Source organism: Sphaeramia orbicularis, chromosome 14, assembly GCF_902148855.1.
Source record: "Sphaeramia orbicularis chromosome 14, fSphaOr1.1, whole genome shotgun sequence".
NCBI classification, from domain to species: Eukaryota; Metazoa; Chordata; class Actinopteri; order Kurtiformes; family Apogonidae; genus Sphaeramia; species Sphaeramia orbicularis.
In genome coordinates, this window is record NC_043970.1 from 43,959,338 (window position 1) to 44,247,695 (window position 288,358).

Here is a 288,358-nt window from a genome sequence, read left to right on the forward strand (position 1 = left end):
ACATACAGTACAAATTCATATAAGAGGTCCAAATTCTATGGGGTGGTGGATCAGTTTTCCAGACTAGAAAAGTGACCCGAGTTCAGACTTGTGACAGAAAAGTGACCCTCTCTATAATATGAGGCTGTACGTGGCCCCCTGACCCAACAGGAGTTTGACGCTCTACATTAGACGGGTTCATTCCACTGACTTGAGCCTAAATCTTTCTAGAATGACATGCGACGGTACTAAACCCTAAATATGTGTTTCAGTACAAACAATCTCACAAGCCGATTTAACATCAGAAAGGAACGGGAACGCTGAAGGCACCAGAAAACGTCTACAACTATAAATCACAGCTGAGTGGAAATGGGTTGAAGTTTCTTGGTCAAACTTGTGCAGATGGGATTATTTCAGTCAGTGGTGTAAACAGATCCAGGATAGAACCGACGCTAGGAAGAAAAGAAGAAGAAAGAAAAAATACCAGAGATAGAACTGACGCTAGGAAGAAAAGAAGAAGAAAAGAAAATACCAGAGATAGAACCAACGCTAGGAAGAAGAAGGAAAAAAAAATACAAGAGACAGAACTGACGCTAGGAAGAAAAGAAGAAGAAAAGAAAATACCAGAGATAGAACCGACGCTAGGAGGAAAAGAAGAAAGAAAATACCAGAGATTTACAGAGAGTTCAGTTTTAGGTCTGTGGGAAACAGTGACGAAGGTGTGAGAGTGTAAATTGTGTCAAGGTGTTCAATGTCCTGTTTCCAGCTGTTTCCTGGATCCATCCATCCATCCGTTGTCCGTCCATCATCCATCCATCCATCCATCCATCCATCCATCCATCCATCCATCCATCCATTCATCCATCCATTTGTCCATCCATCATCCATCCATCCATCCATCTGTCCAACAGCCATCCATCCATCCATTCGTCATCCGCCCATCTATCATCCCATCCTCCGAAACCACCTCATCTGCTAAAAAAAGTAAAAAACAAAAGTCAAATATACTTTATTGTCCCCTGAGGGAAATTCATCTTGGGCACAGTGGTACATATCATTGCTTCCCAGACAAATCAAAAACATAAAAAACATCATCACATGGACACATTATAACAATGACAGTTAGTCTGTCAATAAAACAGACATGGGACTACATTTGACAATCACAACACAGAACATATAGAACCGCCTAAAGTGCAGGGGAAAAAAAAAAAAGTAAAACTGCAAAGTGCTAAAGGGTTGTGTGTTTGTTGCATGTTGCTCTATTACACTAGTTTTTAACATTGTTCAGCAGCTTAGGGACACTGGGACAAATGACAATTTAAGGTGGTTAGTTTGCACTTTGGCATGTATTCGGAGGACAATGGATGAGTCGAGTCTGAAGAGATTTTTGTTGCTAGTTTCCTGACCGACTGGTTCTACAGATTATCAATGGACTGATGTTCTCCTCGTACGTATAACTCATTGCTGTTTTGTGCATATTGGCCAGGATGTTTTTCCGTGGTACTGATAAGTTGCCGTACCAGGCTATGATGCCATATCTGATGCAGGCTCTCTAAGATAGTTCCATAAAAAATCAGCATAATCAGCTTCTTCTGGATGTGGAGGACCAGTTGTACTTTAGCCTCGCCTCCTGACCTCCTTTGTTCAATTTTCTGATAAAGTCCTGTCCTCCAGCATGACCCACTTTTATACATTAAGATCTTTTTCTTCTTCCTTTGACTTTAACCTCCCTTCTCTTCAGGTTTCATCTAAAAGTACAAACGTAAATATATTTAAAAAGAGGTATAAAGAATTGTTTCTAAATAGGTATATGGAACATGAAGGATAAAATAGCATTTGTCTCAAATACCAGTCGTGGTTCTTGGAATTTAAGAGAGAGTAATTCGAATTTCATAGATTTTCCATATGTGTGAGGGGATTAAAGTGAGGACAATGTGAAGTCTAGATGAACTGGGATGTGGGGTGTGAGGTTATGCGAATAGAGTTTATGATGCATTTAAGTTATCCACTCCTTTGGCGAAGCTAAAAAAAAAAGTACCTTAAGTTTAAAATTATTCAGAAATATTGAATTGAGATGGTAGATATGTTTTGTTGTTGTTTTTTTTTCTTATTTTTTTTATTATTACGGTGTGAATGCTTGATGCTGTACACATTATAGTTGATGAAGCAGTGTATTACTTGAAAAGGATAGGCAAAAAAAATAAGCTTTTGCTTCCAACCCACAGGTGCAGCCCTGCTGCCCGGGGAACAAACTGGCCCGCCAACGGTTTCAATCTGGCCCGCGAGATGAATTTACAAGTACAAAATGCAAAATTACCACAAAGATACTAACAGTCAAGGGCATCAAACTCAAAAATAACAGCATAATACCCTAGAAATAATTACTCCAAATTTCTTGTTGGTTTTAATGTGAGAAAAATAATAGGACATCTGCCTATAAATAATGGCAACACTAATTCTTTTCTCTTTGATTTTATTGCAAAGAACATTACATTCTGATATCTTTTAATAATAAAACATCAATAACCTGAACAAATATGAACAACCTGAAATATCTAAAGAAAAATAAGTGTACTTTTAACAAATTCTGCCCTGTTTTGTGTCTTGGTAGATCTGATCTGTAATGTACATGTAGAAATCATAAGTTGAGGCTCTAATATGATCAATGTACTTATTTTTCTTCAGAATTTCAGTTTTTCCAGTATTCACATCTTTTTTGTTTGGATTGAAATAGTTTCATGTTTAATGTTATTTTTTGCACTGAAAAATTTGGAGCTGTCATTATTTATAGGTTATTATGCTATTATTTTACTGGTCCAGCCCCACTGGAGATCAAATTGAGCTGAATGGGCCCCTGAAAGAAAATGAGTTTGACAACCCTGTTCTAGCCTATTCCTTTTTTGGTTTTTATGTTTATACGATTAATGTACTGAGTACAATGATTGAGTAAAACCAAAAATGATGAATAAATAAAATAATTCATTCATAAAATACCTATTTCGTCCTTCATGGTATCATCTACAGACCCTTTTAGGTTCTGATTGTCATGTGGAGCTTTGTCCAAACCCGTGTAAAAGCCCTTCAATCCCATCCAATCCACTCAATCCCACCAAAACCTGCACCATTCTGTGGTGTTTGTCCACCATATATTAATCAGATTTACATGTGGATGAATGGATAAACGTCCCCTTCCTCACAATCCTCAGGTTAAAAATAGTCGATGCCAGTGAGTGAAATATTCTTCTGATCTAAATAACGTCCTCTAACAAACTCAGACTCACTTTATTTCTGAGGCGCAGATTAGAATGCAAACGAGGAAGTAAGTTGTTGACTGGAGGGAGGAAACGCAGACTGTGCCTCCACAAAACTGATGATAAACATAAGACGGCTTAGTGTCGACACGAGAGGAGCCAAAGCACCCTGAACCCAGGCGTTTTGGGTTGTGTATTTGTGTCGTGTTTGTGGGTCGTCTATCTTTGTCAACCACACAGGAAGAAGAGTGTCAGTAAACGATAAGAGAAAAGAGAGAGGAGGAGGTACGACGCTGGGGGGGGCACATGTTAACCCTTTAACCCCTGACGTGTCTGTGGTGAACAGCCTGAACGTTTGGTTAATTTAAATATTCCATATAAATTCAACAGTTTGTTCACTAGTTACATTTCCAGTCGTGTTGATACCTTGTTCTTTCCATAGACATTTGAGCATGCTCAGTTCCCCCTCCACACTGCCTGTGGAATGGGTGTGTGTGTGTGTGTGTGTAAAACACAGACCGACTTCACCATAAAAATAGACGCTTTTGGGCTTTTTTGTTTTCTTTTACACCGTTTTCCTTGTGGTTTTTGTTTTTTCCAGTTGTTTCCAGTGTTGTGGTTATGTTCTTTTTTTCTTTTACTGTGTTTTTACTCAGTTTTGGCCATAGGAACTAATGTATGGAGTTAAACAGGTGGCAAAAAGCAGATGGACTGATTTAGAAAAAACGAGACAAAACTAAAACTACTGGGACCAAATTACAATACTTGTGGCTGATTTTATTCTTTTTTTTGACTTCCTTTTAGTCAATTTTTTTTCATGTTTTTTTCAAGTTATTTTTATTTGCTTAATTTGTTTTTTATTTATTTTTTCTTCAATTTGTTCAGTTTGGTGTCTTATTTTGTTCATGTTACTTATTATTTTATTGGTTTATTATTCATTTTTGTTCCTTATTGATCACTTTGGCTGTTTGGCTGAGAGCCAAAACTAAAACTCCTGGGCTCAAATTCAAATCCTTGTTGTTGTTCAGTGTGTTCCATTTCACAGTTGATGTTCATATCCTAAATCTCTTATTGATGTCCATTCTAGTGCTTGATTTAGTCCAAACCTGTCAATCTTCAATTCCTCTCTTTGTCTTTTCCTGTTATTCCACCTGTTTTGACCCTAAAACACAGTAAACAAAACCAAAAAAAAAGAAAAGGAACACAAAGCACATACTCAAGCAGCTTCAGTGAATGTGAAACAGATGCAGATTCACAGCAGAACCTTTACCTGGAATCAGGTTAAACCCTTTAAACCCCCCTAATTAAAGGTAAAGGTTCACATATTAAATAGTAGAAGAGTGGGTAAATGATGTATACTGAAAGCGCTCCAGAGGGTAAAGGGTTAACTTATGTGAACTTCAGTAAACAAATCCACAGCTGAATGTTAAAGCTGTGTTTATTCAGTGTTAAATAACTCTAGAGATTGCACCTGACAGAGGAGGTGAACGGGCATGCTCAGATGTGACAAAGAGGAATGAGGAGGTCAGCATTTACTGAGAGAAGTAGAGAGAGGAGAGAGAGAGAGAGCGAGAGAGAGAGATGAGAGGAGAGAGAAAGAGAGAGAGAGAGAGCGAGCCAGAGAGGGTGAGATAAATAGCATGAGAGCGAACAGTGGCGTGGGAGGAGGAAGTCCTACTCCTGAAGCGTACGAGCTGTTACTTATGAGAGGAAGCTCAGGACACTCTGGCACAGTGAAGAACGAGGCTGAGCGGACCAGCAGGAGCAGAGGACTCTGGGAGTTTTCATGTATAACTGGGGTGGAGAGACCCTCGTTGGCCCCGGTAAGACCACAGAGATGAGGAACAAAATCACCAACGCCCTCTCAGACTCTTCTTTGAGTATGAGACCCCTCGCCAGGTGCTGGTGAGGAACCGGAGGGTAGGTTTGGGTCTGCCGTCTGATCCAGCTTGGCGTCCTGCGTACATCATCGGGTAAGAGGCGCTTCTTCTTCCTCTCTTCTACTGTTTCTCTCATGGAAGCTGCAGGAGGTGTGGACATTGTACTGCATGTTCTGCATGTTTGGATGATTCTGTCTTGTGAGTCTGCACATTCCACAACTCTGACGTTAAAAAACATTCATCAGACCTTTACAGTTTAACACATACAGCCCAAAGATCACTGGAAACCAAAACCATCTACTGTTGATCCATTAATCACATCAATATATGGAAATAACTGGTGTGAAATGCAGTTTTACCTCAGTTATTCATAAGATAAAATGTAGAAACAGTAGCTAAATGACTGACAAAAATGAGCAAAATATGTGAAAAATAAGGAAGATATTAAAAAAAAAATGAAATGTGGCATTAAAGTGAAAAGAAATCCTTCTAAACTGAGAAGAAAATGAACAAAATACTTAAAAAATGAGGAAAATTTATCATTTCATACCATCCAGAACCCTGTATTTATTCTGTTAAACATCCAAAACCAAAACCATCTACTGATCTAAACTGTTTAATACCTGTTGATCCACTAATCCTATCAATACATGTAAATAATTGGTGTAAAATACAGTTCTTCATCTTTTCATGGTCATCAGATACAGTATGACCCATTTGGACAATCAGAGGCTCCGTAGTTACCGTGGAAACACAGTCATCTTCAACAACATTGATTCACCAGTAAAACCCATGGAGTTGGACCAATGACAGTGGATGGACACACTGGGGTTATGCACATTAATACATAAAATGAACAAAAATTAATTTAAAAAATGAACAAAAATTAAGTGAAGAAAATAAACAAGCAACAAGACGAACAAAACAGTTAAAGTGATCAATAAAATGAACAAAAATGAAAAATACACCAACAAATGAACAAAATAACAAGTTAAATAAACAAACAAACTAATAAATAAATAAGAATAAAAAATGTCATGAACAAAATAAGGTTGTAGACACCTATTTTATGTTCAGTTTATGATAGATTTGGCTGAAAAAGTCATTTTTTCTTCAGTTTTCTCTGTTTTGCTAAAATAACCTTTGAATTTACTCTGAGCTTTAATGAACATCTACATTATTAGAGAATTAAATACAATAAAACACAAGGTTTTTACAGAAAAAATACAAAATACAGAGGGTAATATTATAATAAATGGTGATGAAATTATTATTACTATTATTATATTATTATTATTATTATTATTATTATTATTATTATTAATTTATTTAATTTTATTTATGTATTTAGGCCTGTTACTTTTGAGTGTGTTTAGTTGGTTTATTCCTTTAGGGGTGGGGGGTGGGAAGAGTGCACAAAGGAGAATTGCAAAAAGTCAGACCCAGTATCACTATGTTCATACTGTATCTGGATGAATTTCTTTTGTGAAATAAAAATATATATATAAAAAAAAATGGTGATGAAACACATTTTGGAAGTGCCACTAAAGTCGCTCTGGGTCTTTATGGGTTAAGAAAAAAAAAAAAGGCTTGTAGATACACAGGAAATGTGCAGCTGCAGATGAAGTACGGACTAAAACAATGTACAAATGGAAACATTTTCCTTTCACACTTGTTCTGACGTGTTGGGATTGTTCCTCATAAATTCATGCAGAGTGTGTTTGCGTGTTTGGATGTGGTGTGGTTCTGGTCATGTTGCACTGCTTGTGTTTGTGGAAGTGCACACCTCTGAGCAGCACAACCTCTAAGGCGGCGTCAGACCAACCAGCTCAGACATATGTTCACACGCATCACGATCAACCGCTGCCCAATTCACTGCCAGACGGCGCACAGACCTGCTACCTTCAGCTGGTGACGCCCACCACGATGGCAAACATCAAAACCAAAACATGAACTGGGGAAGAAAAAGCTGTTTTCACTGGCGGCAAGAACAAATCGACTGACCAACGAAAGAAAGATGGCGTTTCCGGCCCATCGCACACCCACAGAGTCAAAGGTCACGATGACACAGAGCGCCAAGTCTGACCCCGCCTCTGTCCTCCTGTCACCTCCTTCCATAAGACCATGGGCGTCTGAGGACACGCCGGTGTAAAGCCGTCCAGCTGCATCACAGATCAGGTCAACCAGTATTTGTCAGGGTCGACCACATGTCCACCTGTCCACATGTCCACCTGTCCATATGTCCACCTGCCCACACGTCCAGATGTCCACCTGCAGTAAACATCAGGTCACTCAGGGCCTGATTCACTAAGATCGCAAATACAGCATGTAAATTTGCTTGCCTGCCCTAAATAATACATGTGCTACTAATTTGCACGTCATGGGTGATCAACTCAAGACTGCTTTCGTAAATGACTAGAGGTGTTCGAAAACATCAGTTCTGCAATATATTCACAATACTCTATGGATATTAAAAAGTACTGTATGGATATTTTTAGGTATTTATTCAAATGCAGATACTGTGGAGGTTTATTTTTGTTTTCTGGCATTTATTGTTTATATCTTATTTATTATTTAACATCGTTTTATTAAATTATGGTTATTTAAAGCATCCTAAAAGCACTTTTACTTTCTCAGAGGCAGATGTTAGCCTTTGTTGGGACTTAACAAAAATAATGTTCTGATGTTGGTTCTGAACTAACAGAATACGAACATTTGAACAGGATCTTAAACTGTAATGTCTGTAAAACATCATTTAAGTTTGAACACAAAATAGAAAATAAAAACACCTGTCACTATGTGAATCAAGTAGTAAAATATCAAGATGAAACCTGTAATTTTACAAGAATAAAGTTGTAATTTATGAGAGTAATGTCGTCATATTTGAAAATAAAGCTGTAATTTTGCAAGAATAACGTCGTAATCTTAAAACTGGCGGGAAAAATATAATTTATGAGAATACAGTCGTACGCACTGGTCTCACAATATAGAACTTGGAATATTCTGTGAGGTTCTTTCATTTGGGGTTTATGCACAAAGGCCAAATATTGAGCCTATTAGCCCCGCCCACCAAATACTGAGCCTGTTTAGCCCCGCCCACCAAATACTGAGCCTGTTAGCCCTGCCCACCGCCATAAGAACCGATCAGATTTGGATCAAACGGCCTCTTTTGTGGAGGAGGAACTGACAATTTCGAAATTATGACTTCTTATCACACTATTGTAAATTTATTTTCAAAACATTATGACTTTAATTTAAAAGTATGACATTATTTTTGTTAAATTTTGAGGGTTTTTTTTAAACTATGAGATTTTTCTCATAATACACTGTAAAAAAGGCCTGCACAAAAATAAGAAAATTACGCTCATTATTGGGTTCAAACATCTTATTTCAGTCCAATTATCTGCCAGTGAAATACGAAAATTACACTTATCAAGTTTGCATGAAAAAGAAGATATGATCTAAGGATTATAGAATAATACAATTCCTATTTTAAGCAGAACATACTTGTTTCAAGTCTACATAGTAAAAAAATTACATATATATATTATATATTTTTATGAAGATGTAATGACTCAATAGATGTGTTTATCGGAAAAAACTGCATAAAACAAGTAAAACTTCTTAAGGGTAATCAGTTCCTGTGTCCTCCATACTCATCCTCTGACTATGGAGCTGGTTTCATTCAAAATATTGTTTAAATCAGTTGTAATATCTACGTGGGGTTCAGCTCAAAATGAACATTCCTGGAACAAGTCAAATGATCTATACAAGATTAAAGCAGAGATATTTGTCTTTTTTTATATATTATTTTTCCTTTTCCCACATTTCCCTGTGGTCTCCATAAACTGTAAATGCTCTGCTTGGGTCTGAATTCTTGATTAATTCAACTCCACAGGTCCATCTTCAACCCTATTTATGACTAATGACACCAGAAAGGTGGTTTGGAGCACTGGCCCTTTAAATGCACAGGAGCCACTTCAGGCCCCACCCCCTCCAGGTTGTTGGCTGTGCTGCTCTGTCCAATTCAACCAACAACTGAACATTTGAGGTAATGGGCTCCAAGTTTGGACATATTTTCAGTATGGACTACATCCGCTGCTGCTGACAAACAATTATGGAGAAATACTGGAGAAATGTTCGTCTGAAGTCTGGACTTTATATGTGCAAATGTCGGAGAAATGTTCATCAGAAGTCTTGACCTTATATGCACAAGTGTCAGAGAAATGTTCATCAGAAGTCTTGACCTTATATGTGCAAGTGTCGGAGAAATGTTGGTCTTAAGTCTGGACCTTATATGTGCAAATGTCAGAGAAATGTTCGTTGGAAGTCTTGACCTTATATGCACAAGTGTCAGAGAAATGTTCGTCGAAAGTCTGGACCTTATATGTGCAAATGTCAGAGAAATGTTCGTTGGAAGTCTTGACCTTATATGCACAAATGTTGGAGAAATGTTCATCAGAAGTCTTGACCTTATATGTGCAAATGTCAGAGAAATGTTCGTTGGAAGTCTTGACCTTATATGTGCAAATGTCGGAGAAATGTTCATCAGAAGTCTTGACCTTATATGCGCAAGTGTCGGAGAAATGTTCGTTGGAAGTCTTGACCTTATATGCGCAAATGTTGGAGAAATGTTCATCTGAAGTCTTGACCTTATATGTGCAAATGTCAGAGAAATGTTCGTCGGAAATCTGGACCTTATATGTGCAAATGTGGAGACTGAACTAGTTATAGACGAAACTAATTAAGAAGGAATTCAAACAGGTTGTAGAAATCCACTGGATTTTTGCCCAAATGAATCTAAAGATAGTTTCGCAGCAGCTGGAGGGTTCAAATTAAAACTGTCTGAACTATTAGGGTCCAAATACACAAAGAAATGAACCACAGACTAAGAACAGTGGGTTTAGACAAATATGAGCCCCTCAAATTGAGCAAAATACTTGATAAATTGGGAAAATGTATCATTTCATACCATCCAGAACCCTGTACTTAGTTTAACCCTCAAAAACCTAAACCATCTACTGATCTAAACTGTTTAATACCTGTTGAGCCATAAATTCTATCAATCCATGTCAATAATAATAAAGACTTTTCAGGGTATTAAATGCAGATTTGTAAATTTAAGACATTTAAGACTTTTCAAGACCCCACAGGAACCCTGACATACAAATAATTATGTCGTAATTATGTCGAGAAATGTTCATCTGAAGTCTGGACCTTATATGTTCAAATGTTGTGACGGAACTAGTTATAAACGTAACAAATTAAGAAGGAATTAAAACAGGCTGTAGAAATGAACTATTAGGGTCCAAATACACAAAAAATTAACCACAGACTAATAAAGTGGGTTTAGACAAATATGAGCCCTTTAAGTCTCAATAATAAATAAATATAAAAAATTATCTTTCAAGATAAATATTCCAAATTCAAGTCAGATATTCATTTTTACAGTGTATTATGGCTTCATTCTCCAATATTACTACTTTATTCTCGCAGTGACACGTGTTTTCATTTTTCCAATGTGGCCCTAATATGCTGTCGTACCTTTAACACATGACTTTCTAATTATATTCTGCTTTTTTCTCATCTTATGTCTATTTTTGCGTTTCTTCGCTTCAAACAGCTGAGAATAATGTTTTTCATCATTTTAATGTGAAATATAAAGACATTTAATTAATTCCTGTCACTTTTTCCTCTCCAGATGTGTCAGTCCATTGTTTGCAGCTGATGATTTGTACATTTCTGCAGCTAATCTCAGTGTTGCCTCCCTCAGTGTTGAATAAAAGCGTCTCTGTCGTGGTCTTTGGCGGTGGCTGTTCTCCTTCTGCCGGAGCAGATACAGATCTCACTTAGACTGCTGTTTTGGAACAACCCTCCATTCCTTCACGCTCAAGGCTTTTTTATCCATTAATGTGCTCTATTTTCCTCTCCTTCCCCTTGGATGTACCGTAAACTCCCACTTGCATAATTTGATTTGCAGCGCTGATAGAGGCGACAGTGGCTTTCAGCTCATCGTGCGTTCCCCGTTTCGGTCGCTCTGATGTTCTTTCATCGTCCACAGACAAATGAATGTGCGCTTCAATACGTCCCATCCTACAGGATTTGTGCTCATGTGTAATTGTTTTTTTTTTTTTTTTTTTTTTTTTTTTACGAGCCGATATAAAAAAGGGCCCGTGTGTACATAGAGGATGTGGTCTGCATTCACCAGCTGTCCCCTGACCTCCAGACGCCCGTCCACCTCGTCTTCACGTGGAACCGTCTCATAAAACATTCACCAACTTGTGCTTAATTCAGTCGTCCAGACATAAGTGCAGCCGAAACACACCTGCAGAGTTAAGTCCATCTGACGCATGAACACAGAATGGAGGACGAAGAAAAACACATGAACCAGATCTGAATGGTTCAGCTGCAAACCCAGACTGAATAGAATAGCATAGCATAGCATAGCATAGTATAGCATAGAATAGCATAAAATAGAACAGAACAGAACAGAATACAATACAATACAATTGAATAAAACAGAACAGAATAGAACAGAACAGAATAGGATAGAATAGAATAGAACAGAATAGAATGGAATACAACAGAAAAGAATAGAACAGAACAGAATAGATGGATACAATAGAATAGAACAGAATTAAACAGAATAGATCAGAATAGAATAAAATAGAATAGAATACAACAGAATAGAATAGAACAGAATTAAACAGAATAGAACAGAATAGAATAGAACAGAACAGAATAAAGAGCACAATAGAATAGAACAGAATAGAATTAAACAGAATAGAATAGAACACAATAGAATACAATACAATACAATACAATAGAATTGAATAAAACAGAATAGAATAGAGCAGAAAAGAACAGAATAGGATACAATAGAATAGAACAGAATAGAATGGAATACAACAGAACAGAACAGAACAGAATAGAATAGAATAGAATAATAGAATAGAATAGAATAGAATAGAACAAGATAGGATACAATAGAATAGAACAGAATTAAACAGAATAGATCAGAATAGAATAAATAGAATAGAATAGAACAGAATAGAATACAACAGAATAGAATAGAACAGAATTAAACAGAACAGAACAGAATAGAAAAGAACACAATAGAATAAAACAGAATAGAATAGAACAGAATAGAATAGAATAGAATTGAACAGAATAGAATAGAATAGAACAGCGCTCTGTAACTACCGAAAACTGAAAATGAAACTTAATACCCTTCGAACACCTTCAGTGCCTCTGTTCTACTCTCTGTTGTCATGTTACCCCTTCCTTATCGCCGCCCCAGCCTCAGAATAAAGTGTTTTGTTTAGTTTTTTTTGCAGCTGGTGAATGTATCCAGAGTAAACCCTGTACATGGGTTGTTTGTGTCCACTCTGGTCCCACAGTGTTTGTTCTTCACATAGAGTACATGGATTCCTTCAGTACACCTCTGTATTGTATAGAAGGCCCTGAACTTAAATGGTTCAACAAAAACGACTGCACCGTTACACCCCTATTATTAGCTCCTCTCACATTAGGACAGCTAATGCTGACACCATAGGCATTGCCACAGTAACAAGACAAGACCGGATGTTTTGAAAATGACAGGAAGTGTACATGTTACATCATAACGTACGTATGCACTCTGAAAGAAATCCAATAATGGACTGAAACATGTAAACCAGAGTTTTTCTATTATCACATTTATGAAGTGCATGGAAACGCATTACATCTGATTACAGCAATTATCGGATCAGTTATCAGATTTTTATGGTCATGTAAACGGGCTCATTGTAACATATACAAGATTTAAAAGTGCCATCCAATGTTTTCGTCATACTTAAAATCCAAAAAAAAAACACACAAAAAAAGCAGGTATAAACCAAACAAACCTGTCATCGCTGCCTAAACATGCATTCTGTTATTGCACTGATGCCTTTTAAAAACATATTAGATGTGTTTTGTCAGAGTTGAGTGTGATGACAGCGGTCGGATAAAAACTGTTTTGAACCGCCTGATGGGAACAGTTCAAACAGAGTCCACGGTGACAACTGTCCTTAATAATCTCATGAACTTTTTGAGGCAGTGAGAGCTGTAGTTTCTGGGGTTTACAGAGGGCAGCTGTTTTAATGACCCTCTGGAGCATCAATATACATCATTTTACCCACTCTTCCACTGTTTAAATAATGTGTCTGAGTCTAGTTTTTTCCATCAGTTTCATCTTGTTCTGATCATTTCCTCTTGTTTTGTTATTTTCACTTTTGTTGCATATTTCACATCGTTTTCACTTTGCATCTTTGTCTTTTTTTTTTTTTTAATCCTGTTGCATCTTTTATGTCTAATATAATGTTCTCCTCTGTTTTGATATTTTTGCTCCTGTTGCATCTTTTACATCACTTTCATTTGTGCCTTTTACATCATTTATTTCCTGTTGCAGCTTTTAGATTTGCATCATTTCTATCTTGTTTCATCTTTTATGTCTAATACTAGGTTTTCCTCCTGTTTTAACTTTGACATCATTTTAGTTTATGGTCATTTTACATGACCATAAACATCCAATAACTGCTATTAATCAGATTTTCATTATCAGATCTAAGTCTAAGTTTTAAAGCTTCAGAATTTGGATATTCTGCATTTTTTGTTCTCGTGGAGGAGGTTTTGCAGTGATAATCAAACAAGTTGACATTTTACAGCTTGTTATCCTCATATTCATAACTGTCTAACTCATATACAAGTGTCCAAAAGTCTGTGGACCCGTTGAATCCAGGAGTTTCTTTTCTAACAGGGGTCTGGGATACAAAATAATAATGACTATGTCAGAATATAGTTTTATATTATGGGATAAATATCATATTGATTATTAATATCTACAAATAAACATCCACAAATCCACTTTTATTTCATGTAAAATCAATGTGAAGATCTGAACAGATTCTCCATGATCTGATGGTCACAGTTTTAGTTTTTTGGTTTTTTTTCCCACTATATCGCCAAAAGTATTGGGACGTCTGCCTTTACACACATGAACTTTAATGTGCGTCCCATTCTTAATCCATGGGTTTAATATCGTTATCCTCATATTCATAACTGACGACCACACAAATGTTAGAGATTTTCTTGTGATCTGAAAAGTAGAATTTGGAATGGAAGACATGACGAATATAATCAATCTATACACAAATGGACAAAAGTCTGTGGACAGGTCGAATCCAGGTGTTTCTTTTCTAACAGGAGTCTGGGATCCAAAACAATAAGGACTAATGTCAGAACAGAGTTTTATATTATGGGATAAATATCCTATTGATTATTAATATTGATGTTTCTGTGTCCGAGCCTCATGAACAGGACATCTGAAAGCTGGAGACAGGATGTGTCCACAGATTTAAGTCCATAGAGTTTAGAAACATCAATACTTCACTATAGTTTACTAGTAGATTTTTCTTCCTCAGTCAGATATGATGACAGTAGATGGTTAGATGAGGAAGAAAATTATTATTTACAGTCAGAGCAGAAAAAATATGAGAGACATTTAGAGGAAGAACATTTAAAATTCATGAGCCATGGAGAAAAAAATGTTGATATAACTTCAGTCCAAACCCTCTCTGAGTCATTTTGGAAACAAAGATAACAAGAAAAGCACTCGGAGAGCACAGACCTCTGCCAAGGCAGATCAGTCCTCCCCCTCCAATCACACCAAAATTAATAATTTCTCCCTTGTGGCAGTATCAACATTTCCTGAAATTTTCATCCAAATCCGTCCATAACTTTCTGAGTTATCTTGCTAACAAACAAACACACACACAAAGCAAAGTGATCACAATACTTCCTGGCAGAGGTAATAATTGAAACCAAATTAACCAATGCACTGATATTTGTCCCATAATATAAAACTCTATTCTGACCTTAGTCCTTATTGTTTTGGATCCCAGACCCCTGTTAGAAATGAAACACCTGGATTCAATGTGTCCACAGACTTTTGGACACCTGTGTTTGAATTAGACAGTTATGATATGAGGATAACGATCTGCATTAAAATCTGCTAAAAGTTATTTTGGTTGTTGGTCTCTTGGTTTGTTTGTTTTTTGTTGAATGTGTGTTTTTTTGTGTTGTTTTTTCTGTTTTTCTTGTTTGTTTGTTTTTTGTTACATTTGATTTTCATATTTTATTGATATTTTCTTATAACTATATCCTGTTGTATCACTGTAAAATGTTTAATGGGTGAAAAGAAAGAAAAAAACAATAAAAAGTGAGTTACAAAAAAAAAAAAAATCTGCTAAAGGTTCTGTTTGTTCTTCTTCTTTGACTCTTTTTACTGCAGAGCTCTGACTGTTTCTGCACTTTTTTCTGTGACATTGACTGTGTCACATTTATCCTTGTGGTTGGAAAGAGACAAGTGGGACCGTGATGACATTACATTAACCACAGCCACTTGGACATGTGTCCCTCTGAGCTGGACCGCCAGGGAAAAGGTCAATGTGGTTCATATACATGTCCTTCCCTGCAGGGTTTGGGTAGGGGGGGGTTCCAGGGGTTGGGTGATGGTGGTGACAGACCTGATGGATGTTCTGTGTGACCCCATACAGGTGGGTGTTCATCTATGAAAAGGGCTACCAGTCCACGGACACAGCCGTCAGCTCTGTCTTCACCAAGATGAAAGGCGTGGGCTACACCAACGTCAACGGCCAGGAGAGGGTCTGGGACGTGGCCGACTACGTCTTCCCTCCGCAGGTCGGTGCAAAAACACCAGTCCAGTCTGCAGTAACATTAACCCTTTAATGCATGGATGACCAGAACCCCAGTCTGGATTTTTTTTTTCCTGAGTGTTTTAATTTGTCTATAGGTACGAAAAAAAAACTATGAAATTTGCAGGGAGTTCCATAATTGTCCACTCAACTGATAGATAGATTTAGATAGAAATAGATAGATAGATTTTAGGGATGCACCGATACCACTTTTTTCCAGATCAAGTGCAAATATCCATTTGAGTACTTGCCGATACCAAATACCAATACGAGTACTTAACACTTTCAGTGCCATGGGCTGATTAAATCGGCTTTATGAAAACAACCTGTAAAGTTCCACGGGCCGATCAGATCGGCTTTGGAGAACACGCCACATTTGTGTACAAACAAACCATCCACCCCCATTTCTTTCTCACATTTCGATGACGTTCTTTCTGTGTCCCCTTTTGAGACCAAGCAGACGGGAATTTGAGGTCACGCGAACGAATAATATTTTTACATCTTTTTAATGTTTCTTATTCTCCGGTGTTTCATCAGAGGGAGCCCTCCATGGGGGGGCGGCTGTGGACTCCGGGGGCTGTGGCGCCTTCTCTCACTGGGGTCCGCTCCTTTCTGGTGGGTGGGGTCCCAGTTGGCCCTCTCCCACTAGTTAGGATGCGGGGCTGTGTTGCTGGTGCCTGGTCGCCGGGGTCGGCGGCTGCCTCCTGGTGCGGATGGCTCCCTGAGACAGCGCCTCCTAAATTGATGTTTTACTTTTACTTGTACATTTTTGTTCTGGTCTACCCGTGCTCAGTCAGTCTTCTTAAGTATGTGTGAGCTTGTGGGTTTGTATGTGTATGTGTGTGTGTGCGGGTGGGTGGGTGGGTGGGGGGTGGGGCGGTACTGATTTTTAAACTGATATGTAAAGCACTTTGTGCTACAGTTTTTAATGTATGAAAAGTGCTATATAAATAAAGATTATATTATTATTATTATTATAAATTATGCAAATTACGATCAATAATGAATCGGCTGCGTCCGTGCGTTTTGGATCTAATCAGCAATCGGTCGGATGTTACCGAGCGGTTTCCTGCAGGATTCTTCAAATATTATAAAAACGACACGAAATACTGAAAAACGGCCAAATTCTGTGGCACTTTTAAGGCTTATTAGCCCCTTAACTGTCTGGCACTTAAAGAGTTAATAATCCCATTCCAGTTGTTAGTTCCTTTTGTAAATGTGCTTTATTGTCGTTGTCATTAGTCTGACTGGAACAAAATGCTGCTACTGACATTTAATGTGTTGGAATGAGCGTTTGTCAATTAATCCACCAGAGGGCGCTGCTCTGAATTAACCATACTCTGTAATAACAAACCTGTAGACGACAGAGGTAGCACTAATGTGACACTAACATTGTAGCGTTTTCGCTGGTAAGGTTTAAAAGCTTAGCTTCAGCAGGTAGGGAAAAGATAAATGAGCGATAAGTTTCATTTTCACTTCTGCTGGCAGCGGTCCGCACTGCTCCATACCTCCATAGTATTATCAGTGGGATGTAAACTGGCCAGCCCTGGGGGAGTTGTAATAAATCTGTCAGTAGTTTTTCTCTAACTCACATAGTCACTCTTTGAACAGATCCTCTACCTCCATGGTTCCTGGTGGTATTCTCCGTCTGGGTATGCATCCGCCAGCACCTGGAAAACGGATGAAATGTACGCAGAGGACGGACAGAACGCTCTGTCCATATCTGTCTGTGTCTTTAGCGTTACTGTCAGTCAGCATACTTTTATCACAGTCATTTATTTTGAAAAATCTCCACATTCTTCACACTATATTATTCCTCCTCCGCATACCTGCTGCACTGAACTGTGAATGTCACACGGCCGTAAGTGGTATAAGTGCAGTTGTATTGGATTACTTTACAAGTATCGGAGCCAATGCCCGATACTGGTGTTGGATCGATGCATCCCAAATAGATTTACTTATAGATTTATTTATTTATTATTGTTAATGTGGTATGACTGTTTTGTGGAACGGTGACCATTTTTAAATTTCCCCTTGGGGAATATAATAAAATATTCCCCAAGGGGAAATTCAAAATACGGTCACCGCTCCACAAAAACAGTCATACCACATTAACAATAATAAATAAATAAATAAATAAATAAATGCAGAGAATAAGTAGCTAAGAATAAGTTAGATTAAAAAGAAAGTAGAATTAAAAGACAAAAGACAAAATGTGTTTTTTACCTATCACATTTTAACATATTCTAATACTAGTTGTTACTCACTTTATGGAGATAATATGAAAAAACTGATATATAGATATATTTTTTGAACTTTTTTTTTTTTTTTTAAATATAGTTAATTCCACTCTAATTAACTGTATCTAACATTTATCCATCGATTTCCACTCAAACCTGTTGGTTCAGATCAGGTTTATCCAGAACACTTAAGTTACACTAAAGGGATGAAGGACAGAGTAAATACAGACACTGATGCATGGACTCGCATTTTAGTCCACATGGGGTATTTAGCACTTTCTTCCATATTAAATAAATATATAGAACTAGTGCGTGACTCCGTGGGGAACTCCGGGTTCTAGATGTGGTGGTTCTAATCCTGGGCAGAGTTGACTTTAGGGAAAAGAAGTGAGTCTATATTTATAAGTATCGACATAAAAACTGTTTGGTAAATGATTCTTAAAAATTTAAACGACAATTAATATATTAATACTGTTTTTAACTTCATTTCCCATCATGCAGCATGGTACTGTGCTTCCTGTCAACTGTCATGGGCACAGCAACGTGTTTATAAGGCTTTTGTATTAAAAATGACTAATATCTGCCAAAATATTGTTCCGATCAACTTACCGAGATATTAAGTGTGTAGATGGGACTATTCTTCAACTGGAAGTACAAAACTGGCCAGTTAAAATTATTATTATTATTGTATATTTTTATTAAGGCGGGACAGTGCACATTTATTAACACATTTATACATTCCATTTCAGTATAAACGTGTAAATATGCCGGAGTTAGAGTCAGTGCTAATTTTCATCTGCAGTCCCTGATTAATAAATAAATAACAGTACATCTACATTTATCATAACCGCAGACACACACACACACACACACACACACACACACACACACACACACACACACACACACGGGGGTGTCCTACTATAGAAGGATTTACAAGATATTTCTGGGATGTTCAGTATTTCTAACTTCCTGTCAGCCATTTTAGTTATGAGCAGCGAAAAAATGCCCTTCCCCAACTGTCCACTAGGTGCCAGTGTATGTGATGATGCCCCAGCTTCCACTGTGTCAGCTGATATGAACTAAAACAACCAAACCCATGAGTATACAAGAGAACAGCTGGAGAACAGAGGAACCCTGGGCGTTAAAGTGTTAAGTCAGTGTTTTTCACCTTGGGTCACGACACCTGGAATTCAAATGGGGTCGCCTGAAATTTCTAGCAATTAATTAAAAAAAAAAAATACTAAGAATTTTTTTAAGAAATCAATATATATTTCATTATAATTAAAACACCACACACTTTTCCAAATAAAAATCCAGTTCAAATAAAATGCAGGATATAACATCTGAGAGGGCATATCTGGATTGACCCGATCATGTGACCGCGTGTGTTACTACGCTTTAACCTGACACAGTCGCAGTCAGAAAAACTGGACCGAACTGAGAATGGAAAGATTTATTCACCCGCCTGGCCTCGCTAAGACATCAAGAGAAACTGAGAAGACAACACCAAAAAGGCAGAGAAAATACGACAAAAGTTTCCTTCAGTTTGGATTTACCGGCATCACTGAAAGCAACGAGGAAAAGCCCAAATGTCTGCCTCTGTCCATAATATTATACATTATATAGACTAAATGTTGTCTAAAATCAGCGTTTATTGCAGCATTGTATAGCAAACTATTACATGATCAAAAACAAATTAATTTAGCAAAAAAAAAAAAAAAAATCTCGTTTTGAATGTCTGAGGTTGCCAGAAATTTGTTTTGTTAAAATGGGGTCATGAGCAGGGGGTGTAAGAAAATATCAGTATCACAATATATTGCGATATTTCACTTCATGATACAGTATTGATATTAAAAAGTACTGTATCGATATTTTTAGGTATTTATTCAAATGCAGACATGGTGGATGTTCATTTTAGTTTTTTTGTTTTTTAAGCTCTTTCATTTTTGTATTCACATGGGTATTTTGTTCGGTTGTTTGTATTCTACAAAAGTACTATCATGATATTGAAGGTAATACATGTAATTTTGTTTAAACTGATAAACACTGTTTGTTAAATAATGGATAATTCAAGCACTTTTTTACTGTCTGAAAGAGGCAAATGTTTGCTTTTTTTATTGGGAATGCATAAAAATAATGTTCTGATGTCGGATGATTCAGAGACTGAACACTATGTATTCTTTTTGCAATAGAATACCAACATTTAAGCAGGATCTGAAACTGTAATATCTGCAAAACATTATTTATTTATTTATTTATTTGAGTGGGTTTTTTGTACTGGTAAAGCCGTGTGTTAAAACTTTATTTATCCAAATGCTGCACTATAAGTTTTTCCAGGAAATAATCTTTTAAAAAAAAAACAAAAACAAAACAAAACAAAAAATATCGCCTTGTTAACAGTATCATAACATATCACAATATATTGTATCATGATTAGGGGTGTAAGAAAATATTGGTTTTGCAATATATCATGATATTTTATTTCACAATTGTGTATTGACATTAAAAAGTACTGTATCAATATGTTTAGGTATTTATTGAAATGCAGATATTGTGGAGGTTCATTTTTGGGTTTTTTTGTTTTTCTTTATTGTTTATATTTTATTTATTATTATTTAAACACTCTTTTATTAATAATGTTAGTTCCTTTGTTGAAATTGCAAAAAAATTATGTTCTGATGTTAGTTCTGAACTAATAGAATATGAACATTTGAACAGGATCTTAAACTGTAATGTCTATAAAAGATCATTTCAGTTTGAACACAGGAACATTTTGTGATATAGCATTATATCCTGTTGTGATCAAATAAAAATGTGTTTAGTATTTGTGCATATTTCTGGTGTAACTCAATTCTTCCAGGAAATAATCCTTTAAAAATAAACAAAAGCAATAAAAAATTGCCTTTTTAACAGTATCGTGATATATTGTATCGTGATCTTAGTATTGTGATTTGTATCATATCGCCAGATTCTTGCCAATACACACCCCTAATCACGAGTAAAAACAAGTTGGAACCAGTGGGTTAAGTTGAATTGTTCAGAAACTACTTTGTCACTGAGAACCAGTTGGTGTCTGCTGTTACGATTCTATGAATGTGGGTCAGAGTCACATATCATAAAGTCAACGTCCACAGTCCATGAATCAAAGTGTCAAAGTGAATCCATGTCACAGTGAGTCAGAAGAGCAGCATCAGAACGCCGTCCGGTCCATGCACAGACTCCAACGCCACGGGTTTGTTGACGGTTCAGGACTCCGGCGCCGCCTCGTCCTCAAACCGGACACGATCAAAGTGACGGAAGCACAAACCCACTCAGAGTCACAGCCGTGGACTCCATCAGAACATCATCCAGCTCCGTCAACATCAAGGCGTCGCAGGACTTTCCCAGAGCGGTCGCGTGTTTTCCAGAGAACTGAGCAAACACAGCAGACGGACAGCGGTCGGCTTCAGTATTTATCTAATACTTTAGTAGTTTCTGTGGGAAACAAATAAAGACACAATGACGACTGTCCTGTTTGCCTGGAGGTGTGGGTGTGGGTCTGTTTCAGATCAGAGCGACTTTGGATGGTTAAGCATCGTCAGACCAACACAAAAGGGCATGATGGGAAAATTAAATACACCGACAGACATTATTTAAGTCTTTAAAACCTAATGTGTCGTCGCTGACACACCCTGTGCATGTACAGTTTGGACAGATGGAACTGTTTCACTGTTTGTGCAACTGGAAAAATTCCAACAGTTTCTGAAACCTAAGGTGTTGGACCAGGGGTCTCAAACATGCTGCCCGGGGGCCACCAAAGGTTCCAATCCGGCCCCTGGGATGAATTTGCAAAGTGCAAAAATTCCACAGTCAAGGCTGTGGAACTCATTTTAGTTCAGGTTCCACATACAGACCAATATGATCTACAGTAAAATAAAACAGCAGAATAACCTACAAAAAAAAAAGAATGACTCCATTTTTTCTTCTTGGTTTGATGTGAAAAAAAATATTACGTCTATACATAATGACAACTTCACATTTTTGTCTTCGTTTTAGTGTAAAAAATAACATTAAATTATGAAAATATTTACATTTACAAACTATCCTTTAACAATAAAATGTGAATAACCTGAACAAATATGAACAATGTGAAATGTCGAAAGAAAATTAAGTACAATTTCAAAATATTCTGCCCGTTACTCAGTGTTTAGTGTCTTTGTAGATCTGATCCATTATGCACATGTATAAATGATAAGTTGAGGCATAATATTGTTAAAATTGCACTTATTTATCTTAAGAAATTTCAATTTTTCAGGTTATTCACAACTTTTTTGTTTGGATAGTTTATAAAATTAAGTATTTTCATAATTTAATGGGGGGTTTTTTGCACTAAAACAAAGACCACAATTTGGAGTTGTCACTATTTATAGATTATTCTGTTATTATTTTACTAGTCCAGCCCACTGGAGATCAAATCGGGCTGAATGTGGCCCCTGAAAAAAAAAAGAGGCTGAGGCTCCTGTGTTGGACTTTATAGGCTTCATTGGGTCATGACAGTCATTTCAGTCACACCTGTAGTAGAAGCAGGAGAAGAAGCTGTTTAAGCAGAATTATAACATGCAGTAAATTGTAAATGACTGCAAGATTTTGAAAGATGTGGGAAAGAAAGTGCTCCAGAAAAACAGGGCAAACAGACTCACTCACAGCATATATTTGAACCTTTTTATCATCAAAAATGAAAAAAAAAGAAGTCCAGGCAGTACATTTTAAGGCGAAGACACACCAACCCAATTTTTGTTGGTCGGTCAGTTGTCGGTTAGTCTGGTGAGGTCAGTGACATGAGTCTGTTTGGTGTGTTCTGTTCGATCGGCCATTGTTAATTCCGTCTCCAGTCTTTTTGGCCGATTAAACGTGTAATCGTCCACTCCCCATCGTTCAGTTGGACCAATCTGATTGGTGGAGGGATAGCCCTGGACTAGTGAATGAGTGAAGGAGAAGTTTCCATGTGAATCCAGCTCTGCCAAGGTACTTCACGCTATTAGTCTTCTATAAAAGTCCATTCACCGGTCTGATCGGATCTGAATGAGTGACAGTCAGTGTTGACTATGGACTTCATTCAGTCCATCACATCGGTAGTCTATTTGGTGCGTTCTTCACACTTTTTTGACCGCATCAGGGAGACGGGAGCCAACTGATCAGTCGGGCTACCTTTGCTGCCAACAATCGGCAGTTGGGTTGGTGAGTTTTCACCTTTAGGCTTAAGGTTTAAAGGGTTAACTATTGGGATTAAAAAGAAGTAAAGTCCTGAACCAGAACAGGTCGTTACGACAGCGTATTCGGTTCACTTAAGAAAATAAAAACACCTGTCAATAGGACAATAAAGTTGGAAAATATCGAGATAAAACCTGTAATTTTATAAGAATAAAGGTGAATACAAAAAGAGTCATAATTTTACAATAATAAAGTTGTAGTTTAAAAAAAACAACTCATAATTTATTCATTCATTCATTCATTCATTATCTGAACCCGCTTTATCCTCACTAGGGTCTCAGGGGTCGCTTGGAGCCTATCCCAGCTACTTACGGGCAAAGGCGGGGTTCACCCTGGACATGTCACCAGTTCATCACAGGGCTGACATACAGAGACAAACAATCACTCTCACATTCACACCTATGGACAATTTAGATTAACCAATTAACCTATCAGTGCATGTTTGGATTGTGGGAGGAAACCGGAATACCCGGAGAGAACCCATGCAGACAGGGGGAGAACATGCAAACTCCACACAGAAAGGTCCCACCCCCATCAACTGGTGTTGGAATCGAACCCAGGACCTTCTTGTTGTGAGGCACGAGTGCTATCCACTGCACCACCGTGTCTCCCACTCATAATATTTATTAATTTAATGAAAATAACATAGTACTTCTATGAGATTAAAGTCATAATATTTCGATAATAAAGCCATAATAATACAACAGTAATAATAATAATAGTGATATTAACAGAAATGATAATGAAATAAAAAATAAATAACCAATACCCTTTATCCGACTGTTATTATTATTATTATTATTATTATTATTATTATTATTATCTTTAATGACTCAGATTATTCATATTTGATCCATAAAGGTAAAGGGTCTCATATGTAAAAGTCCATATTTTATCTGTAAGGGAAACAAAACCAGCATGTTTAGGATGAAACTGATGAAACTGCTGACACTGATGAGCCATTTCCTTCCTCTTCTCGTATCCCTTCGTCCTGACGGTGAATAAATCTGTTTTGTGTTTAAACCTCAGGGAGACTCGTCTTTTGTGGTGATGACCAACTACATCATCACTGAAGGTCAGGCCATGGGGAAGTGTCCAGAGGTACGTCTGTTCTGCCCTTCTCTTCTCTTTCCCTTTTTGCTGCGTTCCCTCTGTTTTCGGTGGAATACTCGGGGCTTTTCCATATATAGTCAAACACAACGGAAACCCCTTCATTCCACGGCTGTTTGTGTAATTGTGTCAAACAGCTGGAAACATTTGGAGCAGATACTGAATTCTGCCAAAGCTTCATCTGTACCTTTTCCTGTTGGCTTTTTTTTCCACAACATTTTTATTAGTATTTATTTTTTACTATTTTATTTATTTATTTACTTATCTATTTATTATTATTTTTATTTAACCCTTTCCTGGATGCATTATCAGAATCTTTGTCCAGATTTTTTTTACCTGAGTGTTTTTATTCTTCTTAAAGCCTGAAACAAAAGAAAAAGTTTTTATGAACTTATTTTTCAGGGAGTTATAAAAATGTCCACTCAGATTGACACCATGAAGCAAAGAAATATGTATTTAACAAACCAATATCAGAAAATAATGAAATGAGATTAAATAAAAACATAAATGTTTTTTTTTAATCAAGTCAGGGTTTTTTTTTGCTATAACACATGTAAATAATTAACTTTAATTCTAATTCTATATTTATATAAATATTTAAATACTAAATTTCTTATTTTTCTGTTTATATTTTCATTTTTTACTCTGTGGTTCACTTTATGGTATTTCTACCTGTCTTTTTCTCTGCACTTGTTTGAAGTTTGTTGTTGCTGTAACTGTAAAACTTCCCCACAGTGGAATAAACAAAGTCTTATCTTGTCTTTTGCGCATTTATTACATATGATAATGATAATTAATGGCCAGATATTGAAAGTTAAGTTCTCCCTGGAAAAAAAAGGTGCAAAAAAAAAAAAAAAAACGCAAAAAAGACATTTTCTGACACTTTTATTGCAAAAACAACATAAACTAGAGGCACTCGGAGAGCGCAGACCTCCGCCAAGGCTGATCAGTGGCCCCCCCCCCGTGTGCCCCCCCCCCCCCGATCACCACCAAAATGTAATAATTTCTTCCTTATCCCATTTCCAACAAACCCTGAAAATTTCATCCAAATCTGTCCATAACTTTTTGAGTTATGTTGCACACTAACGGACAGACAAACAAACAAACAAACAAACCCTGGCAAAAACATAACCTCCTTGGCGGAGGTAATAAATAATAAATCTATGCAGTCTGTTATAATGGAAATCCAAAAAAGGTTAACCACTGAATATATCAAATTAAGATGTTAATTTATTGACTTAGTTTGACCTTCTGCTATAAAATATAATAAAAACATAACTGATTAAAAAAAAAAATTTCAAGTCAGCTTTTTTGTTTATTTTTTCCTATAATACACTGTTTAATTACTTATTACACATAATAATGATAATTATTGGCCAGATGTTAAAAGTTAAGTTCTCCCTGGAAAAAAAGGTTCCAAAAAAATTGGGAAAACTACCACTTTAATTGCAGAAACAACATAAATAAATCTATGCAGCCTGTTAAAATGGGAGTCCATAAAGGGTTAACCACTGAATATATCAAATTAAAATGCAAATTTATTGATTTAGTTTGAACTTCAGCTATAAAACATAATTGAAACATTTTTTTTTAAATTTCAAGTCAGTTTTTTTTTTTTAACCACAATACACTGTTTTAATCATTTATTAGATATAATAATAATAATAACTAATGGCCAGATGTTGAAAGATAAATTTTCCCTGGAAAAAAATGTTGTAAAAAATTGGCAAAAAAGAAATTTTCTGACAGTTTAATTGCAAAAACAACATAAATAAATCTATGCAGCCTGTTGTAATGAGAGTCCATAAAGGGTTAACCACTGAATGTATCAAATTAAAATGTGAATTTATTGATTTAGTGTAAACTTCCGTGATAATGAGCCTTTTTCATCTGTTCAATTTGCAGATATTCTTTCCAGGTATTTAGTGTAAATATAAAGTGTCATTATAATAACTTTAAAGATAACTGTTTGATATGATATGGCACTATTTAAATTAAATATGACTGACTGAACGTCTTTTGTGAGTTTTCAGATGAGAGGAGTGTTAAATATTAACAGAAAAGTGAAATTGTTTAACTGCTGAACACACTCTGCTTCACATTCATTGTTCTGTTCTTTTTCTTGTTTTTTTAAATCGCAGCTTCATGGCAAGACAACTGCAGCTCGGATGCCGACTGTGAAGGGAGGGAGTTTCAAACGTACGGGACATGGTAATTCCTGACGGTCGTCCACATCAGGCCAGCAGATACTGAACAGACTCCGTTCACTTCTGCACAAACCTTTCCATCAATCCAAGCACTCATGCTGCCTTCAGGTGCTGTCGGGAAAAATGATCTTTCCACTTCTGACTTTGAAATTATCAATGTGCTGTGTTCAAGTGCTTTGGTTGCCATAGAGAAATGGAAAATGGTTGAAATACAATTTATCGTGACCTGGCTAAAGGTTATGCTGCCTTCATGTGCTATGGGACGTGTGGTAAATACTAGTTACGGACCCCAAAATTGCACATGAATGCCCCCTCATGTCATATTTTCCACTGGAGAACTGGGGAAAAAATTTAAAATAACCTTTAACCTTTTCAACATAGCAATGAGAGATTCCTGGCAAATGATAAACAAAACTTTTATTAACGTTCTACTGCTGGTAGTGACTAATTCTGCACACTTATAGTTAACGCAATTGGCAAAAAATTCAAAAAATACTGTATCAGATTATTTTAGATGTCCTAAACTGTTTTACCCTAGTATCAGGTCACCATAAATTAGGAGTCAGCCATTTTCCATTTCGCTATGAGAAAAATAGCATTTGAACACAACACACTCGTAATTTTGAATTCACATGTGGAGAGGCACATTTTCCCGACAGCACCTGAAGGAAGCATTATGTACAATTTTCAAGTTTGTAACTAATATTTCTCATAATTCCCACGTCACCTGAAGGCAGCATTATGTACAATTTTCGAGTTTGTAACTGATATTTACTATAATTCCCACATCATCCGAAGGCAGCATTATGTACAATTTTCAAGTTAGTAACTAATATTTACTATAATTCCCAAGGCATGTGAAAGTAGAATAATGTACCATAATTTTGATAGCACATGAAGGCAGCATTATGCACAATTTTCACATTTGTAACTAGTATTTACTATAAATCCTATAGCACTTGAAAACAGCATTACGCACAATTTTCACATTCATAACTAGTATTTACCATAATTCCCACAGCCGTACAGGCAGCATTATGCAAAAATAATCCACAACTGTTTTACCCAAGTATCAAGTCACCATAAATTGTGTCAGCCATTTTTCATTTCACTACGGCAACAAAAGCACTTGAACACAACACACTTGTAATTTTGAATTCACGTGTAAAAAGGCTCATTTTCCCGACAGTACCTGAAGGCAGCTCATGGATCAAAATTTTTTCTCAGTTCCCCAGTGGAAAATACAACGTGAGAGGGCGTTCATGTGCAATTTTAGAATTTGTAATTAATATTTTCGACAATTCCCATGCATGTGAAGGCAGCATAAGACGCCCTGACACAGGTTGAGTGTCCTGTCAGGTGTCGTGGATCTGCATATTTACAGAATGGGCTGTGGTTCTTCAGGACTGACGTTCTAACCGAGTTTTATCACCGTCACCAAGACAAACAGTCAGATGTAATCCAGGTTCTTGTCCAACACCACCAACAAAAAAAATGTGCTAAAATAAACATTGCAAGTTTTATCAAACGACAATGATTGTGTACGTAAAGCCCCGCCTTTAGCAAGTAGACACATGCACATATTAGCAAAGGATCATGTACGTTGGAGGATGTCCTGTCCTCCTAAATAACCAAACACAGACAGAATATATGAGCTTAAAGAGCTGTCAATCAGCCCACCTGTCCATCTGTCCCAGGGGGAGGCTGATGCTGCCTTCAGGTGCCATCAGGAAGATGAGCCTTTCCACTTCTGTGCTGTGTCCAAGTGCTCCTGTTGTTGTAGATGAAATGAAAAATGGCTGAAACACAATTTATGTTGACCTGCTACTTGGGTAAAATACTTTTAATCTTAAACGGCACTTTATTGGCTTTTTTTTGTAAATCTTTTTTGCAATTTGTGTAAACTTTAAATGTATAAAATCATCAGCTAACAGCAACGGAGCGCTAATAAAACCATTGTTTATCATTGGCCATGAATCCCTCGTTGCGCTCTGTCATGTTGAAAAGGTCAAAGGTCATTTCATCGTGTGAATAAAATTTTTTAACCCAGTTCTGTGGAAAATACAACAGTCATGATGCCTTCAGGTGCTATCGAGAAGATGATCCTTTCCACGTGTGAATTCAAAATTACAAGTGCATTGTGTTCAAGTGCTTTTGTTGTCACAGGGAAATGAAAAATGGCTGAAACGCAATTTATTGTGACCTACTACTCAGTGATGAAAATGACCTTTGACCTTTTTGAAAATGGTGGAGAACAGCAATGGATTCATATCCAGTGATGAACAATACTTTCATTAACGTTCTGCTGCTGTTAGTGGATAGTCATAAACATTTGTGGTTTACATAATTTGCATACAAAAAAAATGTAAAAAAAAATAAATAAAAAATGCTGTATCAGATGAATAAGCACATCCAAAACTGGTTTACCCAAGTAGGGGGCACTATAAGTTGTGTTTCAGCCATTTTTCATTTCACTATGATGATAAAAGCACTTGAACACAACACACTCATAATTTCAAATTCACAAGTGTAAAAGATCATCTTCCCGATAGCACCTGAAGGCAACATTATATACAATTTTTTGAGTTCACAAGTATTTACCATAATTCCCATAGCATGTGAAGGCAGCACTATGCACCATAATTCCTATAGCACTAAAGGCAGCATTTTGTACCATAATTCCTACAGCACGTGAAGGCAGCATTTTGTACCATAATTCCTACAGCACGTGAAGGCAGCATTATGTATCGTAATTCATATAGCACGTGAAGGCAGCATTACGCACCATAATTCCTACAGCACATGAAGGCAGCATTATATTCCATAATTCCTATAGCACTTGAACACAACACACTCATAATTTCAAATTCACAAGTGGAAAGGATCATCTTCCTGATTGCACCTGAAGGCAATGTTATGTACAATTTTTGAGTTTGTAAGTATTTACCATAATTCCCATAGCATGTGAAGGCAGCATTATGCGCCACAATTCCTATATCACGTGAAAGCAGCATTATGTATCATAATTCATATAGCACGAGAAGGCAGCATTATGCACCATAATTCCTACATCACATGAAGGCAGTATTATCTACCATAATTCCTATAGCCCCTGAAGACAGCATTTGGCCCTTTCAAATCCTCTGCATCCGACATGGGCTTCCATAAACCCCGTCCACCCACAGCCTCAGCTCTGTCGGACTCGGTCACATTCACCTTGAGGTGCCAGTTCGTCCTCGAAGGCGTCAACTCGTCACCAGTAAATGAAAGGGGGGGTTGGGTGGTTGGGGGCGGGGCATCCCCGGGGCCCCAACAGACTAGTGGGCCCCGGCAAAAGGTCAGCGCCCAGTGACCAAACGAAAGCTGGAAAAGTCTGAACTCATTCAAAGAACGATGCGAGGAGCTGATAGCAGAAAATCTAATCACACACAGAATGATACGTTCGAATGCAGATAAAGGAAACGGCGTCTTCAGCGCTCGCCTCGCCGCGCACTGTATCTGGCCGATGCTAATTCCAGATAAGATGAAAAGTGCCGGCGTACTGACTTCTGTCACATTCAGAGTGGGTTTCACATTAAAGCCAGCGTCCTCTTTTTCACAACACATGCTTGTTGCGTAATTCCTGCTCCATTTAAAGTTTGTTCTACACTTTTTCTATTGACTGGATTTTTTTGTTTTGTTGTTGTTATTTCAAGGTCACATGACTGGCATCTGCGTGAACACCACAAAAACCTGTGAGGTGTTGGCATGGTGTCCTGTAGAGAACGATCACAACATACCAGAGTAAGTGGAAACACGGCAATGTCCAGACTTCACACTGATGAATAACACACGTCTGTACAAGAGCTGAAATAATATGACCAGTACATATACAGTGAAGGGGAAAAGTCTAGTCCTACACATTCATGCAAGTTGTAATGAAGATACATTTTATATATGGGTCTCTTTATTAAGACATAACACATTCAATATTTAAACACTAAATGAATCCGAATTAAATGTCTTCTATACAACCTTAACTATATAATAACAATAACTATAATATATGTATTTTTCTAAATTCATGTGTGTTTTTAATGCTGTTTCGGTGTTTTATTTCTTCCAGTTGATATATTAATGCAGAAGCTGATTAATCCTTATTTGTGTTCAATATAACTTTTGCAAAAACAACAAATCTAATGATGAACCAAGGCTTCTGTACAGAACTGTATTGGATTATAAAACCCAGCATATTTGATGTCTGTTTTTCTGTTTCCACACAGTCCTCCTCTGCTGATGTCTGCAGAGAACTACACCCTGTTCATCAAAAACTCTATAACTTTCCCCATATTTGACGTCACAAGGTGAAGACGCTCATTCGGTTTCAACCACATTTAGCAGATGATAAACATAGATAATAACATACATTTCCATTGGTGTAAACCTATTATCCTTATTAGAATTATTAGGAATGTGTCTTTAAATGCTAGTAGATGGAATCCTTGAAGTTGTTCTAAATACCCATCGGTAATTCTTGCAGCTCAGGACGACTTGAATGTGAAAACCTGTGTGTTATTATGCAGACGTCGACTGTTGACGTCAGCATCTAAAGGCTGTTTTTATTTCCAGGAGTAACCTGGTTGAAGGTGTCGATGCAAACTTCATCCGAACCTGCCTTTATGACCCAGTAACAGACCCGCTGTGTCCCATATTCAGACTGGGAGACATCGTCAAACTGTCTGGCTTCAGCTTTGAAGTCATCGCCAGAGTGGTGAGTTTACGTCTGTTTCTCAGGTCATTGGTGGATGTTTTTACGGGTTTTTCGCTTGTTGGAGGGCAAGCATATTGGTCAGTTCATATGTCTGTCTGTCTGTTTGTCTGTAAGCGCTCTAGTGGTTACATTTTTTAAGCAATATTGACATCAAACCATGATCAAATGATTGTCCATATTCTCTAGTCAACCTGATTCGCTTTTTTCCATTAGGCCAAAGTTCAACACATGAATATTTGACCATAACTTCTGTCAAAATCATTGTATCAGCTTCAAACCAAAGCCAAACTGTGCATTTCTCCATTCTGCATGTGATGTATGCATCATGACGTTATAAGGGCCATGCCCTCATTAGCACCCTGGGGTAAATATCGGGGGGGGGGGGGGGGCAGTAAACTCAGTTTTCTGACATTTCAAATGGCTGTAATATCACCAATATTCAGCTGATCAAACCAACATTTAACATGTAACATCTGTGTTCAAGTCCCTTCTCATATGACAAATTTCACAACTCTAGGTTGTGTGGCTTCTGGTTGCTATGGTAATGTATGTAATAATTGTTTAACTTCTGTTCTACCTCATTTGTCACACACACACACACACACACACACACACACACACATATATATATATATATATATATATATATATATATATATATATTATATATTATATATATATACATACACACACACACACACACACACACACACACACACGTATATGTGTGTGTGTGTGTGTGTTTTGAGTTATTGTCATCTAAAGTGACCAGGGCTGAAGCATCTAATTTGCATATTCACAAAATGGCTTCCATCTTGAAAACTAAGACGGATATCGACTAACTTTGTATTATTGACTTATTGGAAGTCGGATATGGTCTTTCATTTGGTAACAGTTATGTTGACCTTCGATGACCTTGTAAGGTCAAACTGAAGGTCACAATTTTCAAAATACCCAATTTTTGACCGTAACTCCCTCAATTTTGCAGAAAAACAACTAGTATCAAATTATAAAGTGCGAGAATATCAGCCAAAGTTCTGTTTCATATCAAGGCCTCCAGGAAGTGCACTGCCTATGGCAGTTTCATTTTGGGGTTTTTCCATGTGTGTCCTGACAGGGCGGGGCCATCGCATTGGTGATCGACTGGACTTGTAACCTGGATCTGGACATAACCCACTGCAAACCAAAGTACACCTTCCATGGTCTCATATGGAACACCCCAACGAGACAGACAAAGCCAGAGCGTCGGTCGGATACAACTTCAGGTTTGGACACATGAACAAGTGTTTCATATAGAACCTGCTTTTTTAATGGACGTTAACGGATGTTTCAGTTTCACTGACTTCATCCAGGGGTGGACTGTGGCTAAACAGCGGCCTGGGACTTTGTACCTGACCGACCCACACCAAAACCAAAGTTATCTGGCCTGTTACTCATTGAACTAGTGTAGCACGTGTTATTACAAATAGAGTCTGACCGATTAATCAGCCCGATTATAGCATATCACAGATCAATCAACATCAGTCAATATGTAACCGATGTATTAACTTCACTCTGTTCCTGTGTCTGTGTTGTCCAGAGAGTTAGAGGAATAGTAGGGGATGCTCAGTTTCACTTTCGCTTTGACAATCACAGACCCCACCCCCTTCCCCATCCCCGTTCCTGCACTTCCTGTGTACCTCACAATTTCACTCCGCAGGGCACCTGGGTATGAATACTGTCTATTAATTGTCACTTACATTGAAAGAATGAGTTACCAACCATATTGTGTCACTACTTACAAAAGATAGACTCACATCATTTCCCAAAGTCTGCCCTCCCCAGTTACAAGTTGTGTCAATTATCTTTGTGAGATAAATACAGATCTGCAACTGTTAAATCACATGTCAAGCCTTATCTAATATAAGACTATTATATCCTGTGTATATCAATGCTCTTATTTCATCTATTGGCCAGTATATCAGATATCAGCTTTTTCTAAGCCCCTAAAAGTCCCATATCGGTCAGGCTCTAATATATGTGTTGTGTGAATCCTATTAAAGGCCTGTGCACTGTTTTATCACAGTAACTATATGGTAATAGGATAGTGACCAGAAGACTTGAATCAGCACTAGGACAGAGAGAAACAGACTGAACGTTTGATTTTAAATTGGTTCCATGTATTAAAGTAAGACAAACAATAACATGTAACAAACAGTGCATCAGTGAATGTCCATTCAAAACAATGGTTCAGAAATTTGAATTCTGTGTTGAATTCTGTGTTCAACTGAACACAGAATTCAACACGATACTCACATTTGTATTCAATAACAGGTTTGACAAAACAAAGAGGATCGAGAGAATACGCAAAACGTAAGCTCCGCCCACCAACACTTTGTTTCCCACACTGGGTGTTTTACCGAAGTGAGTCCATGCGTCTGGAAAGTGCAACAGAGTTTGTATGGGGGACAATGTTTTGGACGTGGGTGACAGTAAAACGAGTGTATGTGGGGGAGTCTAAAGAGGGTTAGCGGGCTTCAAGGAGCCCTCCTACCGGCCAAGCAGCAGGAGACAGTAGAGTGGACCTGAACACCTGGTCAGTCCAGTAGTCTGGAGGGTCCAGACTTGCTTCGTTATGACCATCTATGGGGACATCAGAAAACCAGGTCTGTGTAGAGGACAGGACCACACGACTAAACAAGTCAATAATCTACATCTAGTGTGCACATAATTGCATCAGTAATACTACAGTATTAAATTGTCAAGATTCCATCAATAATGCATTCATTCAATCAACAGTACATCAATGCACAAAAGTGATCAATATACCATATTAACTTGAAATCATTAGATCACATTTGAAATAAATAACATCTGTCATATTATTCATCACATTCAATCCATTATATGTATCATCAATCTGAGTAGTATAGACACAATAAAAATATGTCAGTGCAATGACTCAAAGCAATCGAGTCTGGACATTAAGCTTTGGATAACATTTCATTTAGAAATCACATTTTTGTAGAAGCAGCATCAATGTAAAAATAAGCAGCTAACCATGTCCATATAAACCAATGGGCGGCGACTAGGCTAACGCTGCTAACCACGTCCATATAAACCAATGGGCCGCGGGTAGGCTAACGCTACTAACCACGTCTATATAAACCAATGGGCTGCGGCTAGGCTAACGCTGCTAACCACGTCCATATAAACCAATGGGCCGCGGCAAGGCTAACGCTGTTAACCACGTCCATATAAACCAATGGGCCGCGGCTAGGCTAACGCTGCTAACCACGTCCTTATAAACCAATGGGTGGCGGCTAGGCTAATGCTAACAAAAACTTTTTTACTCACCAACTTCAGTCATGACACGGTTCACACAGGTGCTCTTTGACACGGCGCGGGTCACAATAGACGGCTCCTAAGCTTTACATAATACACACTGAGTATCAACTCACAGAATGGTGAAAAAGAGCGAAAACGTTCCTTTTAAACTGATCTGCTTCATTCCCACTAGTGATGTGACGTTCACGAACAAATCGAATCTTTTGAACGGCTCTTTGAAACGAACGATGGGAACAGTGTCTTTGTAAAGAGCTGTTCTTTTGATTTTTTTAATTAATTAATTAATTTTTTTAAGGAGGGAGTGTTCGATTGCCTGTCAGTTTAGCGTCACTGGGAAGGCATTGGCTTTATATACAGAGTAGAAGTGAAAGAACTCCTGGTGTGGTATCATTTTGATATTTACAGGGGTTGGACAAAATAATGGAAACACCTTCACCTCAAGATGATAATGCCCCAATCCATACAGCTAGAATTGTTAAAGAATAGCATGAGGAACATTCTAATGAAGTTGAGCATCTCGTATGGCCGGCACAGTCCCCAGACCTCAACATTATTGAGCTTTTATGGTCAGTTTTAGAGAGTCAAGTAAGACGTCGATTTCCACTGATCACAAGGCACTGATCAGCCTTGGCGGAGGTCTGCGCTCTCCGAGTGCTTCTAGTTGTTCTTGTTTTGAGGAGAATAAAATGTTATTTCATGAGAAAATGTTTTATTTTCTTCTTCATTTTTAGGCTACAGACTAGTCCACATAATGTACCGTGATGTTTTTTGTCAAATTCCAGCATTTGCCTAATGTCCCCTCTCATGTCATGTATTTAGCCCACACATTTTAACTATTCCTTTTTCTGGTAAGATAATATTTACTGCCACACCAATTAAACACCTTTAAAATGTAATGTCAATCATCACATGTAGCCTATTTACTCATTAAAATATCGGTGTTTCAAAATAATGCAAAAAACATAAAAGAGCCAGTCTTTTGAACGGCTCCTGATTGAACAGCTCCCTTCAAAGAGTCAAAAGTCCCGTCACTGTTCCCAACTACAGCTACATGATTGAACCACTGCAGGGTGATAACGGGACTGGGTGTGCCGTGTCAGGTGACATCACTAAATGGCAAGTACCGATTGGCCGGAGAGGCCCAGGTGACATTCTCGCGAGACTTCTCGTGAGAAGACGAGATTTTGAACGCGGGTCTGTTCAAGGGGCAGAGGGACAATCAGACAGGATTTCTTCCCTGGGTTAAAGCCTTTAAAACACTGGAAACCATTTAAAAGGCCGAACACCGGCCCAGCTGCACCACTACTCACCCTGGTGTGGGCCTCTGGACACAGCCTGGTCTAGGCATTTTCCCTCCCACCGGCCTCACCCAGCGGCCCACCGGGAAAACTCCCGGTACTCAAGGCCAGTCCTCCCCTGTTATGACTGCATCCACTTCGGATAAAGAGGCGAGTCGATACGAAAAACCAGATAAAACAGAAACCGATGACAGAACGAAGGAACATTTAGCATTTCAGTTTGATAATGAACCCAAAGGTTAGACATGCGCATATCTGAACATTATTAAGAACACAATACCAACACAGAAAAATAGAAGGAAATATACAGAAAATATAGAAGAAAACATACAGAAATATAGAAGAAAATACAGAAATACACAGAAAATATACAGAAATATAGAAGACAATACAGAAATACACAGAAAACAGAGGAAATATACAGAAAATATAGAAGAAAATACACAGAAAATATAGAAGAAAATGTACACAAAATATCGAAGAAAATATACAGAAAATATAGAAGAAAGTACAAAAATACACAGAAAATATAGAAGAAAATGTACAGAAAATACAGAAGAAATACACAGAAAATATAGAGAAAATTTACAGAAAATACAGAAGAAAATACACAGAAAATATAGAAGAAAATGTACAGAAAATACAGAAGAAAATACACAGAAAATACAGAAGAAAATACACAGAAAATATAGAAGAAAATGCATAAATGATAACTAAATACATCTAAATATGGGTTTATGATGATACACACAAATATATAAAGAAATACACACAAATATAGCAGAAAATAGATGTAAATATAGCAGAAAATACTCATCAACCCCCTGATCCAGTCTTTGGTTTTACAAGTCTCTTCAATGTGTGATTCTGATATGAGTTCACGTCTGTGGATCTGGAACCGTTTGAGGTTTTTATGATGTTTACTCATTCTCAGTTATATCGACGTCTGTGTCTGTTTAATAAATATGAAATGTCTCCATGTTCAGAACAGAAGAACTTGGACTTTGTTCCTGTTTATTGCATTAATACGCTGCAGAATCAGAGAATAAACTAATGAAACCTTTGACTTTGAAACAGTGCCTTTTCTGTGAATGTTCTGATATTAAACAGATTATTATTATCAATATATGGCTGTAAAAATACGCTTTATATGATGTTTGTTTGCAGGTTTGCAAAGCATTACATGGAGGATAAGATTCAGAAAAGAACTCTGCTCAAAGTGTTCGGTATCCGGTTGGACATCATTGTCCAGTCGCTGGTAAGAAACAGGTTTGAATATCACACATTTTATATTTATATTCTACTCAGTCAGAACAACTGGAACCATTACTATTCTCCTTTTTTTTTTTTTTTTTTTTTTTTTTTAACAGGCAAGAAAATTCGACATCATTCCAACGCTGACAGCGATCGGTTCAGGAGTTGGAATTTTTGGAGTGGTGAGTTTATCCACAGGTGCTACAAAAAAAAGTCAAATCCACAGAAAAAAAAAAAAAAATGTAAAAGTGGTTTTAATAGTTTCAGAAACACACAGAAAACACAGAAGAAAATACACAAAAATACAGAGAAAATATGGAACAAAATACACAAAAATACACAGAAATACACAGAAAACAGAAGATACACAGAAAACATACACAAAAATACACAAATAACAAAAGATAGAATAAAATACACAAAAATACACAGAAAATATAGAGCAAAATACACAAAAATATACAGAAAATATAGAAAAAACATACAAAAAAAATACACGGAAAACAGAGGAAAATACACAGAAAACATAGAAAAGAATACACAAAAAACAGAAAAAGATACACAGAAAATATAGAAAAAACATACACAAAATTGCATGGAAAACATAGAAGAAAATACACCGAAAATATAAAGGAAAAGACACAAAAATACACAGAAAATGTACAAGAAAACACAGATGACATTACATAGAAATACATAACTTTTTTTGAATGAAGAGTTTTATCCAAAGGTGATAAAAAAGTAAAATCCATAGAAAAAATAAGACATGTAAAAATGGTTTTAATCTTTTTTTTTTTCCTTCAGGCGACTGTTGTTTGTGACCTGGTTCTTCTGTATTTGCTGCCAAAAAGAGAATACTACAAGAACATGAAGTTCAAGTACACAGACGGCGGACACCAAGAGGTGAGACCTGGACCACATGAGACCTGAACCACATCAGAGCTGCAGTGATCAACATTAGACACCAGGGGGCAGTAGAGTCACACTAAACAGACATATCAGCAGGGTTTACCATCCCATGTTTATCTCTTCTATTTAAACTGGAGTCAGTGTGTCCATAAACGGTCACAGAGCTCCTTCGAACAACCCTGGTACCAAGTCTGACTCTGATTGGTCAAAAAAAAGAAGAAGAAAAAAAAACAAACAAATTAAAATAAGAAAAAAATAGTAAATAAAAAATAAGATGAAAACCCTGAGACAAAAAATATATTAATAATTAAATGAATTGACCGAAGAAAGTTCATTTTTCCTTGTAAACATATTTAGGATGTTTGTTACTCATTTTTGTCACTGACCACATCCAATAGAAATAAGAGATTAGATCAAACTGATGACCATCCAGTTATCTGATCAAAGATCAAATGTACCATCCATCCTTTCGTTGATGAATCCGTCTGTCCATCCATCCATTAGTCCATTCATTAGTCCATTCGTCCATCCATCCACCCATTCATTGTCCATCCATCCATCCATTAGTCTGTCCATCCATCCATCCATCCATTTGTCGATTAATCCGTCCGTCAATCCATCTGTCCATCCATTAGTTTGTCCGTCCGTCCATCCATCCATCCATTAATCTGTCGGTCCTTCCATCTGTCTGTCCATCTGTCCGTCCGTCCGTCCATCCATCCATTAGTCCGTCCATCTGTCCATCCATCCATCCATTAATCCATTCCTCCAGCCATCCGTCCGTCCATCCATTAATCCGTTCCTCCATTCCTCCGTCCATCTTTAACTGAACCTCTAGTTGGTTTTGTATTTCCAGCCTGACACCGAGTCGCTGGACTTAGACAGAAGCTCCTATTACAACCTCGAAGCAAATACAAGACGAGTGGAGGACACTGTCCAGTCCAACGTGAGTCTGTAGACATTAGACTAGAACATCTGTGTTTGGAATGATGTGATGAGGAGGAGGAGGAGAAGGAGGAGGAGAAGGAGGAGGAGGAGGAGAAGGAGAAGGAGGAGGAGGAGGAGGAGGAGGAGGAGGAGGAGGAGGAGGAGGAGGAGGAGGAGGAGGAGGAGGAGCCTCTTCTGCGTCACCTGACCTCTAACTGATCTCTATCTCTGGTCCAACAGGATCCGGATTCAGAGGCAGGAAGTATAGAGACCGATAGACCCCAGGTAAGACGTGGACCTGAAACATGTCCCAGTGTCCAGACTGGAGACGCTCATGTGACTTGTGTTTATGTCTGTGTAGAAATGAACAGAAATACCAACCACTGCTGAAGGTCGACCACACTGGACCTGAAGGACCTTCACAGATCCCCCCAGGGCCTGGACTGAGGGACCAGCAGTAGCCAATCACATCCATCCATGTGTCAGCAGGTGGTTTTCAGCCAATCACATCATTCCATGTGTCAGCGGGTGGTTTTCACCCAATCACATTCATCCATACGTCATGGGGTGGTTTTCTGACGTCACCTGGGGTTTTAGATCCACTGAGCTGAGACTGCATCAGACATTGGGTTCTTTTGGGGTTCTTCTGGTCTTTATTTGGGGGTTCTTTACTGTCCTTTGTGTTTGCATGGAAACAATAGTACAATAATCCACACCAACATCCACAATTCCACTTTTATTTCACATAAAAATTGATTTGAAGATCTGAAAGGATTCTCCATAATCTGATGGTCGCAGTTTTAATTTTTTTTTCTTCCCTTTATGACCAAAAGTATTGGGACATCTGCCTTTACACACACAGACTTTAATACCATCCCATTCTTAATCTGTGGGTTTAGTATCGTTAGCCTCATAGCATAATTAAATAACTCATCCACAAATGTCCAAAAGTCTGTGGACCCGTTGAATCCAGGTGTTTGTTTTCTAACAGGTCTGGGATAAAAACAATAAGGACTAATGTCAGAATATACACTGCTCCTCCTTCATGTAGTGAGGATGCCTCCTGGACACCTCCCTGGGGCGGGGTTGTGGGCGTGTCCGTCTGGGAGGAGACCTGGAGGCCGACCCAGGACACGCTGGAGGGATTCTCTCTCTGGTCTGGTCTGGGAATGCCTCAGGATTCCCCCAGAAGAGATGGTGGAAGTGGCTGTGTGTGTGTGTGTGGGGGGGGGGGGGTCTGGGCTCCTCTGCTGAGACTGGTGCCCCCACCCCCGCCTCCCGGACCCAGATAAGAGGAAGAAGATGGTACAATCATAATATACACTGTGTAGACAATTATTAGGCAAATGAGTATTTTGACCCTCTGTATTATAAAAGGGAAGTGGACTCTCTGTGTGTGTGTGTGTGTGTGTGTGTGTCTGGGGCATCACACTAACTACGTACACAGCTGACTGCTGCAGTTTGTCATATTTATGTATTTTAGGTCGAGGAATAGACTACTGAAAACGGCAAGTGGATAGGACCAATATTTTGGGAGATATTAGTAATTACCTTCAACAAGGAGGTTCTGTTTTCATATGGGTTTGTTTGTCTGTCTGTTTGTCTGTCTGTCTGTTTGTTTGTTAGAAAGATAACTCAAAAAGTTATGGATGGATTTGGATGACGGACATGGACAGGACATGTTGATACTGGCACAAGGAACAAATGACTAAATTTTGGTGGTGACTGGGGGAGGGGGGGGCAGATTTTGATGACATTTTCAGGAAATATTCATTCTGGCACAAGGAACAAATGGTTAAATTTTGGTGGTGATTGGGGGGGTGGACTGATCTGCCTTGGCAGAGGTCAGTGCTCTCCGAGTGCTTTTCTAGCTTTGGAATACAATAGCCTTAATAATAACTAGACAAGCACTTGGAGAGCGTAGACCTCTGCCAAGGCAGATCACCACCAAAATTTAATCATTTGTTCCTTGTGCCAGAATCAATATTTCCTGAAAATCTCATCAAAATCTGCCACCCCCCGATCACCACCAAAATTTAGTCATTTGTTTTTTGTGCCAGTATCAACATTTCCTGAAAATTCGTCCATAACTTTTTGAGTTATCTTGCTAACAAACAAACAGACAAACAAATCCTGATGAAAACATAACCTCCACTGTTTCACTTGGTGGAGGTAATAATAGATTAGATTTCTACAGTGTTTTTCAAGGCACCAAAGCTATTTTACATTATTGATCCATTATTCATTCACTCTCACATTCACACTGTGGTGGAGTTAAACTACATCTGTATCCACAGCTGTTCTGGGGCAGACTGACAGAGGCGTGGCTGACAATTCACACCAAACAGCCCCTCCCACCACCACTGAACACTCATACACATTCATACACCAGTGTGAGTTACACTGGAGGCAAGGAGGGTGAAGTGTCTTGCCCAAGGACACAATGGCACATGACTAGGACAGAGCGGGATTTGAACTGCCAACCCTTCAGTTATTGGACTACCTCCTGAACCATGGCCACCCCATACAATCACGTCACTATGGCCAGAATCATAGAATCATCATTGAAGTGGGTTACCTAGCAACAGATAAACAATAGGGCCCCGTTGCCATGGTGTCAGATTTCCTGTGCACAAACAGACATGTCAGATGAGAGGTTATTCAACTGAAAATGACCCTGGAATTTACCAAGAAAGTACAGAACTGAACTGGATCAGAGGATCTAGAACCCTGATTCCCACGGGTCGACGCACTAGTGTTGATATAAAACCACAAAGAGCTGAATGGAATATTTAGTTGCAGGGAAATGTCATGAGTGGGCGTATTCCACAAGTGGCGTCCAATCATGGTACCGCGTCAGAAGAGTCGACCCGTTCTGCCACTAATGTTTGTAGAATATGAGTGTGGATGTGATTGATTATATTCACCTGTGGACATGAAAGTGATGAGAACACCTTTAATCAATGATTGGAGATGTGTCCCAATACTTTTGACGATGTCATCTATAGCAATAATCCTCGTAGAAATCAGGACTAAACCTTCCACTGTGAGAAAAGACGAAACTGTGAAAACAAACACACACCACCTGAAGCCCCAGAAACCTCCCCTGACCTCTGACCTCTGACCCTGGGCCCGTTTACATCCACGCTAAAAATCTGATCATTATCAGATATCTGGAGTTTTCAGGTTATTCAAGTAAACTGTATAATCTGATTATGAGAGATCAGATTAACACCTGGATACCTGTGAATGTGGTTTATTTACATGTATTTACATCTGTACGTGCAAAAAACAAGCGAGTGGAAAAAAGTAGGCGGGGTTTACTAATAACCCCACCCCTCCTCTTAATGTTGAATTTTAAATTCAAGATAATTATTAATTAAACTACATTAAATTCTCCTTTCTTTGTTGTTCAAACTAAGACAAACATCATTCTGTCTTAACTTTTAATCTGATCACTCTGACCAATTTTAAGTTAAAATTTTCAAGCGTTTGTAAAAATTCCTAAAACTGAAGTTCATCCATTAAACTCTGCTTCTCTCCTGGTGGTAAATTTGTGTTGAATTTGTAAAAAAACTTGGAGAGAGTCTTTGAAAAATCGGTTGAACAATAATCTTAGACAGAATTCCTGGTATTACTCTATAGCTCCGCCCACCCCTAGGGGGAATATAACAAAAATATCATAGGAAAGAGAAGTTACAAGTTATGTGAGTGGAAAACGATAACAGGAAGTTTAATTCTACATCCTTACATCTGTACGAACTCCAAAATAAATCCAATAATGGATGGAAACATCTAAACAAGGTTGTATGGATTATCGTATTTCTGAAGTGACAGTAAACGCAACATGTCTGAATATTATAATTACCCGATTTTTATGGTAAATGTAAAGGGGTTCATTGTTTTAACAGTTTTTATTATAAAGCACATAAGAATTTAATTATTACTGCGTCCAGAATATTTGAAGGATGTTTTAACAGATGAATTTATTTGAATGGTTGGATCTGGTTTTTATGGTCATGTAAACGGGCTCAGCGTCTTCATCTAAAACCAAATTCCAGATGAAATGTGAGAATGTGCAGCTGCCAAAGTGAATCATCCTTCATGTGCACTTTGTGACTGAGAATTAAAGTTGTACAGTAATTTTACTCCTGTTCATGTGGTGGTTTTTATCCAACGGTCTGAAGGATCCGATGGACGATCGAGATCCGCTGTCGTCCGTAAACAATTTTTCCAGAATCTTCTCTGAAACCGTCAGAATGACTTGATGTTTGTTGTGGAACATCTTTGGGGTAAGATCTACCACGTTTGTTCAAAGAACTGTTAAATACTAATTTTTATTGAATACTGAAATTTTTAAAATCCCAGTTGGTTTATAATGGTACAGAAGAGGATTAGGGCCACAAGAAAAAATAAATAAATAAGGTCCAATATATTTGTTATTATTATTCTGAGAAAAAAGTCAGATTTCTGCCTTTTTTTCCCCTCAGAATTCTGTCTTTAATCTCAGAATTCTGTCTTTATTTTTTTTTCTCATAATAATAATAAAAACAAAATATTAGACTTTTTCTAGTGGCCCTAATCCTCTTCCATATAATGGGACATATTTCAAAGTGCTATAACTTGAAAACAGTTGAAGATATTGATATAATTACTATTGATAATAGATAGGAAGTCACATTTGGTGCCATGACCTTTGACCTTGAAAGGTCAAACTAATGTTAATTACCATCTTTAAATTTGCCGTTGGACTCTTGGTCCTATTTTTAGTTTCTTCTCATCCAGTCAAACACAGACAGACAAGACGACAGAGGCTCAGATTTTCTATTTTTATTGTAGTTTTTTATTTGACCTAGTGTACAAAACGCATGCAAAAAATAGCTTCTGTATATATATTCATACATATTTACAGTGGGAGTGCATTCCGTGAGCGTGAACATGCGACTGTTACTGAACACATTCAGAAAAACACACAAGACGACAGCATCTCGGAGACGACATTATGTACAAACCCGGGTCCGACTGAGTCCTGGATTTCAGGTAAAGAGTCCCTTGGTCCAGGTCTGACCCTGGACTGCGGACCATGAACACAATGGGTTTTATTATGGGATCGGGGGGGCTGCAGATGCATGGATTTATTTCACATAAGAATGGTCTGATGATGCCTACAAGTGCTGTGGGAATTATGGTAAATACTAGATATGAAATCCAAATTTAGGCATGTTGTATTTTCCACTGAAGAACTGGATAAAATGAAAATGACCTTTGACCTTTTCAACATGGCATCGAGGGATACATAACCAATGATGCTTTTATGAAGGTTCTGCTGCTGTTTGTGGATGATTTTGTATATTTATAGGATAAACAATTAGCAAATGGGCATAAATCACTTAGGAATGTTTTTTGAAGTGACTTCTCGGTCTTTAAGGGTTTGTTAGTTTATCAACATGCTTGAAATACAATGATGTTGTCATTTTAACATAATTTAAAGGGATTTTATTCAGTTTTATGATGTTTTATAGACAAAATGTGAGGAAAAAATCAGGACCTAAACAGCCACCAACAACCAAAAGTCCCTTTTTCTCAGTTTTTCTCCATTTTGAAATAACTTTGAATTTAATCTGAGCTTTAATGAACATCTACATGATCAGTGAATTAAATATAGAAAAATACCTGATTTATAATGAAAAATGCGGAGGATAATATTAGAATAATTGATGATAAATCACTTAGGAATGCTTTTTGAAGTTACCGCAAAAGCATTTCTAGGTCTTTAAAGGTTTAAGAATTTATCAACATGTCATTTTAACATAATTTAAAGGGATTTTATTCATTTTTATGATGTTTTATAGACAAAACTTAAGGGAAAAAAAACAGGACCTGAACAGCCAACAATGACCGAAAGTCTCTTTTTGTCAGTTTTTCTCCATTTTGAAATAATAAGTTTGAATTTAATCTGAGCTTTAATGAACATCAACATGATGAGTGAATTAAATATAATGAAAATACCAGATTTTCACTGATAAAAGGAGGATAATGTTATAAATAAATGGTGACAAAGCAGTTAGGAAAGAAAAAAAATGAATGTGGAGGCAGTCACAGAAGCAGCTCCAGGTGTTTAAAGGTTAAATGCATCAGAAAACACATGTTCATATGTTCTGGAAGTTTCCTCTGAACGATCCTAACGTGTATCTGTGAAGGGAAATGTGTCAACACGTACATATGAGTCACACCACAGCTGAAGTTTGAATTAAGATGAAAACACAGAGAAAGGATCCATGTGTGAAAGTGAAGGAGTCGATAACACAGCGATCTTAAAGGTAAATATTGCACCGATAAACGTCTGTACAAACACATACATGTAAAGCTGACAACCCCAGGTCAAAATGCACAAGAGTTCTGAGCAAATTCAATGCAACAAACCCGACATTCGGAGCTTTTTTTTTGGTTTCAACAGCCCTTGGATAAAAGTTTCCACCATCAGGACCGACCTCAGCCTCGAAGCCGACAATCTGAACAAACATGAACGCACACATATTTACATTTGAACTAAACATGTAGATCAGGGACGTCAAAGTCATTTTAGTTCATGTTCCACATTCAGCCCAGTATGATCTAAAGTGGATCAGAACCAGTGAAATAAGAACAGAATAAACTACAAATGACAAATACAAAGATTTCTTTTTGTTTTAATGCAAAAAAACAACAACATTTAAGTAAGAAAAAAATTACGTTTACAAACTATCCAAACAAAAAAGATGTGAATAACCTGAAAAAAATGAAATTCCTTTAGAAAATTTAGTACAATTTTAACAATATTTTGCCTTAACTTATCATTTATGCATGCACATTATAGATTAGAGCTAAAAATACACAAAGTATTTAATAAAAGGCAGAATATTATTATATTACACTTATTTCTCTTAAGTAATTTTAGGTTGTTCATATTTATTCAGGTTATTCACTTTTTTTTAAATATGTAAAAAAAAAAAAAAAAAGCAAAAATGAACAGAAATAAACAAAAAATCTGAACAAATTAAACAGTAACAAGAACACAACCTGCACAAAAATGAACCAAAAGATTAATAAACATCAATAAAATGATGTTAAAATTACACTTAACTTCTTTTCACTTCAGGTTGTTCATGTTTGTTCAGTTTATTCACATTTTTGTTAAAGGATAGTTTGTAAATGTAAATATTTTCATGAAACTTTGCTTTTTTTTTTACCCTAAAACAGTTTGTATTTGTCATCATTTGTAGTTTATTCTGTTCTTATTGTGCTGGTTCTGATCCACTTCAGGTCATATGGGTCTGAACGTGGAACCTGAACTGAACTGATGTGAACGCTATCAATCGTTCATATGTTCAGTGTCATTTTTGCACATTCATCCCATTGGACGGATCGGACTCTTTGGTGGACCGGTTCTGGTCCACAGGCCGTAGGTTTGACACCTGTGCATTAAAGAGAATCATAACTGGACATGAAGAGTTCTGCACTGGATCTGGTCTGGTTTTAATTTGAGGAGGAGGAAGAGGAGGAAGAGAAGGAGGAAGAAGAGGAAGAGGAAGGAGGAGGAAGAGAAGGAGGAAGAGGGGGAAGAAGAGGAGGAAAAAGAGGAGGAGGAAGAAGAGGAGGAGAAAGAGGAAGAAGAGGAGGAGGAGGAAGAGAAGGAAGAAGAGGAAGAAGTAGAGGAAGAGAAAGAGGAAAAGGAAGAAGATGAAGAAGAGGAGGAAGAGGACGAAGAGGGGGAAGAAGAGGAGAAGGAAGAGGAAGAAGAGGAGGAGGATGAAGGTCAGATGTAAACCGTTCTATAAACATGTTGGATAAACGTCGTTATCGTCCATCCTGTTCATCAGACAGAAGCACAGATACAGCCATTAAATATTCTAATATTCAAATATTCAAATGCTCTGGTTTTTACTGTTTTTCATCCAATAGAAAATGAATATTTCCGCTGATCCATAGCAGCATAAAAAAAAAACAGGTTTGGTACAAAAATGGACATAAAATAACAGACTGGATTGAAAAAATCTGTTTTTCTTCAGTTTTTCTGTGTTTTGATGTAAATAACCTTTGAATTTACTCTGAATTTTTAATGAACATCTAAAGGATAAGTTAATTAAATACAGAAAAATACAGGATTTAGACTGAAAAATACAAAATACTGATGACAATATTGAATAAATGGTATGAATGACTGTTTGGATCCATTTGGACGTTCACAGGCTCCATCTGCAGCATCAACGCATCAGAATTAGATCAATTTAATCTATAAATGGAAATAAGTGATGTAGATAAAACAGCATTTGTGCATTTAAAACAAATTTAAAATATTTAAAACATCTAAAACATCTACATAGAATTTAACAAATGTGAAAACTCTGAGTCTTATGGAGGACCATTACTACCAGTCAAAAAATATCATGAAAAGTCAAAATTGTGAAATATTAAGTCATAATTTTGACTTTTTATGACAATTTTTTTTTTTTTCTGGTGGTTATGGTCTTCTATAAGTTTTGCGTTGTTTTAAGTCACAATTTTACCTGAGAATCAGTAAATTTACCACGAATTAAGAAAAAACTGCTGTAAAATGTTATTTTGCTTCGAAACTAAGAGAAGTTTAAGGGTTAAACATTAAGCAAAAAAGATGAGATGAACAAATATCCAGAACTTTAGTTTTTTTATCTGAAATGATGAAAGTTGAATGCTGCATTCAAGAACAGGAGTATCAGTGTAAAATCCAATTTCATTGGTTCATAAAAACAGATTATTAGAAATTTGACCTGTTTTAGAATCAGAGCAAAAACCAGAACATCTGACACTAACGGACGTCCAGTTATTTCCAATTCTGACTTAAACTGTAAAATTAAGGTTAAAAGGGCGGTTTACAGGTCAGTGAACGCATCACATTAGTGTTAGAGAACAGAAGGAACCAGACAAACACAACAGAAAGAGAACATGGCGAGATACCAACACAGAGGTGTTTTTTCCCATGGGAATAGAGTGACAGTGAAGGCATCACGGGTAGAGCTCCAGACCAGAACCCAACGATGGCACCGATCCGACCAAACGGACCCGCAATAACACTGAGAGGACGTCTATGTACAGGAAGAAGAAAACCACTGATCCAAGCCCTGGGGGTCGGAGCGAAGGCCTCGACATCATCCTCTGGACCTTCATTTGGGTCCATGACCTTTGACCTTCAGTGACCTTTGGTTCCTATGGACCTTCATTTGGGTCCATGACCTCTGACCTTCAGTGACCTTTGGTTAAACTCAAGGTCACCAGTGTCGACATTTGAACAAACTGATCTGAAAATGACTGATCCGATTTATTTAGAATTATATAAACATCTGCATTTGGACACTGAGCCCCTTTACATGAACACAGTAATCTGATTACTGGAAGTAATCCCAAAACTGGGAGTAATTTGATAACTGGGAGTAATCTGATACTGGGAATTAACCTATAACTGGAAGTAACCCGATAACTGGAGGTAATCTGATAACTGGGAGTAATCCCATAACTGTGAGTAATCTGATGACTGAGAGTAATCCCATAACTGGGAGTCATCCAGTAACTGGGAGTAATCTGATAACTGGACTAATCTGATAACAGGGAGTAATTCCATAACTGGGAGTAATCTGATAATTGAGAGTAATCCCATAAATGGGAGTAATCTGATAACTGGAAGTAATCTGATGACTGAGAGTAATCTGAAACTGGGAGTAATCTGATAACTGGGAGTAATCCGATAACTGGGAGTAATCCAATAACTGGGAGTAATATGATAACTGGGAGTAATCTGATAATTGGGAGTAATCTGATAACTATAAGTAATCTGATAACTGGGAGTAATCTGATAACTATGAGTAATCTGATAACTGGGAGTAATCCGATAACTGTCGTAATGGAAAAACCCTGGTTTCCATGTTTCAGTCCATCGGAGTCCGTACACACGCTCTGTCCACTTCCTGTCCTTTTCCAAACAGCAGGTCTTATCTGGGACATTCTAAAGGACGAGTACTGGAATGTGTCTCCGTTCCTGTCTTTCCTCCGATCAAACAGATGTTGGACGTGGACAGTTTTCATTTGTTGTTGCAGGACATTTGTTTCCTGTTCACTCCAGAAGTCAGTCTTTGCAGACTTTTCACTGCTTCGTGACGTTTGTTTACCCTTATATTTATGTTTACCATTTTTACAGACTTTTTTTCAAACACATGCGCAGATGTAAAAAAAATAAATAAATAAATAAATCACATTAACCTGTATACATGTGTGAAGACATTGGAGTATTGGGCAGAAACCTAGGTGTGTTAATCCGATTTCTCCTAAACAGATTACTACTGCTATTGGATAAATCTGATCAGATTATCCGGTTTACACGTTCACTGGAATAATCAGATAACTGCAGATGTCGGATAAAGATCAGAGTATTGGTGTGAATGTAAACGGACCCAATGAGATCTACAAAAACGTCTGTTGGGTCCATGACATCTGACCAACAGGAAGTCTGTCATTTTAAATTTTGTCACCAGTTTTGGCGATTCGCTGACTTTATATCAAAATCCTGGAATAATCAGATAACTCCAGAAATTGGATAATGATCGGAGTATCAGTGTAGATGTAAACGGGTTCAGTGTCTCCAAAATGTGGTTATAGTTTTGAGAAATTTAGATTGACTAATTTTTAAAATCTTCTACCTGTTCCTTTCCTTCTACTGGTCCATCTGTTGATGGTTTAGAACATGTAAGTGGTTCCAGATATCAGTCTAGTTCCTATTGATCACTGATAGAAGTCAGATATGGACTGTGATTGGATGAGTTGAGTTCTCCTCCAGTGAAAGTCCCGCCCACTTCTATAGTTAGATTGATGTGCATCCAGACCACAGAACTGGAACACAGAACAGAACCAGGACTGGAACACAGAAAAGAACCAGGACTGGAACGAACCAGGACTAGAACATAGAACAGAACCAGGACTTGAACATAGAACAGAACCAGGACTAGAACATAGAACAGAACCAGGACTTGAACATAGAACAGAACCAGGACTGGAATGTAGAACAGAACCAGGACTGGAACATAGAACACAACCAGGACTAGAACATAGAACAGAACCAGGACCGGAACATAGAACAGAACCAGGACTGGAACATAGAACAAAACCTGACGGCCTCACACATTCAGCTGGTTCTGATCCACATAGAACAGACACTGACGGATAGACACACTGGGTCTGTTTTTTTTTACTTTGGATCTTCTGAACCAGGGTCAGTTTGTTCTGTTTTTTAGTTTGGATCTTCTGAACCAGGGTCAGTTTGTTCTGTTTTTTAGTTTGGATCTTCTGAACCAGGGTCAGTTTGTTCTGTTTTTTAGTTTGGATCTTCTGAACCAGGGTCAGTTTGTCTGATGATCAGGTGTAAATATTTACCATGCACGTATCAGGAGATAAACTCATCTTCACAGGTGATATGGGCTCAGTGGATGCAGAAGATCGACTGGTAAATGTCTGAGGAATGAGCAGAGAACCAGAGTGTGAAGCCTGAGCGTCAACGTGGTGGTGGGACTGGACCTGGTGGTGGGACTGGACCTGGTGGAGCTTCTGCAGATGTGACAGAAATGACACCGAGATGGATTTAAGACAGAGACGCCGAGTGGACGGAGCATCTTAAGGCTCAGGAGGACGGTTCGTCTTCATGAAGGTCCTCCAGCTCCGCCTCCCGGGGCCCGTCGCCGGTGCTGGACTTTCTACAAAAAAAAAAAAAAAAAAAAAAACAGAAGAAGAAGAACATCAGAGCAGACACCAGAAGAATGTCTTCAACGTCAACCAGAGGAACCTGGTTTTCACCACACGATGGATGGACCAAGCACTAAATGACAGCAGCAGCAGCAGGAGGAGGAGGAGGACAGGACAAAGAAAAGGCCGGAGGTGAAGCCGCTCCATCACGTCTGATGATGGAGGAGAAGAAGCCACAGCGGAGGAGGAGTCTAAATGAGGAGGCACTGGACAGACAGCCAATCACACGGAGCGTTACCTGAGAGAGGGGTGGAGTTTTAAAGAAGGCCGGAAGGGCCACGAGTCCCTGCAGCAGAGTGGGAGAAAAAGACGGAGAGGTCAAAGGTCAGCGTGGAGGTCAGAGGAAAGATGGTGATGGTCAACGTGAAGGAAACGGAACCAGGTCAAGAAACACAGGAACGGTTCAGTGGGTTCGACTCAGTGACATCTAGTGGTGAGTGGAGGTAATAATTAAAACTCACATCCACAATAATAGGAATACTGGACTAAACACACATTTTCTTTATGTTTTCTTCATGGTATTAAAGGTCAGATTATTTTTCATTATTTGTTTTTGGTCTGAACTCAACAGCTGTTCATTTTTGTCTGATTGTTTAAATTTTGATTCATCCACTAAAACCATCCTATAATAAACAGTGTTAAATTCCTTCACTAACACCCTTCCACCAATGTTGGTGTTAATCTTCTGCAATAAATAAATACATTAATTAATTAATAAATAAAATCAAAATTTTATGTAGTATATAGAAAAAAAATTGTGTGTTTTTTGCATCAAAAAATACGGTTTGTTTACATTACAAACAAAAAAACAGTAACGGTTCAGTGTTCGATTCAGTGACATCTAGTGGTGAGTGGTGGAAATAATCAGAATTAAAACTCACATCCACAATAATATGAATATTGGACTAAACTCAGATTTTCTTCCTGTTTATGCTGTTTTTTTTTGTTTTTTTTAACTAAATATCTCCACACTGCAACACAAAAGTATTATTGAATCAACACAAAAAGCTAATATTTTCCATCATCTTTTAATATTTATCCTTCCTGTGTCTGAGTGAACATATTATGCACACTTCGTATTTCATGTTATTAAAGATCAGACTATTTTTAACTATTTGTTTTAGTCTGAATTGAAAAGTTGTTCATTTTTGTCTGATTTTTTAAAATTCTGATCCATCCACTAAAACCATCCCATAATAAACAGTGTTAAATTCCTACACTAACACCCATTATCCAGTGTTGGTGTTAATCATTGACATAGACCAGGTCTTTGACTCATGAATCTTCACTCATATATAGATGTGACTTTGGTCTAAACTCCAGGTGACGGTTTTCAGATTTTTTTTTTTTTTTTTTTTACCTGGATTCAAATTGTGCGTCATCTTCAATAATAAATGTTTCTGCTGTCATGGCTTTTATGTCATTATGAAATGAAAAAGTCAGAGACACTTCATCATATTGTCTATAGAGGGTGTATCAGAAAAATGTAGACTCAGAAAAAAACAACAGAAAACCAAAATGCAAAGAAAATCCGTTCCTATGTGTTTATTGTTTATGTTATTGGGGGTTGACATGTCAGTATTTTTGTCCTGTTTGATTCATCAAAGTAAAAGACCAGTGAAACTAGTCCTCCATGAAGACTAGGGATGTAACGATTACCGGTATAACAATAAACCGCGGTAAAATTGCAGACAGTTAGTACTACCGTTGAAATTCTAATTATCATGATAACCGTGTTTGATTACTACACTTTTCCGGAGAATACGCCGATGTAAAGATATGTTTTTATGTCAAATATTTGAATATAGTTTTAATTTATTCTAATTTTGACTGTATATACCTAATATTTGGAACCAATATTCACTTTTAAAGTCCTTGAAAAGGTTTGATAAACATATTTGTGTTATTTATGTAATAAATTATACACATTTTTCAAATCGGATTTTATAAATTTTTTTGTTTTCTGTCCTTTTATCTTTTATAGTAGGTTAAAGTGAAAAAAAATAATAGTCAGATGATATAGATGAAGTTGTGCTGAAAAAAATAGATACCAAACTTGGGTATAGTAAACATTTCTTTATATAGTATATAAAGGCAAAATCAAAAGTACTCAAAAACGACCAAAATAGGCTCAGACCACTAAGGGTTAACACTTGAATGTTTCAGCCAAGAGAAAGTGCATTTTGCCTATTATTTTATTTGTTTTTTTGTGTTTTTTTCAAAATACAACTTGGTTGAATTATTTCAGTGTGGGTCTAAGTACTTTTTGAACATTTTGAGCACAATTTCAACAATACTGTGATAATAATGATAACCGTGATAATTTTGGTCACAATAACCGTGAGATGAAATTTTCATATCGTTATATCCCTAATGAAGACAGATCTCAGATTTACCCTTACACTTCCATGTACAAAATAATTTTTTTTTTTGCACAATTTAAATTAGTGTTTTTCACTGAAACATGAAAACTGACCCAGGACACTGGTGTCAATCAAAGGACAATTCCATGGAAAATAAACATATAAGAGCGGATTTTCTTCACAGTTTGGTTTTCTGTTGTTGTTTTTTCTGAGTCAACGTTTTTCTGATCCACCCTGCAGAGTGAACTGACAGTACGTTCTTCCTCCAGCAGGGGGCAGTGTTGTTCCATCCTCCTCAAACACCGAGGACACGTTGACCTCAGTTAACTCTTGAGTCCAACTGAGGAAACATGAACACTAGTCATCCCATAAACCTGACAGGAGGAAAACACTACAAATGTCCAATATCACTGGTTTTATTCTAAATTAAATGTTGACAGAAGAGAACGTACGTTATATAAAGGTTAAAAAATATGGTTTTAATGGAAATTAAAGGTTAGTATGTGACACTGCAGAACAAATACTGATGCAGTCAAATACATTTAGTTGATAATCTGTGACATACCCAAGACTCTAATCACAACCAGTGTCCCACACCCATTAGTATTTGTCATACGGAAAATATTATTATTTTTGTCATAAATAATTCAGAATTGAAATTATTAAAATGGCATTTAAAGGGTTAAAATTCAGAAAATTGCTGAATGTTTTGTAGTTTTGAGCTGAGCTGAAGTTTAAGAGATTTCAAAAAAATTAAATTAAAAAATAAAAATATATATTGGTGTATGATGATTTTTTTCATTTTTTGTGCATTTTTGTCCACGAGAGAAACTAGAGGGAGAATCCAACACAACAGAAAAGATATGAATGCAATTAAATCAATTTAGTTGATAATCTTTGATATTTCCAAGGCTCTAATCACAACCAATGTCCCATCCCAATATTATTTATTATGTGGAAAATATAATCTTTTTTTTTGCCTTTTATGTAATACATAATTCAGAATTCAAATTATTAAACTGGCTTTTAAAGGGTTAAACTTCTGAAAATTGTTGAATTTTTAGTAGTTTTGTGCAGAACTGAAGTTTAAGAGATACATATATTTAAAAAAAAGAAGAAAAAAAAACAACCCAAAAGACAATCTATTGATATATGATGATTTTTGCATTTTTTTTTGGTGTTTGTACATTTTTGCTGCGACAGTATCCAGAGGGTAGTAGTGTTTAAGAGATTTAAAAAAAAAAAAAAAAAAAAAAAAAAAAAGGCAAAAACAATATTTAAAATTTATTAAAAAAATTTTTTTAGAGCACTTTTTCTGTGCATTTTGGTAAAAGAGGGAAACCGGAGGAAGAACCTGACACGACAAAAAAAAATACTAATGACATCAGATCCATTTATTGATTTAGTTTAGTTCTTTATGTTATGCTTTAATCATAACCAATGTTCCATCCCATTAATATTTATTATCTGGAAAATATCATCTTTTTTGTGCTTTTTATGTAATAAATAATTCAGATTTCAAATTATTAAACTGGCATTTAAAAGGTTAAAATCCTGAAAACTGTTGAATGTTTTGTAGTTTTGAGCAGAGCTGAAATTGTTTAAGAAAATTATGAGATAAAAGCAAAAAAATCTTTTGATATATGATGATTTTTTCTATTTCTTTGCCACGACAGTAGGGTATTTGGTTCCAGAACCGGACTCAGACCTCAGAACACGACTACGGTCCTGCTGAAAACTGCAGATCTACAGACGCCACAGTTCACCCTCTGCTGCAGACAGTTCAGGTGCATGATGGGATACGAACATTCATTGGCTGAAACTGAAACTGGAGGTCGGTCTGAGGTTGTCGGTTTAATTCTGAACTGTCTGGACTGGCTGAAAGCGACACACAACAGAACACTGAGAGACGCTGGGACTGCGTACAGGTAAAGGATGAGTTATGGTGCCATGGCAACACGAAGCCACCGCCACTGCTGAGGCACAAAGGCATGCTGGGTAATCTGATAGAGCAGGCAGAGGAGGAGCCTCTGACGGGCCTGAGTGGGTCTGGATGGGTTTGGGTTTGAGTGGGTTTGGGTGGGTTTGGGTGGGTTTGGGTTTGAGTGGGTCTGGGTTTGGATGAGAATGGGTGGGTTTGGGTTTGGATGGGTTTGGGTGGGTTTGGGTTTAGGTGGGTTTGGGTGGGTGTGGGTTTGGGTGGGTCTGGGTCTGGGTGGACACTTACATGAGGAGGCTTCCAGGAGCCGACATGGAACGCTCCTCCCTCCGACTGGGACACTCGAAGGGGTTACTGAAGGAACGCTTCCTCAGCATGGCCTTCACCAGGATCTGAAACCAACCAACCAACCAACCAACAAACAAACGTATCATAAACACAGGTTCTGCACAATAAAACACTCCCAATTGGTAACAGTTCAGTGTGTTCGATTTAGTGACATCTAGTGGTGAGTGGTGGAAATAACCAGAATTAAAACTCACATCCACAATAATAGGAATATTGGACTGAACACAGATTTTCCTCCTCTTTTTTACTAAATATCTCCACATGACTTGGTTGTTTTTGACTGTTCAGCGGGTTCTGACAGACTTTTGACAGCATTTTCCCATCATGCACCATGGTTGTGGAATAATCTTCAAAAAACTGTAAAACGACACACATTCATTTCTGTTACTGATTTTAAAAGTATGATGGAGAATGCAGTGAAGGAGGAATGTCACTGTTTTTCTTGAGTCCATTATGGTTGAACAGTTGTTATTGTGTTTTATTGTTCATTGTGTCTCATGTGTGTTTTCTGTTGTTTGGAATTTGTTTGGCTGCTACCTTGGCCAGGTCTGCCTTACAAAAGAGATTCTATTCTCAAAGACTTCCTGGTTAAATAAAGGTAAAATAAATAAAATGACAACGTAAAAGAACAGTTGAATCAACAAAAAAGGTAAACAGTTTCCATCTTGATCTTGAAAATTTAACCCTCCTGTTTCCAGGTGAACATACTACTACTACTGGAATACTTTATGAAGTTTCCTTTGGCAAAGCAAATGTGTTCAGCGCAAAAAGGAGCCACACGACCGTTCTGCTGTTCTGATGATGGACAAGACAAGTTTAAAAACAAAAAGAAAAAAAAAAAAAGAGGTCCAGTCTGCTGCCAGAGGACTCACCACTGCAGACAGACTGGGGACGAACTTCACCGAGTTCTGGATCTCCTCCTCTGTCACCTCGACGACCGAGCAGTGCTCCTCCTCCAGAGGCAGCGGGTCTCTGCCTCCCTGGGTCACCCATTGGTCCACCTGAACGAGACCAGAGGAGACATTAAAGCTGCAGTCCTCAACCTGCTTTAAACAAATGTCCATTTACGTCATCATGAGCCTATTGTGCTGTGCTATGCTATGTTATGCTATGCTACGTTATGTTATGTTATGCTATGCTATATTATATTATGTTATGCTATGTTATGTTATGCTATGTTATGCTATGCTGTATTATGTTATGTTATGTTATGCTATGTTATGCTATTCTATGTTACGTTATGTTATGTATGCTATGTTATATTATTATATTATGCTATATTATATCATATCATATATTTACTAAGTACAGAATATTTTCATGTATATGATTTTCCAGACAAAAATGGAATAGGGCAGGGCTTAGTGATTCCTGAGTGCCTATTGGTCGTTAAACGTTAATAGACGAGGGATTCCAGCCCTTATGTGTGACATCTGTGTAACGGACAGATGAGATTCTGCGTTCACTGAAGTATTTGAAGTATCTGAAGTATTTGAAGTATTTGTAGTATTTGAAGTATTTCTACAGTGTAAACTGAAAGTATTCCTACAGTATGGGTCTGTTCTGTGTGTGTTCAAAGGGTTAATGTCTCCAGAGGCTTCGTCTTTTATTCATGATTCATCCACTGCAGCGAAACACGGTTAGATTTATGAACGGGCCTCGGTTCCAGAAGACGTTTGGACGTTTGCTTTGATTAATTGTGTTTTGGCAGAAAATCCAACAGAGAAGACGTGAAGGTTGGTGCAGACGTGTGCAGGGTCGTTTGGATGAACCGCCGACTTTAACGGAACGACTTGGATGGATTCATCTGCTCAGATCAGGTGGAATTTTACCTTCACAGATCAGACGTTCAACACAATAAGAAACAAAACTAAACATAATCATCATAAAAAAAACAATGGAAGACCAACTGTGGACTGTGTTAACGAAGGATATATGAATATGAGTATATATGAAAATAAACAGAATATATTCAATTCAGTCAGACTTACAGTTAATCAGTTCATTAACTATTATTATTATTACTATTTACATACTTGTATTTACTTATACTAGCGGCATTGTACCCGTGGTGCTATTGTACGATCGCGCCCTCCCGTGGTGCAACAGCGGCATGGCCCACGTACGCCCTCCCGTGTTGCAACATCGGGACACGCGTCAGTCAATGGGACACATGGTGGACAAACACGCGGCGGACACAGAATGTCCATCATACTGTAGTAGGATATCATTGTCACGATTATTACTATCATCACTTTATTATAATTATTATTTCTGTTCTTATGAATGCATATGTATATATTTAGACCTAAACAATACATATAATAACATTATAACATAATTAAGGTAAGGTAAGATAAGATAAGACTTTATTTATTCTACCATGGGGAAATTTCACAATTAACAGCAGCAAATATACAACAAATGATTGCTGAGAAAAGACAGGTAGAAAAAAAACGAGTGAAAATGAAAAACATAAAGAGAAAAATAACAAATTTGGTATTTTTATAAATATTTATATTACTAAATAATTTCAATTAAAAAGTCAATATTATTTACATAATTATACATATATTATTTATTATTGTTATTGACTATTATTACAGTAACTGTAAAAAGAGTTGTGGGAAAAAAATAGTCAATTGCACATTAGAAAGCACTAGGAACAAAGTAGTAATAATTATAATATGTGTGTGTGTCTGAGAATATATATATGTGACAGTGATAACAGTAATAGTCGTAACAATGATATATATATAGATAATAAGCATGTAAGAGTAATAATAATAATAACAGCAAATTAAGGATTATTATTATTATTATTATTATTATTATTATTATTATTATTATTATTAAATTGCTTTTGTGTAGATACTTTGCCTTTCAGCTTTGCCTTATTTGTATTTAGAAAAACTGGGATTTGATTGTAATTTTCCTTTTTTGCCCCATTTTTTTTTCTCTACGATGTATTGCTATCCTTATTATTAATAACAAGAACAATAATAATAATAATAATAATAATAATAATAATAATAATAATAATGATACGACGTGAGAACATGAGACCTTCTCTATGAAAAAGTTTTCTTTTTTTTTTTATTTCTAGACACTAAAGGAGGGTTATTATGTTTCTTTTGTTTCCATTTAAACTGAACTTGTCAGATGTCTGATTATTCGTGGTTCCATAAATGCTGAGTCTGTGGTGGACACGATGGGTCTGCGTCATGGAAACATGGTGAGGAGAAGGAAACATGGATGCTCAGTGGTCGCCATGGAGACGAGCAGATCCCATCATGCCCTGCAGCGACGCCGTGCAACTAATGAACTCCACTGGACGGGGTGTGGCGAGGGTCACAGCAAGGTCACGGCGCACGAGATGAAAACAGCTGCCAATGCAGATGAAACGCAGATAAAGCTGGAGTTTACTGCCGGCCCTGAACGCATTACGCTACCTTGATCTCGGGGATAGTGATCCTCGTGTCTGGGTTCTTATCCAGCATCCGTAAGATCAGCGTCCGGAGCTCCTCGCAGATCTGAGGCCTGAAGGAATGACAGCACAGGTGGTTAATTTCAGAACATCAGCCTGTGGGACAGACGTTAAAAAGACGACGACATGGAAATGAACCGGAATGGAACCTGGAAATACATCACAGTTATTCCATTTATCAAGGTTTGGCTCCTGAAAATCAGGAAAAATGTCGAAATTTTGTTATGTTCAGGTTCCACATACGACTCAGAATGGTCTAAAGTGGATCAGAACCAGGAGAAGAATAACAGAATAATCTAGAGATAATGACAAAGCCAAATGTTTCTACACGTTTAGAGTGAAACAATGTAAAGAGAAAATCAGACAAATGTTTCAAGTTGAAATCTTAAAAAATTGGTCAAAAATCAAGAAACTGAAATTCAGCCAAACAACTGTCACTGCATTTCTCCAAGTGTTAAGAACATGTGTGTGAAATATGAAAAGAACGGGGTGAGTACACTGCAAAAAAGGAATGTGTGATGTAAATAAACTGACTTTAATTTGGAATATTTATCTGAAAGATCATTTTTTTATTTGTTTACTTATTGAGACTTAATCTTGTTCAGATTATTTGACTTGTTCCAAGAATTTTCATCTTAAGCGTAGACATTACAACTAATAGACGTAGACATTACAACTAATTTAAACAATATTTCTAATAAAACCAGCTCCATAGTTGGAGGATGAGTGTGGAGGACACAGGAACTGTTTACTACCAGCACATTTGAACTGGATTAAAAAAAAAAAAAAAAATCTTACTAGGAAGACTTCTGTTTAAAATAAAATAAATAAAATAAAATTCATTTTATTGCATTTGTATTTTATTTTATCATAACTTACTATATTCTATTTTATCATTTTATTGTATTTTATTTTATTGTATTTATATTTTATTTTATCATATCTTATCGTATTTTATTTTATCGTATTTGTATTTTATTGTATCATATTTTATTGTGCTTGATGAAGGACTTTTTCCTGTGTCTGTATGTTTCCCTTCAACGACACATGACTTATTAATAAGCTGACGTCCTGTTCTGACACCTGTCACTCACATCCGTCCATATTTACTCTGTTCACACACCCCCGCCCCCCTTCCCATATTTGTATTTAACCTTCAGGGTCAGGATAAACCCGGCCCCGCCCCCTGTCGTCTTCTATCACTGTGTGTTTTGATCACATGCAGGTGACATTTACTCGACACAAACACAGAGAAAATCATTTCCCTGAACAGAGGAAATCATGGGTGTAAAGAGGCTCAGCTGGAGGCGGCGGACGGCGTCCGTCTGAATAAACCAGGACACGGTGTGAACTTACGATTCTGGGAAATCCACGGGTTTGGTCCTTATCTTATTGTGCAACGCCAAGATGTACTCGTCAATAAACGGACACTGGAGGAGGAAACGGAGACGGAGCGTTAAAACCAGTGAAGGAGGACAGTGGTTACCATGGAGACCAACACAACAAAGACAAGGGCCGGGGGTCTGTCAGGACTAATGATGCCACTCCAGCGGCACCGTCTCAGGCGTAAATAACAGGGGCGACGCTCTGAGAGCCGCCGTAGGAAGAAGCATCGCTCCTCAAACCCACGTCCTCTGAGGAGACGATGATGAAGATGATGATGATGATAATAAAGATGATGATGATGAAGATGATGAGTGGAATAACTCACCTTCCCAAAGACGAAGCAGTAGAGGGTGACGCCCATTGCCCAGACGTCCAGTGCCTTCAGAAACAGGAAACGGAGTCAACAGACGCCAAGGACATACTTTCAATAATAATAATAATAACAATAATAACTAGAAAAGCACTCGGAGAGCGCAGACCTCCACTAAGGCAGATCAGTGGGCCCCCGTGGCCCCCCCACCCCCGATCACCATCAAAATTTAATCATTTGTTCCTTGTGCCAGTATCAACATTTCCTGAAAATTTCATCCAAATCCGTCCATAACTTTTTGAGTTATCTTGCACACAGACTGACAAAAAGACAAACCAACGCCGGAAAAAACATAACCTCCTTGGCGGAGGTAATAATAATAATAATAATTCTGCAGATTAAACCTAATGCCTGTAAAATTAAAATTATTAAATCCAAAATGAGTTCTTCGCCCTCTGACTTCCTCCTCGTCTACAGATAAACATTCATTTCAGTCATTTCACCTGTGAATGAAACTGAATTAAAGTGGGTTAATTAATACGAAGGAAAATCTGAACTCCAACGCTCATCCAATCTACATCCAATTTCACATGTAGAAGAAGAGTCCCATCCTCAACACAACAGAATGGGCGGGGCACACCAATGAGTGACACTCACTCAGTAGACCAATCTGCACCCAGTTTGGTACATGTGTATCCCATTAAGTCTAATCTAATATGTGAACCTTTACCTTTAATCAGATTAATCAGATTACAGAATTACCTTTAATCAGATCTGATTAAAGGTAAAGGTTCACATGTTAACCCTTTAACCCCTGATTAAAGGTAAAGGTTCACATATTAACCCTTTAACTCCTGATTAAAGGTAAAGGTTCACATATTAAAGGGTTAAAGGTGGATGGACTTACTTTTCCACTGAAGCTCTTGCGTTTGTCCGACAGCGTCTCTGGGGCCATGAAGGCGGGGGTTCCAGCCGTGCTCGACAACAGCGCGTCATTACCCTCAAACTGGTTACTGACACCAAAATCTGCGATCTTCACGTGTCCGTCGTCGCCCAGTAACAGGTTGGAGGGTTTGATGTCACGGTGGACGATCTTCTGGTAGTGAACTGGTGATGAAACAGGAGAAGGACGTGACCAGGAATGATATTGCAAATCTAAGAAAGAATAAATAAACAAAATGCACACAGAATACTCCAGAACACTGAAGTCAATAAGTTAAACCAATAAAAGAAAAAAAAGGAACGGTGTAACTATTGAACTATTTACAGTCGTCCTCAAAATTATTCAGACCCCTACCATTTATTACCTCTGCCAAGGAGGTTATGTTTTCATCGGGGTTTGTTTGTTTGTTTGTTTGTTTGTTTGTTTGTTTGTCTGTCTTTTAGCAAGATGACTCAAAAAGTTATGGACGGATTTTGCTGATCTGCCTTGGCCGAAGGTCTGTGCTCTCCGAGTGCTTTTCTAGTTTGTTCATCTAGTTGCGTAATCTAGTTGCGTAAAAAGGCAGCTGCGCGAACCTCCCTGCAGCAGCAGCACAAGCCTCCGTTTCCCACATTGCACATTGCGCCAAAAAAATCCCGAAGATGCCCAAGTTATTTCCCAGTTTGGAATGTAAACACAAAGGGTTTGTTTATGGTGGATGGCACTTCAAAACTGTTCACCGTAATGCAAGAGATTCGGGTGCGTAATCACAGAAAGACTTACAGATTCGTGATACTTAGGCTATGACTGCGGTTTTACAGATTTGATGAAAAATTCATCACGAAAGTCTCCGGCACCTTTAAGGGCTAAAGGAGGACGTTTGGGTCTTTAAGGGTTAAAGGTGGACATTTGGATCTTTAAGGGTTAAAGGTGGACGTTTGGATCTTTAAGGGTATAAAGGTGGTCATTTGGGTCTTTAAGGGTTAAAGGTGGACATCTGGGTCTTTAAGGGTTAAAGGTGGACATTTGGGTCTTTAAGGATTAAAGGTGGACGTTTGGGTCTTTAAGGGTTAAAGGTGGACATTTGGGTCTTTAAGGGTTAAAGGTGGACGTTTGGGTCTTTAAGGGTATAAAGGTGGTCATTTGGGTCTTTAAGGGTTAAAGGTGGACATCTGGGTCTTTAAGGGTTAAAGGTGGACGTTTGGGTCTTTAAGGGTTAAAGGTGGACATTTGGGTCTTTAAGGGTTAAAGGTAGACGTTTGGGTCTTTAAGGGTTAAAGGCGTGATACTTACGGTACTCCATTCCCAGGATGATGTCTCTGAAGTACAACCTGGCCTGTTCTTCTGAAAAAGGATTATCTGTGGGAACCTCCATCACCGGACTGAAAACCAACACAGACGGACAGAGAAGACAAAACAGGGAAACAGAGAAAACTTTATGTCACATATTAAACAGATGTTTTTGGTTGAATTCCTACTGATGTAACTTCCTGTTGAATATGATTAAATTAAATCCCACTGAAGTTGATCACTGAGTTGGTTCTGTTCTGAACGGGTTCTGGTGGATCTGCTGTGAATAAACCTGAGTCTGACCTGTGATGCTTCAGACTCTGATCCAACTGAACCTGATCTGAGCTGAAGCCTTTGGAAACACTGGTGGGTTCAGGATCAGAGCTGCATTATGGAACCAGATCCATCTAAAACACAGGTGTCAAACATACGGACTGGGGACGGAACCGGCCCGACAAACGGTCCAATACGACCTACGGGGTGAAGTTAGGAAATGCAAAAATTACAGTGACGGTATTAACGATAAATGGAGTTAAAATCTTTTTAGCTCAGATTCAGACCAATATGATCTGAAGTGGATCAGAACCAGGAAAACTGTCATAATAACATTGAAATAAAAACAACTGCAAATGTTTTTCTTTGTTTTAGTGTAAAAAAAGAAAAAAAATTAAAAAGTACAATTACATGAAAATCTTTACATTTACAAATGATCCTTTAACAATAAAATATGTAGAACCTGAACAAACATGAACATCTTGAAACATCTGAAGAGAAGCACATGACATTTTAACATTTTGTTGTTTCTAAAATTTTTGTTCATTTTTGAGCAAATTTTGTTCTAATTATTTATTTTGTTCATATTTGCTGTTTTTTTTTGGTCACTCTGTTTATTTCTGTTCACATTTATAAATTTTTTGTCCTTTTGACATTATTTGTAGATTATGTTATTATTTTACTGGTCCACATGATTGAAATGAAAAATGTGAATAACCAGAATAAATATGAAAAACCAGAAATTTCTTAGAACATGTTGCACAACTTTACCAATATTCTGCCTGTTATTAAATGTTTTGTGTATTTACTGTCATCTGTAAGTTGTAATGAACATGTGTAAATGATAAACTAAGGCAGAATATTGGTAAAATTGCATTTATTTTTCTTAAGCAATTTCATGTTGTTCAAGTTATTCACATTTTTAAGGAAACTTTGGAGATGTAAACACTAATGTTATTTCTACTTAAATTTGACTTTCTTCACTGTTTTACTTCAGATCATATTGGGGCGTTCATGGCCTTTGAACTAAAATTAGTCTGACCATTTTGATCTAAAACCTCTGGGATGAGTTTATGGAATTACTGAAATAAACGAGCATTTTTAACAAACCTTCATCAAACTGAAACCCATTCAGTCATGGGCCATAAAGGATGGACTGTCAGACGTACAGAAGATCCATTTACTTCCGTCTGGTGAGTCATGTTCACTTTGGTTCAGTTTTCTGTCTTTATTATTATTGAAGTGATTAAAAACTCCAGTGGATTTTACTTGTTAAAGTTCATCTGTACTCAGCTGATGTTTAGAAGAAAAACATGAATGAAAAACAGAATGAACCACAGATGGAAACTGATGAAGAACTGAAGCAGGAACACAGTGAAGAACATCACAGCTTATGTTAACATCCACCTGATTGTGTCTTTTATGTTATTTTCACATATGATAGAAGAAGAAGAAGATGATGATGGAGAAGGAGAGAAAAAAGGAGATGAAGAAGAAAGAGAGAACAAAGGAGATGAAGGAGAAGAAGATGAAAGACTTTCCACAGTCAGATGGGAGCAGAGGATAAAGGGATGAGGACGGAGGAGATGAAGGAGGATGAATTGAATCTGTTTTCTACTCACCCTTTACACATCAGCTCAAACACTGTTAACAACAAGGAGAGAAAAATGAAATGAGACACAGAAGAAGCAGAACATTCACCAAAAGACTGATCTGGGCTTGGGCTCCGACACCTGATAGGGCATTAGCATTGGCACTAACATTAATGTTAGCTTTAGCAATAATACTAATGCTAACGCTAAGATTAAAAGCAATAACACTACCATTAACATTAACATGAACATGAACATTAACATAAATAGGATTAACGTTAACACTAACACTAATGTTAGCTTTAGCAATAACACTAATGCTAACGCTAAGATTAAAAGCATTAACACTACCATTAACATGAACATAAACAGTAACATAAATAGGATTAACATTAAGACTAATACTAATGTTAGTAGTAGCAATAACACTAATGCTAGGGCTAACAGTAACATTACCATGAACATAAACATTAACATAAATAGGAATAACATTAACATAAATAGCATTAGCACTAGCATTAACATTAACACTAACATTAAAATTAACACTACCATTAATGCTAGCATTACCAATAACACTAATGGTAACATTAACATTAGCATTAACACTAACACTAGCAATAACTTTAACATAAACATAAATAACATAAACATAAATAGCATTAGCATTGACATTAGCCTTGTCTGATTCATGAACCCATTAACACATCAGATCAGAAACAGACAAGATGAACCCAGAAGAACATGACCATGACGCTCACCCATGTGGAGGTTGTCCTCAGCAGGATCATCCAGGACCTGCAACAGGATCAGAATGTCTAAAAGCTCAAGGAGAACGACAAGAAAACCACGTAGAAAACTGAAACTATACATTCAGGACCAAACAGTTCAGGATGAACGAGTCCTCAATGGAACTGAGTCCCTGATTGAACTGAGTCCTCGATCAAACTAAGGCAACGGATGAACCAAGTCCCAACAGAACCGAGTCCTCAATGGAACCGAGTCCCTGGTGGAGCTGAATCTCTTGGACTATCAGATGTGAAAGGCCTTCAGACTCATTTCCCTGAAACAAGGCTTTTCCTTTTCTTGAATTTCCATTTTGCTGTTGGTTAAAGGCTGCATTCAGAGGGAGTTGAATCATGGGTAAAAAGCTCTGAGGACTGTAATGGAGGTGTGATTCTGGAGGATTTTTCATCTGGTTCTGTCGTAACGTTGAGTCTCATGGATCTGTGACAAACGACCACATGAGTGTCATCAGTTTGAATCTGTTCCACTGGTTCAACGAGTGGATTCAGTTGAACAAATGTAATGACTGTGAACCCGACTCAGGCACAGCTCCAGTAAATGGATTTGGGGGGGGGCCCGTCTGCCCATTAGAGGAGGGAAAATAAAGGGCAGAGATGGAAGTCTGAAAACTCTGTTTCTGACAGAGACTCGATCCAGACCACAAATCCTCCACCGTCGGACTAAGTTTAAAGTCAGGGCCGTCACCAGGGATTTAAGGCCCCGGGAAGAAAAACAACCAAAAATCCACTAAAGACAAAAAAAACAAACATCAAAAATACAAATAAATTAATAAATAAAACTCAATAAAATTCATCAAAAAATACAAATAAATAAATAAATAAAACCTGCAAAATGCACAAGAAAATCAAGAAAATCTAAATAATCCAAATTTAAAAAAAAAAAAAAGCAATTCACGAAAAATCTAAATAATCAACAAATTAAAAAATAAATTTAAAAAAACCTAGCAAAACATTCAACAAAACAAAATGAACAAAGCAACCACAAAAATAAACAAATTGGAAAAAAATCACAAAATGAACATAATGAAAAAACAAAAACAAAATGAACAAAATAATCGCAAAAATGAACACGAACAAAATAATCAACAAAATGAGCAACACCCCCCCCCAAAAAAAGGACAAAATATTCAACAAAAATGACAAAAATAATCAACAAAATACCAAAAAAAACCAACAAATTAATGAACTAAATGAACAAAATACCCATTTGTCCAATTTTAACCATAAACCCATGGGTCCGTTTGGTCCTAAACGCAAACACGTATTAAATCTATGGTCGACGCCCACCTCCACCAGTTTGACAATGTTGACGTGGTCCAGTTTTTTGAGGATGGCGATCTCCTGGTAAACCCTCTCCAGAGGCCCCAGGATCTTGGGTTGCTCCCCTTGGGCTGCTTTAGGTCCTCGAGGGGGGGGACGACCTGCAGAAAAAAACCCAACAAACCCCTTTAAAACACTGAAGCGTTCCAATGGAAAACCTTCACAAATAAAACCTTTAGACCGGGGGCGGGGGGGGGGGTCAAACATACAGCCCGTGGACCAACACCGGCTGCCAAAGGGTCTGGTTTAACCACGTAAACACTAGTGGCTTTTCCATCAGACATCTGCACAGAACTTTACGATATTTACTAAATATCATAAAAACAGAAGTGTGGAATGTTGTTTTTTCCATTAACCTCCTGAGACCCGGCAATGCATTTATGTCCTCTGTAGGAGACAAAAGTTTGACAGTTTTACTAAAAAAAACCCAAAATACTGTCAATTGCAAAGGACATTCCATTAATAAATAAATAAATAATAATAATTTAAAAAATGTATCTGAAAAAACTGTTGCATTATGCAGTTTCCAATCAAGATGACTGTTTATTGTTAAAAAAGCTACAATTTTAACTTTGCTGGGCCTTTGGTTAAATCACAAAAGTGATGATTTGTTTATTTATTATCATGAGATGTCAGTAGAAGTCTATTTTTAATTTTTTTAATTTATAGTGAATGAGTGCTCTATCAATGTTGGTTGTTTTATGTTTTGTTTTTAAGTCACCTGCCTATTTACTGCAGATGAAAAGGAGTTATTTTTACTAATTCTATCATATTTACATGGGTGTATTTTTTATACAATAATTTTCATAAATGTGCACGGTCCATATTAAAAAAAAAAACAACTAGAAAAGCACTCGGAGAGCGCAGACCTCCGCCAAAGCAGGTCAGTGGTGATATCACATTAATAAAAATAAATATAAAAAGGTCAATAAATGCATTCCATGGTCCATCTGGTCTAAACTGTCCCCATATTTATATAAATGCGTACGAAACACAAGTGTGTAATGTTGGTTTTTCCATTCAATCCCAAATGTGCTGATTAGTTTCTTTCTTCTGGTAGATGTCAGTAGAAATCATTCCATAAACAGGAACAGAAATCTGTGTTGCTTTGAATCTAGAATGCTTGTTACCACGCAAAAAAAAATCTTGAATTAAGCAAAAAAAATCTTGAAATAAAAGAAAAATAAATCTTGAATTAAGCAAAAAAAATCTTGAATTAAGCAAAAAAAATCTTGAATTAAGCAAAAAAAAAAATTAAATCTTGAATTAAGCAAAAAAAAATCTTGAATTGAGCAAAAAAAATATTGTGAATTGAAGCAAAAAAAAAAAAAAAATAAAAAATCTTGAATTAAGCAAAAAAATCTGTCAGTGGAACAAGTGAAAATGATCTTGGTCAGATTTGTTGACATCCGATTTTCCAGATCTATTGTCTATAAATCAGTTCTTATATCTCACTGTAAAGTTCCTCTTTAGGTGATTATGATATATTAAATATCTGGACCAGAAATGAGAAAAACACACTTGGTCAGATTTAGATTTTTTGTTTGTTTTAAACTCTTCTTCTGCTCTTGTTGTAACATCCATCAGGATCTGTTTTTTTTTGTTTTGTTTTTTTTGGTCATGCAACTAGTTGGACTCAAAGGTCTTTCCATTGCAGTTTTGCGCCATACACCAATTTCACTATGCCTGAAAAACCACCTCTTGCAAGTGCAAAAACTTTTCAGCGACAAACGATAGTTTTGGCGAAATTGTCATTTTCACAAATTTTTATGCACAAGTTATATTTGCCCAATTAAGGGTCAATGGAAAAGAGACTTATGATCGGTTCCATTGAAATATATCAGAACTTACGTGGAAATCCACACTGCTTCATTAACTTCTTCTTTGACACCACTTTCATGGCCTAAAGAAGAAAAAAAAACAACATAAAAACATATTATCAGTGTCAAATGAAATAAAATGACATTAAATACATTTATTTTATCTTGTAGATCACTGAGGTTCGACGATGACTTTTAATGTAACGCTGACTGACGGTAACAGAAAACGTAACAAGTAAAAGTTAACAAGTTAAAGTTTAAAAAATTAAAGTACAAAACAGGGGAAAAAGGATGAGGTCATAACTTATTTTACAGTATTCCTGAGGAACAAAGTGTAATTGGTGACAGAATCACCTGGACAGTGACAGAAGTTAATGGGACTTCTACCTGTTATTGGTGTCAGGAGGTCACATGACCGGTCACATGACTGGTCCATTCCAACATTTATTATATTTATATTTACAAATGGGTAAAAACACTGATGAAAACAGTAAAAAAAAAAACAAAAAAAAACAAATTAACAAACCATGAAACAAACCTTTTGCATGAAATTACATTAATTTTAAATGTAAGACGACCCTCATTTTTAACGCAATGTTGACTGTCGTAAAATAAAACAACCAAAATACTCGACAAAATAAACAAAATATTCAACAAACTTGAAGAAAATATTCAACGAAATGAAAAAAAAGTTATAAAAAATGAGCAGAAATCAAAATATAATTAATACAACGAAAAAACAAAAACAAAATAAAATACTCAACGAATTGAACAAAATGAACAAAATAAATAGAAATTAACAAAATTTAACTAAATACTCAACAAAATGGGAAAAAAAGATCAAAACAATCAACAAAATCAACAAAATAATCAACAAATTGGGAAAAAAAAGAAAGAAAAGAACAAACAAAATGATCATGATAAACAGAACTTAAAATTTAGTTAAATACTCAACAAAATGAGCAAAATAAAAAACAAACAAAATGAACAAATTACAAAATGAATGAATGAAATAATCAACAAAATGAGAAAAAAACCAAAACAATCATGAAAATGAACAAAATAATCAACAAATTAAAAATAAATAAATAAATAAATAAAATGAAGAGAACTGAACAAAATAATGAACAAAATGAGCAAAACAATCAAAAAACAAACATCATGAAAAATTCATCATAAAATGAATCAAATAATCAACAAAATGAGAAATAAAATTAACTAGATAATCAACAAAATGATATTAAATTAACAACGTTTTGCATCAAATAAATCAGTGAATGTGTTCGAAGTCAAAACCCTCTGGTGTCTGTTTGACTGTTTCTAAAATCAGCTGCGTTTGGTTTTTCCAGCTGTTCATTAAGTCTCACATCTATGTCTTTAATATTTCACCACATGTGGCTGAAACATCCCTGTGTTTTGTCTGAAACGCCGTCTCCATGGCGCTGACTGAGCACGAATGCCGCTCATCCACGGTTTCCATGGACAACTGAGCGTGTGCAGACGGGAGGAAATAAAGCACCTCTCAAAGCCCAGAAGGACCAGAGTTAAAAATGACCAACGAGCACGACATCTGAGGATTAGGTCTGATGTTGAACAGGCTCTGAAACAGGGTTCACCTCTGAGATAACGAGCTTCAGCTGAAGTTAAAGGAACGACAAAACACACTGGACTCATGGGGTTTATAAAAAAAAAAAAAAAAGAGTCCAAAAATACAGTAATGACAATACAATAATCAACAAAATGAGTAAAAAATGACCAAAATAACAAAAAAAAAAGGAACAAAATAACCACAAAATTAAACAAAATGAACAAAATAACCACAAAAATAAACAAAATGAACAAAATAACCAAACAAACAAAACAACAAAACAAAATTAGTAAAAATGACCAAAACAATTCACAAAAGGAACAGAATAACCACAGAAAGAAACAAATTAATCATAAAATGAATAATATAATGAACAAAATTGGTAAAAATGAACAAATAGTGAACAAAAAGGAACAAAATAACCAAGAAAATTAACAAAAAGGAACAAATTAATCACAAAATGAGTAAAATAATGAACAAAATGAATAAAAAAAGACCAAAATAGTTAACAAAAGGAACTAAATAACCACAAAAATTTAAAAAAATGAACAAACTAATCACAAAATGAGTAAAATAATAAACAAAATGAGTAAAAATGACCACAATGAGTAACAAAATTAACAAAGTAATCAACAACAATGAACCAAAAAATCAGCAAAAATGAAGCAAATAAACAAAATAACCACAAAAATAAAAACAATGAACAAATTAATCACAAGATGAGGAAAATAATGAACAAAATGAGTAAAAATGACCAAAGTAATAAACAATCTCAATAAAATAATGATCACAAATGAACAAAATAAAATAACCACAAAAAAGGAAAAAGAAATATAAGACACAAAGAGGAAAAAAGTAATAACAAAGCTATAAAAAAATGGAGTGGAAAAAAAAGTGTGCAAGTGGGAAGACATTATAAAATAGTAATATAGTAATAATAATAAATATAAATAATAAATAGTAATTATAATATAATATGTAGAGTATATACATACACACACATACAGTTTAATAGTAGCAGAACAATTAAATAATAATAATAATAATAATAATAATAATAATAATAATAATAATAATCTGATCATCGTCTCTGTTTCCGTTTTTAATCTCAATTTTTCCTGGAACTGACTCGAATGAAGTGACGTTGAGTCATTAAACGACAGAATCCTGCTGTTTGAGTCCATATCTGCTCTTCATTATCTCTGTAAAAAAACTCCAGTCGCTTCAACAGTTTGACAAATTCTGCACAAATGGATCTAAATGTGTCGTCTGTGAGTGGGATGACGTTCGGGAGCGTCTGGTCTCCATCGGGTCTTCATGGAACCGGTTCAGAACTGGCAGATGATGGACACCGTCAGCATCTTCGTCATTTCAGATCTGTGGGTCATTTGAGCTTCATTCTGTCCCAGATGGTCTACTAGAGGAAAAACAAGGTCTAACAGAGGAAAACCAAGGTCTACCAGAGGAAAAAAATAGGACCAATGGCCCTGTAGCTTACCGGTCAAATTATAAGCTTTGGGAAATGTATCCAGATGCCATTTATTATCATCCAGTTCTGTGTATTTATTATGTTACAGAAACAGCCCATGTTTTGGTCATATTCCAATCAGATCTGTAAAAAATTCAAATTCCAACTTGATATCATTGATACTTACTGATTTATTGGATCAATCCACTTCCTATCTCTTATAATGGGAAAATTTTTCAAAGTCGCACCAAATCCAGAATCAGATCCGGATGGAAATAATTTCAGTACCTTGTGTTAACATCATCATAAAGAAGCTGTATACCAAGTTTTCAGTCAATCAGAACTGTAGTTTCAGAGAAGAAGACGACTGAAGTTTTGTAACGGACGACAGACGACAACAACAGACAACGCCGATGGATGCCGCATGATGACAATAGCTTACGACCTGTCTGCTGGTAAGCTAAAAACAAGGTCTACCAAAGGAAATACAAGGTCTAACCAAAGGAAAAACAAGGTCTACCAAAGGAAAAAGAGGTCTACCAAAGGAAAAACAAAGTCTACCAGAGGAAAAACAAGGTCTACCAAAGAAAAAAGAGGTCTACCAAAGGAAATACAAGGTCTAACCAAAGGAAAAACAAGGTCTACCAGAGGAAAACTAAGGTCTACCAAAGGAAAAAGAGGTCTACCAAAGGAAATACAAGGTCTAACCAAAGGAAAAACAAGGTCTACCAGAGGAAAACCAAGGTCTGCCAGATGAGCTAAAATGTTTGAGTTTGGAGCTTCATTAACCCCTCAAGGTCACTTGAGGTCAAAAGTCCTTTTACTTTAATACTAATAATTTTGTGGTTGTTGTTTCAGTTTTGTCATGTTCCCACATGTCTGTTTCACATTTTCATTATTTTTCCCCAATACAAATTATCAATAGATTAATCGATTTCAAAAATAACCAGTATCTGTAGCTCTAATGTTTAGTTCCTGTTGACTCCAGTTCAACAGTAGATCTTAAACCCATCTGAGCGTCTCCATGGTTCATCCAAACCCTTTCAACGCTGTTGTTCGTTCAGTTCAGTCCAACATAAACCATCGTCCATTGGCCGATGACTCTTATAATAACAAACCACCTTGATGTGAACGCCTGAACCCACCTCCTGTCTCTGGTTTTTATTCAGACTGTCGACCTCAGAACGGTGTCTGAAAACACCAACAGCAGCTGTGAAGGAAGAGGAGAACGTCTCCGATGGAGGTTTCAGACGTTCTGACAGAGGAAACTGAGGCAGTTTGATGAATACTAAGACGCTTGTGGAGGAAAAAAAATCTGCACGATACTTCAAATGTGTCAACATGTCCATGAGGAGACGAGAGACGGGACGAATCAAGGAATAAGGTTAACCCTCCGGTATCTGGGTGAGCATTTTATGCACACTTTGCATTTCATGTTATAAAACAGTGTTTCTCAATGGTTTCCCAGGCGCCGTTGGAATACCGTCGGTGTGTGTGTGTCGGTGTGTGTGTGTGTGTGTGTGTGTGGGGAGTTGGAACAAGAAAGCTAAGAGGGATGTGCTGAGGCCGAAATAGGTGGAGTTAGGCTGTATAAGTATCAATATCAAGCAGCATGTTACGTCAAAGGCGAATTTCTGAATTCCAGGTCTTCGGTGGTAACATCTGTTGAGTTCCAACACCCCCCCCCAATACATCATCAGTGTGATATATTATAAATCATTGTAAACGAGAAGCCATTCTCAATTGATTTTACCCAGTAAAATAAAGTAATAATAATAAAATTTATAAGTTGTATCACATATTTTCATAATAATAACAATAATAATAACAATTTTATTTTTAAATGCATTTTACATCTGTGATAGACCATTCTTAAAGTGCTACAAGACAGGATGTAAAAATCAAACTAATGAAAACCATTAGACAATTAAAACCATAACAACCAAAAATTTTATCAAGTCCATATGTTTTCTGACAGAGAAAAGAAACATTTGTCTATCGTCTTCAGGGTCTATTTTGTTCAAATACTCAGTTAAAACAAACAAATATTTCATAGTTTTGTTTATACTCCAGTATCTAGGTGAGCATATTCTGCACACTTTGAACTTCATGTTATAAAACATTATATTATTTTACACAATGTGTTTTAGGTCAGAATTCAAAAGTTGTTCATTTTTACACAATTTTTTTTTTCTGACTCATCCACTAAAATCATCCCATTATAAACAGAGTTAAATTTTTACACTAACACCCTTCTACCAAGTGAGTACAAAATGCACACTGACACATTTAACTTTTGACCTAGCACAGAAATATTAACCAGCAATGGTCCAAATCATTGACATGTTATCCAGGTTTTATGTTGAATATCAGAAGGAAATAATTGTGTTTTTAGCATCAAAAAATATGGTTTGTTTCTATTACAAATGCAGCATTTAAAGCAGGGCTCTCAAACTCATTTTCTTTCAGGTTCCACATTCAGCCCGATTTGATCTCCAATGGGTCAGACCAGTAAAATAATAACATAATAACGTATAAATAATGACAACTCCAAATTTTTGTCTTTGTTTTAGTGCAAACCCCCCCCCCCATTAAATTATGAAAATACTCACTTTCATAAACTATCCAAACAAAAAAGATGTGAATAACCTGAAAAAAACAGAAATTTCTTAAGAAAAGTAAGTGCAATTTTAACAATATTCTGCTTCAACTTATCATTTTTCCATGTGCATTATGGATCAGATCTACAAAGACACTAAACACTGAGTAACAGGCAGAAAATAGTTCAAATTGTGCTTAATTTTCTTTAGACATTTCAGGTTGTTCATATTTGTTCAGGTTATTCACATTTTATTGTTACAGAATAGTTTGTAAATGTAAATATTTTCATAATTTAATGTTATTTTTTGCACTAAAACAAAGACAAAAATTTGAAGTTGTCATTATTTATAGGCATAGTGTAATATTTTTTTCACATCAAACCAAGAAGAAAATCTGGAGTCATTCTTTTTTTGTAGGTTATTCTGCTGTTATTATTTGACTGTAGATCATATTGGTCTGTATGTGGAACCTGAACTAAAATGAGTTCCACAGCCTTGACTGTGGAATTTTTGCACTTTGTAAATTCATCCCAGGGGCTGGATTGGAACCTTTGGTGGGCCGCATTTGGCCCCCGGGCCGCATGTTTGAGACCCCTGATTTAAAGGGTTAAAAATTATATTTATTGCCTATTTGGTATTTTTCTTTACAGTTTAAGATGATGAAAAACAAAAAAATGTAAAAAGGTTCAAAACAAACTGTATGAAACAAATTGTGGCATTAGTACAGCTCTGCACAGATTATGTGCTTTGGTGATTAGCACAGACCTCTGAGGGCGGGAAAAGCCTCATGGAACATCCTGGTCTGCATATACACCTGAACATTTCTGTTAAATAAATAATAAAATGTATTTTTGTCTTAGTTCCAACAGAAATGTAGTTTTAGGCCCCGAAAAGAGACGTGTGGTTGTGTCATAAATCTAAAATTCTAGATGAAATGAGGCAGTAAAAGGAGGTGAAAACAGACTCTAAGCCAACGCTGAATCGAAAACATCATAAACAGCAACATTAAGACAAAAAATACCCACTGAGAGGATTTAAAAACTGGTTTTCAGCGTCACTAATGCAGCGCTATCAGCTTAACTCGCCTCCACTCGGCCCTTTTCAGGGTCCATCAGGGACTATTTTTAGTCTGCACTTGGCCGAACGACATGAAACGACGCAGATCCGCGATCAGCCGATCCAGAACCAGTGAAGCATCGATACATATGGGAATCAGAACAGAACGACGACAGACAACGACCAGAGTCTGGAGTCTGAACCGCCTCACACTATAAGCTTAGGCCCAATCCCAATTCACCACTTGGCCCCTCCCCCTTAGCCCTACACCTCCATTTTGTGCATTCACGTGAAGGGGTAGGGGTGTCCCGATAATTGATGAATCTGAGGGGGAGGGGCTAAAGGGGAAGGGGCGGTTTGATCCTCAAACAGAGATTTTTCAGAACCACACTACAAATGGAGGGGTATGAAAAAATCTGCCATAATTCTGTTCAAATCATCAGCAAGATGGAGGTAAACACAGCAAAAAAGAAACACACAAATGGATGGGTTTTTGACAATAAATACTAGGAATGCACCGATACCACTTTTTTCCAGACCGAGTACAAGTACTTACATTTGAGTACTTGCCGATACTGAGTACCGATATGAGTGCTTAATAATCCCATTCCAGTTCTTAGTTCCTTTTGTAAATGTGCTTTATTGTCGTTGTCATTAGTCTGACTGGAACAAAGTGCTGCTACTGACATTTAATGTGTTGGAATGAGCATTTCTCAATTAATCCACCGGGGGTGTCACTCTGAATTAACCATACTGGACAAATACCATGAAGAAGAGTAAAGTTTTTTGCGAAGAAGAAAGTCAGTAATAACAAACCTGTAGACGACAGAGGTAATACTAATGTGATACTAATATTGCAGCGTTTTCGCTAGTAAGGTTTAAAAGCTTAGCTTCAGCAGGTAGAGAAAAGAGAAATGAGTGATAAGTTTCATTTTCACTTCCGCTGGCAGCGGTCCACACCACTCTGTACTCCCGCTGCTATTCTCCGTCTGGGTACGCATCCACCAGCACCTGGAAAACAGATGGAATGTACGCCGAGGACGGACAGAGCGCTGCGTCCGTATCTGTCTGTGTCTGTAACGTTACTTGTAGTCAGCGTTACTTTTATCAAAGGTCATTTATTTTGAAAAATCTCCACACTCTTCACACTCCCCACACATTATTCCACCGCCGCGTACCTGCTGCACTGAACTGTGAATGTCACATGGCCATAAGTGGTATTGGTGCATTTGTATCGGATTACTTTTACGAGTATGAATACGAGTACACACACTGAGTATCGGAGCTGATGCCCGATACGGAAAAGTTTTGTGATATAACATTAGATCCTGTTGGGATCAAATAAAACTGTGTTTAGTATTTGTGCATATTTCTGGTGCAATTCAATTCTTCAAGGAAATAATCATTTAAAAAAAAGAAACAAACAAACAGTATCATGATATATCGTGATATATCGTATCAAGATCCTAGTATTGTGATTTGTATTGTATCGCCAGATTTTTGCCGATACACAGCCCTAGTCGTATTATATGTTGAGCAGTTGAACTTTCATCTTTAATGCAAACTAAAAATACATGAAAAATGTAATTTTCTGCAACGGCCTCAACTATGATGTGGGAGTAGCCTAAATAAGTTTCCAAACCATAGATATGGGCCGATCACACCAACACTAGGGCTGGGTATCATGGCCAATTTCCATAATCAATTCAATTTCAGATTCATAACGTTCTGAATCGATTAATCACGATTCGATTCGATCCAATATCAATTCGATTCAGTATTAACTGATTGATTCAGACTAATTTAGTGATATCAGAGTACAATTTTGAATTGTAACCTGATTATTTGAGTACGGCAGTCATGCAAAACACCAATACTGGTATCAATATTGATATTAGAAAGGAAATAAATCTGACATTTCAGCAGGAAGTAGCTGAATCTGCTCTTAAATAATGAATGGGACAGAAACATTGCCGTGTATGTGTGTGTGCGGGGGGGTTGCACTCCATGATTGTTCGGGGAGTGTAGTGGTCAGACATTGTTGCTTTACTATTCCTCTAACTCCATACTCAGCCATCCATACCAGCTTCCGCGACTCGCCTCGGAGAACTTCTGGGCGGCCAGTTTCTTCACACTGCGGGTTCCAGTTTGAGGCCAGGAGGACCTCCAGCGGAGGGGTTTTCCCCACCCTTCCTCCATGTCTTTTCCGCGCCAGAGCCATCATGAGTGAGAACCCCAGGGGTTCACAAGACGGAGCGGGCCGCGCTTTCGCGTACTACCGGCTCTGCTCTGAAAAATCGATCTCATCCACTATTAATCGATTACGCAAAATTAAAACAAAATCATTCTAAGATCAATTACATCGATTTTCTTACCCAGCCCTAACAAACACAGTAGAGGATTTAAGGTGACAGGGAAACTAAGACTGTTAAACATAACATAGAACCTAACTGGTTAAGATTTCACATCACGTCCAAATAACACAGCTAAAGTCAACAGTCTGCTCTGATGTCAGACGTCATGTGGGCTTTTGGTCGTTCCTGGTGGTGAGTCATCTGCAGCGTTTCGCCCTTCTTTTATCCACATGTCTGCGAACTTCTGAGCAGGTAACGAACGCAAGTCTGGTTTATTAACAGCGATGAACAGAAGACTGTAGAGTGAGGACACATTTATTCTGTTGGACTCATCATTGAAGAGGTGATTCATGCACTAAATCCACATTTACACTCTGCTGTTGACATGAGGAGACAGAGACGAAGAAGAAAGCAGAGTGTGGAGGTGGTCTCCTTGGACTCTGTGGCATTTATGTTCTCAAAACTTTATCAGAAGCAAAGGGACGTCAGAGCTGAGCAGCAAGAGTTTGAAGTAGTGAGTGAGAGAGAGCGAGAGAGAGAGAGAGAGAGAGACAGAGACAGGGAGACAGAGAGAGAGAGAAAAGACAGAGACAGAGAGAGAGAGAGAAAGACAGAGAGAGAGAGAGAGAGAGAGAGAAAGACAAAGACAGAGAGAGAGACAGAGAGAGAGAAAAGACAGAGAGAGAGAGAGAAAGACAGAGAGAGAGAGAGAGAGAGAGGGGGAGACAGAGAGAGAGAGAAAAGACAGAGACAGAGAGAGAGAGACAGAGAGAGAGAGAGAAAAGACAGACAGAGAGAGAGAGAGAGAAAAAAGACAGAGAGAGAGAGAAAAAACAGAGAGAGAGAGAGAAAAAAGACAGAGAGAGAAAAAACAGAGAGAGAGAGAAAAGACAGAGAGAGAAAAGAGAGAGAGAGAGAAAGACAGAGACAGAGAGAGAAAAGAGAGAGAAAGAGAGAAACAGAGAGAGGGAGACAGAGAGATAGACAGAGAGAGGGAGACAGAGAGAGAGAAACCCTGATATATACAGAGAGAGAGAGAGAAAGAGACAGAGAGAAAGACAGAGACAGAGAGAGAGACAGAGAGAGGGAGACAGAGAGAGGGAGACAGAGAGAGAGAAACCCTGATATATACAGAGAGAGAGAGAAAGAGAGAGAGAGAGAGAGAGAGAGAGAGAGAGAGAGAGACTCTCATATATGCACAGATAGGTGAGGTATACACTGTATTTATGTGCCGGGGGACGTTTGTGAATTCCGAGACTGCTGACAGTTCAGTTAAGGTGAAACTTATGCTGCATTTCCACTACGTAGAACCAGCTCAACTCGACTCAGGTACCAGGTCCTACTCCTGGAGACCGTTTCCATTACAGGATACTACCCACTTTACAGTACCTGGTTGTCATAGCGGCGTGCCGCAGAACTTCCGTGTCGTCTGCTCAGAGTTGCTGATAAACTCACTCGTTGCGTGTTGTCCCGTCAAGCTCACGCGGAATTTTTTCATCGGCCACCAAAGACGAAAATGTCTGAACCACCTGGACCGAACACGGTGTGGTTTTGCGGGATATCATCATGTGGATTAACCTACGGGTTTATTTACTGTCAACTTCAGCGTGTCTTTTTTTTTTTTTTTTTTAAATGGCGGGTGTTTACACGTCATGTTTTGGTATCTCTTGGAACTTTTGCAAAGACTAAAAGAAGATGTATATCTGTTGTTGGAGTTAAACTATGGAATGAGGCCAGCATGGATTTAAGAATGTGTAGCTCATTTTCGATATTGAAAAAAAAAAATAGTACGTAGGGCAATTTTTGAAGGATACAGTTGTTCAGATCTAATAAGTAATAAGCAAATAATTTATTTTTGACTACATTAAATTACCATTAATTGCTTTAGTTATGATTTCTATTTTTCTGGTTTAGTTTCACTTTTTTATGTTTTTACTTGCTTGTTTGGTTGTATGCATTGTTGTTGTTTTTTCTTTTTCCTATGTTGAACGCTGGGTAACTGAATTTGTTCTGTAGGACAGGCATTAACATAAGCATTCTGCTTCTGCCTGGGCCTTTTCAGTCACTAACCTGTTGGTAATGTTTGTAGTGTTGACACTGGTTGAATTATGTGAGGGCTGAATAAAGAATTTCATCATCATCATCATCATCAAAGTAGATACCAAAAAACTAGTACCAGGTACCAGATTCCAGGTCCTTTTATGAAATGGAAACGCAAAAAGGCCAAGTCAAGTCAAGTCGAGCCGGTAGCAGTGTAGTAGGGCTGCACGATTTTGGCAAAAAAAAAAATCCCGATTTTTTCCTCTAAAAACTCGATTTTTGATTTCGATTTCAATTTTTGGGTATAACTAGAAAAGGCAACAGCAGTCAAGATGTCGTTTTCGTGAGCAGCCCACAATGCAAGCCACTGCTCTGACCTCAAAGCTGTGATGGGATCACGTGATGAACCTACAGTTTTGTTTTGTTTTTTCTCTTCATTAAATCTTTGAAATGAAGTAGAGTACACAAACAATGTATACAACAAGAAAATAACATAAGTTTGTCAGGGGGAATACACTATAAGAAAATGTCCAAATCAGAGCAAATACTGATAGTTGTTACAACCTTTTTGTTTCCACATTTATCGAACAGCTTTAAATAAATTTCAACATCTTACAAAACATAAATAATATTTGGTTTTGTGTTACAGAACTTACATTTGTGAATGAAAAATTTAGCAAGTAAGAGGACTAAATTAATTATTAAAAAAAAAAAAAAAGGGGGGGGGTTTCTTTCTTTTCTGGGTATCTGGTCCACAGCAGTGATACCAGTGTCAGTCAGTGACAGGCATCAGTCGTGCGTGTGTGCGTGGACCAGGTTAATATGAGTGATCCACATGCGGTTCTATTTAAACTGGGGGATCTGTGTGTGGAACAGACCGACCCAGGACACACTGGAGGGATTCTGTCCCTGGAGCTGGTGCATGTGTGTGGGCACAGGGCTGTGTGGGCTCCTCTGCTGAGGCTGATGACCCCGAGACCCGGACCCGGTTCGGAAGAAGACAGTACGGTACGGATCCGAGACAACGGAAGATGAGTGATCCGCAGCAGTTATATTTCAATTGCGGGATCCGTGCGTGAAGCCACGGCTTATATTGGTATAAGTACTGTGGGTTCATGAACAGATTTAACGTCCGGTCATTACACAGACTTCTGTGACAGACCGCTGTCACAGGAAGAGCCTACGGTAACCCGCGGGCACGCGGAGGCGCGCGGCCCGGAGGCACGAGAGAGATGAAATCGATTTTACGATTTCCCTTTTTTAAAAATTGTCCTAATTAAAAAATCCGATTTCGATTTAAAATCGATTAATCGTGCAGCCCTACAGTGTAGGCTATAGGTGTAAGAAAACTCAGTCCCAACCTGTCTGTTAATTTAACAGGTTTTTAATCGTTGATGAGGAGAAGCAGAAGTAGGAATGTGGATGTTTGGGTCTTTAAGGTTGAACAGAAGTTTTTATTCTTAATATTGTTCATTTGCATAAACCCAGAAAACATTCAATCTGTCATATGCAAAGGAAAAGGAAATGAAATGCAGGTATTTTTGTTGCAGTAGATAAACAATGGTGTTCATGTCAGTGTAAAAACCAACAAAGAAGAAACCAAACAACACTGAAGTGTCCAAACTGTTGATGTGTGGAATGACTTACATAATGTTTCTCATCGTCCTCGTTGTAGGCGAGTTTGACCACACCATAAGAACCCTGAAACACAAAGACAAAGACCGACACGTGAGACGCAACGGGAGGACGGAGAACGTCCCCAAATAAACTTTAATGTGTTACTGATGATGCATCCGTTACCATGGAGACGAACTAAAACATCAGGGTGCATATTAGTTGACGAAATGTGAGAAGAAGCTGAAGGAACGTCTAATTGTTTTGCAGAACGCTGACAGAACGTTGGGAAGCATAAAAAATGACCTAAAGATTCTGATCAAACATGAGTCTCTTTTCCATTGACCCACAAATTGTGTAAATATAACTTGTGCATAAAAATTTGCCTAATGGATAAACGACAATTTCATCAAAACTCTCGTTTGTCGATGAAAAGTTTTTTGTTCTTGCAAGAGGTGTTTTTTCGTAGTTAAATTGGTATATTGCATAAAACTATAATGGAAAGATCTTTGAGTCCAACTAGAGTCCCATGACCAAAACAAACAGATGTTGATGGATGTTAGAACAAGAGAAGGAGAGTTGAACCCAAACGTGTATGTGTGGACACACCAGGAAACCACATCAGTTTAGAATTTAGTAGGAGATAGAGGGGGAACCAGCATTCTAGATTCAAACCAACACAGATTTATGTTCTTGTTTATGGAATGACTTCTACTGACATCTACCAGAAGAAAGAAACTAATCAGCACATTTGGGATTGAATGGAAAAACCAACATTACACACTTGTGTTTGGAACACATTTATATAAATATGGGGACAGTTTAGCTCAGATGGACCGTGGAAAACAGACTAGTGACTCGTTCTGTGTCTGATTCCATCTTAATGCGACTCAATCTGGGTTTTTAGACAATACATCTGGAAAATCTGATTTCAAGAAATCTTACCAAGATAATTTTCACTTGTTCCACTGGCAGATTTTTTGCTTAAATCAAGATTTATTTATTTTTTTTCTTAATTCAAGATTTTTTGCTTTAATTCACTTTTTTTTTGTGCTGAATTAAAGATTTATTTTGCTTAATTCAAGAATTTTTTTTTTGCTTAATTCAAGATTTATTTTTCTTTTATTAATTCAAGACTTTTTTTGGTTAATTCAAGATTTTTTTGCATGGTAACCAGCATTCTAGATTCAAACCAACACAGATTTCTGTTCATGTTTATGGAATGACTTCTACTGACATCTACCAGAAGAAAGAAACTAATCAGCACATTTGGGATTGAATGGAAAAACCAACATTACACACTTGTGTTTGGAACACATTTATATAAATATGGGGACAGTTTAGCTCAGATGGACCATGGAATGCATTTATTGACCTTTTTATGTTTATTTTTATTAATGTGACACCATTAGTCAGACCTACAGGTCGGACAATGCCTTACCTGTTTGTCACTATAAAGCTGTTGTTTATGTCATTTTAAAGAAACCTTTACTCTTTCAAAGTAAAAGCACTTCTTACGCACCTTGAAACTCTCAATATCTGTCCTTCAAAGTACAGGTGCAACAGTACTGCCTTTAATCAGTCGGGATCACATCAAGAGGTTTCTGAAAATCATCTCTCAGCCCCCGCTGGCGTCCCCCGACCCCCCCTTTGGAAACCGCTGGTATAGTGCAATGGCAGTGAGTCTACTACATCTGTACAGACTGGAACTACATCTGTAAATGGACGTCCATCAGTCCTGGTTCATCTACAGCACAGGTGTCAAACATGCGGCCCGGGGGCCAAATCTGGCCCCCTGCCAAAGGTTTCATTCCGGCCCGTGGGATGAAAGTGCAAAAATGAACCTGAACAGTCCAGGTTGTCCAAATCATTTTGGGTCAGGTTCCACATACAGACCAATGTGATCTACAGTAAAAATAACAACACAATAACCCATAAATAATGACAACCACAAATCTTCTTTGTGAAAAATCATGTGGAAAAAATTTAAGTGAAAAAAATAACATTGCATTGTGAAAATATTTACATTTACAAAACTCTTCTTTCACAATCAAATGCAAATAAATACATAAATAAAAAGAAAGATGAACAACCCGAAATGTGCAATTTTAACCATATTCTGCCTGTTACTAAATGTTTTGTGCATTTATGGATCCACTGTAATCTGTAGTTGTGTTAATAATAACAGATGGAATATTGCAGAAATTGTTCAAATTTTAGTTCCAAACTCTAAAATTGTAACAATATTCTGCCTGTTACCAAATGTTTATGGAACACTGTGTGTAAATGTACATGTATAAATGATAAGTCGAGGCATAATATTGTTAAAATTGCACTCATTTTTCAAATGAAACTTCTGTTTTTTCAGGTTATTCACATCTTTTTTGTAAAATGTAAATATTTTCATAACTTAATTGGGGTTTTTTTTGTACTAAAACAAAAAAAAAACCTTGGATTTGTTATTATTTATAGGTTATTAAGTCATTATTTTACTGGTCTGGCCCACTTGAGATCAAATTGGGCTAAATATAACCCCTGAACCTAAATGAGTTTGACAGCCCTGATCTACAGTCTGTCCATCCATGGGAGTGGATCTGTCCTTCACTGTGGTTCTCCCTCAGGTTTCTCTTTTTCCCTTGCCGAGAAGGAGGGTCAAAGGACGGGGGATACCCGGGACATTAATCCATTTCCTTCATCTGCTGTTTATTTGACTGTTTGTTTTCATATCCAACTAATTCTGTAAAGCCCTGTGAGGCAACTGTGTTGTGATATAGGGCTGAACAAATAAAATTGAATTGAAATAAAAAAATATGTTTACATTGGAAGTCAATGGGTCATTTTTGTCCATGAGGCAGTATCTGACACTACAGAAAAAATACAAATGATTTTGCTGCTAATCTTTGACATATCCAAGGCTCTAATCACAACCGACCGATGTCCCATCCTTTAATTTATTATATGGAAAATATTTCATTTTTTTTGTGTTTTTTTTTTTTTTTTAAATTGCAATAGTCATTCAGAATTCAAATTATTAATCCAGCATTTAAAGGGTCAAAATCTTGAAAATTGCTGAATGTTTGGTAGTTTGAGCAGAGCGGAAGTTAAAAGTCAAAAAAAAAAAAAAAATGCTGACATATGATGAATATATAGCTGTTTTTTTGGGGGGTTTTTTTGGGAGTATATTTTTGTGGTGAAGGTGAATCTGCCAAACTGACCTTTCCGATCTCACTCTTCAGTTTGTACTGGTTCAACTGGATGCAGTCCTGCAACAAGAAAAACAACAAGGACACCAGGAGTTAAACCACAAACAAAAATGATCAGTGCGTTCGTTTGTGCTTTTCATTGTTTCCGTGTTGCTAACAGGAACAAACTGTTCCAGTGGTTTATTTTGAACCGAAGGTGACGAAGCATGGGCTGCTTTGTGTTTACTGTCTGCACATCCATTACACTGGGTCTACTGCTTAAATGGCTGATTCACAGTTCCATAGCAACCACCAGCACAGAGTCAGCCGGGGGCACAGCAGAGAGAGCAGACCACAGCAGGACTGGGCGGGGGGGGGGGGGGTTGGTTGGTTGGTTGGTTGGTGGCGCTGGGGGGGGGACCACCTCTCAAGTGGGGAAGTCAGCAAACACAGGCTGCAGCGTTACAAGAGGAGAACATGGATTGAACGCTGTTTCCTCATTACAGTAAAAGACTTGGAGGGGGGGCTGAGACTTGGGGGGGGGGGGGGGCTTTGCATGTGTGGAAGTCAGCAAACACAGGCTGCAGCATTATAAGTGGAGAAAATGGATTGAAAGCTGATTCATCGTTAAAGTGGTGGGATGTGGGGGTGGGGGGTGGGACGGGGTTCAGCACGAGCCAGACCAGGACCTGGGGGCGGCGGGGGGGTTGTCTATGCTTGGGGGGGGGGGGGGGGGGGGTGTGTGTGTGGTGTGTGGTTTGCAGGTAATGAAGTCAGTGAACAGTAAGTGCAGCGTTACAAGTGGAGAAAATGGACTGGAAGCTGTGGGATGGAGGGATGGAGGGGTGGGGCAGGGGGGTTCAGCATGAGCCAGACCAGGACCTGGGGGTGGAGCAGGGGGTTTGTCTATGCTTGGGGGGGGTGGGGGGGGTGGCTTTGCAGGTAATGAAGTCAGTGAACAGTAAGTGCAGAGTTACAAGTGGAGAAAATGGACTGGAAGCTGTGGGGTGGGGGGGGTGGGGTGGGGGGATTCAGCATGAGCCAGACCAGGACCTGGGGGTGGGGCGATTGTCTATGCTGGCGGGGGTGGGGGGGGTGGCTTTGCAGGTACTGAAGTCAGTACAGTAAGTACAGTAAGTGCAGCGTTACAAGTGGAGGAAAATGAACTGGAAGCTGTGGGATGGGGGGGGTGGGGGGTCAGCATAAGCCAGACCAGGACCTTGGAGGGGGGGGATTGTCTATGCTCGGGGGGGAGCGGGGGGGGCTTTGCATGTGTGGAAGTCAGCAAACAGTAGCTGCAGGGTCACAAGTGGAGAAAATGGATTGAAAGCTGGTTCATTGTTACAGTGTGTGTGTGTGTGTGTGTGTGTGTGTGGGGGGGGGGTGTTCAGCATGAGCCAGACCAGGACCTGGGGGTTTTGGGGTGGGGTGTCTATGCTGGAGGGGGGGCTATGTATGTGTGGAAGTCAGCAAACAGTAGCTGCAGCGTTACAAGTGGAGAAAATGGATTGAAAGCTGGTTCATCGTTACAGTGGAGAACGAGGATGGGGGGGTGTTCAGCATGAGCCAGACCAGAACCTGGAGGTGGGGTGGGGGGGAATTGTCTGTGCTGGGGGGGGGGGGGGGGGGGGGGGGGGGGGGTTACATATAATGAAGTCAGCAAACAGTAGCTGCTCGGTTACAAGTGCAGAGAATGAATTCATTGAAAGCTGGTTCATCTTTACAGTGGAGGGATGGGGGGGCATGAGCTAGACCAGGACCTAAGGGTGGGGTGGGGGTGCAGGGGTTGGGGGGAGGGTCATGAGGCAGACCAGGACCTGAGGCTGGATACTGGAACAGGACAAAAACAGCAGCAGCAGCAGAAACATATATACATGTGAACATGTGTTTGTTCGTGGATGAGGAAGTGAAAATGGCGCTGACTCAGGGTCGAGGGCAGGACTCGACTCCAGCAGGAAAAAAAAAAAAGTATCAGAGAACATGTGGCACAGTCGGTTACATAAGACAGCGGTTCTATACTGGCACCGAGTCCTGCTGTCGATGCTGCAGAGATGAGAGGACGGTGCATCAGAGGGTTATGCACTGAAGGGGATGAAGAGGGTGGAAAGAAGAGTGGGCAGGAAAGACGGCAAAAGAAAGGAGAGAAATGGAAAAGAAGAGACGAGGAGGACGAGGCATGGGTGGGTGTAGAACCCAGAGAAACCACAGGGGGTGGGGGGGATATAAAACAGAAATAGGACAGTGGAGGATAAAGAGGAGGCAAATGAGGAGAACGCACAGACAGGAAGAGTTGGACAGATTGGACATGGATCGGACTTCCACGGAGTTGAACGTCGGTTGGCACATGCTCAGTGAGCACTGCACTGCAGTTAACTCTCCGACGGGTGAAGGGGGGGGGGGCACGAGCATCGAACACTGTATGTCTGCAAACATGCACTCGAATGCATCATGGAAAGGACTGAACCAGGGTTATGGAGCTTTACACAGAAACTATTGATTTACATGAATGGGCCCAGGCTCCGCCCACATTTATAAAACATCTGTAATTTTATAGTCCGCTTTATAAAACTCCAATGGGTGAAGGGGGTGCGGGGATCGAACACTATATGTCTGCAAAACATGCACTCAAACGCATCACTGGAAGGACTGAACCAGGGTTACGGAGCTTTACACAAAATCTAATGATTTACATGAATGGGCCCAAGCTCCGCCCACATTTATAAAACATTATTTGTATTTTCATTGTTGGTTTCATACAACTCCAACAGGTGAAGGAGGGCACGGGCATTGAGCACTGTACATCTGCCAACATGCACTCGAATGCATCATGGAAAGGAATGAACCAGGGTTATGGAGCTTTACACAGAAACTAATGATTTACATTAATGGACTCAAGCTCCGCCCACATTTATAAAACAACCTGTTTATTTGTATTTTTATAGTCGGTTTTATACAACTCTGACAAGTGAAGCATCCAACACTATATATCTGTGTGTTTTTACTTAAGTATTTGAACCACTTTTATACAATGGAAAATATAGATGCACAATAACTATCGGCACCAGTAAATACCAGTCCGATATTGAAAAAAATAATATAAACAACCCAAAATGTGTAATTTTAACAATATCCTGCCTCAATTTACCAGTTTATCATTTACACATGTGATTTACAACTTACATTACTATTATAAATACACAAAACATTTACTAATAGGTAGCTCTTCCATCCATCTGTCAATTTCAATGACAAATCCAAATATGAAGGTGGGACTAACAGGCACCGAGTTAATCAATCACAGATAAGATGGATGTGACGCTTTTGTCAGAGAAATTTAAGAATACAGGAGTAATCTGTAATTCAATCTGTATTTTTGATTTACGTAAACGACCGATAACAGTTGAAAACATTTGCGGACTGGAACTGACTTTGATTCACTACAAAAAGAAGTCGGTGCATATGACGCACTGTGAAACACCTGCCCCCCCAGACTTGTGATTGGTTCGGTATAGAATAGATGGTGCATATTTCATAACGATCAGCCCGATTCCAGACTGTTTTCTCAGTACTGAATAGACTGAGGAAACCGGATGGATGGACAGACTAACAGTCAGAATATTAGTCCAACTGTATTTACTTCTATTAAGACTTTTCAGATCATTCTTATTTGTTCTTAAAGGATAGTTTGTTAATGTAAACATTTTGGTGTAATTTTACTTTTTTACGCTAAAGCAAAGAGAAAATGTGTATTTGTCATTATTTATAGGTTATTATAATAGTATTTTACTGGTTCTGACCCACTTGAGATCATATTGATCTGCGTGTGGAACTTGAACTATAATGATTTTGACACCTTCGACTGCTCAAATCTGGGTTCTTCTCTGAAACTGGGTTTATTTTAGTGTCTGTCACTGTTCCATCTTTTTAGACCCAATAATCAAAGGTAAACGTAGACATATTTACCCCCAGGATGGACCTAATTATGACCTCAGATAAATGTACAAAAAATTATACTCTTGCTCTGATCCATCCCATAATTAATGAATTTATAATCAAATATTGGGTCCAAAAATAGGACCCAAATATGGAAATTAAATCTCCCTTGGTGTCAGTGCATTAGATGTGTAAACATGTGTAAATGGTCTTCTATAGACTCTAAATAAAGACACTGTGTTAAATGTGTTGATCCCAGTGGTTTTTCTAATCCACATATGTGGGTTTTTCATCAGTCTTAGTCTCATTCCAGGTTTGATGTGGAACCCATCGTGTCCACTGGTGTTACATGCAGAACTTGCCCACTTAAACACATATAAATCGCAAATGATTTTTTAACAGCGGTCATTTTTGTCAAACACTCTGTCTTGAATAATTAGTTCAATTCCCAAAATGCACCTGTGAGAGAATAGAGATATTAGGAAAAAATAGTAGCATGTAACTTTCATGTCCTTTTGACCGTGTTACCTGTGGATTTATGTATTAAATATAATGTAAAATAATATAAAAATGTGTTTTATCTTAAAAATAGTTTCTCTTTTATCAGTGAATAGTTCTTCTTCAAATAGATCCAAAGTGCTTCCAAACCTGCTTCAGAACATTTGTCTACATCTGGGTTAATTTTTACAAACATGTCCTGTTTTTAGGACCAGTTTCATAGAAGAACCCATCGACAGTGTCATTTTTGCATATCACAAATTCATCCCAGGGGCTGGTTTGGACCCTTTGGCGGGCCGGTTTGGACCCTTGGACGGGCCGGTTCAGACCCTTTGGCAGGTCGGTTTAGACCCTTTGGAGGGCCGGTTTGGACCCTTTGGCGGGTCACTTTGGACCCTTTGGTGGGCCGGTTTGGACCCTTTGCTGGGCCGGTTTGGACCCTTTGGCGGGTTGGTTTGGACCCTTTGGTGGATAAGTTTGAACCCTGTGGTGGGCCAGTTTGGACCCTTTAGTGGGCCGGTTTGGACCCTTTAGCGGGCCGGTTTGGACCCTTTGGTGGGCCAGTTTGGACACCCATGGTCTAAGGGTTCAATCTAAATATGAGTGAAACACAGATCTACCATCCTGTCTGTCCATAAGAAGAAATTAAAGTAAAAAACAACTGTATGTAAGAGATTCTAATACTTGCAGCAAGGACAAACCTTCTTTTGCAGTGGGTCAATGACCAGATTCCTTCCGTCTGTGGTTGGTGTAAAATAATTTTTGAACGGATACCCCTAGATTATCGTACCGATGTCATACATAACAATGTAGACCAGTTCTACAGAGTATGGCGTCCATTTTTGCACTACACTGGACTGGACCTCTCTTCTACCCTTTTAAAAGGACTGTTGTGCACTCAATGACATTCATAAATGTGACTCCTGTACACTGTAAGTCTGACCCACCACCTTCTGTAGTCAGCTGTTTTCGGGATTTTTTTTTTTTTTTTTTTCCTCATGTAAGAGCTGTTGTGTATGTCTTGTTTTGTGTCTAGTCTCTTGAACAGTTTTGTTTAATGAAAAACAAAATATTGCAATAAAAACAATGAAAAAACAAAACAAAACTGTGTGTAAGAACAGGTGGAACCCGCCTAGAACCACACCAGGTCTAGTCAGAGCTAAGCCTTGGTTTCCTGGTCTGAGTGGTTTCACAGCTTCACCCACCGTTTCCTCTGTGTTTTTCTAGTTCCAGCCTCTTCACACACAAACATAATGAACCCCAATTACATTTGATTACACAGTAAAACCCACCAGGAAGCGTTGCAGCGTCCACCGCTCCACTCGTATTTATGAATCATCATCAGCCATCAACTCAAACCACGGCGCCGGCGCTTCCCTTCGTTTCCTCTGGATTTTGATGCAGTTACTTTGTTTGCTTATTTGTTGTGTCTGATGGACTGAAATTACAGCTATCATCAGAATAAAACAGTAAATTAGTGGCCTTGGCAACGACCTGGAAGGCAGACGCATGGTGGAATCTTTACATCCGTCGCTCATCCTCTGTACTCTGAACGTACAAACGCATCCTTGTGTCGATGGATATAAAAGCGGTCTACAATGTTTAGAAATGATCTGCCTCAGACATTAAATGTGTTAAATGTTCCATATTTTAATCAGATTAATTGCTAAACCAATGACCAAAGTGTTGGTTTGCTGCTGTTTTCCAGGTATATGATGATGTGTTCTAACACATATATGTTGGTTTGTGTCCATTTATCCAACAGATGTCTAAATGTTCCACTGATAGAACGTGTACAGTCCATGTATTGCCATGTGCAGACTGTTTGAAGTAGATCCGGTCGATCTGACACTAATATTCATCTGGACTTAAACCCATTCTCTGGTTACCATGATTTCCGGACTATAAACTGCTACTTTTTTCACACACTTTGAGCCTTGCGGTTTAAACAATGGTGTGGCTAATCCACCGTAAATCAAACGCACTCACACTAAATTCTTCAGATCAGTCATTTTGCACGTCATGCACACACCCTCATCATGGAAAACCAGTGGCGGACTGTGCATTTCACACCTAGGCCTTCAGTAGTGCTCCGTCTGAATCAATCCACCCCTCAATAACTATTTTAAGGTTATAAAAACCATCTTATTATGCAGAAATGCAGTATAAAGAGCCGTTGCATCACAGATAGATAACTCGTGTAGCTACAATAAATCCTGTTACTGAATAAACAAACCCAGGGTACATGTCTCCTTCTACTGCAGCTACAGCTGCGACACACATAAGAAAGCATCAATAAGAACCTAAGTAACTTGAAGTATTATTTAGGAAAATAGCAACATTTTACTCACCAAAAATTCGGATTATTTGTACAAAAAATCCATCCTCTTTCTTCCCTCAAAAAGAGTTCAACTACTCTGTTGTACAGATTATCTGTGTGAGTACTGGGGGTACCGGTCGTAGTTAGTGGAGTTAAAGTGACGGACAAATCCTTTTCCTGGTTGTGACTGGCTTGTTAACTTCAGAATTGTCTGACCTTTCTTAACGATGTCCAGCTTTTCTTGAAAAGTCCGTCTTGAAAATGCTTTGACAGTAAATCTTCATCCAAATGCATTTCTTCTCCTCCTTCAGCCATTGTGTTTTGACAAAACAGCTGTTAAACCAACACAACTATATTTCTGTTGGTGCAGCTCGCTGCAGATGCAGTTTGCTAGCTTTGGCTAGTACGCCCTCTGACTATCCAATCACAGGGTGTGAATATGGTGACATTACCGTACGCCTGCTAGAGGGCCTTGGTGTCGTGAACTCAAAATCTGATTGGTTGAAGCAACAGTTTCATCAACACTTATGTTTTACTAGAGGGCCTGCAGAACTGGTTGTGAAGGCCTCCAGGCAGACTTCTTTGACTTTGACCCTGCCTGGCAACAAATGATGGCTGAAATGTGACATGTGTGGAAGCAGCACAACCAGGGGAAAAGCTATGAAAGGAAGCAGACAGACCATTTGGAATTATTCAATAAGTATTCATGGATAAAATATAATTAACATCAGTCGGTGATTCAGATATTTTTTAGGCCAGCAAAGAAGGCCTTGCAGGCCCTGATGGCCCACCACAGTGGAAAACACACAAACAAATGCATATGAGGCAGCTTTAAGTTAAAGGCGATCGATCTGACTGTCGAAGAAGGAAACAGAGCTGCTGCAGGTAAGCTTAGCATCAACGAATGGATGATGAGATGTTGGAGACTGCAGCGTACGGCTTATATTCAGGTGCGCTCAATAGTCCGGAAAGTACAGTAATTCTACAGTTTCACATTTGGAGCCCAGACTGTATCTGTGAAACTACAACCAACCAGCATTTAGGACTGGATTAGTCTGGATCAGAGACTCACACCTGGTCCAATGGCACTTCTGTTATTCTGGAAGTATTTGTCTGGTAGACCAGTTTTATAGACATCAGCCACTTTTACACAGAGATCCCAGAAAAAAGGTCAGATGTTGATTCCATCTTTTTTCCATCATTGTCTCATTTCCACAGATAACCCAACGGACTATCAGAGGTGAGACAGGTAGACTTTTACACAGCGGACCTGTGTTCACCAATCACAGGGGCGGGGACACAGCACAGCGGATAGTGGGACGTACAGCTTGTCTGTAGGAAATACCCCGAGCAGAGCGGTAAATGGTAAAATGGTGAATGGACTGAATTTATGTAGTGCATGTTCTCCACCTTCATGGTGCCCAAAGCGTTTTTACAAATTCACCCATTCACACTCATACTCCTGTAGGCAGCTGCTGTCAAACACAATGCTAAGGCTGTACGATTAATCGATTTTAAATCAAAATCAGATTTTTTTATAATCTGTCTGTCTGTTACCCATCTGTCCATCCATCTGTCTGTCTGTTACCCATCTGTCTGTCTGTCCATCTGTCCCTCTCTTACCTGTCTGTCTGTCCATCTGTTACCCATCTGTCTGTCTGTCTGCCTGTCCATCTGTTACCCGTCTGTCCCTCTGTCTGTCTGTCTGTCTGTCAGTCAGTCAAACCGTCTCCCAGCCCAACCCCTGTTAATCTGATCCCCTCTCATCCTTTTTCTGGTTCAGTTCATCTTCATCTGTGTTTTGTTTTGTGAAAGGACACGCTGACAGGTCTAGTGTCTGTTAAATTCAGTGGATTCCACATCCTGGCAGATGTCCTACATTTTTAATGTTCACTCTCAGTTGGAAGACGTCGGAGGAAAAAGGAGATTGTGGAGAGTCTCCCACAGTGCAGTGAGTTGTCATGGATGAGCTGACGTTCAGGGTTTCAGCTGCAGTATTTCTGTTCAATGAATGATGACGATGATGATAATTATTACTGTGCTTTTCATAACATAAAGGTTCAGCAGCGACAACCGATTAAACAAAAAAACTCATTTATTTAGTTTAACCCCTTCTAACCGACCACAGAATCAGTCCTCCAGAGCATATCTGTACACTTTTACAGCTCCAGTGACATTTTTTGGAGCATTTTAATTTACATCATTACAGCCACTATATCGCACATTTTAATACTACGTATGTAATAAGTTCATAATACCAACATAAATGGATAAAAAAGTGCAATGAACCGCATATTTTTTTCTAAACACAGAAACATCATGGCTTCATCCCTTACAACTGCAAATGTAAAAACAAGCTTCACAAAAGTCTTTCAAATCACAGAAAACCTATTTTGAGCATCTATATACCTGAATTTTTATAAATTCAACCAAAAACTAAAATAAATGTCCATTGTGTCCATTTTGTATGATCATCAAAACCGTTACAACAGTGACATAAAATCTGTAAGTGACAGATATTAGATATGTATCATGACACTGTTAGTGAATGTGGGCGGGGTTTATTATGATGGTGTTAGTGAATGTGGGTGGAGTTTATTATGACACTGTTACTCAATGTGGGTGTGGTTTATTATGATAGTGTTAGAGAATGTGGGGAGGGTTTATTATGACACTGAGTGAAAGGGGGTTTGTCATGACAGCATTTATGAATATGGACGGGGTCATTATGACATGTTAGTGAATGTGGGTGAAGTTTATTATGACTGTTCCTGAATGTGGGTGGGGTTTATTATGATACTGTTAGTGGATGAGGGCGGGGTTTATTATGATAGTGAATGTGGGTAGGGCTTATTATGACGCTGTTACTGAAAGTGGGTGGGGTTTAGTATGACTGTGCTAGTGAATGAAGGCAGGGTCTATAATGACACTGTTACAAAATGTGGGCGGGGTTTATTATGATTGGGTTAGTGAATGTGGGCAGGGTTTATTATGGCAGTGTTAGTGAATGTGGGCGGGGTTTATTATGACATTGAATGTGGGAGGGATTTATTATGACACTGTTAGTAAATATGGGTGGGGTTTATTATGATCCTGTTAGTAAATATGGGTGGGGTTTAGTATGACACTGTTCGTAAATGTGGGCGGGGTTTATTATGACAGTGAATGTGGGAGGGATTTATTATGACACTGTTAGTAAATATGGGTGGGGTTTATTATGATCCTGTTAGTAAATATGGGTGGGGTTTAGTATGACACTGTTAGTGAATGTGGGCGGGGTTTATTATGACAGTGTTGGTGAATGTGGGTGTGGTTTATTATGACACTGTTACTGAATGTGGGTGGGGTTTATTATGGCATGTTAGTGAATGTGGGCAGGGTTTATCATGACAATGTTAATGAATATGGTCAAGATTTATTATGACACTGTTACTGAATGTGGGTGGGGCTTATCATGATAGTGTTCATGGATGTGGGCATGGTACATTATAACATGTAAGTGAATATGGGTGTGGTTTATTATGACAGTGAATATAGGTGTGGTTTATTATGACAGTGAATGTGGGTGGAGTTTATTATGACACTGTTACTGAATGTGGGTGAGGTTTATTATGACGGTGTTAGTGAATGTGGGCGGAGCTTATTATGACAGTGTGAGTGAATGTGGGCGGGGTTTGGGTGTTCAACTTCACCCACTCGTTTACGTAAAACTAACATGTCGTGTCACGCATCGTTAGACTTATAAATTACAGATCACAGACACATGGATGACACCGAGGAGCGTTTGTCCACTGTTTATACACGGAAAAATACCAGCAGTGTAAGAGACAGAGGGCTGCAGTGTAAACATGTGTGGTTTACAGTGTCAACACCAGGACATTAAACACCTTCAGCTGGAACTACGGCTACGTGTACGAAAAAGCAGTGGAACATGTTCTGTATGTGACCGGTTTTTCAGTCATAAACGGTTTCCCTCTGATGCCCTGGTCCTCTTTGTCTACGTTTCCATCCGATGCCCTGGTCCTGTTTGTCTACAGTGGTTCATCTGGTGCAGATCCAGGACAGAAGGCGGCTCGTTCCTGTTCTGTTAAACAGTCATGTCTTGGATGAAACACAGTGACAGAAACTGTGATAACGACGCCATAACAATACTCCGCTAATACACTGAGCCGTGTTTCTATCTACGAGTGGGTAGAAGGCAAAGAATACCTTTTCACGCTTTTTTTTTTTTTTTTTCCGGCTGTCATGTCGTCCGCCGGCCTCCTGCCTTCTGAGATATTACAGAGATGCAGAGATACAGAGTGGGGCTGTAGTATCTGCTTCAGTCTGGGATGGAACCACCTGTCACATTCAACTGCTCTGAGATACGGAGCCTTGAACGTCTGAATAAAACCCAGGGTTCTCAGGGGATAACACATTCACAAGATAAATATCTATTCAGAATATTGTCGGTAGCAGGTAAAAAAGCCATCACTTGGAAGTGGCTAAAAAAGGATGCACCAAAAATGGAGGACTGGATAGAGGTTATAGATGACATTTATAGGAAGGAGAAGTTGACTTTCTGTCAGACTTGATTCAGACAAATTCACCAAGTATTGGAAAAACTGGGTTGATTTTATAACACTATTAAGAGCTGATTTTACTGGATATGAGTAATGTGCATATAGACCCATGTAAACCCTTGGTTCGTGCAACACACTTTAAATGTTCAATGTTCATCTTATACAGGGGAAAAGAATGGAATGTGAAATATATTTGTTATTTCCCTTGAACTATATTTTGTATATTTTTACTATTTCTGTCAATGCTCCCCTGTTTGAGTCTGTTTTTGTGTTTTTTTGTTTTGTTTTTTCCCTTACATACATAGAAGTCATGTAAACAAAGTAAAATGCTAAGATGATGCTGACTGGAAAAAAAAATAATAAAAAGATAATTACAAAAAAAACCCAAAAAAAACCATGGTTCTATCAGAAACTGTTCTAATAACAGATCTGTCTGCGCCGGTTCTACTGCTGCTGCTGGAAAAGGTTCTGTAGGAACATGGAACAAACTGAAAACATTTACATAAGAACCTTCTGGTATCAAGGTGAGCAGATTATGCACACTTTGGACTTGGAGGTTTATAAGACCTTGTACAATACAATCCAGGCTCTTTTCATGGGTCGTTCCAAGTTGGTGGAACGTTCTACAGAGCACTACGAGAACAGAGGCGTCCCTGCCTATCTTCAAGAAGCTCCTGAAGACCCAGCTCTTCCAAGAGCACCTCCTGTCATAGCACTGTCAGACATTCCATTTTAAATATTTTAATAAGGTTTTTCCCAGGATTATCACAGATTTTCCCAGGATTATCTCTGGACCTGCTGCGGTGGTCCTGCCTCTCTCCTGCCTTCATCATCATCACTCACTTATCCTCAACTGCCTCCATGTGTCTCCCCCTACTCCCCCTTTCTCCCCCACTCTATATCTCTATCACTCTCTCTTTTTCTCTTTCTTTACCCTCTCTCTTTAACCCCAACTGGTCAAGGCAGACGGCCATCCTCCAGGAGTCTGGGTCTGCTCCAGGTTTCTGCTGTTAAAGTGAAGTTTTTCCTCGCCACTGTTACCAGTCACAAGTGTTTGCTCCTGGAGGATTCTGTTGGGTTTCTGTACTTGGCTTAGAGTCTGGTTTTGACCAACTCTATATATAAAGTGTCATGAGATAACTTTTTTGTTGTGATCTGGCGCTATATAAATAAAACTTGATTGACTGAGTGATTTGATTGGTTTTCCCCTGTAAGTCGCTTTGGAAAAAAGCGTCTGCCAAATGCATAAACAATAACAGTATAAACTATCCAATAGTGATGTCCTGATCTGGATTTTTTTGCTTCTGATCCAATTTTTTGGGGGGGATTAGTTTGCCAATACTGATCCAACACCAATCCGATCTGGACTTTTTGCAATGAAATTTTGATTTAAATTTGGAGTCATTATTTATAGGTTCTTATTCTATTATTTTACTGTAGATCCCAGTTGGTCTGAATGTGGAACCTGAATTAATAAAACTCTGACACTTTTGACTCTTAATAACTTTAGGATCATTTTTACACTTTCCAAATTCAGACTGTGGATAGGGGTGTAAGAAAATATCAGTTCTGCAATATATCATGATACTTCCTTTCACAATACTGTATCGATGTTAAAACTGAGAACCTCTGCTGTGAATTTCAATTGATTCTGGCTGAAGATTTGTGAAGAAAAATCTAGAAAAATTGTTTATGGACAGATGGACGGACGACAACTGCTACCAATAGTCCATCGAACCTTTTGGGCCATTGGACTAATAAGCTAAGAAAAGGTAAGATTTTATTTATCCCACTGTGGGAAAATTTCACAGTTAAAAACAGCTACAAACAAACAAGTGCAGAGGAAAAAAACGGTAGAAATATCTTCAAAGTAAATTTTGCACTTTGCTAATTCCTCCCGTGGGCTGGGGTTGGAACCTTTGGCGGGCTGGTTTTGGTCTGCGGACCGCATGTTTGGCTCCATCCCCCCCCCACCAGATGTTTCACACACAGTGGACTGAACTTCCTTCTAAATCTGCCTACGTGTGATGGTTTCGTGTGGATCCTCACCTGTGAGTCCGATATGGAAACGCGTTTGGACTCCACCGTGGGACGGCGAGCCACCCGAGGAGAGACATGCGTGTACCCGCCTCCAGGTCCTGACGACATGTAGGTTCCCCTCTCCTGCAGAGACAGTTTCCTCCCGCTCAGGTTGGGCCGTGGGGCCTGGGTCCTCCTGGTGGGTGGGGCGCCATCAGACTGGGCGCCGCCATTCCTCACACCGTTGGTTGTGGAGTCTTTGGTCGTCATAGCCGACATGGTTTGCGTGAGACTGGCGGTCTGGTCGTCGGAGCCCAGGTCCCGCCTCTCACAGCCGGAATCACTGCTCATCGCCATGGTGGGCGGAGAGATGGGAGGAGGCGGTGGCGGAGGGAAGAGTAATGAGAAGAACCCACGGGCATCAACGTGATCTGGGGCGGCGTCTGGGACTCTGGAACAGGAAGAGGAAATGGAATTTACTCAACAGACATTCAACGGAAGCACCAACAAACAGGACCACCTGTGTCAGATGGAAAAGTAACCCCTATAGAAAAGTGACCCCTCATAGAAAAGTGACCCCCAAGGAAAAGTGGCCCCCATGGAAAAGTGACCCACAGGTCAGTTTTCTAATATAGAATTCTACCCCCCCCCCCCCCCCCCCCATGGAAAAGGGACCCACTCCCAATAAATCACCAAATTTAAAAAAAAAAAAAAAAGTTTATTTAAGGTATATATATAAACACAAAAAAATCTTATAAAAAGCACAAAAATGTTTTAACAGTCATGCATTGTACAAATGTACAAGTACATGATATTATATCCACTGGTCCAATGTTCAATGCAACATAATTACGCATTAACAGTATTTACAATGTGAGGATTACAACTGGATCATATTAAAAGAGTATTGATAAGATAGTGTTATTCTGTACTGAGGTCACAATACATAAAATATTACAACTACATTACATAATAAACCATAAATATTTACAGGGAGTCAAAATTCTACAGCATGTAAAACACAATTAGTATACATATAAAAACCTAATATATATATATATATATATATATATATATATATATATATATAAGAAAATAATACATACAACTTATTTTTTCATTATTTTTCATAATTTAGAGTAGATTTCATGTCTATGATGTCCAACTCTAAAATGAACACAGATTATTTACTTCATTGTCAATAGGAATAATTGAATTTAGTAGTTTCTGGTGAAAATGTCAAATCATACACATATATTTAAGCTTATTATGATATAGAAATGAAACATATAGTACAAATTCATATAAGGGGTCACAATTCTATTGGGGGGGGGGGGCAGTTTTCCAGACTACAAAACAAACCCGGGGTCAGATTTCCATGAGCTCAGAATTCCATTCATGTGTATATATGACACCGGCATATTCTATCAAGGATCAATACCAAGTTCCAGGAAATACTCAGGACCACTGATGGATTTATTTCACTTCTTCAAATGAATGCTGTACAGAACATCAGCATCTGTTCTATGTGGATCAGAACCAGTTGAATGTGTGAGGTTGTCAGGTTCTGTTCTATGTTCCAGTCCTGTGGTCTGGATGCAGATCAATCTAACTATAGAAGTGGGTGGGACTTTCACTCAAGGATAATGCCTCTATTGTTTTATTATTTATTCAACTACTCTAGTTTTATTGTCAAGTACTTTGTGATCATTGCTTGTGAAAGGTTCCAGATAAATAAACTTTACTTAACATGTACAATTTCTTCAGTTTCAAGTCGAAGTACATTGGTACAAGCTTGATAATATACTCAGAAAGTTGAAGTACAAAGTATTTCTACCAACTGTCTCTACACTAAGGAAAATAATGCATCTGGGATAAGGAAAAAGTGGGAGCTCGTCCAGGATAATGAGAAAGTGGGGGCTCATCCAGTATTCCGGCAAAGTGGGGGCTCATCTGGGATAGTGACAAAGTGGGGGCTCATCCGGTATTGTGGCAAAGTGGGGGGTCATCCGGGATAGTGACAAACTGGGGGCTCGTCCGGGATCGTGACAAAGTGGGGGTCATCTGGAATCATAAAGTGAGGGTTCATCTGGTATCATAACAAAGTGGGGGTTCATCAGGGATTGTGACAAAGTGGGGGCTCGTCTTGGATCATGACACTGAACATAATCAAATGCATGTAAATCTTCTGGAAAAATAAATGAGATGGCAAAAAAAATCTACCTGATTCGTCTGATCTGCTCTGATCTGATATTCAGTATTTTAGAAAACAGGCATCTCCTTCTCAATAAATACTGTAAAATAAATAAAATCAACACCAGTCATCGCTTCATTTCTTTCTTCTTTTCTTTTCTTTTCTTGCATCAGTGTTGATAAATCAAATGTCAGAGCCAAAGTACAATATTTTCATCGGGTGATAAAATAAAAATACACATATAATCATAAAAACCCTGGATAATTGAGTCCCTGGTGAATCCAACGTCCACTGCACTAGGAGAAGAAGAAGAAGCATCCGTCCTTTTAATCATGCAGTGAAATGAAAAGAAAATGTCATCTGTGTGTGGGCGGTCAGGTTCCCTACATTAGCCATGTGCTCGTACAGATAAAACCCACTCTAAATACTACAAAGCTAATTCTGTTTCATGCCGGAGGTCACGGATCCTGCATCTCCATCAAATGTTCGCTCAGAAATGAAGATGGAAAACAGAGCAGAGAGGCCGTGCACGTCCGTACGTTAACGCAGCCTTCGTTTGTTCTGAGGTTCACGGTAGTGACTTTCATCTACCGTGAAAATCCAGTCGTAGATGGTTCGCACATAAAGGAAATCAAAGCTTCCTTGTACATGTGGTTCAGAAACCAGGGCGACACAGAAATGCAAACGAACCTGAACCGTCGCACGGAAAAGGACCCTTGAATTCCAGCTGTTAACCCTTTAAGGACTCAAATAATAACAGGACTAGATTTATTTATCCTGTTTTTGCAATGAAAGTGCCAGAAAGTGATTTTTTTTGCCAATTCTTTTGCAGAGAATTCAGAACTGGTAGAGTCAGAACCAGTAGAATCAGAACCCATAGAGTCAGAACCACTGGAGTCAGAACCGGTAGAATCAGAACCGGTAGTCAGAACCGGTAGAGTCAGAACCAGTCTAGTCAGAACCTGTAGAGTCAGAATCGGTAGAATCAGAACCAGTAGAGTCAGAGCCGGTGGAGTCAGAACCAGAAGAGTCAGAACCGGTAGAATCAGAACCGGTATAGTCAGAACCGGTGGAGCCAGAACCGGTAGAGTCAGAACCAGAGGAGTCAGAACCAGTAGAGTCAGAGCTGGAGGAGTCAGAACCAGTAGAGTCAGAACCGGAGGAGTCAGAACTGGTAGAATCAGAACCTGTGGAGTCAGAACCAGTAGAGTAAGAGCTGGAGGAGTCAGAACCGGTAGAATTAGAATCGGAGGAGTCAGAACCCGGTAGAGTCAGAACCGGTGGGCGTAAGAACCAGAGGAGTCAGAACCAGTAGAGTCAGAAACCGGTAGAATCCGAACTGAAGGAGTCAGAACCGGTAGAATCAGAACCAGTGGGTGTCAGAACCGGTAGAATCAGAACCGGTAGAATATGAACCGGTGGGTGTCAGAACCGGTAGAATCCGAACTGAAGGAGTCAGAACCGGTAGAATTGAAACCAGTGAGTGTCAGAACCGGTAGAGTCAGAACCAGTAGAATCAGAACCAGAGGAATCAGAACCGGTAGAATCAGAACCAGTAGAATCAGAACCAGAGGAGTCAGAACAGGTAGAATCAGAACCGGTAGAGTCAGAACCAGTAGAATCAGAACCGGCAGAATCACAACTGGTAGAATCAGAACCAGTGTGTGTAGGACCATGGGCCCAGTCGGGGTTCAGTAACTGGGACAGGAGCTATTCCTGAACTGGGTCATGAAGGTAGAACTCCAGGTTCTAAAATAAACTCAGGCTCCAGTTCGTCCAGGTGACGGAGACACATTCACACTTTTACACAAACATGATTTTAACTGGAGGTTTAAGACGTTAACATAGGATAAACAGCATTGGTTTGGGTTTTAAAGTAAATTTTATTGTAAATATTCTTCCTCAGATTAAATGTATTAAATCTTACAAAATATAAGAAGATATATTGGAAACGATTATTTTCTCCATTTTTGAACTATTTCTATTCATTTCCTTCATTATTCTCTTTATTTTGTTGTTTATTTTGGCTCATTTTAATGAATACTTCCCATTTTCTTTACTACTTCATTAATTTTGTCAATTATTCTCTTCATTTTGTTAATTATTTTACTCGTTTTTGTTAATTTCGTTCAATATTTTGTTCATTTTGTTTTGTTTTTATGATTTACTTACCAATAAAAATCCGTAAAACTATTAAAACACTGACAATTCACTTTACTTTTTTTTAATAAATGGTCTGCCTCAGATTGAATGTGTTACATTTATTTACATTTTTTAAAAATTTATTTATTTATTTAACCAGAAAATGAGATGAAAAAGTTTCCTGGCCCAGACAGCAGCAGCAGAAAATACAGAAAATAGAAATCACAGCCGTAAATATATAGAAAAAACAATAAAAGACAGTTCTAAAACCAAATATGTCGCTAAACACAAACTTAATAATTACAAATTTAATTTACAAAATTAATAATAATGTAATTAATAGAAGAAGAAGGAAAAAGAAGAAGAAAAAAAAGATGAAGAAGGGGAAGAAAAAGAAGAAAAAGATGATAAATTGAATTTATAAAGTATTTTTCCAAAGTATCTCAAAGTGCAACAGACAAAAAGGAAAGAAAAAACTGAAAACCCTTACATAAACTCTTCCAGGTCCAAACTGAATCACTTCTACATAACCCACATTATTTTCTGAATATTCTGACATTTTAAAGATTCAAACATCAGGAAAAAAAAGATGTTCTCTTTAGTTTCTCTTCGTCTCTGTCTCGTCTGGAGATAACAATGAACAGGTAACAAACTGAGTGATAATTAGGATAAATGAATATTAATTATCAGTAAACCCCGCCCACTTAGATCAGGTCAGTTCTGCCTCGTCTGCAGGAGGAGGATTGTTAGTTTTAATGAAGTCGTTAAAACGTCCTCTTTGTGTTTGAACTTCCTTCACCTACGACTGTTCTTCTGTTTTTATTGTTTTATGACGCATCGAAAACATGAGTCATCTGTGAAAATGAAACAAACAATCATCTTTTACGACGTGTTTATCATTTGAAATAAAACACACAGTCGACTGCCTCGTTAACACTCATCTATATGTAAAATATCTGCAGGAAAAAACATGTGGATCAGCACACACAAATAAGCTAAGGCTCCGCCCACAAAGCAGGTCTTTAACCCTTAGTGGTCTGAGTCTATTTTGGACGTTTTTTCAGTACTTTAGATTTTGCCTTTATATTCTATATAAACAAATGTTTACTATAGCCATGTTTGGTGTCTTTTTTTCAGCACAACTTCATCTATCTCATCTGTCTATTATTTTTTCACTTTAACCTACTATATTAACACAAAAGGACAAAAAACACACAAAAAATATAAAATCCAATTTGAAAAATGTATATAATTTATTGCATAAATATATGAAAGTGGTCTGGATCAGATTTAGGACCACATATGAAAGTGGTCTGGGTCAGCTTTAGGACCACATATGAAAATGGTCTGGGTCGGATTTAGGACTACATATGAAAGTGGTCTGGGTCAGATTTAGGACCACATATGAAAGTGGTCTGGGTCAGATTTAGGACCACATATGAAAGTGGTCTAGGTCAGATTAGTGCTGTTCAGACTGTCTGTAACAGATCAGATCCAGGTCACACATGGACACATTTACCTATAGTCTGAACGGAGCTGACGTGTTCAGTCACATGGTTCAACTTACCCCGAACCTGGGCTACGTTTTGTTAAAGTCATATTTCATCTGACCCCGCTCTCCCCTACTGTCACCACAGACTCATTCTCGTTTCCACATGTCAAATGTTCAACATAAATGAAAGTTAAACAGAAAAACAGCCTCATGTTTCTGTTGTTTAACTTGTGACTTGTGAAATAACACAAAGGAACAGATTTCGTTCGTTTCTCTGGAAACCTGTGATCATGTGCCTGTGGAAACGGGTTCTTCCAGTTCCACCGCCAGTAAAATCCTGATGGAACAGATGCAGACGGGTTATCCATTCCAGCTGATTTCATTTGTTTACAGGAACGCTGCAGTTTCATGACAGACGACTGTTTCATTAGGTTTTTCGTCACTGGATCCATCATTTATTATATGAATTTCATTAAACATCGATGTGTTCTCTTAATGACACAGCTGTGAACATATGAGAACTGGAAAAGACGACATATGGAATAGAAACATCTATAAAAGATGGAAAAACTGAAATGTAGACGCTGGATTTATGTTTTCGAACTGCATCTGAACACAAATCCAACAGTTTTCCATCCACTTCAACGGCTCAAAACCTTCAAAAATACAAAAATACACTCCTACTGTAATCAAAACACAACTGTACATAGAAGTACTGTGACATCACAGAACATCTTTAGAACCGCCCAGGGACCATACGCTAATGTACACCACATGACTTCTATCAGCTGTAGCAACAAGTCAAAGAAAACAGGCCCCAAACGATACATCATCCACAAAAAAAAAAAAAAAAAAAAAAAAAAAAAAAAACAGAGAGAAGTGTCTGGAGGACATGAGGAGAGACCACTGGAACACCAACGGAACACCAACAGAACACCAACAGAACACCCCAAACCACTGAACACCAATGGAACACCAGCGGAACACCAACAGAACACCAATGGAACACCAACGGAACACCACTGGAACGTCAACGGAACGCCAACGGAACACCAATGGAACACCAACGGAACACCAACAGAACACCCCAGACCACTGGACACCAATGGAACACCAGCGGAACACCAACAGAACACCAACAGAACACCAAAGGAACACCAACGGAACACCACTGGAACGTCAACGGAACGCCAACGGAACACCAATGGAACACCAACGGAACACCAACAGAACACCCCAGACCACTGGACACCAACGGAACACCAACAGAACACCCCAGACCGCTGGACACCAATGGAACACCAACGGAACACCAACGGAACACCCCAGACCACTGGACACCAACGGAACACCAACGGAACACCCCAGACCACTGGACACCAACGGAACACCAACAGAACACCAACAGAACACCCCAAACCACTGAACACCAATGGAACACCAGCGGAACACCAACAGAACACCAACAGAACACCAATGGAACACCAACGGAACACCACTGGAACGTCAACGGAACGCCAACGGAACACCAATGGAACACCAACGGAACACCAACAGAACACCCCAGACCACTGGACACCAACGGAACACCAACAGAACACCCCAGACCGCTGGACACCAATGGAACACCAACGGAACACCAACGGAACACCCCAGACCACTGGACACCAACGGAACACCAACGGAACACCCCAGACCACTGGACACCAACGGAACACCAACAGAACACCAATGGAACACCAACGGAACACCCCAGACCACTGGACACCAATGGAACACCAAAGGAACACCCCAGACCACTGGACACCAACGGAAACATCAACGGAACACCAACAGAACACCAATGGAACACTGGACCACTGGAGAAATGTGTCTTTTGTTCCTTCTGAAGGCAGTCTGCAGATCAAACATCCATCCCAACAAATATGGTCTGGTTCTCCTGGTACCAGTCCAGTGAATATAATCCAGTTCAGTATTTAGATCCAAAACACACAGAAGATCTATATTTCCATCTGCACAGAAAATATAACATATACACTAAGTACAAATAATATTAACAGATGACGCTGGGCCCGGTTCGGGGGGGGGGGGGGGGGGGATAAAATCAGTTCGACTTGGTTCGGCCCGTCTCCTGTTGTTGTGCACCTCATTTCCTTTCCCTTACCTTCGGAAACTTGTACTTGAGGGGGTACGACGTTTGTTGCCTGCACCGGAACCGGGCCCGGTGTTCACTCTGCCACTACATTCACAAGCGTTGCTAAGTAGCGTACCAAATACATGACATTCCTGTAAATGAATCACATGCTGTGGACAAATGTTGGAGTATATTGGAGGGATTCCACCCTTTTGAACAAATGGAAGCTCTGACAGTGTTCCAGTGGACCTGGTGTCGTCTTTTTAGACCGTTTCTGCCTCAACTCCATGTTGGCTACGTTCTGACCAAAACAATGCTGCCTACGCGTGATGTCATCGCACATGCGCAACAAAGGCGGAATCGCTAAGAAGAATCGTTAAGCAGACAGGCAAACGATTCCAAGGAATCGAGCTACTGGGATCCAGTCCTCAAAAAGAACCGGTTCTCGATTCCCATCCCTACATCTGCGGTGTAAAAAAAAACAGCTGACGGCTTCATTTGGCTCATTAGTATTCAGTGGATGGAGGTAATTAAGACAACGAACGCTCTCTAATTCTAATTCTGCTTCTGTACATGGACGTTTGAGTGTTTCATGCTAATAGACTTGTGTTCATACATTTGGATAATGATGCACACAAAAGCTGGAGGAGTTCGTCTGGATCTGAAGTGGTTTCCACATCTCACCTGCTTCAGAGGCTTCAGCCAATCACAGTCCAAGCACAGAACCGACAAACTGAGGCCTTCATAAAAGCACTTCCACCTTTAACCCCGGCTCCATTTGTCTCTGCTGTCGTTTCAATCCAAGGACGCAATTAACATGTACTCCTTTAATTTACAGGAAAGAACGGCAGCGGAACCCAGGAACAGACGTTAACCCTTAAAAACCCACCGACTCCATTTAACTGAAAGGCATTTTTCATTAGATTATCCTCTGTATTTACACATTTACACTACATTTAATTCACTGATCATGTAGATGTTCATTAAAGCTTAGAGTAAATTCAAAGGTTATGATATAAAAACAGAGGCAACTGAAGAAAAAGTGTTTTTGGGTTTTTTTTCAGTCAAATCTCTCCTTATCTGAACATAAACCCAGTGTGTCCATCCACTGTCATTACGTTTCACTGGTGAATCAATGTTTGCATTTTTTATTGTTGCTTATTTTCCCCATATATTTTATTATTCTGTACATTTTCTCATTCACTTTAGTTCATTTTATTGATTTTGTTCAGTTTGTTGCTTAGTTTGTTAATATCACTTATAACTTTGTTGATTTATTATTAATTTTTGTTCATTTTAGTCATTACTTTGGCTGTTAAAGTTCATTTTGTTGCTCATTTTATTTATTTATGTACTGACTTACTTTATTTTAGTACTTTTTTTTTGCTTATTGTTTCACCTTTTTTGGATGCAGTCCTGTTTTTGCACTAATTTTTGCTGCTAAACACATTTTCATTACTCCTGTGAGTGACAATAAAGATCTATTCTGTAAAAGCCAAGTGTGTGTGTGTGTGTGTGTGTGTGTCTGTACACAGCTGACTGTTACAGTTTGTCATACTTCTGTATTTTCAGTCAATGAACAGACTAGTGAAAACAGTAAGTTGATAGGACCAATAATTTGGGAGATATTAGTAATTTTGGATACAACAGCCTTCTAATCACTAACAATAATATTCTGACTTTAGTGCTTATTGTTTTTATCCCAGACTCCTTTTAGAAAAGGGTCCACAGACTGGTCACTATCATATGAGGCTGATTTCTTCTCCTCCTCCTCTTTCTTCTTCTTCTTCGGTTCTAAAGGAAACGGCGTTTTATTACCACAGCTCTGATATAACAGTGGTGCTTTCATGTCCTCGTTCTCATACTGTGAAGGTTTTTCTGTCCTGTGTCGTCTCTGCAGGCCTCCAGGTTCATCAGAGCCCCCCTGACCCCCCAGTTACCTTCATCTGCCACATTTCATCTGAGTCAAAGCGAGGAGGGGGTCACAGTAACCGCTGAGAGGAGACATTATATATGAGTGGACCAAGGTTCTAATAGTTTTGGATTTTTCATTATAGTTTAGTTTTATTTAGTTTTGACTTTTTTTTCTCTAATTCAGTTAGTTTTCATTCGTTTTTAGAGCAGGTTTGCTAGTTTTTATTCATTTTCATTTTTTTCTAAATGCTTAATGTTAGTTTAGTTTTAGTACTAATTTTAGTTTTGTCATATCTTTTCTCTTCTTCTCTGTCGTATTCAAATAAATCTAATACAGGACTCTGCTGCTTTCTCCCAACTTTAGTCTCCATGTTTCCAGGTAGAGTGGGGACCAGAAGACGACTGGAAGCCACAAGTGACCACAAGTGACGGACCGTTAAGTGTCGTATGGTGCCGCTAGCTAAAATTGCTCAAGAGAAATAAAATGATTTTGTATCAATCAGACACTGACAAAGACGAAAACAAAGGGAATTTTAGCCATAATTTTTATCTGTTTTAGTTAGTTTTGTGAACGCACAATACAGTTTCAGTTAGTTATGTTTTTTTTTCTTTTAGTTATAGTTTTTATTTATTTCAGTTAACAAAAATGTTTTTTCAATTCTACTTTTCGTCATTTCATTAGTTTTCATTAATGATAATAACCTCGGAGTGGACATTCATGGAACTACATCAAAAATAAGTTCATAAAAATAAAATTGCATAGTTTTTTTCATAGACGAATAAAAACACTCAGGAAAAAAAATCTGGACTCAGGTTCAAATAATCCATGAATGAAAGGGTTAAAGGACGTGAGAGTGAACCTGAGTGTGTGTGTGTGGGTGTGTGTGTGTGTGTGTGTGTGTGGGGGGGTGTGAGTCTGTGACTGGATATATTTCAGACGTTCATTCTCTGATTCCAGGTTCATTCATTGGATTAAATCCAGATCAGATGAAGGTTTGGATGGAATTCAACTACTTCCTGCTTTTCTCTGACAAACACAAACACATTCTGTCTGTCAGTAAAACCACCTGTGTGTGTGTGCGTGTGTGTGTGTGTGTGTGTGTGTGTGTGCGTGTCTGTGTGTGTATGTGTCTGTGTGTGTGTGCGTGTGTGTGTGTCAGTGTGTGTGTGTGTGTGTGTGTATGTGTCTGTGTGTGTCTGCGTGTGTGTGTGTCAGTGTGTTTGTGTGTGCGTGTCTGTGTGTGTGTGTCTGTGTGTGTGTGTATGTGTCTGTGTGTGTGTGTGTGTGTGTGTGTGTGTGTATGTGTCTGTGTGTGTGTGTCTGTGCGTGTCTGTATGTGTCTGTGTCTGTATGTGTGTGTCTGTGTGTCTGTGCGTGTCTGTATGTGTGTGTGTCTGTGTGTGTATGTGTCTGTGTGTATGTCTGTCTGTGTGTGTGTCTGTGTGTCCGTGTCTGTGTGTGTGTGTGTCTGTTACACACTAATCCATGGATCTTTTTCATTTAATCCATGGGATTAACAGGACGCTGCGAGGGGGCGGAGCTACGACTATCTGTAAACCCCTTAAACACATTCCTGTCTAATCAATCACCGCTGTGATGCCGGAAACGCCGCCCAGATTGATCTGAGCGGACGGACATGTTCATGAGGCCAATCCACGCTAAACCCACGACCACAGCCTCTGAGCACTGATGCATCATGGGATAATAAACTGGGATTACGGCGGATGCACCTGGGAACGTGGACGAGCCGCTCACATCTGCGGTTGCCACACCTCCATCCAGGAGACGACCTTTCAGGAATCCAGGAAATGTGGCCCCGCCCACACGCACCTCCCACGGCTACAAACATCTGCAGAATGGCATCATGGGAGAATGGAATGTCACCGCGTCCAATCTGAGTACAAACGTAAAGCTTCTGTTTCTGTTTCCACGTCTCAGATTCAGTCACTGTACTTTGTACTTCATTATTCTGACAGTTTTATTTAATTTTATTTTATTTTACAGCTTCGTGTCCAGTGAAAACCTCGTATCTCCACATCTGTCGACAATAAGAGTTGATGACGAACTGAAGGATCAAGTATTTTTCACTTAATTTTTAATATAATGTATTATTAGCATCCTGTACTTGAACTTTAGATTTACCAGCTTCATCATTATCATCATCAGTAGTATTAGAATTTTTGTTATCGCCGTTGTTGTTATCGCCATTGTTGTTGTTGTCGTCGTCATTGTCACTATTATTGTCATTATTATTATCATCATCATTAGTATTATTATTACTGTTATCATCATCATCATCGTCGTCACTTTTATCTTATTAATATTCATCATCGTCATCATTATCATTATCATCATCATCACTATTATCATTATTATTAATATTTATCATCAGTAGTATTATAATTTTCATCGCCATTGTTGTTGTTGTTATCACTATTGTCATTATTATTACTTATCATCATTATTATCATCATTATCATCATCATTGTCAGTTATCATCATCATTAATATTTATCATCATCATTATTATTATTATCATCATTATTGTTATCATCATCATCGTCACTATTATCATTATTATTAATATTTATCATCATCATCTCTATAGTCTGACATCTCTGTACATCAAAACAGTGACAATAAAAGCATTTTTTAAAATCTTATTTTATATTTTATAGATTGATAAACTTCTCCATCAGTAAAAATGCAGCTTCATTTCCAGTATTTTTGCTTTTTTTTGTTGTTTGTTTGTTTTCTAACTTGTCCTTCACATGAGAACATCATATCCAAGTGCTGAGCTTGTGTCTATCATATTTCACTGCAGACGCTGTGAACCCATTCGCTCCAAATCTGTCCCTTTGGGCGTTCGACACATCAAAACAACATGTTCATTTCCTGGTTCTTATCTGCCTGAACCAGGTTCCAGACAGTGGTTCTAACCCGGGGTTGTGGACTGTGTGGGGGAAAGGTCACATGAGAGGACGAATGAGAGGAACCAAGGACCAGCGGCAGATCCTGGATCAGACTGAGAGCGAACGTTCACCCTGGGGTTCCAGGAGCAGTGGGCGGAGCATCAACACACCGACATGTGCAATGTGGTTCCAGGAGGAGTGGGCGGAGCATCAACACACCGACATCTGTAATGTGGTTCCAGGAGCAGTGGGCGGAGCATGTGTATGGACAGTCTGAGGGGGAGTGCATACATTTATAGACCGAGTTTAAACAGGATGACAAAGCACCACAGACAGCACAGGTGGAAAACAGATGGACTGTGTTTTTATTTATTATTACCTCCACCAAGGAGGTTATGTTTTCAACAGGGTTCGTTTGTTTGTCTGTTTGTTTGTCTGTTAGCTAGATAACCCAAAAGTTATGGACGGATTTGGAAGAAATTTTCAGGAAATGTTGATACTGGCACAAGGACCAAATAATAATGTTTTGGCGGTGATGGGGGGGGGTCCTGTCTGTCTGTCTGTCTGTCTGTCTGTTTGTTTGTTAGCAAGATAACTCAAAAAGTTATGGACGGATTTTAATCATTGTGTTTTTCCTCAACAATTTTGATGAAATTTTCAGGAAATGTTGATAGTGGCACAAAGAACGAATGATAAAATTTTAGTGGTGATGGTGGGGGCAGATTTTTGGTTTATTTGTCTTTGTTTGTTTGTTTATTTGTTTATCTATTAGCAAGACAACTCAGTTATGGACGGATTTGGATGATTTTTTTTTGATGAAAGAATTTTGATGAAATTTTCAGGAACTGTTGATACTGGCACAAGGAACAAATGATTAAATTTTGGTGATGATGGGGGGGTGGATTTTTTGGTTTTTTTGTCTATCTGTTAGCAAGATAATTCAAAAAGTTATGGACGGATTTGGATAAAATTTTCAGGAAATGTTGATACTCACACAAGGAACAAAAGATTAAATTTTGGTGGTGATCGGGGGGGCAGCAGATTTTTTTTTGTCTGTTAGAAAGATAACTCAAAAATTTATGGAAGGATTTTGATGAATTTTTTATATTTTTTCTTAAGAATTTTGATGAAATTTTCAGGAAATGTTGATACTGACACAAAGAACAAATGATTAAATTTTGGTGGTGATGGGGGGGGTGGGGGGTGGGGGACTGACCTACCTTGCCAGAGGTCTGTGCTCTCTGAGTGCTTTTCTCGTTTTGTTTTTTTTTGTGTGTGTGTGTGTGTGTGTGTGTGTATGTGTGTGTGTGTCTGTTTTTCGTACTTGTGTATTTTTCTTCTTTTGTTGTTCTGTTTGTCCATTTTATAGGTGTGTGTTTATGTGGATGTATTTGCAGGGATGCCACCTGGATGGGTGGGGGGGCAAGTTCACAACTATTCTAAGAAATGCTTTAATGATGTCAATGTTGTTGAGATGGAAAAACGATAAATAAAGTTGTACAAAAAAACAAAACACACATGCGGCCCATGGGCCAAAACCAGCCCACCAAAGAGTCTGATCCAATTAGTAGAAGATATTAACGATCAAAGACGTCAAACTCATGTTAGTTCAGGTTTCACATTCAATCCAATCCAACTTTATTTGTAAAGCATGTTAAAACAACCACAGCGGACCAAAGTGCTGAACAGAGAAATAAATCAAAACTAAAATAACAGAGTAAAATACCAGAATAGATTAAAAGACATAGAACAACTGTAGAAAATAAAATAAAAATAAATAAATAAATACAAATACAGACCAATATGATCTAAAGTGGATGAGAACCAGTCAAATAATAACACAATAACCTAGAAATAATGACAAATACAAATGTTTCTCTTTGTTTCGTGTAAAAACAAACAAACAAAAAAACCCAAAAAACATTTAATTATGAAAATATTAACTATCCGTTCACAAAAAAGATGTGAATAACCTGAAAAAATAAGACCAATTTAACAATATTATGTCTCAGTTGATCATTTATACATGTACAGATCAGAAACAAAGGCACAAAACATTTAATAACAAGCATTAAAGTGTTCAAATCACACTTTTTTTTCTTTGGACATTTCAGATTGTTGAGGCTTTTTCTGGTTCTTCACATTTTTTAAAAGATCATTTGTAGATGTTAAAATTTTCATAATGTAATTTTTGTAGCTTTTAATTTGATTTTGTACATTTTTCACCCTAAAACAAAGACAAAAGTTTGTAAAAAGGTTGTTATTGTCCTGGTTCTGATCCACTTTAGATCATATGGGTCTGAATGTGGATCCTGAACTGAACTGACTGGAACTGGATTTATTCCATCTGTGTCTTTAACGGTGATCAAGCTGTTTCTGATTCACCATCGAGGCTGTTTCTGCAGCTTTTCAGAGCATTTTCAAGCATTTATTGGACGGAAGAGACAAGAAACAAGGACGGAGAGAAAGGACAAGGAAAGACGTGTTATAAAAGCCGCCTACACCGGGAACGGAATAGAGAAGATTCACAAAATGAAGGTCATCAGTTTAGAACCACAGAAGTTTGACTGTTATTAAAAGACTTTATGTAAGTAACAGTGAAATGAGGAAAACGAGCTATGGTTTGGTTTGACAAAAGAATGATTCAGTGGAAAGAGATGGTTTTAAAACTGGACGATTATTCAAGATGATTTATGGTCATTATATACACACAACAAAATTTAAACATGTAGTTCTCTGCTAAAATTAAATACTCAGACAAAATATAAAAACACACTATAGAATATGTACATTATATGTTCAAGAAAATGTCAACCCTTAAGGACCCAATGTGACATTTGTGTCAGTTCCCAAATTATTTTATTCTTTTGGGTTAAAATGTATAAACAGTGCGTACACTTGAAAAACAGTTTTAACCCTTAAAGACCCAAATGTCCGCCTTTAACCAAAACCATCTACTGATCTAAACTGTTCAATACCTGTTGATCCATTAATCCTATCAATACATGTCAATAATTGGTATAAAATACAGTTCTTCATCTTGTCATGGTCATCACATATGACCATATTTGGTCATTCAGAGGCTCTGTAGTTACCATGGAAACAAAGTCATCTTCTACAACATTGATTACCCAGTAAAACCCATAGAGCTGGATCAATGACAGTGGATGGACACACTGGGGTTGTGTACGTTAAATAAAACTAAACAAAAATGGATTAAAAAAATGTGCAAAATAATAAATAACGTGAAAAATAGGCAAAAACTGTACAAAAATGAAGTAAAAAATAATAAAATAAGCCACAAAATAACAAAAACAGCCAATATAATCAATGAAATGTGTCGTGTGTGTATGTCGTGTGTGTATGTCGTGTGTGTGTGTCATGTGTGTGTGTCGTGTGTGTGTGTGTGGTATGTATGTCGTGTGTGTATGTCGTGCGTGTCGTGTGTGTCGTATGTATGTTGTGTGTGTCGTGTGTGTGTCGTATGTATGTTGTGTGTGTGTGTGTGTGTCGTATGTATGTCATGTGTGTATGTCGTGCGTGTGTGTGTGTGTGTGTGTGGTGTGTGTGTGGGGTGTGTGTGTCGTATGTATGTCGTGTGTGTATCTCTAGTGCGTGTGTGGTGTGTATGTCGTGCGTGTGTGGTGTGTGTGTAGTGTGTGTGTCGGTCCGTGGTGATAAAACTCATCCTCCGCTGAATGACTAGAATTCGATGTAAACAAAGAAAACACCATCTGCTGAAGAACATCTTATTACGACCGTATGGAGCAGAAACATGTGGGCTGTGTGTGTGGAAAAACCTTCTGCCACTGATGTGTGGGCACAAAACACACACACACAGAGCTCTATTTTTTCCATCTAAAAACACTAGTGTTATCGTCTCCAGCTCAAACTGCTGCACAGGTTTGTGTCAACAACTAAACCTGGAGACGTTTGGACAGAAGGACTGGAAACGTCCACGGAGACGTTTGGACTGCGTGTTTTATCAGAACATTGTATTTTTCAGTTTTATTCGGTTGTTTTTTTGCTCGTGTTTTCCTTCTATCGTTCACCGAGTCTGAAAACAAATGAACTGTTGAAGCCCATGGAGCTGATCCATCAAACGTCCACACAGGTTTTTAACTTGCAACTGAATCCACATCCTGCAGAAAACACTGAAAACACCAGAGACACGAAACGACGCAGCAGAAACACATTTGACAACTCATCACAGCCGTCATTTGGACAACATACGAGCTTTTCCTGCTGTCGATGAATCACAGACACAAAAACACACAAACACACCTGAGGAGCTTCCAGGGATAAGAGGAGCAGGAGGAGGAGGAGGAAGGAGAGGAGGAGGAGGAGGAAGAGAAGGAAGGAGAGGAGGAGGAAGAGAAACTAATAAAAAAAAACTAGCAAACCTGCTCTAAAAACTAATGAAAACTAACTGAATTAGAGAAAAAAAAAAAGTCAAAACTAAATCAAACTAAACTATAATGAACTAGAAGCACTCGGAGAGCGCAGACCTCCGCCAAGGCTGATCAGTGGCCCCCCCCCGTGGGCCCCCCCCACCCCCGATCACCACCAAAATTTAATAATTTCTTCCTCATCCCATTTCCAACAAACCCTGAAAATTTCATCCAAATCTGTCCATAACTTTTTGAGTTATGTTGCACACTAACGGACAGACAAACAAACAAACAGACAAACAAACCCTGGCAAAAACATAACCTCCTTGGCGGAGGTAAAAATCCAAAACTATTCTAACCTTGCTTCATAGATGCAGCGGTGGAACGCCCAGGCCTGTTGTGTCAAACACTCTTGTGTAATAATGACAAAACCTGCACAGTCACAGAAAACACACTGTTCACATCCTGTTTTTGGCATTGAGTGTTGAGGGATTTGAGCGATTAGCACAGGAGTGTCAAACATGCGGCCCGGGGGCCAAATCTGGCCCGCCTTAAAGGGTCCAGTCCGGCCCCTGGGATAAATTTGTGAAATGCAAAAATTACACTGAAGATATTAATCATTTTAGTTCAGGTTCCACATTCAGACCAGTTCAGTTTCAAGTGGTTCAGACCAGTAAAATACGATCATAATAACCTATAAATGATGACAACTCAAAAATTTTGTCTTTGTAAATGCAAAAATTTTCATGTTATTTTACTGTATTTACAGTAAAACAAACTAGCATTTCACAAATAACATGAATAACCTGAATAAATGTGAACAACCTGAAATGTCTTAATAGATTTAAGTGCAATTTTAAAAACATGTTATTAAATGTTTAATGTATTTGTAGATAGGGGTGTTACAAAATATTGGTTCTGCAATATATCGCGATATTTCATTTCACATTACTGTATCAATATTAAAAAGTACTGTATCAATATTTTTAGGTATTTATTCAAATGCAGATTTTGTGGAGGTTAATTTTTGTTTTTTGGTTTTCTTTATTGTTTCTATCTTTATTATTATTTAACACTGTTTTATTAAATAATGGTTATTTGAAACATCCTCAAAGCACTTTTTACTGTCTGAGAGGCAGATGGCAGTTTCTTTGGAAAATAGGAGAATTAGAAAAAATGTTGTGATATAACATTAGCTCCTGTTCTGATCAAATAAAAATGTGGTTAGTATTTGTACATATTTCTGGTATAATTCAATCCTTCCTGGAAATAATCTTAAAAAAAAAAAAAAAAAAAAAAGCCTTTTCAACAGTATCATGATATATCGTGATATATCGTATTGTGATCCTAGTATTGTGATTTGTATCATATTGCCAGATTCTTGCCGATACACAGCCCTATTTGTAGACCCACTGTATCTGTAAGTTGTGATGCACATGTGTCAATGATAAACTGAAGCATAAGATTGTTAAAACTGCACTTATTTTTCTTAAGAAATTTTAGTTTATGTTATTCGCATTGTTTTAAAGAATCGTTTGTATGTAATTTTACTTTTTTCGCTCTAAAACATAGAGGGAAGTTTGGAGGTGACATTGTTTATATATTATTATGTTGTTATTTCACTGGTTCGGCCCACTTCAGATCAAATTTGGCTGAATGTGGAACTGAACTAAAATGAGTTCAACACCCCTGGATTAGCACATTCAGCCACGAGACACGAGTAAACGCCGGAGAGGGGACGGAGTTGACGCTTATTTACAACCGACACAAACAGGCAGAAGCAATCAGAGTGGCTGAAGGAAAACCCCTGCAGGGACCACGGCCACAGGAAGTGAATGAAAGCACATGGAACACTCCTGGACTCAGTTTAATACACACAGGATCTGAGGATCTGTCAGGGATCAACACAAATATACTCACACATCTGCGTCGACACCACTGGGCCGAAGCGTTTACACCGACTGTACTGTCAACTAGAAGGACATTTACATACAGGACATCTAACAGCTGTAGAACTGAAGTACAACACGAACTGAGGCCGCTCATGGTATCAGTTTAACCCTTTAACCTCTGACGTGTCTGCGGTGACACGGTCTGAAAGTAGGATTTATTTAAATATTCATCGAAATTCAACCGTTTGTTCAATAGTTAAATTTCCAGTCGTGCTCATAGAACAGACCTTGTTCTTTCTACAAACATTTGAGCATTAGGGAACTAGTAGGGGTGGACGATATGGGCAAAAAAAATCTCTAGATTATTTTTTTTTTATAATTTAAGGGGAACTGAAATCTACAAGAAAATAAAGTGTAGAACAAACATAAAAAGCCAGTGTATCTGTTAGAGGGGTCCATCTGTGAAATAATCTGGAGCAAAACTTAAAAATGTCTTCTTCAGTTTGTGCATTTAAAAGGATGTATAAATCCACTATCATAACCAAACATTGAACATTACAGAAGTAAGCATAAAATAAGATATTATTGTAGTTAATTGGTTATGATGATAAAAAGATATTACCACATTTATTGATCATTGTGTTTGGAGTAAATATTTAAAGTGCATATAAATATTATAGTCTATATTAAAAACGGTTGATTATGTAAATCTGATTGTGTGAGAGGTGATTAAAAAAGTGTATGTGAATGGTTTGTACGGATGTTTTGTGTTATTGTAAAAATATACAGAAGAAAAATGTGTGTGAACAAAGCAAAGGAAGCAGATCTAGTTTGATTATTAGTTTGTAAAAAGGGGGTGGAGTCAATAAGTTATACTCCTTCCCACTCCTTTTCCAGCACAGAAAATTTTTATTTATTTTACCATGTTGTATGATTCTTTGTTATCTGATGATTCTATGTGCTCAAAATAAACTACTACTACTAATATCCCAATAACAATAATCTGATGACATCCTTTAAAATGTGAATTTCTTTCTATCTTTTTTTTTGTTTTTACAATATATGGTGTAAAACTCTATTTGCTTACCAGGACATCTATGGAAAGACACAGCGTTTCAGAGCAGTTCGTGTTTTTTAAGTGCTTCATACATCCTCTGCAAAACACGTGTGTGTGTGTGTGTGTGTGTGTGTGTGTGGGGGGGGGGGGGCAGCAGTTGTGTACGTGGGTGTGCGGTCCATAACTAATGTTGGGGTGAAACGAAAGTGAAACCTAACATGCTTTCAACGTCCGACTCCTGGCTTCTATTCCTCTATTAAACAGCGGATGTTACACAAGATTTTCACAATTTCTAACCTGTATCCACCAAGGTTATTATCGTTAACAAAAAACACAAAAACAAAATACAAAAATGAAATGACGAAAACTACAACTGAAAAAACATTCTCGCTAACTGAAATAAATACAAACTATAATTAAAAGAAAAAAATGATAACTAACTGAACTCTATTGTGTGTTTACAAAACTAAAACAGATAAAAAATCATGCATAAAATTCCCTTCGTTTTCATTTTTGTCAGCGTCGGATTGATATGAAATCGATTTATTTCGCTCTAGCAATTTTAGCTAGCGGCACCATACGGCACTTCACAGTCCATCACTTGTGGTCACTTGTGGTTTACAGTCGTCTTCAGGTCCCCACTCCACCTGGAAACATGGAGACTAAAGTTGGGAGAAAGCAGCAGAGTCCTGTCTGGGATTTATTTGAATACGACGGTGAAGAAGATAAAAGATATGAAAAAACTACAACTAAGCATTTAGAAAATAACGAAAACTAATAAAAACTAGCAAACCTGCTCTAAAAACAAATTAAAACTAACTGAATTAGTGGAAAAAAAAAAAAGTCAAGACTAAATAAACTAAACTATAATGAAAAATCTAAAACTATTCAAACCTTGGTGCGGTCCATAACTAATATAACCAACACTGGGGTGAAACCAAAGTGAAACCAATCATACTTTCAACATCTGACTCCCAGCTTCTATTCCTCTATTATTCAGCAGATCTTACACAAGATTTTTTCCTCCACATGAACCCCCCCCCCTTTATGGCGCCCCACCCAGCTGCATATAACATTATTTTGACCCACATCAGTCTGGTCCAAACAGACCCATTCCCTGTCTACTGATGTGGACCCACGTCTGCTATGAAACCATCCACTGAGACGGTAGACTCCTGCAGATTTCCTCCATGTCAGACCATGTTGTGTTTTGGTTCTGCCCAGTCACCACGAGGCTGAATCCTGTCCTCTGATTGGCTTCTGAGGCACACATTTGGCCAATGAGGACTTTCATGCACCTCTCCTTTACCGTCTATGCACCGGCCGCTTGTTTTCATTTCCAGACACAATGAACACTGGATGATGTAAAACTGCACATCATCAAATCAATATTTACAATATTATCGTAGGCGACATATATCGCCCACCTCTAAGAACCGGTTCTGGACTCCCATCCGTTGTGATCCACCAAAGCCCATTCACATACATGGAACAGAATGCTGACAGCTGATTGGCTGAAATCGTCCCCACTCTAACTTAGAATGGACAGGGTTGGGTTTTATGCTGCAAAATATACAAACTCACATTTCTGGGGTTTTAGCAACAAATTATACACCAAAATGTTGGAAAAAAGCTTTTTTCTTTGAAAGACTGTTCACATTTTCATCAACAAACATTTTATTTTTGATCTACAGGCCTTTAAATACAATTTGTCTCTCTCACTAACTCCACTTTCTGCAGTCGCTGTTTATTCAGTTCTAAGTCTTTTCCTTTTTTTTTTTTTTTTACATCGATACATTCAGAAGATTCACCACAAGCCTCACTTTTAAGAAGTTTTGAGATTGGATGTACGGTTGTGGACTGACAGCAGTTTGTTGTCAAGGTGGTTTCACAGTGAACTGAACACAGACACATTTTCTCCATTAAGACCCATGTTAGAAACTTGACAAACAAATCCTCATAACTCTCACATTTCTGGGGTTTTAGCAACAAATTACATATTAAAATGTTGGAAAAACTCTTTTCTTTCAAAGATTATACACAGTTTCATCTTAAAATGTTTAGTTTTCGATCTACGGGCCTCTAAGTGTACAAATAAAGTGATGTGAATGTGATGAAGTCGTACAGTTCTGATGTCAAACCCTTTAAACAAACAAATCAGGACACTGTGAAGAACCAACTATCATCACTGACACCAAGTTCACTTTTATTATATTTATGTTATATATTATATTTATGAATAAAGCTTGGTCTTCATTCATGCAGCCAGAACATAATCAAATAAAACCATAAAGCAATTTGTTCAACCATATGGAACCAGTTTTACTGTTAAACTCAAGGATTAAACATTTAAAGAACTGTGAACATACATTTCACCTCCTACACGTTAGACAAATAACATGTACTGAAGAAAAAACTGTGTCTAAACCATCTGAAACCTACAAGAACGTGTAAAACCCCGTTTTCTACAACTGGAAACTAATGTTTAGATTTTGTAAAAATTACAGCGTCACTATAAAGACCCAAACGTCCACCTTTAACCCTTAAAGACTTAAACGTCCACCTTTAACCCTTAAAAACTTAAACGTCCACCTTTAACCCTTAAAGACCCAAACATCCACCTTTAACCCATAAAGACCCAAACGTCTGCCTTTAACTCATAAAGACCCAAACGTCCACCTTTAACCCTTACAGACCCAAACGTCCGCCTTTAACCCTTAAAGACCCAAACGTCCGCCTTTAACCCATAAAGACCCAAACATCCGCCTTTAACCCATGAAGACCCAAACGTCCACCTTTAACCCATAAAGACCTAAACGTCCACCTTTAACCCTTAAACACCCAAACGTCCACCTTTAACCCTTAAACACCCAAACGTCCACCTTTAACCCATAAAGACCTAAATGTCCACCTTTAACCTTAAAGATCCAAACGTCCACCTTTAACCCATAAAGACCCAAACATCCGCCTTTAACCCATGAAGACCCAAACGTCCACCTTTAACCCATAAAGACCTAAACGTCCACCTTTAACCCTTAAACACCCAAACGTCCACCTTTAACCCTTAAACACCCAAACGTCCACCTTTAACCCATAAAGACCTAAATGTCCACCTTTAACCCTTAAAGATCCAAACGTCCACCTTTAACCCTTAAAGACCCAAACGTCCGCATTTAACCCATAAAGACCCAAACGTCCGCCTTTAACCCATAAAGACATAAACGTCTGCCTTTATCCCATAAAGACCTAAACATCCACCTTTAACTCATAAAGACCCAAACGTCCACCTTTAACCCTTAAAGACCCAAACGTCCGCCTTTAACCCTTAAACACCCAAACGTCTGCCTTTATCCCATAAAGACCTAAACGTCCACCTTTAACCCTTAAAGACCCAAACGTCTGCCTTTAACCCTTAAAGACCCAAATGTCTGCCTTTAACGCTTAAAGACCCAAACATCCACCTTTAACCCATAAAGACCCAAATGTTGCCTTTAACCCTTAACGACCCAAACGTCCGCCTTTAACCCTAAAGACCTTTAACCCTTAAAGACCCAAACGTCCACCTTTAACCCTTAAAGACCTAAACATCCATTGTCTATTGAAACCATCCACTGATGGAACAGTTTAAAGGTGAGGTAGGAGATGTTTTCCTTCAGCATTTTTTACTTAAAATTCCCTTCACACCCTGATTACAACTAATTAACTAAATGCTCTTATTCAAAAATAAAACATTTTAGTCACCTGTGGAACGGACCAGACTGAAAAAACACCATCCAATCATTTTAACTGACCCATCGAAATGATTGTCTGTCCATCCCATTGTGCGCATTGTGCGTTCCGGTACTCTGGAGGCGGGGCTTCGGGGGGGAGTCTGAAGAAAGGGGTTTGGACTTTTGAATTGTGTATTTTCAAAACGTCCACCTGCTCAAACCATTTTTCCAGGATCTCCTACCCCACCTTTAATTCCTGTTGATCCACTAATCCTATCAATCCATGACAATAATTGGTGTAAAATACAGTTCTTCATCTTTTCATGGTCATTAGATATGACCATATTTGGACATTCAGAGGCTCCATAGTTACCGTGGAAACACCGTCATCTTCTACAACACTGATTCACCAGTAAAACCCATGATGACAGTGGATGGACACACTGGGATTATGTTCAGTTCTTGAAATTTTTGTCGAAAAAGTCACTTTCTTCTTCAGTTTTCTCTGTTTTCTACATAATAATCCCCAACTTTTCTCTGAGCTTTATGAACATCTACATGATTAGTGAATTAAATATAGGAAAATAAATGATTTTCACTGAAAAAACACACAAGATAATCTTTCAAAAAATGGTGACAAATCACTTAAGGAAGGTTATACAGAGATAAAAATTATTTGGGAATTGCCATAAAAGTAAAACTGGGTCTTTATGGGTTAAGTTTAACACACTTTAGAAACGTGTTGAATATCTGCTCCTCCTCCTTCAGTCAACTGTTTTTCCCATAATTCCACAGTGAAAGCCTTGCCCCTGAACGCCACACGAGGCCTGATGCCCAGTCTGACTCTGTAAAAACAGTCGTGACTCTTCAACATCCGTTAAAGCAGACAAACCCCAGAACAGGGAAGTGAACACAGCACAAACATATGAGTGACATTAGCGTCTCCTCCGTCCACTTGAGCGTCTAAATTTAACCATCAAACCACCTCAGACCACTCAGACTCAGTCCAACACTAATTAATTTCCTGTCATTGATGTTCCTCTCATTGCGTTTCAAAGTGCAGCGCTGAAGGAGATGATTCAGCTCAATGAGGATTAAACATCTAGTGAACGTTTAGGAGGAGACGCACTCGAAGCTGACACTGACACGCTGGCATTTAATCACATCATCAACTAAATGAACCTTTTACTTCCTTATGAAGCAGTGGATCATGGGTATTTTATTAAAGTCCTGTTTTCATCCATTTAAACTGACGTCAACAGTTTAATACTAGTTCATGCTGTCAAATTATTACAACGCTTAAATCAGATTAATCACAGGGTCGCTGTGGATTAATTTCAATTAATCACGATTAAATATCATTAATTTTTAATCTATATTAATCCCATTTTATTTTACATGATCAAACAGACTCAAGAGAGAATGGACTATATATGCAGTTAACCCTATAACACCAAATGTATCATATTTGATCCATGAGTTTTGAAGCCCTCTAGTTTAGTTTAGTTTATTAGTTTATTGTATCGTGGACAATCCCAATTAATGAACTGTATCAATAACAGTAAAAAGGGGCAGCTTTATCCTGCTGTAGTCCCCGGTCTGATAACAATCGGCACCATAAAAAAGCAATATATTACAGCACATTAATTAAAAAGAGAGAGTTACAACAGATAAGAGACAAGATAAATCAATAAAGAGAAAAGATTAAGAAAAAAAAAGATAAAAGAGAATAGTGAAGCATCAGTCCAAACACACAAAAACAGCACATACAATATAATCACACATCATGTATCAAACACCATCTACATTACCAGTGTGATATTTTTTGTCTTGAAAAACCTGATGTATCCAATTAGATACATGTAATACACAGATAATCCACCAGGGGGAGGAATTCGTTCACCAAAGGCCTTTCCAGTGACACTACAAGACTGTCATTAAGAAGGAAGGAGGAAGAACTGGAAGCATTTAGAAAAAGAATTAATTTGTTTGACATGTTTGTGTTATATAATGTTTTTGTTTGTTCAAAAATGATGATATTTGAACATTGAAACCTGACCAGTGATCACCATATGTTTTATTTTATGTTATAATTTACATCTACCAGCAGAGAATTCCTCGTATGTGTTTACTTATCTGCTGATAATTCTATTTATGGTTCTATTATTTTTATATTTTACCTTTTTTTTTTCTTGTCAGTGCACAGAATTCTTATTCCACATATTTCATTTATATTATAGTCTATTTGATTTATATACTAAAGTGACTATTTAGTTCTGTAATAATTTAATTTCTACATGTTGTTATTGAACTAAAAACCAAAGATTCAACGGATTAAAATCAGTTCCAATTCTTTTAAACCAGTGGATGCTGCAGTTTTGAATTATTTACATCCTTTGTTGAACTTGTGTTGGTGTTGATTTTAACTGTTACTCAGAACAGACGCAGATGTTCCTGTACAGGTTCTCTGGTTCTGGTTCTGGTCCAGTGGGTGGTTGTCACAGAATCTAATGGTGTTATTTGTCACATGTTTGGGCTGATGTTGGATCAATAACAGGTTTTAGGTTTTGATGCAGAAAATCTAGATCTGCATCTAGACCCGGGTCTACATAGCAGGTCCGGGTCCTGCAGGTCCGGGTCCGGGTCCAGACTGAATCGTGGATCAGGTGCGTGAACATTTTTGCGCACATCCTGCTCTGCGGATCCCGACCTACCTTCCCCTGGTGCAAAGCGCGTGCGTGTTCGCGCGCGTGTGCAAGGTGTGCAAAATCAGTCGCATCTGCAGCGGATTCAACACGAACCGACACCGAACAACAATAAACCACGACCGCGAAACACGTGCATCCGCATCCATCCGTTAAACCGGACGAGTTCAGCTTCACGTCCCGACCCAGACCCGGACCCGGACCCAGACCCGGCGATCCGGACTGGAATGAGAAACTTTGACTTACCCAGATGAGTGATGCGGTGCGTTCCGGTGAGGCGGATCCAAACGGGTTGTCCCGGTCGGACCCGGTGGTTGGTTGGTCCGGTTCGACGCACGGGCACGCGCTCTGGCGGCTCCTCCGCTACATGTGAGGCGGGTTCGTCCACCGACCGGAGCTCAGTCCCATGTCTCACACCCTGTCTTCCGGTAAACGGCGTCGGCGCAGCCCCGGTCCCCCCGGGGCTCGGCTCGGTCTGGTCCGGTGGGGCGGGACGCAGTGGGGTTCGTTGGGGTCCACGGGTCTGGACTGGGTCTGGACTGGGTCTGTCCGTCCGTGTCCAGTCCAGATAATCCGAACTTTTATTATTCGACCACAAATGAATCCACGGGTCCTAAGATCCGCCTGGTTCCGGGACCGGGTTCAGGTCTGGGTTGGGTCCGGTGACATTTACCGACCCGCATCAGAACATCAGACCCCTTCAGAACCACAGCTGGTCCACGGGTTTAACAAAAGCCACGACACGCGTGTTTTGTACCTGAGTGTAAACCTGGAGTGACGGCAGCGGCAGGAGGCGGAGGGGGGACGAGCGCCTCTAGAGGGCGCATGCGTCATTACACCCTCCGACTCTGAACTTCAGACATCAGTGTCTCCTACATGTTTGGTTTTTCTTTTTCCTTTTTTTCTTTTTATTCATGAGTTCTACAGAATATGGCATCTTTAAACAGAGCATGAAATGAAGTATACAACAAGGCAAAGAGAGAACCAAAAGGTAATTCAAGGCTAAATATTACAGAGAAAAAAATAAGTAATAGAAAAGGAAGTAATTATTATTATTATTATTAATAATAATAATAATAAAGTTACATAAATAAATAACAACTGTTGTCCCTTTCAGGCACAACAGTTGTTCTTTTTTTTTCTATTATTTGATTTTTTGTGTATTGTTTATCATATTATTATTTTTCTGTTGTTTGATTTTTTATTTGTGTATTGTTTATTATTTTTATTTTTGTTCCATATGTTTTGTATTATGTCTGTGTGTGAAATAAACTAACCTAAACCGAAATACATACATACATACATACATACATACATACATACTTACACTTTATTTAACCAGGTAAAAAAGCCTCATTGAGATTGCAAATCTCTTTTTCAATAGTGACCTGGCCAAGAAAAGCAGCAGAACACACAATTTCTGACAAGACAAAACATAATCAACACATGATAATAAAAAAAACAAACAAACATACAATCGATAGTGACAAAACAATAATTTATGCAAGTTTAAAAACAGTTACATTGACTAAGCTTATTGATTTCACGTTCCTTTAAAATAGCTTTAAATCCACTTATAATAACAAGTTCCGATAGGTTTAAGTTGTTTTGCAGGACATTCCATGCGGGGGTGGTGGTGGGGTGGGGGGCAGCATACTGAACTGCAGTCTTCTAGTAAAAAAAAAAAAAAAGAAGAAGAAGAAGCAAGGAGGTAAATAGTAAAAACAAAAAAAGTAAATAAAGTGCATGTAAAGACATGGGCGTCCTTGGGTGTGGGAGGTCAGAGGTCATTGAAGACCCTCATCCATGTCTGTCCTGAGTCTGTCCTGTCCAGGTGAACGGACTCCAGCAGCAGGTGGACGTGACTGGACACTAATAACTACAGCGTCTCCTCCTGGACACTCACATCCAATAATGTGCAATAAATCTGCAAAATGTGAATTATGTGCAATAAGTCAAGCAATCACCTTCTGTTCTGCAATAACAATTCAATATTTATTCAATATTTATCCAAACATAAACGCACTATTTTTATAAAGACTATTAATATTGTACATATTGTGTCTGTTCATATTTTAAGTCTATTTTTATATTTATTCTACTTAGTTCTGTTCTAATCGTACAATGGATCTACAAATACACTAAACAATAACAGGCAGAATATTGATCAAACTGCACTTATTTAAGACGTGAGGTTGTTCATATTTATTCTGTTTATTCACTTTCTTTATATGTACAAAAATGTGGCCGAAAATTGAAGAAATAAACAAAAAAATCAACAAATATGAACAAATTAAACATTAACACTAACAAAAGTGAACAAAAACATTGAGAAACAACAATAAAATTATGTTAAAATTATATTTCTTTCTCTAAAGACATTTCATGTTCATGTTTGTTCAGTTTATTCACATTTTTTGTGAAATGATTGTTGGTAAATATGAAACTTTTCATGTAATTAAGAATGTTTATACTACAAGAAAAAAATGTGTCATCATTATTTAAAGGTTCTTCTGTTATTATGTTTCTGGTTCTGATCCAGTTCAGATTGAATTGTTCTGAATGTTTACTCCATCCCATGGGCTGGATCACACCCTTAGGTTTTTGACCCCCCCGCCCCCCGTCTGAGTGGGTTCAAAGCAGAACCAGCCCCCGACGGTGACGTGGCTTCACAGGGTCCTGGGGCAGGGGGGTGGGGTGTCCAAGACCCCCTCCAGACCCCCCCCACCCCACCCCCCCCGTCTGAGGGAGGCTCTGTGTTCTAGATGTTTCCTCAGAGCTGATCTCAGTTTCTTCTCATGAGTCACAATCAGACGCAACAACTGGTGCATTCAGGGGCAGTCGGTAAAAACAGAACCCACAGTCTGCAACAGCACGACCACATCTGTATCAAACATTTGAAAGACTCCTCAGATGGACTCAGTGTGAACCCACGAAGAACCAGAACGTCCACTCTAGACCCAAACATGTACTGATCTGAACTGTTGAAAACCTGTTGGTCCATTAATACTGTCAATACATGGAGAGAAATGGAATGGGGACCTCCACCTGCTGATGATGCTGGTTTCATAAGGACCTCCACCTGCTGTTGATGCTGGTTTCATAAGGACTTTCACCTGCTGATGTTTCCTCCTCTACATCCTCCAGGGCTCAGGGTGGAAATAAAACACTTCCACTAATGAGCTGCTCCTGGTTCAGCTCCTTTGCTCTGGGACTCCTCTCCAGAGGCTGAGTCATCCTCACAGGAGGAGGAAGTGGATGTTTTTAATGAAACACAGACAGAAGGAGGTGAAGACTGACGTTCACCTGAGAAGAACCAGAGGAGGAGGACCAACTGAGGAGAACCAACTGGGGAGAACCAGCTGAGAAAAACCACCTGAGGAGAACCATCTGAGAACCACATGAGGAGAACCACTTGAGGAGAACTACCTGAGGAGAACCACCTGGGGAGAACCAGCTGAGAGAAAATCACCTAAGGAGAACCAGAGGAGAATGAGATGAGGAGAACCACCTGAGAAGAACCAACTGAGGAGAACCAGCTGAGAAAAACCACCTGAAGAGAACCAGCCGAGGTGAACTACCTGAGGAGAACCAACTGAGGAGAACCAGCTGAGAAAAACCACCTGAGGGGAGCCAACTGAGAAGAACCATCTCAGAACCAACTGAGGAGAACCAGCTGAGAAAAACCACCTGAGGAGAACCACCTGGGGAGAACCAAATGAGAACCACATGAGGAGAACCACTAGAGGAGAACCAGAGGAGAACTACCCGAGGAGAACCACCTGGGGAGAACCAGATGAGGAGAACCACCTGTGAAGAACCAACTGAGGAGAATTACCTCAGGAGAACAACATGAGGAGAACTACCTGAGGAGAACCACCTGAGGAGAACCAGATGAGGAGAGCTACCGGAGGAGAACCAACTGATGAGAATTACCCTTAGGAGAACAACCTCAGGAGAACTACCAGAGGAGAACCAGAGGAGGAAAACCAGGCTTCGGGCCTTAAGACCAGACCCTTGTTCATCCCTTTATGCTGTGAACTCTTCTTCTTCTCAGTAAAAACAGCCTGATCATCTGTCCTGTCACTTCCTGTTTGTTGTTCTATGGTGCAACATCCCCCCCTGGTGGTGGAAACAGTTCAGTTCACACATAAAGGATGACGTTTTCATGCTCTTACATTCATATTCACCTTAAATCACCTCCAAAGGATTTTTTTTTCTCTCTACATCTAAGTGATTTATCACAGATAAAATCCTCTGTATTTTGTGTCATCAAATATCATGTATTTGTTTATATTTAATTCACTGATCATGTAGATGTTCATTAAAGTTCAGACTAAATTCAAAGTTGTTTTTTTTAATCAAAAACAGAGGAAAAAGTGATGTTTTCAGCAAAATATATCAACTGAACATAAAAATAAACACCTTCAACTGTATTTTTTTTTTTCGATAATTTCTTTTTCTTTACATTTTGTTGCTTATTTTATTATTTTATCTTGTATTTCACAGAAAAACATGATGTTTCACCTCAAGACATTTACTGTTTTCTAAAAATAAACTTTTATTTCCATTAATATTTACCTGTTTGTGTTTGTTTTAATGATGTTTTCCGTTCCTTTCAGGTTCGTTTGGTCTCATTCGTCAGGTTTTCGACTGTTCAGGGTGTTTGTGTTTCCAGATTCTCCTCATGTTCTCCATCGTGGACCTTAACAGACCAGAACCAGGACCTGAACCAGAACCTTTGAAACATGATCACAATGTGGTTTGACATTATCGTGATAAAATATTAACAAACAGCACCTGAAAGCAGCACGTGTTGATCTGAAACCTCCCTGGACTTGAATGACCTTTGACCCCAGACCAGGACGGACCCTGGTGTCTGGACCTGATGCTGGTTCTGGATGCAGTTCAGTCCAACTCCCTACATACATATTCCACTCATTTTCTCATGTTTGTTGTCCAGCTGGTGGTTCTGGGCCCAATTTGGGTCGTCCCCAGACACTGGTTTTGGACTAAATCATGATGTTCACCTGTTTCACATCATTTACTGTTTCAACTCATTATTCGTCCTAAATTTCTCTTGTTTCACGCTTTTCATGTGAGAAATGGACGTATAGTTAGTGAAATTTATTATGTATTATTGTGTGCTTCCTTGAATTTTTATTTCTATATTATGTTGGGCAAAGAAGTCAGTTAGTAGCAATCAGGAATTTCCATATTCAAAATAAATCAATTTTTAAAAAAAAGTTTATTTAATCATTAAGTCAAAGTGCATTTTAATGTCACTGTTTTCATTTTTAATTTGCGTTTTTACCATCACACCTTTTAGTTTTTTACAGTAATATTTCCATTTCTTTCTCCTCCATATGCATCAACAAAAGATACTCAGTATTTCTCATCATATTAATAGATCAGCCACATATTTATGGTGCTTAAATTAGGTTTTAATTCAGTTAATGTAGTGCATATGCAGCTGTTATTCCCTGTGCTGAATATTTTCTATGTCCTTAACAATAACATGCAGTCGAACATCCAGAGGTGGTAAAAGTACTCACATTCTGTACTTAAGTACAAGTACAGCTACTTGGATGAAAAAAATACTCTTGCAAAAGTACAAGTACCAATTCAGCTCCTTTACATAAGTAATAGTAAAAAAGTACAACTTCTAAATTGTAAAAAAGTAAAACTGCATTTTTGTTACAATAACAGTAAAGGCTATTGCATTATAACGTAATATATTGTATTGTAATTAGGGGTGGGCAAGTTAACGCGTTATTACCGCGTTAACGCATTAATTAAATAACGCCGACAATTTTTTTTTTTTTATCTCACGTTAACGCCGTTTTATTATTGTTCTGCCTTTCAAGCAAGTCTTAGTTGATTTATACATACGGACTCTTATTTTGAAACTCATGCTTTTATTTTGCCGGTCCACACACTGGTGCTGTGTGTATGTGCAGCTGAGAGGAGAAAACCGGCGAACTTTACAAGTAATGCTGATGTTTAAGCTAATTTGTTTATGCAAGCAGTTGGAGATGGGTTGCTAATTCTTTATGCAGGCTCATGCTAAGTTTATGTAAATTCATTGGTTGTGTTTAGGTCTAATATGTCAGCCTTTGAACTAACCTTTACTCATTTACGATGTGAATGTTGTATTAGCTGTCATTTTATCTCGATGCTAACTTGAATGGGAAAATCCATAGACACGCTAACGATTGGCATTTACAGGTTAATTAAAGATTTACAACGTCTTTTTATTCAGCAACAAAGGCTCACATCAGAGATATTTGATACTATTCATTCTTACAACAACTGAACATAAAATACTTACAGGCAAACGTTTTTGGGGCCATACAAACAAGAGTGAAAGAAACATGTCTGTTAGTTCTATGTCCGAACTGACTACGGTAACACGGAAAGAACAAAACATACCTTAGTGCCACTTATTCTGACCACTTCAGGGCCCCTTTTGCTTGCTTTGAACAACTGAACATCACATATTAATGGGCTTATTAGTATTAGTACTGATTAGTGGGTTTAAGACTCCTGTCAATCACTCACAACTGTAAATACACTGGTGGGGACATAAACATGTGTGAAAGTAGTGTTTTTTTACATGGACATTTTCATTTTAAATGTCTTCAGATGGTGGGGCTGAGAAGGACACAGTTGTTTGGAAGCACTGACGTGCAATTATTTTTATCACCGGAGTACTTCCAGTCTGGAATATCACTGAAAGGCAATACATGCTGTTGATGCGTACCGCCCCCCCCCTAAACAACTATGCGATTAATCGCAATTAATCGCAGAAAGCCATGCGATTAATCACGATTAAAAAATTTAATCGCTGCCCACCACTAATTGTAATGTATTGTAACATATTCTATCATATATCATATATACTTGTTTGACAACCAAATGTAATGTAATATAATGTGATGTAATATATTGTAATGTAATATATTGTAACATATCATCTTGTATCTACTTGTTTGACAACCTTTTATCATATCTGAAGAGAAAAATGATTGAAAATCATGTTAAAAGTCCTTATTTCTATTACAAATAAGTGGAAACAACAGAAAAAAGGACACAACCTCTGAATAAATAACAAGATAAATAATCTTTATTTCCACGTCTTTGTCATTTATAAAATTATGTGTCCACATGTAATATTAACAAGGCAATACAGAGAACCCTTTGAATTTCTCAGAGGTGGAACTGAGGCTCTAGAGACGACTTACGGGTAAATATAAAGACAGAAGAAGGACCTGGGTGGATGGAGGACCAAGCCAATCTGCTCTGTGTTTTTATTGTCAGATCGGAGGGTTTGGGGGGCCGTTCTGGGACCATCGGGGGTCTCTAAAGCCTGAATCCACACCAAGCCCTTCAGAGTACAGTCAGAAAACTTCATATCCCAGGATGCATCACTGCTTAGCGCTCAGTGGAAACCGGACGCAGCTGGTTCGTCCTCATACGGTTGTTAGCGTAAGCGTGACTCTGGTCTACCTTAAACCTAACGTCATATTCTTTTCCCTACGATAAAAGACAAACAAAAACAAAACCACCCCGGCAACGGTAAAAGCAAACGGTAACAACGAAGAACCAACCGCTCTAATCTAGAAAAACTACATCCTTAGATTCCATGAGATCCACAAACGTCCAAATACGGTTCATGTCTGATGTTTCAATAAAGTTATGGAGACATTCAAAACTGGAAAGGTTATTAGTACAGTAACAGGGTCCACCAGAGTCCGTCAGGGTCCGACAGGGTCCATCTGGATCCATCTGGGTCCGTCAGGGTTCATCAGGGCCCGTCAGGAACAGTCAGGGACCGTCAGGGTCTGATTCAGTAGTAAATAAACAGGAACAGAAGGACTACACGGACCAGGACCTAGACCAGGACTAGGGATTAGGACTGGGACTGGTACAGGGATTCAGACAAGGACCAGGACTGGGAACCAGACCAGGACTGGAGACCTGGACTGGGGCCAGGACTGGCACCAGGAAAGGGACCGCAAATGGGACAGGGACCAGGACTAGAATGGGACTGGGACAAGGACTGGGCCGTGGAGACCTGGGACCGGGACAGGAATCAGGACTAAGAACGTCCAGGTCTGTGAATCTGGAACCAGGATGGTCCAGGTCTGAGTCTGGAACCAGGACGGTCCAGGTCTGAGTCTGGACCCCGGGCGGTCCTGGTCCACGTGTGTGATATGTTCTTATTTAAATGAACGGGTGTGGTGGACGTTCATCTAACTCCAGCACCTTTAGACGCTTCCGTTAACATCGACTCCCCTCGACCCCACGTGGAAGCGGTCCGACCCGGCTCGAGGAGCACCAGGACCTGAACCCAAACCCAGGATTAAGACGTAAAGACACAATCCGACCCCCGCGGTTCATTCAGTCAAATACATCATTATCATTATTATTATTAATATTATTATTCAGAATAAAAAACACCCAAGTGAGTCGCAAAAGCACTGAGAGCGAGGAGCGGAGGGTGCGGAGCTTAAAGCCAGACGGACAGCGGTGTCCGGTCCAACAGCCTCCGACCGTGTGGACATTCGGACTCTGTGACGTCACGCGATCAGGTGGAATTTCATGGTCAAGTGTGTGCATGTGTATGTGTGTGTGTGTGTGTGTGTGTGTGTGTGTGTATGTATGTGTATATATGTATGTGTGTGTATATATGTGTGTGTGTGTATATATGTATAAGTGTGTGTATGTATGTGTGTGTGTTTATGTGTGTATATATGTATGTGTGTGTGTATATATGTATGTGTGTGTGAGTGCGTGTTAGTGTGTATATGTCTCTGTGTATATGTATATGTGTATGTGTTAGTGTGTATATGTGTGTATGCAGGCTGAGCAGGAACATTCATTTCCACATGGACGCTGTGGACGTGCAGTGGGTTAAATAAGGCAAACACGCTCATGGGCTTCGTAAACAGACAGACATCAGGGGGTCAAACATGCGGTCTGAGGGTAAAAAAAAAAAAAGACCCGATGAAGAGTCCGATCCGATCCCCGGGATTAAAAAATGACACTAAAGATATTAACAGTCAAGGATGTTGAACTGGTTTGAGTCCAGGTTCCACATTCAGACCAGTTTGATCTAAAGTCACAATGACAAATACTAATGTTTCTGTTTGTTTTAATGTAAAAAAAAAAAGTATAATTAGATAAAAATATTTACATTTACAATTTATCCTTTCAAAAAATTATGTGAATAACCTGAAAAAATGGAAATTTCTTCAGAAAAATAGGTAATTTTAACATTAAGCCTCATTTATAAATGTTTTACATGTTTGTATTTGATCAGTTTATTCACATTTTATTAAATATTTCCATAATTTAATGGGGTTTTTTTACACTAAAACAAACAAACAAAAAAAAATTAGTCTGTCATTTTTTTCTATGTTCTAATTGTCCTGGTTCTGATCCACTTTCGATCATATTGGTCTGAATGTGGAACATGGACTGATGTGATTTTACAGCCCTGATATAAACGATCAATAAAGTGAATCAGAAATCAGACCATTGATCAAGTGCTTTACTGACATTTCTGCTGTTCAACTCCAAGAGTCCCATTCGATTCAATCTGACTTTGACAGAAGTGAACGAATCAGTGGTCGATAAAAAGCAGATTAATGCCCCGAGACGCTTCCTGTTCCTAAAATGTCATGAAGCATCATCCTGTTCCTCTAATCGACTTTAATTTAGGATAATTAACCCATAAAGACCCAAACTGTCTACTGATCTAAACTGTTTAATACCCGCTGATCCATTAATCCTATCAATCCATGTCAATAATTGGTGTAAAATACAGTTCTTCATCTTTTCATGGTCATCAGATATGACCATATTTGGACGTTCAGAGTCTCCATAGTTACCATGGAAACACTGTTACCAGTAAAACCCATGGAGTTGAATCAATAACAGTGGATAAACACACTGGGTTTATGGTCAATTAATGATGGATTGGACTGGAAAAACTCCTTTTTTCTTCAGTTTTCTGTGTGTGTGACATAACCTTTGCATTTACTTTAAAAATCTACATGATCAGTGAATTAAATGTAAGAAAATACCTGATGTTCATTGGAAAAAAAAAAGCAAAATATTAAGGATAATGTCAAAATAAATGGTGATAAATCAGTTAAATATATATATTTTTTAAAAAAACCTCTGGGTCTTTATGGGTTAAATTAAATGTTTGGCCATGAATAGTGACAGTTCTGAGTCCGATAGCAGCGCAGCAGATGGGCATTAAAGTGGGGCGGGACAGGTCCAGCTGGGCCCTTCTGGACCAAACGCACTGGTTCCTGCTGGATTTTCACATTTTTTCTTTTTTTTTTTTTTATTTGCGTTTTATATTTTGGTGAAGGAAGGAAGGGAAAAGGAGAAAAGGAAGCGGCCAAAGCAGCGTAAAGCTATTCACACCTGTAGGCGGAGCAACGCAGCCATAAAACCCAACGCAAAAAACAAACAAAGGCCCTGTAAGTCCAGACCCAGGGCACAACAGCTGCCCGGAGAAAGAAAGACGGAGAGGGAGGAGAAGACGGAGTCTGATGGATGGAGGGGACGGAGATGTGGACAAAAGTATGTGGACACGTTCTAACAGAATATAGTTTTATATTATGGGATAAATATCATTGCATTGGTTAGTTTGGTTTATTATTTTTGCTTCTAAAATGACTCAGAGATGGTTTGGACTGAATTTCTAGTCTTTGAAGAGGGATCTAAGATGTTCCAAGTCAATGAGTCAATAAAAAAGGCCAAAATAATCAACAAAATGAACAAAATAATGAAAAAAAATTCAAAAAAAGACCAAAATAATCAACAAACTGAACAAAATAACAAAAAAGACCAAAATAATCAACAAAATGAACAAAAGAATTTAAAAAATGACAAAAAAAGACCAAATTAATCAAAAAATGAAAATAACAAAAGACCAAATAATCAACAAAATGAACAAAATAATGTAAAGAAACAAAAAAAAGACCAAAATAATCTACAAAATAAATAAAAGAATTAAAAAATGACTAAAAAAAGACCAAAATAATCAAAAATAATTAAAAATAAAAAGACCAAAATAATCAACAAAATGAACAAAATAATCCAAAAAATAACAAAAAGGCCAAAAATAATCAACAAAATGAACAAAATAATTAAAAATAACAAAAAAAGACAAAATAACCAACAAAATGAACAAAATAATTAAAAAATAACAAAAAAAGACCAAAATAACCAACAAAATGAACAACAATGAATAAATCAGTGAAATATGAGTGTTTCTACAGCATATGGACAAAAGTATGTGGACCCAATGTGTCCACATACTTTTGTCCACATAGTGTATGTTTGTGCTGCTGTTAAGGCAGGGCTTCGGGTGTGGGCGGTACCTCCAGGTGAACATTCAACCGTCGTTTCCCCTTTTCCCTCGTCTTCCGTCAGTGTTAGCGCCGCCTCTCCGTCTCCATCTGTCTTTCTGCCTCTGTATTGATTTTAGACAAACCCCGTCCCCTCCCCTCCCCCCTCCCCCCTCCAGTTCCTGCACCACTCCCTCTGTACAGTGGAAAACACAATGAGCAGACAGACGTTTGGGTAAAGCAGCAGAGGCCTGTGCAGGTGTGCTCTTTCGTTTCTGCGGTTGTTTCGTGCTCTGGCGTCTAAAAACACCTGCGTGCATCCGCTTTCATTCACACATTCACACATTCATACGAAGCCGTGCTCGCAGGAACAAGCGTGCTGTCGTTTCTACCGCGCTCGTCCTCATGCAAGCCCTGCTCACGTCTAGTGGTGGTTGGTTGGACGGACATGCAGGAGTGGGGGGGCGGGGACAGGGGGCGGGGCTAAGAGGGTCGGCGTGTTTCTAAGTGTGAGTGTTGAGGGAGAGGTCTTAGTTCAGCTGCCATCTCCTCCGATATTTCTTCTCCTCGTCACCTGTCGGGGGGGATAAAAAAACAAAAATGATTAGATCTAAAACAGAAGAAGGATTGGAGTGGACATTATTTCTATATTAGGAGGGTATTGTTTTACTGATCTGATCCATATGAGGAGGATTTGGGACCAGAACTAACATGAGTTTGACTGGATTAGACTCAAAAGGATCAATTACAGATTGTGGCTCCATTCACAGTACAGGTAAACGTGTCCATATGTGACCTGGATCTGATCTGTTCCAGACAGTCTGAACAGCACTAATCTGACCCACACCACTTTCCTATGTGGTCCTAAATATGACCCAGACCACATTCATATGTGATCCTAAATCTGACCTGGACCACTGTCATATGTGGTCCTAAATCTGACCCAGACCGCTTTCAGATGTGGTCCTAAATCTGACCCAGACCGCTAATATCTGACCCAGACCACTTTCATATGTGGTCCTAAATCTGACCCGGAACACTGTCATATGTGGTCCTAAATCTGACCCGGACCACTGTCATATGTGGTCCTAAATCTGACCCAGGCTACTTTCATATGTGGTCCTAAATCTGACCCAGACCGTTGTCATATGTGGTCCTAAATCTGACCCAGACCGCTGTCATATGTGGTCCTAAATCTGACCCAGACCACTTTCATATGTGGTCCTAAATCTGATACAGATCTGATATTTTCCAATGCGACTTCAGTCTGAATGGCCAGGTTGCATTTATCCGACCTTTACATCATTGAGCTCATTCACATGACCATAAGACTCCGATATCTGGGAGTAATCGGATAACTGTTATAATCAAATCTAACACATTTACATGCATTTAAGAAATGCGATAATTATTAAAAACCCTGGTTTAGATGCTCCAGGCCATAATTGGATTTACGCCATTGAAATGCAACAAACGTCACAATTCTGTGTCCCGGGAGGAGGAGCGACAGGAAAAACATATTTACTTCTATAAACACAGTGTAAACGACGTAAAAGAACGAAACAAATCAGATTAACCTGTTTACATACGTGAAGACAGCGGAGTATTGGGGAGAAATCTCGGTGTGTTAATCAGATTGCTCCTAATCAGATTACTGATGTTAATGGATCCAATAATAAATCTGATCAGATTATCCCGTTCACATGATCACTGGAATAATCCGATAACTCCAGACATCGGATAATGATCGGAGTATTGGTGTGGATGTAAACGGGCTCAACAAAATGCAACAAATGTCCCAGTTCTTGGTCCTCCATATTTCCTTCCATAAACACAGTGTGTGTCAGCATGGTCTCGTCTTCCATCAGGACCTCTTCAGTGCATGTGGGTCACTTCAGGACCTCTTTAGTGCATGTGGGTCACTTCAGGGTCACATTTAGTTCATACTCAAAATGGATAGAAGTCGCATTTAATGTAGAATATGAACCAACACAAAAAAATCAGATTTCACCCAAAAATCTGAATTGCGCATTAAGACCTGCTGTCAACGGAGCCTTAGAATAAAAGGATTAGATTAGATTTTAATGATTTAGTCTGAACATGCAACGAAATTTAACAGATATGTGAACAAATAAAAAAGAAATAATAAAAAAACAATCAAGACAATTTAGAAAGAAAAACAGAAAAGAATAGGAAAAAAAAGAAAGAAAACAAACACAATAGTTTCATTTACATGCACAAAAAGGGGCGGGACAAAGTGCAACTTCTTTAAACCCACCCCTTTTCTATAAAATATTGATAATATATATTTATCTCCCTCTTCCTTTTGCATTACTCTTATTTTTATATACACACACACACATACATACGTTTATACATGTACACACACATCATACAAGTACACACACACACACACACACAATCTTTAACCTGCATTTCTTAAATGTGCTGCTAAAATATAAATAAATAATAAATAAATAAATAAATAACTAAAGAAAGAAATATATAAAAAAACACAGTGAGAACAGGTGGAAGCGTTGTACCTTTGCACAGAAGGTGAGATAAAAAGACTTTAGGCTGCATTAGAAACAGGAGAGAAGAAAAAAAGAAGAAGAAGAGGAGAGTGATGAAGATTCCATCTGATCTGAACATCAAACCCAGAGAACATCAAAGAGCACAGACGTGGAGCCGAGCCGTCGGAGCCACTCCAGTACCTTCTAGATGGTTCCTGGACACGTATTTGAGCGCCTCGTCCAGGAGGATGACGGGGATGGAGATCTTCAGCACCACGATCCACTGGGACCAGAGCAGAGGAGTCACCTGGAAGATCAGCTGAAAGCACATGCCAACATTAACGCCCACACCAGACCTGAGCACACATGACCCAACAACCTGGTGGGGGGGGGCTCTATTTGTCTGTTCATTCACTGGTCTGTTTAATCAGGTGGATGTACTGGTTGAAGAGCTGTTTTCTATATTATGTTTGGTATTTATGCCATTCTATCTATTCTATTCTATTCTATTCTATTCTATTCTATTCTATTCATCCGTGGGGTCAGTCTTCTTGTACTGTCCAGTCGTAAGTCGTACTCACCGGCAGAGGTTCTACGTAGAGGATCAGGAAATGCAGTGACAGCGACAGGATGATGGCCCCCAGAAGCCAGATGTTGACCCATGGAGGCATCCGGAGCAGGGGACTGGTTCTCCGACAAAACTGGACCAACAAAAACATCACGTCCTTATATGGAAGTAGGAACACTAACAGAGTTCTAAGTCTGGATATTCTATATTCCATCCCATCCATCTACCCATCCATCACCCATCCATCCATCCGTTTCCTTCCACTTCAGGAGGTCAGGCCATGTAAACATGTGTGGGTGTTCCTCAGGGTCCTGGTCTGGGGATGGGACAGTTTTTTTCTCTTCACTCCTCTCTCCCCTCCTTTAATTCTTTCCTGTGTGACACATTAGTTTCTATAGAATCTACTGTCTGGTCTGAATCTGTCCAAACCCCCCAGGGCAGTTTACCCTCTGCTGTGTTTTTATTTGGATGCTGACTCCATGGTTCCAGTTCATCCCAGATCCTGGTTCCTCTGCAGCGTCCGTCAGTTCAACCCTCTGGTATTTACACCCACAGGCGTCCCTCTAAACACACCTGGGACTCATGTCAACAGGGTTTTCATACAGTTAGTTTTGAAACTTTTGACTTTTTTTTTTTTTTTTTTTTTTTAAATTTCATCCACTTGAGCACGTCTCTTCTTCAGAGCATTATTTTAATATTATTACATTATTTTTAACTCCACCTTAAAACCACATCATTATAATAACTCATCACATTTTTGCACACTTATGTATATTTATTTAATTATCATATTGATAATATATTATCAGTATGTATTCTACAATGGCTGTTCTAATTTTTGTGTCTTAACGGAGTGTTCTTATTTTATTTATTTAGGTTGTATTGATAATTTCTTTCCTGCTACTTTTTATTTACTTGAATGGAGCGACTAACACAATAATGTCCCCCTGGGATTAATTCTGGTTCTGATGTATTTCTTGGTAGAAGAACCATAACATGACCTTTAATCACATGAGGTCCAAAGTGTGCATAATATGCTCAAGTTAAGGGCTCATATTTATCTAAACCAGTGGTTTCAACTTTTTTTTACTCTTGACCCCATATTAACATCACAAATTTCTGGCGAGCCCAGAAATTCAAAACAGAGACATTTTTTTCTGTTTCCGTCCACAATAATATACATTATATAGATTAATGTCCTCTAAATTCACCTGTACTTGAAACATAGTATAGAAAACTATTACAGGATCAAAAACTACTTAATTGTAGCAAAAAAGTTTCTGTTTTCACTGTCTGGCGTCAGCAAAATTTGTGATGTTAAATGGGGTCAGGAGTAAAAAAAGGTTGGAACCAGTGGGTTAAACTGATGGAACACATGACTTTAACCCTGCAGCTTCGGAGGAACTGGAGAAATGGACAGTCTTCACAAACGGTGACAGTTTAATTTAAAAACAGCTGATGTTGTAGACATGTTTATGTTCTAATTGTTATCCTCAAACCTCACTTTCTTTTTCTTGTTTTGAGAAATTAAAATGTTTATAAATGAAAAGTGTCCAAAAAAACCCCCAAAAGCTAAATCTCACTCCTTTAAAGATCTGCGATGTGTGTGTGTGTTGGATGTGTTTTTTGTGGCGTGGACGTGGCGGTTCCATGACCGCCCACTGACCTGTTGAGGGCGTTGAACATCTCGATGGTGACCAGGACGGACAGCGCCATGGTGGTGGGGTAACGTGACTCAAACACCTCGCAGTCGATGCCCTTGAACATGGGGTTTTCTTCGGTGCATTGCATGAAGTGTCTCTGCAGAGGGAGATTATGGCGTTAGTGGTGGCGTGTGTGTGTGTTTACCAGCGTGTGTGTGTGTGTGTGTGTGTGTGTGTGTGTGTGTGTGTGTGTGTGTGCGCGTGCGCGCATTGGCGGGATGTCAGGAGGACCTCTGCGACCTGGAGCCCAGATCTGAGGGGGGGAACAGCTGGGGAACCTTGGCCCAGTTCCCGCCCCCACAACACTGGGGTCGGACTTTTCTATTTGTGGACTCTGTTGGCGTCGACAAACCTGCAGCGTCCAGGAACGGACAGACGGAACCAAACAACAGACCTGGGCCGGCCACGCCCAAGTCATACACTTTCAAGAGGAACAAACGGGCAAATAGAAAATCTGCCAAAATATTCTGCGGAACTAAAACAGGTCAAAACACATCTCTGTTATAGTTAAATAAATAAATATCAACACTCTGGGAAAATATTCTGGTTTTTTTTTAAGCTTGAAGTTACATTTATTCAGATCTGTGTCATTTTTTAAGGAAAATGACTTCAACACATGTTGGACCAAGATTCAAACTACAGACAAACACAACTATTGAGATTCTTTGTTCATGTAATTTTATATTATGCATATTAGTGTGATGTCATGATGTGAGATGTAGTCATAAGGATGAGATGAGAGAAGAAAAAAATAAGATAAGGATAAGAAAAGGTAAGATAAGATAACAATGAGTAAAGATGAGATCAGATAAGATAAGGACAAGATCTAATAAGATAAGAAAAAGATAAGATGAAGATAAGATGAGATAAAGATAACATAAGATAAAATAAGATAAAGATAAATAAGATAAAAATGTGATAAAGATAAGATGAGTCAGATAAGATAAGACTGTATTGATCCGATCGTGGGGTAACTTCACTGTTAACAGCAGCAAAATACAAAAACAGTCCAGATAAAGACAAGTTAACGTACAGGAGTGAAACCTGATATGTAACAAGTGTCTTGATTTGGGATTTTGCAAATGTGAATTTGTGACTAACGAAGCTTAAAGTAAGTTGTCCTGTTCATTTTTTCTGTGACATGAACCAGGGCTGAGGTGAAATGACCCAGATAAACGGTGGTGGGTCTTGGTGTTTGGACTCACCAGCTGATAAAGGTCACCTGTGGACCATCCTTATCGAACAGGTACCACCAGGTGGCAGCGCTCACCGTTCCCAGACCCACGTAACCTACAGGAAAAACAAACGCACATTCAGCCACCAACTGGAGATGCAATAGAAGCTTTTCCATTCGACATATGCGGAAAATTCTACCGATATTTACTAAATGATGATGAAGGAAAAAAATGAAAAGACAAAGAAGAAAAAGACTTAAAAAGATGACTAAGACAAAAAAAGACAAAAAAGATGAAGTAAACGATACAGATGAAAGATGAAGAAAAAGAAGAAAGAAAAGACAAAAAAGTAAAAAAAAAAAAAAAAAAGACGGAGAAAAAAGACAAAAGGGATAAAGTAAAGTTCAGGTTTAAGTCATACATCGATTTTCCATTGGACATCTGCGCAAAACTTTACCCAATATTTACTAAATGTGGAAAAACAGAAGTGCTAATGTTGTGTTTCCATTTTACCTTGTATATATTCCTATATTACCTGTATCGTATCTTAATATTTCCTGTCTATATTCTATATTCTACCTGTATATGTCCTATATATTTCCTGTATATATTCTATATACTACCTGTATATATCCTAGATTACCTGTATATATCTCTATATTTCCTGTATATATTCTACCTGTATATATCTATATTACCTATATATATTCTATATATTACCTGTATATATTCTATATATTACCTGTATATATCTGATATTAACTGTATATATCCTATATATTTCCTATATATATTCTGTGTATTACCTGTATATATCCTATGTTAACTGTATGTATTCTATATATCACCTGTATATATCTTATCTTACCTGTATATATCCCATATTACCTGTATATATATCAGAATACTTTATTAATCCCAGGGGGAAATTATTGGTTGTTGCAGTCGAATAAAAAGTAGCAGGAAAGAAATTATCAATACAACAGAAAAAAAATAAAAATAGACAAACATAATAAGTGTAATAATATAGTTGTGTGTAATTCTAAATTTTGTGGCGCTAATGCTAATGCTACCTCCAATGGCCAGGTATCTGAAGAAGAGCCAGCCGGAGATCAGAGGCTCCTTGGGGTTGCGGGGAGGTTTGTCCATGATGTCCAGGTCGGGGGGGTTGAAGCCCAGGGCGGTGGCAGGAAGTCCGTCCGTCACCAGGTTGACCCACAGCAGCTGGACCGGGATCAGGGCCTCAGGAAGACCCAGGATGGCAGTGAGGAAGATACTGGAGGAGAATGAGGAGACGCATGAGCTGGAGGTTCAACCTGAGGGTGGGGTCAGGGGTCAGGGGTCAGGGGGTCAGGAACACCCAGGATGGCAGTGAGGAAGATACTGGAGGAGGATGAGACGCATGAGCGGGAGGTTCAGCCTGAGGGCGGGGTCAGGGGGTCAGGGTTCACTCACCACACGACCTCCCCCACGTTGGATGAGATCAGGTATCTGATGAACTGCTTCATGTTGTTGTAGATGGCCCTACCCTCCTCCACGGCGGCCACGATGGTGGAGAAGTTATCGTCGGACAGGACCATCTCCGACGCAGACTTGGCCACTGCCGTCCCGGAGCCCATGGCGATTCCGATCTCCGCCTTCTTCAGAGCCGGGGCGTCGTTCACACCGTCTCCAGTCTGACACAAAACATCATCAATCACCAAAATTTAATCATTTGTTCCTTGTGCCAGTATCAACATTTCCTGAAATTTTCATCCAAATCCATCCATAACTTTTTGAGTTATCTTGCACACAGACACACAGACAGACAGACAAACCAACGCCAGCAAAAACATAACCTCTTTGGCGGAGGTAATGAATCCGACCAATAGTTCCAGAGAAGAAGATTCAGGGTGTTTGCTCATTATCCAAATTAAAAGTCCAGACTCCTTGCTATTTTTCTCACAGACCTTAACTTTATGTTCTTTTTATACTTGTGTTCCTACTTTTTTGGGTGAGATTAGAACTGTGTGTGTAGTAGAAAAACTCAATTCAATAAATGTATGAATGAATTAAGGCATAATTTGCAGTAAAAACCTTTTTAAAACATGAACATCACAAAGTGCATGAATATCACATAAACCAGTTCCACTAGAATCATCCCACAACCAACTGGTTACTGAAACCAGATCAAGTTTTTTTTATATATGTTTTTTTTCTCCTGTAGTTATCTGACACACTATGTACCTTGAACAGACTCTAACCTTTTTTTACATACTTTATTAAGACTTTCATACAAAATTCCAGGCTTTTCATGGCCTGGAAAACCGAGTTTAAAAATTCCATACTTTTAAAGACTTTCAAGGCCTGCACAAACACCCTGAGATTGTCAAAATGTAGACATTGGTGACCTTGAATTTGACCCTTCAAGGTCAAAGGTCATGAACCCAAATGACAGTCCATATCTGACTTCTATCAGTGACCAATAGGAACTAGACTGATATCTGGAACCATTTACATGCTCTAAACCATAAACAGATGGACCAGTAGAAGGAAAAGAACAGAAGATTTAAAAAATGTGTCAAAAATTCAAAAAGCACACTTTCATCGATATGACCCCCCCCCCCCCCCCATGTTGATGTAAACAAGCAAGGAACAGATGGACATGTGAATATAAAGTTTAAGACCGTTACTTAAACACAAGCTGTAATTTAAACTAAGGTTGTCCTCCGAAGATAGGAAGGGGGATGGGGGGATGGTGGTTAAAAAAAAAAAGGAAAAGAAAAAAAAATTCAAAAAGTCTAATTTCTGAACACTGTGGACAGACTTTGTAGACATTGTCCCAGTGAAGGTACATATATATTTTAAACTCTCCACAGCAGTAATTTGGTTGAAGCAGACGTCTGTAACTCACTCACCATGGCCGTGATCTCGTCGAACGACTGCAGGTATCCCACGATTTTAGACTTGTGTGCTGGCTCGACGCGGGCGAAGCATCGCGCCCGTTTGACAGCTTCTCTTGGGCTTCGGGCGGGAGGTCGTCAAACTCGCGACCCGTGTAGGCCATCCCCGCCACGTCCTGGTCCTCGTTGAAGATGCCGATCCTCCTGCAGATGGCCACGGCCGTTGCCCTTGTTGTCTCCCGTGATCATGATGACCCGGATCCCCGCCTCGTGCACAGTTTCACCGAGCCAATCACCTCCTTCCTGGGCGGGTCCAGCATCCCACACAGCCCACGAAGGTCAGACCCAACTGAATGAACAGAGAGGGGCGGGGGGGGTTTGGGGGGGGGGTTAGGGGGGGTCTGTCTAAAAACACAATCTGACTAAATTCAACACTTGCTGCTGAAAACTTCTAATGGAATTATTCCTGGAAAACAAGAATGAAAAAAACTTTTCGTTAACTGAAATAAATAAAAACTATAATTAAAAGGAAAAAAAACGATAACTAACTGAAACTGTATTGTGTGTTTACAAAACTAACTAAAACGGATAAAAAATTAATGGATAAAACTCCCTTCATTTTCATGTTTGTCAATGTCGGACAGATATGAAATCCATTTATTTCACTCTAGCAATTTTAGCTAGTGGCACCATACAACACTTCACAGTCCGTCACTTGTCTGGAGACTAAAGTTGGGAGAAAGCAGCCGAGTCCTGTGTGGGATTTATTTGAATACGACGGCGAGGAAGAGAAAAGGTATAAAAAAGAACTAAAACTAATATGAAAACTAAACTAAAACTGAGCATTTAGAAAAAAAACAAAAACTAATAAAATACTAGCAAACTGCTCTAACAACTAATTAAAACTAACTGAATTAGAAAAAAAAGTCCAAACTAAATAAAACTAAATTATAATGAACTAGAAAAGCACTCTCAGAGCGCAGACCTAAGCCAAGGCAGATCAGTGCCCCCCCATCATATTTCTGTCATTTCTCTTCACCTTAAAAAGGATAAATGATCAGTTTTGTATTACACGAACATGACAATAAAGACATTCACTCATTCATTCATTTACTGAATAAGACATGACATTATTATCATTATTATTATTATTATTATTATTGTTCCTAAGCCCCTCCCCCTCTGTACTCGTACTGTACAAACTTGCTGGAGTTCTCCACGGTCCATGTCTTCTTTCCGTGGGGGGTTGTCATGGTGGCCAAGGCCAGGCAGCGGAGGGTGTCCCTCCCCGTCCCCCAGTCCAGGATCTTGGACATGAGCTGGTCCCGTAAGACGGCGTCAGCGTCACCTTCCCGCTGCCCACTCGGAGGTACTGACAGCGCTCGATCACACTCTCTGGAGCGCCCTGATTGGTCCATTCAGGGACAAACAACAACAACAATAAGAATATTTGTGTTCATGGTTTAATATGATGTAATGTTTTTAAGTATGTTATTGTCTGACTGTAAACGAAGCTGCATCAATAATCTCTCGTGTTCTAAAGTTTTAACCCTTTCAACATGAATTCTTAATAAACTGAAATTGATATTTCACCTAAAAAGACTTAAATGAGTTTGATTGAATTAATAAGTGAGATATGAATATTATATAAACCGTTTGTAGCTTAACACAACTTTAACAATCAAAAGATGTTTTTCAACTTACTGATGCAAATAATTTTTTTATTTATCGTCTCTTCAACACTTTAGTGTTTATGTTATATTATAGTTACATAATTATGTGTAATAATCTTCTGCTCTGCAATATTCATTCGATATTGATCAAAAATCAATGCACTAGTTTATATGACTGGTTCATAGATTCATACTGTTTTTTTTATTTATACTGCTAACATGTTCATATATACATCCTGTCACATAATGTTAATACTGTAAATTTACGTCTACTCATTTTATCCAGTTTTATTTTTTATTCTACTTTTCATGCTATCTACGACGGCGAATTAAGCCACATACAAAAATAAAAACACTTGTTACTACAAGAATAAAGTCATAAAATAGAGACAAAATCAGGATTTTTACGAGAATGAAGTCACAATATTATGAGAATAAAGTCATAGTTTTAAAAAAAAATCATCATTTGAGGAAAATAACATTGTACTTTTATTACATTAAAGTCGTCATATTTGGAGAATAAAGCCATAATATTACGAGAATAACATCGTAATTTAAAAACAGGTGGAAAATTATCCTAATTTACCAGAGTACAGTCGTACCCAGTGGTGTGAGGTTCTACTTTCATTTGGGGTTTACGCACAAAGGACAAATACTGAGCCTATTAGCCCCGCCCACCAAATACTGAGCCTATTAGCCCCACCCACCATCAACACATTAGCATTAGTCGGTCCGCTCCAACAGAAGTGAAAGCTGATGCTTCGTTTGTTGCGTTCGCTGTAACTGGAAACTGTCATTACAAGGATTAAGGCTTACAATTTAGAAATTATGACTTTTTATCGCACTGTTGAGAATTTATTTCAAAAATATTACAATTTTTAATCTCATAAAAGTACAACATTATTTTTGTTATTAATTTTTGAGTTGTTTTTTTTAAACTATGACTTGTATTCTCATAATAAATGTACACTGACATATGAGCATCCATACTAAATCTGTCTAATTAGGAATAATTATTGGAAATGCTCTGGTTTTCAGTGGCAGTTTGAGTGACTCCATGGATGAAAGGGTTAATCTGCTGCTGGTCATGGTGCCTTCAATGGTGGTTGGAAATCGGTTCATGCCTGACGAACATCTTGCTCTGGGAGCCCGGTTTGACAGGGGTGCAGAACACCGACATGGACTTCCTGTCTCTGGAAAACTCCAGCGTGAACTCCTTCTTCATCAGCTGTCTGATCACCTGATGGACAGAAAGACAGAAGGACAGAGAGAAGACAGAGGACGGTGACGCAGAGATAGAACCAGGACTAGGACCAGAACTGGACCCGCGTACCGGTGGGAGACAGAGGGGTTTGGCCCAGCCGGAAAGCAGACACCTGAACGCATCATGGACTCAACAGAGGCATCAGGCAACGGATAAACCAGGACAACCAGGACAAAGAAGGACAAACCAGGACAAAGAAGGACAAACCAGTACATAGAAGGACAAACCAGGACAAAGACGGACAAACCAGGACAACTGGGACAAAGAAGGACAAAGCAGGATAAACCAGGACAAAGAAGGACAAACCAGGACAAACTGGGACAAAGAAGGACAAACCAGGAAGAACTGGGACAAAGAAGGACAAACCATGACAAACTGGGACAAGAAGGACAAACCATGACAAACTGGGATAGAGAAGGACGAACCAGGACGAACTTAGATAAGAAGGATGAACCAGGACAAACTGGGACAAAGAAGGACAAAGCAGGACGAACCAGGACAAAGAAAGATAACCAGGGACAAACTGGGACAACAAAAGACAACTGGACATAGCAGAGCGAACCAAGACAAACCAGGACAATGAAGGCACACAGGACAAAGCAGAAGAATGAAGGACAAAGCAGAACGAACCCGGACAAAGCAGGACAAAGCAGGACGAGGCTCTTAGACCCCCTACTGTCCAGTGTCTGTGGTACACTGGTGTTTATGTTGTTTATTGTGAAATGTTTGATTGTTGTAGTTTAATTTAATGTTATTTTAAAGAAAAAAATTATATTTGTCATTATTTATAGTTTGTTCTGTTCTTATTTACTGGTTCTGATCCACTTTAGATCATATCAGGCTGAAGGTGGACCCTGAACTAACATGGGTTAAATATATTAACCCTGGGTGTCCAAACCCTTGTCTCCACCAGTGTCCGTCCTGTTCATCTGAACGCAGTACCGCCTTCTACCACTAGGAGTCTCTGCAGCTCAGAGCCTGTGCTGCTTTGGTGCACAGTGATTCCAAGGCCATTCTGACGCCGCGGCTGTGACCTTAATGCATCCTGTCAGAACACGTCAAACCTCGGACTGATGTCCCTCAAACCTGTCAACGGGACAAACGTCTCTTCTCCATCAAACACAAGAACTCTGGGAGTTTGTCCTGGCACAGCATGAAGGGAAATTACACTTCTGCTCAGACACCTGGTTTTTTTCTTTCTTTTCTTTTGATTTTTTGGTGTGTGTGTGTGTGTGTGGTTTGGAAACTTAAAGTCATCTGTACTAAATACGTTTCTACGTGGAGTATGTGCTTGAGGCTGCAGTGTTTAGGCAGGTGCACCAGAGTGTTTCACACAGAAAAACCTACATTCAAGGCTCCAAATGGTCAATGGAGGCTTTATCTACAGCACCGATTCTCTAACTTTTTACAGCGGAGTAACCCTAAATATATACTTGTTACAGTGGAGTACCCCCTGGAATACCACTTTTTACAGTGCAGTACCCCCTGAAATAAATACTTTTTACAGTGGAGTACCCCCTGAAATAGACTTTTTACAGTGGAGTAACCCCTGAAATTGACTTTCTTGTTTTTTTAACAGCGGAGTAACCTCTGAAATAGACTTTTTACGACAGAGTAATCCCTGAAATAGACTTTTTACAGCAGAGTACACCCTGAAATACCCTTTTTACAGCGGAGTACCCCCTGAAATATATACTTTTACAGTGGAGTACCGCCTGAAATAGACATTTTACAGTGGAGTACCCCCCTGCAATAGACTTTTTACAGCCAAGTACCCCCTGAATATATACTTTTTACAGCAGAGTACACCCTAAAATACTCCTTTTACAGCAGAGTAACCCTGAAACACACTTTTACAGTGGAGTACCCCTGAAACAGATTGTTTACAGCGGAGTAACCCCTGAAATATATACTTTTTACAGTGGAGTGCCTCCTGAATATATACTTTTTACAGCAGAGTACACCCTAAAATACTCTTTTTACAGCAGAGTAACCCTGAAACACACTTTTACAGTGGAGTACCCCTGAAACAGATTGTTTACAGCGGAGTACACCCTGAAACATATACTTTTTACAGTGGAGTACCTCCTGAATATATACTTTTTACAATGGAGTATCCCCTGAAATAGACTTTTTACAGCTGAGTATCTCCTGAAATACATCTTTTTATAGGGCAGTCTCCCCTGAAATAGACTTCTTTACAGTGGAGTACCCCTGAAATAGACTTTTTACAGTGGACTACCTGAATTAAAACCACTTCAACATCATTAACTGTTAATATGTTCAGTGTAATTCTTGTCCTTTGTAAATTCTACCCATGGGATGGACTGGACTCTTTTTAGTGTCCGGTTTTGGCCCGTGGGCCTCATGTTTGACCCCCCTGACACCCCTGATGAATGTATGAGTCCTGAATGACCGTAGACCTGCAGAAGGTCTGGGTTCATGCAGGTTCTGTTCTGGTCTTACCGAGTTGCAGACCCCAGCCCGTTCCACTTTGCTCAGTCCTGACAGGTCGGTCTTGAACACATTCATCTTCTCCACCAGCGTGGTCAGCGCCGTCTCCGTGGCTTCACCCACCTTCTCATAGACACCTTTAGCCTGGAACCAAAGCGGGTTAGAACCGTTGAACCGGGACCACAAGGATCAGGAAAGACCATCAGTACAAACCACCAGAAGAAGACAAAGTTTAACAGAGAAAAGGTCTTTAGAATAAACATCCTATTCATGTTCATCAGACCATTTAAGTCCACATTAGAACCACAGAATAACAATATTTAATGGATTAATTAATGTTTATTTATTAAATCCTCATATTATTATTGTCTAGTATATATTGTACAAATATTGTACTATGTTTTAATAGGTATATTTGGTGTGTGTGTATTATTATTTATTTATTATTTTTTATTTTCTTGATTTCTTTCCTTCTACTTTTATTATACTTGAGTGAGTCCTTTAGTTTTACTGTTGAATCAATCACAGGTTCAGATGTAATTCCACTGTAGATGAATGGGTTATTTTAACCCACCTGTGGAAGTTTGAGGAGGTAAAACAAAAACTATAATATCATAAAACCTATAAAAGACAAGATAAAAATGTAAATGCCATGATGTCAATAACATGTTGTTTGAGGAACACCTGGAATATGAAATAATAACTTTCATTCCAAACATATGACAATAAAACCACGTCAGCGGGTCAGTTTGACCCACTTATGGATCTGAGGATTAAACCCTCCAAAGCTCCAGGCTCTAGAACCTGTTCTGTGGCTCTAGAACCCGTTCTGTGGGTCTGTGAGGACTTGGTTCTTGCCGTTGGCCTTTCTGCTCAGCTCAGTTACCATGATACCATGGTGATGACGAAGAGGTGAGAAAAGCAATTCAACTCCAAGAAAAAGATCAGACATCAGAGTAAAATTAGCTCAGCAGCAGCAGAGACCAAGGGGTGTGTGTGTGTGTTTTATGTGTATTTACTACCTGCAAAAACTTTATGTTTCATTACAGACAATATAAAAACACAGATGATGTTTACTCTATATGGACCACAGTCTGTGGACCCATTGAATCCAGGTGTTTCTTTTCTAACAGGGGTCTGGAATCCAAAACAATAAGGACTAATGTCAGAATAGAGTTTTATATTATGGGATAGATATCAGTGCACTGGTTCGTTTGGATTCAATTCTCATCTTTGTTTCTAAAATGACTCACAAATGGTTTGGACTTATATTTTTCCTGCTCTAACTATAAATAATAATTTTCTACCACAACTAAACCACAAAAATCTACCATTAAACTAGAGTGAAATATTGATGTTTCTAAACTATATGGACATAAATATGTGGACACATCATGTCTCCAGCTGTCAGATGTCCTATTCATGATGATCGGACACAGAAACATCAATATTAATAATCGATAGGATATTTATCCCATAATATAAAACTATGTTCTGACATTAGTCATTATTGTTTTGGATCCCAGACCCCTGTTAGAAAAGAAACACCTGGATTCAACGGGTCCAACACTGTGTGTGTACATGTGTGGTGTGTGTATATATAGTGTGTATATAGTGTACAGTGTGTATTGTGTATGTGTCCAGACCTCGTTGTAGTCCAGAGACGAGTCGTTGCACATGGAGCAGACGGTGGCCAGTTCCAGGAGTCCATCGTAGTCCGAACACTGCACCGGCCGATCGCCCTTCAACCTGCACGACAACAAACACACACACACAAACACACAATTTACACACAAGCAGGAGGAGGAAACACACCTCAGAACACTTCACACACCAGGACTGCATCCATATTTATGAGCAGAGAAACAGTCAGTAGTGTAGCATTCCACAGTGAAACAATGGTGTACAGTAGTAAACTGTGTGTGTGTGTGTGTGTGTGCGTGTGTGTGTGTGTTTGCTGATTGCATGACAACCGTGGATCCTTTCCCAGCAGAGAACGCAGCCGTTGCTAGTGAATCTCCCACACAATAAACCCACACTGAGCAGTTATGAAATGGACAGGATGGACTCACAAACAAAACACACACACACACCTTCTCCCACTTAGCCTGCTACTGACGTTCACCCACAGGTGCGTTTTAACTGAGAAACGTAGAGTTGAATGAAGTCGAGTTAAACTTTACATCTGAGTCGAACCAGGATCGAGTCGCATTAAGACAAAATCAGATGCACAACAAGTCACTAGTCTGTTTTCCATGGTCCATCTGAGCTAAACTGTCCCCATATTACACACTTGTGTTCCAAACACAAGTGTGTAATGTTGGTTTTTCCATTCAATCCCAAATGTGCTGATTAATTTCTTTCTTCTGGTAGATGTCAGTAGAAGTCATTCCATAAACATGAACAGAAATCTGTGTTGTTTTGAATCTAGAGTGCTGGTTCCCCCTCTATCTCCTACTATTCTAAACTGATGTGGTTTCCTCATGTGTCCCACTGGAAAAAAACAATCTAAATCTGACCAAGTATTTGTCTCATTTCTAGTCCAAATATCTGATCACACTTAAAATCAAACAGAATTACCTAAAGATGAACTTTTCAGTGAGATATAAGAACTGATTTATAGACAACAGATCTGGAAAATCTGATTTCAACAAATCTGACCAAGATCATTTTCACTTGTTCCATTGGCAGATTTTTTTGCTTAAATTAAGCAAAAAAAAAAAAATTGAATTAAGAAAAAAAGTGGAATTAAGCAAAAAAAAAAAAAAAAAAAAATTAAATAAAGCAAAATAAAATCTTGAATTAAGAAAAAAAAAGATCTTGAATTAAGCAAAAAAAAATCTTGAAAAAAAAATCTTGAATTGAGCAAAAAAATCTTGAATTAAGCAAAAAAAAATCTTGAATTATGAAAAAAAAAAATCTTGAATTAAGCAAATAAAAAACCCTTGAATTGAGCAAAATAAATCTTGAATTAATAAAAAAAATCTTGAATTATAAGCAAAAAAATCTTGAGTTGAGCAAAAAAAACTTGAATTAAGCAAAAAAAACTTGAATTGAGCAAAAAAAAAAGATCTTGAATTGAGCAAAAAAAATCTTGAATTAAGCAGAAAAAATCTTGATTCAAGCAAAAAAATCTTGAATTAAGCAAAAAAAAAAAAAAAGTCTTTAATAAACCAAAAAAAAAAAAGCCTTGAATTAATAAAAAAAAAAAATCTTGAATTAATAAAAATATATATCTTGAATTAGGCAAACAAAAAATACAAATTTTGAATTAAGCAAAAAATCTGCCAATGGAACAAGTGAAAACGATCTTGGTCGAAATCATTGTTGAAATCAGATTTTCCAGATCGATTGTCTATAAATCAGTTCATATATCTCACTGAAAAGTTGGTCCTTAGGTGATTCTGTCTGATTTTAAATGTGATGAGATATTTGGACTAGAAATGAGAAAAATACACTTGGTCAGATTTAGATTTTATGTTTGTTTTAAACTCTTCTTCTCTTGTTTTAATATCCATCGACATTGTTTTTTAGTTTTTGGTCATGTGACTCTAGTTGGACTAAAACGTCTTTTCATTGCAGTTTTGCGTGATATACCAATTTCACTACGCCAGAAAAAAACAACTCTTGCAAGCAAAAAACTTCTCATCGAAACATGAGAGTTTTGGCAGAATTGTCGTTTTTCCATTAGCGACAAGTGTTGTAGAAGATGACAGTGTTTCCATGGTACCTACGGAGCCTCTGAATGTCCAAATATGGTCATATCTGATGACCATGAAAAGATGAAGAACTATATTTTACAACAATTATTGACATGGATTGATAGGATTAGTGGCTCTACAGGTATTACACAGTTTAGATCAGTGGATGTTTGGGTCTTTAAGGATTAAACACACCTCGTTTCTCTTCTCTGTCGTGTTTTTTTTTTTTTCACATACTCAAACCTCTCACCTTCAGCCTCCGCCAGTAAAAGCTGCTGTAAACCTTTCGTTGCTGATACTCACACTTGTCCTTCGGGGGCATATGTTGAACCGGTGATGGAGAACTCATGAAGGACGCAGGTGGAGTCTTCCACTTTATCTGCAATGAACATCTGGAGAAAAGAGCAAAGAAACACAAGCACGGATCAGAACCAGAGGAATAGATCAGAACCAGAGGCACGGATCAGAACCAGAGGAATAGATCAGAACCAGAGGCACGGATCAGACCCAGAGGAACAGATCAGAACCAGAGGCACAGATCAGAACCAGAGGAACGGATCAGAACCAGAGGAATAGATCAAAACCAGAGGCACAGATTAGAACCAGGGTTTGACGGGCAACATTAAATCAATGAATCCACTTCAGGAGGAGGAGGATTCTGTTCACCTGAGCTTCAGCCAGAAAAAAAGGAAAAAATACATTAAACTATGAAAAATAATAATAATAATAATAATAATAATAATAATAATAATAATAATAATAAGAAGAAGAAGAATAAGAATAAGAATAAGAATAAGAATAAGAAGAAGAAGAAGAAGAAGAAGAAGAAGAAGAAGAAGAAGAAGAAATCACACTTATATAGCGCTTTTTTGGACACTCAAAGACGCTTCACAAACAAACAAAAAGAGCAGAGAGAGAAAAAAAAAAACATTTACATTTACAAACACTTCTTTCATAATAACATTTCAATAATCTGAACAAATATAAACAACCAGAAATGTCTAAAGGAAATGAAGTGGAAGACTTACAATATTCTGTCTGTTATTAACTGTTGTGCGTGTTTGTAGATCCACTGCTAAATATAGGCTAAAAATACGCTAAATACAGGCTAAACATATGCTAAACATACGCTAAATATAGGCTAAACATACACTAAACATACGCTAAATATAGGCTAAACATATGCTAAATATAGGCTAAACATACACTAAACATATGCTAAATACAGGCTAAACATATACTAAATATAGGCTAAACATACACTAAACATATGCTAAATATGGGCTAAACATATGCTAAATATATGCTAAATATAGGCTAAACATATGCTAAATATGGGCTAAACATATGCTAAACACACAAATATATGCTACATATACGCTAAATATGTGCTAAATATACACTAATATATGCTAAATATGTGCTAAATATACGCTAAATATGCACTAAATGCATGCTAAATATATGCTAAATACGCTAAATATGTGCTAAACACGCTGTATCTGCTAAAGAAGTTTTTGGTTTGATTGTTGTGAAGTTGAAGTCAACCACGGAGAACCTTTTTGTTGGTGAAAATAAATTTGTATGTTTGACTAAATATACACAAAACATATGTTAAACATACGCTAAATATAGGCTACATACATGCTAAACATACACTAAATACACGCTACATATACACTAATATATGCTAATATACGCTAAATATATGATAAAATACACTAAATATGCGCTAAATACACACTAAATGAACTCTAAATATATGCTAAATCTGCTAAAGAAGTTTTTGTTTGTTGTGAAGTTGAAGTCAACCATGGAGAATATTTTTGTTGGTGAAATAAATCTGTATGTTTGACACTCCTGCTGTAGACTGATAATCACCCATATCTGATGTCTGCTTGAATCAGAACCAGAACCATCAGAACCCCCACCCCAACCCCTCCTTTTCACCCCCTCAGTCGGTTTATCCCACCGTCTCCTCCTTCCCAACTCTTTACTGTTTCCGAACACGCAGCATCTTAAAGCCTGTACTCCGCCGCTCACATCCAAGGCTTCATCAGCCCGTCACGCCGCGCGCCACTTGAACAAACCCAGGAGGAGGACGGTGCCGCGGTCCCACAGCTGTCCAAAGATCTGCTGTGCTGGCAAATCCTCCTCCTGAAACTCCCCCCAGAAGGAGGAAGAGGACGCATCGGTAATACTAAGAATCTGATCAAGACTAGGACGGACCGATGGGTTTAAATACGAAGGAGACGGACAGTGAACGCATCGAAGAACTGAACCATGATGCATTCAAGGCCTCTATCAAGGGTTAGGCTCTGAACATTAATGATGAAGAAGATGATGTCAGATTTAATTCCAGTCATGATAATAAACACCCACAGGACACAATGAAACACAGGACATTCCAGCTTTGTTTTCTTTTTATCTGATTTTAATTCTTTGTTTTGTCAGTTTTTTTTCGCTGATGTTAATTCTTAGTTCTTTCTTTTTTTAAATCTGATTTTAATTCTTTGTTGTTTTTTTAGTATTTTTTCCTGATGTTAATTCTTTGTTGTTTTTTTTAATCTGATCTTAATTCTTTGTTTTTCAGTTTTTCCCTGATGTTAATTCTTTGTTTTTTCTTTTTTTTTATCTGATGTTAATTCTTTGTTTTTTTTCTTTTTCTTTTTTATTTTTTAAATCTGATTTTAATTCTTTGTTTTTCAGTTTTTTTCCCTGATGTTAATTCTGTTTTTCTTTTCTTTGTCTGACATAATTTTTTTTCTTTTTTAATCTGATTTTAATTCTTTGTTTTTTCATTTTTTTCCCAGATTTTAATTCTTTGTTGTTGTTTTTTTTTATCTGATGTTAATTCTTTGTTTTTTCAGTTTTTTTCCCTGAGGTTAATTCCTCATCCTGTCTGAGACAGAAACAGCTCTGACCTTTTACTCAATAAAACGACCTTTAACTACTTCAATACTTTTATAAATCACAGTTGAAGTCCTGTGTTTGTTTGGTGCTTGTGTAAATTGAGTTTTTCCTGGAAACTAAATACAAAGTAAACCAAAGTGACTCAAACCAATAAAACCTGAGGGGGATAATATCTGACACCAGAAGGAAACACCAGCTTAAAACGAACCGACTGAAGCATTAACGAGGCCCCCGGGGGCTCAACTGGTTTTACTATGAGAATCAGACACTGAATGAACAGAAATGATGCAATTCAAGGACCAAAACTAAATCAATGGACGTCAAATAGCAGGAAGTCGTTGCCCGTTAAGTGTGTGATGCTCAAAGGTTGGGTTTAGCTTTTTAATGGAGTCGTTACTCCCCGACGACGGCTGCAGCGACTGTTACTGCCTACATTTGGAGTGAGTTTGAGTCGAATCCAACAGATAAATACCAGAGTGAACGTACAAGGCTGATATTTGTCCAATACATCTGTGAATCATTCTGGTTTTTACTTATCCATCTATTGAAGCAGAAACTCTCAATGTTTTCATCCAAACTCTGAATTCACAGGTTGGAGCGACACATTCTGGAGCCAAATGTGAACTAATAGGTGCAGAAATCTGAAGAGAATAAAATGGACTTTAACAGAAACAGAGAGAAGATGAACTTCAGAAATTAGCAATATTGAATATTATCATCCTCATATAATTACTGTCCAAGTCATACTCTATATGGACAAAAGTATGTGGACATGTTGAATCCAGGTGTTTCTTTTCTAACAGGGTCTGGGATAAAAACAATAATGACTAATGTCAGAATATATATTTGTAATATGTATTATTATTGTTGTAATGAGGCACATACGCCGGGTTTAAGGAACCAACTGAGGCCGGTTCTTTATATGTGATCAGTTTTTTCTCACTATCTGATCTGCTTCGGTCTCCACGGAAACAAGCCTTAGTGTGATCCTTGTGGAACTTCTACTTACTTCCTGTGAGATCGGGGAAGGGTGTGTGTGTGTGCGTGTGTGTGATGAGTAACCCTCGTAATGTGTGTCTGCATGTGTTGAGGGGAAAAGGAAAGTCTAACGTGAGGATACGATACGAGGATACTGCTGATACGAGGAAAAACCCAGTCCCAGAACGAGCCCAGATGGATAAACAAAGACCACAGCAGGTACCGTGACAACGGGAGGGAGGCAGAGCTAAACCCAACGCACACAGTGGAAGTTTGATTTGTGTTTGCGAGTGTGTGCAGAGCCTCCTTATCTGACAGAGCAGCGCTGTGAGGTCCAACAGATGATCAATATTTACCAGCCTCAGGGAGGGGGAGGGGTCACATGACCAAACCCCGCCCACCTGAGGGAACTCCCTGTCACTACGCAGTAAAGTTACACTGAGCCCCCACGCCGCTGCAGGGAACCAGGGGGGCGGAGCTTCAAGCGTCTGCTGAACAGGAAGTGCCCGGTCCGTGAGCGCCGACTCGGTTTGAAACAGAGGAAATAAGAGTCGAACAGATGCAGGAAACTTTCAAAAGCAGCCGTTGGTTTTATTTTAGACGCCGTTTCCAAACCAGACTCATTATCCGTCAGGATTAGACGGAAGATCAGAGAAAATATCTGAAAAACTATGAACCACGGATAAAACCTCCTCTAGTTATATTGAAAAATGTCCTGAAAATAATCTGTTTTTATCTGTATTCTTGTGGTTTGTATAGTTGTATTGTGTCTGTAAATATTCTACAAATGTCTGCATATTTGTGTATATGTGTAAATGTTCTACAAATGTCTGTATATTTGTATATAGTGTAAATATTCTACAAATGTCTGTATTTGTATATATGTGTAAATATTCAACAAATATCTGTATTTGTATACATGTGTAAATATTCTACAAATGTCTGTATATTTGTATATATGTTTAAATATTCTATAAATGTCTGCATATTTGTATATATGTGTAAATATTCTGTAAATAGAAACACAATCATTTTTTAATTTAGTCGGAGATAGAGGGGTAATATATAATAATAATGAATATATCTAAATCAACACCATATTTACATTCGTCTCTATGTTTATGGGATGACTTCTTGTGTCATCTCGCAATAATAAATAAACAAATCATCGCATTTGTGATTTAACGAAAAAACAGACATTACGCACTTCTGTTTTTTCGACATTTAGTAAATATGGGTAAAGCTTTGCGCAGATGTCCAGTGTAAAAGTGACTACTGACTGACTGAGTCAAATGTGTGACAGCTTTAACAGGAACATTCTAAATCAGGGGTGTCAAACTCATTTTAGTTTAGGGTTCCACATTCAGCCTAATATGATCTAAAGTGGGCCAGACCGGTGAAATAATATAAATAATAGGAGAAGAACTTTTGAGTGAAAAAAGTAAATTCTGTAATGAAAACATTTACATCTACAAACTGTACTTGAACATAACATGAACAAATATGAAAACCTGAAAATTCTTTAGTAAAATAAATGCAATGTTAACAATATTACACCTTAGTTTGTCATTACCTCCGCCAAGAAGGTTATGTTTTTGCTGATGTTGGTTTGTCTGTCTGTTTGTCTGTCTGTGTGCAAGATAACTCAAAAAGTTATGGACAGATTTAGATGAAAATATCCAGGAAATGTTGATACTGGCACAAGGAACGAATTATGAAATTTTGGTGGTGATCGGGGGGGGGGCACTGCTCTGCTTTGGTGGAGGTCTGCGCTCTCCGAGTGCTTCTAGTTTATAAATGTGAATCACAACTTAGCGATCACAGTGGATCTACGAATACACAGAACATTAAATAACAGGGAGAGGACTATTCAAATTCCACATACTTCTATTAAGAGATGTTAGATATTCACATTTTTTGTAAAAGGCTAGTCTGTAAATGTAAAGAGTTTTGTGTAATTTTACTTTTTTTTTTACACTGAAACAAAGAGACAAATTTGCAGTTTTCATTATTTACAGCTTACTATGATAGTATTTTACTTAATATTCTGCCTGTTTACCAGTTTATCATTTACACATATGCATTATAACTTATATTACTATTACAAATACAAAAAACATTTAATAACAGGCAGAAAATGGTACAATTGTATTTATTTTTTTAAACATTTCAGGTTGTCATATCTGTACAGTTTATTTACATTTTTTGTAAAAGGATAGTTTAATATAAACATTTTCATGTGATTTTACTTTTTTTTACACTAAAACACAGATAAAATCTGTGGTTGTCAATATTTATGGGTTATTATGATATTTTACTGGTTCTGATCCAACTGAGATTGAATTGTTCTGTATGTGGACCCTGAACTAAAATGATTTTAACATCCTTGACTGGTAATTTCTTCAGCGTAATTTTTCCATTTCACAAATTCATCCCAGAGGCTGGATTGGACCCTTTGGTGGGCCGGATTTGGCCCCGGGGCCGCATGTTTGATACCTGTGTTCTGAAGCCTGGTCATGTGACTCAGAATAATAAATCCGACCCCAGTGTGTGGACTTAAATGCATCCTGGGGTCAGTCTGTGTGTGTTTTAGCTCCACCTACCCTGCACACGGACATCTGGTTGGTGGTGAGCGTCCCCGTTTTGTCGGAGCAGATGACGGACGTGCATCCCAGCGTCTCCACCGACGGCAGACTGCGGACAATGGCGTTCTTCTTGGCCATGCGGCGCGTTCCCAGGGCCAGGCAGGTGGTGATGACAGCGGGCAGGCCTTCGGGGATGGCTGCCACAGCCAGCGCCACGGCGATCTTAAAGTAATAGATGGCGCCGCGGACCCAGGAGCCGCCGTGGACGGGGTCTCCGAAGTGTCCGATGTTGATGACCCACACGGCCACGCAGATCAGCGAGATGACCTTGGACAGCTGCTGGCCGAACTCGTCCAGCTTCTGCTGCAGAGGCGTCTTCTCCTGCTCCGTCGACGCCATCTGGTTACGAATCTTACCGATCTCTGTGGAGACGCCAGTCGCCACGACGACACCTATCGCTCGACCGGCGGCGATATTGGTGCCCTGGGAGAAGACGGACAGAGTCAGTGAAAAACAGAAGAACTGAGAGATGTCTGACATATTTAGGAAGTCAGTCACATGGTTACTAGGGCGCCGATAAAGGGGCGGGGCAGGGGGGGAGCAAGAGAAATTCCTGGGGCCCAGCATTTGGGGGGGGGGTGTCCAGTGGATACAGGTTAGAAGTTGTAAAAATTTCATGTAAGATCTGCTGTATAAGAGAAGTCGGGAGTCAGACGTTGAAAGTATGTTAAGTTTCAGTTTCGTTTTCATGCTAGCGTAAGTGACGTTATGTACGGACCAACCCCCACATACCCCTCCCCCGACAGATCAACAAGATACTGAATTTTATGAAAGGGTCCACAGCGTTTACCTTTCATGGGGCCCCTGCATGGTTAACCCTTCAGAGTCCCTGAACGCACCATCGCATCCAAATCACAAACTGATTTATGATGACGCATCAGCAGACGGAGTGGCGCCAAGGCTCCGTTTAAACGTATGTGAAAGTGTAGATGCCAAATTAAAACTGAAGTTAATTGTGTTGGAAAGTCAAGTTAAGCCAGACTCATGATACAAAATAAAAACGCAATTTTCACTAATATTATCGTCATGTTTGGGGGAAAAAAAGACGTAAAAAAATAACAAAAAAACGTGACTGCGTTCAGTGGAAAAGCGAACTACATCAACCAATCCGATAAGTGGCATCCTGTGACTGTTGTCATAAATAGTTGCAAATAGCTGTACATCGTAAGAGTTTTTCATGGTTATTTGGTATTTTTATGGTGTATAAACAAACTCAGTGACTGTTGGAGAAATGTGGATGTTGCTAATCTTGCTGTTGTTACTAATGTTGCTGATGTTGCTAATGTTTCTAATGCTACTGATGTTGCTAATGTTGCTAATGTTGAGGATGTTGCCAATGTTGCTAATGTTGCTATTGTTGCTAATGTTGCTGATGCTGCTGATGTTGCTAATATTACTAATGTTGATGATGTTGCTGATGTTGCTAATGATGATATTTCTAATGTTGCTGATTTTGCCGATGTTGCTGATGTTACTGAGGTTGCTAATGTTACTGATGTTGCTAATGTTGATGATGTTGCTAATGTTTCTAACGCTGCTAATGTTGCTGATGTTGATGTTGCGAATGTTGCTAATGTTGCTGATGCTGCTAATGTTGCTAATGCTGCTGATGTGGCCGATGTTGCTGATGTTGCTAATGTTGCTAATGATGCTAATGTTGATGATGTTGCTAATGTTGCTAATGATGCTAATGTTGATGATGTTGCTTATGTTCCTGATGTTGTCATTGTTGCTCATGTTGCTGAACACTCACTGAAAACAACATGTTCTTCTTGTCCTGGTTGACGGCTCTGGGATCAGGAACCGGGTCGGTGTTTGATGATGGAAACGGACTCCCCTGACGATGATGAGAACACATGGACAGCATTAAACAGAACCAGCACCAACACATCCAAACAGAACCAGTATTAAAAAATTCAAACAGAACCAGTATTAAAACCGGTACCGGTACCAGATCAGTAAAGGTGTGGTTCTGAGGTGGACTTACCTGAGGATGGACTGGTCCACTCTCAGGGTGGTGGACTTTATGGACGTCACTCTGATGTCTGCTGGGACTTTGTCTCCAACTAAGAACAAACACACAGGGATCATCAGAACCAAAGGTCCAGATCCAACGGAACACAGAACCAAGGTCCAGATCCAAAAGACCTCAGAACCAAGGTCCAGATCCAATAGACCACAGAGTCCAGACCAAACATTTATCAACTCAACAGTCAAGAACTGTCCAGTAGAGACAGAAGGTCAGTCCGTCCATCTGTAGTGTCTGTACTAGTGGACATGAGCAAAAGTTTACCCATATTTACTAACTGTGGACGAAGAAAAAGACACAAAGAAGAAAAAGACAAAAAAGACATAGTAAAAGACAAAGAAAAAGATGAACGATGAAGAAAAACATGAAGTAAAAATTATTTTGTAAATTTTCTTAGTCGCTTTTGTCACATTCACTTTCGCTGTTTTTGTTCATTTTGTTGCTTATTTTATCCTTTTTTACTTTATTTTAGTGGGTTTTTTTGTTTATTTTTTCCTTTTTTTTAATTCATGTTGGTTCATTTTTAATTATTAATCTCCATAAACCCAGTGTCCATCCACTGTCATTGATCCAACTCCATGGGTTTTACTGGTGAATCAATGGTTCAATTTTATTATTCATTTTGCTCTTTTTTTTCCATGTTATTTACTATTTTGTAAATTTTCTTACTTGCTTTTGTCCCATTCAGTTTGGCTGTTTTTGTTTATTTTGTGTGTTTGTTTGTTGTTATTTTATCCTTTTTACTTTATTTAGCATTTTTTTTTTTGCTTTTTTCAATTTTCTTTACATTTTGCCCTTTTTGATAATTTTTCCATGTTATCTATTTTGTAAATTTTCTTATTCACTTTGTCACATTCACTTTGACTGATTTGTTAATTTTTTGCTTATTTTACTCTATTTTAGTAAAAAAAATTTTCCTTATTTTTTCCTTTTTTAATTCCTTTTAATTCATTTTGTGTATTAATCTCCATAAACTCAGTGTCTTTGATAAAACTCTATGGGTTTTACTGGTGAACAGCTGTAGAACAGATAAACACTGGGCATCAAAGAGTTAAAAACCTTCACCAAGTGTTAAAACTCTAACACAAACTGGACCAAGAACAGACAGATCGGACCGAAACAAATGAGTCAGCTGGTTTGTGCAGCTTCTGCCGTTTGGTGGAACTGGACGTGGGACAGAATTAGACGCCGTTACATAATCCACCGGTGAGGACGTCTTTGTTCAGACCCGGGACTGGGACCTGGACCTGAGACCTGGTCTGTGCAGGTTTCCATGTATGCGGGTCCTGTGTAAACCAGACCACTGAAGTAAAAAGAAAAAAAAAAAAAAAAAAAAAAAGGAAACCAGGAAAGTTCCAGTGGAGGAAAGTGGAGTAAATATAAGTGTTCAGAAGGTTCTTGTGGTGGACAGCGTCCTTTTCCGATGGATCCACCGTTTATTTGACCCCCTAGCGTGAAGCTCCCATGGAACGACCACGGGCTGATCCACGAGAAAGTCAAGGAACTCAGCGGAAAAAAGGAAAATCTGCGTCTGTTTTCAGAGAAACCAGATCAGATTCTGAAACAGCAGTGTGGGCTTCAGGATCTGGACACGTCTTCTTTGGGAGGAAAACGTGGACCAGCAGCCGTTTACGGCTGTTTACGGACGCTTAGCAACAAGATCTGACAGACGGCAAGGACGAGAAGACATGAGGATGAAAAGACAGAAGGGCGAAAAGACAGGAGGACGAAAACACAGGAGGCTGAGAAGATATGAGGATGAGAAGATATGAGTATGAGAAGACAGGATGAGGACAAGAAGACAGGAGGATGAGAAGATATGAGGACGAGAAGACAGGAGGTTGAGAAGACAGGAGGACGAGAAGACAGGAGGATGAGAAGACAGGAGGATGAGAAGATATGAGGACGAGAAGACAGGAGGTTGAGAAGACAGGAGGACGAGAAGACATGAGGACGAGAAGACGAGAAAATAGGAGGACGAGAAGAGATGAGACTTTGTTCATATTTTTTTCATTTTGTTTATTTTGTTCATATTTTGTTCATTTGTTGGTTTATTTTGTTCATTTTGTATTATTCTGTTTATTTTATTCATTTTGTTCATTATTTCGTTCATTTTTGTTCATTTTTTCTGTCATATTTGTTCATTCTTGTTCATTTTGTTCAATTTATTCAAGATTTTGTTCATTTTGTTGATTTAATTCATTTTGTACATTACCTTTTTACTTTTCCTCAGTTAGTTGCTATTTTTTATTTCATGTTGTTCATATTTAGTTTATTCACATTTTTTGTTAAAGAACAGTTTGTATGTTTTTACACATTTACACAGATTCAGTCCAAAAACATTATTTTATGTCCTAATTTAAGTTCTATCCACATCCAGCTGTGGTTTAAACCTAAAGCTGTACCTGCGACAGATTCAGAACGTGCAAATATTTTATCCTACAATGGTGATAAATACATTATTGATCTTTTATTAATGTTTTAGAAAGCTGTAGAGTCTACAGTTTAGGCATTTATCTTATTTTACCTCAAATATAACAAGAATGAAGATTTTAATGAAGCATAAAAGGAACAAGAACATTCTAGATCTGGAGGAATTTATTAATAAAACATAAGAATCAGCCTCAAAATCCAGATGTTTAATCAGAGGCACAAATATAATATAAAATAAGATAACATAAAATAATTTAACATAAAACAATATAACATAAAATAATACCATATCATATAATAACTTAATATTTTCAAATAAATATAATGTATTATAGACCAGTGCTCTAAGATCATGTAATAACTTTCATGTGGAGTTTCTTTTCACTTTTAGTTTTTTTTAAATTCTCAAACTCATTCATCAATGTAAACCCAGATCCAAAGGCCTTGACAACAACTTTTCATCTGAAATTCTTTGTTAAATGTGAAAAAAACACACACTTAAATCCTGGATTCAAACACCATCAAAGTGTTGGATGAGGCTGAAACGAGCCGTTACTGAAGCAGCAGATGTTTCAGCATCTTCACGGTGTCATTAAACCATGACCCCTGTGAACCCAGCGGTTGTCACGGTAACGCTGTCGGTGTTGACAGTGACGGTATCGGCAGTGTGAGGGGGCGGGGCTTTGAGCCTGCGCGGGCTTGTCCGAGTGTCGGCGCTGTGTGTGAACGCGAACGCCGGCTGAAACACGCCCGAATTCCATCGACCTGTCGCATAAACAAGCGCCGCAGCAGAGCAGACGATCGCATTCCCACCCCCCATCGTAAAAGTCCAGGTACCTTTTCTGTCATTTGGACTGTGGAGGATCTGAATGGCCCTCAGGGGGGTCAAACATATGGCCCACAGGGGGGGTCAAACGTACAGCCCTGGGGGGGGGGTCAAACGTACTGCCCTCAGGGGGGTGAAACGTACGACCCTCAGGGGGGTGAAACGTACGGCTCTTGGGGGGGGGGGGGGGGGTCAAACATACTGCCCTCAGGGGGGTCAAATGTACGGCCCTCAGGGGGGGTCAACCGTACGGCCCTGGGGGGGGTCAAATGTACAGCCCTGGGGGGGGGGGGGGGTCAAACATGCGGCTCTCAAGGGGGGTGTTTTTAATCCTACAGTTAAATGGTACCTGTTTCAGTTCCACATGAACATTATTAAATGTTCTAAATCTTTGATCCGTTTAAGATCAAACTGGACTGAATGTGGAATCTGAAATAAGTTTAACATCCATACTTTAGACCAATGACGCTGAACTCATTCTAGTTTAGTTTAATATGATCTGAACGGACTAAAATAATTATATAATAATCTGTAAATAAAGACAAATACAAATTTTTCTTTATGTTTTAATGTAAAATTATATTCTGAAAATATGAAATATATAACACAACCTGAAATTTTTAAAGAAAATTAAGTGTAATTTCATCAATATTCTGCCTCAGTTTATCATTTACTCATTCATTCTATCGTGCAGATACAGTGGATCTACATACACACACAACATTTAATAACATACTGAATATTGCTGCTTTATATGAATACAGTTCAGTTTGGTCACATCTGTTCACGTTCGATAGTTTGAAAATGTAGATATTTTCATGTAATTTTACTGTTTTACACTAAAACAAAGAAAAAAGCTTTTGAAGTTGAAAAAAAAAGTTAAATTACATGAAAAAGGAATATCTGACTTAGATAAACTGACTTGAATTTGGAATATTTACCTTAAAAGATATATATTTTTTTATATTTATCTACTTATTTAGACTTAATCTTGTTCAGATTATTCGACTTGTTCCATGAATGTTCCTCTTGTTCTGTCACTGAGATATTACAACTAATTTTAAGTAATATTTATAATAAAACCAGCTCCACTGTTGGAGGATGAGTATGGAGGACACAGGAACTGTTTACCTTTAAGAGGTTTTTACTTGTTTTATGCAGTTTTACTGATAAATAAAAATCTACTGAGTCATTACATCTTCATAAAACCAAAACAAGTGAATTCTGCTTAAAATAAAAATTTTATCGTTCCATAATCCATAGATAATATTTTCTTAATCTAATAAAACTTGATAGGTCTAATTTTCTTCCTGCACTGGCAGATAATTTTACTGAAATAAGACATTTGAAGCCAATAATGAGTTGAATTTTCAAAGTTTTGTACAGGTTGCAGTGTTGTCACTATTTCTAGTTTTTCTGTTCTTATTGTCCTGGTTCTGATCCCCTTTAGATCATATTAGTCTGAATGTGGAACCTCAACTAAACTGATTGGACCGGATCGGACCCTTTTGGGGGCCGGTTTTGGTCCGTGGCCCTTATGTTTGACCCCGCTGCTACAGATGGATGGTTTGGTACTCGTCTGTGATTATGAATGAAAGCTGATGGTGATGACCCCCCCCATAGGTGGACGTCCTGGCTGTCTCCCGTCCACATTAATGGTGGCATCCACAGGTTTGACCCTCCCCCCAATGGGTGGACGTCCTCGCTGTCTCCTGTCCACATTAACGGTGGCGTCCACAGATGTTCACGAACCACAGTGACAACAGGGTTATTTTTAGCTCCGCCTGCCCACACATGGCTGAGTTTACAGCAGGGGAATAGTGTGAGCGAGGAGCTGACAAACATCCAGCAGCGTCCAGGTGGTGAGGCTGAGAGCATGGAAAGGCAAGGGGAGGGAAAGAGGAGGGGGGGGCTGTGGAAGTTAAACCAGCCTTAAATACAACGCGCGACCACAACCACTTCCACAGAACCTCACACACAAAAACAGACCAAACGGACGCCGGCGCGGGCACCTGCACATCCACAGAAAACACTGTTAGTAACCGACTCGGAGACCTTCCAGCAGTGTTTCCACACTCATGAATGGGTGGCAGCGACGGGGTGTTTATGTACACGGTTGGTGGCCGAGGCAGCGGGACGTTGACGGGGAATAATGTAGAACCGCTGACTGGTTAGAGCTGCAACCACCAGGCGGCAGCGAATATTCAACAGTAAAATTAGACAAAGTAGTAGGGATTAAAGAGAAAGAATGCTAAAAACAAGGAAAAATATAAACAAATATTAAAGAGAGGTGCTAAAAACAAGCAAAAATTTACACAAATATTAAAGAGAGATGCTAAAATAAGCAAAAATTTACACAAATATTAAAAGAGATGATAAAAACAAGCAAAAATTTAAACAAATACTAAAGAGAGAAGCTAAAACTAAAAACAAGCAAAAATTTAAACATTAAAGAGAGAAGCTAAAAACAAGCAAAAATTTAAACAAGTATAAGATAAGATGCTAAAAAAAAAAATTTAAACAAATGTTAAAGAGAGATGCTAAAAACAAGCAAAAATTTAAACAATTATTAGAGATGCTAAAAATGAGCAAAAAACTCCAAAGAATTTGGAAAGAGATGCTAAAAACTGAAAATTTTACACAAATATTAAAGAGAGATGCTAAAAAGAATCAAAATTTTATGAAAATATTGAAGAGATGCTGAAAATATACAAAAATTTAAACAAATATTAAAGAGAGATGCTAAAAACAAGCAAAAACTCCAAAGAATTTGGAAAGAGATGCTAAAAGCTGCAAAACTTTATACAAAATATTACAGAGAGATGCTAAAAACAAGCAAAATTTTATAAAAATATTAAAGAGAGATGCTAAAAGTAAGCAAAAAAAAAAAAACCTAAAAAAATTTGGAGACAGATGCTAAAAGGTGCAAAATTTTACACAAAAATTAACAGAGAAGCTAAAAACAAGCAAAAAAACCCTAAAAGATTTTAGAGAGAAGCGAAAACTAGCACAATTTTACAAAAATATTACAAGAGAGAAGCTAAAACAGGCCAAAAAAAAAAAAACCCTCAAAAAACAAATTTGGAGAGAGACGTTTAAAACAGCAAGATTTACACAAATATTAAGGGATACTAAAATAAGCAAAAAAAAGATTTTAGACAGAGGGCAAGAGCCAGTGAGTTGGTGTGTGAGAGAGAAGCGAAGAGCAAAAAAAAAGAGAAAGTGGACGAGTGAGAGTCAGGTGTTCGGTTTCCCATTCATTTATTCCCTGGACCCTCACCGTAGATACTGTCATCAGTCCGTCTGTCCGTCTGTATGAGCAAAAATTTTAGTGTGAGCTCAAGGCCAAAGGTTTTTAAGTGTGGGCACGTTATGTGTCTTTCTGTTGTCACCGTGGTTACGACTGACAATAACTAACACTGTTTTTTCTATAAAGAACCAGTGGAATAAACCCTGGTCTGTCCTTCAAACATCCAGTCGGATGATACAGTGTTTTATCGCTGCAAAGAATAGAAATAAGAGCCACTGGGGTTTTTTGTAGTTGACAATCTGACCAGTCGACTAATCTGTATAGTGGTTCTGGTAGATGATGACAAGTCGTTCTGGTGGTCGATAACTAGTCTTTCCGGTGGTTGATTCGATGACTAGTCGTTCTGGTGGACGATGACTATTCGTTCCAGTGGTTGATAACTAGTCGTAGTCCGGTGGTCGATGACTAGTCGCCTATTGAAATGGTCATTGGGTTCCAGTCCTACTGACCGACAGATGGGCGTCAGCTCTTACCTGCCACCTCTACGATGTCTCCGGGGACGATGTCTCTGGCTTTGATTCTCTGGACGGCCTTGCGGTTCATGCGGTAAAACCTTCCCCCTCCCGGTTCGTACTCTTTAGAGCCTCGATGGCGTTCTCAGCGTCCGCTCCTGTGGACAAACATTCACCAAATACATGTCAAAGAAAAGACGGACAGAGTCCAGTTAGCAGACGGACGATAACAAAGATATTTATAGTAATTTTGAACCTTAGTGTAAGACACATAAGGGTCAAAACACGGTATTTGAAATCTCTCTGATGGGACATTTTAGAGACAATTTGACAGATTGTGTTTGGTAAATGACCCACATTTTTACTTTTAAATTTCTTTTTTTTTTAGTTGGACCATAAGGGATTATTCAAAACAAAAAGCTACTTTATATTGAAATAAATGTTGGAATGGCAGTCAGTTAAAGTTTGCTCTCTGACAGGACAATTTTGGCCCCTGGTATTTTAGGCTAAAACTCCAACTAAAATTTCTCTTTGAAATTTCATTTAATCTATATCTGTGCACTTCATATTGCAAGGTACAAGTCTTACGAAGTAATTAAGGCATAAATAGACCAGTTTTTTGTTTTTTTTTAAAAGTTATAACGTAAAAAAAAAAAAAAAAAGCCAAATGCTGGAAAACTTGATAACTTCACACAATCAGCTATATTGTATTTTTTTTAAACAGTTACTTTGATTGTTTTGAAGCCAGAATGGGATTCATCTGTATCAGGATTCTATAAAGTCGACTACAGACGACTTTAGTGCATCAGATGTTGGGAGTGTTTGTTTGTTTGGTCTGATATCAAACATACATAGTCGTTCTGTGGGATCGCTGACTCCACCTTTAAACTATGAATCTATATCTGACGACAGCTGCAGAGCAGGAGAAATAAACACTGTTAGTATGGGGTTAGTTTGGTGTCCAAATATTCATGTTCATATTAGTCTGTAGATGTTTAACAATAAATCTGTGTAAACTGTTGAATGAGTTCAGTCGTACATTAAATGTATTGTGTGTATTTGATCAGAATATGAATGAATAAGTTTAGACTAGAATTACAAACAGGAAATCCAACTGTACAATTGTTCTTTCTCCGATATCACGAATACAAATTCACCAACAGGACTCTACTGTTGTAAATCCCTCCCCATTTCACAGACATTATTTCTGGAGCAGAGGATCCATGGATTCACAGACTGACCATGAGTTCAGCTTCAGACAGTTCCATTTCCTGTTTGTAATTCTAGTCTAAACTTATTCATTCATATTCTGATCAAATACACACAATACATTTTACGTACGACTGAACTCATTCAACAGTTTACACATTTATTTTTGTACATCTACAGACTAATATGACCACAGATCTGGGTGCTTCTCTGAAACTGGGTTTATTTTAGTATCTGTTACTGTTCCATCTTTTCCAGCAATTCCACAGAACAACTACATTTTTTCTTTTTTATAAATATTTTTAATTGAAATATATGGCACATCAAAGACAGAAAATTAACATTTCAGGGATGAAAAAAATAAAAATTGGACAAACAGATAAATGTCATAGTTATTGTTTGTGCATCACACAAAAAGATGATTATTTTTTCAAACAGAGATTGACTGCATATGTTTGATATCAGGCCAATACTGTATGTGCACATGAATATTTTGACACCAAACTAGCCCCATACTAACAGTGTTTTTTCTCCTGCTCTCCACCTGATTCATAGTTTAAAGGTGGGGTCAGCGATTCCACAGAATGACTATGTATGGGGGTTTTTTTCTAAATATTTTTATTGAAAAATATGGCACATCAAAGACAGAAAATTAATGCTTCAGGAAAAAAAATTGGACAGATAAATGTCATAGTTCTTGTTTCGGTGCCACACAAAAAGATTATTTTTTTTAAACAGAGAATGACTAAGTATGTTTTATATCAGGCTGATATAGCCAGGTGTGAGCGCTAATGGTAAAGACATAACAGGTGTGCGTTTACTGGACACAGATCTGACCTGCCAGACCCCGATAACAGCGTTGGCGATGAGGATCAGGAGGATCACAACGGGCTCCACGAAGGCGGTGGTTGTCTCCTCCCCCTCCTCAAACAGAGCCAACACCTATGAGAGAAAACACAAGCTCAGTAAATACACGACAAACCTGACTGCCCTCACATCCATTTACCTGCAGAGGAGTCGGGTTTGTTCAGGTTCCACATTCAGACCAGTAGGATCTGAACGTGGACCAGAACCAGGACGAGAAGAACCTATAAGCTCCTCAGACCCAGGAAAGGACAAGTTTAAGTCTGAATTTAAGTGTGGTCAGACATTTGGACTAGAAATGAGAAAAATACACTTGGTCAGATTTAGTTTTTTTTCCAGCGTAAAACTGAACTAATACTAGTGTCTTTTACATAAACCTGTATTTGAACTTTGCGGTGGTTTTAGTTTCCTGTTATGTTTGAGTTGGAGGATTTAAGTCACAGGTCGAGTTGACTCTTTCATCAGTTTTAGTTAAAAAAAAAAAAAAAAACAGCCTCAAGTCCTAAAAACTGAAACTCAGGAATAAGGATTTACCTGAGAAACAGCTGGAAGTGGAGGTGTGGGTCAGGGTCAAAGGTCAAAGGTCAACGACTGCCATAAATACTGAGAAAACCTGGAGTTTACACTGAAACTTGTACCTGGGACCATTCATCTGGTCTGAACGGAACCATTAATGCCCCGTTTCCACTACGTGGTATCGGCTCGACTCGACTTGGCTCGGCCTTTTTTGCGTTTCCATTGTGGAAAAAGGACCTGGAATCTGGTACCCGGTACTACTTTTTTGGTATCACCTCCGCCGAGGTTCCAGGACTGGGGACCAGATACTAAAACGTGACGTGTACACATTGCAGACCACTGATTGGTCAGACAGTTTTCTCTGTGGCCCACCGTTTTACAACAAACAGATGTGGAAGTGGACAGTAAATATAGCGGTACATTAATCCACATGATAACAGCCCAAAACTACACCATGGTGGCCGATGTAAAAATTCAGACAAGAAAACACGCAACGAGCAAGTTTATCAGCAACTCTCTGAGCAGACGACACGGAAATAACACGCTGCATCCAGGTACTGTAAAGTCAGTAGTATCTTGTAATGGAAACGCTCTCCAGGAATGCCAAGTCGAGCCGAGCTGGTTCCACGTAGTGGAAACGCAGCATTAAACACTTTAACATGAGCCCAGGTACATTATTATTATTATTATTATGAAACAAATGAAGGATGTGATTAAAAGTACATGTATTAAACAACAAACAAATAAATACGTCCTGTTCAACAAAACCTGAGTTCATTGGACTGAAACAGTGAAACCTGGAGCAGACGATGCCTTCAATGACAAGGAAATAAAAATAAACTGAAGGAACACTGCTGCAGGAAATTAAATCATCAGGGAAATGAAATCATTGGCATTACAGTCAGTGAACTGGGTTAATATGAAACAGGTTCTACTGGTACAGTAGGTTCTACCGGTACATTTTAGGTTCTACTGGAACAGTTTAGGTTCTACTGGAATGTTCTGATTCAGATTATTATTATTATAATAAACTATGGTGATTCTTTAAATTATCAGGATGCATTAAAGTTTAAATGTACAAATACTAATAAAACAGAACCAGTGTCCCTGTCCGTCAGCGTCTGTTCTATGTGGATCAGAACCAGTTGAATGTGTGAGGTTGTCAGGTTCTGTTCTACGTTCCAGTCTTGGTTCTGTTCTATGTTCCAGTCCTGGTTCTGTCTCTATTTTCCAGTCCTGGTTCTGTTCTGCGTCCCAGTCCCGTGGTTTGGATGCAGATCAATCTAACTATAGAAGTGGGCGGGACTTTCACTGGAGGAGAACTCAACTTTTCCAATCACAGTCCATATATGACTTATATCAGTGATCAATAGGAACTAGACTGATATCTGGAACCATTTACATGTTCTAAACCATTAACACATGGACCAGTAGAAGGAAAGGAACAGTTATAAGATTTTAAAAATATTTTAAAAATCTAATTTTGTCAAATCCAACCAGTAGTTTCATCAGTGAAGATGTTTGAAGAAATTGCTAATGGAGCCGTTGTCGCTGTCGGACCTGGAACCTGTCGGTCGGTGACATAAAAAACATACTGGATCATTTTAGCTCCAGAACTTCTTCCATTAAATACTTTTCATGTGTATTTAACACCGTTATCCGACAGTAACAGGAAACCAGGGGATGGCGTAGGAGGACAGGTCTCTACTGTCATCACGCCGTCACCACGATTACGACCCGGATCTTCAGTCAAATATTTGTATAAGACTGAACTTTATTTGCTCTGTTTATATTCATCATCTGTATATTTAAATAGGTTTATACAGTTTATATATGTACACATACAGTACAACTGGATATCCTTGTTCTTTTTCCTTTATTATTTATTACTGATTTTTATCTTTAAATGTTTTTATTGTTGATCTGACTTTGCAGATTCACAGTAATTCAAGATTTTTTTTTTTTTTTTTGCTTAATTCTAGTAAAAAAAAATCTGCCAATGGAACAAGTGAAAATGATCATGGTCAGATTTGTTGAAATCAGATTTTCCAAATCTATTGTCTAAAAATCAGTTCTTATATCTCACTGAAAAGTTCCTCTTTAGGTGATTCTGTCTGATTTTAAGTGGGATGAGATATTTGGACTAGAAATGAGACAAATACACTTTGTAATTTTTTTCGTTTTTTGGAAATTGTTTATAATATAAATATGTAAAATCACCCGCTAACAGCAGAACGTTAATAAAACTATAGTTTGTCATTGGCCATGGATCCCTTCTTGCGCTCTGCCACATTCAAAAGGTCAAAGGTAATTTTCATGTCAGTTCTCCAGTGGAAAAGATGACATTAGGGGGCGTTCAGGTGCAATTTTTGAGTTCGTAACTAGTATTTACCATCATTTTGCCATGTGCAGCTACTTGGCCTGTAACGGTACACGTACCGAACCGAACCGTTTCGGTACACACCTGTTCAGTTCGGTACACAGCTGTACCGAAACGGCACAGTATGATGAGAAAAAGAAAAAGGAATGAAAGACGTCATTCGATGCAGAACTTTAAATCCGCGCAACTTTCACACGGACATATTGAAGGAGCGCACACATTGACCCGAAATATGAAATAGCAGCTGACATAAGGTTAAAAGAAACAACAAATATGATGTGAACCTGGAAGGAAGAGACTGAAGACCCTCCACCATCAGTCCAGTCCAGTTTGGATCAGTTCAGGTTCAGGTGAAAGACAACAACGAGGAAAGAGACATTAATAAGACGGACGTTGTTTGGCCCCTAGGAACTACAGTAGTTCTAAAACACTGACACTAGCTCTGTCTGTCTGTCTGTCTGTCTGTCTGTCTGTCTATCATGCACACTGTATAATAGAGGAATAAATAGAACGTTGAAAGTATGTAAAGTTTCACTTTTGTTTCACGACAGCGTTCGTTACGTTAGTTATGGACCGCACCCCCAGGTATATAACTGCGTGACCCCCTACCCCCCGGCTCTGACAAAAAAAAAAAAAAATCCCCCGTGCACAGAGGCCCACACAAATACACACAGTGGCCTAAACAGTTTGTTCTCTGTCCTAAAATAAATAATGTGGTTCATTGTGTTGTCAGTGTATCTCTTCAGTTTGTTTAAACAGAATACCAGTTTACCCTCTTGTTAATGTTGCACTTCATGTGGAATTTTTGTTATTTTTATGCAGAACTTGAACTGACAGAACTGTGATTAGATTTTTCTTGTTTGTTCGAAACTACCTTTCAGGGAAAAGTGCAATACTAATGTTTAAAATACATTTAGTAATATTATTAATTGATTTTATTTTCTATTTGATTTGTAGCAGGAGAATTATATTATTCCTGTTTTTCTATATTCTATTGTCTCCAAAAATTGGGGGAAAAATTTTGAAAAATTCATAAATGCATTAATAGACATTTTGAGGGTTTTTCTTTCTTCCTGTACCGAACCGAAAAAAAACGAACCATGGCTTTGAAAACCGAAAACGTACCGAACCGAAAATTTTGTGTACCGTTACAGGCCTAGCAGCTATGATGTGACTCTGTAAATAATATTTAAATCTAAATTGATATATTTATATAAATACCAGATTTACTTTTTCTCTTTATATTTAACTTTTCACTCGTTTGTTGTTTTTCTACCCATCTTTTCTTTGCATTTGTTTGTTGTATTTTGCTGCTGTTCCTGTGAAATTTCCCCACAGTGGGATAAATAAAGTCATATCTAATAATTTCCACAGCACCTGAAGACAGCATTAGATTTTCTTGAAGCCATTTGGTGAAAATTAAACGTCTTCCACCCTTTGATAATAAACAAATGGAAGCTCCGTCACCAAATTAACCTCATCTTCTTCTCCTTCTTGTTGTCGTGGACAGATGGTCGAATGTATCTGAGCGTCTCCAGAGTTTTACAAACACAGCGGTCCAAATGTGGTCACATCACACACCACACGAAGCAAAAACCAAAAACCTTTATTCTGACACTGAAAAAAAAAACAACAGGTTTTGTCTTCCTGAAACTCAGACGGAGAAGTGAAGTGACGTATTCAGGAGGTGAATGTGGTTCTGTTCGGTTCAGCTCAGAGGAAAAACCAGGTTCTGACTGTGAGTGGTTTTGTTTATTCTGTTGCTTTTTTTTTTTTTTTTTAAATTTCATTTAATTTAGGTAAAAAAAAAAAGTGGCTTATTTTGTCATGTTATTTAGGATTTTGTAAAGTTTTCATTCATTTTTGCTCTATTATTATTATTATTATTATTATTAAATATCCATAAACCCAGTGTGTCCATCCACTGTCATCGATTATTTATTATTTTATTTTTTATTCATTTTGTTCCATATTTTCTTTATTTTCCTATATTTTCTTGCCTCTTTCATGATTTTTTTCTTCCATTTTGTTCCTTTTATGGCATATTTTGTTCATGTTATGATTTTGTTGGTTTATTAGTAATTTTTCTTCATTTTATTGATCACTTTGGGTGCTTTTGTTTATTTTGTTGCTTTTTTTTTTTTTTTTACTTAATTTCGGTTAAAAAAAATTTTGGCTTATGTTTTCATGCGGTTTAGAATTTTGTACAGTTTTTATTCGTTTTTGCTCTTTTTTAATTATAATTATTATTCAGTATACATAAACCCAGTGTGTCTACCAACTGTCATTAATCCAACTCCATGGGTTTATTATTTTTTCTTCTATTTCATTCAGTTTGGGGCTTATTTTGTTCTTGTTACTTATCATTTCTGTCAATTTTTCATTAATTTTGTTCATTTTATTGATCATTTTGGCTGTTTTGCTTATTTTTTCATGTTATTTATTATTTTGTAATTTTTTTGGTTCATTTTAGTCACTATTTAATATCTATAATCATATTCCCAGTGTGTCCTTCCACTGTCATTGATCCAACTCAATGGGTTTGACTGGGGAATCAATGTTGTAGAAGATGACTGTGTTGCCACGGTAACTACGGAGCCTCTGAATGCCCAAATATGTTCATATCTGATGACCATGAAAAGATGAAAAACTGCATTTTACACCTATTATTGACACATACTGATTGGATTAATGGATCAGCAGATTTTAAACAGTTTAGATCAGTAGATGGTTCTGGTTGTCGGTGGTTTTTGGGTCTTTATGGGTTAAATGTTCCCTAATGTGACCTGTGTTTCCTGATGTCATGCAAAGGAGGCTGGAGAATCGAATAATCACCAGGAAAATTTATGCAAAACCAAACCCAAATGAGCTCCAGGTTCCTTTGGTGCCGTTCATGAACTCGGGCCGCTCCCCGATGACCGTCAGGACTCCAAACAGAGTCAATACAAAAGGTCAAAGGTCAAAAGAGCCCAGGCTGTGGATGTGTCTATCATCTGGAGTCCCATCAGGTCACAGAGGAGCGGATTCTAACAGTGGAACGCCGGCGCTGATCCACGAAAAACAACATGTGAAAGTAGGACAAGACTCATTTACATGAAGGAAAGTCCAGACCCGGTCCAAACGGAGCGGTTAAAACAAACGCCTGGAAAAGCAGCAGCAGAACCAGAACAGCAGCAGAACCAGAACAACAGCAGAACCAGAACCTGAATGGCAACAGAACCAGAACAGCAGCAGAAGCAGAACCTGAATGGCAGCAGAACCAGAACAGCAGCAGAACCAGAACAGCAGAACCAGAACCTGAATGGCAACAGAAGCAGAACAGCAGCAGAAGCAGAACAGCAGCAGAACCAAAACAGCAGCAGAACCAGAACAGCAGCAGCAGAACCAGAACAGCAACAGAACCAAAACAGCAGCAGCAGAACCAGAACAACAGCAGCAGAACCAGAACAACAGCAGCAGAACCAGAACAGCAGCAGCAGTACCAGAACAGCAGCAGAACCAAAACAGCAACAGAACCAGAACAGCAACAGAACCAGAAAAGCAGCAGCAGAACCAAAACAGCAGCAGAACCAGAACAGCAACAGAACCAGAAAAGCAGCAGCAGAACCAGAACAGGAACAGAGCCAGAAAAGCAGCAGCAGAACCAGAACAGCAACAGAACCAGAACAGCAACAGAACCAGAAAAGCAGCAGCAGAGCCAGAACAGGAACAGAACCAGAAAAGCAGCAGCAGAACCAGAACAGGAACAGAGCCAGAAAAGCAGCAGCAGAACCAGAGCAGCAGCAGAACCAGAACAGCAACAGAACCAGAACAGCAACAGAACCAGAACAGCAGCAGCAGAACCAGAACAGCAGCAGCAGAACCAGAAAAGCAGCAGCAGAGCCAGAACAGCAGCAGCAGAACCAGAACGTCTTATTTTTTGCCCATTCTTTATTCTTTTATTGGATCCTTTTTGGTTCTGTTTATTTCTGAACCCGTCTAAATCCTGGTGTGTCCGTCCTCTGCTGTTGGTTTCTCTTGCCGTTCCTTGTTATTTTGTTGCTGTATTATTCATTTTTCATGGGTCCTGGCCCACGCCTTGGCTCAGCCCGGGCACATATTGGGTCATGTGCATTTTTAGAGTCACTTTCCTCCTTTCAGAAATAGCAGCGGTTCCGTCACAGACACCAGGGCCCGGCTGGAACAACTGGAACAAACGCATTATGCCTTCAGGATTCCCCCGCTCCACCCTCCGCTCCGACCACGCCCACCGCTCCAGGAGACGCTATGGACCCGCGGTTCTGTTTCCAGGTCGCTACAAACACTGGCCTGTTCCCCTTCGACCCAAATCGGATCAGAACCGGCTGGAAAAGCTCCAGTTTCCACATGAAAACACACCACAGGACCACTCTATTAGAGCGCAGTTTCCTGGACCAGGTCCAGTTCGGATCTCTGAGGGAACATTAGAGGCGTTTAACCGGGTCGTACTTACAAAGGAGACGCAGGCGGCGAGGAGCAGGATCCGGACCAGCAGATCTTCAAACTGTTCCACCACCAGCTCCCACAGGGATTTACCTTCAAACACCAACAACAACACACACACTCAGCAACATGTGAAGAAGACGGACCAGAACTTTACACCAGAAAAAGACTGCAGGGGTGTCCAACATGAGGCCCTCGGACCAGAACCGGACCAAAAAACTGAAGATATTAATGACTATTTTAGTTCAGGTTCCACATTCAGAACAATATGATCTAAAGTGGATCAGAACCAGTACAATACTATCAGAATAATCTATAAATAATGACAACTATGAGTTTTTCTCTGTTTTGGTGTAAAAAAAAAACAAAACAAAAAAAAAACATATTTACATGTATAAACTATCTTTTAACAAAAAATGTGAATAAGATGAAGAAAGATGAACCTGAAAAGAAAAAAAATAATCAACAAAATAAGCAAAAGTGAAAACATAATCTACAAAATTAACAAAACAAACAACAAAATGAACCAAATAAACAAAATGAACAAAAATGACAATAATGCAGAAAATATACAAAAATTAACAATGACAAATACAAATGTTTATCTTTGTCTTGGTGTAAAAAACATATTTACATTTACAAACTATCCTTTAACAAAAAATGTGAATAATCTGAAGAAATATGAACCTGAAAAGAAAAAAATAATCAACAAAATAAGCAAAAGTGAAAAAATGATCTGCAAAATTAACAAAACAAACAACAAAATGGACAAAATTATCAAAAATGACAATAGTGAAGAAAATATACACAAATTAACAATGACAAATACAAATTTTTCTCTTTGTTTAGGTGTAAAAAAAAAAACATATTTACATTTACAAACTATCCTACAACAAAAAATATGAGTAATCTGAAGAAATATGAACCTGAAATGAAAAAAATAATCAACGAAATAAGCAAAACTGAAAAAAAATCTACAAAATGAACAAAATAATGAACAAAAATAACAATAATGAAGAAAATATACAAAAATTAACAATGACAACAAACATTCATCAACATGTAAAGAAAAAAGACGAGCACTTGAACATAAACAGACTGAATCTGTACTGCAGGGGTGTCCAACATAAGGCCCACGACCAGAACCAACCCAAAAAACTGAAGATATTAACGACTATTTTAGTTCAGGTTCCACATTCAGACCACTATGATCTAAAGTGGATCAGAACCAGTACTATACTATCAGAATAACCTATAAATAATGACAACTATGAGTTTTTCTCTTTGTCTTCATGTAAAAATAATAACATATTTACATTTACAAACTATCCTTCAACAAAAAATGTGAATAATCTGAAGAAATATGAACCTGAAATGAAAAAAAAAAAAATCAACTAAATGAGCAAAAGTGAAAAAATAATCCACAAAATAAACAAAATAAACAACAAAATGAATAAAATAATGAACAAAATGAACAAAAATAACAATAATGAAGAAAATATACAAAAATTAACAATGACAGCTACAAATTTTCCTCTTTGTTTTGGTATATATAAAAAAAAAATAATAATAATAACAACAACATATTCACATTTACAAACTCTCCTTTCACAAAAAATGTGAATGAACTGAAAAATATGAACCTGAAATGAAAAAATAATCAACTAAATGAGCAAAAGTGAAAACATGATCTACAAAATGAACAAAACAAACAACAAAATGAATCAAATAATGAACTAGAAGCACTCAGAGAGCGCAGACCTCCGCCAAGGCTGATCAGTGGCCCCCCCCACACCAAGGAGGTTATGTTTTTGCCAGGGTTTGTTTGTTTGTTTGTTTGTCTGTCTGTTAGTGTGCAACATAACACAAAAAGTTATGGACAGATTTTGATGAAATTTTCAGGGTTTGTTGGAAATGCCCCCCCCCCCCCCCCCACCCCCGATCACCACCAAAATTTAATCATTTCTTCCTTATCCCATTTCCAACAAACCCTGAAAATTTCATCAAAATCTGTCCATAACTTTTTGAGTTATGTTGCACACTAACGGACAGACAAACAGACAAACAAACAAACAAACAAACCCTGGGAAAAATATAACCTCCTTGGCGGAGGTAATAAAACAACAGTTCTGAAGAAAACATTAACAATGACAGCTACAAATTTTTCCCTTTCTTTTTGTGTAAAAAAACAAAAAACAACACATTTAAATGTACAAACTGTCCTTTAATCAAAAATGTGAATAACCTGAAAAGTGATTCCTGATTGTTAACGGGTCCATATGTGAGTGATTTCTTGCTTTTGTTTTACTTTAAAATCTGACACAAACTAAAAAAAACTAAACCAAATGAAAAACTGCCAACACTAATTTTAAACTGAAGTTTTTAATCAAAATGTGTAGCGATAATATTATATTATAAAAATATTACAATATAATAATACAATAACTTTTCATTCAATTATTGTTGAATAAACGGTGCACATTCATGGAGTAAGTTTGAGTCGAATCCAACAGATAAATACCAGAGTGTTCGTACACAGACAAGGCTGATATTTGTCCAATACATCTGTGAATCATTCTGGTTGTTTCTTATTCATCTACTGAAGCAGAAACTCGCAATGTTTTCATCCAAACTCTGAATTCACAGGTTGAAGCGACACATTCTGGAGCCAAATGTGAACTATTATGTGCAGAAATCTGAAGAGAATAAAATGGGCTTTAACAGAAACAGAGAGAAGATGAACTTTAAAAATTAACAATATTTAAAATTATTATCCTCATACAATAACTGTATAAGTAATACTCTAAATGGACAAAAGTATGTGGACACGTTGAGTCCAGGTGTTTCTTTTCTAACAGGGTCTGGGATTCAAAACATAATGACTAATGTCAGAATATAGTTTTATATTATGGGATAGATATCAGTGCACTGGTTAGTTTGGGCTCAATTGTTATCTTTGTTTCTAAAAAGCCTTAGAGATGATTTTTATTTAATTTTTCTCAACATTGATTTTTTTTTTTAACCCATGACTCTGATTTTAAATGTTCTTCCTCTAAATTTCTAGAATATTTTTCCTTCTCTGACTGTAAATAATAATTTTCTACCACAACTAACCATCTACTTTCTTTTTTTGTGTATATTTTGCTCATTGTGATGCTCTTTTTTTCATTTTTGTTAATTTTGACGCTGTTTTTGGTTAATTTTTTGTGCTTGTGTTGCTCTTTTTTTTTATTATTTTGTTGCTTATTTTGTTCATTTTACTGATTTTTTTTTCTAACCATTTACTTTCATCAGTAAGGAAGAAAAATCTACCATTAAACTTTAGTGAAATATTGATATTTATCAACTATACAGACATAAATATGTGGACACATCATGTCTCCAGCTGGCAGGTGTCCTGTTCATGAGGATCGGACACACAAACATCAATATTTCCTAAAGTTTAATGGTAGATTTTTCTTCCAAAGTGAGAGTAAGTGTGAAGAAAATAAAAATGCAATATGTATAGTATGTGGACACTTTGAATCCAGGTGTTTCTTTTCTAACAGGGGTCTGGGATCCAAAACAATGAGGACTAATGTCAGAATATAGTATGAGACATATGTATCGTATGATATACACTACAAACAAAAAGTTAAGGATATGTTTAATTTTTGGGCTATTTTTTTCAGTTGGGATTCTTGCACAGCACTTTTTACTTTTTTGTGTGTGAGGTGAATTGAAACACTTTTTTTAATGACCAGACATAGTTTTATTTACAAATGGCAAAAATTACCAAAAAAAATTACCAAAAAATTACCAAAAAAAAAAAAAAAAAAGAAATATCCTTAACTGTTTGTTTGTAGTGTAGATATTTATCAGCAAAACTGCATTAAACAAATAAAACTTCATGATGGTAAACAGTTCCTGTGTCCTCCATACTCACCCTCCAACAGTGGAGCTGGTTTTATTATATATATTGTTTAAATTAATTTTAATATGTCAGTGGGGTAGAACAAGAGGACCATACTTGGAACGAGTCAAATAATTTTAACAAGATTAAGTCTGAAAAAGTAAATAAATATTTTTTTTAAAAACATCTTTTAATATAAATATTCCAAATTCCACTCGGTTTATCTAAGTCAGATATTCCTTTTTTTGCAGCAAACCACAAATTTTCTCTTCATAAATGCAAACATTTTCATGTAATTTAACTTTTTTACATGGAAACAAACTATCCTTTGACAAATGTGAATAACCTGAACAAATATGACCAATCTGAATTGTCTTCATATAAATCAGTGTAACTGGACCAATATTGTGTGTGTTATTAAATGTTTTGTATATTTATAGATCTACTGTGATCTGTACGTTATAATGAACATGTGTGATTCTTTTTTTTTTCTAGAATATAATTTTACATTAAAATAAAAAAAAGTTTGTAGTTGTCTATTTATTTACAACTTTGAAACTTTAAAATTGTCTCAATAAGTAAATAAATGTAAAAAAATTATCTTTCAAGGTAAATATTCCAAATTCAAGTCAGTTTATCTAAGTCAGATATTCCTTTTTTGCAGTGTCTACATTTTATATTCTATTATAGTTTATTCTTTATACCTCTGATTTATTCTTGTTTTATTTTTTTGCCTCTTTTTTAAAAACAAGGTGAGAGCCAAACAGTATCTCTATTCTCTGTATGTTCTGTACATCTAGTAATAACCAGTATGAGATTTATCCCATAATATAAAACTATATTCTGACATTAGTCCTTATTGTTTTGGATCCCAGACCCCTGTTAGAAAAGAAACACCTGGATTCAATGTGTCCCAATACTTTTGTCCACTTTGTGTCTGACTATTATAATATGAGGATGAGGATATTCAGTAATAAAAGTGTTGTCATAGGGTTTGTGATGTGACTGAATGGGTCCATGTGGGTCCAAGCGGGTCTATGTGGGTCCATGTGAGTCCAAGCGGGTCCATGTAAGTAAGTAAGTAAAGTTTTATTTATATAGCACTTTTTAAAACAACATGTTACAAAGTGCTTCACATAAAGGGGTCTATGTGGGTCCTAGTGGGTCCATGTGGGTCTATGTGAGTCCATGTGGGTCCTTGTGGGTCCATGCAGGTCTTGAAATCCTCCTGTGACTCCACATGTGCTGTTGTCCTTCAGGGTGGACCAGACCTTCCTTTTCTGTTGACTGATCCTCTTACAGCTGATGTTGACAGATTAACGGACTTGAACCGACAATAAACACCTGATCCTGTTGACAGAGGAGCGGCCCTGTCTGTCTGTGTGTGTGTGTGTGTGTGTGTCCACGGTGGAACAGATACACTCCCAGTTCACCCTCCAGTCCAACAGATCCTGACTAAACACCTGTAATCGGCTCGTAAAGGGAGGAGGAGGAAGCACAATGGAAAAACCAATATTTACCTTCTTCAGCTGGAAGTTCTGCACGTTGTGAAGGAATCAAATCAACAGGACCGGAGGAAGAGGAGGAGGAGAAAGAGAGAAAGACAAAGATCAGTTAATACAGTAGAACAGTGGTCTCAAACATACGGCCCATGGACCAAAACAGGCCCATTAAAGGGTCCAGTCCGGTCCAGGGGAGGAAGCAGTACCAAGGTTATTATCGTTAACAAAAACTAACAAAATGACAAAAACTACAATTGTAAAAACATTTTCATTAACTGAAATAAATACTGAAATAAAATCTAACTGAATTAGAGAAAAAAAAGTCAAAACTAAATAAAACTAAACTATAATGAAAAATCCAAAACTATTATAACCTTGACCTGTACAGGGTTATTAAAAAAAAAAAAAAAAAAAAACGAACCCATTACATGATGTATCACTTCAGTTTTCAAGCTTTGTCATGGAATGAGTCAGTGAGCATTTGAAAGAGGAGTTTTTAAGTTTGAGCATTTTTTAAACAATGTTGGTGTTAATCACTGACATGTTAGGATGAAAAAAATTTAAAATAACAAATACAATTTCTATGTAGAATATTGAAAAAACTAAAATGTTTAGCATCAAAAATTCTGGTTTATTTCCGCCACAAACATGTCATTTAAAGGGGTTAAAAATACGACAGTTATTACCTCCGCTAGGAGGTATTGCGATCACTTTGCTTTGTGAGCGTGTTTGTTTGTTTGTTAGCAAGATAACTCGATCACCACCAAAATTTGATCATTTCTTCCTTGTGCCAGTATCAACATTTCCTGAAAATTTCAGAACTTTTTGAGTTATCTTGTTAACAAACAAACAAACACGCATGGGGGGCAGATCTGTCTTGGCGGAGGTCTGCGCTCTGAGTGCTTTTCTTGTTGAGTATGTGGTATTTCTGTTTATGGCTCAAGTTGATGAAATACAAAACTAGAAAAGCACTCTGAGAGCGCAGACCTCCACCAAGGCACATCAGCCCCCACCCCCCCCCACTACAAATTTAATCATTTGTTCCTTGTGCCAGAATCAATCCATAAATCCATCCATAACTTTTGGAGTTATCTTGCTAACAAACAAACAAACAGAAACCCTGATGAACACATAACCTCCTTGGTGGACATAAAAATGTAAACTAGTTAAAAACAAAAACTCTTCAGATATTCGGACATTATTACGGTGCTGTTCACCGTACATGTTTTTCTTGATCAAAAGGAGATCGACGCTAAAACTGACTGACGCCGACATTCAAACCCAGTCTGATGAACACAATTACTTGTCAGTTCTTGAGGCGTCCCATGTGCAGGAGCCAGGTCATAACATCTGATGAGTCACCATACCATACCATACCATACCATACCATACCATACCATAACATCTTTATTTCTAATGCACTTTAAGAACTTTACAGCTGGCCAAACTGCCATACACAAAACATAAACAAAGGGATTAAATAAATAAATAAGTAAAAACAGTGATAACACAGGGTGCAAAGGGGCTAAGAACAACAAAATACAACCATCATACAAAAAAAGACCAATTAAAATCTGATAAAAACAGCATATATATATATATATATATATATATATATATATATATATATATATATATATATATATATACACACACACACACACACACATCCAGACACACCGTAATTTCCAGTCTATAAGCCACTACTTTTTTCCACACACCGTGAACCCGCGGCTCTAAAATGATGCGGCTAATTTATATTTTCTCGGCTAACAATCAATCCGGCTGACGAAGAAGAAAATAAAGCTGCTGCATGTAAGCTTGGTATCAATGAAGCGATGGTGAGAGGTTGGAGATGGGGTGAGTGCGGCTTATAGTCAGGGTGCAGCTGATAGTCCGGAAAGTACAGTATGTATAAATAAAAGAACATGTCACTCATTGATTAAAAGCCAATGAGAAAAAGTGTGTTTTTAGACGTGATGTACTGACAGGCACAGACTGAGCCTGTCCAACATCCAAGGGCAACTGGTTCCACAGCTTTGGGGCATCAACAGAAAAGGCACGGTCCCCAAGAAGCTTCTTTTTAGTTTCTGGAACCACAAGCTGCAACTGATCTGCTGACCTGAGAGCACGGGGGGGTCAGACAGGTAGGAGGGGGCAAGGCCGTTCAAACATTTAAAAGCAAATAGAAGAATTTTAAAATCAACTCTAAAACACACTGGTCATGGCCAGCGGGTCATCGACCGTCTGGAGGTTTTTTTGACGTCGGGATGGACACGGTTGAACTCGGGGAGGGGGGTACTTTTGGCTGCAGTGGAAGTGGGTTGTGCTGTTTTCTCTGACATCAGCCTGTTTCCCCCATTACTGAGCCTCTCTGGTTGTATAATGTTTTTATAGCAGACAGGCTGGCTGCGACGGCGGCGCTGGAGACGAGTGAAGGACGAGACAAAACCAGAGGGGGAAGGGAGGGAGGGAAGGGGGGAGGAGCGGGGCTGGAGGTGTTGATGGGGTTCCCCGGCTTCCCTCTGCCAAGGATTCCCTCCGTCATGTGGGTGGTGTCAGCTCCAGGCCGGCCCAGGCACATTCCTCAACACTGACTTCACCTCGTTCCGTGTCCCCACACCACCTCCCTCTCTCCTCCCCTCCCCTCTTCCCTCCACCTCCTCCCGGCCCAGACAATGAATAAAAGAGCTTGTTTACTCGCTGCAGAAAAGCCAGCGGTGGCGAGTGGAGGGGAGACACTTCCTGGAGACGGTTGCCAACAACAGCAGGGAGTTGGTTTGTGTGTCCAGAGTGTCAGGGAGAAAAGCAGGAAACCAAAAAAAAAAAAAAAAAAAAAAAAAAGAAAAAGAAAAACAGAAAAAAAGCAGGATACAAAAAAAGAAAAAAAGAAATTTAAAAAAATAAAATAAAAAGGAAAAAAAAAAAAAGCAGGAAACCAAAAAAAAGAAAAAAGAAAGAAAAAAAGCAGGGAACAAAAAAAAAAATTAAAAAGAAAAAAGAAACTAAAAAAAAGAAATGAAAAAGAAAAGCAGGAAACAAAAAAGAAATAAACTAAAAAAAAAAAAAGAAAAGCAGGAAACCAAAAATAAAAAATAAAAAATAAAAAATAAGAGAAAAAAAGCAGGAAACCAAAAAAAGAAAAAAAAAGAAAAGCAGGAAACCCCAAAAAGTTTTAAAAAAAGAAATTAAAAAAGAAAAGCAGGAAGCAAAAAAGAAATAAATTAAAAAAAAAAAAAAAGAAAAAAAAGAAAAGCAGGGAAACAAAAATGTAAAAAAAAAATAATGAAAAATAAGAGAGAGAAAAAAAAGCAGGAAACCATCTATCTGCCCACGCTGACGGAGGGGGAGGAGCTTTAAGGCCAAACGCCTGCACGGCTCTTTCCTTCTCATCAGACTGAAATCATTAAACACATGATGGGTGGGGTTACTCGGACCCCCAGTGAACGTCAACATCTGACTGTGGTTACGCAGCGTTAACAAGCTCCAGTTCAGGCCCGACAAAACAGGAGAAAGTTTGCAGCGGTTACCATGGTGACCTGGCTCACCAAGCCTCCTTGAAAAACACAGATTCAATGTCATGTGCCAGTGTCGATCAAAATCCACCAAGAATAATGTTTGTGCCGGTGGTGTCGAACTCATTTTAGTTCAGGGGTTAGTTTATACAGTCTAATATGATCAAATCTGACCAGACAAATACTAACACTAATAATAAGATAAGAACCTATTAAAAATAAACAAATAAACAAATAAATAAATAAAAATAAGACAAGGATCTATAAAAATAAATCAATAAATAAAAAAAATAAGATAACCTATATACCTATTTACCTATAGCGCTCTATAGGTAAATCCTATATCTCTTATTTATTGTCCGTTCTAGTGCCTTATTTAGTCCAAATCTGTCAATCTTCAGTTCCTCTCTTTGCCTTTTTCTGTTCTTCCACCTGTTTTGAGCCTGAAACACACAGTAAAACAAAACCACTGAAGAAAAGGAACACAAACACCCGTTTCACTGAAGTTTGTCTCAGGGGTTAAAGGGTTAAAGGGTCAAATATGATCATGAAATGCATCTTTGTCTGATGCAGCTACACCTTTTCAAACACAAACGGATGCAAACAGAACTAATGCAAATGTCATATCAAGGATGGGGTTTCATTATCTTCATCAAGATCTAGGTTTGACCTTGATTGAACTGAGCATGTGCAGAAAAAAGCAAGCAGGTTTAAGAGAATGAAGCAATACAAGGCAGAGTTCAATGACTTAAGAGTGACTTTTAACCCTTAAAGACCCAAAAAAAATCACTGGGAAGAAAAACTATCTACTGATCTAAACTATTTAATACCTGTTAAATCCACTAATCCTATCAATACATGGAAATAATTGGTGTAAAATACAGTTTTGACTCAATTATTTATAGGATAAAATGTGCAAAAACTTGTAAAATGACAATAAAATGAGTAAATTATTGGAAAAATAAGGAAAAATGAACCAAAAAACTTTGAAATATGACATAAAAGTGAACAAATCCTTCTAAAAAGAGGAGAAAATGAGCAAAAATACATGGAAATAATTGGTGTAAAATACAGTTCAGGTCTTTAGAGTCTGTAATAAAAATATGAGTCGAGTCCCTGATAAAAGCCAAGATGGGTCAAGCAAGTTTAAAGGTCAAAGGTCACTGTATTATCTCTGCAGGGAAGTTCCACCTCAGCATTTTACCATCCCAATACACATAGCTCCTAGCATTAGCATTAGCATGGTCACATTGAGGGACCACCTCTAGATCTTCATAAAAAACACAACTAACCTTTTTTTTAATCACAGGGGAATCAGAGACCAGAAGGAAACCCAGTAACAGGAAAATTCAACACAAAAAAAAACAAAAAACAAAATAAAACACTTCCATCTGTGAGGTTTAACCCTCGAAAACCCACACATCCACTGTCGACCAGAACCATCCACTGCTGAACCCACTAATCCTATCAATACATGTAAGTAATTGACATAAAATGCAGTTTTACCTCAAATATGATAGGATAAAATATGCAAAAACTTGTAAAATGACAATAAAACGAGTAACGTATTGGAAAATAAGGGAAAAAAAAAAAAAAAAATCAACCAAAAAACTTTAAAATATGACATAAAAGTGAACAAAACCTTCTAAAAAGAGGAGAAAATGAGCAAAATACATGGAAAAATTATCAGAGTTCATCATTTCATACCATCCAGAACCCTGTATTTGCATATGTAGTTGAAATGACTGTAGTTTTACTGTTAACTCCAACACTGAAACCATCCGAATACACACAGCTCCTAGCATTAGCATTAGCATGGTCACATTGAGGCGCTCAGGGACCGACTCTAGATCTTTATCGAAAACACAATTAACCTTTTTTTTTAATCACAGGGAAATCAGAGACCAAAAGGAAACCCAGGAACAGGAAAATTCAGCACAAATATACCAAAAAAAAAACTTCCATCTGTGAGGTTTAACCCTCGAAAACGCAAACATCCACCGTCGACCAAAACCTTCCACTGCTGAATCCTCCAATTCCATCAATACAAGTAAATCATTGGTGTAAAATGCAGTTTTGCCTAAATTATTTACAGAATAAAATGTGCAAAATCTTGTAAAATGACAAAAATTCATTAAGTACTTAAAAATAAGGAAAAATTAACCAAAAAAAACTTTGAAATATGGCATAAAATTTAACAAATCCTTCTCAAAAGAGGAGAAAATACCCACTGTTGTTTAGCTACTATATTACTGTTATCTGTATTATTATTATTATTTTTTAATATTATTAATGTTTTGTTGTTTTTTTAAAAAAAACAAAGGGGGGAGAAATGAAATGATAACACTGGAGATATACACAGAATAACAAATTGTACAGATAGTTTTGTTCTTTTTGAAAACAAAAGAAATATAGAAAAACATTGTAAAATGTTACATGTGCATGTGAATGTAAAACATGTCAATTCTACTTTACAAAATCACACAACTTGATTTAAATAGAGAAGAAAATGAGCAAAATACTTGAAAAAATGATCCGAGTTCATCATTTCATACCATCCAGACCTCTGTATTTGCATATGTAGTAGAAATGACTCTATAGTGTTACTTTAACACTGTGTATGTTCAGGCGTCCTGTTCACCACCCGGCTGTGAAAACCCGCCCAGACGATCTGAGCGCGAGCAGAGGAGGAGGAAACGGTACCAAGTCACTTATCACTTTTCTGCAGCTTCTAACATTCAGCTGCAGTTCCATTAAAGTGGAGGAGCAGCTTTTAATTTGGTTTTCATGTTCTCTTTGTCCTATTGGTCACATTTTGACACTTCATTTCCATATTATTTGTGCAACATTCGCTGTCGTTGTTCAAACCTGCTGACGTATCCAGACTTTAGTTTGTACAAAAGAAGGAACTAAGGGTTTAATTTTCTCTGAGCAGTGAAATAACATTATCCTGCAGAGAATGAAGATTATTTTAGCTCCATTTGATTAAATCATCTATTCTGAATTTTACCCACGATGCATCACTGAGGCTCATCTATAAAAGATAATAATGTCAAACCATAAGAACCACTACAATACAGTTATATGAACAAAAGTCTGTGGACCCGTTGAATCCAGGCGTTTCTTTTCTAACAGGGGTCTGGGATCCAAAACAATAAGGACTAATGTCAGAATATAGTTTTATATTATGGGATAGATATCATTAGATTAGACTTTATTGATCCCACAATAGGGAAATTCAATGATCAAGGCAGCAACAGAATAAAGTGCATGGGAAAAAAAAAAGAGTACATGCATAAAGATGTTGCAAAAAACAAAGAATATTAAATAAAAAATGTATAATAGTAAAAAAAAAAATATACAGACTAAATACATATTTACAACTGGAAGCTGGACAGACTGGAAACTAACTGAACTGATCTCCTTTTAAATCCAAACTCAAAGTGCTACAGACTAACTCAATGACCTGCACTAGTTTTTCATAGTTTGACTCGTCCTGTAAATTATTGTTTGTTGGAACTGTGTGTTGTATTTCATGCTGCCTCTCGACCAGGACTCCCTTGGAAAAGAGGTTCTTAATCTCTATGGGATCTTTTTTCCTGGTTAAATAAAGGTTACATTGAAAAAAACAAAACAAAACACAGAGAGGAATTGCAAAATGTCAGACATTGGTTCGTTTGGTTTAAAATGTTATTTATCTTTGCTTCAAAATGCCTCAGAGATTGGACTGAATTTTCTATCAAATAATGATGTTTCTAAACTATGTGGACAAAAATATGTGGACACATCATGTCTCCAGCTGTCAGAAGTCCTGTTCATGAGGATCAGACACAGAAACATCAATGTTTCTCCACAGGTGAAAGAACAGGTCTGTGCAATGACTGAAACTGTGTCCTATGAATGTGTGTTTAGTAGATTATAGATATTATAGATATATAAAGGTAGACAGGTCTGCATGCATGAATGTATGCTTAGTAGATTATAGATATATAAAGGTAGATGGGTCTGCATGCATGAATGTATGAGTGCATGTATAGGTGTAGGTGTGTTTGTGTATACAGTAGAGCTGCACCATACATCATTTGATCATCGTCATTGCAATGTACGTGTGCGCAATAGCCACAAGTAGACAACAAGAAGGATGATACTGAAACATATGTTGTGTGTCAACAGTGTCTTCCACCTGTCGACACAACCAGAGGAAACAACTAATTAGTTTGAGCATTTACGTCGATACCACTCAGCTATTATATCCTTCTGGGTATTTTTTCATATCATAATATATATCGCAGGATGAAAAAAAAAAAAATAAATAAAATCACAATGTCGGTTTTTTCCAATATCGAGCCGCCCTAGTATACAGATACATAAGTTGATATTACTATGTATCCACCTATTTTTGTATTTGCTGCCTGTTTTTTTTATCTTTGATCTTGTATGTTTGTGAGACAAAAAAATATGTTGAATCTGTTGCCAGAGTTAACTGGTAATTATATAATATCTGTTCCTGTATGGAGAAACACATTAAGTTTGAAACTTAAATTTAAAATAAAAACTTAAATTAAAAAAAAACATCATCAGTATTTCCTTAAAGTTTAATGGTAGATTTTTCTTCCTCAGTCAGATGTGAAGAAGATACATGGTTAGATGTGGAAGAAAAGTATTATTATGGAAAATATTTTTAGAAATTTAGAGGAAGAACATTTAAAATCTAGACAGACATAGACAGATAGACAGATAGACAGATAGATAGACAGATAGACAGATAGACAGATAGACAGATAGATAGATAGATAGATAGATAGATAGATAGATAGATAGATAGATAGATAGATAGATAGATGTTAATATAAATTTGGTCCAAACCATCTCTGAGTCATTTTGGAAATAAAGATAATTTAATCCAAACTAACCAATGCACTGATATCTATCCCATAATATAAAACTATATTCTTTTCATTAGTCATTGTTGTTTTCATCTCAGACCACGATTAGAACAGAAACACCTGGACTCAACGGGTACAGACTGATGGACATACAAGTGTATTTTTTGATTTACTGGTTAACTTCCTCAGACCCAGGAAAGAACAAGCTCTGTTTTGTTTTTTAATTAAATAATTGCCAATGTTGGAAACATCAGGATGCAACAGTTTTTCAGATGCATTTTTTTTTTACTTCATGTTATATCCTTTGCGGTGGACAGTTTTTTTATTTGTTTGGTTTTTTTTGTATAGAACTGTGAAACTCTCGTCCATAAACGTGGACAGAAAACCCATCTGTAGGTCTGAGGAAGTTAAAGAAGTTGGAGAATGACCTGAATGGGTTTGAGTTAAGGAAGTTAAAAACACACTGGAGTTTTCCTTGTGATGCAGAGGATGAAGTTCAACTGCTGCATCACCCTCATTTTTATCCCTGTCTGTATCTAGGACATCGACCGGCACAAAAACGGCTGCACAGTTTTACTGCGGTTCCATGATTTATGAGAAAGAACAGAAACAATGAGATGAAAGCAGTCCAACACTGACATGTTCTGTGTGTTCAGGGTTAGAGACGGTAAACTGAGCTGAGTTCAGGTTCTACAGACAGACCAAAATGAGCTGAAGTGGGTCAGAACCAGGAAAAGAAGAACAGAATAACAGAGAAATGATAAGAACAGTAAAAAAAGAACAGAATAAGAGAAATGATGATAACAGTAAAAGAAGAACAGAATAGAGAAATGATGATGATGATACAAACTTTTGTCTGTTTTAGAGTGGAAAAAAGTAAAATTACATTCTGAAAATGTTTACATCTACAAACTACCCTTAAAAAAAATGTGAATAACGTGAACCACCTGAAATGTCTCAAGAAAAATCAGTGTAATGTTATCAATATTCTGCTTCAGTTTATCATTTCCACAGGTACATTCTAACGTACAGATCACAGTGGATCTATAAATACATCAAACATTTAATGACAGACAGAATATTAAAATTACACTGATTTAGATTAAGACATTTCAGGTTGTTCATATTTGTTATTCACATTTCTTAAATAAGGATAGTTTGTAAATAAAGATTTTTATGTAATTTTACTGTTTTACACTAAAACAAAGAAAAATTTGGCGTTGATGTTAATTTTTGTAAATTGGTCATTATTTTGTTCATTATTGTGTTCATTTTTGTTCATTTTGCTCATTTTTTCGTTATTTTGTTCATTATTTTGCTCATTTTTTTCCTTATTTTGTTCATTATTTTGTTCATTCTTGTTCATTTTGTTTGTTATTTTGTCCATTTTTGTTCATTTTCTTCATTATTTTGTTGATTTTTTCGCAATTTTGTTCATTTTATTCATTATTTTGTTCATTTTGTTTATTTTGTTCATAATTTTGTTCATTTTTGTTCATTATTTTTTTCATTATTTTGTTCATTTTGTTCATTTTCGTTAATTTTGTTTATTTTGTTCATTTTCGTTCATTTTGTTTGTTATTTTGTGTGTTATTTTGTTCATTTTGTTTGTTTTTTTGTTCATTTTCATTCAATAGTTTGTAAATGTGAACATTTTCATGTAATGTTACTTCTTTTACACTAAAAACAAAGTGAAACATTTGTATGTATCATTATTTATATGTTATTCTGTTCTTATTTTAGTGGTTCTGACCCACTTTAGTTCATATTGGTCTGAATGTAGAACCTGAACATGATCATTAAATATCTTCAGTGTAATTTTTGTATTTCATTAATTCATCCCAGGGGTTTAATTGGACCCTTTGATGACCCGGTTTTGGCCCTCAGACCGTATGTTTGTCACCTGTGGTTTAAGGAGTTCGTTTAATTTCCTCTGAACTACAGAATAAACCTCCACCGACACAGTTGAACTCTCCAGAACAAAACCATCCACGGAGGAACAGAGTTAATGCAACTCAACATTTGAACTGTGGACGGTTTTCTCCCAGAGCACAAAGATAAAAACTCTGTTAAAATCTGAAGGAAATGCATGAAACTTAATGTGAGATAAGAACTGTTCATGTGCTGTCAACGGTTTGCAGTGGATTATAAATGTGTGTAAAGTGGTGAATTCTGATCAGATTAGACGAGTTTGTGTGAAATGATGCAACAAACACTTAAAGATACGAACTTTAGGAGCTGATGAAGATAGTTCACATATGCAGCTGGAATTAGAAACAATAATTAACAAAACACCGTTAAACATATGTAAAAAAGCTGTGACAGAAGAATGAAAAATGGACAAAAAACTAACTGTTGATCAGTAGGGCTGTGTATCGGCAAGAATCTGGTGATACGATAAAAATCACAATACTAGGATCATGATACGATATATTACAATATATCATGATACTGTTTGTAAAAGGCTTTTTTGTTTTGTTTCTTATTTAAAAATGATTATTTCCTTGAAGAATCCAATTACACCAGAAATCTGCACAAACTCTAAACACATTTTTATTTGATCCCAATAGGATCTAATGCTATATCACAAAATGTTCCTGTGTTAAAACTGAAATTCTGTTTTACAGACATTACAGTTTAAGATCCTGTTCAAATGTTCATATTCTATTAGTTCAGAACTAACATCAGAACATTAGTTTAGTTCAATCCCAATAAAGGAAGTAACATTATTTAATAAAAGAGTGTTAAAGAATAATAAATAAAATAGAAACAAAATAGAAAAACAAAAATGAACCTCCACAATATCTGCATTTGAATAAATACCTAAAAATATCAATACAGTACTTTTTAATATCGATACAGTATTGTGAAACGAAACATCACGATATATTGTAGAACCGATATTTTCGAACACCCCTAGATACGATATATCATGATATATCATGATACCGTAAAAAGGCAATTTTTGTTTGTTTTGTTTCTTTTTTAATAGATATTTGCACAAATACTAAACACATTTTTATTTGATCCCAACAGGATCTAATGCTGTATCACAAAATGTTCCTGTGTTCAAACTGAAACTCTGTTTTACAGACATTACAGTTTAAGATCCTGTTCAAAATGTTCACATTCTATTAGTTCAGAACTAACATCAGAACATTATTTTAGTTCAATCCCAACAAAGGAACTAACATTATTTAATAAAACAGTGATAAATAATAATAAATAAAATAGAAACAAAACAGAAAAACAAAAAGGAACCTCCACAATATCTGCATTTGAATAAATACCTAAAAATATCAATACAGTATCATGAAATGAAATATTGCAATATATTGCAGAGCCTATATTTTCTTACACCCCTACTGATTGGACAGATGAATGGAGCAGTGACACTATTTGTCCTGTTGATTTTTAACTATTTAAGTAGAAAAAAAAACACGTAAACATTAACCAATGTGATTTTTGCAGCATTTTAATCCCTCTAACTTTGACCTAGATCAGGGATGTCCAACATGTGGACCGCTGGACTAAACCAGACCCCTACAGAGTCCAGTCCAGCCCTGGGATGAATTTACAAAAGTGTAAAACTAACACTGAAGATCTGAGTCACACTGGTTTTAGTTCAGGTTCCACATACAGAACAACATGACCTAAAGTTAAATAATAACCTCTGAATAATGACAATAACACAACATCATGCCAATAAATAATGACAACTCCAAATGCTCCTCTTAGATTTAGAGCAAAAAATAACATTAAATTATGAAAATATTTACATTTACAAACAATCCAAACAAAAAACATGTGAATAACCTGAAAAAACAGAACTTTTTAAAGAAAATTAAGCTGAATTTTACCAACATTCTGCCTAGTACTAAATGTTTTGTGCCTTAGTAGACCTGATCTGTAATGCACATGTATAAATGAGAAGTTGAGGCTGAATATTGTGTTTTCATCCTGTGATCTTCTGGATTATCTCAGGTTTAAAATACACCAGAAGTTTAACTTTTATCAATTTGGGTCACAGTTTATCACTGAAGGCTGATGGTGGGTCCAGTTGAAAACCACGATGATATTTAATGTACATTATAAGGACTAGGAATGTCCTGATCTGATCTAAAGGTCGGTGTCAGCTGCTGATCTGGCATTTTTTAGAAGATCAGATTGGATCAGATTTAGTCACATGATCAGGCTGATCCACTTTTCAGTGTGGTTCTGCTTAACAGCTGCTGCACATAAAAAATAAACATCATGAAACACGTCCGCTGGGTGGGAAAACGGTTCTGTGGAAAGAAACCAAAGTCAAGCAGCAACTTGTAAGATCTGTCAACTGGAGGAGGAGGAGAAGAAGGAGGAGGAGCAGCAGCAGGAGGAGCAGGAGGAAGAGGAGCAGGAGGAGGAGCAGGAGGAGGAGCAAGAGGAGAAGAAGGAGGAGGAGCAGGAGGAGGAGCAAGAGGAGCAGGAGGAGCAGCAGTAGGAGGAGGAAGAGGAGGAGGAGGAGGAACAGGAGGAAGAGGAGCAGGAGCAGGAGGAGCAGCAGCAGGAGGAGGAGCAGGAGGAGAAGCAGGAGGAGCAACAGGAGGAGGAGGAAGAACAGGAAGAGGAGCAGGAGGAGAAGGAGCAGGCGGAGGAGCAGGAGGAGGAGGAGCAGGAGGAGGAGGAGCATCAGGGCTCAGTTTAATACAACCAATTAGATTCACTTACAAAAGTATCACATGAGCAAGTATGAGAACTACAAGGATGGAGTGAAGCTGAATATAGAGTAGAGAGTGAACGCAGAGTGAATGTAAAGTGACACTTCACGTAACACACGTAGAAGTCATCAACTTCCAGGTCAGACCAAATCAGATATCAAAAACGTCTACATGAAACCCCACATTTGATCCATTTGATTATTTCCAATTTTTTATTTGTACATACAATCGATTTTGATCGATTTTGGATTGATTTCATTTTGCGTAATCGATTAATAGTGGATGAGATCGATTTTTCAGCAGGACCGCAAGTAAATGACCCGGATACCACTAACACAGAAGCACGACCATCTCCATCTCACGAATCCCTGAGGAAGACTAGTCTTGGTCTCGCTCGCAATGGTTCTGGCACAGGAGGGACGCGGAGGAAGGATGGGGAAAACGCCTCTGTGGGAGGAAGGGTGGGGAAAACCCCTCTGTGGGAGGTCCTCCTGGCCTCAAAGTCGAACCCGCAGTACAGAGGAATTGGCTGGCGGAGGCGGGTCACAGAAGCCAGTCGTCTAGAAATATTAACTTTGATCACCTGTGGCTGAGGGCAGAGTTAGAGGAACAGTAAAGTGCCAATCACAAAGCTCCGCCCACCCTATCCCTCCAGTGAGTTTCTTGTACCAAGGGCCCAACATGATTCTGTTTGGGGGGGCCAAATTAGTATGGGCACCCCAGGGTGACAGTAATGCACCTTAACTCTAGAAACACCAGGTATAAAACAGAATAAAGATGACGTAGAAGTCCGTCCTGAGCCACTGTAGAAACTAGGGCTGGGTAAAAAATAAATAAATAAAAAAAAATTGATTTAATCGATTTTGGATCAATTTCTTTTTCATTTTACGTAAATCGATTTATAGTGGATGAGACTGATTTTTCAGAGCAGGACCACGAGTAAATGACCCGGAAACTGCCGACGCGGAGGCGCAACCAGCTCCGTCTCCGCGGGCGTCTTGGTTGTGCTCGCGGTGGTTCTGGCATGGGAGGGACGAGGAGGAAGGGTGGGGAAAACCCCTCAGTGGGAGGTCCTCTCAGCCTTAAACTCGAACCCACGGTGTGGTGGAACTGGCCGGCGGAGGAGAGTCGCGGAAGCCAGTCATTCTAGAACTATTAACTTTGATCACCTACGGCTGAGTAGAGGAGTTAGAGGAATAGTAAAGCTGAAATCACGAAGCTCCACCCACCCTCCCCCTCCAGTGAATTTCTTGTACCAAGGGCCCAACATGATTCCGTTTCAGGGGGGCCAAATTGGTTGCAGTGCCCCAGGGTGATAGTAATGTGCCTTAAGGCTAAAGGCACCAGCCATAAAACAGAATAAAAATGACAAAGAAGTCCGTTCTGAGCCACCGTAGAAACATGGACATGTTTCTGTCCTGTTCATTATTTTAGAGCAGATTCATCCATTTACTGCAGAAATGTCATATTTATTTCCTTTCTAATATCAATATTGATTCTGTGTTGCATGGCTGCAGTAGTCAAATAATCAAGTTACAACTCAACATTGTACTTTGGTATCACTAAATGAATCTGAATCAGTCAATTAATACTGAATCGAATCGCAATTAATCAATTCAGAACCTTATGAATCGAAACTGCATCGATTAAGGAAATTGGCCATGATACCCAGCCCTAGTAAAAACATGGTGGCATTTCTGTCCTCGTATTTCAGAGCAGATTCATCCATTTACTGATGAACTGTCAGATTTATTTCCTTTCTAATAACAATATTGATTCTGTGTTGCACAGCTGGAGTAGTCAAATAATCAGGTTCCAACTCAAAATTGTATTTTGGTATCACTAAATAAATCTGAATCAATCAATTGATACTGAATTGAATCGTGATTAATCGATTCAGAACTTTATGAATCGAAATCAAATCGATTAAGGAAACTGGCCGTGATACCCAGCCCTGTTCAAGACGATGACATTCATTTGCCGACAGAACAGACGTGAAAACACTGACTCAAACGCTCATGAATAATTGCGACTTTTCGTACGTTCTCACATATGAGTGAACATCAACCCTGGTCTGTCGTGGAGGCTTAAATCCTGCTCTTGAAGGTCAAATCTTTCTGAACATCCAAACTGGTACGTGAGGAGGACGGAGCGCAGCCGCCGGCAGCCAATAGGAGAAGCCCAACACTGTAAAAAACCGTCAGCGACTCCCCGAACGTCTGAAATCTGTGTTAACCCTCTGCTATTTATAGGGTTCAGTCCAGCTTTAGAAACCAGAGCAACACTTCCAGCCAATCAAACGGCCAGAGCAACTTTTACTGATGTGAGACATGAAGCAAATCAGGCTGAAAGAGACGACGGCTTCAGACGGAAACAGACACAGAAACGAAAAAGACAGCGTTTCCAGTTTGGGCCTTTTCTGATCCTCTGCAAACTCCTGCTCCTGTATTGTTATTGTTAGTTTTCTCTCTCTCTCTCTTTCTCTCTCTCTCTAAAACAAACCGAATAATATCAGAATTAGTTATAGCTGTGATAAAGAGTCTTTAATGAGGGCTGATTCTAAAACAACTGGATAAACTTTTAACCCTTTAACCCCTGAGATGTCTGTGCTGACACGTTCTGAATGTAGGATTTATTTCAATATTCATATAAATTCAGCCATTTGTTCAATAGTTACATTTCCAGTCGTGTTGATAGAATAGACCTTGTTCTTTCCATAGACATCTGAGCATGCTCAATTCACCCCCCACCCCCTGTGGAATAGGGGGGTCAAACACAGAGCAGTGAGTGAGACCAACTCACTATAAAAATAGACGGTTTGGGCTTTTTTTTTTTTTAACACCGTTTTCCTCATGATGTTTTGTTTTTAGTGAGTTTTGTCCGTGGAACTGCTGTATGGAGTTAAAGAGGTGTCAAAAAGCAGCTGGACTGATTTAGAAAAAAAACAGACAAAACTAAAACTACTGGGACCAAATTCAAATACTTATGGCTTATTTTCATCGTTTTTGACTTCATTTTAGTTCTTTTTTTTTTTGGCACATTTTTTCACGTTCTTTATTATTTTGTAAATATTTTACTAGTTTTTGTTCATTTTGTTTCTTATTTTATTTATTTTTCTGCATTTTGTTTTTTATTTATTGTTTTTTCTTCAGTTTTCTTCAGTTTGTGGCTTATTTTGTTCATGTTACTTGTTATTTTGTTGGTTTATTATCCTTTTTTCCATTTTATTGATCATTTTGGCTGTTTTTGTTCATTTTGTTGCTTATTTTATTCTTTTTTTTTGTCTGTGGAACTGTTTTATGGAGTTTAACAGGTGTCAAAAAGCAGCTGAACTGATTTAGAAAGAGCCCAAAACATAAACTATTGGGACCAAATTCCAATCCTTGTTGTTGTTCAGTGTGTTCCAGTTCACAGTTGATGTTCAACATCCTAAATCTCTTATTGATGTCCATTCTAATGCCTTATTTAGTCCAAACCTGTCAAACTTCAGTTCCTCTCTTTGTCTTTTTCTGTTATTCCACCTGTTCAGACACTGAATCTTCCACATTCAGACCAATGTTCTGAAAATAAAAAAAAAAAAAAAAAAAAAAAAAACAATATCATAATAACCTATAAATGACTCCAGATTTTCTTCTTGCTTTATTGTGATTTCTTTTTTTTTTTTTTTTACCATTATGCCTATAAATAATGACAACTCCAAATTAGTGCAAAAAACCACATTAAATTATGAAAATATTTACAAACTATCCTTTAACAATAAAATGTGAAGAATCTGAAATGTCTAAAGAAAATTAAGTGCGATTTCACCAATATTCTTCCTGTTACTGCATACTTTTTGTCTTTGTAGATCTGATCTGTAATAAACATAATTTAAGGCCAAATATTGTTAAAATTGCACTTATTTTTCGAATGAAATGTCAGTTTTTTTCAGGTTATTCGCATTTTTTTTGTTTGGATAGTTTGTAAATATAAATATTTTCATAATTTAATGTTATTTACACTAAAACAAAGAGAAACATTTTGAATTAGAGGCTATTATGTTTTTATTTTACCTATTTAATACATAATGGAGACTGAACCTGTTCCTATAAATGACCTGTCATAGGAACATGGTTTGTGTCCTCCTTCTATTTGTAGAAAAGCTCCAGTTTCCTGATCGGATAGTCATCAGTGTGTCTGTGCAGATGACAGTTAGAAAACACTCAAGTCTCTTCATGTATTTTCCGTTTTGACGCGGTGCCGGTTTCTCATGGGTTGCTTTTCATTGTTTGGAACCAGTCCCAGCCAAAGGGAACAGGTTTAACCCAAACCCAGTCCAAACACGACGACGGCAGCACTCAGTGGGTTTTAAACACTATTTATGAAACTGCTGTCATTGAGGCCTAGACCAGGGCTGTCAAACATACGGTCTGTGGACCAAAACCAGCCTCCAGAGTAGGGCTGTGATTTGGCAACAATCTGGCGATACAATGCAAAATCACAATACTAGGATCATGATATAATATATCAAGATATATCACAATACTGTTAACAAGGCGGTATTAATTTGTTTTGTTTCTATTTTTAAAAGATTATTTCCTGGAAAACGTTTGGATAAATAAAGTTTTAGCATGTAGCTTTACCAGTACAACAAAAAAACCACACAAATAAATAAATAAACAGACATTACAGTTTAAGATCCTGCTTAAATGTTCGTATTCTATTGCAAAAAGAATACATAGTGTTCAGTCCCTGAATCATCCAACGTCAGAACATTATTTTTGTGCATTCCCAATAAAAAAAAACCCTAATATTTGCCTCTTTCAGACAGTAAAAAGTGTTTTTAGGATGACTGAATTATCCATTATTTAACAAAACAGCATCATCATTTAAAAAAAAAACAAAAAACATTTATGACCTGCGATATCACAGTAATATTTTTGTAGTAAACAACCGAACAAAATACCAATGTGAATATAGAAATGAAAGAGCTGGAAAAACAAAAATGAACCTCCACCATATCTGCATTTGAATAAATAACTAAAAATATCGATACAGTACTTTTTAACACCAAAACAGTATTGTGAAGTGAAATATCATGATATATTGCGATACCGATATTTTCTTACACCCCTGCTCCAGAGGGTCCGATCAGAACCACAGGATGAATTTATGAAATAGAAAAATTACACTGAAGAGTGATTTTAGTTAAAGTTCCACATTCAGACCAATATGATCTAAAATTAAATACGATCATAATGACAACTACAAACTTTTATCATTTAGTACAGGGCTCTCAAACTCATGTTCTTTCAGGTTCCACATTCAGCCCGATTTGATCTCCAGTGGGCCGGACCAGTAAAATAATAACAGAATAATCTATAGATAATGACAACACAGAATTTTTGTCTTTGTTTTAGTGCAAAAAAAACCAAACATTAAATTATGAAAATACTTACTTTTATAAACTATCCAAACAAAAAAGATGAAAAAAAAAGTGAAATTTCTTAAGAAAAGTAAGTGCAATTTTAACAATATTCTGCCTCAACTGATCATTTCTACATGTGCATTATGGAGCAGATCTACAAAGACACTGAACACTGAGTAACAGGCAGAAAATAGTTCAAATTGTGCTTAATTTTCTTTAGACATTTCAGGTTGTTCCACATTTGTTCAGGTTATTCACATTTTATTGTTACAGGATAGTTTGTAAATGTAAATATTTTCATAATTTAAAGTTATTTTTTGCACTAAAATAAAGACAAAAATTGGAAGTTGTCATTAGTTATCGGCATAATGGAATATTTTTTTTCACATCAAACAGAAGAAAATCTGGAGTCATTCTTTTTTGTAGGTTATTCTGCTGTTATTATTTGACTGTAGATCATATTGGTCTGTATGTAGAACCTGAACTAAAATGAATCTGTGGAATTTTTGCACTTTGTAAATTCATCCCACGGGCCACATTGGAACCTTTAACGGGCTGCATTTGGCCCCCAGGCCGCATGTTTGAGACCCCTGGTCTAGTGTAAAAAGGTACAATTACATAAAAATATTAACATTTACAAACTATCCTTTAACAACAAAATCCTCATCTATCATTGAATTCATATTAGATTGTGCACAGATGCATCATGGGAGCTGAGACAGGTGATTGTTTCAGTATCTGTCACTGTTGTTTTTTGTTTTGTTTTTTTCCTTTTTTTGCCACTAATATAAAAATACTCTATTATCTTCTCATGCTACAAAAACTAAGACCTGGGGAACTATATTTGGCTCTATCATGCACCAGTGGTCGCTGTTCCATCGACTCTCAAATTGTGTGAATATAACAAAAATTATGTCCAATTTCACCAAAACTCAGAATGTATTGGACAAGACTGACATATATGACCAAAGGAAAACTGGAGGAATCTGGACAATTATGAGAACCGTATATGAACATAATGGTATCTGGAAAATAGGGACATGACTTCCAAATTATTACTGTTTTATTTTATTATTATCATGACAGCTGTATTAAAATTTTTCTACATACAGGGGTTGGACAAAATAATGGAAACACCTTCACCTCAAGATGATAATGCCCCAATCCATACAGCTAGAATTGTTAAAGAATGGCATGAGGAACATTCTAATGAAGTTGAGCATCTCGTATGGCCGGCAAAGTCCCCAGACCTCAACATTATTGAGCATTTATGGTCAGTTTTAGAGATTCAAGTAAGACGTCGATTTCCACCGCCATCGTCTCTAAAAGAGTTGGAGGGTATTCTAACTGAAGAATGGCTTAAAATTCCTTTGGAAACAATTCACAAGTTGTATGAATCAATACCTCGGAGAATTGAGGCTGTAATTGCCGCAAAAGGCGGACCTACACCATATTAAATTATATTTTGTTGATTTTTTTAAGGTGTTTCCATTATTTTGTCCAACCCCTGTACATGTACACATGTTCACAAGAATGTTTGTATGTTTTTTATATATACACATATCAATCATTTGGTGCCAGTCTACATGGTGTGAATGGGTGTTTGTATGAGTGTTTGTGTTGTTTACCTCTGCCAGGGGGTATTGTGATTGCTTTGCTTCGCGTGCGTGCATGTTTGTTTGTTAGCAAGATAAGTCAAAAAGTTATTGACGGATTTTCATGAAATTTTCAGGAAATGCTGATACTGGCACAAGGAAGAAATGATTAAATTTTGGTGGTGATCGGGGGGGCAGATCTGTCTTGGCGGAGGTCTGCGCTCTCCGAGTGCTTTTCTTGTTTTGATTCATGTTCTTTATGTATCTTCTTATTTATCCTTTCATTATAAATCTTAAATACCAATAAAAATATTGTGAAAAAAAAAATAAGAATGATAAAACCCCTCTAAGGACAGATTGGACTGGACCGGACCGGACCGTGGCTCAGGCTGCTCTGGATCACAGTGCATTAACGCCATAACACTGTAACACCATGATGGCATCTGACAGATACAGAGGTGGGAGGTAAGACTGCGAGTGACAAGCTGGAACAGGATCAGACCTCCAGATGAGGCGTTCACTGAACCACCGAACAGGGAAGTGACTCCACCCCCCAGAACTCTACCTCACCCCTCTACCCCCACTGAGCTCTGCTCTGTCAGAACACATAACCATGACTGCGTTAGCATGTTTAACACTGGACCTGGGGAACCCTTTAACCCCTGACTAAAGGTAAAGGTTCACATATTAACCCCTTAACCTCTGATTAAAGGTTCACATATTAACCCTTTCACCTCTGATTAAAGATAAAGGTTCTGCTGTGAATCTGCGTCTGTTTCAGGTTCATTAAAGCTGCTGTATGTGCTGTGTTCCTTTTCTTCAGTGGTTTTGTTTTACTATGTGTTTTGGGTTAAAAGTGGTGGAAGAACAGAAAAAGACAAAGAGAGGAATTGAAGTTTGACAGGTTTGGACTAATCAAGGCACTAGAATGGACATCAATAAGAGATTTAGGATGTTGAACATCAACCGTGAACTGGAACACACTGAACAACAAGGATTTGAATTTAGGCCCAACAGTTTATGTTTGGGCTCCTTTTTTTATCAATCAGTCCAGCTGCTTTTTGACACCTGTTTAACTCCATAAAGCAGTTCTATGGTCAAATAAAGAATGAAATAAGCAACAAAATGAACAAAAACAGCCAAAATGATCAATAAAATGAACAAAAAAGAATAATAAACCAACAAAATAAGTAACACGAACAAAATACGACACAAAATGGAATAAAACTGAAGAAAAAATAAAAACAAAATGTTGAAAAATAAATAAAATAAGCAACTAAATGAACCAAAGCAAATACAATATTTACAAAATAATAAATAACATGAAAAAAATTATATAAAATGTATGAAAATTAAGTTTAAAAAAGGGGGGAAAAAAGGATTACAAAAAAACAACATGTATTTGAATTTGGTCCCAGATTCCCAGTAGTTTTAGTTTTGTCTCTTTTTTTTCTAAATCAGTCCATCTGCGTTTTGGCACCTGTTTAACGCCATACATCAGTTCCACGGTCAAAACTCAGTAAAAACACAGTAAAAAAAAAAAAAAAAAGGAAAATCACCACAACACTGGAAATAACAGGAAGAACAAAAAACACAAGGAAAACAGTGTAAAATTAAAAAAAAAAAGCCTAAACTGTCTACTTTTAATAGTGAGTCGGTGTCACTCACTGCTCTGTGTTTTACCCCCCGCCCCCCCATTCCACAGGGGGTGGGGGGGTGAACTGAGCATGCTCAGATGTCTATGGAAAGAAAAAGGTCTATTCTATCAGCATGACTGGAAATTTAACTATTGAACTAACAGTTGAATTTATATGAATATTTAAATAAATCCTACATTCAGAATGTGTCAACACAGACACGTTAGGGGTTAAAGGGTTAAACTGAGGCAGAGAACGGCCGATTGAAGAGACGTGAAGGTGTTTGTGAAGGAGGAGCAGGAAACACAACGTCTCCAGCGACTACGTCAGGCTGCTTTCATGTTGAGTTGCAGAACAGGAAGAGAAACAACAGTGAGTGAGTTCCCACTAGAGGAAGTTGTAATAATTATATGTGGCACAAAAACAGGGTGAGGATACAGTCATGTTGCATCATTTTCAGAGGAAACCATCAGCTCTAACACACATGCACGGTTTTCTATAGTTAATACTGTCCTCCTGCAGCATTCAACCTCCAGGAATGTACAACAAACATGTACAATGATGAATGAATGATGTGGACGAAGTTGTGCAATAATTGTGGTTTTGCAACAACAATGCAATAGTTATTCAAAGACAAATGCACTTTTTTTTATAGACTAGTCCACATATATGCATACTGTTATTATTTTAGGTCTATTTTTATTTTACTTTTGTTAATTTTAGATATGGAAATTATCATTTTTTCATTAGGCAAGTTTTTATGCACAAGTTATTTTTGCGCAATTTGAGGGTCAATAGAAAAGCGACAATTGAAAAATAATAGAATGACAGAATGAAAACCATCTCTAATATACACACATAAAACAGCCTCATGTCTGTGATATCAGCAGCATCAGTGTTGTTTCAACACGTGTGTGTGCTACATTTGCACAAAATCTGATGAAAAACACCGATAGGTTTGAACCCGCAGACACTGGACACATTCTATTAGACACTGTTGAAAGTTACCGCATCATATTCCAGTAGAAAAAAACAGAACAGAGTGTGTGTGTGTGTGTGTGTGTGTGTGTGTGTGTGTGTGTGTGTGTGTTCAACACTGGATACGGTCTTCTACGACGGTGGACGGACACAGAGTTGTTTAACCTGAATAAGTTGCGCAAATCTCTTCGTCTCATGGAGGGAGTGTCAGGTGACATATGGAGACGCTCCAGGCAACAAACCTCATAAAATTATTTATGCAACATGTTTCAACACGTTTAAAAAAAAAAAAAAAAATGCTTCTTAAGTGTGTGTGGATGAGTTGTAAAGTACATTTTCTTTGTTGCATCATTTTCAGAGGAAACTATCAGCTCTAACATACATGCACTATTTTCTATAGATCCGTTCACAGATAAACACACTATTAATATTGTTAATATTAATAAATAAACACACTGTTCATATTGTCCTGCAGTGTTCAACCTCTAATAATGTACAATAAACATGTACAACGTGAATTATGTGCAATAACTTGTGCAATAATCCTCTATAATAAATGCACTATTTTTTACCTCCGCCAAGGAGGTTATGTTTTTGCCAGCGTTGGTTTGTCTGTTTGTCTGTCCATGTGCAAGATAACTCAAAAACTTATGGATGGATTTGGATGAAAATTTCAGGAAATGTTGATACTGGCACAAGGAACAAATGATTAAATTTTGGTGGTGGTCGGGGGGGAGTGATCTGCCTTGGCGGAGGTCTGCGCTCTCCGACTGCTTTTCTAGTTATAGACTTTCATACGTATACATACTGTTAATATTTAGAGATATACATACTGTTAATATTGCTAATAATGTTGCTAATATTGCTAATGTCCAACACGTTTTGTTTTCTTTTAACTAATGCTTCTTAAGTGTGTGTGGACGAGCTGTGAAGTCCATTTCCTTTATCCATCAGCTCTAATATACATGCACTATTTTTATAGACACATTCACAGATAAACACATTGTTAATGTTGTTCATATTTATGAATAAACACACTGTTAATATAACTTAATTTCCTGCTGCGTTCAACCTCCAATAATGTGCAATAAACATGTACAATGTGAATTATATGCAATAAGTCGTGCAATCATCCTCTTTAATAAACGCAGTATTTATTCAAACACAAATGCACTATTTTTATAGACTTTCATACATATACATACTGTTAATATTTATCGATATACATGCTGTTAATATTGCTAATAGTGATGCTAATATTGCTAATGTGCAACACGTTTTTTACTAATGCTTCTTAAGTGTGTGTGGACGAGTTGTAAAGTACATTTTCTTTGTTGCATCATTTTCAGAGGAAACTATCAGCTCTAACATACATGCACTATTTTCTATAGACTCATTCACAGATAAACACACTGTTAATATTGTCCTCCTACAGCATTCAACATCCAATAATGTGCAGTAAACATGTACAATGGGAATGATTTGCAATAAGTTGTGCAATAATCCTCTATTCTTAACATAACAATACAATATTTATTCAAACACAAATGCACTATTTTTATAGACTTTCATACATATACATACTGTTAATATTGCTAATAATGTTACTAATATTGCTAATGTGCAACACGTTTTTTTTTTTACTAATGCTTCTTGTGTGTGTGGACGAGTTGTAAAGTACATTTTCTTTGTTGCATCATTTTCACAGGAAACCATCAGCTCTAACATACATGCACTGTTTTCTGTAGACTCATTCACAGATAAACACACTGTTAATACTGTCCTCCTGCAGTGACAAACCACCAGTAATGTGCAATAAACATGTACAATGTGACTTATGTGCAATAAGTTGTGCAATAATCCTCTATAATAAATGCACTATTTTTATAGACTTTCATACATATACATACCGTTAATATTTATAGATATACATACTGTTATTATTGCTAACAATGTTACTAATATTGCTAATGTGCAACACTTTTTTTTAAATAATGCTTCTTAAGTATGTGTGTGGAAGTACATTTTCTTTGTTGCATCATTTTCAGAGGAAACTATCAGCTCTAACATACATGCTCTATTTTCTATAGACTCATTCACAGATAAACACACTGTTAATATTGTTAATATTTATAGATAAACACACTGTTAACATTGTCCTCCTGCAGTGTTAAACATCCAATAATGTGCAATAAGTTGTGCAATAATCATGTTCTTGCAACAATGCACTGTTTATTCAAACACACGCACAATTTTTATAGACTTTCATATGTATACATACTGTTAATATTTATAGATATACAAATTGGTAATATTTATAGATAATATATACATACAGTATTGTTGCTAATGTTGCTAATGTTGCTAATATGCAATACTTCATTTTTTAAAAAAATAATGCTTCTTAGGTGTGTGCGGTCGAACTGTAATGTTTAATGTTTCTTCTTGTTTCATGGCCGTTCTCTGCAGAGTCACCTCCGTCTGGACTCTATTAGGCCTGTGTGGTAACAGGGTTATATCAGTCACCACCACCACCACCGACAACACTGAAAACGCTGAAAACACTGATGGTTCATGGAAGCAAAATGCCCTTTAATTGTACTTTCTAAAAAGGAGTATACACACACACACACACACAGACAATCATCTACAACCACAAACTGGAACGGCACAAACCATTCTTTGTGCTCCCACACACTGAGCGTGTGTGTGTGTGTGTGTGTGTGCGTGCGTGTGTGTGCGCGTGAATGCGACTTCCCCTTCATCACTTACAAACACTTCACAACGAAGGCGACAAACTCCAAACATGCAGAGTTTGGGCACGGAATAAATGCTTAAGCTCGAACAGAAAACAGCCAACAATACGACGACAGTTTTCAACGATTTAAAAGCACGAGAAGGAAAAAAATTTTAAAAAATAAAAAAAAAAAAGCATGAGAAGGACGGAACAGATTTGACAGTTTAACCCTTTAAACACTGTTGCGTCTCCGGTGACACGTTTAGCATTTTACAGCATTCAAATGAGCGGAACTCCTGAACCGTTTATACGACTGAGAAGAATCCAAAAGCATCTGAAAGCTTTCGACTAGTACGCAACACATGATGGTATGCCTGAGGGGGAGGGGTGGAAGTGGGCGGAGCTGAAAGTAGCAGAGCAGAGCAGGGCAGTCAGCAGCAGGTGCAGTCGGTGATTCACTGACGACATTTAGCAGCGTTTTGAATTCTTGTAAATACCTGTATATAGTAGTGATGGTGCTGTTTTAGTCAGTTCTACTTTTTTTCCTCAGTGAAATGTGAGGCTTTAATTATTTTATTCATTTCTGATTTATATATTTTCATGTGTATATGTGTGTATTTATATATATGGGTGTTTTGTATACACCTTCCCCTTTTTTTTTCTTCTTCTTTTGGTTGAATTGTTTTCCTTAACTATTTCTTTGTCTTTTGTTTGGGTTTAAAGTAGCTGGTCTTGGGTGGGGGGCAGCCACTACGAAAGGTAAAGGCAAAGGTACTGAGAAGATTTCACCTACAAATGTATCAGTCCAGTCCGTTTTTTTACATTACTCTCTGATATTTAGTGTGCCCCCCCACAACAATCTAAGGGAACTCTAAGAAACTCTAAGGAAACTGTAAGGGAACTTTAAGGAAACTCTAAGGAAACCCTAAGGGAACACTAAGAGAACTCTAAGGAAACTCCAAGGGAACTCCAAGGGAACTAAGGGAACTCTAAGGAAACTCTACAGGAACTCTAAGGGAATTCTAAAGGAACCCTAAGGAAACTCCAAGGGAACTCCAAGGGAACTGTAAGGGAACTAAGGAAACTAAGGGAACTCTAAGGGAACTCCAAGGGAATTGTAAGGGAACTAAGGAAACTCTAAGGGAACTCTAAAGGAAACTTTAAGGAAACTAAGGAAACCCTAAAGGAACCCTAAGAGAACTCCAAGGGAACTCCAAGGGAACTAAAGAAACTGTAAGGAAACTCTAAGGGAACTCTAAGGGAACTTTAAGGGAACTCCAAGGGAACTCCAAGGGAACTCCAAGGGAACTCTGTAGAATGAACTTCTGAGAGCATGGAATGACATTGGGGTTGAAACTCTCAGAAAATACATCGACACAATGCCAGAAAGATGCACTGCTGTGATTGTTGCCGGGGGGCACACTAAATACTACAGTAAAATAAAAAAAATAAATAAAAATAAATAAAAAGGAGTGGACTGATAAATTTGTAGGTGAAATATTCTCAGTACCTTTGCCTTTTGCAATGGCAAAAATTCAGGCTTTGGGAACAAATAAACCACCAGTTTCTTAAGATTTGACAAGTGTTGTAATATTTTTGCACACCACTGTAAATGCTGTATTTTTTAGCTCCAGATGAATGTTATTAAATGTTTACTGTATTTGTAGATCCACTTTGATCTGTAAGTTATAATGAACATGTATAAATAATAAACTGAGGCTGAATATTGGTAAAATTGCACTATTTTTCTTGGCAACATTTCAGTTTTTTTCGTGATAGTTTGTTAAAGTAAATATTTTCAAACTGTAATTTGACTTTTTTTTGCACTAAAACAAGGAAAACTGTGGAGACGTCATCATGTTGTCGTCACGTTCTGATGCTATTGTTTGACTGGTCCGACCTGTTTAAGGTCAAACTGGGCTGAAAGTGGAAGCTGGAGGAAAATGAGTTTGACATTCGTGATTTAGTGAAAGTATGAAGGAACAAACAGGAGCTGGAGGTGGAGCCGAAATGGAAGGGGCGTGTCCAAACAAAGACAGAAGGGAAGGAAAATATATACTGAAAAATAGAGGATTTACAGTGAAAAATGAGAAACGTAGACAATAAAATTAGAATAAATGATGATAAATCACACCAAAGGAACTCTGGGTCTTTATGGGTTCAGAGACGACAGAACCAGACCCAGCAGAACCAGACCTAACAGAACCATACCTAACAGAACCAGACCCAACGGAACCAGACCCAACAGAACCAGACCAAACAGAACCAGACCCAGACCTCAGATGGTCCACTACGTTTCTGACATCCTACGTATGAGAAGAACCAAACCCATCTCCATCATGATGGTCCTTCCCTCAGCTATCAGAATGCTAAACGCTGGGAAGTGACTGAAGCAGATTTGATTTACTATTTATTGCATTTTGGTTTTTTTTCCTTTTTTTATTTAAATTAAAGCAGTGACAATATAAAAAAAAAGTCTTATAAAGTATCCAATATATGTGTGCCAGAACAAAAACATTACACCTGCACTCACATGTACACATACACAGAAAAAAAAAAAAAAAAAAAAAAAGGGAGGAGGAGGTCTGTCGACTTACTTAATATTAAACTAATCTACAAAGGGCTGCCAAATTGAATAAAATAACTTTACATTATCTTTTAGTGAAAATTTGATTTTCTCCAAATGTAAGTGTTGCATAATGTCTTTCATCAGAGCCTGATGAGTTGGAGGCTTTTTGTTCTTCCAGTTTAACAGAATAAGGCATCTGGCCAGTAGTGTCACAAACTTCAAAACAACACTTTGTTTAGTACTAAGGTCCACTCCTGTTGGTTCCATATTCTGCTTTTATTCTCTTTTAGCATCTTAGTCATTTCATTTCATTTCACTGTTGAATTTATTGTCTGGTTGCTGTTCTGTGAGTACTAACAGGTGAAGGTATAAGTGTCTGTCATATGCTGCTGCGAATGTTTTGCATTTGTTTGTTTGTCCCTAATTGTTTGGACATTCAATAAGGCAGAGGAACTGTGAACTGAACTGAATCTAAAACTCAGATGAAAACAGACATGGTTCTAATGGTTCTGGGAGCCTCTACTGGTTTAACTCCAGTCCCAGAGAAACCCCCCCCCCCCACCCCACCCCACCCCATGGGATCAGTGTTATGTCACATCTCACTGTGGGAACCTCCGCCTGCAGTCGACACAGATGGGCTGATTTAACCCAGAGTCCTTCATTTCGTGAGTGAACTGAGGCAGGAACCTGCGGACATGTTGGTTTAGTTTAATGATCATACTGATTGTACTGATAATGAGATCCTGCTTAACCCAGTGCATGTCAGAGCCAGTGTGTGTGTGTGTGTGTGTGTGTGTGTGTGTGTGTGTGTGTGGGGGGGGGGGGGTTACACTGCAAAACAGGAACATCTGATGGAGATAAACGGACTTAAATGTAGAATATTTATCTGAAAGATTTATTTACTTATTCAGACTTAATCTTGTTCAGATTATCTGACTTGTTCCAAGAATTCATTGTTCCTCTTGTTCTACCACTGAGATATTCCAACTAATTTAAACAATATTTAAAATAAAACCAGCTCCACTGTTGGAGGATGAGTATGGAGGACACAGGAACTGTTTACCCTAAACACATTTGGACTGAATTAGACAGATTTACAGATACATACACATATATATCTACTGAGTCGTTACATCTTCATAAGACCAGGTATTATCTATATTATAAAAGCCAGTGGCCTCTGTGTGTGTGTGTGTGTGTGTCCAGGGTTCACACTAAATCCGTACACAGCTGACTGCTACAGTTTGTCATACTGTTGTATTTTTGATCGATCAATGAACAGTCTAGTGAAAACGGCAAGCTGATCGAACCAATATTTTGGCAGATATTAGTCATTTTTAATACAATATCCTTATAATCACGTTGCCATGGCCAGAAAACTTTGGCGGTGACTGCTGGAAAAATATGGTACAACATGTACAAACACACAATAGCATAAAAACGACCACATCTTTCCATCCATCTATATCTACAGACCATTGATAAAAAAAAATCTTACTCTGAAGTCCTTTCAAGCTGTACCCCCCCAGACTGTGGAGTGACCTGTCCCTCCCCCTGTCCCTGTGTCAGTCTCTGTCTCCGTCCCTGTCCCTCCACGTGGTCAACTCCGTGGACTCTCTTAAAAAGGAGCTCAAGACGTTTTTATTTAGAAAACCTTGTGGTTGATGGATTAATCCTTTTTAGTTATTGCACCCATTTTATGTTCAGCACCTTGTGATTTTTATCTGTGAAAAGCGATTTATAAATAAACTTTACTTTCTTACTAAAATAAGTGTTTATCAAACTGATCTCATAAAATTGTGCTGTATGTGACGCCAGTTTATTGCATTTGGTGTGTAATACATACACATTTTCATCCTTTTGCTATTTGATGGCGTGTCAATGCACTAGCGGCTAATTGCGCTAACCGCTAACCCTAAACCTAACCCAAACCCTAACCACTAACTGCGCTAATGGCATGCTATTTTACACAGCATAAATATACACACTGAAAGCTTATAATGCATACAGACAGCACGCCACTTTTAATATTAATTCATGATACCACGCTGATCTTTTTGCTCTATAATCCTTCGATCATATTTTCTTATTTCATGTGAACTTGATAAGCGTCATTTTCTTCCTGCACTGGCAGATAATTGGACTGAAATGAGACGTTTTAATCTAATAATGACTGTAATTTTCTTTGTTTGTACAGGCCTTTTTTGCAGTGGGGGGGTGGTGTATGAGTGTACCACCCACCACCATGTTTTCAATGGATGCTCGGTGAAATAAACTCAACACCCCCACCCCCCCACCCCTCCCCTGCAGTCATCTACAGTCTGCGGTTTGTGAAGGAGTCTCTTCGCAGCCGTACATCATCTCCCAGTGACACAGACCAAAATAGAAAACACACCACTGGCTTTTTTAATGTTCCTTTGGCCCTTTTTGGCAGCAGCAGCAGCAGTGGATGTCCCTGTGCAGGCAGCCCTACAAGGAAACAGGGTATTCCCTCCTTACAGCACTTATCTGTTCACGCTCATGCAGGCAGGAAGTTCACAGCAAAAAGCCAAAGATGTTATCTGCGGCGAGACGCTGCTTTTTCCATGAAGTCATCAGCAGCCCCTGGGCAGAGCGGCTGCAACAAAAGGGCCAGTGTTCGACGCCACAATACGGCGCTCTGCCTCCGCCGCACAGCTTGGACACACATGCAAACGACAGCATGGCAAAGGTGTGGTGATGTCAGGCCCTGAATCAGCACCTGAACGCACCAGCTGAAGGAGTTAACCCTTCAACTACTAACGTGTCAGCAGTGACACGGTCCTATTGTTTGGATTTATTTAAATATTCATATAAATTCAACCATTTGTTCAATAGTTACATTTACAGTTGTGTTGATAGAATAGACCTTATTCTTTCCATAGACATCTGAGCATGCTCAGTTTACCCCCCACCCCCTGTGGAAAGGGGGGGGGGGGTAAAACACAGAGCAGTGAGTGAGACCGACTCACTATAAAAAAAGACGTTTTAGACTTTTTCTTTTTACACCGTTTTCCATGTGTTTCTTTGTTTTCCTGTTGTTTCCAGTGTTGTGGTGACTTTCCTTTTTTTTTTTTTCTTACTGTGTTTTTACTGAGTTTTGACCATGGAACTGATGTATGGAGTTAAACAGGTGTCAAAAAGCAGCTGGACTGATTTAGAAAAAAAGAGCCAAGACTAAAACTACAGGGACCAAATTCAAATACTAGTGGCTTATTTTATTTTATTGTTTTACTTCATTTTCTGCATACTTTTTCATGTTATTTATTATTTTGTAAATATTTTATTCACTTTTGTCCATTTAGTTGCTTATTTTATTTATTTTTCTATGCTATGTTGTTCATTTTATAATTTTTCTTCAGTTTTGTTCAGTTTGTGTCTTATTTTGTTCATGTTACTTATTATTTTGTTGGTTTATTATTCATTCTTGTTCATTTTATTGATCACTTTGGCTGTATTTATTTACTTTGTTGCTTTTTTTAAATTTTTTTTTGACTGTGGAACTGCTTTAAGGAGTTCAACCAGGTGTCAAAAAGCAGCTGGGCTGATTTAGAAAGAGCCCAAACTAAACCTACTGGGTTCAAATGTAAATCCTTGTTGTTGCTCAGTGTGTTCCAGTTCACAGTTGATGTTCAACATCCTAAATCTCTTACTGATGTCCATTCTAGTGCCTTATTTGATCCAACCCGGTCAAACTTCAGTTCCTCTATTTGTCTTATTCTGATCTTCCACCCGTTTTGAGCCTAAAACACCCAGTAAAACAAAACCACTGAAGAAAAGGAACACCAGCACAAACTCACAGCAGCTTTAATGAACCTGAAACAGACGCACCTTTACCTGGTTAAAGGGTTAATGAGGGGGGGGTTTACTGGGGATGTCCAGACACAGGTACCTGGACTGAACATCATCAGCTGTTTCCTTCATGATACTTTTCTTTCTAATCTGACCTTTTTCCTCCCCTTCTCCTACTTCCCTCTTGCGTAATTTGAGCGCCTCAGTTCAACCATGTGCGGATCAACTGTTGAAAGTGAAAACTGGTTGTTCAAGATTTTCTGTTTCATTATCTTCATCAGCTCATCCTCTTCCTCTCCCGGAGCCCCAGAGTCCGCCTGTGCTGTCGACTTCCGGATCCGCGCATGACAGTCGGGGAGATGTCCGTCCGTCCGCGCGCGCGCACACGCATGTACGTCCACGCAACAGCAGCAGCAGCAGCTACCGATGAAGTGTGTGTGTGTGTGTGTGTGTGTGTGTGTGTGTGTGGGGGGGGGGGGGGGGGGGGGGGGGGGGGGGGGGCTGCAGGTCTGAGCTCCGTGGGGGCTGCTGAACACCCCACTTGACATACTTTCAAACGACACCTCACGAGCGGAAGAAAACGCCTTAGAAATTAAAATGCGTTGCGCGTAATTGTTCCAAATCCCCGCTTTAGTGACTTGATGGATGTGAAACTGAACCTCGTCTTTACAAACGAGTCTCACCGCGTTTTGCCAACTTTATGCACCGAATGATGCCAGTACACGCATGTGCATCCGTGAACGTGCCAGTGCCGTTTCCACGGACTGTGCGCCAAAGGGAACGGCAAGATTTTAAACCCACGATGAGCAAAAAAGCTCGGAAGATAACGGCAACAGTTGGATTTCCTGGAAAATGAATCGATCCGCACAAGGTTACAGGGTGAAATGAAGTTGGACAGACGGGTGTGATAAAGTACTCACCGTTCGGTCCATATTTGTCCAGGTTGGTTCTGACCTGGTCCAGAGTCAGTCCAGTGTTTTCGTTCACACCGAAGTTGTCCAAAACTTCAGTGGCTGATTTAGTGTGCGCATTTTCCATCTTGGTGTCCCGGGGGTTAGTTGGTCAAGTCGAAATGCATGTAGTTGAAGAACATGAACTGTGGAAGCGGGGGGGGCGTGGGGGGGTTGAACAGCGGTAAATCCACCGACGGACGGCGGTTCGCTCGGTCTGCTCGGTCACCTGTCCCCCCTGCCTGGTCTAATCCTCGGTCGTGGCTGTGTTCGTGCTCGGCTGCCGCTGCTACTTCATCTCCATCTGAAGGTGTGCGCGTTGTGCGCTCTGTGCGCCGGGGCGCGCCGCCTCTGCGCTGCTGAGCACTCCCTCCTGCGCTCTGATTGGCTGCGCCTACCTGAGCGGAGGCTCCTCTGCCTTCGAACGGGACTCGGTCACACGTCCCCCCTGTTCGGGTTCCGGATCCGGGCTGCGGGTCCGTCCGTTCTTCATTTGCACTCATTTGTTAATCGTGTCACGCGACGTCGTGTCGTTGTTTCTTGTAGGAAAGTGCGTTTTTTTGTGTGTCGGATTCCATCTTTCACTGCGCACTGCAGCGCCCCTGCAGATCCACCGGACACATGCCTTGCTCAAGGACACTGAAAATAGAGACAGACAAGACAGAAAACACCCAAAAGCAGAACCCTGATGTTCACATGTGACTTAACCCTTAAACACCCAAAGCTTCTATTGGACTAACAGCAGAATCTGCTGATCCACTAAGCCTATAAACATGTCAACAACTGGTGTCAAATACAGTTCTCATCTTTTCATAGTCATCAGATATGACCATGTTTGGACGTTCAGAGGCTCCATAGTTACCGTGGAAACACCGTCATTTTCTCCAACTTTGATTCACCAGTAAAACCCATGGAGTTGGATCACTGACAATGGATGGACACACTGGGTTTGTGTTCAGTTAAATGACAGATTGGTTGAAAAAGTCACTTTTTCCTTCAGTTTTCTGTTATGATATTATAACCTGAATTAACTCTGAGTTTTCATGAACATCTGATTTAAATATATGAAATAAAATATAGGAAAATACACAATTTACATTGAAGAATGCAAAATATAGAGGATAATATTATAATAAATGATTATAAATCACTTAAGAAAGGTTAAACAGAGAGAACACATCCATTTGGGAACTGACTCAACAGTAGTACTGGGTGTTTATGGGTTAACCCTGTACAGGACACTCAGAAATACTATGAAGTTCAGAATTTCAACCTTCTATTGGATATTACTTTTGTGAAAATGTTCAACTTTTTACCATCAAGTCAAAAATCACATGATGTGAAAATCACATGATGTGAATGAAGTTACCATATTTGGTTCCTTACTGATATTTGGCACACACACAAAAAAATCTAGAACTCTATACAAAAAATTAAACAAAAACACTTGCAATGTGGAAAAAAAACTGTCTTTGGTCCCATTAGAACCTTCTTTGGTCTCATTAGACCCCATGCGTGCTGGTCCAGACCCCTGTCCCCTTAGACCCTCATGTGTGCTGGTCCAGACCCCTGTCCCCTGAGACCCCCATACATGCTGGTCCAGACCCCTGTCCCCTTAGACCCTCATGCGTGCTGGTCCAGACCCCTGTCCCCTTAGACCCCCATGTGTGCTGGTCCACATCCACATGGTCCACTCACTGTTCCTTTATTCATTTTTAATCTGTGGTTCCTTTATCACTGTGTGTGTGTGTGTGTGTGTTGTGTTCTATTGTTTTATACATATTTATGGTATTTCATTAAACTGTTCCTATCTTATAATTTTAATCATGCTTTTAGATGTAAAGCACTTTGGTCTTCTTTATGTTGTTGTGAAGTGCTATACAAATAAACTTTGATTGATTGATTGAAGAAACAACACTCAGATTCTAATGCTGTTCTTTCCATGTTTGGGTTTCGACTGAAGGTTTGTGTTTGACCAGAGTAAGAGTCTTCTGCAGTAGTACTGGTGTGGTCTGGTGTGGTCTAGTCTAGTCTAGTCTAGTCTAGTCTGCCTGGTCTAGTCTAGTCCTGTCTAGTCTGGTCTGGTCGGGTCTACCTGGTGTGGTCTGGTCTGGTCTGGTGTAGTCTGGTCTAGTCTGATCTTGTCTGATCTAGTCTGGTCTTGTCTGGTCCAGTCCGGTCTGGTCTAGTCTAGTCTAGTCTGGTCTAGTCAAGTCTAGTCTAGTCTAGTCTACCTGGTCTGGTCTGGTCTACCTGGTCTGGTCCAGTACGGTCTGGGTGTAATGACTGGACCTAACACCTGGTCTGTGTTCTGACAGCGGTGCTGGTCGTCCTGGTGTCGGTTCCAGATTCTCCTCTCCTCTCCTCTCCTCTCCTCTCCTCTCCTCTCCTCTCCTCTCCTCTCCTCTCCTCTCCTCTCCTCTCCTCTCCTCTCCTCTCCTCTCCTCTCCTCTCCTCTCCTCTCCTCCACTCTTTTCTTCATCAGATTGTACAGTGAGAAACAGCAGCTAAGATCACAGACCCAGGTTGAATACTTCACAGATCAGCTCTTAGAACACACAGAACAGGCTGAACACTGTTTGAGTTCAAGAACAAAACACAAAGTCACTTTGAATATGAGCCTCAGGGACCAGAACCAGAACATGTGAACAGTTGAACTTGAACCCGTACAGACCCAGACCTCCTGCTGGGTCAGATCTACAATGGACTTTACTCTCATTCATCACCATTTATTCTAATATTATTGTGGTTTTTCAGTGTAAATCCTGTATTTTCTTATGTTAAATTCTCTGATCGTGTAGATGTTCATAGAAGCTCAGAGTAAATTCAAAGGTTATTTTATCAGAAACAGAAAAAAATAAGAAAAAAGTGTCTTTTTCATTCCAGTCTATCTTTAACTTGTTATTTTGTTCAGTTTGTGGCTACTTTCATTAATCTTATTTATTATTTTTTTGGTTTATTATTAATATTTGTTCATTTTATTGATCACTACGGCTGTTTTTGTTCATTTTGTTGCTTTTATTTTATTCTATTTTTTTTATGAATTTCAGACCTGCTCCATCAGGGTTCAGGTCCAGACCTGCTCCATCGGGGTTCAGGTCCAGACCTGCTCCATCGGGGTTCTGCATCATGTCCCTGTTAGATGCAGGTGCTGAAGTGGGTCTGCTGTTGGAGGTCCCAGGACCTGGACCTGGACCTGGACCTTTATGGGTGTACAGTAGGATCCAGGTGTTACAGTTCTGTCTGGTTCAGTCTGTGTTTATATGAGGCTTAAGTCACTGAGGAGAAGGTCTGGACCTGGACCTGGACCACCTCCTCCTTCTTCTCCTTCTCCTTCTCTTCCTTCTCCTCCTTCTCTTCCTCCTTTTCCTCCTCCTTCTTCTTCTCCTCCTCCTCCTTCTCCTCCTTCTCCTCCTCCTCTGTCTTTTTCTCCTCCTCCTTCTTCTTCTCTTCCTCCTCCTCCTCCTTCTTCTTCTCCTCCTCCTTCTCCTTCTCCTCCTCCTCCTCCTTCTTCTTCTCCTCCTCCCTCCTCCTTCTCCTCCTTCTCCTCCTCCTCCTTCTTCTCCTTCTCCTCCTTCTCCTTCTCCTCCTCCTCCTCCTTCTTCTCCTTCTCCTCCTCCTCCTTCTTCTTCTTCTCCTCCTCCTCCTTCTTCTTCTCCTCCTCCCTCCTCCTTCTCCACACTCATACATTACTCTCTGACTCACTGGTTGTTTTCCACTCCTTCCTGTTGCAGTAGAAGGTGTTTCCTTCAGCCTACGCTGCACTCACACATGTTGAAGAACCTCCTTCAGCCAGAACACTGACACTGGAGTTCATTTATGGAGTTGGGTTGGTTTTTAGATCAGTAGAGGCTTTTGGTGGATGTTTGAGAGGTAAAGACCATCGAACAGTGACATTTACCTGTTTTTCTACAGGTCTGTAGGTTGAATGTGCATCAGACAGAGGTATCCCTTCCCAATCACCTCCAATAAGATCTGCACGAATCCTGTAAAAGTGAATTATGTGCACTAATCCTCTGTTCTCACAGTAATAATCGAATATTTATTCAATATTTTTTCAAACACAAATGCACTATTTTTATACTTTCATAGATACACACACTGTTAATATTGTGTCTATTCATATTTTATTCTACTTTTGTTCTACTCTTATTTTACTTTAGTTGAATTTTATATTCTATTTTCTTATTTTACTTTAAGTTTTTTTTTTTTTTTTTATATTTGCTCTGTTCTTATTTTCTGACATATTGGATTTTTTTAAATTAATATTGTTGCACCAACTGAAGTGGAACACACAATGACAATAAAAGCAATTCTATTCTGTTGAGTTCATTCTAGTCTCATTCATTCATGAAGTGCATTGTGGGAACATTCATACACCAGTGTGAGTGACACTGGAGGGGGGTGACGTGTCTCAAGGACACATGACAGAGCGAGATTTAAACCGCCAATCCTTTGGTTTTTGGATGACCCACTCTACCTCCTGAGCCACAGCCGCCCAGTTATCGTCAATAGATTAGTAGAGGACTGGGGGGTTTCGGTCATATACCCGACAGCATGAGCCTCGTTTACACTGTTGTTCCAGTTTCCTGAAAAATAACCATTTTGGACATAAGAGGTTTCCACCTGACAGTGACAATATGTTATTGTTACTGTCAGCCCCCCCCTTGGTGATCCACACTGGGGGCTACTGTCAGCCCCCCCTCCACACTGGGGGTCTGTGTGGGTCTCTTACAGTCCTAGCATTCCCCTTCAGTTCTGTCAGACTCCTCTAACACCACCCTCACCTTCTGCTTTCATTTGCATGAGGGAAATGAGCCTTGGCCTCCTGAGCACAAAAAAAAGATATTTCCCTCCAACTCACACGTGATGCCCGGCCGACGTCAAAGCCGACATCATTTATTGGTCTTGCTCGGGCCCATGTGTGCGTCCATGGCTGACCTGAGCGGGTCCTGAATGGACCAGCAGCTGCTTCTGTCACTGACTTTGAATCAAGGATCATCTGCTGAGTCGCCCTCCCTCCCTCCCTCCCTCCGTCCGTCTGTCTGGAGCAGCTGGAGCTGACAGGTCTGTCCGTCCACAGACGACGCCCAGACCACGCCTCATTAATGAACCTGTCCCCGGCTTGGCCTTCTGTCTTCTGTTCTTCCTGTTAGTGTCTGCACATCTGTCCGTCTCAGCAGGACCACGTTCAGTCTAAAGAAAAGATGGAGAACGTAAAGTCACAACAACTGGTTTGGACTGGTGAAGTATACACTTTATATACATACACTACCAGGCAAAAGTTTGGACTCACCTTCTTATTTAAATGACATGAGATGGACCACAGATGGCCAACAAGAGCTCAGCATCATTTGGAACTCCTTCCAGACTTTTGGAAAACATTTCAGGTGACTACCTCATGAAGCTCATCAAGAGAATGCCAAGAATGCACAAAGCAGTAATAAAAGTAAAATGTGGCTATTTTGAAGAATCTAAAATATAAAACATGCTTTGAGTTTTGTCACACCTTTTTAAACTACATAATTCCATATGTGTTCATTCATAGTTTTGATGCCTTCAGTGAGAATCTACAATGAAAATAGTCATAAAAATAAAGAAAAACCAGGTGAGTCCAAACTTTTGCCTGGTAGTGTATATACATACATACACGTACATATATACATACATACATACACATACAAACATACATACACACACACATACATACATATGACAATAAAGGCAATTCTATTCATGGTGTGTGTGTGTCACACACACACACACACACACACACACACACACACACACACACATATATATATATATATATATATATATATATATATATATATATATATATATATATATATATACACACACACACACACACACACACACACATATATATATACACATGCACATACATACATGCACATATATACACTCACACATACACGTATATATACATACATACACACAGATATATACATATACACACACACACACACGTGTCCAGAAGTCCAGAACCTCCTGCAGAGTCAGTATCTCCAGACGTCCAAACCTCCTGTGTCCTTCAGATCATCTCCAGAACAGTCGTACAAAGCTTCATGGAATGGGTTTTGACGACCAAACAGCTGCATCCAAACCTTCCATCACCAGGTCGAAGCAAAGAATGGGAGGAACCAAAGAAAAGCAGCCGGTACTGGACCAGTCACACCTCTGTCTGTTAATCCTGGTCTGGACCAGTCTGGGGTTGGAGGGTCCAGTTGGACAGTCCTGAACTGACCACATTGGGCCCAGTGGACTGTTTGATGGAGGGGGGGTTGGTTTTAGCCCCTTAGTTCCAGTCAGAGGAACTCTTAATGCTTCAGCAGGACCAGACATTGGGGACAGGTCCGTGGTCTAACTCTGTGGACTCGTTTGGGGACGGCCCCTTCCTGTTCAACATGACTGACACCAGTGAACAAAGCAACGTCCACCAGCACATGGATGAATGGGTTTACTGGAGGAACTGGACTGACCTGACCTGATAGAACACCTGTGGAGGAACCAGAGTGGACCCTGGGATCCAGACCTTCATCCAACACCAGGACCGGAACTCACTGATGCACTAAGACAGGAATGGACAAAGACTCCTAGAAACCCGCCCCCCCCCCCCCAAACCTGGAGGAAAACCTGAACAGACCAGGTGGAGCTGTTACAGATGCAAAGACTGGAAGAACTTCACATTAAACCCATGGATTAACCCTTAAAGACCCAACCAGCCGACGGTAACCAACACCATCTACTGATCTACTGTTTAATAACTTCTGATCCACTAAACCTATTAATAAGTGTAAATAATTGGTGTAAAATATAGTTCGTCATCTTTTCATGGTCATCAGATATGACCATATTTGGATGTTCAGAGGCTCTGTAGTTAACGTGGAAATACCATCATCTTCTCCAACATTGATTCTCCAGTAAAACCCATGGAGTTGGATCAATGACAGTGGATGGACACACTGGGGTTATGTACATTGAATAAAATTTAACAAACATGGATAAAAAAAATTTATAAAATAAGAAATGATTTGAAAAAAAAAAAAAAAACTGCATAAAAATCAAGTAAAATAAGCAACAACAAAAAAAAAACCTGCCAATGTAATCAATGAAATTACCAAAAATTAATAGTAAATCAACAAAACAGTAAGTAACATGGACAAAATAAGCCATAAAATGAACAAAATTGATGAAAAAATCATGAAAGAGGCAAGAAAATGTAGGAAAATAAACAAAATATGGAACAAAATGAACAAAAACAAATAAAATAATAAATAAAAATGAAAATGAAAAAAAAAAAAAAAAAATTACATAATAGAGGCTCCATAGTTACCGTGGAAACACCATCATCTTCTCCAACATTGATTGTCCAGTAAAACCCATGGAGTTGGATCAATGACAGTGGATGGACACACTGGGGTTATGTACGTTGAATAAAATTTACCAAACATGGATAAAAAAAATGTACAAAATAATAAAAATCGTGAAAAAAAATAAACAAAAACTGTACAAAAATGAAGTAAAAGAAGCTTCAAAATAAAAAAAAAACAGCCAATATAATCAATGAAATTACCAAAAATTAATAATAAATCAACAAAACAGTAAGTAACATGGACAAAATAAGCCATAAAATGAACAAAATTGAAGATTAAAATCATGAAAGAGGCAAGAAAATATAGGAAAATAAACAAAATATGGAACAAAATGAACAAAAACAAATCAAATAATAAATAAAAATGAAAATGAATTTTAAAAAATTTACATAATAGAGGCTCTGAAGTTAACCGTTGTCTTCTCCAACATTGATTCTCCAGTAAAACCCATGGAGTTGGATCAGTGACAGTGGATGGACACACTGGGTTTATGTTCAGTTAATGATGGATTTTGATGAAAAAGTCACTTTTTCCTCAGTTTTCTCTGTTTTTGAGACAATAACCTTCAGCTTTAATCTGAGTTTTACAGACATTGACATGATCAGTGAATTAAATATAGGAAAATACAGGATTTTCACCGAAAAAAGGTCAAATACTGAGCATAATATTATATTAAATGGTGATATATCACTCAAATAAAGGTAAAAAAAAATTAGGAAAAAATAATTTGGGAACTGGCGCAAAAAATAACACTGGGCCTTTATTGGTTTAAGAATGGGATGGTTTTAAAGTCCATGTGTGTAAAGGCAGACGTCCCAATACTTTTGGACATGTAGTTTCGTTGTAAATACAGGAGGAAAGGATTCAAACTCGGCCCCTGCAGCTTTAATGACATTTTCTGTTATTTATGAATCAACAGGTGGTGTCATGGAGACGCTGGTTTATTCTGAAGATGAACCGTTTCAGACAGAATCACAGAATCCACTCTGGTTCTCACATCATTTTCACTCATATAAATTTATTTTTATTCTCACGCCCACGCACTTGTATAAACTGACACATTAAAACACTTCCATCGTCATTTTGTCTTTCTGGGTTCCATCCAGTGAAGGTTCTGTGTTTTCATCACTTGGTTTATTTCCTATAAGTGTGTGTGATGTTTCAGTCTGATCCACTTTTAACAGTGTCAGGAGGGTTTTATACGGGGTCACTCTGCTGATAAATCATTATATAATACAACTGCTGCTTTCTACAGCCACTCATTAATAAAGAATCTTATTTATGACCAGATCTGGCAGGTTTTGTGGAAAACGACAGAGCAAATGTTTCTTGAATCTTCTGTTATCTGGGTGAGCATATTATACACACTTTGCACTTCATGTTATTAAAGGTCATATTGTTTTTTCACATTTTGTTTCAGGTCAGAATTCAGAAGTTATTTTTGCATGATGTTTTAAAAATTCTGATCCATCCACTAAAACCATCCCATAATAAAAAGTGTTAAATTCCTACACTAACACCCTTCTATCAATGAGTACAAAATACACACTGACACATTCAACATTTGACCTAGAACCAAAAATAACTAGAAAAGCACATGGAGAGCACAGACCTCCACCAAGGCAGATCAGTCCCACCCCCCCACCCCCCACCACCAAAATTTAATCATTTGTTCCTTGTGCCAGTATCAACATTTCCTGAAAATTTCATCAAAACCCATCCATAACTTTTTGAGTTATCTTGCAAACAGACAGACAGACAGACAGACAAACCCTGATGAAAACATTACCTCCACCGTTACACTTGGTGGAGGTAATAATGGATATGAACCAATGTTGGTGTTAATCACTGACATATGACAGAAGGAAAAAAAAAAAGTAATAAAATTTTTATGTAGAATATTGAGGAAAAAAAGAAGCTTTTTTTAAAAATGTTTTTTCCATCAAAAATATGGTTTGTTTCCATTACAAACATGGTATTTAAAGGGTTAAAAATATGACAGTTATTGAGTATTTGGTATCTTTCTTTATGGCTTAAGTTGATGAAATACACACACAAAAAAAAAGTTAAAAACAATCTGTATGAAAAAAGTTTGACATTATTACAGCCCTGTGCACATTATGTGCTTCATGGGCGGGACTCCAGAGAGTTAAATCTGTTCACAAACACACTGAATGTTTATTATGCTTTATTATCAGAGGAGCTTTCAACAGATTTTAGGAACTTCCACCTTTAGCCCTTAAAGACCCAAACGTCCACCTTTAACCCTTAAAGACCCAAACATCCACCTTTAACCCTTAAAGACCCAAACATCCACCTTTAACCCTTAAAGGCCCTTAAAGACCCAAACGTCCAGCTTTAACCCTTAAAGACCCAAACGTCCACCTTTAACCCTTAAAGACCCAAACATCCACCTTTAACCCTTAAAGACCCAAACATCCACCTTTAACCCTTAAAGGCCCTTAAAGACCCAAACGTCCAGCTTTAACCCTTAAAGACCCAAACGTCCACCTTTAACCCTTAAAGACCCAAACATCCACCTTTAACCCTTAAAGACCCAAACGTCCACCTTTAACCCTTAAAGACCCAAACATCCACCTTTAACCCTTAAAGACCCAAACGTCCACCTTTAACCCTTAAAGACCCAAACATCCACCTTTAACCCTTAAAGACCCAAACATCCACCTTTAACCCTTAAAGACCCAAACATCCACCTTTAACCCTTAAAGGCCCTTAAAGACCCAAACGTCCAGCTTTAACCCTTAAAGACTCAAACGTCCACCTTTAACCCTTAAAGACCCAAACATCCACCTTTAACCCTTAAAGGCCCTTAAAGACCCAAACGTCCAGCTTTAACCCTTAAAGACTCAAACGTCCACCTTGAACCCTTAAAGACCCAAACGTCCACTTTTAACCCATAAAGACTCAAACGTCCGCCTTTAACCCTTAAAGACCCAAACGTCCGCCTTTCACTCTTAAAGACCCAAACGTCCACCTTTAACCCTTAAAGACCCAAACGTCCACCTTTAACCCTTAAAGACCCAAACGTCCACCTTTAACCCTTAAAGACCCTTAAAGACCCAAACATCCACCTTTAACCCTTAAAGACCCAAACATCCATCTTTAACCCTTAAAGACCCTTAAAGACCCAAACATCCACCTTTAACCCTTAAAGACCCAAACATCCACCTTTAACCCTTAAAGGCCCTTAAAGACCCAAACGTCCAGCTTTAACCCTTAAAGACTCAAACGTCCACCTTGAACCCTTAAAGACCCAAACGTCCACTTTTAACCCATAAAGACTCAAACGTCCGCCTTTAACCCTTAAAGACCCAAACGTCCGCCTTTCACTCTTAAAGACCCAAACGTCCACCTTTAACCCTTAAAGACCCAAACGTCCACCTTTAACCCTTAAAGACCCAAACGTCCACCTTTAACCCTTAAAGACCCTTAAAGACCCAAACATCCACCTTTAACCCTTAAAGACCCAAACATCCATCTTTAACCCTTAAAGATCCAAACGTCTGCCTTTAACCCTTAAAGACCCAAACGTCCACCTTTAACCCTTAAAGACCCAAACGTCCACCTTTAACCCTTAAAGACCCTTAAAGACCCAAACATCCACCTTTAACCCTTAAAGACCCTTAAAGACCCAAACATCCATCTTTAACCCTTAAAGACCCAGACGTTCACTTTTAACCCATAAAGACTCAAACGTCCACCTTTAACCTAAACCATCTACTGATCTAAACTGTTTAATTCCTGTTGATCCATTAATCCTATCAATATGTGTCAATAATTGGTGTAAAATACAGTTCTTCATCTTTTCATGGTTATCAGATATGACCATATTTGGACGTTCAGAGGCTCCGTAGTTACCGTGGAAAAACCATCATCTTCTACAGCATTGATTCCCCAGTAAAACCCATGGAGCTGGATCAATGACAGTGGACGGACACACTGGGAAAAAATCACTTTTGCTTCAGTTTTCTCTGTTTCTGATTTAATAACCTTCAACTTTAATCTGGGCTTTAATGAACATCTACATGATCATTGAATTAAATGCAGGAAAATACCAGATTTATACTGATAAAATACAAATACAGAGCATAATATTGTAATAAATGGTGATAAATCAGTTAAGAAAGGTTAGATTTAAAGAAAATGGGATTTGGGAAATGACATAAATGTAGCGCTGGGTCTTTATGAGTTAAAAGGATTCATTTTAGAGCCGAAAGAAACACATTTACAGCAACAACTACACAAAAAACAGTGCCGATTATGCGCTTTTGGTGGTTAAAGGACTTCTGTGGGTGGAGCCAGAGGGTTTGTTTTAGTTTTCAGGGTCAGTTTGATGTTGTTTCTGTCATCCTTTTCTAGTTTTAACAGAGATGTTTGTGCTTCCAGGTTCATCAGATGCATTTTACAGCTCTGGATAAATACTGATATTGATGTTTGATGTGATTCAACTGTACAACCACTGACAGCCCACTTCTCCACTTGTCAGAGTTGATTTTCCAATTTCCTCAAAGTGAACGCTTTAATTCTGATGCGACCGCACGCCAGCGTCGCCACATATAAGCGCTTGATGATTCTCAATCAACTCGGAGCAGGATGAGTCATAATGCAGAGGCTGAGAGCTGTCAATCAAACACTTGAGCCATCACCGATGATCCACACATACGTGAAGAGAGGACGGGGACGTTCTAACGGACAAAGACCTCCTCAGACCAAGGTTAGAATAGTTTTGGATTTTTCATTATAGTTTAGTTTTATTTAGTTTTGACTTTTTTTTTTTTTCTCTAATTCAGTTTTTTTTTTTTTTTTTTTTTTTTTTTTCTGGGGAGGTATTGTTATATTCATCTGCTCCTTAACCAATTTTACAACACATACAGAGCAGGGATGATATGTATACTTGCCTCACATGATCTAACGGAAGCAAAACCCAATCACAATAATAACAATTTTGTCAATTATGAGCTCAACTAATCCACTTTTTCAAAGCTCTGCTGACAGACTGTAATAGATTTCACCAAATAAACCTGGAAAGAAATGCAAAATGTAGAATTCTACTGAAAAATAGGACTTTTTTTTTGCTTAAATTCAGCTGAGTGCAATAAATTGTTTAAGGTGGGGAAAAAAAAGGCAACAGTTTAAGTAAAACATTAATTTAATTACTATGAAGATGAGTTGGATTGACCTAACAAAAGCTCTGAATGCAGGGACATTTACAGTAGTTTCAGCGTAGCCTCTAAATGTGTTGTCATAAATGTATTTATTGAAAACCATTGTGTTTGATTAATTTTTCTCTTTTTTCATAAATATATTTATTGTCATTTTCATTGTTTTTTAAGAACAAGAAAAAAACACAACACATCAAAACAATCCCTACCTTCTCTAATTTAATTAGTTTTAATTCGTTTTTAGAGCAGGTTCGCTAGTTTTTATTAGTTTTTGTTTTTTTCGAAATGCTTAGTTTTAGTTTAGTTTTAGTTTTGTCGTATCTTTTCTCTTCTTCTCCGTTGTATTCAAATAAATCCCAGACAGGACTCTGCTGCTTTCTCCCAACTTTAGTCTCCATGTTTCCAGGTAGAGTGGGGACCAGAAGACAACTGTAAACCACAAGTGACGACAAGTGACGGACTGTGAAGTGTCGTATGGTGCCGCTAGCTAAAATTGCCAGATCAAAATAAATTGATTTGGTATCAATCCGACATTGACAAAGACAAAAACGAAAGGAATTTTATCTATAATTTTTATACGTTTTAGTTAGTTTTGTAAGCACACAATACAGTTTCAGTTAGTTATTGTTGTTTCTTTTAAATATAGTTTTTATTTATTTCAGTTAACAAAAATATTTTTTCAATTCTATTTTTCATCATTTCGTTCGTTTTTGTTAACGATAATAACCTTGCCTCAGACCTGATCTAGCTTTAGTTTCTTCTGCATCAATGTCAAACACAAGCTGCAAAACTCCGCCCACAATCCCATCAGCCCACAGTCAGACGACCGGTCTCTAAATCACAGCCAAACAGCCCACGGACACTTTATTTTATGCCTAATTAATTACAGACGCCACATGCATTTGGATTCAAAAGTGACACGAAGAGAAAATGGATCGAAATGAAGGAAAACGCTTCAGTTTCAGGGAAAAAGGAGATGTTTGTCCTGATTATTCCAGAGGATGAACAGACGACCTCCACCAAGGACGTTAAGTCACTGCTCACATTAATCTGTCCATGGATTCCACAGGGTTTCACATAAACTACTGCCATGAAACTGGATGGAATGAACGACATGGACGAGCAGACCGACGTCACCAGGAGAACAAACTAACAAACCTAAAAATAGACGGATCTTCTGTTGTTAGGCCCTTTGCATCTGTGACAGCTCCACATGGTCTGTTCAGGTTTTCCTCCAGGTTTTGGGGGGGGGGTTCTGGGAGTCTTAGTCCACTCCTTTCTCAGTGCATCAGTGAGTTCCGGTTCTGGTGTTGGATGAAGGTCTGGATCCCAGGGTCCACTCTGGTTTCTCCACAGGTGTTCTATAAGGCCCAGTGTTATTTTTGTGGCAGTTCCCAAATGATTTTTCCTCTCTTTTTAACCTTTATTTGAGTGATTTATCACCATTTAATATAACATTATACTCAGTATTTTACCTTTTTTCAGTGAAAATCATGTATTTTCCTATATTTAATTCACTGATCATGTTGATATTCATAAAACTCAAATTAAAGTTGAAGGTTATTATATCAAAAACAGAGAAAACTGAGGAAAAAGTGAGTTTTTCATCAAAGTCCATCATTATTTGAACATAACCCCAGTGTGTCCATCCACTGTCATTGATCCAACTCCATGGGTTTTACTGGAGAATCAATGTTGGAGAAGATGACGGTGTTTCCACAGTAACTACGGAGCCTCTGAACATCCAAATATGGTCATATCTGATGACCATGAAAAGATGAAGAACTGTATTTTACACCAATTATTTACACTTATTAATAGGTTTAGTGGATCAGAAGTTATTAAACAGTAGATCAGTAGATGGTGTTGGTTACCGTCGGCTGGTTGGGTCTTTAGGGGTTAATCCGAGGGTTTAATGTGAAGTTCTTCCAGTCTTTGCATCTGTAACAGCTCCACCTGGTCTGTTCAGGTTTTCCTCCAGGTTTGGGGGGGGGATTTCTAGGACTCTTGGTCCATTCCTGTCTTAATGCATCAGTGAGTTCCGGTCCTGGTGTTGGATGAAGGTCTGGATCCCAGGGTCCACTCTGGTTCCTCCACAGGTGTTCTATCAGGTCAGGTCAGTCCAGTTCCTCCAGTAAACCCATTCATCCATGTGTTGGTGGACGTTGCTTTGTTCACTGGTGTCGGTCATGTTGAACAGGAAGGGGCCGTCCCCAAACAGGTCCACAGAGTTGGACCATGGACCTGTCCACAATGTCTGGTCCTGCTGAAGCATTAAGAGTTCCTCTGACTGGAACTAAGGGGCTAAAACCAACCTCCCCTCCATCAAACAGTCCACTGGGCCCAATGCGGTCAGTTCAGGACTGTCCAGCTGGACCCTCCAACCCCAGACTGGTCCAGACCAGGATTAACAGACAGAGGTGTGACTGGTCCAGTATCGGCTGCTTTTCTTCGGTTCCTCCCATTCTTTGCTTCGACCTGGTGATGGAAGGTTTGGATGCAGCTGTTTGGTCGTCAAAACCCATTCCATGAAGCTTTGTACGACTGTTCTGGAGATGATCTGAAGGACACAGGAGGTTTGGACGTCTGGAGATACTGACTCTGCAGGAGGTTCTGGACTTCTGGACACTGTGGCCTCAGCATGAACTGACCCAGCTCTGGGAGTTTACATGGAAGACCACTTCCTTCCAAACTGCCTCCACTTATAAAACCACTAATTGTCGACTGTGGAATATTTAGTACCGAGGAAACGTCATGAATGGACGTATTGTACTTATTATTTTTATAGTGTTGGTCTTTTGCACTATTTTTATTTATGCACTTTTCTTCTCACTTTATTCTGTCGCTGCCTTGATCAGCAGATTTCCCCACTGTGGGATCAATAAAGTCTAATCTAATCTAATCTAATCTAATCTAATCTAATTATTCTAATTTAGTCTAATCTAATGTAATTATTCTAATTTAATTTAATTATTCTAATCTAATTTAATGTAATTATTCTAATCTAATGTAATCGAATTATTCTAATCTAATCTAATGAATCTAATCTAATCTTGTACTGTCGGACGGAGGAGAACTTTGTGTCGCGTTCAAATCACATTAACATTGAGACATTCTTGTTCTTTCCACAGCAGCAATATATAATCTGGAGCAGAAACAAACACACTGGTACTGGATCACAGAGGAGTCAGCGCTCACACCTCAGCTGTAAATCAGCGTTAGCATTAAAAAAAAAAAAAACAGGACGAATGACCACAAATACATAAAACTGAACTGTCCTCAGGCAAAGGCAAGACGACGCTGGGTAACAAATGTCAGAGTTACCCCCCTCCCCCGTCCGTCCGTTTGTCCCAGTGATGGATCCAGTGGGTTGTTCTGCAGCGGGGCTTTGCTCTTGCAGGTTGTCATGTCTGTGGATCATTCATACTATTTATAGCAGTGATGATCAACCTGCGAAGGTTCCTTCTATCGCACAGGTGTCAAACATGTGGCCCGGGGGCCAAATCCGGCCCCCACCAAAGGGTCCAATCTGGCCCCTGGGATGAATTTGTGAAATGCAAAAACGACACTGAAGATATTAATCCTTTAAGTTCAGGTTCCACATACAGACATATACAGACATGCAAATCAGATTTCAGTTGGGTCAGACCAGTAAAATATTACCATATTAAACCATAAATAATGAAAACTACAACAAATTCTGTTTGTTTTAGTGTAAAAGAAGTAAAATTACATGAAAACATTTACATTAACAAGCAAAAAATGTGAATAACCTGAACAAATATGAATAACCGGAAATGTCTTCAGAGAAGTAAATGCAATTGTACCAACATTCTGCCTGTTCTTAAATGTTTTGTGTATTTATAATCGTAATGTAAGTTGTAATGCACATGTGTAAATTGATAAACTGATGAACTGATAATCTGAGACAGAATACTGTTAAAATTTCACTTGCTTTTCTTACGATGTTTCCAGTTGTTCATGTTATTCAGATTTTAAAGAAAATTTTGTACAAATCAACATTATCACAACTGAATAAACTTTTTGTCACTGTTATTATTTCACTGGTCCCGCTCACCTGATATCATATTTAGGATGAATGTGGAACTGAACTAAAATGAGTTTGAACCCCCCTGTTCTGTCGGCTGCTTTGACAGCTCATCGACACCAGTTAACTCCAGCACAAACACCTGTCAACAATGGAACAGAACTCACAACTCTGGAGGAAAGTATACGGCTGTGTATGGGCAAGAATCTGGCGATACGATACAAATCACAACACTAGGATCACAATACAACAGGGATTTCAAACATACGGCCCGGGGGCCAAATGTGTCCCACCAAAGGTTCCGATCCGGCCTGTGGGATGAATTTGCAAAGTGCAAAAATTCCACAGTCAAGGCTGTTGGACCCATTTTAGTTCAGGTTCCACATACAGACCGATATGATCTACAGTCAAATAATAACAGCAGAATAACCTACAAAAAAGAATCACTCCAGATTTTCTTCTCGGTTTGATGTGAAAAAAATATTCTTACACTATGCCTATAAATAATGACAACTTTAAATTTTTGTCTTTGTTTTAGTGCAAAAAAATAACATTAAATTATGAAAATATTTACATTTACAAACTATCCTGTAACAATAAAATGTGAATAACCTGAACAAATATGAACAACCTGAAATGTCTAAAGAAAATTAAGCGCAATTTTAACTATTTTCTACCTGTTACTCAGTGTTTAGTGTCTTTGTAGATCTGATCCATAATGCACATGTAGAAATGATATGTTGAGGCATAATATTGTTAAAATTGCACTTATTTTTTATTAAGAAATTTCTTTTTTTTTCAGGTTATTCACATCTTTTTTTGGATAATTTATAAAAGTAAGTATTTTCATAATTGAATGGGGTTTTTTTTGCACTAAACAACAACAAAAATTTGGAGTTGTCATTATTTATAGGTTATTCTATTATTATTTTACTGGTCCAACCCACTGGAGATCAAATCAGGCTGAATGTGGAACCTGAAAGAAAATGAGTTTGAGAGTCCTGCTATACAATATATCACAATATATCATGATACTGTTAAAAAGGCAATTTTTTGTTTGTTTCTTTTTTTTAAAAATGATTATTTCCTTGAAGAATCGAATTACACCAGAAATCTGCACAAATACTAAAAACATTTTTATTTGATCAGAACAGGATCTAACGCTATATCACAAAATGTTCCTGTGTTCAAACTTCAGTTCTGTTTTACAGACATTACAGTTTAAGATCCTGTTCAAATGTTCATATTCTATTCATTCAGAACTAACATAGAACATTATTTTAGTGTGATCCAAACCAAGGAACTAACATTATTTAATAAAACAGTGTTAAATAATAATTTAAAAAACAAAAAAACAAAAACTAAAATGAACCTCCACAATATCTGCATTTGAATAAATACCTAAAAATATCGATACAGTCCATCCATCCATCCATTTCCTTCCGCTTATCCGGGGCCGGGTCGCGGGGGTAACAGTCTAACCAGGGATGCCCAGACTTCCCTCTCCCCAGACACCTCCTCCAGCTCTTCCGGGGGGACCCCGAGGCGTTCCCAGGCCAGCCGAGAGACATAGTCTCTCCAACGTGTCCTGGGTCTTCCCCGAGGTCTCCTCCCGGTGGGACATGCCCGGAACACCTCCCCAGGGAGGCGTCCAGGAGGCATCTGAAACAGATGCCCGAGCCACCTCAGCTGGCCCCTCTCGACGCGGAGGAGCAGCGGCTCTACTCCGAGCTCCTCCCTGGTGACTGAGCTCCTCACCCTATCCCTAAGGGTGCGCCCAGCCACCCTGCGGAGGAAACTCATTTCGACCGCTTGTATCCGGGATCTTGTCCTTTCGGTCATGACCCAAAGCTCATGACCATAGGTGAGGGTAGGAACGTAGATTGACCGGTAAATCGAGAGCTTCGCCTCTCGGCTCAGCTCCTTCTTTACCACAACAGACCGGTACAGCGACTGCATCACTGCAGACGCTGCACCGATCCGTCTGTCAATCTCACGCTCCATCCTTCCCTCACTCGTGAACAAGACCCCAAGATACTTAAACTCCTCCACTTGGGGCAAAGACTCCCCACCGACCCGGAGAGGGCAGACCACCTTTTTTCCGGTCGAGAACCATGGCCTCGGATTTGGAGGTGCTGATCCTCATCCCGCTCGCTTCACACTCGGCTGCAAACCGCAAATCGATACAGTACTTTTTAATATTGATATAGTATCATGAATTGAAATATTGTGATATATTGCAGAGCCGATATTTTCTTACACCCCTGCTGATTGGGCGTATTAACAGAATTATTACGGACTGATGAATGGAGCAGTGACACTATTTGTGCTGTTGATTTTAAACTATTTAAGTGAAAAAAACAGACTTAAATATTAACCAGTATGATTTTTGTAGGAAAGTAGGGCTGTGTATCAGCAAGAATCTGGTGATACAATATAAATCACAATACTAGGATCACGATACGATACATCACGACATATCGTGATACTGTTAAAAAGGCAGTTTTTGGTTTGTTTCTTTTTTTTTAAATGATTATTTCCTGGAAGAATCGAATTACACCCGAAATCTGCACAAATACTAAACACATTTTATTTGATCACAATTTCGCCAAAACTCCAATTTTTTGATTGAAAGTTTTTTTGCTGGCAAGAGGTGGTTTTTTCAGGCATAGCACAAATGGTATGTCACGCAAAACTGCAATGGAAAGACTGTTTTTTTCACAACTAGAGTCAGGTGAATTAAAAATACAGATGTTGACGGACGTTACAACAAGAAAAGATGAAGAAGAAACGTGTGGGTATGTGTGGACACACCAGGAAACCACATCATTTTTTAATTTAGTCGGAGATAGAGGGGTAATATAGAATAATAATGAATATATCTGTAAATCAGCACCATATTTACGTTCATCTCCATGTTCATGGAATGACTTCTTGTGTCATCTCACGATAATAATAAACAAATCATCGCATTTGTGATTTAATGGAAAAACCGACATTACGCACTTCTGTTTTTTCGACATTTACTAAATATCGATAAAGTTTTGCACAGATGTCCAATGGAAAAGAGACCACAGTTATTGTTGTAATGGACTTATTTATTTATTAACTGTTCGTTTCTGTAATTTTTTAACCTGTTTTTACCCCCCCCCCCCCCCCCCCCCCCCCCCTTCCCCTCCAGGAGCCATTACACTTTGATCAGGCTGCATTTGGAAATAAGAATTTGTTCTTAATTGCTTGCCTGGGTCAATAAAGGTCAAATAAAAACAAATAAATAAATAAAATAAAGGGTTAACTCTGACTAAAGCCTGGTTTCAAACAGACAAAGGCTGGTTTCCTTCAGTGTTTTTAGTTAACGTCTGCTCCAGTCGGTCATTTGAAGAACCCCCCCGGTGCCTTCAAGAAGCTGCAGACAACACTAGAATGTAAATGACACACACACACACACACACGCACACACACACACACACACACACACTTTCATTGAGGCATTCTGGAACATCTCACCGCACATTCTTCCAAACAAGGAAGTAAATCTTATTAGTCTTTCCTTAGTCAGAGACGGGGAGTCACCACTGATCCGGCGTCCCTGGGTAGGTGGAGGTGGGGGGGGGGGGGGGGGGGGGGGGTGTGTCTCCAGAGGTGACCTGGCTCTCCCTCTTGTCTGCTGCTGTTTAATGAGGGACAGGTGGTTTCTGTCTGTCTGTCCGTCCTCTTTACACTCATCATTTCTTACTATCAGGACCATTAAGACCCAGTTCACAGATGGATTTTTCTTTCTATTTAACCTTTGTTCAGTGATTTATCATTATTTATTATAATATTATTCTCTGTATTTTGCTTTGTTTTTCCAAAGATTATTGTATCGAAACAGAGAAAACTGGAAAAAAGTGACTTTTTCAACTAAATAAATAGGTCAGAATATGTACATGTAGAACAAAGAAATGAAATTTTAGTGGGTTTTTTTTTCTTTATTTCAGTGAATTTTTGCTTAATTTTTCATATTATATATTATTTTGTAGTTTTTTATTTTGTTCATTTTATCCACTGTCATTTATGTATTTTACACTAATTATTTCCATGGATTGATAGAATTAGTGGATCAGCAGGCATTAAACATTTACATCAGTGGATAGTTTTCGTGGATATTTGAGTCTTTAAGGGTTAAATATTATACCCCCCCCCCCCCCCAAATGTAAACAGTTGTTGTGTAGATGTTCCTCAGATGGCTCATGTAAGCGCCACCGTCGGAGGCAGCAGATGGGTGAGCAGAGTAACTCTACAGTTAGAATATCAACACTTCCCCTTTTAGAACAAATGTGAGACTTTATTCAAATGAAGGCCAGTTCCTCTGTGGGAGTCGGACGGACGGACAGACTCCGACTGAAGAGGAAAAGAGCAGCAGCTTTCATGACTCAGCTGTTCTGGCTTTGATCACACTTTCTCCTGTTCCCATCAAATACTGGGTTATTGTTTTTATTATTGTCATATCAAATTGTCACCTCTGTACAAACCACCGAGTTACTACGCCTGTGAAAACATTTATTTAGTTATTCTACCTAGATTTCTTTATTTATGTGTTTATTTTTATTGTATTATTATTTTTTCTATTTCTATACACATATATATATATACACACACACACACACACACACACATATATATATATCTTCCTATTTTATTTATATTTATTCATTTATATTGTATTTTTCTATATTCTTTGATTTATATTATTATTATTATTATTATTTCATTTATATATATATATATTTTATTTTTCCTATTTTATTTATATTTATTCATTTATATTGTATTTTTCTATATTCTTTGATTTATATTATTATTATTTTTTCTATTTCATTTATATATATATATTTTATTTTTCCTATTTTATTTATATTTATTCATTTATATTTTAGTTTTCTATATTAATTAATTTATTTTATTATTGTTATTATTATTATTATTATTATTATTATTATTATTATTATTATTATTATTATTAATAATTTTTTGAATTATTACTTTTCCTATTTTATTTATTTATTTATATTTTTATTTTTCTTATTTTTCATTTATTTCTTTTTGTTTTCTTTATTTTTAGTCTTATTTCTATTTTATTTCTATATTTTTATTTTATTATTAGAGTCTTTCACACAGTAGCAGCTGCTTGTCTTTCAGACAGGGGAAGCTCATTGTCGGTTTACATCAAAAAAATTGTCAAGTTATTTAAACATAAATTCGGCCCTCCGTATCTTTTTAAGAAAATGGTCAGTGACCAGTACCAAGTAAACAAGAAAACACTGAAATTATGTTAAATTCAAACAAGGAAGTACAATGAGTGTGTTTTATTTACAGTGCAAGAAATGAACAAGTAATTTCGTAGTGGTTTCTCTCTCCATTTCACAGCAGAATGTGCAACGGTATTAAACTGAACTCTGTCAAGTGAAGGAGTAGATCTCAAAATAGCTGTCAATCAAACGGGATTCAGCCTTTCGACTGATCCTCCAATCAGCACGTGGAAGCCCAGCATCCAGCCTGGCTGAGCTCCGCCCACAGCTCCATTCACCCCCAGAGATGCTGAGCGTCCGGGGGCGGGACAACATCGTGGCATTTATCCAATTACCGTCCAGTTTTGAGGCAATGAAAAAAACTGTTCCACTCAGTCCCATTGAAGTGCATGGACGCCGAGCGTCTACGGACAAATGCACTGAGCAGAGATCGAATGAGAAACCAGCGCAACGGGAATGTATGAGAAGTGAACAATATCGAGTCTGTTGGTTTGTGATAAAGCTGATTCTGAACGAACTTGTCTTTGAGATGAACGTGTTCTGACACATTTGTAGTCAATGAAATGTCAACACAACCGAACATATTTGACCATTTAATTTTCGTAATTTTAGGGGAAGCCGAGCGTCTCTTGCAGTCTATGAGAAATCGCCTCTGGTTTCACAATAAATGACCGCTGTTGCAAAATCACTCCCTTTGCTTGTGTTTAAATATTCAGGTTCCACATGTAACACCATTGGACACGATGGGTTCCACACCAAACCTGTGAAATTTCCCCAAAGTTGGATCAATAAAATCTAATCATATCATAAATTGTGAAATAACTGAATAAAAGTTGAGGCAGCCTCCTCTATGTGTGACATTTAACACTTGCAGTCTGTAAAAAACTCACAAATCTGCTGGTCAGAGATACAATGTTAAAATAAATACATAAATAAATAAAATCCCATGAGCTGAGTTCAAAGGTCATGATTGACAGACAGGAAAACGAGAAACACAACGTCAGGAAACTCAGCGTTTCTGGTGCAAATGATAAAATATACAGCAGAATGAAGAGGAGGACGATCGGAAAAAACACGCATCTACAGCTCATAGAACTGTTTTTTTTCTTCTAACTTGTCTTGTCCATCATCCGAACAGCTGAACGGTCGTCTGGATCCTTTTGGTGCTCAACACATTTACTTTATCAACGGAAACTTCCTAAAGTATATGAGGTTCCCCTTTATATTCTACTGTCTTTGTTTTGAATTTTGTTGAACACATTTTGATGCCAGACCTGAGATGAAGGAACAGAGTGAAGTAGAAGAAAGGGGGAGGAGAGAGGGAAGGGAAGGGGGGAGAAAAAGGAAGAAGAAAGAGGTGAAGACCCTCAAAAGAAAATATAAACTATACTAACAATAACAACCACGGAGATAATTATAATGGAAACAATAACTAGAACCAGAACAGAGTAAAACTGGGCAGAAAAAAAAGGAAGAAATTACAATGAAATAAATTGAATAAGACCTATTAAATGAGAGATATAAGAAAGGAAAACATGAACAAAACATCATAAATAAATAACCACAGCACAAATAATACCAGCAACAAATCCACACATCAGTTGTTCACAATAATCTCCTGTGACAGAGCTCATAGAATTGATATAAATAAATAAATAAATCATATATGTATGTATATATATATATTATATATTATGTATATATATATATATATATATATATATATATATATATATATATATATATATATATATATATATATATATATATATATAATAAAACCACCAACGAACAACAGATGATGTAGATCACAGGTGTCAAACATGCGGCCAGTGGTTCCATTCCGGCCCGTGGGATGAAAGTACAAAAATGAACCTGAACAGTCCAGGCTGTCCACATCATTTTGGTTCAGGTTCCACATACAGACCAATGTGATCTACAGCAAAAATAACAACACAATAACCCATAAATAATGACAACCACAAATTTTCTTTGTGCAAAAATGTGGAAAAAATTGAAGTGAAAAAAATCACATTAGACTGTGAAAATATTTACATTTACAAAACTATCCTTTCACAATCAAATGCAAATAAATACATAAATAAAAGCAAAGATGAACAACCTGAAATGTGCAATCTTAACAATATTCTGCCTGTTACTAAATGTTTTGTGCATTTATGGATCCACTGTGATCTGGAGTTGTGTTAATAATAACAGATGGAATATTGTAGAAATTGTTCAAATTTTAGTTCCAAACTCCAAAATTTTAACAATATTCTGCCTGTTACCAAATGTTTATGTAACACTGTGTGTAAATGTACATGTATAAATAATAAGTCGAGGCATAATATTGTTAAAATTGCATTAATTTTTCAAATGAAATTTCTGTTTTTTCAGGTTATTCACATCTTTTTTTATAAAATGTAAATATTTTCATTATTTACTTAGGGGTTTTTGTACTAAAACAAAAAGAAAAACTTGGATTTGTCATTATTTAGAGGTTATTAAGTCATTGTTTTACTGGTCTGGCCCGCTTGAGCTCAAATTGGGCTAAATATAACCCCTGAACCTAAGTGAGTTTGACACCCCTGATGTAGAGAATATCATCAGTGCAGTTGGTTTTATTTATTTAACTGAGGAAACAGACTGGGTTTAGTTCTGAACTATTATATGTGACTATATGAACTAAAGTACATCATGGTTAAAAAAACTTAAAATAAAAACAACGGAAGCCTTATATATTTTATGAAGTTCCCCTCGGCAAAGCAAATATGTTCAGCACTTTAGGCAACAAGACCCAAACCACCATTCTGCTGTGATGTAAAAAAAAAAAAGTGAAAAGAAAAGTGATGAAAAAGACACTTTTTCAGTCCAATCTATCATGAACTGAACATAACCCCAGTGTGTCCATCCACTGTCATTGATCCAACTCCATGGGTTTTACTGGTGAATCAATGTTATAGAAGATGATGGTGTTTCCACGGTAACTATGGAGCCTCTGAACATCCAAATATGGTCATATCTGATGACCATGAAAAGAAGAAGAACTGTATTTTACACCTATTATTGACATGTATTGATAGGATTAATGGATCAGCAGATATTAAACAGTTTAGATCAGTAGATGGTTCTGGTTTTTGAGGGTTAACAGAATAAATACAAGGTTCTGGATGGTATGAAATGATGAACTCCGCTAATTTATCAAGTATTTTATTCATTTTCTCTCCACTTTAGAAGGATTTGTTCACTTTTATGCCATATTTTAAAGTTTTTTGGTAATTTTTTCCCATATTTTTCAAGCATTTTGCTCATTTTATTCTCATTTTACAAGTTTTTGCACATTTTATCCAGTGAATAATGGAGGAAAAACTATTTTACACCAAATATTTACATGTATTGATAGAACTAGAGGACCAACAGGAATTCAACAGTTTAGATCAGTAGATGGTTCTGGTTTTTGAGGGTTAACAGACTAAATACAGGGTTCTGGATGGAATGAAATTATACATTTTCCTCATTTTTCAAGGATTTTGCTCATTTTCGACTCAATTTAGAAGGATTTGTTCATTTTTATGCCATCTTTCAACGTTTTTTGGGTCATTTTTTCCTTTATTTTTCAAGTATTTTGCCCATTTTATTCTCATTTTACAAGTTTTTTGCACATTTTATCTAATGAATAATGGGGGCAAAACTGTATTTGACACTGATTATTGACACATATTGATAGGATTAGTGAATCAGCAGGTATTAAACAGTTTAGATCAGTAGATGGTTTTGGTTTTTTTAGGTTTCCTGAATAAATACAGGGTTCTGGACGGAATGAAAGGATGAACTCTGCTATTTTTTCAAGTATTTTATTCATTTTCTCTTCACTTTAGAAGGATTTGTTCACTTTTATGTCACATTTTAAAGTTTTTTGGTTAATTTTTTCCTTATTTTTCAAGCCTTTTGCTCATTTTATTATCAGTTTACAAGTTTTTGCACATTTTATCCAACGAATAATGAAGGTAAAACTGTATTTGACACTGATTATTGACACATATTGATAGGATTAGTGGATCAGCAGGTATTAAACAGTTTAGATCAGTAGATGGTTTTGGTTTTTTAGATTTACTGAATAAATACAGGGTTCTGGATGGTATGAAATGATGAACTCTGCTATTTTTTCAAGTATTTTATTCATTTTCTCTTCACTTTAGAAGGATTTGTTCACTTTTATGCCGTATTTCAAATTTTTTTGGTAAATTTTTCTATATTTTTCTAGAATTTTGCTCATTTCATTCTCATTTTACAAGTTTTTGCACATTTTATCCAACGAATAATGGAAGCAAAACTGTATTTGACACCAATTATTTGCATGTATTGATAGAATTAGTGGATCAACAGGTATTAAACAGTTTAGATCAGTAGATGGTTTTGGTTAAAGGTGGCTGTTTGAGTTTTTATGGGTTAAAGTGCACTCCATAACTGACAGAGTCTAATCTGTGTGTCTCCTGCTGTAAGTTCTGGGAGATGGAGGAGAGGAAGAAGAGGAGGAGGAAGAAGAGGAGGAGGAGGAGGAGCGATTGTGATGGAGGTCAGAGATTAGAGCCAGCGGATGTCTATTCCTCAGGGAGTCCTGGTCCTCTGGGTAGTTTCAGTCTTTTTATAGAGCCCTGGTTCGACTGGAGGCACTGCTCTTACCTGACACCTCATTTGTTTTGGTCTTTCTTTCTTTCTTTTTTTTTTTTCATTGTTTCTGTTCTTTCCTGCTGTAAAAAATAACCTACGCAACGCTAGTGTTTGTGTAAGAGCGACACAGTTGAAATAAACTCAACCTGCACCGAGTCTGTTCCACTTCACAGCTATCAGACAGAAACGGCATCAGGAGTTAATACAGTCATTCACAAATGGAATGTGAGAAAAGGGATTTTTAACCCTTTGACCCCTGAGACGTTAAATCTGCATCTGTTTCAGGTTCATTAAAAGGTGCTGTGAGTTTGTGCTGGTGTTCCTTTTCTTCAGTGGTTTTGTTTTATTGTATGTTTTAGGCTCAAAACAGGTGGAATAACAGAAAAAGACAAAGAGAGGAATTGAAGTTTGACAGGTTTGGACTAAATAAGGCACTAGAATGGACATCAATAAGAGATGTAGGATGTTGAACATCAACCATGAACTGGAACACACTGAACAACAACAAGGATTGGAATTTGGTCCCAATGGGTTTCGTTTTGGGCTCTTTTTAATAAATCAGTCCAGTTGCTTTTTGACACCTGTTTAATTCCATAAAACAGTTCCACGGTCAAAAAAAAAAAAGAAAGAAAGAATGAAAAAGGAAAAGAATAAAATAAGCCACAAACTGAACAAAACTGAATAAAAAATAGACAATACAATACAATAAAAAGCTAAAAGTGGAAAAATAAACAAAATAAGCAACAAAATGAACATAAACAAATAAATATTTACAAAATTATAAATAACATGAAAAAATGTGCAAAAAATGAACTAAAATTAAGTTAAAAAAAAAAGAAGAAGAAAAATAAAAAAAAGGAATAAAATAAGTAACCAGCATTTGAATTTGATCCCAGTAGTTTTAGTTTTGTCTCTTTTTTCCTAAATCAGTCCAGTTGCTTTTTGACACCTATTTAACTCCAAAAGGCAGTTACAGGATGAAAAAAAAAAAAAAAAAAAAATAATAATAATAATAATAATAATGAAATAAGCATCACACTGAACAAAACTGAAGAGAAAAATAATAGAATAAAAAACTAACTTTACAAAAATAAACAAAGTAGGCAACAAAATGAACAAAAACAAATAATATATTTACAAAATAATAAATTACATGAAAAATGAGCAAAAAATTTAGTAAAATGAAGTAAAAAAAAAAAAAAGATACGCAATAAACTGAACAAAATTGAAGAAAAAATAATAAAATAAAAACCAAAATGTAGAAAAATAAACAAAATAAGTGACTAAATAAAGAAAAATCAATAAAATATTTAAACAATAATAACATGAAAAAAGTACAAAGAATTACCTAAAATAAAGTAAAACAAAACAAACAAAACAAAACAAAACAAAGAAGAAAATAAGCAACAAGAATAGAATTTGGTCCCAGTAGTTTTAGTTTTGTCTCTTTTTTTATCTTTATAATTCAGTCCAGTTGCTTTTTGACACCTGTGTAACTCCATAAAGCAGTTACAGGATTAAAAAAAGAATAAAATAAGCAACAAAATGAACAAAAACAGCCAAAGTGATCAATAAAATGAACAAAAATGAATAATAAACCAAAAAAATAATAAATATCATGAATACAATGAGGCTCAAACTGAACGAAATTGAAGAAAAAAAAAAAAAAAAAATTACAAAATGTAGAAAAATAATCAAAATAAGCAACAAAATGAACAAAAACTAATAAAATATATACAAAATAATAAATAGCATGAAAAAATGTGCAAAAAATGAAGTTTAAAAAAAAAAAAAAAAAAAAAAAGACTAAGATAAGCCATAAGTATTTAAATTTGTTCCCAGTAGTTTTAGTTTTGGGCTCTTTTTTTTTTTTTTTTTTTAATAAATCAGTCCAGTTGCTTTTTGACACCTGTTTAACTCCATAAAGCAGTTCCACAGTCAAAAAAAAAAATGAAATAAGCAACAAAATGAACAATTAAACTAAAATAAAGACCAAAATGTTGAAAAATGACCGAAATAAGCAACTAAATGAACAAAAACAAATGAAATATTTACAAAATAATAAATAACATGAATTAAATTAGCAAAAAAGAATAAAATAAGTAACTGGTATTTGAATTTGGTCCCAGTAGTTTTAGTTTTGTCTCTTTTCCAAAAAAAAAAAAAAAAAATCAGTCCAGCTGTCGGTCTCACTCACTCCTCTGTTTTACCCCCCATTCCACAGGAGGTGGGGGGTGAACTGAGCATGCTCAGATGTCTATGGAAAGAACAAGGTCTATTCTATCAACATGACTGGAAATTTAACTATTGAAGAAACAGTTGAATTTATATGAATATTTGAATAAATCCCACATTCAGAACATGTCAGCACAGACACGTCAGGGGTTAAAGGGTTAAACTGTCCCAGAGGCTTCGGTGTGAACGATGAGTGTGTTCACATATGCATTACGCAGAACACCGAAGAGAACAGAGTGGTGTTGGCGACGAGAGCGGAGAGGCTGCATCTTCTCTGTGGGTGGGACGACATGAGCCCACGGTCCAGATGAACAAACTGAGAATCTGAGAGGGAGGGGTGAAGGTTCAGGACGTAGACTGTACCCATCTGATCCTGTCATGTACAAACATGTGGAGGTCCAGGACGTAGACCGTATCTATTCGATCCTCTCTCATCTACAAACATGTGCAGGTTCAGGACGTAGACCGAATCCATCTGACCCTCTGTCATCTACTGGATCTGAGAGGGAGGGGTGGAGGTTCAGGATGTAGACCGTACCCATCCCATCCTCTGTCGTCTACAAACATGTGGAAGTGGTTTTGTGTTGAACTCACTCACATCCTCCAACCTTTATTCCATCAGTTTGTCCAGAGCTTAAAGATTAGATTGTGTTTCACACAGATCCTATTGATCACTGATCGAGGTCATATATGTACTTTCATTTGGGTCCATGACCTTTGACCTTCAATGACCTTGAAGGGTCAAAGTCAAGGTCACCAGTGTCTACATTTCTTCATTTTTGTTCTTTTTTTGATGACTTTGTTTATTTTTGTTGATTATTTTGTTCATTTTGTTGATTATTTTGGTGATTTTTCTTGATTTTGTCAATTATTTTGTTCATTTTGTTGATTATTTTGTTCGTTTTTGTTCATTTTGTTGATTATTTTGTTCATTTTTGTTCAGTTTGTTATTTTGTTAATTTTTGTTAATTTTGACGATTATTTGTTTATATTTTTTTTTATTTTGTTCATTTTATTGATTATTTTATTCATCTTTGTTCATTTTGTTGATTATTTTGTTCATTTTTGTTCATTTTGTTAATTTTTCACTTCTGTCTCACATGGAAATTGTGTAAATCACAGGAAACAAAACAAAGAAAAAGAAAAACACCAACAACAAAAAGAACAGACAAACGACAGCACAAATGAGGACACAAGAAAACTATGTGCCTGGGTATTGATTTTGTGTGAATACAGTCCATTTATTCCACTTTTTTCTAGTTATTTTCTTATGTGGCTTTAATACACCGCCGTACCTTTGTGATGCTCTATTAACCCTTTCATGCACAGTGCTCACTCCAGGGGACAGTTCTTCTCCAGCTGTTCTCTTGTATATTCATGGGTTTAGTTGTTTTAGTTCCATATCAGCCAACACAGTGGACGCTTATGCATCATCCCATACACTGGCATTCCCTTAACTTTCCTGTTTGTTTATCTAAATCAATTACTAATTGTTATTAGACTGTAATTAACAGAGTTTTTTTTTTTTTTTTTGGCATATTATCTGATTGAGTAATAACTAGTATTATAGTCTGTTAAAATGTCAGAAAACATCAGCTAAGCAGCATTAACCTCCTGAGACCCAGGAAAGTGAAAATTTTAGCTTTTTTCCATTAAACAATTGTCTTGATTGGAAACTGCATAATGCCACAGTTTTTGTTTGTTTGTTTGTTTTCAGATACATTTTTTAAAATTATTTTTATTTTTTTAATGGAATGTTCTATGCAATGGACAGCAAGTAAAACTGTCAAACTTTTGTCCCCTACAGAGGACAAAAATGCATTGCTGGGTCTCAGGAGGGTAAAAATGTTTTTATTTAATAGTTTTCACACAGTATGTCAGTAAACGCATGTTTCTGAGCTTCAAAAATTAAACGCATGGTGTTCAGCTGAGTGGACATTTGTGTAACTCCATGAAAAATAGGTCCATTAAAAAAAAAAAATCTATCACATTGTTTTTTTTTCATGCCTAAAGAGGAATAAAAACACTCAGGAAAAAATCTTGATTACGGTTCTCATAATTCATGCATGAAAGGGTTAAGGTGAATTTAGATCCAACTCACCTGTTTAGTTTGTGATTCTGCAGAATTATCGCTAATAATGAGTCAATATTGGAGTAATTTAGCTGCATTAGCCCACGTTAGCATGAATTCCTCTGTACTCCTATGTTCTGTCAGTTAGCCCAGGTGTGTGTTTCCAGTGTGTGTGGACATTTGACTCCCTCACTTCACTGTTGTCAAACACAACTGTATGTGTTAATGTGGATTAAAGCTGAAATAACCTGATGGTGTTGAATTTAACACTGTTAAAGGACGTGATGTTTTCAGTGTCAGTTTCATCCCTCGTTCTTCTGCGACTCCGACACCGCAGACGCTTCTGTTTACATAAACCCAGCGTCATCCTGAGCATCTGGAGGCTTCAGACGCTTCGTCCACTATTTATACTCCGTCTACGGTGTTGAACCTCCAACACCTCTACCTACGTTTCACATCCATCTCCTTTCGCATCCTGTGAGTCGTCTAACATCGTCCAAATCTGGCTCCGAACCAGTGCTTGACTCATGTTCTTTCATGGATCTACACTTGGGTTAGTTTCTTTCTGCTTGTACATTCTGATCTAATATCAAGGTTTTTTTTTTCTTTTACCTGGAAAGAAAACCTACACAGAACATTCACAAAGTGTAGATGTTTTTGTTCTTGGTGTTACTGCAGATATTCTCCACATACCGTTCGCCTCGTAGTATAAAAGTCATCCAGTATATGAACAAAAGTCTGTGCACACGTTGAATCCAGGTGTTTCTATTCTATATACAAACACTTAAACCAAGGGTGTCAAACTCATTGTAGTACGGGGGCCACATTCAGCCCAACTGAACCTCAAGTGGGCCTAATGTGTAATATATTTATTTGTTCAGCTTATACCATAATTAAGCTCCTATTATACTGTGTCGTTATATAGTTAAGTCTTGCTAGGTGTGTGTTTTTATGTTTAGTCACTTTTATTTTGTCTTTGATACTTTCATTGTTTTAGCTGCTTTTACTTGTTTTTAGCTTAGTTTTAGCTACTTTTACTTGTTTTTAGCTTAGTTTTAGCTACTTGTACTTGTTTTTAGCTTAGTTTTAGCTGCTTTTACTTGTTTTTAGCTTAGTTTTAGCTACTTTTACTTGTGTTTAGCTTAGTTTTAGCTACTTTTACTTGTCTTTAGCTTAGTTTTAGCTGCTTTTATTTGTCTTCAGCTCAGTTTTAACTACTTTTACTTGTTTTTAGCTTAGTTTTAGCTACTTTTACTTGTCTTTAGCTTAGTTTCAGCTGCCTTTACTTGTCTTTAGCTTAGTTTTAGCTACTTTAACTTGTCTTTAGCTTAGTTTTAGCTGTGTTTACTTGTCTTTAGCTTAGTTTTAGCTGCTTTAACTTGTCTTTAGCTTAGTTTTAGCTGCTTTTACTTTTCTTTAGATTCGTTTTAGCTGCTTATACTTGTCTTGAGCTAATATCAAGGCTTTTTTTCTTTTACCTGGAAAGAAAACCTACACAGAACATTCACAAAGTGCAGATGTTTTTGTTCTTGGTGTTACTGCAGATATTCTCCACATACCCTTAACCTCGTAGCATAAAAGTCATCCAGTATATGAACAAAAGTCTGTGCACATGTTTAATCCAGGTGTTTCTATTCAATATACAAACACTTAAACCAGGGGTGTCAAACTCATTGTAGTTCAGGGGCCACATTCAGCCCAACTGAACCTCAAGTGGGCCGGACCAAAAAACATAATAGCATAATAACTTATAAATAAGGACAACCCCTATTTTTTCTCTTTGTTTTTGTGCAAAAGAAACAAAACAAAACAAAACAAAAAATCAAAACATTAAATTGTGAAAATATTTACATTTTTACATTTATATTTACACAGACTATACACAATAATGCACTATACTTTGCTGCTACCTTCCTCCTAATATGCAATATATTTATTTATTCACCTTATACCATCATTAAGCTCCTATTATACTGTGTCATTATATTGTTAAGTCTTGCTAGGTGTGTGTTTTTATGTCTAGTCACTTTTAGTTTGTCTTTGATACTTTCATTGTTTTAGCTGCTTTTACTTGTTTTTAGCTCAGTTTTAGCTGCTTTAACTTATCTTTAGCTTAGTTTTAGCTGCTTTTACTCATCTTTAGCTTAGTTTTAACTGCCTTTACTTGTCTTTAGCTTAGTTTTAGCTGCTTTTGCTTGTCTTTATCTGAGGACCATGGCTTTAAACTTGGAGGTGCTGGTTTTCATCCCAGCTGTGAACCGCCTCAGTGAGAGCTGGAGGTCACTGCTCGATGAAGCTGAGAGGACCACATCATCCACAAAAAGCAGAGACCAGATCCTCTCACCACTGAACTCCAGCCCCTCCTCCACCCGGCAGCGCCTAGAAATTCTGTCGATAAAAGTTATGCATCACCTGCATTTTCATATAGATAGTTGTTTGATTTCAATGGGTTTGTATGAAATCTGGACATCGCAGACATGCTCCCTCCACGAATGTCTACAAACTCCAGATTTTGTACGAACTGGAAGATTCGTACAAACCCATCATTTGTAAGAATCTTTGTGACCTCGGCATTAGCACTCTTTCCTTCCTTGTTCCTTGCCAACATCCAGTCTCAGAAAATGAAAAAAACAGGTGTTTTTGGTCCGTTTTTCCGTTTCTGTCAGGTAGTAAGTTTATTTTTTGTTATTAGAGAAAATGAAACTCAATCGGTTTTTTAAATTTGGTTTATCTGTTTTGACACTGAAAAAGAAAAACGCCTTGAAATTCAATTTTAATTCTTCTATTTTAAAGCGAAAATCAATTAACCACTAGTTTTTCTTAAATAAAATCCAAATCCAATTACCAACAGATCCACGGACCCAGTTGATCACTGGTATCAATGCTGCACCAGATCTGAAGTTATGAGCGAAAAAAGGCTGAGGTGTTAAAGTCGGTAGGAGGTCTGATCACCTCAATGAGAGCTGTGCTGTGATGCACAGAGGCCCCGGAGGAGCGCCACTGCCCACGTTACAGCCTTTAAATAAAACACTGGCCTGATTCTACCACTGTGAGTTTCAGAGCCAGGCAGCAGAAGGCGGCGTGACTGCATGGCCTAGATGGAAAAGCTGCTCTGTACAGTAAAAAAGAGCAGAACAGTACGACACAGAAGAGGACGGCAAGGACCGGACCCACCAAAGGAGGCTGACTGCAGTCAAACAGCAGAAAAAACAACACATACTGAACAGATACTGACACTAGGAAAGTTTCCATGTCATTCAGGCCTTTAAAGACAGGCTTTTGGATGATATACAACAGGGGTGATTATAGGATCTGACCTTTGGGGGGGCTCAGCCCCCAGGAAGCAGCTGAAAGCCATTCTTGACAAAGAATTATTAGGCTATTGAATTTAATCCAGTTTTTAAATTTCTTAGAAAAGGCAAAGATTTTTCATAACAGCATACATAACGAGAATCTGTGATAATCCAACCATGACCTATGTATAAGTTCCACTGATCCAATCCCACCACTATCAGCCATTTCACCAGATGAAAGTCTAACATCATCTTAAACCTATGATTTATAATATTAATGATTAAGGATGAACAACGATCAAGTTTCCTCCAAAATGAGTCAATGTAAATGTGGCTCAGCTGACCACAGCTGTCTATTTTATTGTGTCTCAGCTTTTTTGGCCTATTAAGGGACAAAAGACCATATTGAACTTTAGGCTATTTTTGGCCTACTTCTAAAAGCCTATGCCTTCTAAATGGGATTTAATATGAATTGAGACATGAAGTACCTTCCTCCATGCTATGGACAGCTCATAATTCCATATCATATTTACACAGTGCTAAATCACATTTATTATTTTATTTATCTATTTAAATTTTTTTTATTTTATTGTTTGTAATTTGTCGCCTCCTCCAGCAGATGTCGCCCTGGTCAGCCGCCTGTGTCGCCTATACCTAGAGCCAGACCGAACTCTAGCCTTGCATTATTGACATTCACGGTAACGAGTGCAAGCAAGGTTGCAGGGAAAACGTGGACTGGATTTTCAGTGATGTGGGCGTACTCTATATGAACATGTGGAATGGACTGGATAATGACGCATTGAAGGGGCTGTGTACCTTACACGATGAAGTGAAAGGAAACTAATAGATTTATGATCATATTTAAGTTAATGACGACAGGTTATAGGATTATTGATTTAAGCTCATATTCTAGCCACATTATATTGAATTTGTCAGAACTTTTGTAAAAAAAATAAATAATTAATGAACTAGAAGCACTCGGAGAGCGCAGACCTCTGCCAAGTCAGATCAGTGGGCCCCTGTGGCCCCCCCCACCCCTGATCACCACCAAAATTTAATCATTTGTTCCTTTGCCAGTATCAATATTTCCTGAAATTTTCATCCAAATCCGTCCATAACTTTTTGAGTTATCTTGCACAAAAAACAGACAAACAGACAGACAAACCAACGCCAGCAAAAACATAACCTCCTTTGCAGAGGTAAAAAGCACCAAACTATTTAGGGGGGGCTTAAGAATATTTTAGGGGGGACTGAAGCCCCCTAAAATAGGCCTAATGACACCACTGATATACAATGATGCATTTCTTATTTTCAAGTATTTTGCTATTTTGTCCTAAATTTTGAAGGTTTTATTCACTTTTATGCCATATTTCAAGGGTTTTTTAGGGTAATTTCCCCTTATTTTTCAAGTATTGTGCTCATGTTATTCCCATTTTACAAGTTTTTGTACATGTAACCCCATGAATAATTGAGGTTAAACTATTTTACACCAACTACTTCCACTTATTGATAGGATTAGTGGATCAGCAGGTTTTAAAACAGTAGGTGGTTTGATACCAGCGGCTGTTTGGGTGTTTAAGGGTTAATGACCTCAGCGCTGGTGCCTTCAGGACATGAGGTGGATGATGGTCAACCTGAGGCATCGGCGCTGATTTGTTTAACAAATGAGGACGTGCAGGGTGGACACTGAATGCAAACCAGGTTCAGATAATACAGACTGATGCTGGTGTCTGTGGCTGAACCCAACCAGGTAAAAACAGGGAGAGGCACCATCATTTAGAATAAACAGAATAAAGGAGGGGAGAATTAACAGCTTTTATATTATTGGGAATGTACTTTTTAGCCTTTTAAATAACTCTTATAAAAGGATGTTACAGATAATTTCCTCACATAAAGTCAGAAAATACTGTGTTTATATGTTGTAGTTTTATCTATGACATAAGCCTTAAATCTGTTGCAGTTTTCATTCCACACATACTTTATAATAGTGCTGTCAAACAATTACATTTTTTCATCGGAATAATCACAGGGTTGCTGATAAATATGGATTAAATAAAATTAATTTTTAATCTATATAAATCATGATTCATTTTGCAAACAGACTCAAGATTGAAGTTTATATATCTGCCCTCATCTTATCTGCCTTTAAACCCTCAGGCTAAAATGGTTCATCTGGACTTTTTTTCTTATTTTGTCTAAAAAAAGGTTATAAAATATGCTGTGAGTCCTTTTGCCCATTTTTCCAGAGCACTTAGAACTTTCAAAATCTAGCAGTCATTTACAATTTACTGCATGTTATAATACTTCTTTTAAAAAACATATATTTATTGAGATGCTTTTCTTTTAACTAATACAAGAAGTTACAAACAAAAAAGTACACACACAAAAAATAATAATATTACAGAAAAAAAAAAAATCAAATAAATAAGAATATCAATTTATGTCATCCATCCAATCATCAACATAGAATAGAACCTGACAACCTCACACATTCAACTGGTTCTGATCCACATAGAACAGGTTCTATTTTCTGGACCTTTCAGATCCATCCTAAATCCACTCATCTGTGGACGTAGAACCTGATGGGATGAAGGTTCACGTCTGAAGATGGAAGATGGAATGGAAGTGTGATCTGGACTTCAGTCCCACGTGGGTCATGGAACATTTCCAGGTTTGTGTTGGAGCTCTCACAGGTGGCTCAGACACCCGACTCTTAAATCCTGCGACGACCAGCTGCCGTTGACAGAACGCCAGAAAGCTGCAGGCGTGGACGTGAACACATTCAGCCCACGGTGGAACACAAACAGGAGGACGTTTGGAAGGAGGGGACTCCCACAGATAGGCTTGGTGTTCCTGTCAGCTCTTAATGCTCTGTTTTCCCACAGTTCTGTGCCCTGGTGACTTCAAACTGTTCAACCCTTCAGAGCAGGGGTGTCAAACTCTTTTGGTTCACGGGCCATATTTAGCCCAATCTGATCTCCAGTGGGCCAGACCAATCAAATACTAGCATAGTAACCTATAAGTAATGACAACTCCAAATTTTTTAGTGCAAAAAATAACATTAGATGATGACACTATTTTCTATTCAAAACAAAAATTTGTGAATAACTGGAAAAAAATGAAATTTCTGAAGAAAAACAAATACAATTTGATCAATATTAGGCCTCAACTTATGATTTCTACATGTGCATTACAGATCAAATCTACCAAGACACAAAACAGGCACAATATTGTTAAAATTACACTTATTTTTCTTTAGACATTCCAGGTTGTTCATATTTGATCAGGTTATTGACATTTTATTATTAAAAGATATCAGAATTTAATGTTCTTTGCAGTAAATCAAAGAGAAAAAATTGGTGTTGCCGTTATTTATAGGCATGATGTCATATTATTTTTCTCACATTAAACCAAGAAGAAAATTTGGAGTCATTATTTCTCGGTTATTATGCTGTTATTTTTGAGTTTGATGCACTTGACTGTTAATATCTTCAGGGTAATTTTTGCATTTTGCACTTTGTAAATTCATCTCGTGGGCCAGATTGGAACCTTTGGCGGGCCGGTTTTGGCCCCCGGGCCGCATGTTTGACACCTGTGCTTTAGAGGTTCAGGTTCCACATCCTCCCAATATGGGCTGAAGTGGATCAGAACCAGGGCTGTATATTGGCAAGATCACGATACGATTTATCATGATATATCATGATACTGTTAAAAAGGCCAGTTCTGTTTGTTTCTTTTTTTAAAATGATTATTTCCTTGAAGAATTGAATTAAACCAGAAATCTGCACAAATACTAAACACATTTTTATTTGATCCCAACAGGATCTAATGTTATATCACACAATGTACCTGTGTTCAAACTGAAATGATGTTTTACAGACATTACAGTTTAAGATCCTGTTCAAATGTTCATATTCTATTAGTTCAGAACTAACATCAGAACATTATTTTAGATCAATCCCAAAAAAAGAAACTAACATTATTTAATTAAAGAGTGTTAAATAATAATAAGTAAAATATAAACTAAAAAAAACAAAACAGACTTCCTGTTAACTCCAGTCTGGTGGTACTGGTGACCTTTAACACTGTCTCTGCTGGATTTACTCCATCTGCTCCTTAAAGTATTTCCCTCAAATCACATCAGTATGTCACTGGGTTTGATTTCAATACATTTATACTATGTACGTGTCATTTATATTTTTTTATACATTTTGTATATTTTTCAAAACTAATAATAATAATAATAATAATAATAATAATAATAATAATAGTAATAATAATAATAATAATAATAATAATAACAGTGGCAGTGGTACAGATGCAGGCTGTGCTGTTCCATGTTCATGTCATTATTTATTTACAGGTTCTGTTCATGAAGGCTCAGACGTCTTTGTTTGTTCGAGGTCATTGTGAGAAAAGACACTGAGGCTCCGATAAAAAAACAGATGATTAAAATATCAGCTTTCACCAGCGATGCTCCAGCATCAGACCAGAACTGGTTCTGGTACAGTGGACATCAAATTATAGAACAGAATAGAGTAGAACAGAACAGAAAAGAATAGAGTAGAACAGAACAGAATAGAATAGAATAGAATAGAATAGAATAGAATAGAATGTCATTGTGTCCAACGAATTTAGAAGTGCAACTAAAATTACAAAAACTAAAAATAAGAAAATAAAATGTAAAATTTCATAAAAGTAAAATAAGAATAGAGTTAAAAGTAGAATCAAAAATAAAATAGACATAAAATATAAATATTTGCAATATTAACAGTATAACAGTATGTACATGTATGAATTTCAAGTCATAAAAAAGTGCATTTATATTTTGATAAATATTGAATAAATATTGCTTTGTTGTTGCAGAACAGGAGGTTATTGTTCATTATTCTTATTTTACAGGGTTATTGTTCATTATTCTTCTTATTTTACAGGGTTATTGTTCATTATTCTTCTTATTTTACAGGGTTATTGTTCATTATTCTTCTTATTTTACAGGGTTATTGTTCATTATTCTTATTTTACAGGGTTATTGTTCATTATTATTCTTATTTTACAGGGTTATTGTTCATTATTATTCTTATTTTACAGGGTTATTGTTTATTATTCTTATTTTACAGGGTTATTGTTCATTATTATTCTTATTTTACAGGGTTATTGTTTATTATTCTTATTTTACAGGGTTATTGTTCATTCTTCTTCTTTTTTTACAGGGTTATTGTTCATTATTCTTCTTATTTTACAGGGTTATTGTTCATTATTCTTATTTTACAGGGTTATTGTTCATTATTCTTATTTTACAGGGTTATTGTTCATTATTCTTCTTATTTTACAGGGTTATTGTTCATTATTCTTATTTTACAGGGTTATTGTTCATTATTCTTATTTTACAGGGTTATTGTTCATTATTCTTCTTATTTTACAGGGTTATTGTTCATTATTCTTCTTATTTTACAGGGTTATTGTTCATTATTGGAGTCTACTGGAGTAGGATCGGAGTTAATGAGAGTTCTAAGTAGACCACTGCAGCACATTTCTGTGCATCCAAGTGTGACCTGAATCCAGGGCAAGTGGAACAAGTGCAGCAGTGCGTCGTCACATTCAGTCCAAATCTGCAGCTCCGAGCCCAAACTCATGTAAGAACGTCCACATATGACGCTGTGGAGTTCCATGTGTTCCATGTGAGCTGAGCAGGCGCTGACTGACACACTTTGAGTCTGGAACGGACAGACAGTTTGTGCACATGTGATGCATTTCTATTAAAAAAAACCACACACTGACAAGGTCACCCATGACACCAACACATTATCGCCATGGCAACGAGTGCAGGATCCACTGTACTGTTGGAAGGTGACTGTAACATTCAAACAGGTTGTAGATTAGTGCAGATCTAATGCAGATTTAAATAACTTTAAAGACCAATAGATACAGACCGATAAAGACCAATATTAGGACAACTTCCAAAGGATTATTAGATTTAAACTTTTCTAAGAGATTTATCACCATTTATTATAATATTATTGTCTTTGAGATTAGATATTTACTCTGGATTTATAAACCATCTGATCTTAGAGTAAATGATGTGTTTTATTATATTTAATTAACTTTTCTCGTAGACGTTCATTAAAGTTCAGAGTAAATTCAACGGTTATTCTATCAAAACAGAGAAAAACTAGAAGCACTCGGAGAGCGCAGACCTCCGCCAAGGCTGATCAGTGGCCCCCCCCGTGGGCCCCCCTACACCAAGGAGGTTATGTTTTTGCCAGGGTTTGTTTGTCTGTCTGTCTGTCTGTCTGTCTGTCTGTTTGTCTGTCCATTAGTGTGCAACATAACTCAAAAAGTTATGGACAGATTTTGATGAAATTTTCAGGGTTTGTTGGAAATGGGCCCCCCCGTGGGCCCCCCCACCCCCGATCACCACCAAAATTTAATCATTTCTTCCTTATCACATTTCCAACAAACCCTGAAAATTTCATCAAAATCTGTCCATAACTTTTTGAGTTATGTTGCACACTAACGGACAGACAAACAGACAGACAAACAAACAAACCCTGGCAAAAACATAACCTCCTTGGTGGAGGTAATGAATAAAAAGTGACTTTTTTAACTAAATAAATATGTTTATGTAGAACAATATACACACACAAACACACATACTGTGCATACTATACAATTATATTATGACATAATAAACTACTTATTATCCTCACTACTACTTTGACACGTTTCTGTAAGTACTTTCCAATGTGGTGTTTTTTTCACTACTGTTTTTTTTTTTTTTTTTATAGTTATGGTATAGTATTGCTTTTGTATTTTTTTGGGGTGGGTGGGTGGGTTCTCATGTGTATATTTGGTATTTGTGCTGCTTTTAGAACCCCAATTTCCTGAAGGTTCCACCCAAAGGATTAATAAACTTCTATCTAATCTAATCTAATCTAATCTAATCTAATCTAATGTAATCTAATCTAATGTAATCTAATCTAATCTAATTTAATCGAATCTAAACTAATGTAATCTAATCTAATCTAAACTAATGTAATCTAATGTAATCTTATGTAAACTGATATAATCCGATCTAAAGTTATCTAATCTAATCTAAACTAATCTAATCTAATCTAAACTAATCTAAATTAATGTAAACTAATCTAATCCGATCTAAACTAATATAATGTAAACTAATCTAATCTAATGGAATGTAAACTAATCTAATCCAATCGAATTTTATCTAATCTAAACTAATGTAATCTAATGTAAACCGATATAATCCAATCTAAAGTAATCTAATCTAATCCAATCTAAACTAATTTAATCTAATGTAAACTAATCTAATCTAAAATAATATAATGTAAACTAATCTAATCCGATCTAAACTAATCTAATCTAATGTAAACTAATCTAATCTAATGTAATGTAAACCAATTTTATCCAATCTAATCTAATCTAAACTAATGTAATCTAATGTAAACTGATATAATCCGATCTAAAGTAATCTAATCTAATCCGATCTAAACTAATCTAATGTAAACTAATCTAATCTAATGTAATGTAAACTAATGTAATCCAATTTAAACTAATGTAATGTAAACTGATATAATCCAATCTAATCTAATCCAATCTAAACTAATCTAATCTAATGTAAACTAATGTAAACTAAACTAATATAATCTGAACTAATCTAATATAATCTGAACTAATCTAATGTAAACTAATGTAAAATAATGTAAAATAATGTAATCTAATCTCATCTAAACTAATCTAAACTAATGTAATCTAAGACATTTGTTTAGAAAGAAGAGGAGAAGCCACTCGGCCTCTGGAGATGTGTTTATACACACACACATGCACACGTATGCGCACGCATGTACGCACGCACACGCACGCACACGCACGCACGCACACGCACGCACACACACACACGTATGCGCACGTACGCACGCACGCACACGCGTGCACACACACGCGCGTGCGCACGCACACACACACACACACACACACACACACACACACACACACACACACAGATAACTCCCTGGGTTTATATGTCCAGTTCATCTATAGGATGTATGTGCAGATAAAGGACAGAACCTTTTAAGCCTGTGAGTCTGAACTCTGGGCTCTGATGCATCAAACCCCCTCAGACCCAAATGCCAGAGGACGTTTAAAGGCCTCCGCTGTTTCAATCTGATGTCTCATCAAACAGACTTTATCCAAGACGGAGACGTGCTCTGATGGAACCAACGGGACTGAAAGTAAAGGACGCCAGGACAGACGCCTGAGGGGACCATTAGATCTGTTCACAGCTGTTGAGTTCCCACAAATAATGGTCATAATAAAACTACAATATTCATGATAATAGTAATAAAATAATAATAATAATAATCATAAAATAAGGTAATAAAACCTGTCATTTTCTGAGAAAAAAGTCGAATACAAAGACTCATAATTTTACAAGAACAAAACCACAATATTATGAGAATAACGTCATAATTTCAAAACAGCCGGGAAAAATACCAGAATTTACAAGAACAAAGTCATACCCACTTGTCATATAATGTACAACATGGAACGTCTGGTACTGGCTGAATGGACCAGAGCTGCCTCTACTGTGGCCAAATGATTAGGTACAGCTGGGAGCAGCAGGTGCAACTGATTATGACTAATGAGGTGAAGCAAGGTGAGGGAGGAGGCAGCAGCAAAGCACCCTGGGAAAAAGACAAGAATAAGGATGAAGATGAAGATGAAGATGAAGATGAAAATGAAGGTGAAGATAAGATAAGATAAGATAAGATAAGATAAGATAAGATAAGATACTTATTGTCATTATTTTGTCATATAATTAAATCTGGGTGAACCTTCAAAAGGATACTCCAAAAAACCACACACACATATATACATATAACATACAAGTTGTGTAAGTGATAATTGAAGGCATAATATTTTTAAAATTGAACTTATTGTTCACAAGAAATGTAAGGTGGTTCTGTTTATTCACAGTTTTTGTGACAAAATATTTTGTGAATGTGAACGTTTTCATGGAATTTTACTTTTTTTGCACTAAAAGAGAAATATTTATAATTGTCATTATTTATATGTTCTTATTGTCAGTGGTGTAGTGGTCCCTGGAGAAGTGGGTAGACTCTACATTTTTGGCCTTTTTTTTCTTTTTTTTTCTTTTTTTAAAGGTAGTCCAGAAAAACGCTGTTTTAGAAACAGTGACATGTCAGACTACTGTATTTATTTTACCCAAAAATCCATCAATAGTATTTATTCACTATTATAAACTTAGCAGTTTGTAGGTTTGACTGAACACACAAGTATACTGTATGAATGGAAATGGATTCAACAGGAGGAAAACAGAGGAGAACATTTGCCTTTCATAACGTTAACCTATCATAACATTAGCCTTTCATAATGTTAACTTTTCATATTGTTAGCCTTTCATAATGTTAGCCTTCATAAAGTTAGCCTTTCATAATGTTAGCCTTCATAAAATTAGCCTTTCATAACGTTAGCCTTCATAACATTAGCCTTTCATAATGTTAGCCTTCATAAAGTTAGCCTTTCATAAAGTTAGCCTTCATAACGTTAGCCTTTCATAATGTTAGCCTTCATAAAATTAGCCTTTCATAATGTTAGCCTTCATAACGTTAGCCTTTCATAATGTTAGCCTTCATAAAGTTAGCCTTTCATAATGTTAGCCTTTCATATTGTTAGCCTTTCATAATGTTAGCCTTCATAACATTAGTCTTTCATAAAGTTAGCCTTCATAATGTTAGCCTTTCATAACCTTAGCCTACTCACACAGTTGAACTATTGGCGACACCATCTCTTCTCCTCTAAATGTGCAGTCATATGTCCAGTAGTTTAAAACAGTGACTCATTCTGAAACCACCTTAAAACTGATCTCAGAATTATGGATTCCATCGAAGTAGTCTCTCTCTACATGTGTCACTCATTTGAAAGATGTTTATTCTGCCTTTCTCATTCCATGACCATGAGGTCCATGACCGTCCAGCGTCAGGTCCATGACCGTCCAGCGTCAGGTCCATGACCGTCCCCCGTGAGGTCCATTACCATCAACCATCAGGTCCATGACCGTCCACTATCAGGTCCATTACTGTCCACGTCAGGTCCATGACCGTCCAGCGTGTCCTGGTGCCACAGGTGTTGGTTCCATAACAGGCGTCCTCTGACCCAGATAGAAGACAGGCGAGAAATTAGATCAAACTCGTCCTGCGTCCCACCACCACGTGTCCAGATGCTAAATATGGATGCAGGCGTCTTCACTTCCGATTCTCACTGGATTATTTGAGCTTCCCAATTATCCCTGAGCCCCCAGAGACGTCACCCCCTCTTCTCTGTCCCATGAGGCGGACAGGAAGTAGGTCTCATTTGCGACGGGGTGGAGGTGGAGCTGGCTTCTCATCAGCATCAGGTTCAGACGGGGTTAAAGGTCGCGAGGAATCCTCCAGGTTTAGCAGAAGTGTGGGCGGAGACGACACGAGACTGAGGATGAAGGACAAAAAGTCAACCTTTAATCTACAAGTAATACAGTCCTAGAATAGAATAGAACAGAATAAAACAGAATAGAACAGAACAGGTTTTATTGTCATTATTCTACTCCAGTCAGTGCAACATTTACAAAACACCACCAGTTCTACAGAAATATGAATAGAACAAATATAAAATTACAAAAATAAAAATAAGAAAATAGAATAGAAATGTTGCAATTTTACAAATATAAGAATAGAACTAAGTAGAATAAAAAATAAAAATGGACAAAATATACGTAAATTAACAGTATCGACTCCTACTAAAGAAAGTTGTGTTTATGTTTCCTGTATTTACTTTTTAACCCTTTAAATGCCAAAGTATTGCCTTAAGTCTCATAACTGACTGAAATAGACCATAACAACTCCAGACAGACCATAATAACTCTAATAACAAACAAACAAACAAAAAAACAAACAAACCCAACCAAAAACAATACCCCTTGCTTCCCCTTTGGGGGGCGGGGTCATAAAACACGTGTCATGTTTGTAAGGCTACGTTACCTGAACACATGGGCTGGTTCTCAACATGCGCTCTTGTCTTTTCTTGCGTTTTTGTGAAACGTCATCAGTCACAGCCCCAATTCTGTTCCAACTGCAAGTTTGACATCCGTAATTTAGAATTTGTTGTAAATTTGATCATTCTATTTAATAAATTTCATATACACAAAAACAAATATACCAAAGCACACCCAAATTTTAAAATCTTCTTGATGGAATTTGAAAAATATATTAAATCTTTAGAATTTATCTTTAACAAAAAAAAAGCACTAGTGCCCTGGCAATTTATAAAGAATTCTTTAAAATAGACTGAACTCTGACTATTATTTGTCTATTCTGCTTTGTGTCTTTAAATCTATGCATTTTTTAAATTTATTTGTTTAAATGCTTTTTCTTTCTGACATCTTAATGTTTGTTTGTTCAAAATTTATGTCTTATATACCTAAATATTTTCAATAAACTTGAGAAAAAAAAAGAAATCTAATTGCAAGTTCACAAGGTCACCAGGACCAGGAGACAGGGTCAGAGGTCACCAGGACCAGCCGGTCAACACCCCCCCCACACACACACACACACTCAATAAGGTACACGACAAACAAAAAGTTAAGGATATTTAAAAATTTTTTTTTATGTGTCTTTTTTTTTCCTTTATGCCATTTGTAGATAAAACTCTGCTCATTAAAAAAAATGTGTTTCATGTGTTTTATTTATCCATTTTATTTTTTCTTTTTGGGAACTTCCACGCTTTGTTGCATTTTTGATACTTTTCATGTATGTATAGAAGCCCTCTTTGTTAACGTTAAGAAACATTGCAAAATTAAAAATATCCTTATATTTTTTTTGTAGTGTATGTTGCAGCACCCTCAACTCCCCCCAGTTGCATTTTTTTCTTGGGGGGGGGGGGGGGGGGGGGGGGGGGGGGGGCAGGAGGCTTATGATGACGTAAAGGGGCATTTGTTCAAAAAAAGGTTGAGAACCACAGCTTTAAACATCTGCCACTCAGTGGAAGCAGCAGAACCTGAATGAACATCAGGAGAAGGGGGGGGGCAGGACTGCTGACTCACCCAATGTGGGGGCTTTGGCAGTACCGGGGGGGGGGGACTGAATCATCTGGAGCTCGACTGAATACTGTCTCCAGTTGATGTCATTATCGCCCCAGTCATCATCATCATCATCATTATTGGTGTGTGTGTGTGTGTTGGGGGGGGGGGTATTCAGACGGATATTCATTCCACAGAAAAAAAAAACAGTGAGAAGGAGAAGAACATGTGTGGGTTCTGATCAATACGAGCCACTGATCGATGGAGCGTCGACCAAACGCTCAAAAAAACCACAGCACGAGTCACTTTAAGTCCTTTCGATTTTTATTAGAAACTGATCACATTTGAACCCAAGCAGGACTTTTTGTCTTTTTTTTTTCCGTCTTTTTTTGTGCCATGCATACAAAACCCAGAATCAATGTGTCCATCTGTTAGTGATGATAAACGGGGTTGATATCAAAGTCTTTCTGTCTGTGCAATTAATATTCACAGATATGTACAATCAAATCAAAAAAAAAAAATCAGCAAAAAACAGCCTCAAATATCGAGCGTCCTCATGAAAAGAAACACGTTAAAAGTAAAAAGTTAGAAAAACTTCAAAATAAACAATATATTTCTCTTTTAAAATAGAATTAATAAGTATTACACTAATATGAGTTAAATAATGATTGCTTCATTTTTAACCGTAGGCACATCGTAGATATGATAGATGAGGCGTCGGAGTCTCCCTCTCGTCCACGAAGCAGATGTTTGTGTAAACAAAACCACGCGGCGGTTCTACGGTCCGCCACGGTCCGGATCGCTTCCCAAATAAAAATACAATAAAAAGAAAAAGTGGCTGTGGGGGTGGGTCCAGCAATGGGAGGAGCTGAACCAGAGGGGGAGGGGCTTCACGTCTCATGATGATCGGGTTTCTTTGGCATAAAAACCACAGCAACCGACAAAAAAACCATCAACCTCGAATCTTTCCGTCAGATCTGTTTTAAAAAACCTTCTTCAATGTTAAACTGTCTTCGGATTTGCATTTATTTTTTTCTGTCTTAGTTTTTCTTTGCGGTGTTTGGTTTTAAATTGGAAATAAAAATAAACAAACCAAGTGTGCGATGTGTGTGTTTGTTTAGTTTGACTTTGGGACTGGATCGATCACTGATGAGGCCTCGCACCAAACATCATGTATTTAATTAATTCAACTAAAGAAATCGGAACTAAATGTCTTCTATACGTAAAAGTCTGAATTTAATGTGATTGTGTTTAAATCGCGACTGTGTGGACGTTTCCTTCAATAATTCTGTTGATGATCCCATATAACTTCTATAATATACATATTTTTTTGTAAATATATTTGTGTTTTAATGCCATTTTGATGTTATATTTCTTCCAGTTGATTTACTGATGCACATCCTTCAGATTAATCCGTATTTGTGTTCATTATAATTTTCACTAAAACAACAAATTGGACAATGAACTCAGACTTTTGCACAGGAACTGAGACTAAAAACTAGAAATCCCATCTAAATCGGACTATTTTCCATGTGAACGCAGCCTCAGTTACAGCATTTATTCACTATTAGTAGAAACAAACCACGTTTTCCTTCAAGTGAAGTCAATTTTTTAGGGAAAGTCTGGAGTCGAACTGTTCAAATGACTTATTCTGTATTTTTTTTTAACCCTTAGAGCTCCTGCTGCAGGTGCATTCTGGGTAAGTTGCCATGGGAATAATACACAATTCTTTATAACCTCCTCAGACCCAGGAAAGTGAAAATTTGAGCTTTTTAACATTAAACAATTGTCCTGATTGGAAACTGCATAATGCAGCAGCTTTTTGCGATTTTTAAAAATTATTCTTATTTTATGTTTTTTTTTTTTTTTTTTTAATGGAATGTCCTTTGCAAAAGACAGCATTTTTTTTTTTAAGTCAAACTGTCAAACTTTTGTCCCCTACAGAGGACAAAAGTGCATCGCTGGGTCTCAGGAGGATATGGACGTCATCTCTAGGCTTTAAAAACTCCTTTTTTTTTTTCATCTTTTTTATCAGTTTTTGAGTCAAAGTTCGGACTAACTTTAACTTTAATGGGTTTCATTTGGGGTTTGATCGATCATTGATGAAGCCTAAAACCAAACATCAGTCATTCTGGACACCCAGTTTCTCTTCCTGTTGGTGTTTAAAGTAGAATAAAGTGTGTTTTTACAGCTCGTTATCCTCATATTCATAATTCTGTCACTCATCCACTATATGGACTAAAGTCTGCGGACCCGTTAAATCCAGGGGTTTCTTTTCTAACAGAGGTCTGGGATCCCAAACAATAAGGACTAATGTCAGAATATAGTTTTATATTATGGGATAGATATCAGTGCATTGGTTAGTTTGGTTTTTAAAAAATGACTCGGAGATGGTTTAACACTTGTTTTTTTCTCCCTGACTCTGATTTTAAATGTTCTTCCTCTAAATTTCTATAATATTTTTCCTGCTCTGACTGTAAATAATTTTCTACCCCAACTAACCATCTACTTTCTTTTTTTGTGTGTATTTTGCTCATTATGATGCTCTTTTTTTCATTTTTGTTCATTTTGAGGCTTTTTTTTAATTAATTTTTTATGCTTGTGTTTCTCATTTTTGTTCATTTTGTTAATTATTTTCTTCATCACTGGAAAAAATCCAAACCTGACCAAGTGTATTTGTCTCATTTCTAGTCCAAATAACTCATCACACATAAAATCAGACATAATCACCAAAAGAGGAACTTTTCAGTGAGAGTTAAGAACTGATTTATAGACAATATATCTGGAAAATCTGATTTCAAGAAATCTGACCAAGATCATTTTCACTTGTTCCATTGGGAGATTTTTTTGTTAAACCTCCTACAACTCAGGAAATGTCAGCAAAGTACCAGTTTTTTTTTTTTTTTTTTTTTTTATTAAGTAAGTGCGTATATTGGAAACATCATGATGCAACAGTTTTTTCAGATGCAGTTTTAAAAATTTTTACAGAATGTCCTTTGTGGTGGACAGTTTTCTTAGCTTTTTTTTGAATAAAGTTGTGAAACTCTTGTCCACAAATATGGACAGAAAACCCATAGCTGGGTTTTAGGAGGTGAATTCAAGATTTTTATTTTTTGCTTAATTCAAGCAAAAAAGAATCTGCCGATGGAACAAGTGAAAATTATCTTGGTAGGATTCTTGAAATAAGATTTTCCAGATCTATTGTGTCACATTTTTGAACATTGAACATTTTTAACAAGATCATGAACAAAATTAACCAAAATTAATAGACAGCTCCAAATTGTATTCCTTTGTTTTAGTCTAAAAAAAAGTAAAATGACATGTTATATTATATTTATAATTTATATATATTTATTATATTTATTGATTATTAATATTGATGTTTCTCTGTCATATTTATGTCCATATAGTTTAGAAACATCAATATCTTCCTGAGACCCAGGAAGTAAACATTTTGGCCATTTTACATTAAATAATTGCCTTAATTGGAAACAGCATGATGCAACAGTTTTGACAGATACATTTGTTTTTTTTCATATAATGTCCTTTTCAGTGGATATTTTTTAAGTATTTATTCTAAAGTAAAGCTGTGAAACTCTTGTCCACTACAAATGACAAAAATGCATTGCTGGGTCTCAGGAGGATATTTCATCTTAGTTTAATGGTAGATTTTTCGTCCTCAGTCAGATGTGATGACAGTGGACGGTTAGATGTGGAAGAAAATTATTATTTACAGTCAGAGCAGGAAATTTTTTTTGTATAAATTTAGAGGAAGAACATTTAAAATCAGTCGATACAAAAAAAAAAAAAAATCAATGTTGAGAGAAATTCAGTCCAAACCATCTGTGAGTCATTTTAGAAACAAAGAGAATAATTGAACCCAAATGAACCAATGCACTGATATTTATCCCATAATATAAAACTCTATTCTGACATTAGTCCTTATTGTTTTGGATCCCAGAGCCCTGTTAGAAAAGATCCAACGTGTCCACATACTTTTGTCCACATTGTTTATGACTTCGAAGCTAACCAGCTGTTGGTGTTTTTAGGGGAATCGGCAGCGTTTTCTCTGTCGTATAAAATTATTCGAGGGCCGACGCGTCATTGGTTCCTATCAGATACGTAGTTGGATGGTTTCATTATTCGGATTTTCTTCCATCGCCATCATTCCGAGTATAAACGATAAATGAAAACCCTAAACATTCCATTAAATAATGAGACCAAATAAATAAATCTGTCGATAAAAGTGAAGGCCTTAGATAGAACATCCACGTGGCTACTTTTTTTTTTTTTTTTGTGTGTGTGTTTTTTTTTGCTGTTCCTGACATCATACGAACCTTTAATCGTTCACTAATAATAGAGAAAATACTGGTGATAAATAATGTGATGGAATATTAAATGATCACAGTTTTCACCCAGCTGGGACGTCAACTCTCATCCTATGGCTATTGAGTCGTCCTCATCCCCGTCCTGATGCGAACCTTCGCCATCCCACGCTCTTCAGGTCCTGATGCGGATTTTTCTGATCCTAACCTTCAGTAAAGAGCCCTAAAAATACCAGCGAGCCGCCAAGGATGAGTAGGAAGAAATAAGGGAGTGTATGGAGTAGGTCAGCGCTGCGTCCCCGCGGTGACGAATGAGGCTCCGCTGTCCCGGACTGTATTTTTAGGATGCTCTACGTGTCCGCCGAGACGCTCCAGTCGCCAAGGTGACCTGTTTTCACCGTGATCGACTGTTGTTTAGGAGGAAAATAAGGCCAAAAAACCCAAAAGAAAGTCGTCGGTTTGGCACACGTCAAGTCCTTTTCTGTGGCGCGGCGTCTTCGGATTCAACTTTCTGCAGTTCCTGTTTGTTCCAGTGAATGCACATGCTCATATACTGGATTCACCTAAGGCAAAAAGGATGGTGAATTAGTGTGGAAAGTGCTCTTGGAGTCCCCCACCCCCCCCTACACCCACCCCCCCTCCACAAGAACTCAGTGATCTGGCAGGTGGGGGAGGCGGGGTCAGGATGTGTCCCCTTCAGGAGGCTCCGCCTCCCGTCCTCCTCAGCCTCTCAGGAGGACATGTTGAGTGACCTGGTGGATTTATTGGGGTAATTGATGGCCAGGCTGATGGCGGCGATGTTCTTCAGAGCCTGCACGAAAGAAAAAAATAAAAAACAAAAAAGCATCAGTACGTGAACAAAATACAGACGAAGGTGAGAAAGAGGATGCACCATCTGTTCTGTTCTCATGGTGAGTAATGATGAAGCCACATATCGTTAGCCTCATATCATAATTACCTAAGTCATACACAAATGGACAAAAGTATGTGGACACGTTGAATTCAGACGTTTCTAATGTTCGTTCATTTTCTCCTTTTTTCAAAGTTTAAAAGTGAAAAACCTCAAGAACTAAATGAACCAAAGACGCCTCCTTTAAAGGGAACAAAGTCTAGTTTCAAACATTTACTTTGTGGAGAAAATTTTGGATATTATGTATGCCACTTGTATATATCCTATATTATCATATATATATATATATATATATATATATATATATATATATATATATATAAAAATATGTGTGTGTGTGTGTGTGTATATATATATATATATATATTCTGTACATATATCCTATATTATCTTATATTATGTATATCATATTATATTTGTTCATAATAATTTAAAGCCAGAAACCTAATTATTTACTAGTAAGTATCAGTCATATTATGGCATAGTGTATAGATATGATTAGACTAGGAAGGTTATTATTGTTATTAATTATATAAGGAGAAGGGGTGGGAGTTTATAAGTTGTACTTCTTCTCACTCCTTTTCGAATATGTATTATATGTCTTATGTTTAAGGGTTTTGTTTATTTATTTTCTTCTGTTTGACATTCATGTTTGAAATAAATACATCAATTAATCAATCAATCAATCAATCAATCAATCAATCAATATATTATATATTTCCTGTATATATCCTATATTTCCTGTATATATCCTATATCATCTATACATATCCCATATTATCTGTATATATTGTGTATCACCTGTATATATCCTATATTGTCTTATATATTCTATATTATCTATATAGCTTATATTACTTGTATATATCCTACATTATCTATATATATATCTTATATATTCTATATTATCTATATCTATATATATCCTATATTATATGTACATCCTATATAATCTGTATATATCCTATATTATCTTATATATTCTATATTATCTATATATATATAGCCTATATATTACCTGTATATATCCTATATTACCTGTATATTTCCTTATATGTTGTATATATTTTATCAGTTGTATAGTTAGCTTTTTGTATATTTTTGTAGTATTTAGTCATATTTTAGCAGTGTTTAAATATTTAGTATTTCATCTCTGTAGTTTTTGTATATTGCTTGTATTTTTTCAGTAGGTTTCAGTATGTTTTGGGATATTTTTATATACTTTGCTGCTGAACAGATTTTCATTGTTCCTGTAACAATGAAAATAAACATCTATTGTATGGTTTTCTATTGTGTATTTAATAGAAAATGTCGTGTGGATCTGTGGGAATGAAGGGGTTAAAACAGTAACCAACAGATGGAGGAGGAGGATGATGATGATAATGATGGATGAAAACTCCCCAGTTCCAACAGAACCTTTACATCTTATTCCTACTCATGTTCAAGTGTGAGTTTATCGTCATAAAACGTTGTACGAGGTGAAACCTGAGCGACCTTTCACCGACACCGCAGTCCTAAATGTGACAGATCATTTCTGATTCACTTCAGAGCTTCGTTGTCTTTAGATAAAAACCCTCGTCCTTCATCAGATAAAGGAGACACTGAGTCTTTAGACCATCAGTGTTTTTAAAAGAAGCCGCTGGGATGTAACCATAGCAACGTGTGATAAAATCCACAGCTCTGAAGTCAAACCACACCAGGATATTGTTATTCTTTAATTTTCACCAATAAAGGACTAACATGTTTTTACAGGCGGATTTTAACGTAGAAGGACTGATGTGATTCACTGGTGAAGTTCAGCTACGTTCAACTGCAGGTATAACAGAACCAGAACCAGACCCAGAACCAGAACCTGACCCAGAACCAGAACCAGACCCAGAACCAGAACCAGACCCAGAACCAGACCCAGAACCAGACCCAGAACCTGACCCAGAACCTGACTCAGACCCAGACCCACACCCAGAAACAGACCCAGACCCACACCCAGACCCAGAACTTGACCCAGAACCATAACTAGACCCAGAACCTGATCCAGAACAAGATCAAGAATCAGAACCAGACCCAGAACCATAACTAGAGCCAGAACCTGACCCAGAACCAGATCAAGAATCAGAACCAGACCCAGAACCAGAACCTGACCTAGAACCTGACCCAGACCAAGAACTGACCCAAACCAAGAACTGACCCAGAAGCAGACCCAGAACCTGACTTAGACTCAGACCCAGACCCAGAACCTGACTCAGACCCAGAACCAAGAGCCAAAAACAAGATGATAATGAGTTCATGGAACACTATACCTGATTGGCTCTGGTACAAATGCTAACATCTGATTGGCTCTGTGGCAGTAGACACACCCATATTCTGTGACAGTAGACATTGTCTTCTGTTAAACCTTGTGAAGTTGAACCTCAGTCAGTCTGCTCCACCATCATCATCATCATCATCATCATCATCACTGTTGAGCCAAGTTGCCGGTGGTTTTGTTTTCCTCCGTCAGGTATTAAATAACCACCAAACAGAACCACCTACACTGTTCTGTTCTGTCGAGTCACAGGGTCCGAACAACAACAACCAAGTAGCTCCTTCACACACAAACGATAATGGACTGTAATTATGAAAATACATTAGTCCTGAGCACGGCCCACACACACACACACACACACACACACATTTCTAAAGGGGGTGTGTGTGGGGGGGGTGTCAGGGATGCGCTGCATGTCAACAGCTCTGGTGAATCATTGAATCCAGTGGCACATTGTGACTCACAGCAGCTGAAGACGGGACTGCGTGGTTCAACAGGAGCGTTACATAACAACTACAGTTAAAGGTGCACCAGCTCTGCTCTGATGTGGACGGAACCACCAAGACATGTTCACACCGACGGAAAAAGAGGAAAACTGGGAGGGACCACACAACTGTCATCACCCCATCTGATAGTTTCACAAATATGACCCTGGTTTATGTTTCAGTTCATTATCAGACTGATTGAAAGAGCGAAGAATCAGACTTCCTATGGTTGTTTTTACACGAGCAGATGTGAAAGAATGACAGAAATAAAGGTTTTCAGTTTACAGTTTACCCGTCCGTCCGTCTGTCCGTCCGTCCATCAACTCATCCATCCGTCCGTCCATCCACCGACTCACCCATCCATCCATCCATCCACCGACTCACCCATCCGTCCGTCCATCCATCCATCCATCCGTCCATCCGTCCATCCATCCATCGACTCATCCGTCCGTCCATCCATCCATCCATCCACCCACCGACTCATCCATCCATCGACTCATCCATCCATCCGTCCGTCCATCCATCACCCACCGACTCATCCATCCATCCATCCACCCACTGACTCACCCATCCATCCATCCATCCATCCATCCATCCATCCATCCACTGACTCATCCATCCATCCATCCATCCACCCACCGACTCATCCATCCATCCATCCTCATATACAGTATAATCCCTACATACTGTATATAAAGTGCTATGTTCTGTTTATATTTCAGTCATTTTTCCTCCTCTTCTTTGTTTATTATCATCTGTACTTTGCTCTGTTGTTTTCTGTTTCTATTTCAAATGTGTGGCTGCTGTGTTGGTCTTCTATTTTTTTCTGTTTTAAATGTGTATTTTGAACTGTGAATTTCCTGTGGATTGTAACTTCATTCAGGCTAACCCTATCAGATGATCCTGTTTATTCGATCACATCCACAGTCTGGTACTGGTGTTGGTGTTGGTGTGGAGGTGAACATCTCACCATGGTCGTGTGGTTGAGGAGCTGCTCGTCCGTGGTCATGGCCAAGAGATACTCCTGCAGGATGCCCTGTGTCTGCAAAACAAGACAAAGGTTGGACACAGGTCAGTCCTCTGAAACATCCACAGGTACAGGACGTCCACAGAGTCAGTACAGTTGAACCCTTTAACCCCTGACGTGTCTGTGCTGACACGTTCTGAACATATGGGTTATTTCAATATTCATATAAATTCAACCGTTTGTTCAATAGTTAAATTTCCAGTCGTGTTGATAGAATAGACCCCTTTCTTTCCATACACATCTGAGCATGCTCAGTTCACCCCCCCACCCCCTGTGGAATGGGGGGGTAAAACACAGAGCAGTGAGTGAGACCGACTCACTATAAAAGTAGACGGTTTGAGCTTTTTTTTTTTTTTTTACACTGATTTTCTTGTGGTTTTTTTTCTGTTTGTTTGTTTTTCCTGTTGTTTCCAGTGTTGTGGTGATTTTCCTTTTTTTTTTTTTTTTTTACTGTGTATTTACTGAGTTTTGACCGTGGAACTGCTTTATGGAGTTAAACAGGTGTCAAAAAGCAGCAGAACTGATTTAGAAAATAAAAGCCAAAACTAAAACTACTGGGCCCAAATTCAAATATTAGTGCCTTATTTATTCATTTTTTTAAAAAACTCAATTTTAGTTCTTTTTTTGCATATTTTGTCACATTTATTATTTCGTAAGTATTTTATTTTTCTACATTTTGTTTTTTTATTTTACTATTTTTTCTTAAACTTTGTTCAGTTTGTGTCTTATTTTGTTCATGTCACTTATTATTTTGTTGGTTTATTATTCATTTTTGTTCAGTTTGTTGCTTATTTTATTCTTTTTTGACCATGGAACTGCTTTATGGAGTTAACAGGTGTCAAAAAGCAGCGGGACTGCTTTATTAAAAAAAAAGATCCCAAAACTAAAACTATTGGGCCTAAATTCAAACCCTTGTTGTTATTCAGTGTGTTCCAGTTCACAGTTGATGTTCAACATCCTAAATCTCTTATTGATGTCCATTCTAGTGCCTTATTTAGTCCAAACCTGTCAAACTTCAATTCCTCTCTTTGTCTTTTTCTGTTATTCCACCTGTTTTGACCCTAAAACACACAGTAAAACAAAACCACTGAAGAAAAGGAACACAAGCACATACAGCAGCTTTTATGAACCTGAAACAGACGCAGATTCACAGCGGTTCATAGAAATAATGTGTAAAGGGTTAAAAACTGTGAAAACCACTGAGTTCATAGGACAAATCTGATTATCATATCTGATCAGGTGTGTTTGTCATAAATGTTTTAAATAGTAAAGGGTCTTCGTGGACACCCAGTATGTGTCCAACTGTTGTCCCGTTACATAAGTGATGCTCTGGGTTTAAACCAGGCCCGGTTCATCCCCGTTTCCATCTCCATTTCTGCATCACATTCACCAGTGGAATGTTGGAAAAGTCTTTAAAAACATAAACAACCTGAGGAGCGTTTCCACCGCGCGTGGACACGGAGCTGGGCTTACATGAGCGCCAGGACTCGAGGAACTCAGATAAGACCGGGTCGGTGCTAAATAGGCTGTGACGGGTCCAACTGGAGACACAGTCCAGACCCAGGTCCACCATCCGTCCACAGCAGCCCTGGTGTTTACACTGGGAACATCCTAGGACCATTTGTACCGTCAATGGAGCGGTTTTAGGTTCTGTAATATGACTTTTCCTTTTACAGGGCACAGAGTTCACTGATTCAGACGACGGAGCCTCGGATTCACGACAAAGAAACGTGAACGTCAAACCGGTCACATGTTCAGATGGGTTTACGATCACTGAGCCAGTTTACACACTCTCTAATACCGCGATTATTATCCCATTTATGGAGTTTGTTTATTTATTAAAAATTTAAAACCAAAAACCACAAAGAAAAACTAAGAAAGAAATAAAACATATTTGAAAAGGAGCAGGATGACATGTAACTTATACACCACCCCCAACTAGAAAATATGACACATATCAAAAATAAACTGTCCACGCCTTTATACATAATACATACACTGTATATCACAATCATAGAATTAGAGTTATTACACTTTCTACATGTCATGTCACCTACTGCACACTTATTATTATTATTAATACTAATAATAATATCATTTTTTAGTCACTTGAACAGATTTTATATATTTTTTTTGTCTTCTCTTTATTTTTCTATAGGATTGATTGATGTTTATTTTCTTGTGCAGCTGAACATTTTAATTTCCCCCTTAGGAGATCATTAAAGTATATCTAATCTTATCTTATCTCATCCCATGTCATCTTACCTTCTCTCATTTTATCTTATTTTATCTCCTTTTATCTTATCTTACTTCATTTTTATCTTATCTCATCTTATCTTACCTCATTTTTATCTCATCTTATCTCATTTGATCTTATCTCATCTCACCTTATCTAATTTTATCTCATGTCATCTTTTCTCATGTCATCTTATCTTATCTCATTTTATCTTATCTTATATCATCTCATTTTATCTCATCTTATCTAATTTTATCTCATGTCATCTTATCTCATTTTTATCTTATCTTATATCATCTCATTTTATCTCCTCTTATCTAATTTTATCTCACGTCATCTTACCTTATCTCATTTTATCTTATCTTATATCATCTCATTTTATCTCATCTCATCTTATCCCAGTAATCATATAAACAGTCTAATCTGACCAGTTTGATCAGATAATAGCAGTAATCTGATTATAATAAATCAGATTAACCCACCTGGCTTTGTCCCCGGTCCTCCCATGTCTTCCTGCATGTATATACAGATTGATCTGATTTATTTAGTCCTGTTACATCTGAACATGTGGAAAAACTATTAAAATCATAGAAAACAGCAGGTACGTAGTCAAATGTGAACAGAAGACAATAACAGGAATTTGGATCCTACCATCATTATACATGTATGAACGCTGACAGAAACCCAATAATGGACTAAAACCAGGGTTTATGGATTATCCTATTTTTAAGTGCATTTAAACGCATCATATCAGCCTCTTCCATCCCAGTTTTAGTGTTTTTGCGGTCATGCAAAGCGGCTCTGTGGTCTGAACCTGAACCTGCTGAACCGTCCTTTAACACCTCCACAAATAACCTGTGAAGCTGAAGGAGGCGCTGAAATGGGCCACATCAGAAAAGGAACAGAACACTGAAGGGCATCCCAGGTGAAGCTACAGTTACTGGGAACTGACAAGTACCTCTACTGCCCCCTGGTGGTCCAACGCACTCATGACACCACCGAAGGACACGACTACAGGAGGGAAATCTACCCTGAGTGACGGCTCAGCTGATGTCATTTCACAGTCAGATCATCAGCCTGAGGCCAAAGGGAACAGATCAGGTAAAACAGGGTCCAACTCACATTAGTTCAGGGTCAGAACACTCAAATAATACCACAATAACCGATAAATAATGACAACTCCAAACTTAAAAAAGTCAAATTACATGATGGAAATCCTTACGTCTACAAATTATCCTTTGTAAAGAAAATGAAAAACCTGCAATTTCTTATGGAAAAAAATAAGCGCAATTGAAAACAATAGATATACTAGTTATTTAAAGGACCAAATGAGTCAAACTAGGGTTAAATAATAAAAGGTACAGATGAACCCCAACATCAGAGACATCAAACTAAATTCAGATCAGGTTCCACATTCAGCCCAATATGATCTAAAACCAGTGAAATAATAACACATGAACCTAAAAATGACGACAAATACAAACTTTTCTCTGCGTTTTATAGTGAAAAAAGTCAAATTACATGATGAGAATATTAACACCTACAAATTATCCTTTAAAAACGTGAATAAAATGAACAACCTGAAGTTTATTAAGAAAAATAAATTTAATTTTCTCTGTTTATCGTTTACACATTTGCATTTCAACCAATAGATCACAGTGGAGCTACAAATACACAAAATATTTAACAACAGGCAGAATATTGAGATATTATGGAGACATTTGAGGTTATTCATATTTTTCAGATGATTCATATTTTTTGTGAAAGGATAGTTTGTAAATGGAAACATTTTCATATAATTTTAATTTTTTACACTAAAACTAAGAGGAAACTTTGGATTTGTTCTGCTTTGTTCATTCTTATTCATCTTGTTCAGTATTTCATCCATTTTTGGTCATTGTTCATTTTTGTTCATTTTGTTGTTAATTTTGTAGATTATTTTTTCACTTTTGCTCATTTAGTTGATTATTTTTTTCATTTCATACTCATATTTGTTCAGTTTATTCACATTTTTTGTGAAAGGATAGTTTGTAAATGTAAATATTTTCATGTAATTTTACTTTTTTTACACTAAAACAAAGAGAAAAGTTTGTTTTTGTCATTATTTATAGATTATTCTGTTATTATTTTATTAGTCGGACCTGCTTTAGATCATATTGGTCTGAATGTGGAACTGAACTAAAAGGATTTTGACGTCTTTGATTGTTAATATCTTTGTAATTTTTGCACACCCCCCCAGGCCAGATTGGACCCTCTGCCACATTATTACTGAAAAACAAGTGAATGATACAAAAATATTAAAATAAAACGACAAACACCTTTGACTAATATCTGTTAATATCTTCAGTATAATTTTTGCTTTTCATAAATTCATCCCAGGGGCTGGACCCTTTAGTGGGCTGGTTTTGGTCCCTTTAGCGGGCCGGTTTGTGTCCCTTTAGTGGGCTGGTTTTGGTCTCTTTAACGGGGTGGTTTTGGTCCACAGGCCGTATGTTTGACACCTCTGAGGAAACTGTCGCGTCTCCACATGGAAAACTCTGTTAGATTCCTGTTAATTAATAATTCAAGGTGTTTCATAGAGAGTGTGCATGGACATCACAAAATGGATGGCATCCCTTCCTCTCCCAGGCAGGCTGTGTGGGGGGGGGACATGGCCGTGTGGCAGATGGAGGGGCCGGGCTCTGGCCCCCAGCCCGGTACTGAACAGGTGGACTGAGGAAAAACATGCTCATCTCACAGAGGGATGGAAGCAGACAAAGACAGAGGACACTGAGTGGGTTTGACTCGTATTAATAGTTAAATGACATCACACTGATGATGTCACAGGGCCAAAAGAAGAACGACAGCCAAATAAACCAACAGACTCTGAGGAACAGCACTGGGTTTACCTTCAGACGTGCTGGATTTGTTGAATATTTCAGCAGTACTGTCATCTGTCATCACAGCAGAGACCAGGTTAACCCTTAAAGACCCAAACCTTTAACCCTTAAAGCCCCAAACGTCCACCTTTAACCCTTAAATTAACCCTTAAAGACCCAAATGTCCACCTTTAACCCTTAGAGACCCAAACGTCCACCTTTAACCCTTAAAGACCCAAACGTCCACCTTTAACCCTTAAAGACCCAAATGTCCACCTTTAACCCTCTGACATGATATTGACTGAAGAACAAGTGAATGACACTAAAGTGGGAGGAGACGAGGATGAGGAAGAGTCACATGATCTCTTTGACCCCAGATGTGACCTTTGTGTATTTGTGTGTTTGTGTCTGACTCACGATGGCCCGAGCCTCTGCGATGAAGAAGAGCTCAGTGAGTGCTCGGTGCAGAGGCAGAAGGACGGTGATACTGGTGGGATCCTGACTCAGGCTGTTCTCCATGGACATGAAGAGCTGCCACAGAGGGCGAAGCAGCGTCAGCTCACAGGCTCTGGAACAAAAAGAACAACATTAGAAACAGACGCACAAGCAGGACACCATGGGTCTGGGTCTGTATCCTGATCTGAGTCTGAGCCTGGGCCCTGATTTGAGTCTGGGTCTGGGTTTGCATCTGGTCCTGCATCTGGATCCTGACCTGAGTCTGAGTTTGCATCTGGTCCTGGGTCTGGATTCAGATCTGGTCTGGGCTTGGGTCAAGGCCTGGGTCTGTGTCTGTATCCTGATCTGAGTCTGGTCCTGGGTCGGGATCCAGATCTGGGTCTGTGTGTGGATCCAGACCTGGGTCTAGGTCTGTGTTATGGAGTCCAGGTGCTGAGTCACTGTGGACGGATGCAAATCCACAGACGTGTCCTTTACCTCATTTCCATGGTGATTTTCAGGACATGAAACATTAATGGAAGCTTTTATGCAAAGTCTGTATGTTGGTTTAATTCTAATCTGAAGGAAAACACACGCTGAACCATTTATGCAGATGATGGATCTGAGGCATATGACACAAACATATAAAACCGCATCAAGATGGAAAGATGCATTTGTGTATTCTATGTTTTTCAGATGAAGCGTGACATTCTGTGATGGACTGAACTGTATAATTCTGTCATTTTATTTTAGCTTCTGCAGCTTTAACCAATAATTTTACACAAATATGAGCCAAATACCTTTTATTTGTCAAATATATAATTGAATGTGTGATGAAAATGTGGTGAATTTAAATAAACTAGTCCTTAAATTTACAGAAAATACATTTAATTATTATGAGTATTTTAACTGGTCTGTCGTTATTGTGATCAGATTTCACCACCATGATCATGAAATACTTTGAATAATAGTAATATTCATGTGGTTCATGTGTTTAAGGTTATTTATTTATTTTTTTTATATGTATAGTTACATACATATATATTTTTAATTTATATTTCTATGTATTGTTGTTTATTTTTGTTATTTTTTATTTTATTGAATTTTTAATTTAATTACATTTTTAATTTATAAATATTGATTTTATTTACTTTTATTCATATTTTATTTTATTTCTATTTTTCATTTATATATTTATTTTGTTATTTTATTTCATTTTTTGTTGAAATATTTATTTATATATTTTTATATGAGCTATTTTATTTTACTTTTTTAATTTATACATGTATTTACATAAATATATTTTTAATTTAATTTAATTTAATTTTTTATAGTTTTTTTTTCAGCTCCTTGTTTCAGCAGTGGTTGTTCTTAAACTGCTTTATAAATAAAGTTGGGTTGAACAGTCATAGAACGGCTTTAAATCTGACAGAATAAAGAATAAAAGTGCTGAAGTTGTGGGCAGGGCAGGGCGCTTACGTTTCGGACTGACACTGGAGGAGGCGGAGCAACAAGTGAATGGCTTTGAGTCGCTGGTTCCCCGTCTGTCGGCAGGCCACACCCACTTGCCACTCCCAGATGTCGGACAGCGGCAGGTGACTGAGCACCTGGTCGTCGGCCAACATCTGCTTCAGGATTTCAAAACCTGAGGAAAGACGAGAATGGTCAAACGACAACCTGCGGACATGTGATGGCCTCCATCCAATTGGGTCACTCGTACCTGTCTGGAATCGACCTCTGTGACCTCCGGTGACTGTGAACTTGTAGCCCCACTCTGTGTTACTCATGTCTGACAGAAATCTGTAGTAGAGGGTGTCACCTGAAACCAACACAGGACAGATGAATAAAAATAGAACCAGTGTCCCTGTCTGTCAGCGTCTGTTCTATGTGGATCAGAACCAGTTGAATGTGTGAGGTTCTAAGGTTCTGTTCTATGTTCCAGTCCTGGTTCTGTTCTATGTTCCAGTCCTGTGGTCTGGATGCACATCAAACTAACTACAGAAGTGGGCGGGACTTTCATTAGAGGAGAACTCAACTCATCCAATCACAGTCCATATCTGACTTCTATCAGTGATCAGTAGGAACTAGACTGATATCTGGAACCATTTACATGTTTTAAACCATCAACAGATGGACCAGTAGAAGGAAAAGAACAGTTAGAACAATTAAAAAAAAAAAAAGAAATAGCAAAAAACACAAAAAATCTAAATTTCTCAAAACTGTGAATAAACTTTGTAGACACTGTCCTAAGAAAGATACAGATAAAATTTAGAATGAATCTGACCAGTAGTTTGACCACAGAAGAAGGTTGTTGAAATCTAGACATTGATGACCTTCAGTCTGACCCTTCAAGGTCAAAGGTCATGGACCCAAATGAAAGTCCACATATGACTTCTATCAGTGATCAATAGAAACTATATTAATATCTGGAACCATTTACATGATATAAAACATCAACATATGGACATTAGAAGGAGAGGAACATTTTTTAATCATAAAAAATCAATTCGTAGAAAATGCAAAAATCTAAATTTGTTAAAACTGTGAAAAGTCCTTGTAGAAGTTGTCCCAAGGAAGATACAGATAAAATCTGAAATGAATCTGACCAGTAATTTGATCAGAAGAGATGTTTGCATAAATTGCTAACGAAGGCGAGGTTTGGGTATTTTGGCGTTTGTTTACCGGGGATCTCGAAGTCGGACCACTTGGGCGGAGACCCGCTGAAGTTGTGGACGTCCTGGAGGTAGTCGCTGCTGCTGGACATGATGAGTTCATCACAGCCTTCCTCTGTGTAGCAGCGGGAGTCGAACTTCACCGACAGGTAGATGGCCCCAGGGATGTGAACCTTATCCTGAAGGAGGAGAACAAGGACAACGACTGAGATACTAAGGACTGGAACACAGGAACAGTGTTCAGGTTCAACTGAACAGATCTGTAATAAAAACCCCCTCTACTGCAGAGGCGATTTCTCATAGACTGCAAGGGAAGCTCAGCTTCCCCTAAAATTACGAAAATTAAATGGTTAAATATGTTCGGTTGTGTTGACATTTCATTGACTACAAATGTGTTAGAACACGTTCATCTCACAGACAAGTTCGTTCAGAATCAGCTTTATCACAGATCAGTGGACTCAATGTTGTTCACTTCTCATACATTCCCGTTGCGCTGTTTTCTCACACGATCTCTGCTCAGTGCATTTGTCCGTAGACGTAGCGTTCATGCACTTCAATGGGACTGAGTGGAAAATTTTTTTTTAATTGCCTCAAAACTGGACAGTAATTGGATAAATGCCACGATGTTGTCCCGCCCCCAGACGCTCAGCGTCTCTGGGGGTGAATGGAGCTGTGGGTGGAGCTCGGCTGGGCTGGACGCCGGGCTTCTTGCTGATTGGAGGATCAGTCGAAAGGCTGAATCCTGTTTGACTGACAGCTATTTTGAGATCTACTCCTTCAGTTGACACAGTTCAGTTTAATACCGTCGCACATTCTGCTGTGAAATCAAGAGAGAAACCACTACGAAATTACTTGTTCATTTCTTGCACAGTAAATAAAACACACTCATTGTACTTCCTTGTTTCAATTTAACATAATTTCAACGTTTTCTTGTTTCAGTTACATAATTTAATCATTTCTTGTTCGAGTTTAATATCGTTTTGTAGATTGTTAAATCAATCATACTGCTGGCTAGGTCGGAGTGAACTAGCTATCTAGTAAGGGGCACACGATGGCAGACAATGCTAATGGAACAGAGGGCCGAATTTATGTTTAAATAACTTGACAATTTTTTTGATGTAAGCCGACAATGAGCTTCCCCTGTCTGAAAGACGAGCAGCCGCCACTGCTCTACTGTCATATTGAACCTGATTTTCAGAACCCAAAATGCAAATTATTCCATGTGACAGTAGTTAAATGTTAAATTAAATGACACATACCTCGAAATTAGTGTTGTTGTCATAAGGGTGTTTGGACTCTCGGACCTGCACCGCCATCCCAGGCTCCTCCATGAACTGACAGGCGGTCAGAGACAGACTGCACAGCATACTGTGACTGCAGCCCTTCAGCACCCTCTGCAGGATCTGAGGGGAAACACACCCACAATGCACCACACAAGGAGATCAGAGCAGAAACACATCCACAACTCTTAACTCTTTGAATCTACAAATCTGACACTTTGACTCTTTGACTTGTAATCCTTGACTATAAATCTGAATCTCTGAATCTTTTACTGTTTGACTTTGACTCTCTGACACTGAATCTTTTGCTCTTAGAATCTTTGACTCATTGACTATAAATCTGTCTCTTTGAATTTTTGACCTTGACACTCTGAGTCTTTGAACCTTCGACTCTAACTCTTTTACTGTTTGACTCTTTGAATATAAATCTGACTCTTTGAATCTTTTACTGTTTGAATCTTTAACTCTTTGAATATTGGAATCTTTCACTCTTTGACTATAAACCTGACTCTTTGAAACTTTGACTCTGAATATTTGCCTCTTTTACTCTCTGCCTCTTTGACTCTTTTACCCTCTGCCTCTTTTACTGTCTGACTCTTTTACTCTTTGACCCTTTTAGTCTTTGACTCTTTTACTCTCTGCCTTTTTTACTCTGACCCTTTGAATCTTTTATTTTCTGACCCTTTGAATCTTTTACTCTTTGATTCTTTTACTCTCTGCCTCTTTGACTCTTTTACTCTTTGACTTTTTCCTCTCTGCCTCTTTGACTCTTTTACTCTCTGCCTCTTTTACTCAGCCTCTTTTCCTCAGGTCTGCGTCAGGACACAGGTGCAGGTGCAGCTGGGCTCTCACCTTCTCCCACAGCGGCCTCTCCTCCAGCTGCATCAGCATGTCCAGGATGTAGGCCATGTGGGAGGCTCCGCTCAGTTCCAGCGCCTCCTCGCTCAGTGCAGTCTCCGCGGGCCAGTCGGCGAGCAGCGAGGCCAGGACGTGGCGGGCGTAGAGCGTGGCGATGGCCTGGTTGACCTTGACCAGGTACTGGCGGACGGCCCGGTTGCTGCGTACGTCCAGCTCTTTGTGCAGCAGCGCCGAGCTCTTGGTGCGTCGCTGTTTGGCGTAGCTGAGCTGGAGGTCGCTCTCCGAGTTGGTGATGAGCTTCTGCGCCACCACGTTGAGTTCCTCTGTAGCCTTTTCACAGTGACTGGGTTTGGACTGGGACACAAACACGGATCAGAATCAACCGAACCACGGACTGTTCTACAATAAGGATAAACCTGTGTGTGTGTGCTCTGAATAGGGATGTAACGATATGAAAATTTCATCTCACGGTTATTGTGACCAAAATTATCACAGTTATCATTATTATAGTGGTATTGTTGAAATTGTGCTCAAAATATTCAAAAAGTACTAATACGTGCACTGAAATAATTTAACTAAGTTGTATTTTGAAAAAAAAAAACAACAACAAAAAAACCCCAAATTAAATAATGGGAACAATGTACCATTTATTGGCCGAAACATTCAAATATTAACCCTTAGGGGTCTGAGCCTATTTTGGCCGTTTTTTAGTACTTTTGATTTTGCCTTTATATACTACATAAACAAATGTTTACTGTACCCATGTTTGGTATCTTTTTTTTCAGCACAACTTCATCTATATCATCTACTTATTATTTTTTCACTTTAACCCACTATATCAACACAGAAGGACAAAAAGCACAAAAAATATAAAATGAGATTTGAAAAATGTACATAATTTATTGCATAAATAACACAAAGATGCTTAATGAACCTTTTCAAAGACTTTAAAAGTGAATATTGGTTCCAAATATTAGGTATATACAATTAAAATTGTTATAAATTAAACCTATACTCAAATATTTGACATGCAAGCAGATCTTTACATAGGCGTTTTCTCTGTAAAAATGCAGTAAGCAAACACGGTTATCATGATAACTAGAATTTAAACAGTAATACTAATCGTTGGCAATATTACCGCGGTTTATCATTATACCGGTAATCGTTACATCCCTAGCTCTGAATCCATACTGTTTGGGATCCACTCACCACACAGGACACCACGATCATGTCGGTGTCCACAGCCTTGGTGTTCCTCTCCTCGGACCGCAGACGTCTGGTCGGCTGCCACTTCTGGGCCAGAGTTCGGATCGTCTCATCGGTCTTTATCTCCTCTCCATCGAATCTGAAAATATTAGAACGTCAGCAGAAGGTAGAGAGAGGGTTTGATCTGGTGGAGTGTTTATACTGTGCGTCAAAAAAGAAAGAAAGAAAGAAAGAAAGACAGAAAGACAAAGAAAGAAAGAAAGAAAGAAAATCAGACAGACAGAAAGAAAGAAAGAAAGAAAGAAAGAACATTAAGACAGAAAAAAAAGAAAGACAGACAGACAGAAAGAAAGAAAGAAAGAAAGAAAGAAAGAAAGAAAGGACATAAAGACAGAAAGAAAGACCAAAAAAAGAAAGGACAGAAAGAAATAGAAAGAAAGACAGAAAAAAGAATGGACATAAAGACAGAAAGAAAGAAAGAAAGAAAGAAAGAAAGAAAGAAAGAAAGAAAGAAAGAAAGAAAGAAAGAAAGAAAGAAAGACCAGTGAGTGAACTGAATGTCATGTAAAGGACTCTTTGAATCTATGACTCTTTTACTCTGACTCTTTAACTCTTTGACTCTTTGAATCTTTTAATCTTTGGAGTGAACTCGTGAAGGACTCTTTAACTCTTTGAATCTTTAACTCTTTGAATCTTTTAATCTTTTGAGTGAACTCATGTGAAGGACTCTTTAACTCTTTGAATCTTTAACTCTTTGAATCTTTTAATCTTTGGAGTGAACTCATGTGAAGGACTCTTTAACTCTTTGAATCTTTGTGGTGAAGTCATGTGACGTAGCTGAAGTCCACACCCACCTCTTCTGAACCTCCAGGAAGAAGGAGTCGGTCCTCTTCATCTGCAGTTCGTACATGGCTCTCAGGATGGGCAGAGGAGCGTTTAAGGCATCGTGGGTGATCTATGTCCGAAACGGGGACTTCAGATTATCACATCCTGTGTATTTTTCCCATTTATGACCCTACAGGGTACCGTATCCCCCGTTACCTGGAAGCAGATCTTGGTCTCCTCGTCCAGGCCTTCAAGCGGGTCGGGTTTGTTGACGTCGGTCTCGTCGGCGCCGCAGCTGGAATGGTCCGAGTCGTGCTCCTTATCCTGCTCCCTCTGGTCCCGGTCCGGGTCCTGGGCCATGGAGTGGATCTCCCTCTTGGACGAGTAGAGCATGATGGACAGGATCTCCAGGTCCCTGAGGAGCCACAGTTTACTGAAGCCCGTCCCTTTACTGCACTTCCTGACCAGCAGCTGGGTCAGTCCGGACTGTTGGATGGCCTCCTGCGCCTCCGCCACGCCATGTTTCTATGGAAACCACAAACAGCAGGTGGAAAAAAAAAAACACCAGGTATGAACAACAGACATGATATGGACAAAAGTCTGTGGACACGTTCAGGTGTTTCTTTTCTAACAGGGGTCTGGGATTCAAAACAGTAAGGACTAATGTCAGAATATAGGTTGATATTATGGGATAGCGCACCGTCACAAGACTAAGTGACACTGTAAACTAGGTGAATCACAATGCAATCGTTACAACACTTTTTCTAACTTTTACTAATGGACAATATATAAGTAACATTTATACAACATTTGGCATATTTGCTCTGCAGTTTAAATTGTCTATTAAAACTTAATTGGTATTTCTAGGTTCATATGTAATGACTATAACCTTTGATTATATATATATATATATTTGATTATATATACTATAACTATTTTTCCAGCTCTGACTGTAAATAATAATTTTCTACCACATCTAACCATTTACTTTCTTTTTTTGTATGCATTTTGCTCATTATGATGCTTTTTTTTTTTTTTTTTTTTTTTTTTTAATTTTTGTTCATTTTGAGGCTTTTTTTTGTTAATTTTTTAATGCTTGTGTTGTTCATTTTTGTTAATTTTGTTGCTTATTTTGTTCATTTTACTGATTTTTTTTTTGTTCTTTTTTTGCTAACCATCTACTTTCATTACGTCTGACTGAGGAAGAAAAATCTACCATTAAACTTTAACCCTTATATGGTGTTTGGGTCTGTGGGACCGGTTTTCATTTTTTATTAAAAGAAAAATGCCAAGTAATTATTTTTTAATGAATTTTTTTCCTCTCACATCTTAACCTATTACATTTTATTAAAAAAACAACCTAAAAACAAGTAGCACTTCATTCATTCATTCATTCATTCAATTCATAAATGTGATCTAGCAAAGGCTAAAGGCAAATATTAAATATATATGCTTTTTATATTTATGTTGCTTGTAATTGGGATGAAATAAATATCGGTTGAGTATTTTAACATAAAATTGTTTGATTATGTTGAATTAAAAACCCACAAATGCAGTGGGTCCACCACACCCATGAACACTGGCTGAATAACAAAAATTTGAACACCACACAAGGGTTAAGGAAATATGAATGTTTGTGTGTCCGATCCTCATGAGCAGGACATCTGACAGCTGGAGACATGTGTCCATATATTTATGTCCATATAGTTGATAAACATCAATATTTCACTATAGTTTAATGGTAGATGTTTCTTCCTCAGTCAGATGTGAAGAAAGTAGATGAAAAAATCAGTAAGATGAACAAAATAAGCAAAAAAATAATAATAAAAAGGAGCAACACAAGCATAAAAAAAATGACAAAAAAGCATCAAAATTAATAAAAATGAAAAAAGAGCATCATAATGAGCAAAATACATCCAAAAAAAGAAAGTAGATGGTTAGTTGTGGTAGAAAATTATTTACAGTCATAGCACGAAAAATATTATCGAAATTTAGAGGAAGAACATTTAAAATCAGAGTCATGGATAAAAAAAAATGTAGATATAAATTTAGTCCAAACTATCTCAGAGTCATTTTGGAAACAAAGATAATAATTTAACCCAAACTAACCAATGTACTGATATTTATCCCATAATATCAACCTATATTCTGACATTAGTCATTACTGTTTTGGATCCCAGCCCCGTTAGAAAAGAAACACCTGGATTCAATGAGTCCACAGACTGACGGACACAGAGTGAATATTAAACCTTCTGAAGTTGAACCTCAGTCAGTCTGCTCCATTATCATTGTCATCATCATCATCATCATCATCATCATCATCATCATCATCATCATCATCAGTATTGAGCCAAGTTACCGGTGGTTTTGTTTTCATCCCTTCAGGTATTAAATAACCAGCAAACAGAACCACCTACACTGTTCTTTCCTTTCAGCCTCCTCCGAACAACACAACTGAACCTCTGAATTCAACGTGTCCACATACTTTTGTCCAGAGAAGATAAGATAAGATAAAGACAAGATGGCGATAAAGATAAGATAAAGATAAGGACAAGATAAAGATAAGGATAAGATAAAAATATGGATAAGATAAAGATAAGGACAAGCTAAAGATAAGATAAGGATAAGATAAAGATAAGGACAAGCTAAAGATAAGATAAAGATAAAGATAAAGATAAGGACAAGATAAAGATAAGATAAAGATAAGGATAAGATAAAGATATGGATAAGATAAAGATAAGGACAAGCTAAAGATAAGATAAGGATAAGATAAAGATAAGGACAAGATAAAGATAAGATAAAGATAAGGATAAGATAAAGATAAGGACAAGATAAAGATAAGATAAGCATAAGATAAGATAAGATAAAATAAGATCAAGATAAGGATAAGACAAAAATATGGATGAGATAAAGATAAGGATAAGATAAAAAATAAGGATAAGATAAAGATAAGAACAAGACAAAGATAAGATAAAGATAAGATAAGGATAAGGACAAGATAAGGATAAGATAAAGATAAGATAAAGATAAGGATAAGAGAAAAATATGGATAAAATAAAGATGAGGACAAAATAAAGATAAGATAAAGATAAAATAAGAATAAGATAAAGATAAGTTAAGATAAGATAAGGATAAAATAAAGGTAAGATAAGATTTTATTGATCCCATCATGGGGAAGTTTCACAGTAACAGCAGCAACAAAGACAGGTAGAAAAACCACAAATGAGTGAAAAAGAAAAAAAAATCAGAAATGTGGTCGTTGTATTAGACAGACTTAGACAAATGACTTGGTCACAGTAGCTCAGTTAGAAACAAAAACACTCTTGAAAAACACTATTAAAAAAAAAGGAAAGTAAGTGTGAAGAGATAAAAGCAATAAATAATATAAATAGAATAAATACACTAATAAAGCAGAAAAATATACAAGATTTGCATATGTATAAATCTGCAGGAAATGGAAATAAATATAAATATACACTATATACATACAAGTGTGAAAGTGTATACACACACACACACACACATATATGTGTGTGTGTGTGTGTATATATATATATATATATATATATATATACACATACATACACACACACACACACACAC

General features: G+C 37.8%; 4 protein-coding genes and 2 long non-coding RNA genes across 7 annotated transcripts in view; 2 read left to right on the forward strand and 4 right to left on the reverse strand.

Moving 5' to 3' along the window:
* The first annotated feature begins 4,860 nt into the window (after positions 1–4,860).
* Positions 4,861–40,764, forward strand: p2rx1 (purinergic receptor P2X, ligand-gated ion channel, 1). The gene is given in 19 exon segments (XM_030153213.1): positions 4,861–5,101; positions 5,104–5,162; positions 5,164–5,191; positions 5,194–5,206; positions 15,691–15,835; positions 24,372–24,456; positions 26,606–26,631; positions 26,633–26,663; positions 30,355–30,442; positions 30,922–31,002; positions 31,268–31,409; positions 32,527–32,625; positions 32,628–32,674; positions 37,202–37,292; positions 37,405–37,470; positions 38,093–38,191; positions 39,054–39,143; positions 39,365–39,409; positions 39,486–40,764. Coding segments are annotated over 19 exon segments (1,323 nt in total). The 5' UTR covers positions 4,861–5,019; the 3' UTR covers positions 39,492–40,764.
* LOC115432384 (uncharacterized) lies at positions 31,763–41,347 on the reverse strand. The gene is made up of 3 exons (XR_003937195.1): positions 41,337–41,347; positions 34,029–34,031; positions 31,763–31,982 (listed from the first exon to the last, which is right to left on the reverse strand). It is a non-coding gene; the product is annotated as an uncharacterized LOC115432384 (long non-coding RNA).
* A 9,158-nt stretch (positions 41,348–50,505) lies between these two features.
* Positions 50,506–125,330, reverse strand: camkk1a (calcium/calmodulin-dependent protein kinase kinase 1, alpha a). Of its 2 annotated transcripts, XM_030153201.1 has the most exons (17): positions 124,807–125,330; positions 98,047–98,467; positions 84,718–84,765; positions 81,536–81,589; positions 68,814–68,865; positions 66,930–67,063; positions 65,598–65,634; positions 64,867–64,888; positions 62,975–63,063; positions 61,667–61,866; positions 60,775–60,828; positions 60,420–60,493; positions 59,029–59,116; positions 56,449–56,577; positions 55,517–55,620; positions 51,165–51,212; positions 50,506–50,877 (listed from the first exon to the last, which is right to left on the reverse strand). In XM_030153201.1, the coding sequence occupies exons 2-17, from the start codon at positions 98,371–98,373 to the stop codon at positions 50,805–50,807; spliced, it is 1,533 nt and encodes a 510-aa protein (XP_030009061.1). In that variant the 5' UTR covers positions 98,374–98,467; positions 124,807–125,330; the 3' UTR covers positions 50,506–50,804. The 2 variants fall into 2 exon arrangements, with proteins under 2 accessions (XP_030009061.1, XP_030009062.1); XM_030153202.1 differs by lacking the exon at positions 51,165–51,212 and having other exon boundaries at positions 124,807–125,329.
* LOC115432387 (uncharacterized) lies at positions 90,795–92,442 on the forward strand. The gene is made up of 3 exons (XR_003937198.1): positions 90,795–90,999; positions 91,769–91,770; positions 92,413–92,442. It is a non-coding gene; the product is annotated as an uncharacterized LOC115432387 (long non-coding RNA).
* Positions 125,331–135,805: 10,475 nt separating the features above from the next.
* Positions 135,806–217,367, reverse strand: atp2a3 (ATPase sarcoplasmic/endoplasmic reticulum Ca2+ transporting 3). The gene is given in 27 exon segments (XM_030153211.1): positions 135,806–136,506; positions 138,647–138,764; positions 139,027–139,135; positions 140,680–140,813; positions 141,922–141,935; positions 141,938–142,006; positions 142,965–143,167; positions 143,347–143,567; positions 144,789–144,889; positions 144,892–144,997; positions 144,999–145,042; positions 145,045–145,118; positions 145,962–146,106; positions 146,109–146,180; positions 147,572–147,686; positions 150,177–150,308; positions 151,811–151,913; positions 154,169–154,257; positions 160,360–160,824; positions 162,155–162,212; positions 162,214–162,241; positions 162,390–162,467; positions 169,473–169,595; positions 171,482–171,602; positions 178,892–178,974; positions 184,294–184,311; positions 217,027–217,367. Coding segments are annotated over 27 exon segments (2,985 nt in total). The 5' UTR covers positions 217,145–217,367; the 3' UTR covers positions 135,806–136,462.
* Positions 217,368–267,595: 50,228 nt separating this feature from the next.
* zzef1 (zinc finger, ZZ-type with EF hand domain 1) overlaps positions 267,596–288,358 on the reverse strand; it is a 71,019-nt gene continuing 50,256 nt past the window's right edge. Inside the window, exons 44-54 of the mRNA XM_030153190.1 lie at positions 284,972–285,280; positions 284,785–284,885; positions 283,934–284,069; positions 282,719–283,078; positions 281,846–281,989; positions 280,597–280,765; positions 279,635–279,733; positions 279,394–279,559; positions 277,897–278,047; positions 272,329–272,400; positions 267,596–268,472 (exon numbers count right to left, since the gene is read on the reverse strand). Of these exons, the coding sequence (XP_030009050.1) occupies positions 268,392–268,472; positions 272,329–272,400; positions 277,897–278,047; positions 279,394–279,559; positions 279,635–279,733; positions 280,597–280,765; positions 281,846–281,989; positions 282,719–283,078; positions 283,934–284,069; positions 284,785–284,885; positions 284,972–285,280 (1,788 nt within the window). The 3' untranslated portion in view covers positions 267,596–268,391. The remainder of the gene's footprint in view (positions 268,473–272,328; positions 272,401–277,896; positions 278,048–279,393; positions 279,560–279,634; positions 279,734–280,596; positions 280,766–281,845; positions 281,990–282,718; positions 283,079–283,933; positions 284,070–284,784; positions 284,886–284,971; positions 285,281–288,358) is intronic.

Bases quoted from the DNA above. Each gene is read 5' to 3' on its own strand.
- camkk1a (XM_030153201.1), bottom strand. From the start codon at position 98,373: ATGGCGATGAGCAGTGATTCCGGCTGTGAGAGGCGGGACCTGGGCTCC. The intron at 67,064-68,813 runs GTAAGTTCTGAT...TTTTTTCTGCAG, and splicing joins GAAGCAGTGTGGATTTCCAC to GTCGTCCCCCCCCTCGAGGA. The intron at 56,578-59,028 runs GTAGCGTAATGC...GGTCTCGTTCAG, and splicing joins TCACTATCCCCGAGATCAAG to GTGGACCAATGGGTGACCCA.